At 45.8% G+C, this 284,611-nt stretch overlaps 7 protein-coding genes and 2 long non-coding RNA genes across 16 annotated transcripts; 5 read left to right on the top strand and 4 right to left on the bottom strand.

Moving 5' to 3' along the window:
• Nucleotides 1-15,484: 15,484 nt before the first annotated feature.
• LOC112660099 (uncharacterized) lies at nucleotides 15,485-35,244 on the bottom strand. The gene is made up of 9 exons (XM_025447472.3): nucleotides 34,417-35,244; nucleotides 34,257-34,316; nucleotides 22,347-22,514; nucleotides 22,014-22,127; nucleotides 19,964-20,089; nucleotides 18,765-18,882; nucleotides 18,288-18,378; nucleotides 17,403-17,501; nucleotides 15,485-16,596 (listed from the first exon to the last, which is right to left on the bottom strand). The coding sequence occupies exons 1-9, from the start codon at nucleotides 35,227-35,229 to the stop codon at nucleotides 16,431-16,433; spliced, it is 1,755 nt and encodes a 584-aa protein (XP_025303257.3). The 5' UTR covers nucleotides 35,230-35,244; the 3' UTR covers nucleotides 15,485-16,430.
• Nucleotides 34,460-41,484, top strand: LOC112660098 (pre-mRNA-splicing factor SYF2). Of its 2 annotated transcripts, none has more exons than XM_049105842.1 (7): nucleotides 34,460-34,503; nucleotides 34,968-35,030; nucleotides 38,083-38,278; nucleotides 38,781-38,898; nucleotides 38,990-39,080; nucleotides 39,757-39,855; nucleotides 40,347-41,484. In XM_049105842.1, exons 3-7 carry the CDS (start codon nucleotides 38,276-38,278, stop codon nucleotides 40,510-40,512), a joined length of 477 nt encoding a protein of 158 aa, XP_048961799.1. In that variant the 5' UTR covers nucleotides 34,460-34,503; nucleotides 34,968-35,030; nucleotides 38,083-38,275; the 3' UTR covers nucleotides 40,513-41,484. The 2 variants fall into 2 exon arrangements, with proteins under 2 accessions (XP_048961799.1, XP_035569402.1); XM_035713509.2 differs by lacking the exon at nucleotides 34,460-34,503 and adding an exon at nucleotides 34,755-34,827.
• Nucleotides 41,485-45,506: 4,022 nt separating this feature from the next.
• On the bottom strand, nucleotides 45,507-50,253 carry RSRP1 (arginine and serine rich protein 1). Of its 2 annotated transcripts, none has more exons than XM_025447549.3 (5): nucleotides 50,018-50,238; nucleotides 49,272-49,872; nucleotides 47,926-48,077; nucleotides 46,499-46,582; nucleotides 45,507-45,949 (listed from the first exon to the last, which is right to left on the bottom strand). In XM_025447549.3, exons 2-5 carry the CDS (start codon nucleotides 49,804-49,806, stop codon nucleotides 45,830-45,832), a joined length of 891 nt encoding a protein of 296 aa, XP_025303334.1. In that variant the 5' UTR covers nucleotides 49,807-49,872; nucleotides 50,018-50,238; the 3' UTR covers nucleotides 45,507-45,829. The 2 variants fall into 2 exon arrangements, 1 of the variants encoding a protein (XP_025303334.1); XR_004813835.2 differs by having other exon boundaries at nucleotides 45,895-45,949; nucleotides 47,503-48,077; nucleotides 50,018-50,253.
• Nucleotides 50,254-72,244: 21,991 nt separating this feature from the next.
• TMEM50A (transmembrane protein 50A) lies at nucleotides 72,245-90,262 on the top strand. Of its 2 annotated transcripts, none has more exons than XM_025447222.3 (7): nucleotides 72,245-72,385; nucleotides 74,235-74,340; nucleotides 77,094-77,206; nucleotides 79,679-79,746; nucleotides 81,531-81,623; nucleotides 84,739-84,799; nucleotides 89,870-90,262. In XM_025447222.3, the coding sequence occupies exons 2-7, from the start codon at nucleotides 74,248-74,250 to the stop codon at nucleotides 89,913-89,915; spliced, it is 474 nt and encodes a 157-aa protein (XP_025303007.1). In that variant the 5' UTR covers nucleotides 72,245-72,385; nucleotides 74,235-74,247; the 3' UTR covers nucleotides 89,916-90,262. The 2 variants fall into 2 exon arrangements, with proteins under 2 accessions (XP_025303007.1, XP_025303006.1); XM_025447221.3 differs by lacking the exon at nucleotides 72,245-72,385 and adding an exon at nucleotides 72,542-72,682.
• Nucleotides 90,263-91,532: 1,270 nt separating this feature from the next.
• LOC112659969 (RH-like protein) lies at nucleotides 91,533-127,848 on the bottom strand. 2 transcript variants are annotated; one of them, XM_025447220.3, is made up of 10 exons: nucleotides 127,625-127,846; nucleotides 118,679-118,865; nucleotides 114,541-114,691; nucleotides 110,396-110,546; nucleotides 109,485-109,651; nucleotides 107,826-107,963; nucleotides 105,467-105,600; nucleotides 100,428-100,507; nucleotides 96,824-96,897; nucleotides 91,533-91,769 (listed from the first exon to the last, which is right to left on the bottom strand). In XM_025447220.3, the coding sequence occupies exons 1-10, from the start codon at nucleotides 127,770-127,772 to the stop codon at nucleotides 91,743-91,745; spliced, it is 1,257 nt and encodes a 418-aa protein (XP_025303005.1). In that variant the 5' UTR covers nucleotides 127,773-127,846; the 3' UTR covers nucleotides 91,533-91,742. The 2 variants fall into 2 exon arrangements, 1 of the variants encoding a protein (XP_025303005.1); XR_007408297.1 differs by lacking the exons at nucleotides 91,533-91,769; nucleotides 105,467-105,600 and having other exon boundaries at nucleotides 96,823-96,897; nucleotides 127,625-127,848.
• An 8,806-nt stretch (nucleotides 127,849-136,654) lies between these two features.
• Nucleotides 136,655-197,154, top strand: MACO1 (macoilin 1). Its single transcript, XM_025446950.3, has 11 exons — nucleotides 136,655-136,846; nucleotides 152,398-152,539; nucleotides 153,937-154,063; nucleotides 158,585-158,708; nucleotides 160,064-160,242; nucleotides 161,458-161,959; nucleotides 182,296-182,454; nucleotides 183,823-184,005; nucleotides 186,135-186,255; nucleotides 189,615-189,789; nucleotides 195,192-197,154. Exons 1-11 carry the CDS (start codon nucleotides 136,767-136,769, stop codon nucleotides 195,392-195,394), a joined length of 1,995 nt encoding a protein of 664 aa, XP_025302735.1. The 5' UTR covers nucleotides 136,655-136,766; the 3' UTR covers nucleotides 195,395-197,154.
• LOC118353920 (uncharacterized) lies at nucleotides 182,417-231,021 on the bottom strand. Its single transcript, XR_004813586.2, has 3 exons — nucleotides 230,803-231,021; nucleotides 183,591-184,508; nucleotides 182,417-182,556 (listed from the first exon to the last, which is right to left on the bottom strand). It is a non-coding gene; the product is annotated as an uncharacterized LOC118353920 (long non-coding RNA).
• On the top strand, nucleotides 230,206-253,917 carry LDLRAP1 (low density lipoprotein receptor adaptor protein 1). Of its 3 annotated transcripts, none has more exons than XM_025447194.3 (9): nucleotides 230,209-230,398; nucleotides 239,051-239,193; nucleotides 240,011-240,123; nucleotides 242,317-242,431; nucleotides 247,669-247,741; nucleotides 248,101-248,187; nucleotides 248,745-248,875; nucleotides 250,320-250,351; nucleotides 251,874-253,917. In XM_025447194.3, exons 1-9 carry the CDS (start codon nucleotides 230,311-230,313, stop codon nucleotides 252,016-252,018), a joined length of 927 nt encoding a protein of 308 aa, XP_025302979.1. In that variant the 5' UTR covers nucleotides 230,209-230,310; the 3' UTR covers nucleotides 252,019-253,917. The 3 variants fall into 3 exon arrangements, with proteins under 3 accessions (XP_025302980.1, XP_025302979.1, XP_025302978.1); XM_025447193.3 differs by having other exon boundaries at nucleotides 230,210-230,398; nucleotides 250,317-250,351; XM_025447195.3 differs by lacking the exons at nucleotides 250,320-250,351; nucleotides 251,874-253,917 and adding an exon at nucleotides 249,872-250,299 and having other exon boundaries at nucleotides 230,206-230,398.
• A 517-nt stretch (nucleotides 253,918-254,434) lies between these two features.
• Nucleotides 254,435-274,284, top strand: LOC112659951 (uncharacterized). Of its 2 annotated transcripts, XR_007408290.1 has the most exons (3): nucleotides 254,435-256,865; nucleotides 269,639-269,735; nucleotides 271,703-274,284. It is a non-coding gene; the product is annotated as an uncharacterized LOC112659951 (long non-coding RNA). The 2 variants fall into 2 exon arrangements; XR_003136604.3 differs by lacking the exons at nucleotides 254,435-256,865; nucleotides 269,639-269,735 and adding an exon at nucleotides 270,271-271,593.
• Nucleotides 274,285-284,611: the final 10,327 nt, after the last annotated feature.

Raw genomic sequence — 284,611 nt, 5'->3', positions numbered from 1 at the left:
AAAGGCCTCAGGATGCTCTCCTGTGTGATGGCAGACCTGGGAGCACAATCACAGAGCTTGGGGCTCCGGGGGAGCTCCATGGAAACCACTCACAGGCCCCTCCAAAGATCCAAGGAGCCAAGTTGAAGGCATTTCTGGGAGGGAAGAAAGATCCTGACCAGCAGGGAGCCTGCTTCTCCCTCTGCCTGTGTCTCTGCCTTTCTCTGTGTGTCTCTCATGAATAAATAAATAAAATCCTTAAGGAAAGAAAGAAGGAAGGAAAGAAAAAAAAAAAAAGAAAGAAAGACCCTGACCAATGTGAAACCAAGGCCCAGTGCCTCACTGCATCATAGGCTTCTGGGAATCTGGTTTGAGCTCTTGAGCATTTCTAGAATCCAAGAGGAGAGCCAAGTGAGGAAGCTCTGGGGCACCAGAGTGTCTTTTGGGTCACTAAGTTGCCCAGGAGGGACTGAGGAGTACTTTGCACATCCCTCAGAGATCCCAAACCTCCATCACTTGTTTCCAGAACTTTCTTTCTAGATGGAGAAATAGGGAGGAATAGGGATTTCTAGAGGAATATGTATTATGGAGGAATATAGAGGACATGCTTAGGGGATAGACCAAATCTTCCCTGCTTTGGCCTCTGATTCCTAATATCTGCTCTCATAAATGGCCCTCGCTCACCAGACAGCTTCGTGATGTGTCAAGAGTAAATGAATCTAAACCAGCAGAGGAGATTGCCTTCAAAATACTCTTGACTTTTAAAATGAAGGCAGAGAAAGCATTTGGCAAAGGACATTTCAGGTTTGGCCAAATCCAGGGCTTTGGAAAAATATCTTGAGACGTTTCACCAAACTCAGAGCAAAGCCAGCAGGACCCGGCTCTGGCCATTACAGGTTATTTGCAGCTTGCTTCTTTCCAAAGCAATTTTCTTCTATCTGCGAGCTAAGCTCTTCTGACCCTGCCTGATTTCTGCAGCTGTTACGTGCAACTCCTTGCCTTGACGATCTGACAGGCGTTTGGAGACAGCTCTGGCAGGCGGCAGGAATGTGAGGGCCTCAGCTCCAGTCTGAGCCCCCAAGGACCCCACCCGGCTCTCTGCATGTTCCAGAAGCTTCCAGAACAGGGCCAAGGGGTGGCACGCACACAGGATGCAGCAAGTCCGAGCTCTCCCAGGCGGGGCCCAGTCAGGAAGCAAAGTCCTGCCGGTGAGAAGGCAAAGCCATGTGGCACCCAAGCTCGGACAGGCTCGGGACAGATGGCCAGAGCGCAGAAACAGGGTAAGATGGAGCCTGGGCCTCTCAGAGAAGCCTCAGCACACAGGCCAAGTTGAGACGACGTGTGGCTTGGTGGTTGAGCACTTACCCACACCCCATACTCGCAGGGCTCTTGTGCTCCTTACCCGTGTGGGAAGTTCTCTCCGTGTACGTGTGGTGGGTCTTTGGGCCCTTCTTACATCCTCTCTGTCTTTTTTAAGTTTTGTGATCTTCTTACGTCCTTTGAGTCACCCTCTGTTAACCCTGCTTTGGGTCTGCTGCCCTCCTGAGCCTATCCATCCAGTAGATAGCCCCGCAGTTCCCAGCCACTCAAGGCCATCAGCTTCCTGTTCATCCTTCATCACACAAGCTGGAGGTCACCTGTTGGGGACAAGTTCTCCAGAAGCTTCCAAGAGGTCAATTCAACAGGTAAACAAATCCCCAGAGAATGTGTCCCCTGAACCTCCCTTCCTTCTAGGTAATGTGACCTTAAACACCTTATTATCCACTTTTGATTGGGAAGGAGAGGGGAGGATTTTATTTTATTTTTTTAAGATTTTATTTATTTATTCATGAGAGACACAGAGAAAGAGGCAGATAGGCAGAAGGAGAAGCAGAGGGAGAAGCCGGCTCCCCGTGCGGTGCAGAATTTGATCCCAAGACCCTGAGATCCTGACCAGAGCCGAAGGCAGATGCTCAACCGCTAAACCACCCAGGCGTCCCAGAGAGGAGAGGATTTTAGGCCATGAAAGCATCCAATTATCAATACCTTAAGCCTCATAAGCAATGACCCTACTCTGCCATCAGCACCTCCTGCAGAAAATAGGGGGAAGGGCTTTTGAGACCTTCAGGGCCAGTGTTTCTTCAAGAGCATCCACTCACACTTTTCTTATTATTTCTAATTTGTACACCTGTCAACACTTCCCAAGACAACAAACAAAATACCAAGGAATAAAAGAGCAGTGTGCTCCCTGGCGAATTTATTTCCAGATGCCTTTGTGAGAGTCTCGGTTTACCAAAGGGATCTTCTCCAGCTCCAAAGTCAGTCTCAGGATGGGCATTTTGAGCCCACTCCTGGGCTGGGCTAACTTCTTCCTCCACAGGTCCACGTTCAAGGTTAAGACCCAGGAGAGGGTCCAACAAATTATCCTGACCCCAGCTAACAAATTAGCTTATTTCCGTCTCCCGAGGATGGCAAGCTGCAGGTACATCTGTTCCGAATATCGGCCTCTTGCCTTTGATCCTCTGCTCTGTGTCTCTCAGATGTGCCTTCAGAGCCACCGCCTGGGACTGCCACGCATTAGACAAGGCTTGTGGCTCCTCTTGGTAAGACCTCAATTTAACTTAATGGACTAAACAGGGGAACAATTTCTATATGATTAATTAATTAGGGTCCTACTAAGACAGGATAATAATATAATAACTTAAATAAGACTGCAAGGCCTCACTGCAAGTTTATAAAAAGAATACCAAGAATAGAACGATTAAAAATATATTCAAGAAAAGGGAGCGTGGAAGAGTGCACCCATCTCTGCCCAATGCCAGGCTTAGGTCAGGCGGGTTCAGACTCAGGGTCTGACTTTGAACCGAAGAGTTCCCTGCCATCTCTAAGCTGTTTCCTCCCTCAGATAAACGGAAGGATTGAGGCATATTTGCCAGGGCTGTTGTGAAAATCCAGTAGGTGAATATATGAAAATTGCCCCAGGTCAAACAGGCTTGAAATGCATGGGAAGTATTTCTCAAGGAATTAGTACAGCAGCTGGTACTAAGGATGGAAATAAATGGAAAGAGGTCTGTCAAACTCGGTCCATTCTATCAGCATCTTCTTTTTCATTGCACTTTTAATCTGCACCCTCACCTCAAGGCCTTAGAAAGTAAGTGGATGAAAAGTCCCAACAAGAAGCATCTTAGTTGATTACAGATGAATAAATAGTTGTCATTTACAGATGAGTAAAGGTGGCTCTAGTTAGTAGATCTGTTGGTGAGTATTGGATCTGTGTGCATTAGCCTATTAGTGAATGGTCCAGAAGCATTTCAGTGCCCCTCTGCCTTACTCATACTGCTGCCTCTGCCCTCCTCCCCATCCCCCACACTCTTGGCCATATCACTACTCAAAGTCTCCCACCTTGGGGCGCTCAACTGTCCTGGGGCCCTGACCCAATCCCCCGGGGCCCTGCTAGATAACTCCTCATCTAAGAAGCAGCTAGCAAATATTTTCAGCAGCCATCACAGACAATGTGACAGTATGACTGTGTTCTAATAAAACTTTATTGACAAAAACCAGGTCATGGGCCAGATTTGGCCCAAGAATCCAAATAGCTCTTAAGTGCTCATGGATCGTAATGGTTAATATATTGGATTCAGAGGGTTACTTGCTCACTTTCGGGCTGGGGCTTTTCATGCTTTAAGTCAACGATCAACGGGGAACATTTTAGACACCAGGAAAAATCCCATATAAGAGATACCTGAGACATAGGTGCCTTTTAGTGTCTCTTAGTCACAACATGCATGTCAAAAGCTCACCACTCCTTGCTGTCTGGAATGCTGGCATTTTCAGATTGCAGAAAGAGCTCAAGCTTGACTAGATCAGTGGCTCTCATGCTTGAGTGTACAACACAGTCGCCCAGAGGTTAAAACACAGATTACTAGGCCCCACTCCCAGAGTTTCTGTTGCAGAAGGTCCAGGGCAGAGCCAGAGGCTTGAGGTAGCTACTAAACTCCCAGGCAAGACTGATGCTGCTGGTCCCCAGACCAGGCTTTGAGAATCACTGCGCTACATGTCAAAAACGTAAAGATACATTGCCACCTAGTGGATAGTCGTTAGAAGTATCCAATGCCAACTATGTCTGATTTTAAAGTGCACTAAAAATTAAAACATCTTTTGTCGTGGAGAAGAGTCAAATCCATAAAGCCAATTTGTCATTTGTATATTAGGATTCCATAACCATATTCCAAGCTTCTTTAAAGAAATAAGGTTATCTACACTGAGATGGCAGCAATTTTAAATCAGTGTAAACCAGAAACAGATTATTTTCCACCAGGGAAAAACACTTTAAATATCTAAATAGAATAAAACTGCTGCTAGCTCTGTTCTCTGGCCACTCTGTCATTTCCAGATGCACATGCCTCTTCTGAAAGGAAAATTCACACACCAGCCCTCCAATCTGCTGTTGACCAACCACCTTGACCCAGTGCAGGTGATAAAATTCAGGAGGTGATTGGCCAGAATGAGCGTGTTTCGGACCGTGGACTTTGTCATCTTTGCACACACAGAACAGTAGCAATGGTAAAAAGGACCCTGGTAATGGGTAACTGTAAAACTTTGCATTCCAACATACTAAAAATGCAATTACCCCACTCCCACCTATTCATCCCGGCAAAAGACCAAGGTCTCTAACTCCACCTGGCACAAAACAAAGGGTGCTAATAGCAGATGACTTGGGATTCCACGCTTGACGAGCTGCTGGGCTTTTGTCAGCGTGGAGAAACATGTTAGAGCTGTGCTACAAAGGATGGCGTGGTACCAGGAGAACGGAAATGACAGGGACCGGAACGGTTTTTGATGCCAACAGTTTATATTTGATCTCCAGATGTGTTGCAGCTGACAGCTAATTAGTTTAACTTAGATCTACACAGATCTCCCCTTCTTTTTCCACACATGCTGTGGGCATGCTAGTGTGAAAATGTGTCTGCCTGGGGTTGTGCTTTGATTGAGAATTCTCTGGAATGTACACACTCAGAGCCCCTGAAAGCTCTGGAGTCCCGCCTCATGGAGCATCTGGTGGGACTTTGCCTCATCCTTGGCCCCAGAGCAGGTAGTGCAGTGGCATTCAGCATCCAAGAGGCCGATTCCAGCCTGACACGCTAGAGTAAGTTGTTTGGCTTCCTGTTTCTGTGTACGAGGCCACCGTCAGCTGCAAACCTCAGTGGTCAAGAGCTACTGGATGTGAATTCCGTGGCTACTAATGAAAAAGCAATTGTGGTACTTTAGCTGGTGAGCTGCTTGGGAAGAATGAGAAACACGTAGAGCATGATGGAAGCCCTCGTGGACACAGAGGCAACACATGGACGCAGTTCCTCCCTTCTTCCTTGTGGCCAAACTCAAATGTCACAGCTCCCTGGGATGGCAGGACATCAAGACCCTCCTCTCCTCTGGCCCCAGAGGCCCAGAGCTCACACTAATGGGGCCCTACTGTGTGCTGGGAAGTTCTAGAAGTGCCTGCAAGGTGCTATGATTACCCTTGTGTGGAGATGAGGAATTGGAGACAGGAAACTGATTGCCCTTGGGTCAACAGATGCCATCAGAGCTGACATCTGATCCTAGAAGTCTTCCTCCAAAGACTATGCTCTTCACCACTACAGCAGAAGACTTTGTGCATCAGGCTTGCTCTAAGTCATCCATGGCAATCCACCCCCTGTTGAGTGGTCTTCACTCCCTGTGGTAAAATTATACCTCAGCCATCACCACGACTTCACAGCGGACTCAGTGGATTTCCTCGCCTCTGACTTTGGGCCTGGCCATGTGACTAGCTTTGACCAACAGGATGTTTCACCACGTGATTCAAGCAGGGGCTTGAAATGTGCTTTTGCCATTGGCATACCCCCTTGTCCTAAAGGGCCCTAGAATGAGAATCATAGAGCCTGCCTAAACCAGACTGAAGCCCAAAGCCAGACACAACTGCACCTAGCCATCAGCAAGCTCCAGCCAACACAGTGGTTGGTGACTACACCATATTATGTGCCAATATAGATCATGATCATGTTCTAGTCAATGATACACCAGGAAAGATTTCCAGAATAAATGGAGACTCCAGAGAAGGAACATTCTTCAACTCCTCCCCCCTTCCTCCCTGGACACTAGAATGAGGACATGGTGCCTACTGCTGGGGACCATCTGGTGACCACAGGCAACAAGCACAAAGACAAAAGGCCAATATGCTGAGGATGCCCAAGCAGAAAAAAAGACTAATTCTTGATGATCTTATCAAGCCACTGAGCAATCACCCATCTCGACATTTTTGTGAGAAAAACAATCTCCTTATTGTTCAAGCCATTATTCGTTGGGATTTCTATTATTCACAGCCAAAGCCATTCCTAACTGCTACCGACTTTCTAAAGTATGGCAAAAACTCTTACAAAAGCTGTATCTTCACATCCTCCTCTTTTTTCTTTAAGTTGGCTGGTCTCTCCAGAAGAGCAAGAGGGAATTCACAATCCTCACTAATATCAGCCAACCAAGAGTGCCTGGGTAGCTCAGCAGTTGAGCGTCTGCCTTCAACTCAGGTCATGATTCTGGGGTCCAGGGGTCACCCACAGGGAACCTGCTTCTCCTTCTGCCTATGTCTCTGCCTCTCTCTCTCTCTGTGTCTGTCATGAATAAATAAATAAAATATTTTTAAAACAATAATAATATCAGTCAACCAGTAGCTGTTTCTACTCAGCCTGGAGCTATTAGTTTTGTTTTGTTTTGTTTTGTTTTTAAGATCTTATTTCTTTATTTGAGAGAGAGAGAGCATGAGCAGGAGGGCGGGGAAGAGGAGGAGGGGCAGAGACAGAAGGAGAAACAGAATCCCCGCTGAGCCTGATGCGGGGCTCCATCCCAGGACCCCAAGATCAGACGCTTAACTGACTGAGCCCCCCAGGTACCCCACTAAGTTTAGAGTTGCCCATCTGAGAAACCACTTAACTAATATCAATCCTTGATTTTTGTTCATTGATGTAATCACATTTCTAGAATACTTCCTAGCAGAAAATAGGTGCTCAGGGTAGCTTGTTGAATGAATAATGTAACTGAATTGTTGATATTTCTCTCCATGAGCAATCACAGGTATCTCTTGGGAATCTGTTTTGGCTGCTGTGTCTTCTCAGGGGAAATCCTGGAAGTCACACCCAAGTGAATTTTGTGAAGCCTGCATATCAAACAGACCCTCCAAACTCAATGGAAGTCTTCTCAAGTTATGGTCACAAACAGAAACCATAACAACTTTATTGAGATATAATTCTCATACCACAAAATTCGCTTTTTACAGTACATAGTTCAGTGGCTTTTAGCATATTCACAGGGTTATGCAACCATCACCACAATATAACTTTAGAACATTTTCATCACCCCAAAAGGAAACCTCATACCCATTAACAGTTGTTCCCCGTCCCTCCCTCCCCCACCCCACCCAGCCTTGGCAACCACTAATCCACTTTTGTCGCTATGGAGTTGCCTATTCTGGACATCTCATATAAATGGGATCCTACAGTGTGTGTGGTCTTTTGCATCTAACTGCTGATACTTAGCAAGATGCCTTCAAGGTTCATCCATGTTGTAGCCATCAGGACTCCATTCCTTTTTATTGCTGAGTAATATTCTATTATATGGATATACCACAATTTATCCATTCATCATGTTGATGAACATTTAAATTGCTTCCACCTTGTGGCTCTTACAAAGAATGCTGCTATGAACATTTGTTTAAAGCTTTCGTGTGGCAATCTATCTTCATTTCTCTTGGGTACATAGCCATGAGTGGAATTGCTGGGTCATACGGTAACTCTATATTTAACCTTTTGGGGAACTACCAGACTGCGTCCCAAAGCCACCACACCATTTTATATTCCCGCCAGCACCGTATGGAGGGTTACAATTTCTCCGCATCCTCACCAACACTTGGTATTAGCTGTGTCTTTGGTTATAGCTATCCTAGTGGGTGTGAAGTGGTATCTCATTGTGGTTCTGTTTTGCATTTCCCTGAGGGCTAATGGTTTTAAGCATCTTTTTCATGTGTTCATAGGCTGTTTGTATATCTTTTTAAAAAAAAAGGAAAGACAAAAATTTAATTGTAGCTGCATAATTTTGCCGAAAACTCTTGTGAGGCTACATTATGAAACCAAAATTTTTTTTCCCTAATAATGAATAAAGTATTCTTAACACCCAATTAATTCACATGCCATTGATTGCCTGTATCCACAATAAAGGAAAAGATGATTTTACTTTCTCAGACACTAAAGTCCCATCACTGAGTATGCCTGGTAGGAAAAAAAATCAGTCTACTTGAGCAAAAATACAGATAGAATTGGTGAAAACTTTAAATTCTAAATGGCTTTCAGAATTCCTTTCTATCTTTTTTGGGGGGGGGGGATTTATTTACCTATTTTAGAGAGAGGGATAGAGTATGGAGGGGATGGGCAGAGGGAGAGGGAGAGAGAGTCCAGAGCAAACTGTGCTGAGTGCTGAGACCGACATGGGTCTCAACCCCATGACCCGAGATCACGACCCAAGCCAAAACCAAGAGTTAGATGCTTAACTGACTATGCCACCCAGGTGCCTTCCTTTTCTTCTTTTCTTCTTTTAATTGCATGCAGTAACTGAACAGCTTACTGTGTATTTTAAAATTATAATGTTTCAGGGTGCTTGAAGGGCTCAGTCGGAAGTACATGTTACTCGATCTTGGGGTCATGAGTTCAAGCCCCATATTGGGTATAGACATAATTTTAAATAAATTAATTAATCTCATTAAATTACAACTTTTCCCACTTTTTTATTTATCTACTAAACTTTGCTCTCTTGAGTTGCTATGTGCCAAGCATTATATGAGGTTAACTTCAACAATTAGTTCACTTCACAAACACCCCATGAGGTAGGTGGCATATACCTATCTTCGACATGTAATAAATCATCCCCAAATTTAGCAACTTCAAACAACAACCATAATTCATTATCTCTCATGACCTCATTGTGGGTCAAAAATTTGGATAAGATACAGGAGGGAAGGCTTGACTCTGCTGCACAAATCTGGTGCTTCCATCATAAGACTCAAGGGCAAGGGCTGAAATATCAAATATCATTCAACTGTCTGGCAGTGGATGCCAGCTCTTGACGCAGATTTTAACGGGGCCTATCCATGTTCTCCACAACATAGTGGCAGGATTGATTCCAAACCAAGTATCTGAGAAAGAGCCAGGGGAAGCCATATATTGCCTCTAGGACCTAGCCTCGGTGTTCCACCGGCATCACTTCCACCATAGTTACAAAGGTCCACTCAAGTCCAGGGAAGGTAAACACAGGCCCTCCCTGATTTGGATTGCATTATGCACTGGGCTGTTTTTTCACATGGTGAATTTGACTGGGCCACAGGATACCCAGATTAAATATTATTTTGGGGTGTGTCTGTGAGGGTCTTTCTAGATGAGATTAGCATTTGAATCAGCAGGCTCAGTAAAGTACATTCCCCTCCCCACTGTGGGTGAGCATCACTGCAAGCCACTGAGGGCCTGAAGAGAACAAAAAAAAAAAAGTAGAGGAAGGGAGGATTCATCCTCTCCCTGCCTGCCTATTGAGCCCAGACATCAGTCTTCTCTGCCCTTGAACTGGGACTTTTTTTTTTTTTTAAGATTTTATTAGTTCATGAGAGACACAGAGAGAGAGAGGCAGAGCCATAGGCAGAGGGAGAAGCAGGCTCCGCACAGGGAGCCCAATGAGGGACTCCATCCCTGGACCCCAGGATCATGACTTGAGGCAAAGGCAGAGAGGCTCAATCGCTGAGCCTGGGATTGAACTGAGATTTATACCACGGCTCCCCTAGTTCTCAGATCTGCAGATCTGCAGACTCAGACTGAATTACACCACTGGCTTTCCTGAATCTCCAGCTTACAAGCAAAAGATTATGGGATTTCTCAGCCTCCAAAATCACGTGAGCCAGTTCCTCATATGACATCTATCTCTACACACATAGATCTATATGTACAGATTTACACAGATTATACGCACAGAGACACGCACATACATAAATAACGACATATATATGTATACTGGTTCTTTTTCTCTAAAACATGTATCTCCAAGGTTCATATGTTGAAGCCCTAACCCCTAGCCCTCAAACTGTGACCTTATTTGGAAACAGGGTATTTACAGAGCTAATCAAGTTAAAATGAGATCATTAGGGTGGACCTTAATTCAGTATGAGTGGTATCCTTATAAAACGGGCAAATTTGGAGACAGCTATTGCTAACCAGGAAAATATCATGTGAAGATGAAGGCAGAGATCAGTGTGATGCTTCTAGATGCCAAGAAATGCCAAAGATTACCCTAAAAGCACCCAAAGTTGGAAAAGAGACATGGAGCAGGTTTGAAGGAAGCAACCTTGCTAGCCCTTGGATATCTCAGACATCCAGCCTCCAACCCACCCCACCCACGTCCTCAGCATGTGGTGCTTTATTACAGCCGCTCTAGGAAACTAAGCCATCACCTCTTGATGGAAGATGATCAACATCACACTGTAGGAAGAGCAGGTGAAATGGGGTAGACATTGGCATGGCCATCTTTGGAAACTACAATCTGCCACACCCATCCTCTAGCCAACAAAGATTTACAGCCGTCCCACATGCAAAATATGCTCATCCTCTCACAAAACCACCAAGTCTCACCCTATGACAGCACCAGCTTAAAGTTCAGGATCTTACCGTATAAATCGGGTCCAGTTCCTGGAGCACAGTTAAAGAGCACAGCTCCTCTTGATCTAAAAAATCATCCATTAAGGAGACACCCCCCCACTGCCATGGTGGGACACATGATGTAAGTCTTCTCCATTCAGAGCAATCCTCACTCCCCTGAAGAGCCTGAAACCATCATCTCTAAAACTACATCAAGGATCTCTCAAATCCATTCTCCCTTCATTTCCTCCCTCACAGAATTAGATGATGTTGAAGTTGGAAAGCAATGGAAAGGTTAAGATAAGCCCGACACACAACCTGGACAGATCTCACCCTAGACACAATGCTGAATGAAGAAAGTCAGACCCAATAGATACTGTATGATGCCATTGATGGGAAGTTCCAAGGCTGGGAAACTAATCTGAAGTGATAGAAGTCAGAATAATCATTACCTTTTTTTTTTAAGATTTTATTTATTTATTCATGAGAGACAGAGAGAGAGAGGCAGAGACACAGGCAGACAGAGAAGCAGGCCCCATGCAGGGAGCCCAATGTGGGACTCGATCCCGAACCCTGGAACCATGCCCTGAGCCAAAGGCAGACGCTCAACTGCTGAGCCACCCAGGAGTCCCTAATTGTTACCCTTGATGATGGCTTGACTGCAAGAGGTCATGAGAGATCCTTCTATGGCTTGACCTGTTTGGTGGTTGCCCACATTTATAAACATATAAAGACTCATCTATATACACACTCAAGATCGTGCCCTTTATTGTAAGTTATATGGCAGATTTATTTAAAGACTTTATTTACTTATTCATTAGAGACACCCCCGAGAGAGACAGAGACACAGGCAGAGGGAGAAGCAGACTCCCTGCGGGGAGCCTCACTCAGGGACTCCATCCCAGGACCCTAGGATCATGCCCTGAGCCAAAGGCAGACACCCAACCGCTGAGCCACCCAGGTGTCCCTAAGGCAGATGTTTTTTAAATGAGGTTTAAGATAGTCCCAGGGTTCCTATACTTAAGGGTTTAATAAACCAATCAAATTCCACACACACATCCCAATTGGTGGAAGTAATTTTCTACAATGACAAAGGATTGCTGTAACTAGAAAGAAATAAAATGTTCGCTTCTTGCATTTCAAAACAAAACAGGGGGATCCCTGGGTGGCTCAGCGGTTTAGAGCCTGCCTTTGGCCCAGGGCGCGATCCTGGAGTGCAGGGATCGAGTCCCACGTCGGGCTCCCTGCATGGAGCCTGCTTCTCCCTCTGCCTGTGTCTCTGCCTCTCTGTGTGTGTGAATAAATAAATAAAAATCTTTAAAAATCAATCAATCAATCAATCAATCAATCAATCAAAACAGAACTGACGTGAAGCTATGCTCCTCAAACCCCACAAGGGGGCGCGAACCAGCTAGTCGTGATCTCAGAGGCCTGTTCAATGGTCCCTGCTTCCCATCCCCACCCACTTTTGACTTTCCCTTGGTCCCTGTGCACACCCGCCTCTAAGCAACAAGAGAGGGCTAGATCAGTCCTTATTCCAGGGCCTCTATTATATTAAAAAGGAGGAGGAGGAGGAGGAGGAGGAGGAGGAGGAGGAGGAGGAGGAGGAGGAGGAGGAGGAGGAGAAGGAGGAGAAGAGAAGGAGGAGAAGGAGAAGGAGGAGAAGGAGAAGGAGGAGAAGGAGAAGGAGGAGAAATGCCAACACAGGATTTGGTAAAAATTCTGGTATATTTTAGATGTTTTACATAGAACCATCACACATATGTAATAAATGATGTATGTATGGAAGATTTTATGCATTCTAGGCTGTATTTCTGAGATTGTTGGGCATTTTCTGCGTCTCTCCCCAGGGGACCATCTCCAGCTGAAGAAACATCCACCTGCCCCTCCCAATATCACACACACACACAGAGGTTCAGCAAGGTGAGATGTCAGTAACTCCCAGTTTCTCATGGGCTCCAGCCTGTAGGGCTCCCAACAAACAGCATTGTAGGTTTCCGAACAAAAATCCGACAACTTCACCTAAGGGGACAAACTGGACACAAAGCTAAACTATTCATCCAAAATGTGAACATTTTTAAAGATAAGAGTTGTTTTGGGGTTTTAAAAAAATGATTCAACCATATGCTGTGGTTCTGTCATAGCAAAAAGCGAGGTGGGACCTCTGGTCGTCAGATCCCTGGGTTCTGCGAGTGGTTGTCATTTGTCAGAAACTGGATTTTGACTCTAACTGCCTTGGACTGGAGAAGCAGCCCAGGGAGAGCACAAAGTTAATCTTGCATAAGTGATGAGCTTCTGAAGAGCATCCCAGAGGAGCAAGGCCAGTGCGTGCAGAGCATGCTCAGTGGCTGCTATCCAGCTGAGTGCTGCAGGGAGGAGAGTCTGGGGAAGGGGCCCGTGACAGCTCAGGGCTTCCTATACCTTCAAAACTTCAGAATGGCTAGAAGAGAAAGTCTCTGCTGCTCCTCATATTTTTTTTAAACCAATACTTTGAGGGGCAGGGTGGAAGTCACATGGAAATCCTACCTCCCTCCAAGATTTCTGAATGTTCAGTTTGGCATTATTTTGATTCAGAGGTGAGAAAAGAGAGAAGACCAAGTACAGGAGATGTCCATGAAGATGATATTTATTCATTTTGTTATTGCTATTATAACTCACACGGAACCCACTACGAACCAGTCTAAGCACATGGCACTCCCAACAACCCTCTGAGGTAGATATTATTCAAATTTTTAGAAGTTGGGGAAAATAAAGCACAACGTGGGTGGGTGACATGATGGACCTAATCATGCCACCCCACCCTCAATTAATATGCTGAAGTCCTAACCCTCAATGTTTATATTTGGAGGTAGGCCCTCTAAGGAAATCATTAAGGTTGGATGAGGTTATAAGATTGGGGCCCTGGTCTAATAGGACTGGTGTCCTCATAAGGAGAGGAAGAGACACCACATGGACATGGAGAAAAGGCCACGTGAGGACACAGCACGACAGTAACAGTCTATAAGCCACAGAGTCCTCACCAGAAACCAACCCCGGCGGCACCTTGCTCTTGGACTTCCAGCCTCAAAAATGTGAAAAAAAAATCAATGTTTCACCCCCTCTAGCTGCGGTGTTCCCTTATGGCAGACTGATATGGGTCACCTGCCAGGTACTATTCCTTCCACTCCATTCAGGTGGTTCTTTCTCCCAGTCGTCAGCTCACACACATGCTGATCTTACTTTGCCCTCCCTCTGCGCACTTGCAGAGTTCTCTGTGTGGGGCTCCCTTCTCTCCTGGAAAGGCACTGCAAGCTCTTGCCACTGTCGTCTCCCCAGACTTCCAGCTCCATCTCCTCAAACAAGGGAGAAGTACACTGGGCTTCACCTGGGTTCTCCCTCCACACGCCACAGCCTGGAAGTTCTTGAAAGACAGTAAGCTGGGGTGATCATAGGGCTCCCCCTCTTGGAGTCCATTGGCCTTCCTTGCTTAATTTCCACTATCTTGAAAATTTCTTTCATATATAGCCTTTTTTTTTTTTTTTTTGGCTGTTTCAAGTAGCAAAGTAAATCTCTTTATCACTCCATCTTAGTTGGAAGTAGAAATCCCCCACTCATTCCTTCAAATGGATTTTATAATTTTCTTCATGTAGGTCTTATGAAGACCTTCTCAATCTGTTTCTAAATACCTAATTTTTATTGTTGTAACTATTTCCTCTCATCTCCATTCCTATGTACTTATTTCTAGAGTGGATAAGCTGTTTATGTAATGTTTACACATGCATATTGACTCTTGTATATGTAATACTTGTCAACAGATGTCCTGAGATGGACATTGGTCATAAATTTATTAAGTGGCAAGAAACAGGAAGATGAGAGATAGGCACCTAGAGCTCATGTAGATACTCAGCAATGCCAACAGACTCAAGCTCTGCTCCACTCTTCTCAGCACACTGACTTTCATCCTCATGCTTACTTCATGGCACAACACGGCTGCTACACCAGGGCCCCTGTCAGTGATCCAAGCAGGGGAAGCAGGGAGTGGCAATTCCTTTACCAAGAAATCAAAGTTTCTCAGACTAAATTAGTTGGTGTCTTATTGGCCAGAACATTTGACCACCTGTAATATCAAGTCAATCTGGAGAAGCAAATGTTTGGCTGTAAATTTTACTGCAAATTCACCAAAAAAATCAGGGTTCTGGTGGGTAAAGAACTGAGAATTGATATTGGACATACAGCTAACAGGTCTGCAAGCTACTCTTGCATTCTTATTAAAAAAACCTTGCTGGCTTTTAGTGGACTATGCTTTTAAATACACTTGACAATGTTTTGACTCTTTCTTTAAAGCTATTGCAATATTCAGGATCAAAGACTTGAACTAAGTGTAAATGGAAACTGAAACATATATTCAATATGTTAAGAGGCAGCGTCAAGGCCCTGTGATCAGACCTAACTGCACATAGCAATACTAGAAGCAAGCAGAAACAAAATGAGTGTAGAAATAGAAAGTGCTACATAAATTTTAAAATAATAACCAGTGATATTAAATGTTAAAATTGTCTTTAAACACAAATGCGGGGCAGCCCAGGTGGCTCAGCAGTTTAGCGCTCTCTTCAGCCCGGGGTGTGATCCTGGAGACCGGGGATCGAGTCCTATGTCAGGCTCCTTGCATGGAGCCTGCTTCTCCCTCTGCCTATGTCTTTGCCTCTCTCTTTCTGAGTGTCTCTTATGAATAAATAAATAGAATCTTTAAAAAAAATAAAAAAACACAAATGCGGATGTATTTGTAAAATTTTCTCTTTCACATTTGGGCTGTCCTCATTTTAAATAACACATAGAAAAAACTATACCAGTCTTTCTCTCTGGAATTTATTAAAACTATCATTGTGATTATAGTGGTCTTTATCTTTGATACTGAAACATTTATAGACAAAATTATACATTTAATATTTGCTTCAAAATAACATGGGACTCCCAGAAGTGAAAGTAGGCAGAAATGAAGATGAAACAAGACTGGCCAGGAGTTTATGATTATTGAAAATTGGGTATATGGGATTCATTGTATTATTCTGTCTTCTTTTGACTGTTTTGAATTCCCCATAATTAAAAAAAATTTTTGTTCAATGAAAGCATGTAATTTTGCATATATATACAAGTATACACACACACACACACAAATATTTGGATTTTTTTTTTTTTACAAATATTTGTTTTAAATATTAGTGCTTAGTAGGGATTCTATTCCGCAGGATATTTGCTTTTTATAAAAGGAACTGTATGTGGTCAATATTCATGGGAAGATAGTTCTGCTTCCTGACTTGTTCATAAGAGGCCACGGGTAAAGAGAGCCCTCCAGTAGCCATGGCCACCTTCCTTCTCACTGTACTTAGCTTCACGGTCTACAACCTCAAAAGGTTGCTGAGTCTAGTTCTAGATTTTGTCAGATTCATAACAACACTCAAAGCAATGACTAATTTATGTATGCTGCCAATAATCCTAAACCCAAAATGCTTCAAAGATTAAATAGTCATACGCATTTAAAATACATAGAAAAATAATTAGTATTTGTACAAAGTAGATTTTTTACAAAACAAGTACGCTGCCTCTTAAAATACATCTTACATCAAAGCACAGAAATGTGGTAATATACATGGAAGCATATGTTTAAGAAGAAGCATTTATTTGTAAACGCTGAGTGGGCAAGCATAGTAGACTGAGTGCTGGTTTCCTGGGATAACTTTGAAGAGAACTTCAATTTCCCTAGCATTCTCAAGCTTCCAGAAACAGTTCCTGAAGGGATCAGACCGCTGTTCCTCTCTCCAAATTCTGTTTAATTTCAGCTGTATATTTCCCGTAGAATCTTTCTGCCTTCTTGTTGAATTTGGCATTCCTTTCGTTAATGTAGTCAATGTCTGCATCATCATTATAAGGACGTCTCCGGCTGTACTTGTCTCGTTTTTCAATTCTGAAGGAAGAAGAAAAAAATTTACAAATTTCAAAACTGTCTTCTTTTCTAATCTTAATAAAACATGTCCAAATAGTTAAGAGTAGAATCAGTGCACTTAGAATAGCACACTTGAGGGTTGGGGGTGGGGGCAGTTTTTATCAAGACCAAACTGAAATTGCTAATTGACAACACAAACCCAAGGAATGAACCCTGAAATTCAAAAATACAAACTCATCCTCAGAATCTTCTAAAAGAGCAATGATACACTGTCAGCCACTAAACACAAGAACTTCTGCTTAAAAGAAAATTACAATACTTCTATTCGTAATAACCACAGCTAATATGAACGGAGTACACAGTATATATACTAAATAGTATTTTAATAGTTGTATGTATTAACTCCTAAAATAAAAACTAATTCTGCTCTGCCTAATATTCATCCATGTCAGTATTAAGAAACACAAATATAGCAAAGGTGCATTTACTAGAATATTCATACTTCTTCAAATCAAATAGTGGAATGCTTATGAAGGTAAGAGCCCTTAAAGAATAATTTTCTTTGGGCCTTCCCTGCTCAATAATGACAACTCCATTTTGGCAATATTTTGTACCTCCATCCCAGATCATATGAATTTGACACACACATACTATCTGTCCCCAAAACTACTACAAACTCTGAGTCAGAAATGAGGAAGAATGGTATCTGGTTTTTTTTTTTTTGTTTTTTTTTTTTGGGTATCTGCTCTTTCAATTTAATCTATGCACACTGTGTCCATTTTGTCATTAAACATTTAAAAGTTCAGGCTGCTGTACTGAGTACTCACTGTTTTTCCAGATCTATGACCATCCTATCAACCTCCTCTGTGGAAGGCACATGTGTTCCATGAAGAAGACTGTTGGAAGTTGGGAAAAACTCTTCTCCACTAAAAAGACAGCAAAACAGACTTAAAGTAACACTACACAGTTCCACGTTGGCAAATTTATTTATTTATTTTTTCCACGTTGGCAAATTTAAAACTAAACTACCACTCCTGGTAAGAAATAAAAAATATACGTGTGTTAACTGTGGGATCCTACCTTAACTTTTAAAAATAAATAAGTAAATAAAGAATTGAAGGGGACCTAATATATTACCTCCTCCAGCAGCTTCATTCTACAGATTTAAGAGCCAAGGGCCAGAGGTTAAGGGACATGCTTCCAGGTTTAGGTTCCCTTCCCACTAATACAAAGGTTAGCAAACCACACTATGTGCTTTTGCAAACATTTTACTGGGCCCCAGCCACACCTATTTGTTCGTGTATCCTCCAAGGAGGCTTTCATATCACGGCAGTGGAGTAGTTTTGACGGAGACCAAAGAGCCCACAAAGCCTAAAATGTTTACAGAAGATGTTCACCCATCCCGGCACTAAGGCATTCTGTCTCCTAAAATATCTGAGTAACTATGATAATCTGGTTCTTAAACTCTCAACACCCAGTCTTAGAATGCCCAGCTAGAACAATAACCAGGTGGCTAGCCGAACTGCTGTGGAGTGAGCAACAAATAGTATTGTCAAGGCCAGAGAGCATTCTTAGACAGCTGCTGCTGACTCACACCCAAGCTTTAAAGTGTGTTTGTATCTATGTACGTGTGTATGTATGTCTACACCACACACACGCCCCTATGTCCCTTCAGAATGAAAACAGGATTTGCATTAATCCTGTCAACTCACTGTTTTTCTCTCAGTCTCTCATAGGTTTCCATGTCAGGCTTGATCTGCTTCGTCAGCCGATGATACTGGCGTAACTGGGCAGCAGCATAATCTAAAGATAAAAGGAGAATTGGAGAAGATATATTTCCCTGTTTTGTCATTATGATCCAGAGAATATCAAAATCATTATTAGTTAATATTTGCACAAGACACTGAGTATAGCTTCTACCCTAAAGATGCTGCAATATGGGCTTTTGCTAGTTTTACCATAAAGAATAAAAGAATCCAGCTGGCTGAAGTATAGCTTTTTTTACTTCTGCTCTATGAGACATATTTGTATTTTTCTTGGGTTTAAGCATCTTGGAAAATATCCCACAAAGGGGCATATCCTTTTTTCTTTTGGGGAAGCAGCGGGCAATATCCTTTTTTAAAACCAGAAACTCTGAAGGTAATACTAATCTAACAGGGAACATTCAGTAAAGGAATAATGAGCTTTACCTGAGAATCCCAGGTCAGGGTTTTTCCTCCTCTTCTTCCTTTCCCATCTTTCTGCATCTTCTGCACTGATCTCCAGCAGCTTCACTTTCTCATAGTCCTCCCCTCTCGCCGCACATTCCTAAGAAGAGGGAAAACCAGCTAATACCTGCAATGGTGACCCAAGCAAGTACTGGATCTATTTTAAATCAAGGGATGCCTGGGTGGGCTTAGCAGTTGAGAATCTGCCTTCAGCTATAGGCATGATCCCAGAGACCTGGGATCAAGTACCGCATTGGGCTCCCTGCATAGAGCCTGCTTCTCCCTCTCTCTATGTCTCTGTCTCTCTCTCTATCTCTCTCTCTATCTCTATCTCTCTGTGTGTGTGTGTCTCATGAATAAATAAATAAAATCTTTTAAAAAAAAGTTGAACAAAGATATCAGGCAATACTTTAAAACTAACGATTACTATTTGGAGGAAAACTGGGAACCTGCTACGGTGTTTAAGAATGCCCACCTCAATTTAAAACATGTACTCTGGGACATCTGGGTGGCTCAGCAGTTGAGTGTCTGCCTTTGGCTCAGGGTGTGATCCCAGAGTCCTGGGATCGAGTCCCACATCAGGCTCCCTGCATGAAGCCTGTTTCTCCTCCCTCTGCCTGTGTCTATGCCTCTCTGTGTCTCTCATGAATAAGTAAAATCAAATAAATAAATAATCAATCAATCAATCAATCACACATACTCAATGAGTAGCAGTTTCTAGACCCCTCAGAAATGCTCTTCATGCACTGACTTGTTTACTTCGTCAGCAACTACAATGTTACAGTCCCCATTTTACAGATGAGAAAACAGAGGTACAGAGAGGTTAAATAAGTCCCCCAAAGTATTGCTGCTAGTAAAAAGCAGGGCCATCATGTGGACTCCAGCAGTCTGGTTCCACAGCCGGTGTACAAAACCATTTTCTACGGTCTTGATATAATAGAATGACTGAGAGGCACCTGGGTGGCTCAGTGGTTGAGTGTTTGCCTTCGGCTCAGGTCATGATCCCAGGTTCCGGGACCGAGTCCCACATGGGGCTCCCTGCATGGAGCCTACTGCTCCCTCTACCTATGTCTCTGCCTCTCATTCTGTGTCTCTCATGAGTAAATAAAATCTTTACAAAAAAAAAAATAGAATGAAACAATAGAATGACCACTTATCAAGCCAACAGAGTAGATCCTAACCTTCTTCTTTTCTTCTTCCTGCAGCTCCCACTCCAGACGAGCTTTCCTGGCTTCCCAGTTAGCAGGTAACTTAAGTCTTTTATCTTCTTCAACAACTTCCTGGTGATTTAATTTACGAGCTTCATTCTAAAACCATAATACAAAAAGTTTGTCAGCTGAGACATGAAAATAAATCCAAACAAAATCTTGCCCATTTAGAAAGGGTCAAGACACATTAACAGAGGGACTCTGTTTTATCCCAAAAGCAACAGGTAGCCATCAAAGGATTTTAAGCAAAGGAATGGCCTAATTAGGGTTTAAGATTTATTTATTCATTTGTATAGTAAATACAAATAAACACCTGCTTCCCAAGTAGGGAGCCTCTGCCTCCTCTCCCTCTCCTTCTCTCTTCCTCTCCCCTCCCCCTTTTCCTCTCCCCCTCTTCCTCTCCTCTCCCTCTTCCTTTCTTTCATTCTTCCTCTCCCCTCTTCCTCTCTCTCCCTCTTCCTCTCTCTCCCTCTTCCTCTCTCTCCCTTTTCCTCTCTCTCTCTCTGCGGACACCCCCTCCCCACCCCTTGTGCTCTCTATCTCAAAATAAATAAAATCTTTAAACAATAAAAATTTTTTAAAAAATAAACCTAATGGCACAAAACAATATCAGCTTAAGGGACAACATAAATTAGATGTCTCTTAGGTCACAGGTTGGCAGCCATTAGTCTAGGAAGCCATATCTTGTAACTTCCAACCACATGTACTTTACACAGTCTCTCCACATAAATATTTAAGTGTGTTTGATTCTTTATTAACTTTTTCTGGGCAAACGGACATCTCCTCTCGACTACCATCCCTTGTACATTCTTGTACTCTCGGCTCTGGCAATGCCCTCCAGTTGAAAACACCAAGAACATACCTACAGTCAAACAAAGTTGTGTTTGCTGCACTGAAGGAGAGTAAACTACAGGAAACTGTAGGCATTTTGGTGATAGGGTGTTAGGAGAGGCTAGTTACAGAATTTGGGTTTTTATCCCGTGACTGGTATGGGAGGTAAGGCAGTGTGGCTCTGCTCTGGATGAGACACTCTCAGAAAGGCAAGGCATACGATGACTGGGTACCCTAAGTTTTTCAACAGGATTAATCGGGTGAGACTAATGCTGTAATTGGTCCTAAGAGACACCGGTGTTAGCAGAAAAGGGGAATGTGTGGTCATTTTTGTGGTCTGAACAGTATTGTTTTTGTCTCACTCCAATAGTCAGAGTGATGTTGGGGGTTTGTGAAACCACATCCAAGCTTTCGGTCAAACCACTTAGGTTGAAATAGACCAGAGCTGCTTTTTCCCTTCTCAGCTACAACTGCAGCCAGTTGTTTGCTGGACTCTTATCCCTAATGTGAATTCCCTCACTTTGCATTGGATTCCTCTGCTTGGATATTTCTTCCTCCAATTTCTTTGTCTGATAATACCTTACACGTCTTCCAAACAGTTTAGATCTCACGTCATATATGAGGCACTCCCTGGGAGCTCCTCAAACTGTATTCATCTCTCCTCCACCCTCCCAGGGCACTTTGTTCCCAAAGACAGCACACCATATAATTTCTGGCTAGCAAGTCGTCTCCTCTACTTAAGAGCCAAAGCCGTATCATAATCATCGAGTTTCGCATCAACTGGGTAAACCCCTGACACTACAGACTTTCGGAGATTTGCTGATTATTTTTGAATGAACAAACAATCAGCTCTCTTATTAACATGGACGACTTTCTTCCAGTCGCTAGCTCCACATACCCCCTAGGTTAAACGAAGGGTTTGTTATACTCACACAGCAGGCAGGCTGCTAGTAATAGAGACTCCCAAACCTTGCCCAGGTTAATGAAATCAGAAGTGGGTAGGAGGAGGGTTGGAGAGAGCATGTGTATTTTGAAAGGTGATTTCAACCTGCTGCCAGGATTGAGAACCACCGGGAAAGACCTTTCATCCAGTTCTGCGGGTCAGGCGGGGGCGCTGGAGCGGCTCGCGCGTCCCTCCACAAACGCGCCCGGGGGGGGGGAACAGGTCTCCGCTGCCTCCGGGGCTACTCACCCGCTTCAGGTGCAGCTCCCGGAATTTGCGCAGCCTCTGTTCGCGCTTCTGGGCGGCCAGCTCCGCGGGCGCCGCCGGGGGCTGCTCCCCCTCCTCCGAGCTGTCCACGGGCACCTGCGGCGAAGAGGACCCGCTGGAGTCGCGGCGGCAGGATCGATTCCCCGCCAGTCCTGCCAGGGCCCGGCCAGGCCCCCCCCCCCCCCCACTGCCCCGACGTCACAGCGTCTGCGCCTCCCTGGCCCGGCGCTCGGGCCTCTCCCCCACCTCTCGCCCTTGCCGTCCCCCGGAGTCTCCCCCCACAAAAATCCCTGGGGGGGAGCCGACGGGACGTACCTTCTCGGCTAAAATCGCAGCAGCCATCACAAACTTTCTCTCGCCACTTCCGGCAACAACACAGAGCACTTCCGTCTGCCCGTGGGCCACCCGCCGATACGGAAGAACATTCCATTGTAAGCCCCGCCCCTTCCTGATGGTCTCGAAGCTTCGGACCAATCCCTGCTCCTGTTAGCAGGGACACGTTTTCGATTGGGCAGAGCCTTGCGCAGCCGCAAAGTGTAAAGTGGGCGGGGCCGGGGAGAGCGGAAGGGCACCTGCTTAGGAGCGACCCGCCAAACCTGGAGCCGGGAGCCTGGAGCCTCCCCAGCTGCGCGCCGCTCCTTGGAGCGAAGTGTCTTTGCCATTGAGCGCTTCGCCTCAGCGTCACCTGCGAGGCAGGTCTCCCCTGCGTGCCTCGTCTCACCTAGACCCTCAGGACGGTCAGGTCGCACCATTTTAATTTCCTTCCGTAGTGTAGAAATATTTCTCTCGTCTGGTCCCTTTCCTCCCCCCACCCCCCCCCCCTTCCGCTGTAGAACTGTATAAAATGTCTAGATATGGAGAGAAGCTGCATTTTCCTTTTTAAAACAAATAGCTAATGAACTCGAACTGGGCAAAAAGACCTTCCAGAGTGCCTGGGTGGCTCAGCTGGTTAAGCATCTGCCTGGGGCTCTTGGGCTCAGGCCGTCATCCCGGGGTCCCCAGTGGAGCCACATCAGGCTCCCTGCCCAGTGGAAGGCCAGCTTCTCCCCTTCTCTCTGCCCCTCCCCTCCTCTCCCCCCCTCCCCTCTCCCCCCCCCCCCCCCGCCCCGGCATGCTCTCACTCTCTCTCTCTCTCTCAAAAATACGTAAGATCTTTTTAAAAAAATAAAAAGACCTTGAACTTTACCAGAAACAGCAATTGTTTTAGGAGCAGTTGTTCCTAGAGTCGACAGGGGCCGGCGTCTGACCGGGAACACTGTCAGCGTGGACTTCACGAAGACAGTAATCAGTGCATACCATGGGTGGTTTCCCTTCGTTAGCAAGGATAAATCAGTCCATCGAAGTGGAACCAAAAGCCATTGAGCCTGGTAGTGCCGATTGGCAATTTTGTTTTCTTTTATTCAAGTCGTATAATTGTGTCCCCCAACCCCCACTCACTTCCCCTTTCTCATTAAAAGCAAAAACAAAAAACACCTTTGCTTCCCTCCCCCCCCCCCCCCCCCCCCGCACAGGTGACACATTTTTCTGGTGGCTGCTGGAATCTCTGCTGCCCGGATTGCAATTCTGAGACCCCAAATAAAGACACCCCTTTGTTCTTGTTCAGTTTTGCTTTCTTCTCTCAGTTGACGTTTATGGTGTCAGAATGGTGTGGGATCAGAAGCATCAAACGGCTCTGACTCCTGTGACAGTGAGGGATTTGAACAGATGGTAACTTAGTGCATTGTGGTGTATCCTCTCCCCCAAAAAGCTCCAGGTTCTCAGCCTCCTTTTTTTTCGGTTGAGGTTCAGGCCTCATTTCTTTGGGTGTCTTTCTGGTGCTGGCTTCTGTCTCGCGTCGGGCTCCCTGCATGGAGCCTGCTTCTCCCTCTGCCTGTGTCTCTGCCTCTCTCTCTCTCTCCTCTTTGTGTATTCTCGTGAATAAATAAATAAAATCTTAAAAAAAAAATTGCTGCTGGAGAGCAGCCTCCCTCTGGAAGCCCAGCTGTATTTATGTTCAAATATTATGGGCGCATTCCTTATAAGTTTCTGTCTTGTTGGACCAATCTGACCAAAAATGACTTGTGCTTACTATGACCACTTTGGAGATGTTCTGAGATTCCAAAATTAGTTTATCTGCATGCACAATTGGAAAATTTAAAAAAAAGAGCAACTAAGGATGGGAAGTGTATTTAAATTGGTATTTGGAGCCTCCAAGAAATTAAATAATTCTAAACTTGCTTCCTTATAAGAAAATAACTCTAAACTCTCTAAAGCTAACTGTAACTGCTCTCAGAGAGTATCTGAACTAGGAAAGCCTATGGAGTCTTTTGAGCTAACTGCTGCAACTGAGCAGCAGTTAGGTGGAAGCCTCTTCCACCTTCTCTTGCTCTCCACCTATAGAAAATTATAGTCTAGCTGAACTTACATCCTATGACAACCTGGAAGTTTCCCTAGGTCCTCCAGTCATCCAGACTCCTTCTAAAGTTAAGCCTAGTGAAAGAGGCTCCGGGATATTATCAATTACTTGTATTACTTGGATTAAGGCAGAATTGCAAGTTTTTATCAAAGCCTTTTCCCAATGCCCTTGAAGACCCTCTAGGATTTGCTAAGGAATTCAATTTAGTTATTCAGATCCGTGAACCTGTTATTCTGACCTTCACTGATTTATCCATATGCTTGTGACTGAGGGTCCTGCAAGGGAATGGATGGAAAGTAGGATGGACATAGCATTTTGATGATTTTTCTAAACGAAAAGGCTACCAAAAAAAAATGCCTTTAAACTAGCCAAAGAATTACATAAAACTATTCTGGCAGTTTTTCCAAAGACCACAGATTAGAGAAAAATTCAATGATATACTCAACGGCCAGATGAACCTGGTTTATTATGATGATGATGATTGGAAAAAAACTTTTTAACAATACTCTGGTATTGACAAAATTAAACATGAAATGTCCTTCTGAACTCCACCTTTGCTAATGGGTTAGACGGTGAACTTGGTCCTGTAATTAAATGACAGCGACTCAGCTGGGCCCCTATGGAGCCTGATGATACGGTTAACTTGGCTGATCAGTTATCTCACACCAAAGAATGAGCAACAAAAAGAAAAGACTCATAAATCCAAGCTGCCCAGATCATGCATCTCCAATTACAATTAACAACCCCCAGAAATCCCCCCAAAATCTTCAGGGTCTTTCTCCTAAAGAAGGTGTTTGCAATTACTGCAAAAGAACCCAGCCATTGGAAGAAGGCTTGCTGCAAACTAACAAGACAAAATCAGCTGCAAGAGCCTCAGAGCACTTTCCCCTCTAAGGACACCAGCAGCTGGGGAAGAAGGCACATATGACAGAACAGGGCGGCTCTGAGGCCAGGATGGGAAGTCTTCCCATGACCTCAAACTGACACCTTAGGGGAGAGAAATATTATTGTGAATGAGGTGATGGCAGCTTTTACAGACTCAGAAGCAACACGTCAATTTCAACCTCACCAGCCTCTCTGTCCCCCTTGAGTACAGAAACACTGCAAGCGGTGGGAGTGGCTCATACCCCATGACAATTTTAAAATCCTTACCTATCCTTTTTTCAGCTGGAGACTTTACAAGGCACTCACCCATTCCTTCTGATCTCTATAATTCCTATTCACCTGTTAGGCCATGATTTTCTTGTGATTTTTCAGGCACACCTCAAAAGGGGTAAATGTGTTTTTTGTTTGTTTCTAAAGGCTCTAAAAATAGGGCAGCCCCAGTGGCGCAGCGGTTTAGCGCCGCCTGCAGCCCGGGGTGTGATCCTGGAGACCCTGGATCAAGTCCCATGTTGGGTTCCCTGCATGGGGCCTGCTCCTCCCTCTGCCCGTGTCTCTGCCTGTGTCTCTCATGAATGAATAAATAAATAAAATCTTAAAAAAAAAAAGAGGCTCAATAAATAAAGTAAGTAAGTAAGGGTCCCTGGGGTCCCTGGCTGGATCAGTCAGTGCAGCATCTGAGTCTAGATCTCAGGGTCACGAGTTCAAGCCCCACTTTGGGTGTAAAGATTACTTAAAAAGGAGGGATCCCTGGGTGGCGCAGCGGTTTGGCGCCTGCCTTTGGCCTGGGGCGCGATCCTGGAGACCCGGGATCGAGTCCCATGTTGGGCTCCTGGTGCATGGAGCCTGCTTCTCCCTCTGCCTGTGTCTCTGCCTCTCTCTCTCTCTGTGACTATCATAAACAAAAATTTTTTTAAAAAATGGAGAGGGAAGGGACACCTGGGTGTCTCAGCAATTGAGCATCTGACTTTGGCTCAGAGCGTGATCTTGGAATGCCTGGATCGAGTCCCACATCAGGCTCCCTACGAGGAGCCTGCTTCTCCCTCTGCCTATGTCTCTGCCTCTCTCTCTGTGTGTCTCTTATAAATAAATAAAATCTTTTCTTTTTAAATAGGAGGGGGAATGTTTTTGCAAATAGAACAGCACACAAAATTCTATAGAAAAGCACCTACATCAATAACCTTCTTTCCTGTAATTCAAAACCTACAGCACCACCTCCTGGACACTGTCCCTAACATTCTTTGGTCCAAAAGTCCTCCTGGACATTGTATACACTCTGTCCCTCCTATCTAAATGATCAGATTGATCGTTCCAAGCCACTCTCTAATATTAACATCCTCTAAATTATGAGGCCACTCATAATTCCTGTAATCAAGGAATATATATATAAAGGTTTGATTATTCCATGCACTAGTCCTTATAAAATGCCAATTTTTCCCATCCAAAAATCTCACGGCAGAGGATGGCGGTTTGTGCAGTATCTTAGAGCAATTGATAACATTGCCTTTCCACAACATACACATGTGTCTAAACCTCACACCTTACTTTCCACTATTCCCTCCAGACAGCAAATCTACACAGTAGTGGGTTTATGTAGTGCCCTCTTCAGCACACATGTGGACTCAACCAATTTTTGCCTTCACCTGGGAAGGAAAATAATATACCTAGACAGTTATATCTCAAGGTTACACGGAGAGCCCTACTTATTGATCCCACACCTTTCTTTTTAAAAAATTTTATGTATTTGTGAGATGCACACACACACACACACAGAGAGAGAGAGAGAGAGAGAGAGAGAGAAGCAGGGTTCAAGCAGGGAGCCCGACACGGGATTCGATCCCTGAACTCTGGGATCATGCCCTGAGCCGAAGCCAGACACTCAACCACTGAGCCACCCAGGCGTCCCTACCCCAAATCTTAAAAGCAGACATAGTTCATGTAAGCTTCCCTCACGATTCTATTTATTACAATATGTGGACTACTTTCTTCTCTGCTCCCCTTCATAAAGAGCTTGTTCAACTGGCAGTATCCAACTGTTAAAACAGTTAGCTGGAAAAGGACCATCAGTACCAAAAGAAAAATTACAATTTAAAATCTCCCAAGTTGGGGGGTAAGGGAGAAAAAATAATTTTAAAAAATAAAATGCCCCAAGTTAAATATTTGGGACATGTCATTAGTAAACAGGGATTTCTCTTCAATCCTGAAAATAAAAAGCATTGTCTCCCTTCCCCCCTCCTTAAACCAAATAACAGTTGTGGGGATTCCTGAAACAAGCTGGACAGTACCAAAATTGGATTCCTAATTTCTCTGCTATTGCTCAATCCTTAAATGCCTTACTTAAAGCAGCAACCAGAGCCCCTCCGTTGGACTAAATTAAACCAACAGGCTTTTGATGAGGTAAAACACCTTGCTCAACCCCTGCTCTGGGGCACCCAAATTAGCAATTGCCCTTCTTCCTCTTTGCTCACAAACACAAAGGTAATGCTTTCATAGTTTTGACAGAAAGACCTGGAGACTAACGCAGGTCTTTAGGGCCCTCCAGGCAGCAACCAGACCCAATGGCTGAAGGACTGCCACCCTGCATGAGAGCTCGAGCAGCCACCACTGTTTTGTCAGAAGGCACAGAAGAACCAATCATGAATTCCCCGTTGATCATTTAAGTTCCACGTTTGGTGGAAGCTCTTATCTGCTAGCAAATGATCTTCCTCTGACATTCTCCTGCTGTCAGCTTCAAACATCTCTATCACCAGATGTCACTCTTTAAACCCTGCTACTCTTTTTTTTTTTATTTTATATTTAAGTAATCTCTAAACCCAACTTGGGGCTTGGACTCAACCTAATATCAAGAGCCACACACTCCACTGACTGAGCCAGCCTGGAGCCCCTAAACCCTGCAACTTTTTTGCCTCTTACCTCTGATGAGATTCCTCATGACTATATTACTGCAACTGATCTACTATTGATTTGTGGACTAGATCTTCAAGAAAGCCCTATCAAGGGCAGCCCGAGTGGCTCAGCGGTTTAGCACTGCCTTCAGCCCAGGGTGTGATCCTGGAGACCCAGAATTGAGTCCCACATCAGGTTTCCTGCATGGAGCCTGTTTCTTCCTCTGCATGTGTCTCTGCCTCTCTCTCTCTCTCTCTCCCTCTCTCTCTCTCTCATGAATAAATAAATAAAATATTAAAAAAGAAAGCCCTATCAAAAATGCTGAATAATTTGGCTCACTAATAGTTCTCATTTAAGGGATAAAACGGGAAGATATCAGGCAGGTTATGCTGTAACCAGCTACAGAAGTTATTGAGGTTAATCCTCTGCGGCTCAATATGTTGACTTGTTTTCTTTTTCCTTTTTTAGTATAGTTGATACATAATGTTATATTAGTTGCAGGTGCACAACATATTGATTCAACAAGTTTACAGGTTTTGCTGTGCTCACCAGAAGTGTAGCCTCCGTCTGTCAGAACCCAAGCCTACTATGGTACCATTGACTATATTCCCTATGTTGTACCTTTCGTTACCGTGATTTATTTGTTCCACATGGAAACTTCAATAGGCTGAACTTTTTGCCTGAACTAGAGCTTGCATTCCAGCAAGAGACACATGTCTGATAGGATATACTGATAGTAGGTATCCCTTTGTGTTGCACATGGTTTTGGTATGCTTTTGAAATAATAGCGATTTTTAACCTTCTCTAGCCAAAAGATTAAAATAGCTTTTATGCGTTATCACTATTAGACTCTGTTCTATTGGCTATAATTAAAAGTCCTGGGCAGTCTGCAAAAAACACGGAGAAAAGCAAAGGCAACCCGTTATGCACTACAGCAAAAGCTGTGGCTTTACAAAGCTGTTCTACACTAAAATTAATGCTAACTTCAACCACTATTGGTGATTTAAAACCAATCATTAAGGATGCTCAACAGAACGCCCACCTTTAAGGAAAAGACAGTCAAATCAAATTGTAAATTTGGCTCGACTATCCCATCTTTGGTCTGGGGCAGATGGATTGCCTGCCCACCCCACCCCCCCGATTGTGCACAGAAAACTCCAAAATTCTTTCATTAAATGACCCACTGGAGCACAGGAAAAACATGATAAATTGGGGGGCTACTTTTTGGAACTCTTTGGAACCCTTCCCACAAAGCTGCATCTAAAATCTATCAACATTTCGCATTTCCCACTGCCTTCAGGATGCTTTGAGGTATGGCAATTGGATTTTGTCCAGCTGCCACCCTCTCAGGGATGTAAATATGGGTTCGTAATGATTTGTATGTACACCCATTGGGTAGAAGCCTTCCCCTGTCACAGAGCCAGTGCATCAGCAGGAGCCAAGTTATTATTAGGGAACATCACTCCAGATGGGAGAATCCTATGTGAATTGTACAGCAATCAAGGGACCCATTACTGGGCAAATAATTAAGCCAATTTTGATATTTGATCTATTTTACGTTTTCTTTTTTTTAAGATTTTATTTATTTATTCATGAGAGACACACTGAGGCAGAGACATAGAGGGAGAAGCAGGCTCCTCGCAGGGAGCCCAGTGTGGGACTCAATCCCCAGATCCGGGATTACACCCTGTGCCAAAGGCAGATGCTCAACTGATGAGCCACCTAGGCGTCCCATATTTTACATTTTCATTAATACTCGGAATTGGCAGAAAAGACAGATTCTATAATTAAAACTCAACTAGCTAAATTTAGAGAAGCCTTTAACTCACCCCGCCCTAAGGTACTGCCAATTGTATTGTTAAATTTAAGACCCACATCTTTCAAAAAACATAAATTAATGCTCTTTGAGAGCATAACTGGGAGACCTATGAGGTTAAGTTCGGGAATTCATGTACCTTGATTAATTTTTTTTAAAGATTTTATTTATTCATTCATGAGAGACACAGAGAGAGGGGCAGAGACACAAGCAGGCATCATACAGAGAGCCCGACGTGGGACTCGATCCGGGTCTCCAGGATCACGCCCTGGGCTGCAGGCGGCGCCAAACCGCTGCGCCACCAGGGCTGCGCGTACCTTGATTAATTAAAGGAGAAATACTTGAATATCACATAGAGGCTTCAAAGAAAATGCATGCTTGGTAGAAAAGTCCTTCCACAGCATGCTCCCAGGAGGCAGACATCCTATGTCACTACCTCCAACTTGGAGACTCCGTCTATTGGAAAAGAGGTCTCCACAAGTTGCTTTACAGCCTCAATGGAAAAGACCTACAAGGTTACTTTGGAAAAATCCTCGTGCAGTTAAACTCAAAGGCATTGATTCTTGGGTTCATGGTTCTCATTTAAGGAAAGCTCTAATACCTGGTGGGCGGTCCATCCCAATCAGAGAATTAAAACGTATGACATCCCAGAAGCAGAAGCAGAAGCAGATGACATCTTAATAGACAGCTATCCCAAGACTCTGAACCAGGCCTATATATGACAATTTAAATTTTTTTTTTCATCATCTTTTATACTCTTTTATTCCTCTTATCCTATGATTGTTATACCAGCTCTACTATCCAAAGTTTTATTCACACATGTAACCCTGATCCTTGCATTTCTGATTGTAGAAATACTTGTTTTAAAATGGAGAGTTTTATGAATACTTAGGTGCCTAAATATTTAATATTTAAGGAAACTTAAAGGCTATGTGACCATTTTATAGGATGATTAAGCTAGTTGAAATATTTGGGATATTACTCCTTCTGATTGGAATTCTCATGACTTTTGATCTTTGACACAAGGCCAGGCTTCTCTGCTGGTGGCAAAATCCCTTCTTTAATCAACCCTGGTTTATTAGAACTGGTTTAGGTTAACAACAGATACAACCTTAAGTCACTTTGCCTCACGTTTGCTCCCAAAGCTCTAGAGCTTTTATGTTAGTTTCCCCGATACAGATGGGCAATAAATCCACAGAAAATTCACACCCCAAGTACAATCATAAAATTTTTAGGAATCATTTAGTTGGCTTTCTGTTTATCCTATGACGTCCAGTCATGGGATGGACACCTGATGGAAATGCCCACTCATTTGCCCAAAATAAAAATCAACCCAACTGTTGAATATGTGAACAGCTTTCCCTCTTTAGCTTGTCAGAATTACCGTGGTGGATATTAGATATTATCACTTCCTAGGGAAGATTGGAAGGCCTCAGAGCAACACATTAAGGAAGAACATGCTGAGAATGGTATCCTTAGTATATCTGACATTAGTAACTCTGATCCAGAAGCCTGGCCTATAGCACATACTATTAATGACACAGGACATAAGTATTCTTTTTCTGTTAACCAAACCATGCAGACAGCCCACCAATTTGTTAGCCAAAAGAATAAAAAAATATGACTGTCAGAACCATGGGTGGCTATACTCAGATTTGGGATGGGTGTATGTTGCTTACCCCAGTATGGACATTTGAACACCCAGGCACCCCTATGTTGTTGGGAACAATAACAAAATCACTCTAAACATAACCAACCCAACTGCACCCAAGATGTGGGATGGATATCTAGAACTTTGGAAGCATTCTGTTATATTGAAGGAAACTGATTGGTTACATTGTCCATATGTTTACTAAGCAGCCCTGAGTGGAACTCAGTGGTTATGTGGCACAGATCATTGGTCATGACTTCTACCTGGATGTTAGATCATTGCACCCTAGGGCTTTCCCTGGGGGTAAGGGAGAATTCATCCCACTGTCTTTGTTCCCTCTGTTGGCCAAGATGTATACTGAAGCTTTACTAAATTTACCCAACAAGCTTTACATGACAGCCAGCAAAAATTATTGTATATTCTCACCCAATGAATCTGCAATCATGTCATCTTTACTAAATCATAGGAGGAAGCAATCCTTGTACATAAGTCATTTTATACCTGTCCAATTGCACCTGTAGGATAAATTCTGAGAAGTGTAACAGTTAAGTCAAAAAGAAAATGCCTCTGTAATTTTTATACATATTGCCAAACTACCCTCCCTAAGGGTTGTACCAATTTTCAGTCCTACATGACCTGTCCATCTGGCCTGGGCTTCCTCAAAGAATGGTGACTGGGTTCAAAAAACAAACATCCCAGGAGAACCACATGGAATCTGTTACCCCTTTTATGACTTAGCCTCAGAAGTCACATCATGTCACTTCCTCCGTAGTCACATATTCAAGGATTAGGGACATAGATCTTATCTCTCCTTAGGAGGTATGCCAATGTCACATTGTAAGAACAGCACATAGGATGGAAGATCTTCTATCATCTTGGAAAATTCAGTTGGCCACACAACTTGTTCTGTTCTTTGTTACTAAATCTATGTAAATATAACTTGAACAAAGAGCTCTTCTAAAATTTCAAAAAATTATGAAATTGTTACCATGTCCCATGAAAAGAATTGTGTTAGATATGTTGTTTGCTCCTTTAGAACCACCTTCCACCAGTGTCCACTCTGTTCTGCACCCACAAGTGCTGGCCCGTATGTATTGCATCAATAAGCTCTCTTGTTTATTACTCTCTCCTCATTAGATCCTTCCAATTAGCGGCACTTACAGAAGATAAGAAATCTGGGAGAAATGGGATCAGGATATTTATTCCCTGCCTGGATTATGGGTTGGTCGATTTCTTTAGTTACAGCCTCTGCCTGAAGACCCTCTCCTACCCTATCCTTCCCTTACCTCTTTAAGATTAGGGGTAACAGGGATCCCTGGGTGGCACAGCGGTTTAGCACCTGCCTTTGGCCCAGGGCACGATCCTGGAGACCTGGGATTGAATCCCACGTCGGGCTCCCGGTGCATGGAGCCTCTGCCTCTCTCTCTCTCTCTCTCTGTGTGTGTGACTATGGAGCCTGCTTCTCTCTCTCTCTCTGTTTGTGACTATCATAAATAAATAAAAATTAAAAAAAAAAGATTAGGGGTAGCAATGGCTTTTCCCTGCTGCTAGCCTTCTAGTGAAGAATGCTTCACTTTCTTTTGCTGGTTTCTCTTAACCCAGGCCACAACTTTGTAAACAATCACTTCATTAAACTCTCCTTAATTATTTGACTTCAGTTTGTAGGGCTCTGACAAAATGTTTTGTAGAACCTGTAATTCCAGTGTGATCTTTCTGAAAATAATTATGTCATGGACATTTCTGTATTCCTAAAGAATATAAATACATGTAAGACTCCTCTATCAATTCATCCATGATACAGAAAACAATAAAGGCCTAGATTTGCTGCATTTTTTTTATTTATTTATGATAGTCACAGAGAGAGAGAGAGAGGCAGAGACATAGGCAGAGGAAGAAGCAGGCTCCATGCACCGGGAGCCCGACGTGGGATTCGATCCCGGGTCTCCAGGATCGCTCCCTGGGCCAAAGGCAGGCGCTAAACCGCTGCACCACCCAGGGATCCTGATTTGCTGCATTAATAGTGGTTTAGAAACTTGCCTCATTTAAATCAGCGGCATTAAACAAAGCAATTCCACACTTGTTTAATTACACTTATGTAAATGTAACAAAGAAGAAAGTATGATGAGCTATAACAGGCAAGTGACCCTTCAGGCAGTGGAGGTTAAGGCTTCCCTGAGGAAAGACATTTAATAAAATCTCAGGCAGGAGAGGGGGGGACATCTAATGCCAACTGGTAAAAGTCAGCAATAACTCATCATTTGCTATGGGTCAGGTACTAGTCACAGATACTTCACCCATATTATCTAATTTATCCCCAAACTACTCTGTTACATAGGTATTGCTTTATTATTTCTTTTTCATAGATGATGAACCAAAGAGCAGACTAGTTAGCAAACAAATAAGAACGATCATACAGTTCATTATTGAATGAGTGAACAGATACATGAAGAATGCTGTTCTGTGCAGAATTTTCCAAAGAAAGTCAAAGCCTCAAATTAATCCAAATCCTCTGCATCACGAAGATACTCAAGATACCAAATAGCCCCCAACCAATTTGTTCCTTCTTTCACTCAACAGTATGAAATTAGTTCATACCCTACACCAGGTACCGTTCGGGCCACAGGAATCCGCTGTCCTCTTGGAGCTCACGTTGACCTGAGCAGGGCGACAATAAACTAAGCGGGGATTAAAACAGGATGAAGTAAACAAACAAACAAACAAAAACAGGATGACGTGATGGTAACTGTGAATCTACCCTGGATTTGAATTCAGAAATCTGAACTACAAGGTTGGTCAGATGATGAGCACATCTTGAGCTTTGGGTTGCATTTCCACACATTCGGTGGGTTTTTTCCTCCTCTTGGTCCCAAGAGCGCTGACTCCAGGTCTCTGGTTTTACCCGCGCCGCCCAGGTGTCTCTACTCAACGCGCCTGCGCACAGCCCTGGACCAATCGGATGCGGCCCAGGGCTGCGACGGGCGGGGATTGGTCCCTTGTCTCCGGGAGAAGCAGAAAGGGGCGGGGTTTTCTCCCGGATACCTGTGGCTACCGCCCAGTCGGGAAAGTTATTTGTCGCCGAAGTCAGAGGGATCGGGCGCTGCCGGGTGATGGCGGCTGGGTCTGAGTCTGGGAATGAGAAGGTGGCGGGCTTCGCCCAGGGGATGGGGTAGGGGCGCCTGCGGCTACGGGCTTGGCTAGACGTGGAGGCGGCGCCAGGGAGGGAGGCACACACGCGTGGGGTCGGGCCGGCGCTGAGGGCTCGACCCGGCGGGGCCGCCCCGACTCCAGCCGGTGCTCCTTGCCCAGGTGCCGGCGAACAGCGCGGAGGGCGGAGAGCAGAGGCGCGAACAGAGGCTGCACCTGAAGCGGGTGAGTAGCCCGCGGGGCCGCGGAGACCTGTGCCCCCGCGGCGGGCGCGACGCGGGAGGGACCACCGAGCCGCACCTGCGCGCCTGACCGACCCCGGAGCTGAAGAAAGGTCTTTCCCGGTGGTTTCCGCCCCAGTAGCACGCTGGAATCCCTCCAGAGTTGATTTTTTGTTTTTTGTTTTTTTAAGATTTTTATTCATGAGAGACACAAGGAGAGAGGCAGAGACACAGGCAGAGGGAGAAGCAGGCTCCATGCGGGGAGCCCGACGCGGGACTCGATCCCAGGACCCCGGGATCACGCCCTGGGCCGAAGGCAAGCGCTGAACCGCTGAGCCACCCGGGGATACCCCCACTCCAGAACTTTTTAAAAATGCTCGTGCTTAGGCCTCACTTTTAGAATGTCTGATTTAATAATTTCCTGGACCCAGATACTGTTTTTGTTTTGTTTTGTTTTGTTTTGTTTAATGCAAGCTCTCCCCACAAGCTCAGCTCTAGTGATTCTATCAAACTCTTCTTTTTATGGAGGGGGATACCGCGGGCCAGAAGTGGAAGGGAATGTGTCTGTTGTCACACAGCAAGTTGGCCACTCACTCACTCATCCCAACACCCTCCTCCCCACTTCCCGCCAAGCTCCTAGTGTACCCCAGCCAGTTAGTGTGGATGCAGCAGTCAATACAGTAAGGCCCCTGCCTCAGGTCCAGAACCGGTAATTACACCACAACACGGTAATTACACCACAACACGACTCGGTAATTGTATGTTAAAGGGAGGAGCAAAGTGCCTCAAGGACAGAGAAGAAAAAGACAACTAAGGACTAATGGGACAAGTAAGCTCCTTGAAAGATGAGTGAGATATTATCCGACAAGTAAAGGAGACGGGAAGAGGTACCGCAAGAGCATAAGAACAAGTGCAAAGGCAGGAGTCCTCATGAGGGTGGGAGGCCTGCAGGCAGGCAGGGTATGTGTGAGGAGTGCATTTATTTTTATTTGCCCAGAAAAACTCAATCTAAAAGCTGGTACTGTGTGAAGAGTAGGCTGGAATGAAGAAATAATAAAATTTAAACATCACACTTTTGCAGTTTTATTAACAGATCACTGGATGTAGGTAATCAGTAACTGCAAACATCACAAAAAGGGAGAAAATCAGAGATTATGTGTCTCCTGATAGAAGTACGTAACACTAGTTTCATATAATACTTGTTAAAAATAAGTATTACCCAAACTGAATGAAACCACTAGATCTAATGAACAGTTTACAAGAAATACAGGGATCAACGGAGCATGTTAAAGGACATCACAGGGAGACAGCTAGCACTTCGGGAAATAGGACACACAGCCTAAGCATTTTCACAGTCCTCAAAAGAGCAGGGGGTTAAAGAGATAGAGAATTAAACTATAGAATAAATAAACCTTAAGAGATATATTGACTAATCACAATATATGGAACTTGTCAGAATTCAAACTGTAAAAATAATAAACACTTGAGACCATCAGGAATATGTGAACATTAGAGGGTATTTGATATTGAGGAATTCATTACTTTGGGAGTGTGATGGTAAATGTATTGTTAGAGATACCAGAAGGGTCCCTGGCTGGCTCAGTCAGTGGAGCATGCAACTCTTGATCACAGGGTTGTGATCAAGCCCCACGATGGGTGTAGAGATTACTTAAAAATAAAATATTTTCTAAATAATTAAAATATTCATAGATAGGAAAAAACAGCCAGAAATCAGAAAAATGTGGTCTTGGCCTAACTCTGCCAGTAACTCCGTGGTCTAAAAACTTTCTCAATTTTATAAGCATAGGTTGGAGGGCAACCCCCGGTGGCTCAGCAGTTTAGCGCCACCTTCAGCCCAGGGTGTGATCCTGGAGACCCAGGATCAAGTTCCGCTTCGGGCTCCCTGCATGGAGCCTGCTTGTCCCTCTACCTGTGTCTCTGCCTCTCTCTCTCATGAATAAATAAATAAAATCTTTATAAAAAAAATAAGCATAGATTGGAGTCCCTCTCCTATCACCTTCACAGTTTATATATGGAACCACCAGTGTTTTTCTTTAAATTGCTATTTAAATTTAATATTACTATTTCAGAAGAGAATTTTAAATTTTATGTCTTTAATCTAGACATTCTCTTTTCATCTTTTCTGTTTCTGGGTTTTGTTTTTGAGTTTTTTGTGTTTTGTTTTGGGTTGGAGGTCATTTTGTTTGAGTTGGTTGGAAAAAAAAGATTGCTTTTTTCTATAGTCTTCCACAGTCTGGATTTTGTGGGTTGGTTGCATTCTGATGGTGTCTCCTACCCTGTTTGTTTTTTTTTAAAAAAGGTGTTAGGGTGTTCTCCGAAGTATTAAAAACCCATTTGTCACTGAGAATTAATCTTGGATCCAATTTGAATTAAAAGAGAGATGAAAACAGAATCACCTTCTCAGTATGTGAACCAGTATCATCCAGTAGCATCTAAAATCCTCTCCAGTCCCTGGGTACAGTGGATCTCACACTGTGGGAAACCCTGTTTCAATCTAATCCTAAAAACCTTGCTTACATCACACAGCCAGAGAGTAGTCAAGCCCATAAGTCCCTCAGGCCTTCTTACTTCCAAACCATAGCTCTTTCCATTCCTACTACCTGGTTCCTTGAAGATAGTAAAAGAGTATTTAAAGTTACCAGTAGGGCAGCCCCGGTGGCGCAGCGGTTTAGCGCCACCTGCAGCCCGGGGTGTGATCCTGGAGACCCAGGATCGAGTCCCATGTTGGGCTTCCTGCATGGAGCCTGCTTCTCCCTCTGCCTGTGTCTCTGCCTCTCTCTTTGCTCTCTCTGAATGAATAAATAAATAAATCTTAAAAAAAAAAAAGTTACCAGTATAGGTGTTGACCTCCTAATCTCCCCCTCCATAAAATTCTCCCAACATGAATACACAGTAAAATTCTCTACTGGCTCTCCTCTGTTCAGGATAACATCCAAAGGTCTGCTTTGGATGCCTGCCATACAAGAAGACAGGTAATGTCTATTTAGATTTGTTTTCATACCTGTGGTAACAAACTTTATGTGTCCTGGTGGCAGAATGAAGCTCGGAAGTTAAATCACCAGGAAGTTGTGGAGGAAGATAAAAGACTTAAATTACCTGCAAACTGGGAGGCTAAAATAGCTCGTCTGGAATGGGAGCTGCAGGAAGAGGAAAAGAAAAAATTAAGCACAATTCCAGCATCCAGTGATTTCCAGGACTCTGTTGTGTCTTCTCAAGGCAGTCTATGGCATGGTAGATGAGCACACCCGCTCTGGTCTCAGCTGCACCTGAGAGAGTTGTGAGACTGAAATGTGTAAAACACTAAATGCAGTGCTTGGCACATAATTAGAGTAGCATAAGCAATGACTATTAGACTGAGAACCTAAGCCACAGTAACAAAAGCTCCAACAATAAGAAACTGTAATTAGCTCCTGAGCCTCTTATGCATCAGTTTCCCTTTGAACAGCCCTAGTCACCTGGCCTGATCCAGCTTCAGGGGAGGTTAGGAAATGGGCAGCGCTGAGCCTGGAAAAGAGGGGAGAAAGGATTTTAACAAATAGCTAAGGTGCTCACCACAGCTGTTTTTGGTGTCAGTGTTACAGATTCTTACTTCTTACAGATCATAGCAAATTCCACAATTTTCAAGCTAATCAACTTAAACCGTCTGGATAGCAGTCTTTAGGGCTCTTTTGATTTTAAAGGGATCAAAAAATTATATAAGGGTATGAAGCTAATTTTTTTCCCCTCTTTTTAGGAATGTGCAGCAAGAGGGGAGGACTATGGGAAAGTGAAGCTGCTGGAGATCAGTGCAGAAGATGCAGAAAGATGGGAGAGGAAGAAGAGGAGGAAAAACCCTGACTTGGGCTTCTCAGGTAAAACTGGCTTTTACTTTATTGAATGGGCCTGTTAATAACAGGTCTAATAATGCTCCAATATCTAAAATAGTCTGGGTTCTCCTTTTAGATTATGCTGCTGCCCAGTTACGCCAGTATCATCGGCTGACCAAGCAGATCAAACCTGACATGGAAACCTATGAGAGACTGAGAGAAAAACAGTAAGTGTGACTTAATGGTATATTCTTAGTGTGTTTCCTGGAAGAACTTGAATTTAAGAGTGCTGAATCTGGAGCTTTGCTTCCTGGCCTTGGGTTCTGGCTCCACCACTTACTAGATGTGTCACACAGTTTTTCTCCATTTCCTCATCTGTATACAGGGAATAATAGTGCTTGCCTCAGAAGATTATGGTAAAGATTAAATGAATTCATTCATACAATGTACTTAATGTTTGGCACATAGTACTGTACGTAGTATCATCATGTTACTGATGTTCCTGTGTCCTTTACCTATGGAGGATATCTACTTTGATCAGGTGCAGTAGGCCGTGCTAAGCTGCACTCGCTCTTCCCCTAAGATAGATAGTGTGCTTAAGGTCACGACTGTTTTAATAGTGATAGTGTAGCAGAGTGGAGAGAGCTCTAAATTATTCCCATGTTCTCATTCAAGCTCTCTCACTGTAGGACTTGGTTGAGTGAGTCCATTAGCCTCTGGTCCTCAGCTGGTGCCTCACTTGGGCCCTGGAGTAGATGATTTCTTAAATACCTTTTGTCAGGTCTGATTTGTTTCTTTGAAATCAAGTATGATCCCAAACATTTCCATTTTGACCACTAAACATTGTCTAGTTCTTACGGTATTGAATCTCTATAATGTTACTTACACCTTGCTCTTTCTCAGTGGAGAAGAGTTCTACCCAACATCCAACAGTCTTCTTCATGGAACACATGTGCCCTCCACAGAGGAAATTGATAGGATGGTCATAGACTTGGAAAAGCAGTAAGTACTATAATGCAACCTTAAGTTTTGGTACTGATTTCATGCCTCATTAACAAAATTAACTTTGGGGACTTCAAGTGCAGCAAGGGGTAGAACACTGGAATTACTAGTTTGAAGAGTGGTCCCATCACCATCACTTATATTTGTTTTGAATAGGGTAACAGGCAGAACCAGCTGTATATATATAAATTCTCTCAAAGTAGGGTTATACATCACTGCCTATATTTCAACATGAACCTGTGTTCCCAATCTTAAGACTAGATCATCTGATAGTACTATTAACTTATAAATTCAGGAAAGTTCACTGAACATATTTCTTTGTAGAATTTTCTCCTAAAGATACTGCTTTCAGTCTTAAGACCAAAAAAGAAAGCAGCTTGGAATTCTGTAATGTTTCTATTACTGATTCTACTCTTAACTATTTGGGCATGTTTTATTATGATCAAAGAAGGTGGCAATTTTGAATTTTGTAAATTTTTTTCTTCCCTCAGAATTGAAAAACGAGACAAGTATAGCCGAAGACATCCTTATAATGATGATGCAGACATTGACTACATTAACGAAAGGAATGCCAAATTCAACAAGAAGGCAGAAAGATTCTATGGGAAATACACAGCTGAAATTAAACAGAATTTGGAAAGAGGAACAGCAGTCTGATCTTCAGGAACTGTTTTGACTGCCAAATTTTAACAGTAAACCAGGACTATTACCTTTCCTTTTATAATTGGTAAAAAAAAAAAAAGTGTTCTATAACTATGTATTTCCAATGCTTACATATTTATTATTCACTTGTTTCAGAAAAAAAGTCATGTATTTCTGTGTTCAAAGTGTGCTTCACGTATGTACCTGCTGGGCTTAAAATTCCTAGCTACAAACATGTGAGTCATCATCATCCTTAGATTTGTCATGTTTGACTTGACCTAGAGTTGAACTAGGGAGCTTCAGAAATAGAATGCTAAATTGGTACCAATTTTTCTTGTAAGCTATGGTAGGTGGTGAAAGGAAGGGGACAGTGGCTACTGGAAATTCACCCTGGCCAACCCTCTCCAGAAATAGTCACAATTAACAGGTGCTTGCCTATCCCATGCTCTACCCCAGGGCCCAGGTACATTTACAGGGCGAGCACAGAAGGTAAGAAAAAAAAAAAAAAAGAAAGCACAGAAGGTAAGAAAAAAAAAAAGAAAGAAACTGATCCTCTAATGACATTTTGTAAATACACCATTTTCAAAAAGCAAATTTCCCTTGGAAGAAACTGTATTCAAACATTTGGCCAAAGTATTATTAAAACTTACATAATACAATTTTTTTAAAAGCCTGAGATTTTAACCTTATTCAACTGTAACTGAAAAATGAGGGCATGTAGTTTGAGTAGTAATCATGGGAAACATGGGACAGAAAACCTGAAAGGAATATCCCATAAAAAGTAAAAGTTATTTGTGCCATATTCTATGAGGACTAGAACTGGGTTCAGTAAGTTGGGCACACCAAGAGGAAGCTCTGATATAGTGAATGCCAGGCTGATTAAGATGGTAACAGAAGTGCCAGTAATAATAATGGTATATTCAATGTACTGTGAATAGGGAAATTTTAATGTACATTCAAATACAGAATGAAGTAGATCTATACATACTAACATGAAACGATGCTCATTTCTAAAGAGTTTTTATAAGGCATAAAAAAAATCCAGCATGTACATCATTCTGTGCATGATTGCCTCGGTGGTAATGGAAACAAGCAGTAATTTTGACTTTTTAAAAATAATTCAAGACAGGGAGCCTGGGTAGTACAGTTGGTTATGTGTCCAACTTTTTATTTTTATTTATTTATGATAGTCACAGAGAGAGAGAGAGAGGCAGAGACATAGGCAGAGAGAGAAGCAGGCTCCATGCAGGGAGCCCGACGTGGGATTCGATCCCGGGTCTCCAGGATCGCGCCCTGGGCCAAAGGCAGGCGCCAAACCACTGCGCCACCCAGGGATCCCTCCCTTTAAGATTTTATTTATTAATGAGAGACACAGAGAGAGAGAGGCAGAGACACGGGCAGAGGGAGAAGCAGGCTCCATGCAGGGAGCCCAACCTGGGACTCGATCCCAGGTCTCCAGGATCAGGCCCTGGGATGAAGGCAGCGCTAAACCGCTGAGCCACCCAGGCTGCCTTGTGTCTGACTCTTCGATCTCAACTCACATCATGATCTCAGGGTCCTGGGATGGAGCCCCACAGGCTCTGTGCTCAGTGTGGAATCTGCTGGAGATTCTCCCTCTGCCTCTGCCCCTCCTGCTTGGGCTCTGTGCTCACTGTGGAATCTGCTGGAGATTCTCCCTCTGCCTCTGCCCCTCCTGCTTGGGCTCTAAATAACTTTAAAATAATTCAACACAAATACACACCTATGCTGCCCAGGCTTCTCACAATAATAACTTGGCAGGTTCATTTGTTCCTTCAGTATTTTACACAAAAACATTTAGTACCAGTGTACAAAGGGGAAAAAGGGAAAGATTAGTAAGAATAGGTTTCATAGAGATAATCTGGATATAAAGGAAAAATAGAGGCACCTGGGTGGCTCAGTGAGTGAAGCATCTGCCTTCAGCTCAGGTTATGATCCTGGGGTCCCAGGATCAAGCTCCCTCAGCAGGCAGTCTGCTTCTCCCTCAGCTCCCCGCACCCCCCCCTCACGCTCTCTCTCAAATCTTTTAAAAAATAAAGGAAAAATAGATTTCTCCAGAGGAGAAAAGCACTCAACAACCACTGCTGCTTCAACCAAAAGAGCAGACGTCAGTCTGATTTGAGGACTATTCTGAAGGTGACTGGATGGTCCAATAAGCAATCTGTAATAAGCTCGGTGTAGGAAAGGTTCATTTTGAAGAGCAGAGAGCAAGCACTAGAAAGGAATTCAGGAAATTGATCTTCAGTTAGCAGATGATAGTAATTAAAGGCAGAGTGGAGGAAATTGCCAAGAGCTTGTAGAGGGAGATGCAGGCCAAGGATACAATCCTAACAGTGGGCAAAGGACAAAGCCAGTGTAGAAAATGGAAGGATCAAAGGAAATAAATGCATGCAAATCCCTAAAAGAAAAATTTGAAGAAGAACTCGAATGAAAAGCAAGCACTCATAAGACCCAAGTTTTATTTTACTAGAATAATCTTAAAGGTTTTCGGCAAAGAAAAGGGACAGCATGCTGTGGTTGAGTTAGTTTCTCTAGCTTACACCTTAAGAAAAAAAAAACAGTTTTTAACACCTGAACCTATCTAGGGGATGTGCTTTCCAAAATGGTGGCCACCCACTATCGGTGACTACTGGTCACTTGGGAAGTGGCTAGGATCAACTGAGGTATGCTTTAAGTGTAAAATACACAGATATCAATACCTAGTACAAAAAGAATGTAAAATGCCACTAATTTTTTTAGTATTTTATTTGAGAGGGAGAGATTATGAGTGGTGGAGAGAGTCAGAGGGAGAGCGAGGAGACCCCCCGCTGAGCAGGGAGGCTGATGTGGGGGACTTGATCCCAGGACCCTGGGATCACGACCCTAGCCGAAGGCAGACACCCAACTGAGCCACTCAGCCCCAAAATGCCACTAATTCTTCTAATACTGAAATGACATTTTAAATATACTGGGATAAATTTTCACTAATGTTTTACCTTTTTTATGGTTCTCATTTCCACTAATCTCTCGGTACAATCTCTCACCATCAGCACCATCTTCCTATACTGTCCACCACTTCCACAGTAACAGGCTATCACACCTGGGGAACTGCATCCCACTTACGTGATGACAGTCTGGGCTTACACTTATATATCCTGTGTTGAAAAGCTAAACACCAAAGACCTGGACAGACCCAACAGATAAGATCAACTTAGACAAGAAGAGTTTGTACTCAATGAGGCAATTATGAAAAAAGAATATAAACCTCTTTCCAGGACACTAGAGAAAAGGAGCCAAAGGACTAAGAGATGAACGAGGAAATAGGGAAGCCTCAAGCGTGCTAATAGGCTGAAGGAGAAGCTAATGGTGAGGAATGTTGAAGATAAAAACCACTGGAGTATCAGAATTGGTAATTAGCCAGGCCTTTCTTACATAATGAAGGGGTTTGGTTGAAGACTTAACAAGACTTGTCCAATCACTTAGCTGTTAAAGGCTAGTATTCGAATACAGGTCAGAATCAGAGCAAATGCTATTACCAGCAAAATGATGAAAAAGATTGTTACAAATCCTGTTTTTTAAAGATTTATTCATGAGACACAGAGAGAGGGGCAGAGATCTAGGAAGAGGGAGAAGCAGGTTCCCTGTGGTGAGCTTGATGTGGAACTCGATCCCAGGACCACGACCTGAGCCAAAGGCAGATGCTTAACCACAGAGACCCTCAGGTGTCCCTCAAATCCTCACTTACTAGATTTTGCTATAACCAGGCCAGTCTACCAATGTCCTCAGGTCTCCTTAAAATAAAAATGAACCTACCGCATAAACTTTTAAGAGCATGTCCTTCACCTGGTAACTACTGTTAACCTAGATGTAAAAGGGACATGTTCACCCAGAGTAACCCTTTCTTACAGGAAATTTCCCTTATTGTCCATTTAAATTTTTTATAAGGTCAAATTTAATTAGAGCAGCTCGTTCCTATACAAGATTTTAGAATATAATCTATTATCTCTACTTTCCAGTAACACAGCCATTAGCCTTAACACTTCGGAAGCGGCTAGTATGAGAAACTGGATGTAACCACATGTGGCTAGGGACTAGGTTACTGCAAAGTACAGGTAAAATCCTAGACAGCACAGCTTTAACAGCCAAGTAGGTGCCGCCAGAGGACCTTCACTACTGTCTTTTTTACTTAGGAGTTCAGGACCTCTGCCTAGTCATCTATTGATAATCTTATTATCTGAGTGTTTCTTTTCCAATTGTTTGATCTCTAACAGTCTGCCTACCCTGTCCTCTACCTATCATCCCTGTCTACTGGAAATCTATTTCATTATTTTCTAACTTTAAGAGACTACTCAAAGTTGATGGCAAAAGAGAGAACAAGTAGCAAAGAACAACATACTTTAAAAAACTTTTAAAAAGCATAATAGGGACGCCTGGGTGGCTCAGCAGTCAGGCGTCTGCCTTCAGCCCAGGGCGTGATGCTGGGGTCCCAGGATCGAGTCCCCCATCAGGCTCCCTGCATGGAGTCGCCTTCTCCCTCTGCCTACATCTGCCTGTCTCATGAATTAAATAAGTAAAATCTTAAAAAAAAAAAAAAAAAAAAAGGCATAATAAAGAAATACGGACTAAACCTCACAGATTTTAAGTTCAAGAGGCATTTTCATTTCTCCCCCTCTGGCTGAGTTTCCTGCCCTCAAACTTATAGTTTAACTCTTCCAGGATAACACTACACCACAATCCCACAAATTTTAACGAGATCTTCTCAAATTTAAATGAAGATCCACATCAACTGGGAATATTAAGATTCAGGTTCAAATTCAGGTCTAGGGTAGAGACAGAAATTTAGCATTTCTCACAAACTCCAGGTAAGGTCAGTGAACCCTACGCCATCAAGTCCATGGATTTGGATGTGGGATTAGCAAGGCTTTTTTTTTATAACAAGAGACACTTTATGCTTCTTTAAATAAAGACTCGTTATGTTATATATACACAAATTTCACACAAAGTGGCACAAATTTTAAAAAACAAATTTATTAAATATAAACAATCACTGTTTTCTCTTATAAATTTTGCTTTTACATATACACTATTATACAAAACATTTACAAGTGTATGTACAAGACTCCCACCTGTATGAATCCTCTGGTCCATGTGTTATTTCTTATCTATAAGAGAAATCTAAAATGTTAATCTAATATATTAAGGATTTACATATTTATGTATCATCCTTTGGAACTGCAACAATTACCACTAAATGACTCCCACAGATGCAATAATGCTAGGAATACACATCTGCAATAAAGTGCATTTAAGCCAACCTTCTACATTAATTTTTTTTTCAGACAGGTATCCACAGTCCATACGGACTTTTTTTCTTATCTATTTTGGGAGTTCCTGAAGAGGTCTCTTCAGCAGTAGCTTTAGCTGGTTTCTGAAGCATTGGCTTTGCTACAGAATTCTGTAAGAGAAAAAATTCTTAAGTCAGCTATGCAAACACATACACTACTTGAAAATACTTGCTTTTTACAAAATACACTAAATTTCATTAAAATTAAAACGTAAAAGAAATCAACCAAATCCAAAGCACTGGCCCACATTTATAACATGATCCAATCAAACTGTAAAACAAAAAAAGTACTAGGGAAAAATCAGACATATGCAAAGTATATGGCAGAAGAGTATTATTTTTTTAAGCCCTTGGCTGATTTTAAAATATTCTGACTATAGGGTTTTCTGAGATGTGCTTTTTTAAATAGTTCAACAAGAGTAATATTTTAAAGAAAAGTGAAATGATCAAATAAAAACTGAATACCAGATACAGATGGAGTCATTATACTGGTCACTTTTAAGAATGGTACAAAAAATTTTGAAAGGTTTGTTCTATCTAAAAGTGGCTTAGTAGACCCAAAATTACCACAAAAACAAGGAGCCTTCCAACAAAAATAAAAGCCCATATAATAATGTTTTAACTCCAGTTTTTGAGTAAACAATACTTAGGTATACGTACATTAGAGCTAAAAGCTATGCTTTTTTGCTGGGAAGACTTTTCACTGGGATTTTTAGTTCCATCTTCTGATAGCTTTTCCGACAACTAAACAGATTAAGAGAAAAAACATTTTCAGAAAACCATTCACCCTTAGTTTACCATACTGTATAAATGCAGCCCAACTGTATATAAATTGTAGAGACACAAATCAAGTTGGATCTAACCACATAGTTAACAGCCTCAACATTAGTATTCCAGCTTTCCCATAACAAAATTGATTCAATAATCGCCTTAAGACACTCTTCCTCATTAAACAGTATTATATTGCCCTGATGTAAATTCAAGTAACTCTGAAAGTAAAGTCATACCAGAAAATAACTAGTTTCAAAGAACTAAGGCACTTGCCACATGGAAACCTAATCATTTGAACCAACTCGACTAAGATCACCAAGATCCTGTTTATTACTAAACACTTAAGCAAAACCCTGGGTATGAATGATAGAACCAATTAAGATGTTTACTACTTAAACAGTAGTAAACTACCGTTTACTACTAAACACTTAAGCAAAAACCCTGGGTCTGAATGATAGAATCAGTTAAGATGTTCTCTAGACAAACCTATCAAACCCATAACTATCATAAAATCTTGGAGACTACGAATTTTATACTTTCTATTTCATATAATTAAGACCACAGTGCAATTTGCCAATGCACATCCTGCACATTTCTGGAGAATTATAATAAACTTATCTGCAAGTGAAGTAGGCCTCTTCTTCTGTAATTTCTCAAAACATCTGGAATATATTGCATATATTATGATGAAAGGGACATCTGTATCACAGATGCCCCACCATTACAAAGTATTTAGTTTAAAAAAAAATTGTCTTCAGTATCTTATGAAAACAGTACCTATCCCAAATTCTAGCATGCACATGATTCTACCAACAAAAATCTAAACTTTCAGTGTGTGAATGTAAACTTCAAATTAGTTAAACCTCTGATGCTTTTGCCCATGTATCAATTACCAACAGATTTTCTTCATCAATGTCTGGAGACCACATTCATGATTTCTATAAGACAGAAATAAAGCAGATAAACTATACTGTATGCTGAAAAAGAGATTTTGTGGGAACATAATGCTGCAAATGAAAACTACTGATAAAATACTCTGTAAAGGCTGCTTAGAAAAATTTGATAGCTACATAGAAATTGCCAAAATATCACCTACAACTATGAAAATAACTACTACTAAGTCACATAAAAATAAACATCATTAATCTCCCATTTTCATGGGGGGAGAGACCCTTTCTAGAATTATTTTGATCTTAACATATTTTATTTAGGCTTTCCAAGAAGCACTCTAAAATAAATCAAATAAAAATGGCTTATTAGATCTTCCTAACAGTAGTTTTCTGAAGATTTTGTTTGGCTAAACCTACCATACTTACCTCAAACTTTGCACCACTGTTTGGTACAGCTGTTCCACGGTTGGTTTCTCTAGATCCAAGAACAGTTCTGAGACTAGCTGGCAAGTCAAAGTTGGCTGTTCCTAAAGCTTTTGCTGCATTAGCTTTTGCTATTTCTAACAGCTCCATTCGATCTATAAAACAAGACAAAACATTCATTAATCTTTCAGTACGTTTATCCAAAGAACAGTGAATCACAAAGTAAGTTTCTTTTATTTAGACTAACAATTCAAAGACATTGAAGTATTTTCTTTTAGTGGGTAAAATATAGCTGTGATGACAAAAAATTCTTCACCTCATCTTTTTTGCTAAGAAAAACAAGCAAGCATCCCTAAAGAATCTCAACAACTGGTTTTCAATTTGCCTTACCAAAGAGGCCTGAATTTCCTGTTTTCCCTTCCTCTTCAAATGTGTACTCTGAACATCAAGTCCTCTTGTAAAAGATTTTGTATTTGGCACAAACATCACAACTAATTAACCAATACAGACACATTACTAAATCTATTTTCAGACTCCTAAAATACTCCTTTGCATGTCTTTTTCTGTTCTATGATCCTATCCAGTGGTAAAACAAATCACTTGTAAAAAAAAAATACTGAAACTGGGGCGCCCGGGTGGCTCAGGTCATGTTCCCAGGTGCCTGGCATTAGAGCCCTGCATGAGGCCCTCTGCTTCTCCCTCTGGCCCCTCCCCTGCCCAGGTGCTCTTTCTGATAAATCTCTAAATAAAACACTGGAACAAAATACAGCAGTTCCAGTAACGTGGTATGGAGGAAAAAAAACTGTGATCCTCCTCTTTTCTTAAAAGCTTAAGACAGACTACTGAAATCACTAGCAACAGCTAGAAAGGCTCCACTGAGAAGGGCCAGCCACTAGGAAAAAAGGACGTATACCACAATCGGCTTCCAATCCCCAGGAGAAAAGACTGTCCACTTTAAAACTGGGTACCAGGGGATCCCTGGGTGGCTCAGCGATTTAGCGCCTGCCTTTGGCCCAGGGCGTGATCCTGGAGTTCCGGGATCGAGTCCCACGCCGGGCTCCCTGCATGGAGCCTGCTTCTCCCTCTGCCTGTGTCTCTGCCTCTCTCTCTCTCTCTGGATCTCTCATGAATAAATAAATCTTTAAAGTAAAACAAAACAAAACTGGGTACCAAATGGAGCGCTTTTAACCGCTCTTAATCTGTCCCTTCCCTCCTTCCTCCCAACGAAACTAGTAAAATTACAGGAACCAAAAGCAATGGAAAGCGCCACACTCCACGGCAACGTTGGTCCCCCCGCGCGCTCGCGTCGTCGCCAGCCACGTCAAAGGGCGAGGCGGCAGCCGACTCACCTTTCTCGCTCAAGCGAAAAGGGGTGGGGCTCCGCGACCGGCTCCGGGACCTGCCCCTCCAACTTCCGCGTTCCTCCGGGTACAGGGTGCGGCCGAAGCCGTAGTAGCGCCGGCCCTGCGGCAGCGCGTAGGCCCGTCGGTAATACGAGCGTCCCCGCGAGCCGGACCGGCTCCGGGAGCGCGGCCGGGACGGCGACCGGCGGTATCTCCCGGTCGCGCCGTAGCGCCGGTCCCGGTACCGGCGGCCGCGGGAGCGCGACCGGCTGCGCGAGTAGGAGCGCGAGTAGCGCCTGTACTTCCTCTGGTGGCGCCTAACGGACCCGGACCTCGACCTGCCCCTCCTCCGGGGCCGGCTCCGACTGCGACTCCGCGACGACGCCCGGCTCGAGCCGCTGGAGCGAGACCGAGAGCTTCCGCTAGACGAGCGGCTCCTGGACGCCGAGGACAGGCGGCCGGACTCGCCCGACCGGGACGTCGAGGGGGACTCCCCGTCCTGAGGCGAGCCGGGCCACAGGTCGTTCACGTAGTGGGACATCTCGGCCCGAGGCTGCAAGCTTCCCTCCGTCAGAGGATCCCTGCTCGGAAACCTGGCGCCTAAAACCTACCGGGGGGCGAGGGGGGCCGGAAGTGAGTCGCGCCGGCGGGCCCCACGCCGACTGCCCGCCCTGCCCGCCGCTCCTTTCCGCGCCGCCACCACCATCGCCCGCCCCCGCCTCAGAGGCCGACCCCGTCACCCGGAAACCTACCGCCACAGGCCGTCGACGCCTCACCGCGAAGGCGAAAGGAAAGGACCCACGGACACCCTCCTTCCGAAGCTGAGGACGAAGAGAGGGTTTCGGAGGCTGCTCTGGAAAAGCGGAGCGTCAACCACCCCCTTCCACCTCTAGCCCCGAAGTGAGGGCGGCGGTAGCCGGGTCGAAAGTACCAGAAGCCGACGCGCAGAGCATGCGCAGAGACGTCGGCGCGGCGGGCGTGGCTCCCCTCTCGCCCAACCGCCGCTCGCTCTTCCTCCTTTCGTCCCGCGCCCCGCCCCGCCCCGCCCCGCCCCGCCCCGCCCCGCCCCGCCCCGCCGTGTGCAAAGTCCCGGATGCGCAGGCGTCATTCGTCCCGGGGAGAGGGAGGGGTGCGGAGCTGCTGCATCCGGGTCCCCGGGGCTCTGTTTTCTTTGCTGAAAGTGATAGTGAGAGGGACCTTCGCCCGGCGGGACCCCGGGTTCACGGCCGCCCGCCGGGCCGGTGCAAACAGGGACGGGACGGTGCAACTTCCACCGTCTGGGAAGCTGCAGACTCGGGCTGAGCCTCCCTGCACCCTTCGAGGCCACTTCCTCCTGACTGGTGTCCGGCGGGAGAGGGCGATCGCAGGGGGAACCCCAGGCTGGGGGACGGCGCCCCTCCCCGCCCCGCGGACGTCTCAGGAGCTCCGTCACTGCAGGGTTAGCTTCGAAAAGGTTGCTTAACGCCCGTATTTTGTCCAGTAAAGGTCAAGAAAGTTGACCCATAACGAGGGGGTCAGAATGAGAAGTCAGTTCCGAGGACTCTGCTTGGTGTTGGGGATTAAACAATGGTGACTTTTATTTCCGGGGATTTGTAAAGAGGAGAACATTCCAAGTATTACTTAATGCTTAATAAAGCATGACATGCCTCGAAATAACTTTTCATTGAATTAACTAATCACATCTGTAAATAGAGTCATTATATGAGGTTCTTTGCAAGTCAAGAGTGGCACTTTTACTTTCTTTGGAGGGAGATACAAATTCACTTTTCTCGTGTTTATCTTCACCCCACATCCCCCAAAGAAACGGAGGGAATAAAAACCTTATCACAGAATCTGCATCCGCTCATGTAACCTGCCTTGGCACTGTCACAGTATCATCTGCATCTCTAGGCAAGCATCGTGATGGAAATCACTCTTAAGGAAAGAAATATTTCCTTAGAAACATTTTTCTAAGTGGTATCAAGTAAACTGAGAAGACAGTGCCCAACTGCCAGGAACTTTTGCTGAATTTCTCATAAAGCTGTGTGAGTGGACAGAAAAAAATGAGTTTCAGTTTTGACAAGTATAAACGGGATGTGTTGGAATATAGCATGATGCAGTCTTGAGCTTTGGTTAAAACGGAAGGGGTGGTGAGAGTCTAAAAGGGTGGCTTAGTCGGTTAAGCATCTGCTTTCCAACTGGGTCTTTTTTTTTTTTTTAAGATTTTATTTATTTATTCATGATAGACATAGAGAGAGACAGGCAGAGGGAAAAGCAGGCTCCAGGCAGGGAGCACGAAGCAGGACTCGATCCCAGGACTCCAGGATCACTCCCTGGGCCACAGGCAGGCGCTGAAACACTGAGCCACCCAGGGATCCCCTCCAACTGGGTCTTGATCCTGAGGTTTTTGGATGGAGCCTGCCACTGGGCTCCCTGCCCAGCAAGGAGCCTGCTTCTGTTTCTCCCTCTCCCACCTTCCCCTGCTTGTGCTCTCTGGGTCAAATAAATAAAATTAAATTTTAAAAAGAGTCTCTGTAAATGGTTCAAAATATCAGTCAAATGTGTGCCTAAAATAAGATGAGAAAAAAAATCCTGTACCTTAACAATAAGAATATTGGAAACACAATGGGAAACGTTACTTTGCCCTTGTGCATGATACTGGTATATTTGTATATAGAATATGTGTAAATCTACCTGAGTTAAAGTCTACAAGAAATGTGTTTATTTTTCTAAGCAATACGGTCTTCTCTGAGCATCTATCCCCTCACATGATTCAAAATACAATTTCAGTTATTAAAGCATCTTGCACAGAATTTACAAGGTAATTCAAGCAGAAATGACGTTTTACAGTAGCATATCTACCTATCCAAGAATGTGACATTTTTCTACATTTATTTAAAATTGTTTAGGTCCTTCACTGTGGTAGGCAAATTAATGGCCCCCAAAGATGTCCACACTCTAACTCCCAGAACCTAGGAATGTTACTTTACAAAAGGACTTTTGCAGATGTGATTAAGGACCTTGTGATGAGATTATCACAAGGTTGTTGTGGGGCTGGAGGAGGTAGGCCCATCCAATCACAGGAGTGTTTATTAAAAGCCTGAGAAGGATGCCACAACCTGTTGCTGCTTCTGAAATGTTGGGGGTTATCTACAAGGGTCTGAGAAGCCTCTAGGAGCCTTGTTGAGTCACCAAGGTAATGGGGATCTCAGTCCCATAACCTCATGGAATTGAATACTGCCAATACCTGAATAAGCCAAGATGTTGGAGATTCTCCCCTAGTCTCCAAAAGGAACACGGCCCTGCTGACGCCTTGACTTTAGCAAATATGAAAGATTTTTTCACTTGATAGGTAAATTCAACCCATTTACATTTATTGGAGTAACTGCAATGTTGATTTTATCACTTCCATTAGTATGTCTTACTTATTTTACTTTGCTTTTTTCACTTTTTCCCAATTTATTTTGCCAACTTGATCAAGTTTCTCTTTTTTCCTCCCTCTCCAATGCTTCTGCAATAGAGTTTCTGCAGTGCTTCATCATCCCATTAGTGATTTAATGTCTATCTTTTGGGGATGCCTGAGTGGCTCAGTGGTTGAGCGACTGCCTTTGCTCAGGGAGTCGCGCATCCGACTCCCCACAGGGAGCCTGCTTATGCCTCTTCCCATGTCTGCCTCTCTCTGTGTGTGTCTCATGAATAAATGAATAAATAAAAATCTTTTTTTAAAGGTGTATCTTTTTTTATCTCTACCAAACATGTAAGCCTGTTTCTCCACTTTTCCTGTCTCTGTAGAATGTTTATTATATTAGATGCTGTTGGATAAGTTAAGAAAAATTTAGTGTCCCTTTCCCCTACTAATATTAAAATTTTTAATTAATTTTAATGACAGCTAATTTTGTAACAAGTGAGGAAATCCAATGATATACAAAGTAAAAACTAATAATCCATTCCTTGAAGGTATGGAATACTCTAAAAGAGGTCCCCATTATTTCACTCATAAATTAGAAGTAACCAATGTTAACAGTTTAGCAAATGCCCTTTCATCTTTCTCCAAATTCTTTCAAATATACAAGCATGTTGATTTTTAGGAATATGGACTCATTCTGAAAAAAATGGACTTAAAACTGGTTTTTATAATCAGTATTCTTTAAGATAAGTCATAAAGATCTGATTTGTGTCTAATTATCAGCTGTATAATACTCTATAGTCTAGAAATACCAGAAATGGATCTTTTATCTACTATTGCTTATTCATGTGGTATCCAATTTTACCACCACTAAAAACCACGCTTTGTAAACAACATTGGATTCTGAAAACATCAGCAGTTACAAAGCTCCTAGTCCATGCTTCCAAGGTCAACAGAGCCATGTTCAGGATACAACCTGGAGCAGCTGATTGCAATTAGTACCCCCAGCACTATTCAGGGGGTTATCTTTGAGATACATGACATAGTAGCTAAGGGGTAAGCTCAGCTCTCTCAGACCAAGAGACAGGATCAGGGGAGCTTTCAACCAAAGAGCTTATCTAGAGTGAGCCTCAAGGAGGAAAAAGAGCTCTGAGTGATTCTGACATAAAAGACATATTTATTGATCTTATATCACAGGCGAGTTGACATCAGACATCCCTGTTGCTAGCTAGAGCTGCTGTATCATCGTTAGCTACGCAGTAGTGCAGTATTCAAGGCAAGTAACACAAAGATCAATAAGCTCCAGTTTGATGTGTCCCAAGGAACTCCTGTCATTGGTTCAATCGTCATCCCATACGGGCTCATGCCTCCACTGCCTACAATTACTGAGCCACACTATAACCAGGCTGTTATTCCTAGTGCTCCTCCTGATGGCCGTTTTTCAGGTTAGTAGCTCTGGCATGGAAGTATCAGGTTTACAGTAGAATTCGAGGCACCCCTCCATATATCAAGCTTGATGCATCTGTTTCCTGCCATGAAGACTTACCACATGAGGATGTTATCTGTAACATCACCGTGAAAGCTGCTCCTTTGTTCCCATTGCAGCCACTATGGAGAGGTGTTACGGATTCTGTACTGTCATTTGGCTTTGAGGGAGCCAGGAAAGCAAGTGAACAGTGCACAGATCCAGATGTGTATCTGTCGATATCATTCCCAACAACCCACAAAGGTGCAATTACTGGTGGTGGTTATTACAGTATAAAGACTGATGGGTGCCTCTGCCTGAGAGTGTGACGTTTGTGTCCATGCCTAATGGCCACCCATATTGCTCATTTGAGAATTACTCTACTTTGCACAGCAATATAACTCTTCAGTGCACACCCTGCTCACTAGGGTGCTGCTACTCAATTAGACAAGCTGTTTCAGCCACACTCACCTGAATGTCAAAAGAACCATAATTAACCATATGTGGATTGTGTTGCACAACCTTCACAAGGAATTTTACTTCAGTAATGGCACAGCCATGGAAGGCAAAAAACAAAACAAACAAAGAAACAAACAACTAGAAAATGTCAACTGGTCCAGAATGGAAACAGGAGTACAGCACAAAGGCTACCCTATTGATGCTGTAAAAGACTTCATTTTCAAAGGTTAGATGTCATGCAGTCTACTGCATGCTTGCTCCCTCAAGTCCTTTCACAGCCAGCCTTTACTTGACCATGCTTGATTTTTGCTGCTTTGGCTCAACAATCAAACAATCTCAGGTACTGTCTCAGGAGACTCGGTACTTGTCTGGCCCTGTGAACTATTCTGTCTTCAACCTAACAACAGATGACCTTTAGTTCAAGGTACCATGCAGTGAAACCATGATGTCGTAGCAGCTGGGCAGGATCTTACATATTAATATGCTTTTCAGAGGCAAAATATGACACGTATCAACTAATCTGGCCAATGAAACAATTATGCCCTGAGTAGTCATCTGGCCATTGCCCTCATTTTCAGCAATCATTTCGTCAAAGCACATTATTGGGTAAGTTTTTACTAGGAGACATCCTACGCTTGGAGAGTTGACCTCGTAGGCAGCTTGGGTGGGTGAGATTTTTAAACCTTATAAGATTTGCGACTTTGCTAGGAACAAAAGTCACAAGCCACCACTTTATTTATTTTAAGGTTTATTTATTTATTTTAGAGAAAGAGAGAGCGGGGGGGGGGAGAGGGGCGAAGGGAGAAGGGGAGAGAGAATCTCAAGCAGACTCCCTGCCATGACCCTGAGATCATGACTTGGGTCAAAATCAAGTGTTGGATGTTTAACCCACCAAGCCACCCAGACACCCCAGTCACATGCCACTTTAAGCACTGGTACTTTTACTGCTAAATGATAAAGTCTCAAAAGTGAAATTGCTGGCACTAAGAAATGCATGGAATTGTTGGATCATTATATTGTACACCTGAAACTAATATAACACTTGAGTATATGTTAAGTATATTTGAATAAATGAAAAGAATGAATTTCTAGGTTAAAGGGTCTGTGTGACTGAATATATTGCCATATTATTTCCAAAGAGGTTGTAGCAATAGTGTATGAGAGAAAGCCTTTCCGATGCCCCAGACCAGTTCATTTCCCCCATTATAGGTTATCTTATTTTCCTGTGCCTCATATTATTAGCATTTATCACAATTGTAATAATTAGTTTTAATTCATTTTGTATAATTTTCCTGCTAGAACATAAATTACATAAGGACAGCCTTACTTATTGACCCTCATCATTCCAGACAGTGCACTGCATATAGTAGGCATTCAGTGTTTACTGAATAAACAAATGAAACAAAATCTCAAATAAGTATAGAAGGAAAGGCAGAGGGAAAAGAAGGGAACATTCTAGAGAAAGACAAAGGTCTTAGCAAAATCTTAGAAATGGAAATGCCCATTTTATTATTTGTGGACAGAAAATAAGTGAGGTTGGTTAAAGCAATGAGTTTGTGGTGGGGAATTTGGGGAAGATAAAACTGGAAATGCAGAGTTAGAGCAGATTATGATGAGCCATAAATGTGAACATCTGCTTCTCAAGCAGCAGGGTCCTAGTTTGTCAGAAATACAGAACTGCCCTTCCAAAGCTAACTGGATACACTGAGATGGTGAATAGCTTTACCTAATTGGATTGGAAAGAAGAAAATACTCACAGGATTTGGGGAATAAAGTTCAAAAGAGTTTTAATTTTAACATATGCTCTTCTTAGACACCTAACACAGTCAGCTATACTACAAAAAATGCCTAATCTCACACCCTATTATGCACTATAGAGTACAATGGTAAAACACTGTCCTTAATGAACACACTCAGCTTCCTTTCTACAACTTCCAGAATCCTCTGCCATGAGGACTTACTAAAGCAGTTTTAAACCCTTTATTTTTCCTTGACATTCTGCTGAAAAGATTTTGATTAAAACTATAGAAAACAACAGAACATAGAGGACACTGACAATAGTAGTTTCTCTGGGGTGCTGGGAAGGAAAACCAGTAGCCTCAAGAAAAAAGTGGGAAAACAGGGGTCAAGATAGGTTTAAACTAATTAGAATAGTCTTAAAATTGAAATAAAATGTACCAGGGTGCCTGGGTGGCTCAGTCAGTTAAGCATCAGAATCTTGATTTCAGCTCAGCTCATGACCTTGGGATCTTGAGATTGAGCCACATGTCGGGCTCTGTGTTCATTGCAGAGTCTACTTGAGATTTTTTCTGCCCCTCCCCCTCAAATCAATAAACAAAATCTTTAAAAATTGAAATACAGGGACGCCTGGGTGGCTCAGCCATTGATCGCCTGCCTTTGGCTCAGGGGGTGATCCCAGAGTCCCGGGATGGAGTCCCGCATCAGGCTCTCTGCATGGAGCCTGCTTCTCCTCCTTCTTCCTGTTATCTCTGCCTCTCTCTGTGTGTATCTCATGAATAAATAAATACAATCTTTTTAAAAATTGAAATACAGTGTACTTACCAGAACATTCATCCTTTTAAAGTATATAATTCTATGGTTTTTAGCATATCTACAATGTTGTGGATTCCAGACATTCATTAATTCCAGAGCTTTTTTGTCACCCCAAAAAGAGATGCCCTACCCATTGGCAATCATGCCTCATTCCCCTCCCTCCCAGTCCTCTGAAACCACAAATATCCTTTCTGTTTGTATGGATTTGCCTATTATGGACATTTTATATAAAAGGAATCATACAACATCTGTTCTCTAGCATCTGGCTTCTGTCACTTAGCATGTTTTCTGAGTTCATCCATGTTGTAGCATGTATCCATATTTTATTCCTTTTTATGGCTAAATAATATTTCATTGTATGGATATACCACATTTTGTTTATCCACTCATCAGCTGATGGACATTGGGTTGTTTCTTCCTTTTGGCTATTATGAATAGCATCCATGTACAAGTTTTTGTATGAACATGTCTTCAGTTCTCTTGGGTATATACCTATGCGTGGAATTGCTGGGTCATTTGATAATCCTGTATTGAACTATTTGTGGGATTATCAGACTGTTTTCCACAGTGACTGCACCATTTTACATCTCCACCAGTAATGTATGAGGATTCCTATTTGTCTACATCCTTGCCAGCACATTATTTTCTCTCGCTCTTAATTTCTAATGATAGTGGATATGAATTTAGAGGAGTTTTGGTGTAAAGAAAAACAAAGAATTGGGCGGCACCTAGAGAAGGTGGTTGGATCAAGCTTTTTTTGTTTTTTGTTTTGTTTTGTTTTAAGATGGGTTATATTTAGCATATTTGTGTACTGATGGAAATAACTTAGTAGAAAGGGAAAAATGGATGATGTGGGAGAGACATTGGATGGTTATGAGGTCCAAGTTCTTGAATAGGAGTGAGGATAGGTCTAGAGAACAAGTGGAGGAGCAGGCTTTCTATGTGAGCACAGACAGTTTATCCAACACAACAGGTGGTGCAATGGTCTGAATGTTTGTGCCCCTCCATTCATATGCTGAAATCTGACCCCCAAAGTGATTGATTTAGGAGATGGGGCCTTTGGGAGGTGATTAGGTCATGAGAGTGGAGCCCTTATGATTGGAATTAGTGCCCTTCTAAAAGAGACCCTAGAGAGATCCCTCACCCCCTCCACCATGTGAAGACAGTGAAAAGTCAGCAGTCTGCCACCCATAAGGTCTTCATCAGAACCCAACCATATTTGCACCGATCTTGGACTTCCAGCCTTCAGAACCATGAGAAAGAAGTTTTTGTTGTTATAAGCCACTGAGTACCACGGGGTCTGTGGTACTTTGTTATGCCACCCAAACACACTAGGACAAGTGGGAAGACAGCATGTGAGTACAGGTGGAGGTAGGACAGCTTGGTGGTGAGCACTTGTAGAAGTACTCTTATGATTTTTTTCCCATTGAAATAAGTAACTGAGATTGAAGAAGGGCAAGAGATATTGGAGATCTGAAGAAAAAGAAGTTCCAATCCAGTCATCTAGGGTGACAGTGACTAGACAACAGTAGGACAGTGAGGCAGCACTCAGAGCCACTTGAGGTTGTGATCATCATGAGTTTCAAATGAGACCAGTCAGTATTATTTTTTTCCAGCATCTGATCTTCTCTTAGAAATTTCAGGTTTTTAAATTTTTTTATTTTTTAAGATTTTTATTTGTTATTTAATGAGAGACACAAAGGGGGCCTGAGGCACAGGCAGAGGGAGAAGCAGGCTCCATGCACGGAGCCCGATGTGGGACCCGATCCCCGGACTGGGATCATGCCCTGAGCCGAAGGCAGATGTCCAACCACTAAGACACCCAGGCATCCCAGAAATTTCAGTTTTAAATGGATGGAGTAAATACTGAGTTTACATTACATACACAAAAGGCATTTTTCAATTTGCTATTTCTATGTTAATTGCAAATGCTTCATGCTAGATTTTATTAAAGGTAGGGGCTTTTGGTAACAGCAAAGAGTAATACATCCTGGTTCAGTTTTTCTGTTCAAGTTATTTATTTTAGTGCTATTATTTCTCTTGAGGATAAAGTTGCTGAATAAAGAAAGGAGGATCTGGGGATCCCTGGGTGGCTCAGCGGTTTGGCGTCTGCCTTTGGCCCGGAGCGCGATCCTGGGGTCCCGGGATCGAGTCCCACGTTGGGCTCCCGGCATGGAGCCTGCTTCTCCCTCTTCCTGTGTCTCTGCCTCTCTCTCTCTCTCTCAATCTCTGTGTCTATCATGGATAAAAATAAATAAATAAATCTTTAAAAAAAGAAAGGAGGATGTGAAACTGACTAGGTTTGAATCTTTCCATCTACATATTATTTTCAGAAAAGGGGGGAGTCTAGGAGTAAATGGTAGCTTCTTTACGAATCTGTATTCTCTAGAAATGTCTGGAATTCTGAATTATGCTTGGTCATCCATTCATTCATTCAATCAACAAACATTTTCTCACTATTTCCTCCTTTACCAGTTACAGGAAAAATAAAACTGAAGGAAATATGATTCCTACCTTGAAATATATCACAGGGATCTGGAGATTACAGTGTTTTTAGGAAAGGCAGATATACTTTTATTTGAACCAATTCTTTTAGAGAATTTGGCTCTATGTAGTATTACATAAAATTAGCATTGATAAAGATAAAATATTATGAAATTTTTTAATAAAAAGTTAAAACACATTAATAAATTTACATTACATATAAAAATCTTTTTGGTAAGGCCTCTACTTTTTTAACAGTCAACAGTGTGCTCCTGAAAGACTTCCTGTCACAAGTACACCCATGTGCTTCACGGAATCTTAATGAGAATATTAGAGTCTTAAAGTTTTTATGCTTTCCTTTTTGAAGGGTCTTTCAAAGAATTAACCATTTTGTGAACCTAGTAGTGCTTGTGTTTCAGGCTTCCATTGAGTCCAAGGGCAGAAGCCCAGAGTCATTTGGCTGCAGGACACACAGATGGACGGCGTGTGGCAGTATTTAAATGCTGCAGCCACCGTTCTACATATTGATCGCAAATGCATCCCAGGATTTTATTTTCTTATTGCTCTGTCAATGTTTGCCAAACAGAATATGGAAAATGAGTAGACAGTTTTCTTGCACAATTCTTAATAAATGAAATAGTCAAAACGAACTTCATCACTTAAGAAAAGAATAAATAAAATTTAGTCCCTGAATATGGCTGGTGTAGATTGTTACTGTGGGGTAACTTAGTGTGGTCAAAGGATTATTTTCATTCAAAATTCTGAAAAATCAAGGTTCTTTTTGTTTCCATAATACTTAAAAAATAAAATATAAACAAGCTATCAAATCACCGAGGTTTCACTCATATAACTGTAATTACAGATTAAAAAGTTGGTTTTGGGGATCCCTAGGTGGCGCAGCGGTTTAGCGCCTGTCTTTGGCCCAGGGCGCGATCCTGGAGACCCGGGATCGAATCCCACATCGGGCTCCCGGTGCATGGAGCCTGCTCCTCCCTCTGCCTGTGTCTCTGCCTCTCTCTCTCTCTCTCTCTGTGACTATCATAAATAAATAAAAAGTTTAAAAAAAAAAAGTTGGTTTTGAATTTATTTTTCCAGGACTTCTAAATTATGAGCATTATTTCAATGAAAGAATGAACCTGTTGTTTAAAACTGAAATACAATTTTATTTCATGGACTTTTTTCTCATATAGTACATAAAACAATGAATTTGATGCCATCCCCAAAACATAGTGGGGAGGATGTGTATCTTCCTTATTATTCTTTACATTCTAAGATGATTAATATCTTTGCTCATAGTGATTGATATCAGACTAGGTAGCTTAAACACAGAAATTTTTTTTTCACTGTTCTGGAGGCTGGAAGTTCAAGAGCAAGGTGTTGGCAGGGTTAGTTTCTAGTGAGGCTTATACCTAGCTTGCAGATGGTTACCTTGTCACTGTGCACTCACGTGGCCTTTTCTGTGTGAATGTGTGCTTCTGGTGTCTCCTCCTCCTCCTCTTCTTTTTTCTTTTTTTTTAAGATTTTATTTATTTATTCATGAAAGACACAAAGAGAGAGGCAGAGGGAGAAGGAGGCTCCCTGAGGGGAGCCTGATGTGGGACTCGATCCCAGAACCCTGGGATCATGCCCTGAGTGGAAGGCAGATGCTCAACCACTGAGCCACCCTGGTGCCCGTCCTTCTCTTCTTATAAGGACAACAAGCCCTATTGGACTGGGGCCCTATACATATGACCTCATTTAATCCTAATGACTTCTTTGAAGACCCTGTCTTCAAATATAATCACATTCAGGGTTAGAGCTTCAACATATGAGCTGGGATGGGGGTGGGGGACACATTTCAGTCCATAACAGTACTATTAAAAGACTTTATGTAAAGCTAATTTTAATTTGTGGTTACTGTCCTTGTGTGTGTGTGTGTGTGTGTGTGTGTGTGTGTGTGTGTGTTTTAAGATTTTATTTATTTATTCATGAGAGGCAGAGACACAGGCAGAGGGAGAAGTAAGTTCCATGCAGGGGCCCGATGCAGGACTCGATCCCTGATCCCAGGATCAGGCCCTGAGCCAAAGGCAGACGCTCAACTGCTGAGCCACCCAGGCGTCCTTGGTTACTGTCCTTGTACATAAACTTTTCAGTATTTCTCTACCTTTCAAATATGATGCTATCACAAAGAGTTTGCTCTGAGAAAATGTGCTTCCTTATTTCTCACATTGCCATTTCATCCCAATATACTATAATATAGGTAGATCTACTGAGTGCTCAGCATATTCCAGGAATTGTTCCAGATTCTGGGAATGCATCCATGAAAGAATCATAGCCCCTGGTCTCAACTCATGTCTGACCAGACCTTAAAGAATTCAGAAAATTCTACCTTCAAAGAAATTTAGGAGTATGGGAATACCAGATTGTGAACAACCTTACAACCTTACTTAACAATTCAACTTGCTTGTTTTAAAAAAAAAAAAAGTGTTTTTGCATTAATTCGTTTATTCAACCAATATTTTTTGAGCATTAACTTTGAGCCTAAGATACAGAAATAAACAAATTAGATAAAGTACCTGGTCTCATGAAACTTGTATTTTCATGGAAGAGACAGAAAATAAGCAAATCAACAAAAAATATAATGTCAGATAGTGATAAATACGTTGAGTTAAAACAAGGCTAAAGAGAAAAGACAACTTGTGAGGTAGGCTGCTATGCAAGACGGGGTGAGGGAAGGCCTCTTTTAAAGAATAACATCTGAACAGTAACCTTGAAAGGAGTGAAGGGAGACACCTGGGTGGCTCAAGTGGTTGAGCGTCTGCCTTTGGCTCAGGTGGTGAACCTGGAGTTCTGGAATTGAGTCCCACATCCGGCTCCCCTCGAGGAGCCTGCTTCTCCCTCTGCCTGTGTCTCTGCCTCTCTCTCTGTGTCTCTCATGAATAAATAAATAAAATCTTAAAAAAAAAAAAAAAGAAAGAAAAGAAAAGAGTGAAGGAGTTCACCATATGATATGGGTATGTGGAGAATAAACATTCCCAGTCGAAAGGCCAAGTACAAAGGTTCTAGGGCAGGAGTCTGGCAAGTTTCAGGGTCTGCAAGGAAGCCAATGTGACAGAACGGAGTGAGCCAAGGAGAAGGTGATAGTGACAATAGTGATGAAGTGGCCAGGAGTTAGAGCATGAAGGCTTTTGTAGGATTTTGTTCTACAAGATGAGAAGCCATTGAAGCATCTGGAGAACAGAAGTAATAGAATCTGATTTACATTTTAAAGCCTCTCTGGCTGCTGTGTGGAGAAAAGGTGGGAGAGTGGAAGCCTAAGATGAAGCAAGGAGACAATTGCGGTGATTGAAGTGAGAAATGAGGCTGGCAGGCACTAAAATGATAGCATGGCCGCATTGTGTGCATGAATGTGTGTGTGTGCACGCGTCTGTGTATATGTGTTTTAAGGTAGGCCCAACAGATGTTATTATCACCAACTGATTAGTAATTTTTTATTAGTAATTTTTAATCATGAAATGTTACATAAAAAATAACTAACATCTACAATATTCCTAACCAATACTTCTCAAACCTGTCCATTAAAAACAAGGGAAGTCTGAGAAACTGTCACAGCTACTATACCTCAACCTCATTCTTAGAGCATTTTCAGATGCAATCAACTCTGTGAAGAGCACTTAAGGTTTCTCTTTTAATTCCAATAAGAGGCAGTGCTACTCAAAATCAATTTGTTGAAGACTTAGACACCTGGAGTTCAAAAAAACTGAGCTATCATAGTCATTCTCTGAGGGAATGGGCTCCAAGTTTTACATGATTTGTTTTTGGACATAGTGAAGTAAATTAGAAGTGGGACTAACCCATATCCAGCTTCCACTTCAATTCTTATTTCATTATCCATATGGATTGAACTTTAAAACATTACAAATTTAAACTTTGGTAAGATATTAAGAATTTCCTGGATAGCATTGTTGCAAAAGTTGGCTTTGGTATCCCATTGGCATGGACGGTAACCATAGCATAAGTTTAATCACAAAGTGGAAAACTTCAACTTTAGCAAGATTGACCAAGTGTTGATAGTTATTGAGGCTACACACAATGAACAGATGAAGGTTTATTATCCTGCAATATTTACTTCTCTATATGCCTAAAGTTTTCCATTATCAAAAGTTAAAAAATAAAATTATTATTTATATTATAAAAGACAAATCTGATGGGTAAGAGGAGCTAGCTAGCAATAAAGTAATGAAGTGAAGGGAAGGTAGTACACCTGGTAGATTTTCACTTTCTTTTACACTTTCTTTCTATAATTTTAGTGTATATGGACATAGCTGAATTCACTACACTATCATCAGAACCTTCAGCATCACAATCTTATTTATGACTCTAATGTCTTATACAAATCTCCATCCCCACCTATGCGGTTTACGCATAGGCAAGGCAAAGGTATTGCAAGGACTGGTACAGGGAATAAGCCTCTGACTTATAAATCTTCTATTATACAGGTGAGTTCTTTATGGCCTCGGGTTTTAAGTGGCACAGAGGAAGCCGTTTAGAAGGATCCTTCTAATTTAATGTGTTTGGCATTTTTGACTTTTTTCCACATCTGTGGAAGAGGCCCAGAGTATCAGGGATTTCAGAGAGAGCTAAAGCATCTACACTTCCATCGAATTTAATAGTCTCCTCAGGACAATCAATTTGGACTTGGAGAACACATAATGCTTCAGTGTCTAATGAGTCTGAAAACTATTTCTCCTGAGGAAATTTTTATGTAGCCTCCTAATAGAGAAAGCAGGTCTCGACCTAAGAAATTCACAAGGGCAGTATCACGTAATGCAAAGGCGTGACTTTCAGAAAAAGGGCCAAGGGTAACAGTTATGGATTCCAGTAAAGGAACTCTTTGAACCTGACTAGAAACTTTCACTGCTAAGATATTTTTATTACTCCAAGTTCTTCATGTATAATGGACGGGATTTAAAGTTGATAGAGTTGCTTTGGTATCTATTAACACAGTGGAAATTTCTTTGTTCAAGGGTAGTTTAATTTTCTTTGTTGATTTAAGGAATTATTGAGGGATCCCTGGGTGGCGCAGCGGTTTGGCGCCTGCCTTTGGCCCAGGGCGTGATCCTGGAGACCCGGGATCGAATCCCACGTCGGGCTCCCAGCATGGAGCCTGCTTCTCCCTCTGCCTGTGTCTCTGCCTCTCTCTCTCTCTCTGTGTGACTATCATAAATAAATAAAAATTAAAAAAAAAAAAAAGAATTATTGAAAGTAACATACCAGGCAACTTCTTGGAACTTTGTCACTGTTGACAGTTATCACCAGAATCTGGGAGCTTGGGGCTCTCTTACAGGGCAACAGGATTGTTTAACAGGCCTTCCATTTAAAAGTGAACAGTTCTTCTTTCTCTCTCTCTCCCCAAATTAAAAAAAAAAAAAATCTTAAAAACAAAACAAACAGATGAAAAAGGAGGGCACCTGGGTGGTTCAGTCACTTAAGTGTCTGCCTTTGGCTCAGGTCATGATCCCAGGGTCCTGAGATAGAGCTCAGCATGGGGCTCCCTGCTCAGGAGGGAGTCTACTTTCCTTCTCCTCTGCCCCTCCTCTCATGAGCACTAGGGCTCTCTCTCTCTCTCTCTCTCAAATAAATAAAATATTTTTAAAAATATTCAGGGATGCCTGGGTGGCTCAGCCCCCTTTGGCTTGGGGTGTAATCCTGGGGTCCCGGGGTTGAGTCCCACATCAGGCTCCCTGCACAGAGCCTGCTCTCCCTCTGCCTGTGTCTCTGCCTCTCTCTGTGTGTCTCTCATGAATGAATGAATGAATGAATGAATGATGAATGAATAAATAAATAAAATCTTTAAAAATAAATAAAAATTTAAAAATGTTCAGCAAGAGGTTGAAACTCTGGGAGAGGAGAGCCATTCCGTTCAAATTCACCTTTTTTAATAAATCATTGAGTTCTGTGTGAAGTCCCTTAACAAAATGGGCAAACAGGGCAAAACTAGTCCCAGGGTCTTTGTGACCAGTGCGTGGTTTAAATACTAACTCCAAATGAATTCAGAAATCTCTGCTGGCTCACTCTTTTGGTTTACAGGGTTATGTTACAGCCCAGTATATCCTTATAAGAAAAACTTTGGGAATTGCTTATTTATCTCTGAAAGCATGTTTTGTGGGGTCCTCAAAATCTTAGGTAGGGACTTTCCATATATTTCTTAAAGCCATTTTTAAAAGAGTTTTATTTATCTGATAGAGTACGTGTGTACTGCGCACACCAGTGGGGGAGGGGCAGTGGGAAAAGATGAGGGATAAGTAGACTCCCCTCTGAGCACAGAGCCCAAGGTGGGGCCAATCTCAGGACCCTGAGGTCATGACCTGAGCTGAAGTCAGACGCCCAACTGACTGAGTCACCCAAGCACCCCTTGAAGCCATTTTTGAGCGTCTTCTGGACTAACTATCATATTAACAAACTGGTAAAAGTCAGGTAGTCTAGGAGCATAGGCACCAAGAAAAAGTTCAAATTCTTCTATAATTTTAATTTGCTCCTTTTGAGGGTCTTAAAATCATTTATGATAGGTCAATGTTTGGCTTGAGACTGAGTTTAAATTCTGCTGAGACTAAGATCCCTGGTTCATTAGAATGTCTTATCTTAAAGGACAGCTGATATTTTTGGGGCTTTGGAGGGAAAGAGTAAAAGATCAGAGTGGTTAGTGGGTTCAGAATAATCAGGTAGAGGAGGATAAAGAGGAGCAGAGGGATTAGCTGGAGGTTGCTCAAATCACTCGTGTCAGAGACACCTGGGTGGCTCAGCGGTTGGGCGCCTGCCTTTGGCTCAGGTTGTGATCCCAGGATCCAGGATCGAGTCCCGCATCAGGCTCCCTGAGAGGAGCCTGCTTCTCCCTCTGCCTATGTCTTTGCCTCTCTCTGTCTCTCTTAGTTTGTGTCTCTCGTGAATAAATAAATAATTTTTTTAAAAAAAATCACTCATGTCAGAGCTTTGGACTTAAGTTTTTCATTGGCTTATTGTAATGATTCCTCTAGAGAGTCTATTTTATAGTCATTTTGTGTTTTGGAGACCTCTGTACCAATAAAGGAATATATTCCATTGTTTTTGCAAAGTTCAGGATCATCTCTTTCAGGGGTACCCCTCAGGTGAACCAACTTATTTAAGTTAAAATTCCCCAAGGTGGCCACTGAAATTCCAAGTTATCCTGGGTAGAGTGCACCAATTTTCCCAAAAAGGGACAAGAGCCTGGTTGGTAAGTGGATATACATATAGGAAGCAGGAGTTTGTTTTTAAAGATTTTATTTATTTATTCATGAGAGACACAGAGGGAGAGGCAGAGATACATGCAGAGGGAAAAGCAGGCGCTCTGCGGGGAGCCCAATGCAGGACTCCATCCTAGGACCCCAGGATCATGACCTGAGCCGAAGACACATACTCAACCACTAAGCCACCCAGGTGCCCTGGAAGCAGGAGTTTTTGAAAGAAGTGGGTAAAGAGTTTTTAGACCACTTGGAACGAATCTTTGCCTTAGATTCTCTAAAATGGCTGGATCCATAGGGACCCTGAGAATTTTACTGCTGTCTAGAAACCCAGGGAATCATGGGTTTTTCTTCTTACAAATAGAAAGGTACCCAAGAAGTTTGAACAAAACACAGATATACACAATAAAGTCAGAGAGCTCAAAACACAAAGAGAATGGAGCTACAGGCTTCTTTGGTAGACCAGCTGTTTGTCAGTCAGGTCCTTTGCATCTATAAATTCATTGGAGAGGTTGACTGTGTCTCAAATATCCAGCATTTTTTAAACATTCTGAAACATGGGCAGCCTGGGTTGCTCAGTGGTTTAGCGCTGCCTTCAGCCCAGGGCATGACCCTGGAGACCCGGGATCGAGTTCCATGTCGGGCTCCCTACGTGGAGCCTGCTTCTCCCTCTGCCTATGTCTCTGCCTCTCTCTCTCTCTCCCTGTTTCTCGTGAATAAATAAATAAAACCTTAAAAAAATATTCTGAAACACACTGGATGTTACCATAAGCTAAAGCTCTCTTTCTCAGGGAAAATCGTTTTCAAACACAGATGTAATTTGAATTTGTGAAATCAATACTGAATCCCAAATAAGTTATCATTCTAGAAAAGAAATGGAGAAAGTCTTATTAAATTTGGTTGCCCTTTTCCAGTGACATTTGATTCCATATATTCAATCCATTTGATTCAGTTCTGAAGCAATCTTCTTTGCAAAAAATGAATCACTTCTTTACTGTAAAAGTTTTTGTTGCAACTCATACATAACATCAAATAACTCAGGAGCAGATAGTTTGTCTTTTTCTAGGCTCCTGATAGCTTCTTCAAAGATCATCAAGCAGTTCTGGAAGAATGGCATATACATTTCTGTTGTACTGTAATCCTTTTCTCTACTCTCATCTTCAGTGTATTTCCAAATTAGAGAAGAACATTTGTCTTCTCCCACACTTTGAAAATAGGATTTTACGGTAGGCCAACATTTTGACATCTTTTCTATGTCTGGCAACGGTGACAACCATCTTGTAGGCATATGTTTAAGGCATCTATCTCCTTCTGTTTCTAAAAGTCAACTCTTATTAAGTGTTTCTGCATGTTTTGAAGAAACTGAAGTCACAGAAAACTTTCATTATAAAAGCCTCAATGTCCCAAGAAAGCAAATCACATCCCTTTTTAGCAGTCTGTGGTGTACAAAGTGTGCAGGACATTTGGCAGATTTGATGTTTTAATTTTCTTTGGTAAGAAGTTTATAGACTGAATGGAATTTGCTGAAATTTACATCTGTGCTATCTGCTGAATATGCAAAAAGGTGAGCCAAGTCCAGTTTGTATTTGGAAAGAACATCAATAAAAAAAAAAAAAAGGAAAGAATATCAATGTTCTTTTCATGTTTCCTGAGGTTTCACTAAAATCTTCATAGAGGGATGCCTGGGTGGCTCAGTGGTTGAGCGCCTGTCTTTGGCTCAAGGCATGATCCTGGAGTCCCGGGATCAAGTCCTGTGTCGGGCTCCCTGCATGGAGCCTGCCTCTTTCTCTGCGTGTCTCTCATGAATAAATAAATAAAATCTTTTAAAAAAATCTTCATAGAAATCAGGAAGATGATTTGAAACTTCATTTTTCAAATCAAAGTACCTAAGAGCGAGGGGGAATACTTTTTTATTGCCATGATACAACACATTACTGGATATACTGTAGAAGGCACGATTACTGGTAAGAGCTGACAGTATCAGTTCTACACTGTAAGGGGTCTGTGATCAAAATTTCCTTTTTTGTTTACACACAGGACATTTTAGTTGCAACCTCTGAATCAGGAAATGTAACTATTTTTTTAATTTTTATTTTATTTTATAAGATTTTCTTTGTTTATTCATGAGAGACAGACAGAGAGAGAGAGAGAGAGAGAGAGAGAGGCAGAGACACAGGCAGAGGGAGAAGCAGGCTCCATGTAGGGAGCCTGACGTGGGACTCGATCCCGAGACTCCAGGATCACACCCTGGGCCAAAGGCAGGCGCCAACCCACTGAGCCACCCAGGGATCCCCAGGAAATGTAACTTTACCCAGTTCCATAGAGCAATCAAGGGAATGAAAAGATAACACAATGTTCATTCATGTGCTATGCTCAAATTAATTCAGCAGCTGCTTTTTTTGAGACAGCACGTGTGTGTGTGTGTGTGTGTGTGTGTAGTGGTGGAGCGAGGACGCCACAGAGATATTCTTTTTTTTTTTTAATTTTTATTTATTTATGATAGTCACAGAGAGAGAGAGAGAGGAGAGACATAGGCAGAGGGAGAAGCAGGCTCCATGCACCAGGAGCCCGACGTGGGATTCGATCCCGGGTCTCCAGGATCGCGCCCTGGGCCAAAGACAGGCGCTAAACCGCTGCGCCACCCAGGGATCCCCCACAGAGATATTCTTAAGCAGGCTCCACGCCCAGCATGGAACCCAACTCGGGGATCGATCTCAGCACCCTGAGATCATGACCTGAGCCAAAATCAGGACTCAGAGCCTTAACTGACTGAGCCACCCAGGTGCCTGTGGCTGCTATTTTTAATTGACCACTGGTCTCTTTTGGGAGATGAAGACACTTCTAATTCATTCAAAAGTACTTACTCGTCTCATCCCACACTTATGGTACTCGGTCTCCATATGTTTTCATTCCCCCTTCTCCACCATGCTCAATCCCGTATTCTTTTCTGCACATTGTGCAGTATGCTCTGTTTGGATCATTTGTCTCCCTAATTCAGTTGTATGTGTCCTTCCATCTGTCATTAAAATAACAAAGCCATTTAGTCTTCTTTTTCATTATTGTCTGGGTCATGCTGGCATTGGTGTTGTTCTCACTCTCATTTTCATTATCTCAATTCTTAGAAAACATGGTCACAACATTTACAAAGTTAAAAATTAAACTAGCACTATCTCCAAAGCACAAGAGTTACTTGGACTGTTAACACTCATGATTAGAATTTAAGTTGCTCTGAGAGAATGCTACAATAGATACATTATTGTGAAACCACAAATCATGGTGGCCAGTGTCAGTGGTCAACTGAAGGCAGATAATCATCCTATTCATTTGTCACTGAAAACAATGTTGTCTTCCTTTTGGTGGTGGTGGTGGCGGCGGGGGAAGCATACTATGAGTTTTTTATATCTCCTGCCCTCCCCCAATCTATGGGACTCATTGCTAAAACCAGGATTTTTTACATCCAGGAAGGATTTCTTGGAATATAGGACTTTCAGGGACATTCCCGATCTCTTATTGTTGGTCACCAAAAACAAAGTTGATTACTCTCCCATTTCCATGAATGAGAACTTGTATTGTATTTTCAAATCTGCTATTTTGACATTAACAAACCATATTTAGCTAGACTTTCTGAGAAGTATAGTTTAAGGTAAATCAAACAAAAACGGTTAGCCAGATCTTTCTGGCAATAGTTTTTTTTTTTTTTTGAAGGTTTTGTTTGGATAAATTTGTCTTATCTAGAACTTTGCATCATTTAGTATAGTTGTTCCAAAATTCCATTCTTCAGCTTCAAGAACAGTTCTGAGACTAGGTGACAAGTCAAGGTTGGCTATTCCCAGAATCAGCTGTGCTGACTTTTGCTATTTCTATTCACTGTATGTAGAAAGAAAAACAAAACAAAACCAAGCACTCCTAAGTCTACAACATATTCCAAAAAAGCTAAGAATGACAAATTAAGCATGTATTTTATTATAAATGCTACATACAGGTGCTTACACATAAGTAAAATAAAATAAAATACCTGATAATCTTCGTTAACTCCAGTAAATGTTTTTTTTTTAAGGGCGGAGACAAAAAAAAAAAAAAGAAAAGTTAACAAAAAAGTAAAAGTTGGGGATCCCTGGGTGGCGCAGCGGTTTGGCGCCTGCCTTTGGCCCAGGGCGCGATCCTGGAGACCGGGGATCGAGTCCCATGTCGGGCTCCCGGTGCATAGAGCCTGCTTCTCCCTCTGCCTGTGTCTCTGCCTCTCTCTCTCTCTCACTGTGTGCCTATCATAAATAAATAAAAATTAAAAAAAAAAAAAAAGTAAAAGTTAACATGTTCCTCCCAGTCATTAGTTAACTTACTAAAAGCTGAAGGCAAGATTTGTTATAGGCTGCACAGAGCTAAATCGTTAACAAGCATTAAAATGGTTCTAAGAACTGCCTGCAGTAGATTCCCCCATCCTGAGCTATTTAACAGTCAAGATTACTCTTTAATCCTGAGGGGTTAAGGACAATGTCCATTTAAAAACAGGCTATGGATTGTATTGTCCGGTTTTGCCTACTAATCAGCTAATATCCGCCCCCCCCGCCCCCCAAACCACAAAGCTACAGCTTTCAAGCATTAGGGGAAATTAAAGAAATTAAACGACACAACCTTGGTTCCTAGCTTACTCATATACTGCAGCCTCACATATAAACACGGTGAGCCTCGCGCCCCTCTTCACGACAAATGACCTATGCAATCTTTAACGTGAGCAAAGCGGGGTCCTGGATCTCCTCCAGGTCCGGGGCCGGTTCCGACTCCCGGGACGACGCCCGACTCGAGCCGCTGGAGCGGGAGGGACCGAGAGCTTCGGAGCCCGCGAGCCGGGCCACCCGTCGATCCTGCAGGCAAGACTTCATGGCTTCCAGCTTTAGAATAGGGTCACTTCCCCAAAACCCAGATCAGCTCCTCAACAGCGGCTCTCTCCTGGATGATGTTCTGCGAGCGGGATATTTGGCCTCTTGGACATTTTTGGAGGCCACAAGAGCGGGAGTGACCCCGGCATCCAGTGGGCAGAGGCCGGGATGCAGATAAACACCCCACAGTGCACCACAGGACAAGCCCCCGGAGGCAGAATTATCCGGCCCGGATCGTCAGCGTCAGCAGCGCCTTTTCCCCCAGGGGCAGAAGAGGCCACGTCCCAGGAGAGGGTAGGCGCGCCTGGACCCGGACTGCGCGGTCCCCCTGCAAGCTCACCCGGGACCGCCCCGCCCCCGAGTGGCCCCGCCCCCTTCTGGAGGCGGAGCCACGGCGCGGGGGCGGGGCCAGGCGCTGAGAAAATAAACATTGCTTGAAAACTGAGAGCGGAGGGGCAGGGAGCCCAGAGCCGCTTTCTGCACCGCGCACTTTTCCTGCCACCCACGCCTGAGAGAACGGCGGGGCCGACCGCAGCCCTGGGAAGCTGAGCGCCTCACACGGACGGACGCAAAGGCCCGACAGACGGACGCCTTCCTTTCGGAAAGCTCAGGACGCAGGGTGACTTCTCGCAGACCCGCCCCCGCCGCGCCCTTGGAAGGTGCGCTCAGACTACCACTCCTGAGGCGCGAAGGCGACCTGGGCGCGCCGCGGGGAGCCCCAGCCGCGGTCCGGGGCGCGGTGGGCGTGGCTCCGCCTGGCCCCTCCCTCTCCCGCCCCGCGCCCTGGGCCCCGCCCCACGCATGCGCGGCCGGACGCCCGGGGGCGGCGCTGCTCCATCCGGGTACCCGGTGGTCGGTGGCTGTTTTGTTTTCTCCGCTAAAAACTAGGGGAAAGTCAGGCGTCCCCGCGCTGCGCGACACCGGGCTCGGGACCGACTGCACGAGCCGGGCTGGACGTAAGTGCGGCGCGGGAGCGGGGGCGGGGGGCTGCCCGCCGGGCCGGCGCTGACAGGGTCGCTGTCCCCACCTCCGGGGAGGCTGCGGGCTCGCCTGTGTCGCCCCGGACCCTTCCGGCCGCTTCCTCCGGGACGGCCGCGTGCGGACTGTCGCCGGGCTGCCGGACAGCACCCCTCCCCGGGGTGTCCCGGGACCCCCGAAAATGACCGCGGTCCCCTCCTTGAGGGTAGGGAGAAACAGCACCCTCCCCCCTCCCGAGAGGGAGTGTCACCCTCAGGTTCAGGCGGCGGGGGGATGGCGGCGCCAGAACGAGTTCCCACGTCCTCGCAGCCGGAGTCCACGCGGGACCTGGAATCCCGGGTCTGGGGGCGGGCTCTGCGCAGCGGGGGTGCCGGGCGCTAAAGCAGGAAGCCTGGGCTCGGCGGGGCTGGGGGCGGGGCCGGGGGCGGGGCCGGGGGCGGGGCCGTGAGCCCAGGGGATCGCGCCCTGGGCTGCGGTAGCTCCCGGGGAGAATGACAGGTGAATTTTCAAAACGGGGCTCGTCTTAAAACTGCTTATAATCACAGGTGTTCATGCTTAAAAGGGATGTTACGATTGGACTCAGTGCTCTTTTTTTAGGATATCGTGGTTTTGGGCAATCAGGATTGCTGACTACAAGACGGATTGAGTCTCTGTAGGAGTTGGGGTGTGTCTTGATAATTAGCAAGTTATACGAAATTCAGGCTTTTTTTCAGACGTTGAAATAGAGATAGTCCGGATGTGTCTTAGGACAGGTCTGCATAGCTCAAGCTCGGAGGAAATGTTTTATGTAATTTGTTAGGAAGGCTATGGTGATTTGGCTGGATTTTTTCTTTCCCTTGGTCTGAATTAATATTAGGTTCAATTTTGCACTTTCTTTTGGCTGAAAGACATCTGCTAGAATCAGAGGTAAGATATTAAAATGAAAAGGATGTTCTTACCATAGAAATGATACCAGAAATCAGGGTTGGTTCTGGAAAAAAAAAATAATGAAATGCAAGGAGGTGATGTGAGTAGAAGACCCGCAGTGCACTGTTTAATTTCTCAATCTGAGTGTGAAGAAACACATGTTCTGTAATAAAATGTGTAAATTCCTAAGACAAATATTTTTTCTGCTGAGCGCATGTTTCAACCAAGAGCCAAAGTTTGCCTTTTGTCTCTCTACCATGCTAGTGCCCCTGGATTGTAAATGTTAAAATCACATAATAAATCAGTTTGGAATTAAAATTAATAACCATTATAAAATTTTTCCATATTTGGAGGCCCACTTTCCTTCATATTTCTTAAATATACCAAAGCCATCTTTTAAATTAAAAAAAAAATAAGCTAAATGAATCCAAATTTTGTTTTCCAAAGTTTTAATGTGGAAATTTATTAAAAATTAAAGTATTCCAAAGAGGTATACATAACCAAAATAAAGTATTTCACTTTTGTTAAATTATTCCTGAACTGTTCATTATTTTCTAGGAACATAATTGAAGCAAGTGAATAGAAGTACTTTATTTAGTTGCTTTTTTGTTTGCTTTTTTTAAGTGACCTGAAAAAAATGTCTGGATTTCTAGAAGGCTTGCGATGCTCAGAATGCATTGATTGGGGGGAAAAGCGCAACACTATTGCCTCTGTTGCTGCTGGTGTTCTAGTAAGTGTCATTGATAATTTAGGTCTTCATTATTTTGGTGTTTGTTTTTATATATTTTGAATTCTGTATGATGTCTTAAAATATGTACATTTTATCTCTGACAACTAAATTTATTTTAATAAATGTTGATGTTTTATTTACACAGGGGTTGAGTTACTCCATTTTAAATGTTGATATTATGGCTTGAAATTTGATTAATAGAGTGATTGGTTTTCTTTAAATGCATGTTAAAAATAGTATATAAGACAATACGCTTTATACGTTTTTTCATTAAATGGATAATACCTCTTTTTTGTGAGTACATTACCAGGAAGTGTTTAAGGAAGAAACAGGTCAAAACCAGTGGAGAGATATGATTGCATTTTTTCATAATCCATACTTAACTTTCTTCTTGATCTCATTAAAAAACAAGACAAAAGAAAACACAGAAAACTCATTAAAGTGTGTTGCCTAGAAGTAATTTATAGTATAAATTCCTTATTTACATTGCAAATCCCTCAAGGCATCTGATACTTGTGTTTTATGCTCTTAGGTTATCGTGTGTTCTAAATAATGGATTTAAAATAAACAGACAGGGACGCCTGGGTGGCTCAGCGGTTGAGCACCTGCCTTTGGCCCAGGGCCTCAGGATCAAGTCCCACATGGGGCTCCCTGTGGGGAACCTCCTTCTCCATCTGCCTATGTCTCTGCCTCTCTCCCTCTGTCTCTCATGAATAAATAAATACAATCTTTTAAAAATAAATAAAATAAACAGACAAAAATCTAAGTTTAGGGGCACTTGGCTGGCTCAGTCAGTAGACCATGCAACTCTTGATCTCTGGGCTATAAATTCAAGTCCCATATGGGTATAGAGATTACTTAAAAAGAAAATCTTTAAGAAAAAAAATCTAAATTTAAATATCTTCTCTTTGCTTAGTCTCTGACATTTAAAATCTATGAAAAATATTTATCCTAAAGTAATGGTAAAATATAAAATTACCATAGAGGGGTGCCACTGGTTCTGTTGGTAGAGCATGGGGCTCTCGATCTGGGTAGTGAGTTTAAGCCCCATGTTGGGTGTAGAGATTACTTACAAGTAAAATCTTTTTGGGGGGATCCCTGGGTGGCGCAGCGGTTTGGCGCCTGCCTTTGGCCCAGGGCGCGATCCTGGAGACCCGGGATCGAATCCCACATCGGGCTCCCGGTGCATGGAGCCTGCTTCTCCCTCTGCCTGTGTCTCTGCCTCTCTGTCTCTCTCTGTGACTATCATAAATAAATAAATAAATAAATAAATAAATAAATAAATAAATAAATCTTTTTTTTTTTTTTTAAGATTTTATTTATTTATTCATGAGAGACACAGAGAGAGGCAGAGACACAGGCAGAGGGAGAAGCAGGCTCCATGCAGGGATCCTGGGACTCCAGGATCACGCCCTGAGCCAAAGGCAGAGGCTCAACCGCTGAGCCACCCGGACGTCCCAAAAGTAAAATCTTAAAAAGAGAAAACAAAACTGCCCTAGAAATTCTGCACTTAAAAACATCCAAAAAAAAAAAAAAAAGCTTTAAATTTTAGTCTGTGAAGAAAATATCTTTTTTCTTTTTCTTTTTTTCTTTTTTTTTTTTGTGTGAAGAAAATATTTTGAATACATTGAGGTGAGGGTAAAAAAGAAAAAGGAAGAATACTCATTCTAGCTAGTAAAAATGTTATTAATAGAGTATGGCACAGTCTATAATCTGATAAAAATAATTTGATTAGCTTAAAGTAGTTATTTTAAAGAATTGCCGGAAGATGGCAATTCCCAGAGTTGACTGGGTCATGGTTGGGAGTGGGAGTAGGGCAAAGGGGTTAGTTTTAAAGCATTCTAAGCTCCTTACCAGAATTTGGTTAATATCTTATTCTAAGTTTGTGGTCAGATAATATTTGTGCAGTTTTAGTGTTTTTTAATTATGTATTTGCCCTTGATAACATCCAGAGCCAAATTCAATTAAGATAAATTATAATTTGGTGTTTAAATTGAATTTAGCATCACACCTAAAACCATCTGTGGACTGCACTGTAATTCATCAAGAGGAAAAGCAGAACTGCAGAGCCATTACTTATTTCACAACACCAAGAGAATAGCTAAAATTCTGTCAGCAATAAGTATGCCCCATATTTTTTTGAATAATTTTTTTTTCATTTTCAGTGATAACCTCTTTCTGGAGGCTTACGTCAGCAACATGAACATGCCACTCCTGTCAGTCGGAATCTAAGTCACTTTTTTTACCATTTTGCTGCCATGAGAAAATAAAACATACTTCTAGTTCATAAAATAAGATGACAGATTTTATTACAACAGTATAAAATAATGATTGAAGAGGCTCAGAAAAGAAGTTCATGTGGGGCACATGGGTGGCTTGGTGGTTGAGCATCTGCCTTCCCCTTGGGTTAAGATCCTGGGGTCTAGGATTGAGTTCCACATCCAGCTCCCTGCAGGGAGCCTGCTTCTCCCTCTACCTATGTCTCTGCCTCTCTCTGTGTGTGTCTCATGAATAAATAAAATCTTAAAAAAAAAAAGTTCCCATTAAATAGTAATTACTGGCAGACTTAAGGGTATCTAATATTTACTCAGATATTAAGCCATGTGCAAATTATATGCAAGAAACTGCTAGAATATTTAAGAAAATGTTGGCATTCATTAGAAGGAATCTCTTCACTTAGATACTTTTTTAGTTAGCGAGATAAGAAATTACTGTAATTTCTCACTAATGTTGCTTCTTTATATCTGTTTTAGTTTTTTACAGGCTGGTGGATTATCATAGATGCAGCTGTCATTTATCCCACTATGGAAGAGTTCAACCATTCATACCACGCCTGTGGTGTCATAGCAACCATAGCCTTCTTGATGTAAGCATCAGACATTACTTACATAGATGGTCACAAAATAAAAATGTCCTCCATACACTTGAGTAGAGTTCATAATTTTCAGATCATCAATGTATTGGACATGGTTTAAAAGTCAGGTTGCAGAGAAGGATTTATTAAGAAAAGCAACCATTCTCTTTGCTAGTCTCCCTTCCAGCTCTCCTCTCCCACTTCCATCCCCCAGCTCCTCTCAGCTCTCCTTTTATTGCTGATGTTTACAACTTTACTTTTTAGGTCAGAAACCATGTATTTTGTCTAAGTGTTTGTTTATTCACTTATCCAGCAAATATTCATTAGGCTTTTATATCCCAGGCTCTGCTCTAGGCACAGGAAATACAGTAGTGAATAAAACTGGGGAAAATCTGTGCACTTACGGAATTTATACTCAAATGTATAAATTTGACAGATAGTAAGCAAGGAGAAATAAATTATGTATATGGCATTCTAGATATCACGAAGTGTTACCAAGAAGGGGGAGAGGAGATGTCGGTGGGAGATACAGAAATTTTAAATAGAGTCATTGAAGGCCTCATGAAGAAGGCACTTTTTCTATAGTAAAGATTTGGGGAGATGAAGGAGTTCACCATAGGGATATGGAAAAGAAGATCATTCCAGACTTATGGAACAGCAAGGACAGAGGCTCCATGGCAAGGAGACCAGGATAGCTGGGGTAAAGGATCAAGGTCATAAAAGCCAGAGAAGACTGAGGGGACTAAAGGGACATGAGAATAAAATGTACCTCATAATTTTGCTCTTTTGCATGAGCAGATAATGCTTTTGTTAAGAGCATTATTGGGCCAACTGGGGAACTTGACTGAGATCTGAAGAGTAGATTGTGATAATGAATCATTGTTAACTTCCCAATTTCGATGGTTGTATTTAGTTCTGTGGAACAGTCTTGTTTGTAGGAAATGCATACACATTTCTGGGGTTATGGGGCATCAGTTTGACAACTTTCAAATGCTTCAGAAAAAAAAATTATTTGAACTATACTTGACAATTTTTCTATAAGTTTGAGATTATATATAGAACTGGTAATGCCAGAGAACAAATAGAGATTGTTCGTTTCAGAATGTGCCTGATCGTGGAGACTGGCTGACAGGACAGGGTCATAGCTGTTTGACAGAGGGCTATAAAGTCTATTCAAATGGCTCAGCAAGGAAAAACAGGAGCAAAGAACCACTAACCTAAGACCATCTGCATTTTTAAAAAAATATGAAGCTTATTTTAAAACGTATTTATTAAAAAATAAAATAATAAAAAAATAAAACATATTTATTTTGTGTACCAAATAATGTGGTTGATACAGAGATCACTGAACATAATTATGGTATTTTGATCATTCTAAAACTTAGATTTGAATGAATAAATTAAGACTTCATATATTACTTAAAAAGTCAGGGTGCATATAGTCAACATGTTTATTAGGCTATGTGTCAAGCCCTGTGCTAGGCACTGAAAATAAAAATGAGAAACAAGGTAGACAGAAGCCTTGCCCTCATGAAGCTTCCATTCTAGTGGCAGACACACACATACACACACAATTGGATATATATATGTATATATATATGCACACATATATATACACATACATACATATATATAGTATATATAAAGTTTTATAACTTTTTAACTTAGTATATTGGGAACATTTCCCCAAGATATTTAAATTTTTGAAGGGATACTTCTAAAGAAAGCAAAGCTGTGTCAATTTAGAGTGGTACTCTATGCAAGTCAGCAAAAGACTTTCTGTTTTTAGAACATATATCAAGGATTGAAAAACAAGATTTTACCCCTTGAATCTCTTCAATTATGTCTTCAGAGCAAAGTTATTGTTTTGCTTGATATATAATTATTTCTCCAAAAATTGGACATTAGCACAGAATTATCACAATTCATTCCAAAGCCAATTTTAAGCAGTTTTTGGATTATCTAGGGACTTTCTGTTTTGTCATGCCATGCATATTACATGTTGAGTATGTCCAATATGTACAAATGGAAACCTAGGTAGGACCAAGCTAAAGATGATTCCATCTCAGCAAGATTTTCACAAGTGTCAATTTTAACAAATTTTAACAAGTGTCACATAATTTTGAAAAATTATCTGGTACCAAGCATCAGAATCACCTGAAGGACTTGTTAAAACTCAAATCTCTGGGCCCCACACACACCCAGAGTTTCTGCCTCAATGAGTCTAGAGCGGGGTGGGGGAATTTCCTTTCTGATCAGTTCCCAGGTGATGATTCTGCTGGTCTGGGAACGATCACCACTGCTTAGAGGCTATCAGGTCAGAGGGGCATGGTTAAATTTCCATGAATCCATTTCTCAAGACTCATGAGGCCTAACCTTCAATTTGAGGCGCTCTAGTTTCTTGTATCTGGTAATTTGATGTCATGGCTAGTTTTCTCTTGGAATCAAAGACCGTGATATCTTGGCTTTATTTTATTCATACAGGATTAATGCAGTATCAAATGGACAAGTCCGAGGTGATAGTTACAGTGAAGGTTGCCTGGGTCAAACAGGTAAATAGGTGTAAACAACATCTTACTCTACATCCTTAAAAGTAAGAATTACACGTAGAAGAGCCACCTATCTAACTCTTTCAGATCAGAGATAGGATGGAGGTATATCTAGAGCAGAGGTTATAGGTTTCAAGGCATATAAGATACAAGTCACATTTAATCAGAGTTGGCTGTAGAGTATAGTGTACACAGTTGTGAGTTTATAGCCCTGTGCAGTAATGTGTAGATATAAGTGTATGTGGTATACAGCAAAGGATGGTATGTAATAAAGAATACATGTGCAAAATCAACTTTATAGTACTTAAAGCTATACCATATAAATTATTTTCTTTTTGGCCAACTGTATTTGATTGGATTGGCATTTTGAAATAGTTTATAGAATCATAGTATTTTGTATGTGTTTTGAAATACAAAATATAAAATTTACCATCTTAATCATTTTTAAGTGTACTACAGTTCAGCAGTGTTAAAAACATTCACGTTACTGTGTAACCAACCTCCAGAACTCTTTTCATCTTACAAAATTGAATAAAATAATAGAATTTTGGAGCTTAGGGTCACCGAGTCCCTTTCTTCTCAGCTAGGGAAGCCCTGTCCCGTGGACTCCGTTGCCTTAAACCTGAGGTAGGCCAGATACGGATGTGTGTGGCGCGGCTTCCTGAGAGTCCACCATACACAAAAATTGAAGGAGACATTGATTAAGCAATTTAAATGATAAACTTAAATCTGTAGCAAAAATAAATAGGAAAAATCGAGTGACTTTTAAACAGGAGAAACTTCAGCAGTCAGCTCTCATTCTATACTTTTAGACTCTTTGGTTCACTCTCTTTGTAGATGAACTTATGTAGAAGAGATACAGAAACACTAATTTGCCATAATCATAAACTATAAACAAATATACAAATGTTAGCAGTTAGTGCTGATAATAATAAGCCAGTAATAGCTAGGGCTAAGACTAGAATATGGCCATCACGTCTCTGACTAAAATTTGTTAGCTAGCCAGAGCCAGTTGTATTTAATACCACTGCTATGACTATCAGCTTATTATTTCATAACTATTCTTTTGTTTTGCTTTTGAGATGAAATCAGAAATTAAAAATAGCATTCTATTTGTTTTGCTTTATTGAACAAGGCAGTCTTTTTATTAAAATGTATTTGTGCTAATTAAAGAAATTCATTTCCATTCTAGGCAGTCTAAGGACTACTTATTTTGTAGCAAATCTTCATAAATATTTTATAAATGTGATTTAAGATTTGTCCTCCTCTCTTAATATAATTTTAATGTAGCTTTCCTAAGTGCCAATCACAATAAGTGTGAATTTATTTCTCTACCTGACTTACCTAAAAGTGAAGTATGTAGTGTGTTTAGATTCACATACCACTGAATATGAATTTTTTGTTAAGTATACCTGTGTTATGGCTTGGAAGTTCTCTTGGAGGAGTTTCCATTTTGAAGTAAAATTTCTAAGAATATAAGGAGAATGAGCCTGTAAATATGTTGAAACATATTTTGTGAGATTTTTATAGAATGAAGAGTTTTTCTTAGTATACATATTTAAGGAAATTAATTATAGGCACTTAGAATATACAGACCAGCCAACAAGAAAAAGGCCAATGTCTGCACTGATGAAAGATACTCAACACATCTTCCATTCTTGTTTTAGACTTTAAATGGCAACTACACATTTTTTCTGTTTTGATTTTTGCTTTCTTTTTTGAAAACTTAATGGAACTGACTGCTGCTGTATGAGAAACAATTCTGGTAAAATGTTACTTCTTTTAAGGTGCTCGCATTTGGCTCTTCATTGGTTTCATGCTGGCCTTTGGATCTCTGATTGCATCCATGTGGATTCTCTTTGGAGGTTATGTTGCTAAAGGTGAGAGAAAAGAGTTTATATTTTACTTCAGTGGAGTACTGAAGTTGTGCATTAAAGTTATTCTTGAATAAAGCTTTTTTTCAGATAGATGAGTTTGCTTACTAGCTACTAGCATTTATCCCTGGGAACTCCCTTCACCGTAGCAGTATTTTGTTTTGTTTGTTTGGTATGTTTTTACTATTCTTTTCTTCTGTATTTTCTCTTCTAATCTAGAGCCTGGAAATCATGGGACACAGCTCCAAACCTTGCTTCTCTTTGGCTTCCAAAAATCTAAAAAGCAGATATATTATGTTCTCTAGCTATTTGGCAAGTTTTGACTTGGTGAATGATATCCATGCAAAGCTCTAACGTCCTCGAATTAAAGTTTATTGAGCTAAGCCTCCCTGGTACTATGACATCCTCGCCTTTTAGATAGAAAGTAAATTAATTCTTCATGTGCATCTGCTATATAAGGCCACTGTAAAGTCAAGCCTGCAGGAAAAGGCCTGTTCTTAGATCCCTGGTTGAAATTTCACCTTGAGGGACCCCAAGAAATACAAAAACCCCTTACTGTTCCAGGTAAAATTGATTATGCTTTGCTACAGTAAAAATATGGTATCTGTGTTTTGCACCTGGACCAGCAGGGATCTAATCTAGCCCATATTTTAGCCCTTTATTTCCTTGAAGACCGTGGATTAAAATCATGGGTTTCCTGAATGTTTATTAAGATCATGTAAGTCTTATAGACAGGAATGGTAGGCATTTTAAGTATGTATTGTTGTTGTTTATATAATTTATTCCTAAGACCATATAATTTTCTACTAAATATTATAAATAATACTATTAAAACCTATAATTTTCTACTAAAAATGTAGAAAAGAAAGAAACTATAATAATATACTGCTTTTAAATGTTTTGGTATATTTCCTTTGGTCTCTTATATTTTTGTGTTGTTGGAAACATAGTATAAATACAATTTTGAACCCAGGTTTTTGCATTTTACATGATATCCTAAGTAGTTCTCTTGCTGCTACAAAATCTTTATCACCACCATATTTTAAAAACAAAAATATTACATTTTTATCATATGAATTCCATAGTAGTCATTCATTGTAGGATATTGAAAATATAAAGGAGCTCAAAAAAGAAAATAAAATTATTGATAATTCTCCTTTCCCAGAAGCAGCTATTAACACAGAGCCCCTTTTTGTAGAAATGTGTTTATCTCACAGAAGTTTTAGTTGTTTTCCTAAAGACTTCGGGACCAGGTTATGCTTTAAGAATTATTACAGGAGATCTGTAACTTGTGAATTGCCTTTCTATACTATCTTTATGAGCCATTGTAGCAGTAACAGTTATCACTAATGTGGAATATTTAATCTGGCCTTGCAGTAATGAAGCCTGTGCAAACCAGTTGTCATGGTAATCTGATTAATTTAAAACTATTCTGAGAAAAAGTTGATAATTCATTTGGTTATCATGCTTGAGTTTGTCAATTAATGAGTATTCATTGACAGCTCCAATGGTAGAAATTTGTGAGGATTTCAACTTCAGTCTGGGATAAATTGGAACAAAACGTTTCTCTGGCAGTCTTGCCCATCCTAGCTAATGGCTACTCTGTCCCTCCAAATGTTCAAGCCAAAAACTCTGGATGATTAATTAAGTCCTGTAAAGATGATACTTTCTTTCTCTCATACCCTACATTCAGTCCATGAGCAAATCCTGTCGATTTTGCTGTGAAAATATATCCTGAATCCCACCACTTTTTTTTTTCTTTGAGAGAGAGAGAGAAAGAAAGCATGCTTACCAGTGGAGGGTGAGGTTTGGGGAGGAAGAGCAGAGGGGCAAAGAGAATCTTAAGCAGGCTCCACACTCAGCACAGAGCCTGATACAGGATTTGATCTTATGCCCCTGAGATCATGACCTGAACTGAAATCAAGAGTCGGATGCTTAAATGACTAAGTCACTCACCACTTTTTTTTTTTTTAAGATTTTATTTATTTATTCATGAGAGACACAGAGAGAGAACTAGAGACCTAGGCAGCGGGAGAAGCAGGCTCCCTGTGGGTAGCCTGATGTGGGACTCAGTCATAGGACCCCTGGATCATGACCTGAGCCAAAGGCAGACACTCAATCACTGAGCCACCTAGCTGCCCCCACTCACTGCTTTTTTAAAATGTAGATTTTAAAGTAAGTGCTACATCTACTGTGGGGCTTGAGCTTACAACCCCGAGATCAAGATTCACACTCTACTTACTGAGCCAGCCTGGTGCCCCCTGAATCCTACCACTTTCTACCATCTCCATTGCTTCCACCTTGGTTCAGTCTGTTAAGAGTCTCTTGTCTATTTCCTGAAACAGCTTCCTCACTGGTTTCTGTTTCTCCCCTTACCCACTCTAGTCTACTCTGTTGGGCAGCCAGGGGAATCCTATTAAAATATGTCAGTCAACTCATGTTACTTTTCTGCTCAGAACCCTCCAATGGCTTCTCATCTCCCTCAGAGTGAAGATCAAAGCCCTGACCATGACTAGAAGGTTCCATAAGATCTTCCCCACCCTCTTACCCCCTGCCCCTCATTCTTCTCTGATCTGTGTCCTGCTTTTCTGTTTCTCCCACATGGCCATTCCTCTAATGTGCCAGCATGCTCCCACCTCCAGGCTTGTTGCAAGCTTGCTGTTCTGCTACTTCTGCATGGTCCCTGCCCTTACTTCCTTCCTGTCCTTTTGCCACTGTCCGCTTCTCACGAGGTCTTCCCAGCCACTTGTAAAAAATGTCATCATTCACTGCACTTCCCTTAACTTTCCTTGATTTATTTTTTTCTCCTCATTTATTCTCTACATTATTTAGTTTCACGAAAATGAAGAAATTTTGCCTGTTTTATTTACTGCCATATTCTTGGCACATTTCAGTGCTGAACATTAATATGCACTCGCTAAATATTTGTTAAATGAAGGAAGGGAGCCATCACTTCCTAAACCAGTGCTGGACTCTGTCACATGCATTATGTCATTTAATACTCAAAACCACCATGGTTACCGGAAAATTCAATTATGTAAGACAGGAAAACTGTTGTTCATAGTGTATCAGAAACTGTTTTGAGACCATAAACCTCTAAATATTACAACTATTTTTACAGAAAAAGCCATCGTATACCCTGGAATTGCTGTATTTTTCCAAAATGCCTTCATCTTTTTTGGGTAAGTTTCTTTTGCATTCTTTACTCTATTTTTTCAAATTCTTTTTTTATAATTGTTTCTCTTACATTATTTACTATATTTGATTGATTAATGTACCCTGTCCAGTGCCCCTCCTCCATGTTGTGTCATATAATATACAAAGATAACCAACCTTGGGAACATATTCAGAGCTTCTTTTTTTTTAATTTTTTTTAAATTTTTATTTATTTATGATAGTCACAGAGAGAGAGAGAGAGAGGCAGAGGGAGAAGCAGGCTCCATGCAGCGGGAGCCCGATGTGAGATTCGATCCCGGGTCTCCAGGATCGCGCCCTGGGCCAAAGGCAGGTGCCAAACCGCTGCGCCACCCAGGGATCCCATATTCTGAGTTTCTTAAATTGTCACCACCTTCCCTTTCATGAAGAACTGTGATCTCTGTAGATTAGTTACTGATACTGACTATTCATCTTAAATCTTTATCTCTAACAGTTGCTTCCAGTGAAAGCCTGCTTAAAACCTTTTCTCTTGAAAGTTTTGTGTTTTTTTTTTTTTTTTAGGATTTTATTTATTTATTCATGAGAAACACACAAAGAGAGAGGCAGCGACACAGGCAGAGGGAGAAACAGGCTCCATGCAGGGAGCCTGACGCGAGACTCGATCCCGGGTCTCCAGGATCACGCCCTGGGCAGAAGGCGGCACCAAACCGCTGAGCCACCCGGGCTGCCTGAAAGTTTTGTTTCTGAGTGCATTTTATAGTTCTTTCTATCCTTGGTGTCATTAGAACTTATGCATGAGATCTGAGGTGTGGAGGAGAAGCCCTAACATTTTTTTATCCTTTTGATTCAATGACAAATTAAAGGATTGCAAAATCCCCTAAATACCTTAGTACTTTTATCAGTAATCTTCTCTAATATTCATTCTTTCCTGTACCTAACAGCCTACCCTTGTCCCCTACTCTTAGCCTTCCACCCTTGCCACCATCCCCCTCCCCCACAAATCTTCTCTTTATCCTCTGCATCAAGGATTTTTTTTTCTTTCAGAATTTATTATTTATTTATTTATTTAAAGAAAGCAGGTAACGGGCAGAGAGAGAGAGAGAATCTCAAGCAGATTCCACTCTGAGGTCAGAGTCCGATTCGGGCCTTGATCCCAGGACTTTGAGATCCTGATCCGAGCTGAAACCAAGAGTGGACGCTTAACTGACTGAGCTACTTCGGTGCCCTGGCATCAGGGATTTTTAACCGTTATTCCACGGGTAGGGTTCTGAAGATGGGGAAGCACCAGACATTTCTGTATGCAACACACTAATGTACCTGCTTGTTTCTGGGAAGAGAATCTGTGGTTTTCATGATTTTCAAAGTCCTTAATCCAGAAAAGGTTTAAGAAAACTGCTCTATATTCTAGGACAGTCTATTATAGGACTTCTCCTCTTTCCCTTCCTACTGACCACTAAACGTGAAATCTAAGGCCTATATCTACTTGAGACACTCATAAAATGCTAATAGTTACCCTTTAATAACATTCAGCAGTGGTACTCAACTTATTCCTTCACCAGGAATTCTCACAGTTTTATAAAATCAGTTTGGAAATAAGACAGATGTGGGGATCCCTGGGTGGCTCAGTGGTTTAGCACCTGTCTTTCGCCCAGGGTGTGATCCTGGAGTTCCAGGATCAAGTCCCATGTCCAGGCGTCCTGCATGGAGCCTGCTTCTCCCTCTGCCTGTATGTCTGCCTCTATCTCTCTCTCATGAATAAATAAATAAAATCTTAAAAAAAAAAAAAAAAGATGTGAACTTAGATGTGCACAGTGTCTGGGTCATTCTGCGTGTCCTGAAACTAGTGGAGAAAATCCAGAATTTAAACAACAAAGAGTGAAGCCACTCATGTTATGCAGAAAATAATAATGACCTAAGTTTACTGAGAGTTATTACGTGCAAGACACCATTCTTAGTGTTTTACCTGTATGTTCTCAGCTAACCCCTGACACGACCCTGAAGGCAGCCCCGTCATCAGCCCCGTATTAGATGTGGGAAACCAAGCATGGAAAAACTAGGCTCAGACTGTGGCCACGTTTCAGGATCCAGAGTTGAGGGTGATGCCATTCAAGGTTTGGGGGGAATTCAGTTGATGTTTTCTCCTTTTGCTGTCCTCAGCCAGTTGTTCAGTATGAGTTCTGACTCCCCCTCCCTCTCCTTTATCGAGAGCATGACACTGAACTTCAAAATACAGCAGGAGTAAACCTCATTCCTCAGCTTATGAAGTACAATTCGAGTCCATCTGTGATTTTGTAGGGTAGTGTAGCATGTTCATGAGGAGGACAGCGTGGATATGTAGGGTTTCCTTTCCTTCCGAGCTGCAGTACTGAGGCTTGGGCATGTGCACAGAAGGCCCCCAAGCATCCGAAGCTCACTGTTCTTGTGTCTCCACAGAGTTGGAGGTACATGGCGAATGCAGGGCCGCACAGCTTCAGTCAAGGGAAGGCAGCATGAGGGTGTGCGGATGGAGTTGTGGGGAGAGGCACATAGCAGCCTTCTTTATCATTGTTTACTCTGGCAGAGAGGAGAGGAAGGGTAAAGCAGATTCTACCTTGAGATGCTTCTATCACAGCAGGGGGGACAGAGGATTGAGGGGGAAGGTTGGCGGGGAAATTGTCTCTGTCCCAGTGAAGGGAGAGACAGGTGAGCTCTCATAGCAGTTTTCATAGGTCATAAAACCTTGGAAACCCGACCATTGACTTCTCTAAAATTAGATATGATAAATTCCTTTTATATGGAACAAGTTTGGTTAGTTTCTCATTTGGTACTCGTGTCCCTATTAAGACTAAAACCTAGGTTTTTTGAAAATACTCTAAGCAAATTGAAACTAATAAACACTGTTACTAGAACAGTTGTACCAGATTGCCAACCATTCTGATTTGTAACAGAACAATACTCAGCAACAGCTGAAAAATTACTGTTTCAGAAATCAGACTCAGATGTCAGTAACACAGGTGACCATCTGACAGTGTAGGAGGGACTGGCTTTTGCCCAAGAAACCCTTCAGATTACGATTTACATCTGTTGATGAGTATTCTGAAGTAGGTCTCATCCAAGCTATCTGGAGGTAGAGCCCTGATAGTAACTGGATGATTAGAGATCAAATCACCTTTTGGAGCTTTATGAAATCCTTTTTAAAAAAAAAAGAAATTAACCGACTTGCAAGAGAGGGTACAATTTCCTGGTTGCATTTTTGTCTTCATCAAAAGACACTCAAGTGTTTAGAAAGGCTTAGGAGAGCCGTGTTAAATTCATCATTACAATTGCAGTCTTAAACCTGAGTAGACACTGGTGCTCCTTGAACAGACAAGAAGACAAATGAAAACCAGCCTGTGCCCTGATGTCTACCGCCATCCTCAGTTTCTCCCTCACACTTGCCCCCTACATCTGAGCCTGTTGAACCGCCTCTGAAGAGTCTCAAACTTGTCCTCTTTTTGTCCATTTCTATTGTTCAGTCACCAGCATCCCGTCCTAAGCAGTTCACATCCTGGATTGGTTCCTCCCTTGGATACAGTTTTCCTGTGTCACCTTGTTTTCTAAAACATGGCTCTAATTCTGTCATTTCCCCATCTTAAATTTTTTCAAAACTTGGAGCTGTCTACAGAAGAGCTCAACACTAGTGGCCATCCAGTCAAGTTCTGTCCATGGTTTTGTTTTATTTTATCTTATACAGTATTTTCTGTCTTATGGAGCCAAATTTTAAAACTCAATGTGACAATCCTGAACCTTGCATAGCAACAATCAGCTGGGTGAATAGTTAAGCCTTTTAAATAGGGGTACATCTCTGCATAACCCCGTATCACAAAGCCTAGAACTGAGTATCATTTGCCCCCTGCAGTAGAATATACAGGCTGGCACCCACCCTCTTGACTCATTTAAGGCATGGAAGGCCCCTGTGGGCAATTAGCTGCCCTGTGCAGTCAGCTTACCAAATCCTGGCCATCTCCATTCCCTATCTTCCTTGTCTCTTAGGCTATAATCTAGCCATATTGGACTCCTCCCTGTAATACTGCATGTTAGATATCTTTACGTGTACCTGTAGCTCTAGACCTAGACATAGACTGGTATCTCCTTGTGCATATAATTGCCCTCTTGCCCCTCTATTTTTTTTTAAGATTTTATTTATTTATTTGAGAGAGAGACAGAGCTAGTGAGAGAGCATGAGCAGGGAGGAGAGGGAGAAGCAGGTTCCCCACTGCACAGGGAGCCCGAATTGGGGCTCGATCCCAGGGCCCCAGGATCACGACCTGAGCTGAAGGCAGACAGACACTCAACTGACTGAGCCACCCAGGCGCCCTGCCTTCTTGCCTCTTTTAAGTCGAAACCTAGAGGACAGCTGTAAACAGTTCCCCACCTAAACCCTGGATTGTAAGTTCTGTGTGGGCATATTCCTGATACAGTCTCTTGGGCTTTTCCTGAGGCCCCACGGTCTTTATTCCTCTTTGTTTTTTGATAAACCATTTCCTTTCCCTAAAACCTCTTCTTTCATCACACTAGCTCCTGTTCCTACCAATCTCCCATTGAAACTCCTACTTATTCTTCAAAGCCCATTTCATATATTTCCACCTCTGGAACTTCTTCACTAACACATCCAGGCAGAATAAATTCTATATGTTTCTGTGCTCTCAACATTTGGTATATATACCTCTTCCCCACCTTTCACAGCCACCTCTCCTCCCTGCCATTACCACATTGTGTCACCAAGAATGTGAAATGTGAGCAACTTGAGGCCAGAGACACTCTATCTTCTGTATTTTTATAACCCAAGCATCTAGCACATTATATTCAAAAAAGGTTTGTTGAATGAATATGATAAAATCAGACATACATTGGTTACATACTAAACATCAGTTAACTTTTCAAGAATGGCATATGTCTCCAGTATGCAGAAGTTAAGGACATGGGAAGCACCTAACCAGTTTCTACGTTCCATGGTTTCTTTTCATACAACTCATCAATTCTTTGTTGCTAACTTCCCACCATTCTCCCAATCTCACATACTCCTTTTCCCCCCACAAACGCAACTAGATATGATGTTTTTCTTATTTTGTTTGCAGAGGACTGGTTTTTAAGTTTGGCCGCACTGAAGACTTATGGCAGTGAAAACACCTGATTTACTTCTGCACAGCAGCCCTGCGTGGGTTTTTACTGCTCGCTCCCAATTTTTTGTAATGCCATTTTCTAAACTCATTTTTGAGTGTAGTCTCAGCTTCAGTTTGTGTAATACTAAAATCATGAGAATTTCCTATGTAAACAACAACAAAAATCTGTTGTGTGCATCGGATTAACTTATAAAATGTTGAAAATATGCCACATGAGTAATTTGTATTAAGTTTTATCATGGTGTAATTTGTAAAAATAAATTACAAAAAATATTATGGATGCATCTTATGCAAACATTTGTCATATCCAAGGTCCAAAACTATAATTAAAGTGCTCTGAAGATTTAATGTGTCTGTTTAAATGTGGCCTTTTCTGTGTCAAATGTTAAATGAAATATAAACACCTTCTTGTTTATAAATCTGTGCAGTGGCCAGAATTCTTTCTCGCTGTACTTTGAGTTTCATTTATACAGTTTTGCCAAAAATTCTGCAAACATTTCATTGTAAGTAGCCATCGAGGGTCTCCCCAGGGGTAAGTGACCGTGTCAGAAGAGAGAAACTCCTGATTCAGCCACCAGGCTGCTCAATGGTGTCCCTCTGGTGCCACTGATGGGGAGCTGGGGAGTGACAATCACTCAGCCATGACCCATGGTCCTGGTGGGATGCTGACATTCACTCTACATCCACCATCGAAGGAAAGAAGAAAAGGATAGAGACTTGATACTAGGCTTTATTTACTAAGGCGACAGATATTTTGTTGGTGTGACAATAAATTGGATCCCAAGTTTCACTGTATCTCTGTATTGAACCACTAACCTCAAAAGAGACCAGCAGGGTCAACCAAAATTTCAAACATTAACTACTGAGAATTCCCATAGTCTGTTCCTTTTGGAACCCTGTTATCTGTTAGCCCCCTCTCCAACTTTGGCAAAATGGGAATCTTTTTTAAATGAGCTAGCTAACTATGAGATGCATATCCTTCAGAAACACAGCTTGAATTGTTTTCTTTCATGAAACTTGATACAGTTAGCCTTTCCTGAAACACAAAATACCTCCTAGGGGATTTAAATTTGTGGTACCCTTGTCCACATCAGCCATGTGGTCTTCCACCATGTACATTTGGAATATTGCCTGGGCATCCGGACACACTCAAAAGAAACGGCCGTGTTATTGCCATCCCACAGCCAATCACTCACAGTGGGTTTTCAGAGAATTAGAGGGCATCTGAGAGGTGGAAGGTCCCTATAAGGGGACCCAGACGGTGGAAACGTAAATGATTCTCTCAAAGTCGTAGAACTAGTTTTTTAATCTTGAGGTGTAGCTCCACAACTGACCACAACGTCTTTCCCTACAGTTAAGTACAGAATGTGCTCAGGGATTAAGAACTACCTTGTGAAAACTGCTGGAATAGAAACACAATGTTTGTATTACAGGACTAAATATAAGTGAATTCTTCATTTTTCCCTATTTTATATTCTCCGTTCTGCTGACGTAGATAAGAATTCACTGGGTAGCATAGCACACTTTGTTAAGCATGAGAACAAATGTAAGAGTTGTCAGTAAAATTGAACCAATATCTTAATTACATGTCCGCACCCAAAAAAATGATAGCACAATCTTTAGCAAAACCAAACATTTATTTTGAATTCTTATGAAATTACCACTTAAATAAGTTTTTAATTTAATATCAAATTTATCTCTGACCTCATTCCATTGTACATAAGGAGACTTTGCTGTAATGAGTGTTTGTCATACACAAAAAAAAGGGAGGCAACAGTGACAGGAAGTTGTCTCATTCTCAGGCCTTGTTTTTCTTGGATGCTTTGGCTTAAAATCCAACAGCCAAATGTGGAAACTGTGAAAGCAAAGCAAACATTTTTATCACAGATGAACCATTCATTAGTCTTAAAATTTGGACACATTGATTCTGGCTTAATCTCTGGAAACTTACATGTTGACCAAAATATCCCATCACAAAGGTCTTAGAGTATCTTTCACAAAGTCTGAATTGGAAGAACTATTAGATCTCATTTCTTACAGCTCTTTACATGAGTCATTGATAAAGAGTGATCTGGCTTTTGTTTGAATGCCCCCAGTGACAGCAGACGCACTACCCATGAAGTGATTCATTCCATTTTGCAGGCAAGTTCAAATCGTTAGCAATGTATTCAGCATTGCCCATTGGGCCTGGTTAAATTCTTTGGAGAAACATAAGCATAGAAAAAAAAATATTTGTCCTTTTCTACATGACAATCTTACAAGTATTTGAAGATTGTTCTCAGGTCTCCTTTGGGTCTTCTCTTCTGCAAGCTGAACATATCCTAAGTTCTTCAGTGGTGCCACGTCACACCCTGACATAAATCACTGAGCGTCGAGTAACATGAATCATGGATTATAGATTATAGACTCTACAATCAGAATTGTAGAACTGGAAATCGGAGTAGCTAACATTTATGGGGTGTTTTTTAAGGATAAGGGTGCTAATCATTTCACACACATGATCTTTAAATCCTTACAACAACCTGGTGAGATATTACTATGTCCGTGGAGCTGAGAACGAGCTGTGAGAGATCACAGAATAAGGAGGTAGAACCCAGAACTGTCTGATCCCAGAATGTGGAATTTGATCTCATTTTACAAATGAAGAAACTGAGCCCCAGAGAAGGCAAGTGACTTGCCCGAAGGCCCTAGCCTGCAGTGAGTTAACAAGGACTCGAATTCAGACCCGCCTTCCAGAACAAGGCGCTTTTTGGGCCTCTCCGAGAAAGGAGGAGTCAGTTGGCAGGCTCCTAATCTGTTTTCCTACTTTGCTTTAGAAACCTGCTCTCCTCAGTTTTGTTGGACAAGCATTTGTTGGATCCGTACTGTGTGTCTAGAATGTGTATTTTAAATCAGAAGCAGGGGTGATACCAGTGTGACAGGGCTAGGTTTTGAGACTTTTGCATAACACAGCAGGAGGAACTCAACACATTCTGAGGCATTTATATGCTAAAACAGTGGTGCTGTTTATGTTTCTTGGCAATAAAATCATTTTAAAAATAAACTGCAAATACTTGTTCAGAAGCCAATGGATGATCTTCAGCATATTGCACTCATTTCAGAATCCATCCTGCGAGCTTAATCTTACTCTACTCAACTCTAAACCGTTATCGTATCATTTCCCCACTTAAACTTTTGGGAGCTTGGAGAATGATTCGAGTGGCTCTAGCCTACCCTTCATCCTTCCCTTTACCGACGACCCACTGAGCAAAGTTGCCTCATGCTTCTCTGGTTCTTGCTCACAACCTTCCCCTGCTTGGAATGTCTTTCGATTCCTTCCACTTAGCCAAATCCAACACAGCTTCAAAGTTCCCATTTTCCCTGACCTCCCCAAACTCATGACCTTTCCTTCCTCTCATTTGTCCAGCAGCTACTGCCAGGATTACTTACTCACTGCTTAAGAGAGAGAGCTGTGCACATAAAAAGATCTAGTCCTTCTACATGGTGAAAGCCTTAGTTTCTCTGAACCCTCACACAGTACCCAGGACAGGGGCTTGCCTGCAGTAGACACAAAAAAGCTATTTTCTTCAGAAAGGTTAACTGTGGAATTAATTTTAATAAGTGGATGTCACTGAGTCCTCGTGCTTTGGAAAGCTTGAAATAAAATCTGATTATTATATTGAAATAAAAAATTGGAAGGAATTTATGAAAAACTGTCAGGAACTGAATTTTGGTAAATCAGTGTCTGAGGTAAGATCATTGTAATGTGCAGGAAGACAGGATTAGTACGTGCAGTTCCTTGAGATCTAGAGCTGCAATTCACTTAGATTTGTCTCTCCAGCTCTTGACACAAGAGCTCTGCCATATATTAGGTAATAGATTAAATGGGATTAATTAGTGAATGAATGATTAATTAGTAATAGAACCATCCAAGGATGAGATGGGTACTTTTGGGGAATGGTGAGTGCCCCAGCCCGAGAACTGCCTGGCATGATCTGGGCAACTAGTGAAGGAATGTCCTTTCCAACACTCAGGAGTCTGGTTCTCTGAAGTGTGTTAGGACATTTGATAATGATTAAAACGTCTTTCCGGATGGTTTACAAAAAAAAAAAAAGTCACCCCGAGATTTATCAGCTTTACAAGCTTAAATTCCTGCCTGTTTAATGGATATTTGGCTTTTCAAATGAAAGCTGTGTTCTCCTGCTAAACAAATGTTCTGCTCAGCTGTGAGAGGATAAATCAGAATAGCCTATGGGGTGGGGAGCATCACTGTCCTCCAGGAGCAGCCCATAGCACACACAGGCTGGGTCTTTGGAGCCAGACACCAGTTCAAATTCCTCTTCCATTTACTAGCTTTATCATTTTGGATAAGTTACTCTTCATCTTTTTTTTTTTTTTAGATTCATGTATTCATTTTAGAGAAAGAAAGGGTGCAGTTGGGAAGGGCAGAGGGAGAGAGAGTCTCACACAGATCTCAGGACCCCAAGATCATGACCTGAGCCCAAACCAAGAGTTGGATGTTTAAATGACTGCACCACCCAGGCGCCCCATTCTTCATCCTTAAGACAGGGATGCTCACTCTTGTGCAGGGTTGTCATGAGGATAAAATCAGATAATGCTGTGGGACGCCTGGGTGGCTCAGTGGTTGAGCGTCTGCCTTCGGCTCAGGGCGTGATCCCAGAGTGCTGGGATCGAGTCCTACATCAGGCTCCCTGCATGCAGCCTGCTTCTCCCTTTGCCTCTCTCTCTGTCTCTCATGAATAAATAAATAAAATCTTTTTAAAAAATCAGATAATGCTGAAAAGCATCTAGCACAAAATCGGAAACTGTCAGCTTACGATAAATGATAACTATTATGCTTATGCATTCCTTCATGGTTGGCTAAACCCTCAGTAATAAGCTTTCCCGTTCATGTGGTGCTTTGCATTTTACAGTTTATAGAATGTAGTTACAGACATTATTACCTCATTTGGTCTTTGAAACAACCCAGTGAAGTAGAACAAAGATTGCCATTCTTATTTTACCAGTAAGAGAGGTCAAGGAACTTGCTTCCTTGAAAACTTGCAGCACGGCAGCTGGAATTCAGGTCTTCCCATTCCAGATCCATACCCATTGTTCCCCTTCACCTGCTGCTGCAGTGCCCAGTGTCAGGTGGGGTTCCTCAAATTTCCTCATTTATTCAGTAAATGCTTATTGCAACTCAAATAATTGAGCTGGATATTTGTCCTGTTTGTGGCATCCCTGGTTAATTAGCAAAGTGCTTGGCATATAGTAGTTGCTCAATAAATACTTGTGGAATGACTGGATGGATTAAACCAGTTTTTTGAGTCCTTTCACTAGATGGCTCTGCCACTGCCAAAGGGGTAAGAACACTTGTGGGAACTGAGGAGACTGACTATAGGGAGAAGCTGGTACAAGAGGAGACCGTCTACAGGCAACGTGGATGACTCTCCAAATAATTCTGCTGAGTAAAAGGAGCCAGACAGAACAGAAAATGTAAACCAATCTATTGGACAGAAGGCAGTTTGGTGGTTGCCTGGGGATGGAACAGGGTGGAGCAGGGAGGGAATAGTCTCAAAGAGGCAGAAGAATACGTGGTTGGCAATGGATATGGTCATTATCTTGACTGTGGTGATGGTTTCGTGGGCATATAATTATGTTTAAATGTATCCAATTGTATATTTGAAATAATGTGTGTCATAGCCAGCTATGCCTCTGTAAAGCTCTTTGACGTGGAAAAGGAAGAAGTAGAGGAAAGAGAAGAAATGAGGAAAAGGAGAAGAGGCAGGCTCTCTCTGTTTTGCCTCTGCAAACACTAATGCCAAGGCCCAGGATGAGGCTGCTTCTCTACCCCTTTAGTGATCAGTACCTAGGCGTGCCAGGTGGAGACAGGATTGGCTTGGGACTCAGGAGGCCTAGCTCCTGTGTCATCTCTGCCACTCACAAAGGTATGGTGATGCCGGGCATCAGCCTGACCCCTGTCAGCCTCCACTTGCCATTTATAATCTGGCAGTATTTGTCTAGCCAACCTCAGCATCAAATGGGACCTACCCAAGGTGACGCACATCAGAGTCCTTGGTGAACTATGAGTGATGGCCAAAGGGAAGAGGGCAGTGGGGTGACAGGAACAAGGCCTGACCCTCTTTCTAGCCTAGTCATGACAGCAAACACTACATGGAGCAGAGATCCTCAGCAGCAGCTGCGTTGTTTGAGCTCCTTGTCCTTTGGCTAAGTGATCCCAGACTCCTAGAGTACTAGTGTTATGTCCACGAGCCATCATTTGTCAAGAGCTGTGTTCTAGATCCAGCTCTGCCGCAAGAACTCAGACAGTCATGGCTCTGCCCGGTGCGTCTATCAGATGAGACTGGTCCTGCTGGCCCCGTGCAGTCCTTCTGGCTCTTGCACTACAGGATCCTGTCACTTTTTTTTTTTAACTTTTTTTTTCAAGATTTTATTTATTTATTCATGATAAACAGAGAGAGAGAGAGAGAGAGAGAGAGAGGCAGAGACACAGGCAGAGAGAGAAGCAGGCTCCATGCAGGGAGCCCGACGTGGGACTCGATCCCGGGTCTCCAGGATCGCGCCCTGGGCCAAAGGCAGGCACTAAACCGCTGCGCCACCCAGGGATCCCCATGATCCTGTCACTTTTACATCAAACTGTTTGCCCATTTTGATGACTCCGGATGGGAGACGTGTGGCCAGTGGCCATTATCACATTTCTGACCCTCAATGACTTTGAGGCCTCAGGAAAATGTAACCTTTACCACTTCTTCCCCAGCCCTCACTAACACACACATGCACACACACACACACGCACACACACACATTTTATTTTGTTCTCATAAACCCCAAGTCAACAAATACGGATATAACAGATATCTTCTTAAGTTCATTCACTCAACATCTATGACATTAGATTAAAAATCTTACCTCCCAGGAGGCTTGGTCATCAAAATATTTAGTCACATGAGCCGCCTTCCATATTTTGAGGCTTAAGACCAAACCTGTTAAATTTCATAATTACATGTTAAACATTTAAAACACAGCATTTGTTATCTCCAAGTTAATCAATATATCCTATGCCAATTCTGGTTATCTCAACCAAATTCCTTTTTCCTTCTATAGCCTGGAGACAGACACATTGAAGCCCTGGCCTTCCCTGGACCAGCTTTATTAATTCTATAGACATCTTTTAAAAGAAATTGGTGAGAGCAATTAGCTCCAAAGGATTTAGATTGTATTGAGAGGTATACGATAGCCACAGATCCGACACGCTTCCCAAGGTGGAACAGAAGAGCCCTGTCAGATGGTGCTTCTACTTGAAAGCTGATCCATTTAGAACACAGAGAGCTACCACAGAAAGCAACTCCAGGGCAGCCCAGGTGGCTCAGTGGTTTAGCGCCTGCCTTCGACCCAGGGCCTGATCCTGGAGACCAGGGTTCGAGTCCCACATTGGGCTCCCTGCATGGAGCCTGCTTCTCCCTCTGCCTCTCTCTCTCTCTGTGTGTGTTTGTGTGTGTGTGTGTGTGTGTGTGTGTGTCTCATGAATAAATAAATAAAATCTTTAATAAAAAAAAAAAAAAGAAAGAAAGCAACTCCAGTTGGGTGCTCCTGTAGGCCCAGCGTCACTGGCTCCAATAAACTCTGACCTCAGCTCATGACTATTCACTTGAATAGTTAGGAAAATCATTTATAACAACTTGCTTTTGTGCCTATTCTTCTTTTCACCCACCCAGCCTCTGCCCAGAGAGCTTGGCCCTGTGCATTCCTTCTGCTGCTCAAAGTCAGCTGAATTTCCCAGGATACGTGAAGAGATTGCTCACCTTTCGTATGAATCAGGGAAATGCCATTGATGGATTTTTATAGGTGTGTTTTTCATGGTGATCGGTCCGCTTGTATTAAATAGTATGATTAACAAGAGTAGGCGTGTACTTATTCACATTTTCCTTTTGTAATGCACACCTTCAACCGACACTGACATGTACAGTGCAACCAGCACACCTCATTTAGCTAGAATTATTCAGAAATGATCTCTAACACCTACACGAACTTTCCAGATAGCTGAGGCTTACTCACCACTGATGAAAATCCATCTAAAATAGACTATATTTTCTTGTCTTACGACAACACTAAACACAGACTTTTTTTTTTTTAATCGGAGCCATTGCTAGGAACATCCATTTATGAAATGCGCTATATATAATGCAGAGAAAGTATGTAGCTGTTGAGGGCCGTTGGCTTCTATTAGCAGCCCAATCTTCCACGTTCTAGTGTTTGGCTTTCAGAATTTCTTTTTCTTCCGTTAGTCTGTCTGCTTTCACCTCCTACTTCTACCAGTGTGCCTTATCTCTAGAAACTTATGTCCCTTCTAACTTGCCATTTCTAATCTGCTCAAACTGGGAAACCCAATAACCATGCTTATAGGATTACTTCCTTTTTTTGTTTTGTTTTGTTCATAGGAATGTTTCTTATGTAAAAGTGTAGACAGGCCCAAAATCGGGGGGGCCTCCTGGAAAATAAAATGCTCAGCTTTAGGGAGTCAGTTTGGTGCTACCTTGGCTGCTTAGTGACCTCTTTCCCCCTTCCTTTGTTCATGTTCTTTTTATTCATCAGTGTTCTTCTGTTCAAAGCCACATATAAAGCGCAACTCTCATTGGTCTTAACTCTTAAAAGAACAATAGTCTATTCTCTTTCTTAACTCTAGGCAAGCACCAAAAAACAAAAACAAAAAACCCAAAAAACAAACAAAAAACCCCTCCCAGGTAGACAGTGCAAATCAGTGTCCTGTCACTCTGTGAATACTGGTGACAATGGTGACTGATGTCATAGGCCGGGGGAAGGTTGCCAGATAAAATACAGGATGCTCAGTTACTTTTGAATTTAAAAAACGGGTGCCTTGTATTTTTCACTTGCTAAATCCAGTAACCCTACTCAGGATCAGACTAGCCATCACCAAGAGAATGTAAACTTGTGGAGGGAGGCATCTGTCTCATCTGTATTTAACTAATCACCTCAAGGCCAGTCAGTATATTAGAGCAATTCTAGTCCATCTTGCTCTCTAAAATCACCCAGGCAATTACAAAAAGTACCTTCAGACATGTTTTGGAGTGGAAAAGAAGTCAAATGATTACCTACCATGGTCTTTCATTTTACAGAGAAGCCACACAAGGCCTAGAGAGAGTAAGTTGATGTGCCCAGGGCCATACACTCCTTTATGTCTGCTTATGCTGTTTTGTCTCTTATTTGGCATTCATTCCCTGCTTAGGGACACAATATATGAATGTCTCACCAATAACTGTTTGCTCATAGAATAAAAGTGAGCAGTTCTGGACAGAAATCATATTTTCACCTAGCATATATATAAGACTGGCAAATTAGTAACTCCCTAAGGATCTTTGCTTTTGCAGGAGCAAAAGCATACTTCAATCCTCTATTTAAAGATTTTCACTGGTGTCCCATGTCTCAGAATGATCTGGCTCCTTATTAGCACTCTGTTCTCAACCCCTGCCACTCTCCCTTTCACTCTACCCATATCAGCCACACTGAGCATGCTTTGCTTGTGCCTCAGGGCCTTTGCACTTGCTATCTCTTTTCATGGAATGCTTTTCTGCCAAATAAATATATGGTGTGTCTCCTTCTCTCTCTCCATTCAGGTTTCTGCTTAAAGGTCAACTTATTAAATAAGTCTTCCCTTCCCCCCTTCAAAAAGAGCACCCCACCCTCACATTGATTCTGTGTTCCTCTACCCTGAGTTGTTTCTCTTCATAGCACTTACCATCACTGACATAGTAACTACTCTACTTATCTGTTTATATATTGTCCCCTCCCCCTCCACAAGGACATCAGCTCCATGAGATCACGGAACCTGTTATGTTCACTCTTGTTTCCCTACTGCTGAGGAGTAGTGCCTGGCTCATAGTAGATATTGAATAAATACTTGCTGAACAAAATAATAGTCTGAGTATTCTCAGGGAATGAAGGTAAACTTTTTGGCATAAAGGTTTCCTTGGCTTTCTGTACAAAATTGGGTGAAATCAGCAGCCCTGAGCTCAAGAGGCTGTCAAGTTGCCACTCACTCCTACTTATAACCTCCAGAAAGTCTCTTAATTTCCCTGGTTACAACATGTGACCTCTAAGACTTTCCTCTTTTTTTCTTTTTTCTTTTTTTAGATTTTATTTATTTGTCAGAGAGAGGGCACAAGCAGGGGGAGTGGCAGGCAGAGGGAGAAACAGGCTCCCTGCCTAATACAAGACTTGATGCCAGGACCCTGGGATCATGACCTGAGCCAAAGGCAGATGCTTAACTGACTGAGCCACCCAGGTGTCCTTCTGAGGGCATTTCTAATTCTGAAATGATGTGATTCTGTTTCTCTGGTTATTCAAGGTCTGAGCCCCTTTGCATCATTTGGCTAGAGCTGTGGGGACTCACAGGGAAGGAGATGGGCACATACTCATGTGGCCATGGGGCAGATGCTCTCTGGCCTCAGGTCCTGTGCCCTGGGCCATGGGCAAAAGAAGGTGGTCTCACACTTACCTGTCAAAGTACCAGCTATCAGACCTGAAGCCATGGCCAAGCTGAGTACCCCAGTGTCAATGAGCAACTGAAAGAAGACCCTAGAAATGACAAAGTGGGATATAGTCATATTCAGGCATCAGATTGTAGAGGTCATTGGGGTCAAACAGGACTGTTTGCATCAGCAGTGATGCTGTCAGGAAGGGCCATCAGAAGAACAAATGTCCTCTCCTGAGATAACACAGTCCCCTGTCATGTTCCTGCAAAACCGTACAGACATGGAGGAGAGAGTGGGGGTTACTCCAGGGTCCCCTTTGGCTGACTTCATTTCTCAGAACCTATGGGTGATGAACTTGACCAGGCGGCAGAAAACCCAGGTTCAAGTCCAAGGACTGTCACTAGCTGCATGATCCTGGTCAAGTCACTTAAGTTCTCCGAGCCCTAAGTTCCTTCATTAGGCAATTGGAGATGCAAATTCTATTTCCATTAGGGCAAGGTTGCGTAGAGCATGGTTGTGAAGCTCATCTCTCCTTCCCCCTCCTGCTGGGCATACTTCCCTGTCCTCTCTCTTCAGGGCACCCCCAGGACTTCACTTTAAACTATGGAGTGGCCTGGGAGGAGCACATCTCTGTCACTTTGCAGTAAGCAAGGATTTCTTAAATAGGACACACAGACATGAAAGGAACAATGACAAACTGAACTGTATTAAAATTAAGAACTGCCATTCATCAAAAGATACCATTAAGAAGGTGAAATATAAGCCACAAAATGGGAGAAGGTAATCACAATACATTTATGTGACTCTATAAAAGTTCTATATCCGGAATTCCAACAAATCGATAAAAAGACAGAACCATGCAACAGAAAAATGGGCAAAAAAAAGAAGAAAGAAAGAAAGAAAGAAAGAAAGAAAGAAAGGAGGAAAGAGAAAGAAAGAAAGAAAGAAAGAAAGAAAGAAAGAAAGAAAGAAAGAAAGAAGAAAGAAAGAAAAGAAAGAAAAAGGACATTTCACAAGAGAAGATATTCAGATGTCCAAAAAGCATATCGCTTTTAAGTGCTCCGCTTAAATTGGTCATCGGGAAAATTAAAAGTAAAATGATATTTGATCCCTAAGTGGATAAACAAAAAGAAGGAAAATATGGGGTGTTGGAAAATATATAGGGTAAAGGGAAGTCTTAGGTGCCATGGATGATTGGACTGACACAAACTACAGTGGAAGATTGTAATATCCTCTAAAATGGACCATATGAATGCTGTGATCCAACAATTGGGCTTCTAGGCATTTACTGAACAGAAGAGCATTTGTATGTTTTTTTTCCACTTAAGATTTTATTTGTTTGTTTGTTTGTTTATTTATTTGAGAGAGAGACAGAGAGCCTGAGCCTGAGAGGAGGAGAAGCAGGCTGCCCGGTGAGAACAGAGCCCAATGCAGGGCTCCATCCAAGGACCGTATCATGGCCTGAGCCAAAGGCAGACACTTAACTGAACGTGCCATCCAGGCACTCTGCATTTGTATGTTCTAAAAAAAAAAAAGTGCTAGAATATTCATAGCAATACTAGAATGTTCATAATCGTTCCAAACTGGAAAGAACCCAAATGCTCATCAGTAATGGATAGATAAATTGTTCTGTATTCACACACTGAAACACTTATTTTAAATGTGTTTCTTAGATCCTGTATTTGTCTACATGGCACTCATTTACCACAGGGCCCAACTAACGGCCAAAACTGTTTACTGCTCTCCCTCTCTAGCAAGTCAGCTTTCATGGAAGTGTAAAATACATATTATAAACCCCTTTAACCACAAATTCTAACATACACTTTCACTTCCTGCCCAACTGGGGACTCCTGCCTCCCACCCCCACTACCCCACCCCTATCAACCTGAAGGCATGCATAGTCTTAGTTCCCCCTCTCTGCTGGTCCCTGGGTATGATAAGGTCTTGTGGGGTATGATAAGGTCTTGTGGGGCCCTACGTGGTGTGCTGTGCCTCTCATCTCCAGGAGAACTATAACATTAAACTTTCCCTTCAATGACATGGACCTCTCCATGTCATCACTCAGTCACCTTTATGAAGTAAACCCAAGCACAATTCAACACTCTCGCCCAGTGAAAATGAACAGTCTAGGGGCACCTGGGTGGCTCATTTGGCTAAACATCTGTCTTTAGCTCAGATCATGATCTCAAGGTCCTGGGATCAAGGACCTAGTGAGGAGTCTGCTTCTCCCTCTCTCTCTACCCTCTCCCCCGCTTGTGTTCTCTTGTGTTCTCTCTCTTGCTTGCTCTCTCTCACGTAAATAAAATCTTTAAAAAAAAAAAAAAGATGAACAATCTACAGAGATACTCAATGTGGGAGAGTCTCACAACTACAATGTAGAATAAAAGCCCAGCACACGAGAGCATAGACTCCCTGTGTGATTCCATGTACACGAAGGACAAAAGTAGGCAAAACTGATGGATAGTGTTAGAAGTCAGGTGCTGGTTGGGACATGAAGGAGTTCTGGGTGCTGGTTACAAGGGGATGTCAGAAAAATTCATCAACTGGTACCCTTATGATATCTGCACTTCTCTGGATATAGATTATACTACAAAAACTTTTTTTTTTTTAGTAATATTAAATGGTAGCATAGAAGCTAGGGTTGCCTGGGTGGCTCAATGGTTGAGTGTTTGCCTTTGGCTCAGGTTGTGATCCCGGGGTCCTGGGATCGAGTCCAGCATCAGGCTCCCTACAGGGGAGTGCTAAGCAGCCCTCTGAGCCAGCTGTTAGTGTCCTGTTTCACAAATGAGGAGATCCAGGTTAGGAAAGTGAACCAGTGTCTCTAACATCACTTGGCTTAGCATGGGTGGCTCTTGGGTTTCAAATACTGTCTACCCACGAAGGCCAGACAGATCTTTCCCAGATTTCAGCATTTGTGGGTTACCTTCATAAATTTGGCCATATTGGCAATCAAAGGATACTCATTTTTAAAACATTTTTCTTTAAATGGACTTTTTTTTACACTTAAATAAATGTATTTATTTATTTATTTTTAAAGATTTTATTGAGGGGCACCTGGGTGGCTCAGTGGTTGAGCATCTGCTTTTGGCTCAGGGCGTGATCCTGGGGTCCTGGGATCCCCTACAGGGAACCTGCTTCTCCCTCTGCCTCTCTGGGTCTCTCATGAATAAATCAATAAAATCTTTTTAAGAAAAGATTTTGTTTATTCATTTGAGAGAGGGAGTGAATGAGAGAGAGAGAGCATGAGCGGAAGGAGAAACAGAGGGAGAGGGAGAAGCAGATTCTCCACTGAGCAGGGAGCCTGATGTGGGACTTGATCTTATGGGGCTGGATCCCAGAACTCTTGGGATCATGACCTAAGCTGAAGGCAGACCCTTAACTGATCCACCCAGGCACACCTAAAATAAATGTATTTAAAAGGAAACTTTGAGTCACCAGTGTAAATGAGAGAGAAATGGGAGGTAATAGTAAAAAGATACGGTGAAAACAGAGTGTTGCTAAAATCTCCCCCAGAGGCAGCCTGAGCATGAGTCTCAGATCTCAGCCCCAGGCTGCCTCTGCCGGCCTCTACGTCTGACCTTAGGGGTCAGAAACTCAGAGACACTCAGCACCAGCACCCACGTGCAGACTTTCTCCCTGATGCAATCAAAGGACAGAATAATTGAAAACCAGCATCGGCCCTGCATGACTCAATGTTATTTAAGTGTGTCTTTACACCACTCAAATCCCACAATTTGTGAAACACTGCCTCATCTCAGCTGGGGAGCACCGCGTGCAAACCTTCACGTTTGCTCACCTGAAGAGGAAATCAGCAAACACTGAGGAACGAATGGAAAGCCAACTGTGTTGTCCAGGGACACCAAGCTATTAAGTAGTTTCTCCGCATGTCACATTGAGTGCTCTGACTCCCAGCTCAGTCCTTTGTCCCTCCTTCCGTACACAGAGATGTTTCTCATATAGAAGCAGCAGTGGCAATAACCACCGTGCAGACAAGAGGCCATGTGCCGGGTGTTTCCTCCACACTGTGTCTTCACAGCAGCCCTGGGACATCGGTTATTATCCCAGCGTGCAGATCAAAACTGAGGTTTGAAGAGAGTTTGAGTATACCGTGCCTAAGGTCACCCAGCTGGTCCGTGTGACCCTGGTCGTCTGTCCCTGAAGCCTGTGCCCTTTACTTCCAGCCAACCACAGGCCTCCCTGCGGGAAGTCATTGCTGTGGCTCTGCCCTTCCCTTTGGCGGGTTCCTGCCCAGGTGAGAGGACAGCTACTTGGTCCTCAACTGTCCCATCCTGGAGAGAGCAGACTCAGGTGTTCTAGAGCCTGATCCCAGGTACACGTTCCCTGGCCCCTGGTCTCACCCCATCTCCTCTTGGGCCTCAGAGATGGACTGTTCTCAGCATTTTCCTACATTAAAGTATTAAATCCTTTTTAACCACAAAGTACCTGCCCTCAAGCAGCCTCCAACCACCCAATGAGGGGAGGCGCCGTGGTTACCTGCCTTGACAGTAGGTAGTGAGGTTAGGTAGCAGGCCCAGCTAGTGAGAGGTCAGGATGAGTCTGATTCCATGACACTCTCTTCACTGAGACCTAAACCACCAGCGGTTAAACAAGGGATCCGTCTGGCTTGGGCCTGATTCACTTGCTCTGATTTGGGGGCCAGGGCTCAGAGCTGTCTGCCTTTGCCCTGTACCTGGGCTGTCCCTTTTGGAAAGGAGACAGGGCCTGGAGAGATAGGGGCTAGGGAGAATTAATTTTTTTTAAAGACCTTATCCATTTTATTCATTAGAGACAGAGAGAGAGAGAGAGAGAGAGGCAGAGACACAGGCAGAGGGAGAAGCAGGCTCCATGCAGGGAGCCCAATGCGGGACCCGATCCCGGGACTCCAGGATCACACCCTGAGCCAAAGGCAGAGGCTCAACCGCTGAGCCACCCAGGGATCCCAGTAGAATTTACCATTTGCCAACAAATATTTGCCGAGTGCCTGGGTCTGAATGCTGAGGGCTCTGGGCACATTTCTTCCTAAGTTGGATGGGGTATGAGGGGGATAAGCCAAGTGACCTACATGCTATTCTTGGTCCAGGTGACCTCATAGAACATCAGCAGAATGTAGACGATCCCTCCGAGCAGACCTGGCAAGCCAAAGGTGTAGTGCACGCCGCAGGTGTCGTGGATTCCCAGCATGTGGTTAAAATAAGCCTGGAACAAACGTCACACAAACAGATGTGCATGGAAGACTGATACTCCCTGTCCAGGCTTTCCACTGATCCTGGCATCCAGGGCCACCAGAAGGGGGTAGGCCTTGGGGCTCACCTCCACAAGGGCTCCTCAGACCTGACTGTACTTGCATCACACGGGGGAGCTTGTGAAACTGCAGAGTCCGATTTAGTGGGCCTGGGGCCTGAGATTCTGCATTTCTAACAAAGTTCTAGGTGATGCCGACGCTACTGGCCCACTGACCACCCTTCAAGAAGCAAGGGTCTAGCCCAGGCCCTACTCACATGGGGCTGATAATTCTGTGTTGTGAAAAGGCTGTCCCGGGCATTGTAGAATGTGTAGCGGCACCCCTGGGCTCCACCGTCCAGACCCTAGCACCCCCGCAACAGTGTGTTAACCCAAAACTGTCTGCAGATATTGTCAAACGTGCCTGGAGGGTGATTGAGACGTGCTGGTCTAGCCCAAACTTAACTGCCATCCAAAGACAACATGACTAATAGGAAGAAAAGACTCGCCTTCAGTACTCCTTCCCCACCACCACTTAGCCTCCCAGAAAACCGTGAGCCAACAAATGTGGAGACAAATGCATATTGGACAGGTTAGTCCCCCCCACCCTGGGATCCCCCACTGGCTTCAAAATAAAAACCCAGATTCCTCTACCTGCTCAGGAGATACACCTGTGTATCTCCCGTCTCTCATCTCTCAAGACTGTGATCCCACCACACTCCCAGGTGAACCCAGCCCTTAGCATCTGTTTCCTGGCTGGGCTGTTTGCTCTTCTCACCAATCAACCTTTGAACACACTGTTCCTTCTGTCTGGAATACATTTCCCTTTACTTTGCCTGGCTAATATGAGTCATCTGTCAACACTCGGCTGAGACATCCTCTGCTCCAGGAAGCATTTCCTGATCCAACTCAGGCTCGCTTAGACGTGCTGTGTTGTTAATTTGTCCATTGCCCTCACGACACTATAGCTCGGGAAGCTGGACACATATTAAAACATACTGCTGAATGATTGAAGGGACGGATGAATGAATGAATGAATGAATGAATGAATGAATGAATGAATCATCTCTGAATCGTTCCCCCAGTGATGGAGTCAAGTAAACAGGCACAGAGAAAGCAATGGATGCCTAGCCTGTTGAGAATCTACGCAGGTTTCCCTGTGCACTGCCGCCTTTCATCATAGGGCCTCAAAGCAGAGGAGATGAGACGTTTATTCCAGTTCCAAAGATGAAAAGCAGACTGCCCCGTCGCTGGTCAGATGAAACTGTTGGTACATTTTCCCCCTGTTTTGGATAAAAACCGCCTCCCTGCATATCCATCGTTCATCCAGATTCAGCTCCTTGAGCCATCCAAGGGTCTACTCCTATATCCTCTACTAAGGCTTCAAACCCACAGAGAGTTGCTGCCCTATAATTATTTCCCTTAGAAGTGTATTATGACAAATTGGCTATAATGGGGCATTCTGGTATTATCAGTACCTGCTGGTTGTTGACGGGGGAAAAATCCACCCACTTAAAAGAAGAACTGCACAATCAGAAGTGGACATGGCCTGGCTGAGCCCAGCACCCCCTTCTGGGCTGCTGCCCCTCCTACCCCCATTCGCATGGCTCGTGGGTCGAAGCCATGTATGTATGTTATGCTCCAGGACCCCACACCCCCAGCCAAAGATAAGCACGCCAAACCAGTGAGGCCCTCCTCCAGAACACTTGGGAATGGGGCCAAGAAATTCCACCCAGCTGCTTTCCCGAAACGAAAGACTACATTCCACCACAAGGAGCAGGAGAAGGAGAAGGAGAAGGGGAAGGAAGTCTACAGAGTGAAAAGAAAGCAGATATTCAGAAAAAAACAAAAAAAGAAGAGTGGGGATTTCCTGGGCTCCCCACAACACTCCTGTCCCTGGTGTCAGCTATTCATGGGTTCCCAACAGGATCCTTGTCCTTGGTTTCTGTGACATGCCAATAGCCTTACAATACCCACCCCCCATGCCTGTGCAAACTTGAATGGATTCTATTACTTGCTCCCCAGATCCTACCAAATACACAATACACACCTGGGTGGGTCCCTCACTCAAGCTTTGAAGCCTCCCTAAGAAGGTGTCAGTGCCTGCCCGATGTAGCCCATGGCACTACACGATGGCCCACCGTGCTCCAGGGCCCTGCTGGTCAAAACCAAAATCAGGTGTTAGCTGCCCAGGTCCTTACCCGTAGGCACAGGGCTCCCCCGATGGAGATCAGTCCAGCCATAAAGCCCAGCACCATGGCAAGCCAAGGAGTACCGATCACATGACACGAAGCACCCACGGCCACACCTCCAGCCAGCACCGCGTTGTGGATATGAGTCTGCAAAGAAATAGCTTGAGGGCAAATGAAGTGAGGAACAGAGAGGACAGCACTTGCCCAGAGTTACTTGGTAAGCTGGTAGCAAGCAACACTGTATGGCTTCCCTGCTTCGCTGACCGTGAAACCATCCCCTCCTCTCCTCCATCCCCACTGAGACATGACCTTTCTCAATGGTCTTCTCTTACTCCACTTCTCAGACTCCAGGAACAGTCCCCCTGACTGGGAGGTATTGAGCTTGAGAGTATATCCTAGCCACCCTCACACCTGTCAGTGACGCGTCCTTGGGCACTGAGCCATTCATGCTTCAACTTTTCCACCAGAAGAACGGGGTTTAGGTTGTACCTACTTAATATGGTTATTGTAAGATTAAACAAGTTATTTATGTATGACTCTGAGCCAAGGGCCTAACATGGACCCTGAGGAAATGCTCAAGAAATAGAAGCCAGTATTATTGTTTTTACTATTTTTATCATTATTATTGGCCATTCAGTGCTATGCCAGCCTGTACTGCTGGATCCAGCTTTTCATATGTGAGCTCTTGTTCCCGGGTCCCATCTCCACTCTGTCCTTTGTTCCTCTAGAACCGGGGCCTTGCTTTGCTCCCATGCTACTTCCCTCTGTCCTCTCAAGTCTAACCAGGTCTTGGAGCTCTGAGGCCTGGGACCAGCTTCTGGGCTTCTCTGAGCTTCTGTCCACACCCGCCTCCCTCAATGTCCCCACCTTGTCTGATCCTAGATTCCACGTCACCATGGAGCCCCCCTCCCCGAAAGACACCCACTCCTCTTGATGATTAACTTGTCATGGATGGCCACATGCTGTGGCCATCTAGGACTGCCATCCCTCTAGACTTTTTCCCACCCCCTGTGGCTGGCCTGCCCCATACCCAATCATCATGGGAACTGGTTTTGTCTTTAGCACTACCGTTTCCCCGTCTCTCTTCCCCCAGAACTCACACACACAGTCTCCTGGCTACACCGGTAACATGGTTCCTGTTGGCCCAGCACTAATTCCCCACAGAGCACTTACTGTGCCTTGTCTCTTAATTTCCACTTTATATATGAGCCAGGTGTGGCTCCAAAGGTTGAAGTGGCTTGACCAGGGTCATGTGGCTAGGGTGATGACGTACTCCTTTACCTCCGATTCTATTCATTCCATTTTTGAAATTTCTTAGGGGAAGGGGAGAGGCTGACTAATTCTATTCTAGATCTTCTCTGCTGACTCTTGCTCATGGTGGCTGGCTTTAGTAACTCACAGGAACAGGGTTCACACTTGGGTCCTTTTAGTGTCAACACTGATAGACTTAATCACTCCCCTCAGAGAGCTTTTGATCATTTCAGTCTCCAAATTCCAGTTCCCATATTGATAAGCCAGTCCCTGCCCGATGATCCATGACGCTGCAGACAAGGCTCTGTCACCTGGCATACTCTATCCCACCCTGGGGGCTGGTTCTGGAACAGGGGCGTGAATATGTGCTCATCTTAGAAGACCTGAGTGCTGCCCAAGGGGTGGCCCCCTCCTCACCATGTTGATCTTCCCTCGGGGGTGACTCAAGGCTGACACTGAGATGGCTGTCACCGCGCTGACTGCAAGAGCATAGTAGGTGTTGAACACAGCAGTCTTCCTTTCCTTTGGTATGTCCAGCAGAGCAGAGTTGAAACTTGGCCAGAATATCCACAAGAAGAGGGTTCCTGGGGGTCAGAGAGGGTCATTGGCCAGAACCAGCACTCCTGCTGCAAAGCCTGAGCCTGTGGGCGCTTCGTGGAGTGGGCAAGTCACAGCTTTGTCCCTTTATAGCTATGTGACTTTGAGCCAGTCGTGTGTCCCCTGAAGTCTCAGGTTGACAGGGCCCAGCTAACATACTTTATAGGCAAAAAAACAAAGGCCCAGAGAGTTTAAATTACCAACCTCCAGGCCTCCTGAGCCCAGCTTGTGATGGCCAAATGCTTTCTGAAAATGTAATGTGCGACTCTGATTTGGGCTCATGGCTGGCTGTGGGTCACCTACTGCTCAGCTCACTGCCCGATTTCCTCTCAGCCTCTCCTGCAGCCCGGCTTCAGCGTTTGCACTGCAGCTTTGCAAAATACACCAGTGTTACTGTTCTCTTCCCTGCCCTGTCCCTCTCTCCACTGCTGGCCTCTGCTTTCTCCACTCGTCCAGTTCCCACTCTTCACTTGAAGACAAAAAGATTGGGCAAATTGAGTAAGGGTAACAAGTCTCCCCTCTCCTTTGGATATTAATGAAGAACGTTGCCCTAGAAGGGATTGTGAATCCATCCAACACTACTTGGGGTAATGAATCATCATGGAGGGGCTCTGAGCACCTGGGACAGGCTGGAAAAGGAGAGAGACTTTTCAGCAGAGCCATTTGGGAACCTCTCACTTACTCCAGGGGAAGAAACCTCCACACACCCCCACACCCCATCTTGTCCTCACCCAGCATGGTAAACAAACTGGAGTTCTTTGTAGTCTGATGCTTCTCTACCAGCACTGCAACAGGCGGAGACCTTGAGAGGCACCAGGTCACCATCAGCCCAAAATAGGTTGCAAACACGTGGATGTACATCATGCTGGTGTGGTTGTCCGTCTGCAACAAAGGGCAATGAGTCCCTACAGCCTCTGCCCACGGGCTAACCCCATGCTCCTAGGAGACAGTTCTGAACTTCACCTAAGAGGTGTGACTTGGAGTCATGAGACTGGTGTTTGGAGCTTACCCAGCCCAGAAGTTCCCCTTTCAGAGGAGACCGAGGACCAGCCATGTATTTATTCCAGGGAAGTTGCTGGTTGGCCTTATCAGTAGCTCCTACATGCTTTTTGGCTGAGATCTACTTAGGTGAGGCAAAAAGTCACAAGGACATGCATCCTCACCGCTTCCTACTTTTCAGCAGAATTTATGGAGTGATGAGTGACATAAACTTTGCAGCATGAAGCAGCCAGACTTTTTATAATACTAAAGTCTTTGGTAAATTCTAGACACATGCTAATTTTTGCTTTATGAATATTAAAGTTAGTAATCCTTAATAACTTAGTGGACTACTTACTGGTAAGTCCTGCCAACTCTGCCTTCAAAAAATATCCAGAATTGGCTGAATTTTTACCACCAAGCTTCACTGACCCCACCTTGATTTAAGCCCCACCATCGCCACTACCCCAAATTATTGCAGTAACCTTCTAAATGGTCTCCCCATTTACACTCTTGTCCCTCTATTGACTCCCCTCCACACAGCAGCCAGAATGACCCTATGAACATCTAAGGCAGTTCATGGCCATCTCTGCTCAGAATCTTCCAATGGTTCCTTTCTCATTCAACTCAAAGTCTACATTCTTGCTATGACCTGGAGAACCCTGTGTGACCCACTCCCCCTTAACCTCTCTGACTTCACTTCCTGCTCCACTCCTGGAACATGCTTCTCACTCTTCCTCAAACTCACGGGCATGCTCCCCCATCAGCCCACTTCACTCTGGCTTTCCCATGGCCTGGAACACGAGGCAGAGGGAGTGGTCTACCCTGGGCGCAGGCAGTAAGGGGGTGCATTGTCTGGAGGGAATTTAAAACAATAATAAAAGTGATTCAAAGTCTGTCTGCTTTTTATTATCACCATGTGCCAACAATTCTAAACTGTGGGTGATAAAATACTCCTGGAAGAGGGAGACCACTCCCACCGCCCTGCCTTTGACCTACCACGACGCTTAGACACCTACGTGCCTTGTGCTCTTGCTGCCTTCATGTCTCTACTCAAAATTATTTATTCAGGGGAAGCCTTCCATGGCCCCCTTATCTAACATTTTATCCCCCTCTCAACTCTTCATATTTTTTCTCTATAGTAATCGACACTTACTAGCAGGCTGTATCATTTGCCTACATGATTGCTTATTGGTCATCTTTCCCTCTGAAATGGAAGGTCCACGACCACTGCATATTAACCACTGCCTAAAAGATGCCTGTTTCATAATAGGCAAGGAATAAATATTTGTGAATGGAATGAGAGAATGGGAAGGATACATGCATGGACCTTCCTGTTCACATGACTGCAATGTGTGAATGTATCCTTATTTAAAGTATTTTAAAAAGAAGAAGGAGAAGAAGAAGGAGAAGAGAAGAAGGAAAAGAAGGAGGAGGAGGAGGAGGAGGAGGAGAAGGAGGGGGAGGAGGAGGAAAGAAGAGAAAACATTTGCCACCCTTGCTGCCCAACGAAGCATTCCATCCCTGGGAATCTACCTGCAGTCTGGACTAGTCACATGCTCCCAGTAGGACCCGCCCCCCGCACACTGCCTGCACATGGCAGACACATGGTCCCAGGAGCCAATCAGGTTCTTTCTCACTGGACCAGAGACCTGGGACCAGCTGATGAGAGAGGAGCCTTGTTTCCTACAGGATCTGGGACTTAGAAGCTTGGAAGCAGAAGGGGTAAGACCATGTTCTCCACTGAAGAGAATGCTGATGTACAATGAAGAGGAACAGAACCAAAAGATGGAGAGCATGAACTACCTGGGATCTTAAAGTTCTCATATCCAATTCCAGTCCTGACTCTGGCTGCTACCCCTGCCCTTGGTGATGCTTCTATTAAATTCTCTTCTTTCTGCCTAAAAAAGCTTCAGGGCAGCTTTCTTTCTTGAAACCCAGGAGTTGCAATTAATCCTTATGGTAAACAGAGAGAAAAAGCAGAAAATGAAAGTCTTGGGACACCTGGGTGGCTCAGCAGTTGAGTGTCTGCCTTTAGCCCAGGGCGCGATCCTGGAGTCCCTGGATCAAGTCCCACATCCAGCTCCCTGCAGGAAGCCTGCTTCTCCCTCTGCCTGTGTCTCTGCCTCTCTCTGTCTTTCCTGAATAAATAAATAAAATCTTTAAAAAAAAAAAGAAAATGAAAGTATGCCTAGGTGACTTGGTGAGCCCTTAGCGATATATATATATATAAATAAACGATTTAATGAATGGATGGATGGATGGTTGGATGGAAGAGAAGAGAAAGTTCTTATTCTTACAGCAGAATACTAACTAATGGTTGTGGAAGGGAAGATGGAATTAGAAAGCCAATATTGAGGGCACATGATTGGCTCAGTCCATAGAGGATGTGAGAGTTGATCTCGGCTTAGAGGTTTGAGCCCCATGTTAGGCATAGAGACTAATTAAAAATAAAGTCTTTTTTTAAAAAAAGTTTAATTTATTTATTTGAGAGAGAGAGACACATACAGAGAGCACGAGCAGGGGGAGGGGGCAGACGAGGAGGGAGAAGCAGACTCCCTGCTGAGCAGGGAGTGCAATGCAGGGCTCAATCCCAGTGCCCTGAGATCATGATTGAACCAAAGTCAGATGCTTAACTGACTGAGCCACCCAGGCGCCCCTAAAATAAAATCTCCAAGGGGAAAAAAAAAGAAAGAAACCAATATTGGCAATCATCATAATACTAACTGATTCAGGCCAAAAAAAAAAAAAATCCATAGACACTAAAACCAATGGATGAAAGCTTTATAGAAACAAGATTTTACAGAATATTATCTCCCCCATAAGATGCTTATTAATTATAAAGGGGAAAATAGCAACTTTAAAGTAGACAAGCCTGGAAGACAACAACTTAACAGGTGACCAAAGTTAACATCCTCAGTAATGGGACAAATTGACCCAGAGCATGTGGCTCTTGATATGATGCACTGAGAAGGATACAACATCACTTCTTCTGTGTAATTCCTGCCAGAAGTGCATACCCTTCAACTAATCATGAGGAAACAGTAGACAAACCCACATTCTATGAAATAACTCGCTTGTAACCTCAAAACATGTCTAGGTCATAAAATATAAAGAAAAACTAAGGAACTGTTCCAGATTGAAAAAGTTTAAGGAGACATGAGAACGGAATGCAAAACATGATCCTGGACCAAAAAGAAATACATATATTTAATAACATATAATAATTTACCAATATATATTTATTATGTTAATATTACTTTCCAAAGTTTGTTAACTGAACAAATGGTTATGTAAAAGAATGCCCTTGTTTATAGGAAGTGCACGCTGAAGTAGGGGTTAAAATAAAGTCATATAGACAGATGAAGAGAACCAAATATTAATAAATAATAACTTCCAAGCAAAGCTTCTAGACCATTGTTCCTTTTCCCACCCCAAATATCTCCATCTTCCTTGAAAGACAGGCCTGCAGACTCTACACTCCTTGCTGATTGTCCATCCACCTGCCTTGTGGTCTCTGAGGATTTCCGCACCTGCCCTACCATCTTTCTCTCCATCACTCCTCCAGGACATCATCTTTGTCTATCCAACTCCCTCCCTCTGTTCCTTGACCCTTTTTCTTCTAATAACTTTCTTAGGTTATTTCCTATGTTTCTGCCACCCACATCGCCTGTCAAACCTTAGACCTTGCCCTCACCAGCGACCGCACCACCTCCAATTAAAGCCATTAGGTTGCTGTGTTTAAACATGTAGCATAGATCACAATTTTGGAACCCCATTTGGGCCCATCTTCATTCTTCTAAATCCCAGAAACCCTACCAAATGGAGGCAGTATCCGCCACCTCCACCTCCACACCTCTCCTCTCCAAAGTCCCCTCCTCACAGCACTGTGACTCACCCCGAGGTACTTCCTGTCAACCATCCTCACGGTGACAAAGGCTGTCACCTCCACCAGTGCCATCACAGTCAACTGCAACAGGTTGGCCTTCCCCAAAACGGCACCCACTGAGATGAGCACAGACATCGCACTCATGGTAGCCAGCTTAATACTGGGGAGAAAGAGAGAGAGAGAGAGAAAGAGACAGGAATAACTGAAAAGGATCTTCTCATTCATTATTCACCCATTCACTCATTCAACAAGCCTGGCATTGTCTGAGAAACCAGGGACACGGTGGAAGATCAAGGAGACAAGATTGCATCCTTGTGGAAACCGATGCTGCCCATCTGGGCTCTCCACGGGCTCCTTCCCCCATCAGGGTGGCTTCAGGGTGAGAAATTGATCTGCACATGCTCATCTGTACTGAGGCCACTCTGAATTTCTCATAGGACTGCCATAGTTACAGAGGCTGACTTTTCACTTAGGGTCCCCTTCTAGGGTCTGATCACGGATCTGCCCTTGGCTTCCCTTCCGCCTACATTTTGCGAAGATGCTCAATAGAGGGCGCTCTTCACCTGCTGGCCTGCCTGCCATTCAGCCGCCCGTCACCAGCAGCTTGGCTGTGCAAAGAGATGGCTTAGAAATAGGACAAGCCTGCTTCCAGTCCCAGTGTTTCCACTTGAGCAGCTATTTAATCTCACTGAAACTGTTTCTTCATCTGTAAAATAAGAATGATGATAATATTTATCTCGTGGTAGTGCTGTGGGGATTAGTAGGAATATTCGTGCATGTGTGTCTAGCACCATGATTGGCACAAAGAACTAACTCAGGAGTAGAAGCCCAAATGATTAGCACTACTACTGAATCCTTCCTTCCCTTGACAAATGAGCTAGCTCGGTGTGGGGATTCAGGAGGAGAAAACAATTTGTTTTCAAGGCACTTATGATCCAGTTGGGGAGGCAGGGCTGACATCGTAAGTCTGTCTGCTAAGACTATCCATGATATTACATGGCTAGAGGGGTGCACCAGAGGGAGGGAGAGAGCAATGAGGGCTGGATTCATCAGGGAGGGCTTCCTGGGGGAGGTGGCAATGAACAGAATAATCCATGGTAGTTAAACCAATCCACCCTCTCTGGGCACCTTGCTCTGAGACCACCTCCCCTCCCTGATGCTATGACCACCACCACCACCACTACAAAATAGTGATAATTTATTAAGCATTATGTATAGGAGGCTCACAACTTCATCACCTCCTTTAAATTTTAATCTTCCAAGTGGCCTTCTATGAATGGTGCTAGGGTACCGTTCAGTACCCCTACATTACAGAAAAGGACACTGAAACTAGAAGAGGTGACTCTTTTGGCCAATAAGTTAGTGAATGACAAATGTGAGGTTCAAACCCAGGTGGCCTGGATCTAAAGCCTGTGCTCTGAAGTCTGGACACAGCCTCCACAGCATTTGCGGCCAATGTAGTATCTTACTTAGGGCTCAAGGGTTTCAGACGGGAGATCTGAAGAGGGCCAAGGGCCTACCCAAGGAGTCTCACAGGGATCAGGAATTATTTAGAACAGAAATTACAGGGATCCCTGGGTGGCTCAGCGGTTTGGTGCCTGCCTTTGGCCCAGGGCGTGATCCTGGAGTCCCAGGATCAAGTCCCACGTCAGGCTCCCGGCATGAAGCCTGCTTCTGCCTCCTTCTGCCTCTCTCTCTATGTCTATCATAAATAAATAAATCTTAAAAAAAAAAAAAAACAGAAATTACTGAATGTTTCACCATGCCTGGCCGTGTTCTGTCTTTTTGGTGAGTATTCACTTAATTGGCAAGGCCCTAATTCAAAAGGATACATGCCCAGTGGTAGGATTTCAGACCCAGGGACCAGTTGGTGCCAGGGAGGTATTGAGACAGTGAAGTGCAGTGTTCAGGGGTGTAGACTCCAGTCCAGCCAGCCTGGGGTGGAATCCTGGCTCAGCCCCTACCTGGCTGTGTGACCTTGAGCAAGTTACTGAACCCTCTGTGCCTCAGTATCCTCATCTGCAAGGTAGAGTCAAGGACTATGAAGCTGTCATAAGGGTAAAGTGAGTTATTATGTTTCAAGCACAGTTAGAGAGTTGGTAATTGCTACTATCCTCCAGGAGAGCCCTCCTGGACCTCTCAAAATATGGCATTAAAAATATCACAACTTTTAGAGTTCCTTTTATTTTCATTTTGGTTCCAATAACCATTTACTAAGTCTTTATTACACAAGGAAAACAGAGCAAAGCTGAGTAGGACAGGCCCCCGAAGGGACTGGTCATCAGTGACTCAAGGCAATTCGATGCCAAGTTAGGCTGCACACTGTGGGTGAGGCCAAGGGAGAAGGGGAGGGCCCATCCCTCTGGGAGGCAGGCCTGGGCACTGCCCCCTGAACCAGCCAGGCCCTTGGAAAGGTCAGGAAGGAGCTCATTGTTCAAATCCGTGAAGCCAGTCCCAGCGGGGGTCACAGCTGGGAGGATCCAGGCTGTCAGAGGTGGGGCAGGGGAGTTCACTCAGCCTGCAATTGGCCTCATCGTGTCTTCCTGGATTGAGTCAAGAACAAGTTGACCCCCGTGGGTGTGGGACCTTAGAAGGAGCAGCCCAGAGGTGCCCGGCACTAAGGATGCAGGAGCCTGAGGTTTGTGTGACCTTGAGCCAAGGCAGCAGGAATGTCTGGTCAGGGCCACCAATGTCAGAACTCCTCCAGAGAGTGCACTTTGCCTCTTCCCAGGTGTTTCTTGGGGGTGGGTGGGGGTGGCGGGATGGGTATTGAATCCCCATGGGGATTAGCTCTGAAACTTGTTAGAAGAGAGGCTCAGTGGTTGAGTGTCTGCCTTCAGCTCAGGGCATGATCCTGGGGTCCTGGGATCGAGTTCCACATCGGGCTCCCTGCATGGAGCCTGCTTCTCCCTCTGCCTATGTCTCTGCCTCTCTCTGTCTCTCATGAATAAATAAATAAATAAATAAATAAATAAATAAATAAATAAATAAATAAATAAAACTTGTTAGAAGAAAAAATGTGAAGGTTTTTTTTCAGGGACAATAGGGAACTGACTGAGCTATGGTTCTTGTCATAACCACCCTGGAGGGTGTGGGAAGGGTTGCAGATAGTAAACAGCTAAAGCCATTTCCACCACTTAGCTGTGTGACCCTCGGCAAATACCTTATACTCTCTGAGCCTCGATGTCCTTGGTGTACACCAGTTAGACCCCTACTGGAAGGGTTAAGCAAAATAATGTTTGTGCACTGCCCGGTGCCATGTGGGGAGATGGTCAATAGCAGTGCCCAGAGATTTAGCAGGGGTTCAGAGGGGAGGATGGAGTGGCCTGGAGAGGTGACCGGTTTCCCAAGAGTCCTAAAATGGGATTTACCATCATCTGGACGGGACAGAGATTTAGAGTTGGGCAAAAGCAAAAAATAACATACAGGGTAAATTTTATCGAGTTTTCTCCTGTCAAGTGCTAATGCCTTTATCTTCTTCTTCTTTTTTTTTTTAACTAGGCTCCATGCCCAACAGATCTCTTGCTCTACCAACTGAGCCAGCCAGGTACTCCATGATATATACATCTCCCCTTGTGTAACCATCACCCAGGATAACACTGAGAACATTTACTGTGCCTCATAAGGTTCTTTTGTGCTCCCTCCTCATCAATAGCCATCACTTTCCTCTTGTAAACATTATTCTGACTTCTAGCAATATGGGTAATTTTGCTAGTTTTTAGAATTTCATATGAATGCATTTATATGGATCAAAGTTAATTTAAAGGCATGGCTATTTTTTGTTCGCTGACATTTGAGGACTAAGAGAACTTCTTTGTTTTCAAGAGACTGTGACATTTCTATTTCTTTTCTGTAATCTCTATTAGTTTTCTTTAAACCCATATTGCTTGTGTAACTTGATAAAATCATGCTCAATAATGAAGAAAGAACTTGGGGAGGGCTGTAGATCCAGGTTCAGGGTTGTCAGATAAAATATAGGATTCCCAATGCAATTTGAATTTTAGAGAAACAGTGAATAATTTGTAAGCGCTTATCCTCAATATCACATGGCTTCAAGGAGACAATCCCAGCTCTTCTAGAACCAGCCTTCTTGGGCCACATACCCTCAAGGACCCCCCAAAAATAAATCCACCCGCCGTCTGGTTACCTGGACAGTTTGATGATCACCTTCTTATAGAAGGACCATTCCAGGAAGCCATCCACCAAGACTGCCCACTGCACCCCCAGGGCCAGCAAAAAGAGGTTGAAGGCCACGCTGCTCCAGCCATATCTCCGCAAAGATGAGTTGAGGAAGCCAAAGCCAAGGGCAGCCATGATGGTCACATCCTGGAGGACTGCCCAGGGGCAGATATGGAGAAGGAGAAAGAGAAGCAGACAAGATGGAAAGTTGTGTGAAATTAGAATTTACAGAACCTACAGAATTAGAATTTACATATATTCTGTATGAATTTATGGATGGCAGCTGGAAGGGATCACTATGAGCACTCTGGCAAGTTACTTGGCCTCTTTGAGCCTCAGTCTTGTCATCTGAATAATGGGACAAAACATACCAGGAAGGGTTGTGGCAAGGATAGGATGAGCTAATACTGGTGAAGCACAAAGGCAGGGCCTGAGCCATAGGGAGAGCTCAGTAAATGTGGCAATTACTGTTATTATTAAACTTAATAATATGAATATGTGTAAAGCATCTGGACCAGTGCTTGGCACACAGCTGACATTCAGCAAAGGTTAATTCCTGCTGCCACTGAGGAGCAAATTCGACCTCCCCGATCATGTGCATGAGAAAGTAAGAGCACAGAAGCCAATGATTTGGCCCAAAAAAAGAGGGTCAGAAGGAGGCCCAGGGGTTCTGTTGGTTAAGAACCAGATTAACTTTGCAGAAAGCAGCTCTCTCCCTCTGTCACTTGCTGGGAGGGACCCAGTAGACCAGCAGGAAGCACCCAGGCCATCTAAGTGAGCCTTGCCTTTTCCAGCCTCGGACCCTGCTCAGGGGCTGCTGGGGCAGGCAAGTGCGAGAGACTTGCCTAACGGCAGGGAGAGGTCCAACCAAAGGAGGAGGGTGAGCATTTCTATCTAATTCCAAGTTTAAAAAATGAGTAGCAGCTTGACAAACTTGGGTTCAAATCAGGAATCTGGCACTTTCCAGCTGTTTGGCTTCATCTGGTTATTTCATGTCTCTGAGCTTTAGTAACAGGCTACACGTCTTAAGTGTTTCCCATGTGGCAACACTGTTTTATTTATTTATTTTTTAAAGTAATCTCTACGCCCAACGTGTGGCTTGACCTCACCCCCCTGAGATCAAGGGTGCTCTCCTGACTGACCCTGCCAGGTGTCCCTGAGACAAGGTTTTAATCACATCACACAGACCAGCCCACTTCCTTTTCACAACCCCCCTTCAAGGTGCTAGTATCACCATTTCACAGATGTGCAAACTAAGTCACGGGGGTGGGGTGGGGGGGGTGGGGGGTGGTAAATAACTTGCCACAGGTCTAGATGGTCTGTTCTGAAGCCTGCACCTTCAACTACCATGCTATCTGCTCTTAGTCTTCTCATCTGTTAAATGGAAAAAATAATCATGCTCTTCGGGGGGGCCGGGGGAGCCAGAGTCCAATGATAGAATAAAACAATTGCTCAGAATAGACACTGTTTTTATCAACAAACACCAACTATTTCACACGGATAAATGTCTGGGGAGATAACTTGAAAGACTTTGTCCCCCCATGGCTATTATCTCTGGGTTTGGGAGGATTTTACTTTTTTCTCGGTGTTCAAATTTTCTACAACCAGCATGCAGACAGTAAACAAAAACAAACAACACACACACACACACACACACACACAAAACAGCCCAGACTTCAAGCTTAGACAGTTCCGTTTGCTCCCAGCTCTGTTCTTCCCCATTAAGTTAAACCATATTAAAATTGCCAACATTTGACAATTTTTGACCTACAAAAATGTTACTTTTTTAAAGATTTTATTTATTTATTCATGAGAGACACATAGAGAGAGGCAGAAACAAGGGCAGAGGGAGAACAGGCTCCCTGCGGGGAGTCCAATGCAAGACTCGATCCCAGGACCCTGGAATCATGACCTGAGCCGAAGACAGACACTCAACCACTGAGCCACCCAGGTGCCCCCAAAATGGCACTTTATACACCTCAATCCCATAGCTGTGTGGTCTTGTTCGTTGCTTACCTTCCTCATCAGCTAAATAAGGACAACTGTGCCCGCCTCAGAAGGGGCCGGGGTAACTGAAGGAAGTGATGATTTGTTGAGTCGTGGCACAGCGTCTGGCGCAGGGAGGATGCTCCTAAATAGTGGCTATTCCCCTCCTATCATCACCATTTTCGCCATCACAGTAATAAGAATCCCCCTGGTCTCCGCTGGCCTCCGGCCCTGGCTCTGATGACAAGGGAGCACTGGCTTCCAGAACTCTCCAAAGTCTTAGAAAGCCCCTTCAAGTCCCATTTAAATTCACCTTCATGGAGAAATGCATGGGGTCTTACATGTGAGACTTGGGGGGAATATTAACGTTCCCCAAATAATCTAATCCCACCAGGATGTTGAAGACCCCCGAGGACTTCCAAGGGGTCTGGGAACTAGGGGAGTGGGTGACAAATGGCATGGATTCAACTTCTTGTCCCTTCTTCACTGCCACGGGGGAGAAGGAGGCTGAGGCAATGTTTCTGTCTCCTACTTACATCCTCCTAGGTGTGGGGGAGACAGGGCACATTTTTGTATAGATTCCTTCAGGAGCCAAGCACGGAACTATGTGTTTGAAAGGAACAATGCATATTTGGGAGTGGTAAGGCCTGTGGCCAACCGGAGACTGTACACCCAACTATCGATATTCTGGTTCAATCTTCTAGTAAATCCTACTTAAACCAAACACATCTGTCATCTAGCAGCAACGCCGTACGCGTAGGGTCCAGACTTACTGAAGATCCCGTGAATAGGGAGACTCTTTCACTTTCCTCTCATTTTACAGAAGACCAGAGAGAGCCTGTGACTTCCTCAAGGCCACACAGCATGTGCTAACAGCAGAGCCAAGCTCTGAACTCCAGATACAGTGCTCTCTCACCAGGCTTGGCTGTTTCTTGCTCTAAGGGACCCCAAGCTGGTCCCCTGCTCTTTGGGCCTCAATTTTTCTCTCTGTAAATACGTAGGAGTTGTACTTGCTATTCTCTAAGGCTCTTACAGCTCTGACATATTCTGCGGAGAGGAGAGAGAGTGGGGAGAGGAGGGTAACCAGGATAGGGCAGACGTGGGACCCTAAAGATTAGAGAGTCAGAGGATCTTGGGTGGGAGCTTTATCAGGCACAGATGCCATCCCCACCACTGCTGCCAGGTGTAGGAGCTCAGGCCCTTCCTCCTCAAGGCCCCACATGGGCCCCAAAGAGAAGTTGTACTCCACCCAGTGGGGTGAAATCAGGGTGGCAGTTTCTTTTTTTTTTTTTCTTTTTTTTTTTTTAGGGCGGCAGTTTCTGGGAGCTGTTGACAGAACCCATTTGCCCCAAATGGGTGAGTCAATAACATTAGATTTCAGGCCTCTCTTCACTCTCTGCATCATCCTACTTCCTCTCCCGCCCACCCCCCCACCCCCCAGAGCTCTAGGCTCCCCTCCAACTCTTCCTAGGTCTCTCTCCCAGGACCCCCATATCAGGGTCAGGTCCCAGCTCAGGGCACCCCTCATGGCGCTAGCCTCCACCTCTCAGATTCTGCACTGCACCCCACATCAGTTGCTCGGCAGATAGGCTAATGGACTCAAAGGTGTTCAGGGGTGATAAGGAGTGGATGTGCTCCAGGGGCCCCAGGGACTGGGCCCCAGAGAGGAATTCTACAGTCTAAGATAGGCCTTCAGGAGAATTTCATGAAAGCCCCATGACTTGCAGGAAGAGTCTAACCTGAGAGTCCAGTGGTGTGAGAGGAGATGATAATGACCAGCACCGTAACAGCAGGCACATGTGTGTTCCCCCCACACACCAGGCACCATTCTAAGTGCCCTATGGCTTTAACCTACAACAACCTCAGTAGTAGGTACTATTTATTATCCACCTTCTACAGATAGGAAAGGGAGGCACAGAGAGGCGCTGTAACTAGCTCAGGTCACACAGCTAGCAAATGGTGAGTGATCTGAATCCCAATCATGCATTGTTTAACCACAATGCACTGTGCCTCTCCACATAGCACACATGGTATAATGGGAAAGACTATGGACTTTGAGTCAGGTTGTCAGGCTTCAAAGCAGGGCTCTACCTCTGTGTCCCAGCTTCCTAATCTGTAAAATGAGTATGAAACAATGGCACCTGCTCAGGAGACCACCATGAACATTTTCACTGACTCATGCAAATCACTTAGCCTAGCATTGGATACACAGTGTTAGACACCATTGTCTTTTTCCTACCACTTATTGGTTGTATGACTTTGGGCAAGACCTCCTCTGGCCTAGCTGCCCCTGTGATTCTAGTTCTGTGTTCCCATCCACCTTTGTTCTTTCCTCTGGCCCATAAACCCTTCAGCAGCAACAGCTCTGAAGCCAGAACCAGCTTCTGTCCCTTAGGCTTTGGGCTCGACTTCCACACTGTTCTCCCCACTGCTGACCAGGAAGATCTCTGTAGTCCCACACTGGGACCACCCATAGAGCCCCATGCTGACTTCTGCTCCCCAATAGCCTCTACCCCCACTCTACCTTCACCCCTACAGCATCTTAGAAATAGAAAAAGAGATTTTCCAATCAAAGGAGGCAGCCAAGACTAAGATGTGGAGCATTGTAGGGTTTGAGGGTTTGTATGTACAGGTCAGTGGAAAAGCCCCTCTTGTCTACTCCCACCCTACCTTTACCCCTACAGCATCCTAGGAATAGAAAAAGAGATTTTCCAATCAAAGGAAGCAGCCAAGACTAAGATGTGGAGCATTGTAGGGTTTGAGGGTTTGTATGTACAGGTCAGTGGAAAAACCCCTCTTGTCTTTGGTAGCTCCCCTCCCTTTGGGGAGTAGGGGGAGGGGAGCTGGGTAGTACCCACAGGATAGTTTCCCAATTTGGAAATCCTAGAGCAGGTTCTGTGTACAGATTGGGGAGTAATGGCTCCCCATGAATCATGCCTTCTAGTATAGACCCCTCCCGCCTGGGCTGGGCCTTGTGATTTGCTTGGGCCAATGTGACATTAGCTAACATGTTACAAGCAGAGGTTTGAAAACACCCACTTGCTGGGGCTAACTTACCCCCCTTTACTGCAACAAATCTTTTGCCGAACCACTTAATCATGATCACGAACAAATTAAATGGTTCCTATTTTTGGTCATGAAGTTTGGGGGTGGCTTGTTATGCAGTAATAGATAGTTGATACACTCTGCTTCTCCTAAATATCTCATAGGCACCTCAGCCCAAGCCCAGAATGAATATATCATTGTTCATTTACCAACACTGCCCCCCAACCTGTTCCTTCCCTTGTGCTTCTCGTCTCAGGAATTGGTACTTCCATATACCAAAGCACGTCTCCAAAGCCATCCTTAACCCCTCCTCCACTTTCACCAGGTACAGCTCATTTGATCCAGCTCCTTCCTGAATATTTTGACTCTTTGCTTCTCCTTCACTGTCCCTGCCCATTTGGCTTCTGGCCATGTGGACCAGTGGTCATCAGCATAGAAAACACACACCTCAGAAGATGCTCCAGACAATCTAGAGGGGCTGCTGGAAGAAGATATTAGCCCTTCTAGTTTTGTTTTTATGAAAATATAAGAAATTAAAGTTTATTAATAATGAAAGTGAATACTCTTAATCAGTCTTGTGTTCATTCTTTCAAACCTTTCAACAGCAAATTGAATAAGTACTAGTGTCATGTGACCCAGGTTGAATGGAGGCAGAGAGAGATTGAATAACTTGCCCAAGGTCTTGAAGCTAAGAAGGGGCAGAGGCAGGGTTTGAATCACTCTGGCTCCAACACTTCTCAAACTCTCATATATGTAAGAGCCACTTAGAGGGTTTGGTAAAACACAGTTTGCTCGGCCCCACCCTGAACATTTCTAACATAGGTGTAGACTGGTGCCTGGGAATCTGCATTTCTAACACGTTCCTGAGCTGTTAGTGGCTGAGATGAATAGTCTGGGGACCAGACTTTGAGAACCAAGAATCTAGGCGATCCACCTCCAAAGGCCCTTGGTAAAGTTTGCAGCTCTGCAAGTATTTAATATCCATGTTGACCCAGGAGCCTCCTCTGCTTGCTCAGGATGTCAGATGGCTTCTAGTCTCCCAGCTTTGGAAGGTGTCCTGAGGGAATACTGGGCCAGTGGGAAGAGGGTGACGTGTTTCTCCGTACTCATCACATTGCAATGAATGGGAGGGTTTTGTTTTGCTTTTTGTTTTAAATTTAATTCTTTATTATGGAAAAACGTTAAGCATATACAGAAGCAGAGAGAGTTGCATGGTGAATGTCATACCCCCATTCCCAGCTTTGATGACTGGCACACGGGGCTGATCTGTTTTTTATTATCCTTTTCATTTCTTTCCTTTTTTTTTTCTGCATAATGCAAGCCCCAGACATTGCTTCATTTCAATCCTCTCTAGCAGCTAGAGGCTTAAAAAAAAAGACTTAACAAAACTATTCTCAGACTTAACAAAACTAACAACAATCCCTGTATATCATACAGGATTGACGCTGATTGCCTCAAAAATGTCTTTTTGGAATTGGCTGGTTTGAATAACGTTGAGTTCCCATGGACTGGATTAGATTAAGTGAATTGACAGATTAGATTACCTAGTTTTAGCTCAACTAATCTTCACAAAATGAACTAATAGCTGGAACAACTCCTGCCTAAAACCACAGAATGAAGGCAAAACCATAATGGCAGCCAAGCATATGAAAAAAAAAAGGAAGAGTGATATTTCTTGTGCAAATTCTTCATCTGTCACATTCAAGATTAAAAAAAGTCAGTTGAATTATATCTGACAAGAAGTCAACCAGGAGTATTTGAAGTTATCAAGAAGACTCTAGGAATGGATTGACATGCACTCTTAGTAATGGGAACAATGGACCTTGCCTTGAGATTGATTGGCACCATCATGATCACTAATTTGAAAATATTGACCTCTTTCAAATTTTCTAATTTGTGTGTATGTATTATTATAATGTATAAAATATATTAATGCAGCAGTACCTGATTATAACATGTAAATATGGTGCATGCTTGAAAAATGGTGTGCATGATCAGAAGCGCTTGAAGCCCTCTGGTCTACACTACACACAAGCCTGCACACCAGTCTTCCACCTCAAGTCATGGCCCCTTCCCTACCCCTACACTAGCCATGGAATGGCTTTCTCCATAACCTGAACCCAAATTCGGCACATCCTTGCTTCCTATTAGGTCATCAGCATGAAGGTCAGACTCCTTACTCAACCCAGTGGGTCCACCATGCCCTACTGCCTTCTTTGCACTCTCATGTTGCAATGTTAAGCGCTAACCTGGTCCACTGCAATGAGTGCACACACCAGCTCTTGCTGTCCTCCCACTCTGGATGATGACCCGTTTCCACATGGTTAAGTCCTACCGAGCCTCGGAGACCTGGTTGGTCAGTCACTCCCTTCCAGAAGCCTGCCCTGACACCATCAACTCCCCTGCCTGGGTTGTAGGCCCTCCTCTGTACTTCCAAGTTAAGTGAGTGTCTGAGGACACTTTATTTCTGTGCTAGCAGCACAGCATAGGGATGAAGAATGTGGACCCTGGCGCCAACCTACAGAGTTGAAATACTGGCTCCTACACCCACTGGTTATAAGTGACTCAACCTCACTGTAAAATGGGGCAGTGAAGCATAGTGGTTAAGTGCATGGAGAAGAAAACCAGGCCGAGTGCATTTAAATTAGCTGAATGACCTTGTGCAAATTATTCAACGTCCATGTGCCTAATTTCCTTACATGAAAAACAGAGATCATAATCGTTCCTACCTCGTGGAATTATTGTGAGGGTTCAATGTAAAGTATTTAAATAGTGCCTGCACATAGTAAGAGCTCAATAAATATTAGCTCGAATTAGCATGTGTCTCGATCCCACACTGGAAGTAATACAGGGTTGAATGAATTCATGCATGGGTGAATGCATACATTGAATTACGTTGTATTAGACTGAAAAGAATTAAAGTAAACTGAAATGAACTTAAATTGTGTTTGGCCTTGCTCACCAAGCGCTAAGGGCCCCTCTCTGGGTCAGACCCTGAAGTGCTGAAGTCCCCAACTCATCTCTGTCCTGCTTACTGCCACGGAGGGCCCAGAGATGTCTTTTTTTTTTTTTTTTTTGCTCTCAGCCAGCTAGTCAATTAACATCACTCGGGAAGAAGCCGGCACTCAACCAGACTGGAGCTTCAGCTTTGAATCAGGGAGGATGTTCAAGGAGGCCTATCCATTATCACAGATAAGATATTGGCTCACTGAGATGCTTGAAACTCATCCCAGTTAAAAAAAAAAAAAAAAAAAAAAGCAAAAGCCGCACCACTGTGGACGTCCGTCTTGTTTACAATTGTGCTCATCACAGTCTGTGAATATTTTTAGCTGCATGTAAAATAACAACCATCTTCTATTCCTCTCCAGCCATATACCTTATGGCTCTGGATTTGCAGACAGAATGTAGACTTCCCAGCCAATAAGTGAGAAGGCGGCTGGGGGCGGGGGAGGGGCAACAGACTAAAGCTACTCAAAGAAGGGTGGTACAGAAAATGAGCAAGAGAGACCAAAAAAAGGAAACAAAAAAAGCCAAACAATGTGAAATTCCTTGCTGTTAAGGAGAATGGGGAGGAGGAGACAGAGAAGCAGAGACTTATGAAGACCATTTGGCAAAGGAAATTCTAGAAATACCGAATAGGAGGCCCCTCACTGCCCTGACAAATCAAGGAAGGCTTCATGAAAGAGGAGATATCCATGCCAGTCCTAAAGGGGAGCCTATGTTGTTGGCTGGGTCTCCTCACAACCTATGGAAGGAGATGTGGGAACCCATTTATTCAGACACTTTATGGAAAGGAACATGTTGGCCCCTGGAGGACCATAGATCTCCTCTTCCCTGGTTCCTCCTATTTGCCTCTGTGACCACTTCCCCTCTGGACACTCACCTCGATAGATCCCCATGAGCTCCTTCGGATCCTGTGAAGAAGTGTCATAGGAGGTGAAAAAGAAGAAGATGACCAAGAAGGCCAACTCTAGTGCTATTGTCCACAGGGGGAGGCAGCCCCGCACAGACGGCGGGTACTTAGAGCCCATCCTGTGTCGGTCTCCGTGTGGCACTTCCACCAGCCTCAGGCATCACCCCTCTGCCTCCACCCCTCCTCAAGGGAGTGATAGGGAAGACACCCGCCAAAAGCCTTATCTCAGGCTTCAAGGCTGGCTCTGCTGGCCTGTCTATGGAGTTAACACAGGAGCAAAGGGACTGTGTCAGGGAGGGGGAAGAAATGCATTTTTCCCACACTAATTCATTCAATCACTCACATATTTGTTCATTCAACAAGTAGTTGCTGCATTGCTACTATAACAGGCACTGTGTGCAGCTTAAAAGAGGGCATCCATTCACTGGGCACCCGAATATAATACCCCGCCTTTGCTCATTACTTCAGTTTACCCTCACCATTCCCTGTAAGGTAGACAATGGATCGATACTCCCATTTTACAAACGAGGCTCAGCAAGGGCTTTGGAGTGGCAAAATTTCTCTATAAAACCTTATCCAGTGAGCTCGTAATAAGGATGCATTGAATGAGAATGAAGGAATGAAGGAATGAAGGAATGAAAGCAAAGAACAACACTAAGCCCCAAGGAAGATACAGACAGAGCCCATGGGGACCTAACTCCTCAGAGTCACACGGTTGAAATTATTTATATTTGAATCTGTATTTAAATCTACTTGTTTCTAAATCTTTTAAGGGTAGGTGGGGGAAAAGAAAGGAGGCCTGGGTTCAGCTCTAGTAAAAACCTAGTGGGGTCATGCTCCAGCCCGAGGCCGTAGTTGTCTCCAGCTCTGGTCACCTCCTCTGCCTTGGGCCTGAGTACTAGTAGCGCATTTGAGACAGGCCACCAGCTTCAGCACCCTGTCTCCCAGCAGCGGATAGTCCCTTGAAATGGGATTTAGGACACCTAGGGACCCTGCAGCTAACTTCCTTAGCCCACATCCATGTGCCTAGCAGAAGATCTGATCTGTAATAAGCAGGAAGGAAGGAAGGAAGGAAGGAAGGAAGGAAGGAAAGAAGGAAGGAAGGAAGGAAGGAAGGAAGGAAGGAAGGAAGGAAGGAAGGAAGGAAGGAAGGAAGGAAAGGATTGAAATTTTCTTACCTTCTACACTGGCCCCAGCCATTGGCCACTGAGTATAGACTGGATTTATGGGGCCTCAGATAATAAAACTAGACTAGGAGTTGCAAGTAGGTAGATTTTGGTCCATCATGGGTGGATACTTTATTGGCCATTACAGTTGTCCAGCTCATGAGGTAGTGAGCACCCCTGTCACTAGCAGAATGCAAACAGAAGCTGATGGTTACTTGTCAACGATGTCTTGGAAGTGATTCATAGGCGGTTTGCAGGAGATTTTAATCATCCAGAAGAATCTTGTCATGTTGTTTTTAGATGAAGAAACTCACACCCACAAGGACATACCCAAAGTCATACAGTTGACATCTTGCTCAGCGCAGTTTTATTTGCAGAAGGAAAAAAACTGAAAGTAACTTAAGTGTCCAGTCGTAGGGGACTGGCAAATAAACTACCGGACATACATCTTGCCACCAGTATCGTGGTCCTGAATGGATTTGGAAAATCCAGAGGAAAATGCTTTTAAGATTTATCAAAAGTGACACTGAGGATATACTATTGGGTGGAAAAGAGTATGCTCCCACTTTTGTAAAAAAATAAAAATAAAAACAATCTCTTTTAATGCATGCATGGGGAAAAGGATGGCTGCACACCACTGACACCAGTTCTTTTTTGCTTTAGACGTTTTCCTGAGCTAACACGTACCAAGCACGTAACATTGCTAGGCCCTGTTCTAGGCACTCTTCATTAATGACCCTGTGAGGTGGTTAGGATTAGCCTTATACTACAAAGGAGGCACCCGAGGTGCAGAAGGGTTACAAGACTTGCCCAAGGGGACAGGACGGGGAAGTAGTAGAACTGGGATTCAACCCAGACATAAAGCCCAGATTGTGCAATTGGGTGTTTAACTACTTCCAAATCTAGGAATGTAGGATCCCCAACCCTCTGCCACCTCAACAGTAACAATGGAGAGAAGGTGCCCTGACCCCTAGAGATACAGAGATCGAAGTTTCCATTCCCTCGTGGTCACCCCCCAGTTCTGATTTCTGGCCATCAGCACTTCTTAATAAGTGGGTTTCTATAAGGAGGGTCTCCCCTGCGCCAAGAATAGATAAGCGTGACCCTCGCTGACCTGGGTCCTGTACCAGCACCTTGTAAACCAGGCAGCTGGACTCACCTGCCCAGGGGGACCAAATGTCAGGCAGATGAACACCAAAGATTTCTGGTCGCTGCCAGCCCCCATGCCCAGAGCCCCCTGACGGTTGTGTTCACCTGCTGGCAAACTCAATGTGGATGGCAGCTGGTTCCACAACACCAGAAACCCCTGTGCAGTTTGCTCCTGCCCCACCGAGGGACTCACTGCTTGACAGGAGGGCCAAGCTCCTCGCCAAACAGGCTTTCTTTAATAAAGGGAGGTGTCCCCCACACTTGGCCTCTCCCAACAGATTTGTTAAAAGGGGAATGTTCTTCCTTCCCCTCTGACTCTTGCAAAAGGTCCCTGTTTTCTGACCATTGTTCCAAATATTCTGTCTCTAAATCATCAAGGCAGCTCACCTGGTACAAGAAAGCACAGGGGATCTAGGGCATATACATCACAAAACAAATATGGTTAAATGTTCATTGTTGAATCTAGGTGGGAGATAAATGGCTTTTCGTTATATAATTCTTTCAACTTCTTCGGCATATGTTAGAAACTTTTCATAATAAAATGTTGGGGAAAGCACTGTGTGTACCTGCTGCTCCCTCTGCCTGAAACCCTCCTCCTGCCAGATAACTGCCCCCGCCCTCTCCTTCTCAGAGCCAAGCAACAGAAGACTAGGGACTTCTGACTCTTGAATCTCAGCACCTAGTGCTCCATCCATAGTAGGTTATCAATAAATATTTTTTAAAAGATTTTATTTATTTGTTTGAGAGACAGAGAGCGCACAGAGGGAAAAGAAGCAGACTCCCCTCGGAGAAGAGAGCCCAACTCAGGATTGCAATCCCAGAACCTATGGGTTCTGACCTGAGCCAAAGGTAGGCGCTTAATCAACTGAGCCACCCTGGTGCCCCTAAATATTTGTTGAATAAATAATAGCTGCCATTTCTGGAATGCCAAGCACCAGACCAAGCATTTTGTATACTTTATTCCATCTGCTTTTCCCCTCTAGCCTGTGAGTACAGGCACAGTCATTCTGTCTTACAGATGAGGAAGCTTCTGCTCAGAGAGGTGATGTGAGTGCTCAATATCACACAGCTAATAAATGCTAGGGGTGGGACCCAACCCACATTCATCTGACGCCACAGCTTATACTGTCAACTACTTTGCCTTTCCACCTTCCATTTAGTAAACTACTCACAGTCTCAATTTCCTTATGAGTCAAATAAGATGAGCTGCTCTACTTTCCTCACAGAGTTATTGCAAATACAAGAATACATAAGCATGAGTGGCAGCTGGGTTCTAGAATTGAAGGTGGGTGAGTGGTGCCATGTCTGTGGCATTCTAAGTGACCAGGCTTCCTCCGGGTGTGATGAATCAAGTCAGGGAGTCAGAATTCACACATAATCATGCATTTTCTGTAAAAATGAGACTCCATGAGAATGCTCACTATGCCCTCCTCATCTGAGTCAAGCATTGTAAAGCTCGGTCATGGGCAGCAAGCAGGAGGGAGGTGGGTCCTCCAACCTCTCGCTGGAATTTTGTCCACACCAAGAGTATGATCCTGCTCTGGGCATGCCTGGTTAAGGTGTGGCTAAGTCAGTCAGTCATTCATTCAACAAACATGAGGTTTGAAGTCAGGCAGTCTGGGTTCAAATGCTGACTCCAAAAATTATTAGCTACGTGAACTTGGGTATGACGACCAATATCTCTGTTTCCTCACCTATAAAGTAGGGAAACTTGTTGTCAATCTCATAGTGTGGTTATGAAGATTTTTTTTTAAGATTTGTTTATTTGAGAGAAAGAATGCGTGCCAGTGGGAGGAGGGGCAGGGGGAGAGAATCTTCAAGTAGGCTCCCCACCAGTGCGGAGCCTGATGTGGGGCTCAATCCCATGACCCCCAAAATCATGGCCTGAGCCAAAATCAAGAGTCAGGCACCTAACCAACTGAGCCACCCAGGTGCCTGACTGTGAAGAGTAAATGAGAAAGTGCACATAAGTGTCAGATGTGTGGAAAATTCTCCATAAATGTTAGTAATTATTATTATTGCAAAGGTTGGCATGCTTAGTGTAGAAAACTCTGAAAATGCAGATGTGCATAAAGTTCACATAAGGCACTCATGATTTCAACATCTCCAAAAACCAGTTCTACTTCTTTTTGTATATTTTTCAGATTTTTTTTCCTATTCATGTGAATTTATGCCTTGTTTCTTCTCCAATAGAAATAGGATTATACAGCACATACCGTTTGGTAACTTTCTTCTTTCATGAACAGTATATCCTAAGTAATTTCCAAGTCCTGAAAATCTTTCTACAACACTATATCACGGGGGCTAAGAACCCATGCACTGATGCCAGAATTTCTGAGTTTGAACCTGAGTTCGAATCTCTTACTTTGTGACTTTAGGCAAAGAACTGAATTGCTCTGTGCCAGTTTTCTAATTTGTAATATGACATCAGTAATAATCTCTACTTCATAGGGTTGTTGTGAGGATCAGATCAAGGTGCGTATGGTACTTAGATCAGTGACTGTACATGGTAAGTGCTATGCGTCACCATTCTCCATGGCACACCAACCTCCATGGTAAGGATGTATGATCATTTGTTTGACCAGCCCCCTTTGCAGGATTATCTGGTTATGTCTAAACTGTTTTGGTTCTAAACACTGCAATGAATACCCTCATTAACAGGGTTCTCTGGGGGATAGAGACACATGTATAAGAAGTGGCCATCCCAATATCTAAACTTTTCTGTGACTCCTGCGGCAGAGGACCACAGTTCAAGACAGCAGGGCCAGCCCTGCCTGGTGGGCTTGGGGGATCAATGCTATTGAAAGAGGTGGGAATCCAATTTTCTTATTTGTGAAACAGGGTGTGGTGATCACTCTCCAAGCTATTCTGAACTATTCTGAGCTCAGGTGAAGCTCAAGTGAAAATCTCAACCCCTTGCCCATCAAATGTTCGAGGAGAAGAGGAGAGACAGCCCTGAATTCTTTACTGGGCCTTGGTCTTTTGAATGAGAACCAATGATTTCCCTTCCCTGTCTTGCTCATCTGTAAAATGGTCACTGATCTCCCCTGGTTCCTGACTGGTCGTAGAGATATGGGAGCTGGAGGACTCTGTAGCAGGCAGGAGGCCTGCCTCATCTCTGCCCAGGGATGTGCCCTTAGGACACTAGAGAGCCATTTGAGGGTTCAGAGGGGGAAAGGCTGGCACTTGAGTAGAGCCCAAAGGGGCTTGGGCTAGGGTGGGCCTGGAAAAGCGATGGTCTGGCTGGAGCAGGAGGACTGAGAGAGAAGGTGATGGAGAAGGTCAGTCTTACTATGACCTGTGCGTGGGGTCTTGGCAAGGGGACCACTCTCATCACCCCACTCCAGCTAATCATCAGATCAATAAATCTAATCATCAATAACCATCTATAGGCACAGAACATGGTCTATAACATCAAAACTTGATCTCACTCAGCTGTTCCTTGAGCTAAACTCCTCTACCAAGCCAATTGCATAATTTTATTTTCTCTAAGCCTCAATGGAACTAGCACAACCTGCTTCTAAACATAGGGCTTGAAGAGTCTCCAGAGGCAACCTTGGCACAGGGTATACAGGTAATTCAATACTGGGTAGTTGGGACTAGAATCCAGATTGCTTCTTCTCAGACCATCACCCTGAGATTTTCTCTGTTCTCTTTCTCTCATATAGCCCTATGCCTGAAAGTAACTCCCAGTCACTCCATACTTCTGCTACAGCATGGAATGTCCTTGTCAGGATGGTAGGCTAGAGGTGAGCTCCAGCGCCTCTGTCATCTTTTCCCTGGATTACTCACCTATTCATTCCACAGTGTGCCATTGCTCTGTCCTAGATAACAGGGACATAAGGACGAATGGAAAAGATCATGGATATGGCTCCATTATAACCTTACTGAGTTGACTGTCTCTCTCCCAGGTAATCTGGGACCTTGTAGTCATGGAGATGAGAGCTATTCAGATCTGGACCCCATGGAGTCTGGAGCCAAGATCTTACCATGTAATCTTCCTAATGCATTCAAGCCTCCAACATATTGATTTAGGTCTTGTCTGTATCTTCCTCCATGAACCAATTCACCTTGGCATTGAAGCCTTTTTCTGCTGCTCCAAGCAGAGCATTCCATTCAGACCCTTTCACAAGGACGGGCAGCCTTGGTGAAAGTTTGAGCTCACAGAGTTTGTTATCCTTGGCCACCCAGTGTCACTTTATCAACATGCTGGAGAAAAGTGAGGGATGAAAAACAAGGATACTACTAATAGTAATTGCTTGCTCTTACCTACTGCGTGCCTGGCCCTGAAAGTTCATTATCCTGTAAGCCTTAAAACATACCTGAGTGGAAAAAAGAGGTTCTAAGATTCTATAACTTGCCCAAGCTAGTAAGTGACCAAGCTGGAATTTCAATCCTGGTCTGAAAAAAGCAGGTACTCTTGAAATTTTTCTAAACTGCATCTCTCCAGAGTATGGATCCAATCCCCCAAGAAGCTTTGTCTTTGGTGGATGAACAAGCCTCACCCAAGAAACCATGACTTAGGAGCAGCACTGGGCTGGAGATGCTCTGTGTGGGAGCAAAGGTAGGAAGGAGGGAAGTTAACGTTGCAGTGGGTTTGAGGACAGTGAGTAGATAAGGCTTGCTGGCCTGGGTAGGCCTGGAAAAGGAGACAGGGTTCCCAATGTGATAGATCCGGATGCCATAATAAAAAGAATGGTTTTCAGGCACTGGAGGACCTTTAAAGATTTGTGAGCAGGATAAAATAATGGAGAACAGCAGATGAGAATGATGAATTTGATACAAATCACAAGTTCCTCCTTGGGGGGGGGGTGTTGATGTAGGGGGTGATTACAGGGCAGGAAGAGGTCCACCCAATTCAGGGCAAAGTCAGATACCATCTGCTTCCTGGAAGTTTTAAAAATGTGCTGGAAGACCACCTCACAGTCCTACTGTTGGCACATGGTTAAGTTGGTAGAGCTACTTGATAGGAGATTCAGCAACCATCAGAAATATTTAGGAAGGACCTATAGTAACAAGGGACAATGTTTATATGAAAGAACAGAACACGGGATGCCTGGGTGGCTCAGCAGTTGAGCTTCTGTCTTCGGCTCAGGTGGTAATCCCCGAGCCCTGGGATCCAGTCCTGCATCAGGCTCCTGACCCGAAGGGGAGCCTGCTTCTCCCTCTGCCTGTGTCTCTGCCTCTCTCTCTCTCTCTCTCATGAATAAATAAATAAAATGTTTTTTTAAAAAATTAAAAAAAAAGAACACAATACAGAGTTGAAGATCTAGTATGATGACTACTCTGTTCAGTAATAATAGCAGTAACAGTAATAATAATATCACCCATGGGGGGGGAAATAGAAAAGAAAAAAAAATTAGGATGCTGATGGTGGTCGTGTTGAGGGGATGAAATCCCTGGGTGCTTTCTTTTCCCTTCAGCTGCTTTTCGACAGCTTCCCAGTTTTCTTTAATGACCTTCCTTTTTAAAAAGAATCTTTGCTGTCTCTTATAATGTGATTTTGTCACTCCTGCGTTGCAAGGGAGTCATGAGAAGTCAACGAGCAAGTAGATGCAAGGCACTCAGCACGGTGCCTGGCACCAGCTCGTGCCCCACGAGGGTTGGCTGAGAGGGGTCGCTGCCCGGCGACCCGACGTCCGACGAGCCCGGCCCTGGGTCCCCGCCGCACCGGCCCCTCGCCCGGCACCGACGCGTCCCCGGACGCCGACGCTCGCCGAGTGCAGCAGGCGCGGTGCCCGCGGAGCCAGCCGCACAGGCCGCCCCGCGGACGTGGAACGAGGGTCGCGCCGCCCCACCACCCCCGGCTGCCCAGGGCGACGTCGCGCGCACCCACGGCCCCGCCCCCTCTGACGCGGCCTCCAGGGGCGGGACTGCAGAAGCCCCGCCCCTCGCCTCCTCCGATTGGCCGCCGCGCTGTCACCACGTCGCCCGGAGCTGGCAGGGTGTGTGTGTGTGTGTGCGCGCGTGTGTGTGTGGTTTGCTTTGTCATTCGTACCCCCGTCGCGCGCTGACGCGGCCGCCCTGGCCGCACGCTCCAGGATCCGCAGAAGGGGCCCCCGGCGCTGACCCCGGAGGCTGCCGGGGGCGGGGGGGATGGATGCTGCGAGCCCCTTACATAATGACGCGACGGACTGGAGCACATGTCAGCGCAGAAACAGCACATGCCGCAAACCCAGGCCTCCCGGTTTCATGCGGTCCTAGTGATAGCGGGCAACGAATATACCGCGGTGTGCTCCAGCATGGACTATAATACAACGAAACGCAACCCAACAGTCATGAAGCGCACCTTCGCAATAAGGCATAATATAGGATGTTATATTTATAGGGCCTATTTATAAGCCTCTATTTAAATCTTTTCTGATAGGCCCAGGCGCGCGCACAGGCACCACACTGATTGGCGCATTCTTCTGCCCTTCAAAGAGGCGGGTTCTAGAATCCGTTTTGCCTCAGCGGGCCCTTGGATTGGCCAGCGGCGGCGTAGCGGCGCCTTCGATTGGTCCCGAGGGCCATCCGTCGGAGCCGAGGAGGCGGGGCAGGCGGCTGGCTGGTGCTGGGGCGGGCGGGCCCCGGAATTGTCATTTCTTTGTTTCCGAAGGCGGAGGAGGCTCTGAGCCCCCCCTCCCCGTCCCACCCCCTCCCCCCGGGTGCTGGCTCCATGTCTGTGTGACCGGCCCCAGGGGTAGAGTCCAGGCCCGACGCGGGGCGGGCCGGCGGCGGCGGCGGCGGCGGCGGCGGCGGCTGAGGTGAGAGACGGCGGCGGAGGCGGCGCGGGCACCCGGCCCCCCAGCGGGAGGATGAAGCGGCGGAACGCCGACTGCAGCAAGCTCCGCCGCCCCCTAAAGCGGAATCGGATCACCGAGGGCATCTACGGCAGGTGAGCGGCGGCGCCCCCGCCTCCGCCCGCGCGGGCCCCGCGGCCCCCGGCCGGCTCCGGAGGGGCCCGGCCCCGTTATGTAACCCCGACTAGGCCGCACGCCGCGCCCGGGGCTCTCCCGCGGAGCGCGGCCCGGGGGGCTCCGGCCGGCCCGCAGGGGTGCGCCCGGGGGCGCGGGGCGTGGCGAGGGCCGCCGGCCGGGCGGGGAGGGCGCGGCGGGCGCTGGCCGAGGAAGCCGCCGCGCCGCCGTTGGGAGCTCCCGGCCCCGCCGGGGGGAGGGGCGGAGGGCCCCCTCCCCGCCCCTCCCGCGCCCCCCGCCCGCGCAGCCCGGCCCCGAGGGCCGCTCCCGGGGCCGCCGGGCCTCCGCTGCCCCCCACCCCCCGCGCCCCGTGCGGCCCCGGCCTGGGAGTCGCCGGCCTGAGTCGGGAGACGCGTGGACCGTATGCGCTAGGGGGAAAGGCGGACAAAAGTTGGGAGCAGGCGGTGGCCCCACGGCCCCCGGCAGCTGGGCAGGTGGCCACGTTGCCCCTTCTTTCGCCCTCTACTTCTCTTGCGGGATCTCACACTTGGCACCGAGGGCTGAAGCCGATACCCCCTAATCATGCCCTGTGGCCTCGCTCCAGACGCAGAAGGAGCTGATGATCATTTTCTCGGCGAACATTATTTTGACCATTCTAAGCAGATAGTTTTCTTGTTTTAAAAGGGCTTTTCTTTCCCCCCCAAGCTCGCAATTTTCTTTTTCTTCCGAAAAAAAAAAAAAAAAAAAGCAGCGTCCCTTTAAATAGAAACTGGATTCACTGGCTGTGAGAGGGAGAAGGACAACAGGTTCATGGGGCAACTTAGTGACAATCGCAGCTTCCAAAGCAGAACGTGTGTGCGACCTGTTATTTTCTGGTTCGTCTCAGAATGTTCATTCTACATGGTACTTGCGTTGGTAAATGATTTCGGTGGAGAGACAGTTGACAGAGGAGAATTCTCAGCATGTGCATTTTGGCTTAATTGAGTCTTCGTGGTATTTTACAATTTAGCCCTTGTAGCTGTGGGACTTAGAGAAATATGTGAAGTAGCTGATGACACCCAAGCTGTCACGAAGCCAGTGACCAAGTCTCAGCATAGCTGTACACCTTGCACATGCTGTTGTTTACATATATGAAGATTGCTTTTCACAAGCAGCTGAGTGATGTAGACCTCAGGGGTTTTCTTTATTTCAAGTTTAAAAGCATGAAGCAGTCAGTCAAAGTATAAAGGTCTTGTGTATTTATCCTTATATATAGGTATATCCTTATGTAATGAGACATAGATCATAGGAACAATTCATTCATTCAACAAATGTATATACTATGTGCCAGCCCGTCTTCTAGCTGTAAGGGCCAGGCCAAAATCTATGCTGAATCAGTCAAATCTGACCCTTTAAACTAAAACTGAAAAAGCAAAAACCATTTTCTTACAGATTTAATGGGTCCAGGGAAAAGTCTCTGTAAGTTAAAGACACTATGATCCTTTAGGAAGGATTTTTGAAAATTGCCCATTGAAAAAGATTTGAACAACTTAATAGTGACACAAGAATAGAAAAAGCGTATTAAACAGAATTATAGATCAAGGGCTTTGAATGGCTGCTGTTCACAATAACATATGATGTTATACTTTTATAGAAAGAAGATTGGGGATCCCATATTGTTTACATGTGTTGTATTTTGACATCTCTTTGTATTTGAACAAATGATGCTGAATTTAGTACCTGCCAAGTAGTAACCACTCAGTCAATGTGAGCAATGTGGAGTGAATTCATTGTCTAATGATGATTTATTATTTTAGTGATGATTTTCTGGAATTTGAATTTTCTTTTTTTTTTAATTTTTATTTATTTATGATAGTCACACAGAGAGAGAGAGAGAGGCAGAGACATAGGCAGACGGAGAAGCAGGCTCCCTGCACCGGGAGCCTGATGTGGGACTCGATCCCGGGTCTCCAGGATCGCGCCCTGGGCCAAAGGCAGGCGCTAAACCGCTGTGCCACCCAGGGATCCCGAATTTGAATTTTCTTACCCTAAAGTAAATACGCTATGCAAGTTATTCAGAGTTTCGCTGTAAAATTTTAAAACCCAGCAGCTCTCAAATCTGTTTACCCTTCTCTGTTTGGCATTCTTTAAGTTAGATGTTAATCAAAGACCTAGATATATTTCTACCTGTCTTTCCTTTTGGAGTATCATATATCAAATCAATGTTTTAATTTATTAACCTGTTTCTTAGTTTATAATATGGAGTGTTGGACTAAAGAACAGGATCCGAGTTTTGGTTTTTTCCAGTTCTGTTTTAAAAAAAGAATTAGAAAATTGTCCTTTATTTCTAAAGCAAACAGAATGAGTGGGCCAGTTATAAGTATGGTGTTTGACGATTTCTGAGTATCAAATTTCTGTGATCATCAAACTTAACTCTGTATTAAATTGTTTTTCATACCATTTATTACCCATTCTGTTTCTCAACATCTGGCCAATTTTGGTCTCATTAAACAGAGAGCTTTGTTTTTTTCCTGAGGCTCTCTTGACAGGTTTGATGACCACTATCTACTGTTTCACAGCATAACCTTTCATGGACATTATTTTCATGTTCTCAGTCTGCACAACTTTTTGAGCCTGGGCATAGCAAGGAGGCAGCTGTGATGAAGAGAGCACTGGACTGGGGGGTTCAGAATCCCAGCTCTGCCACTTTGAGCCCCATTCTCTCATCTGTCAGATGAGTCCTGAGGACTAAAGGAGCTCATATTCAGTTTGTGAATCTCTATAAATTCTAGCAGGCTCTACAAATATTATTTACCATGTTGTTGTTATCACATAACATGTTTAGTTTATTCTTTAAGGAGGCAAGAGAGACTATAAGATTTGTTACGTCTGTAAACAGAAGTTGTGTAGTCAAAACAAAGGGTCAGTTGCTGCTTGGTCTTTCTGAAAAAAAATCCTGTTGCTGAGATGCTTTTAATTATGGGCTCTAATCCAGCTACTGTGACTGAGGTGATTGTCAAATGATATGATTATTGTCAGAGGCAAGGTAGAAGGAAGTTGGACATATCAGTATTATCTACATTTATGTATATGCTCACTGTTTGAAAATTGAAGTGTACAGAAATGTTATGTTAATCAATAACACTGATTACTATTGTCAAATTAATAATCAAGAATAAGAGAAAAGAAACAGGAATGGTGAGTTTCTTTTATGTTATTAAGGACTAAAATTCAACGTCATTAAAGAACAGTCTGGGCCAGCACAGAGCCACAGTAGGAATTCAGTGCCCAATAAATGTTGAGTGTGTGAGTTAATAAATAAATGAATATAAACAATTCATCCTACTCAGTGAAGAACCTGCATTGTTCAGGGAATTGTGGAAGACACAGGATAAGACATGGTTTCTTGTCTTCAAGGAGATTACAGTCTAGTAGATCATTATGATGCCTTCTTAAATTTGTACAGTGCTTTTGAGGTCCCAAAGAACTTTGTGTTCTGTTCAAGGAAAAATATTTTTTGTTGAATTACATTTTAGCTTGCTATTCTAGTTGTTCACCTGAAGCATTTTATTTTGCCCTGTGCTATTTTATGATGAAGTAGATGGTCGCCACTAAGTGGGGGAATATTATTCTAACTCAAATGAGATAAATGTGAAAGAACTTCAGAAGTTATAAGGAAAGGTTATTAGTAAGAGAAAGCAAAATAAATGACTTGAACAACTTAACTGTGACATTTCCAAGGTCCTTGGGTTTTATGGCAGTGATTCTCTGTCCATGTCTGCCTTCACACATGCACCAGACACTCCCAACAGTAATGTCTAATTACATGCAGTGCTGCTCCAGGTGAGGTGGGGTTTGAGTGCTCTATAGTTTTTGAAAGCCTTAAGGGGATCCTCTGTGGTTTACCCACCTATCACTTTGCCCTGCTCCCCTCTTCCTCCCCCCTGAGAATTACTGACTTTATAATGGGAAGATGGGAAAATGAGAAGATGAAGTGTGTTAAGTAGAAGACAGGTGCAGAGATGTTTATGTTTAAAGCCTCTGCAGTTAAAATTGTTACTTACCCAAGTTGGCATAATAGGCATTTTAAGAAAGGCACATGCATTAAGCTTCAGGAAACTATTTTATATCTTTGTTACCGGTGGCGCCTCTTCACTTGTGAATTTATGAATACTTCCTGTTGTCGGATGCCGGGTTCTGCGTGTAGCATGCTGTTTGAAGCTTAGGTGGTGCAGTACTGTACTTGACTCTTAGATTTTTACAGCTTCATGCCTTCAGACTAGAGCTGAGGACTCAGGACTTCCCTGGTAGATATAATACCTTGTCCCATCTTTGTTTCAGAAAACCATTTCCTGGCCTTTGACTTTTGAAATGATCAAAGTTTGCATCCTTCTCAGCTTCCTAATTTCCTTTTTCAGACCCTAGTCTAAATAATCGGATCTCCAGAGATTTCACTTTCCTGCTTCTCCTGCCTCTTTAATTAAAGATGTTTCCTAAGCCTAGTTTTAGCCTCCTTTGGGCTATGCTTATTAAAGCCACTAGAGGCTGGCATGACCCTTGGCTGCCTTGGTTGTGTTCTGCAACCGAAACCCCAGACACCAATGTTGCAACCTCAGAGCTGAAAAGCATTTTGGTAATCTGGGGAAGCTTAACTTCAGCAACACTGGACCTGACACGAAAGTGATAGATTCCGTATTGTTTTAGAGAGGTGCTGGGGAAGGGGTTAAGTTTTGAATAACCTTTCCAGTGAGGTGTTCACCTAATCCTTATATTTGCAGTTACCATGAAATGCCATTTAAACAAATCTGCCACACTGGAGTTCTGTACTTGGTTTTTGCCAGTTGTGTATTACCTTAAAAGAAAGGTACTTTCCTCAACTTTCATTTATGATGATTCTTGTCTGAATACTCTTGGCAGTTTAGTTTCATTTGGTGTTTTGAAAATCCCTTTAAATTTCTGCTACGAGTTGAGGCAGGAGAATGAAGGAATGTGATCTAGTTCAGATTATTTGCTTTAGAGCTTCCTGTTTTATTAGTGATATTCTCCTTTTTTTTTTTTTTTATTCTCGATGGCCTTTCTTGAACCTCACTAGATTTGGAGATTGATTTTAATGGAAGAATTAATAACTTATTATTTTCATTTTCTTGTTATTTGCCAAATATTCTGAAGCCAATTCCTATTTTGTAAGGACTTGTATTTCCAGAGTCTTTTTCTTTGGCCACTTCTTTCTTTCTTTTTTAAAGACTTCCTTTATATATTTTTAAAAGATTTGATTCATGAGACACATGGAGAGAGAGATGCAGAGACGCAGGTAGAGGGAGAAGCAGGCTCCCTGTGGGGAGCCAGATGCAAGACTTGATCCCAGGACCCCAGCATCACAACCTGAGACAAAGGCAGATGCTCAACCACTGAACCACCCAGGCATCCCAAGATTTTATTTATTTATTCATGAATGATGGAGAGAGAGAGGCAGAGACCTAGGCAGAGGGAGAAGCAGGCTCCCTGCAGGGAGCCTGATGTGGGACTCCATCCTAGGACCCCAGCATCACGCCCTGAGCTGAAGGCAGAAGCTCAACCACTGAGCCACCCAGGTGCCCATCTTTGGCCATTTCCCCCAGATCTTCCCTTTGGGGTTTTATGTGTGTGTGTGTGTGTGTGTGTGTGTGTGTTTTGTTTTGTTATTTTCTAGGCTACCATCCAGGTGATACTTAAGCGAGTATAACAAAAATATGTATCTTGTGGAATCTTGGGAGTCAGATAGAAATTTTAAACATGGTTAAGGCCTCAAAGTAAAATAACTGTAATTAGGTTACTTTTTTCCTTTCTTCCTACCTGTCATGGGGCTCAAACTCAAAACCCTGAGATCAAGAGTTGCATGCTCTGCCCACTGAGCCAGCCAGGTGCCCCTAGGTTACTTTTCTTGATGAAATTTAGTGTGCTCTTCTTTATATCCTTTCCTACATACTTTAAAGGATGTAGTTTATTTTTTTTATTTTATTTATTATTTATGATAGTCACACAGAGAGAGAGAGAGAGGCAGAGAGAACCAGGCTCCATGCACCGGGAGCCCGACGTGGGATTTGATCCTGGGTCTCCAGGATCGTGCCCTGGGCCAAAGGCAGGCGCCAAACCGCTGCGCCACCCAGGGATCCCAAGGATGTAGTTTAAAGATACTGATTACTTTTATTCTCTAGGTTTACTAGATTTGGATGTAATTATTTTACTTGGATTGTTTTCAAGAAATAGGTCCAGAAGAAAAAAGTTGCTTGCTCAACAAGCTACCTAACTATAATGGTACAGACCAACAATAGAAACACATATCCTTTGCTAGATGTTTTTTTTTTTTTTCCTCATCATAAATTTCTTCAAGTACCCAAGGAGTGATTATTTCCTCAGTGTCTCTCACCTTTAGGCACACGGATCCTGGTAATGGAAACCTAAAAAAAAGAATAATCAACTGTTAGAATATATTTGACATCTAACTTAACTCATGTCAAATTGGCCTCTGCTCATTAACCTTCCAAAATGCCTATCATTCCCAAGTTTTGAAACCCCCTCATAGCACTAACCTTCATTCCTTTGTTTTCCTCTGCTGCTTTTAAGGACAATGTACTCATGTTGAGTCATGGGATTGTGACATCAGAAATAATTTATCCCTCATCCATCTCTTCTGTTGCCTTTTTTTTTTTTTTTGCAGAGATTTTGCGTTTAGTAGATTGAAATAGTGCATTTAGTCCACTTTGGGTGTATCTGTAGACATCATTGATGGATTTACACTGTTTGAAATCCATTTCCTTAACTAGCACAGGAAAGGTGGCTAAAAACAGTCTAGCTCTGTTTTTAAATTATATCATTACTTTGTTCATCTTCAAAGCGCTTCAGAAAACCAAGTAAGTTGCTTAGTGCTAACGTCAGTATTTTGCCTATCTTGTAATGAGGGCACTTGAATTATAGAGAGAATGCCATGTTCATGGTCAAACAAAATCTCCTATCTCAAATGAAAGAAATATTAAGGCTGGAGTCTTCTTACTCAGGTATAATAAGCATTATTTTCTTGCCTTGCTCTAGACCTGACAAGCTATACCTCATTGTTTGTGGTATTTATGACTTTTTCAAAAAATGAATTATCTTTTTATTTTTGAAATACGTTTCTCTATTACAATGATCATTCTAGGAGTGTGACTTTTCCTGGAAAGCAGTCTTGAGTTGTCCCATCTTTTCTGCCATAGTTATTTTTGTAAAGGATATTTGACTTTAATTTTTTTCTATAGAGCTTCATAGTGTGTTTACACATTAAGTTTATAAATTTATGAATGAGATACTGAGGGTTTATTCTTTCATAAAATACATCAGATCCTCATTTTTTAAAAAGTTGGTTCTCTTGGAGAATTAAAGAATTATATAACTTGAATGTGTATGTAGGAAAGGATATAAAGAAGGAAAATAGGGATCCCTGGGGTGGCACAGTGGTTTAGCGCCTGCCTTTGGCCCAGGGCGTGATCCTGGAGACCCGGGATCGAATCCCACCGCGGGCTCCCGGTGCATGGAGCCTGCTTCTCCCTCTGCCTATGTCTCTGCCTCTCTCTCTCTCTCTCTCTGTGTGACTATCATAAATAAATAAAAATTTAAAAAAAGAAGGAAAATAATATTTATTGACTAATGTGAGATGAGAAAGTCCAGTGTGATGGATAAGCATATGGACTTTAAAGTCATACGAACCTGACTTCAAAGAATGTCCCTGACACTAGTTGTGTGACCTTGAACAAGTCACTTATTTACTTTAGCCCTCATTTTTCTCATCTGTAGAATGAAGATGGTAAATAATACCACCTACTTTATAGGACTGCTATAAGGGTAATTGAGATAAGTCACATAAAAAAAACTTACCATAATGCCTAACACAGATAATTGCTCGTAAAATTATTTGCTGTTACTACTACTTTTTTTTTTTCTTTGTCTTATTTTGTTCCAGTTAGGGTATTAGCTTCAGTTTCATATGTGAAGAAACCAAAGTTGCCCCAGGTTTAGTTACTTGGTAGAGGCCCATATCTTTCTAACCCCAAAGTCTGTCCTCTTTCTGTTGTATTGTGCTACTTCATCATTTCTGAGTGATGTTTATGTGTAACAACTCATATGATACTTTCAGGCTATCTGCTACATATAGGGCAAGTATCTTTATCTTGGTTTTACAGGTGAAACAACAGGTACCAGGAAAATTTTTTCCTTCTCAAAATGACAATCTCAATTAAAAAAAAAAAAAAACAGTATAGATATGACAACGGTACAAAATGTGATTGGACCAGGATCTCTTGATTTATCAATCTCTTATTTATCTGTTGCTTTAAAGGATATTAGTGAGGGGTGCCTGGGTGGCTCAGTTGGTTGAACGTATGACGCTTGGTTTTTCGGCTCAGGTCATGATCTCAGTGTCATGAGATCCAGTCTCACGTTAGTCTCACTGCTGAGTGTGGAGTCTGCTTGCAATTCTCTCACTCCCTATTCCTCTGCCCCCCCCTTTCTCTAAAATAAATAAATCTTAAAAAAAAATAAAGGACATGAGATAATTACTGAAATTTGAATAAGGTGTCTAGATGAGATAATAGTATGTTACTATCAATGTTAATTTCCGGACTTTGATTTAAAAAAAAAAATACAACATATATAGGGAGAGAATGATAAGAACATGATAAAATGTTTTCTCATTTGTGTATTCTGAATGAAAGATACAAGGGAATTCTTTGTGCTATTCATGCATCTTTTCTGTAAGTCCAAAGTTACTTCAATATGAAGAATTTAAAAAGTTAAAGTAACACATACTTGTTATGAAAAAAATGAATACAACAGTGTAGTAGCATAATGCAACAGACCTTAATTTAGTAGTCCTGCTTTGGGGTGATCACTGTTATATAATTTTTAAGTATTGTTTTTTTTTCTTTCTTTCTATGTAAGCAAACTGAATTTCTTCCTTAACAAAAATAAGATTCTGTTTTACATACAAGTTTCTTGGCTTTTCTCCTCACTTAATGTCTTCTCCATTTCTTTCCATAGAAAAGTATTCATTAATATTTCTAGCAGCAGCACAGCTTTCCACGTAGAAATCACTGTGTTCTCTGCGGTCTCCAGACTCCTGTTTCTGTGCTCTTTCACCAGCACCCTGCAGCCTTTCTGCTCCCGGTTCCTCAGGTTTCTTTCCTGTGAGAGGGTAATAACTACCCTGCCTCTTTCACAGTTGTAAGGCTAAAATGAGATAATTAATGTGAAAGTATTTGGAAAAATTACACATATGATGTAAGTGTAAAGTGTGATTAGGTAGATGATTACTCCTGCTGAAGATAGGAAGTGTAATCCTGCGGGTTGTTCTCTTTCTCTTCCTGTGCTTCGGCAACATCCACATCCCAAACCTCACAGAGGCCACACTGTCCAAAGTAGTATGTTTTCTTTTTTTCAGACGAAAGTATTTTTGAAGCAGAATTTCTTAAAACTCTAAATTCTCCAGTTGTGTTAAGTTACAGTACCTGTCCTTGATATCTCTGTAGTCTATATAGTCCTTTGTCAAAACACCATACTACCCAATTTTTTTAAAGATTTGTTTATTTTAGAGAGCGAGCATATGCGTGGTGGGGGGGGGGGGTTGGAAAGGGACAGAGGGAGAGAGAATCCCAAGCAGACTTCACGCTGAGAGTCCTGCTTGGGAATGGGGCTCGATCTCACAACCCCAGGTCATGACCCCAGCCAAAACCAAGAAGAGTTAGTCGCTTAACTGACTGTGCCACCCAGGCGCCCTACCACAAAATTCTTAAAAGCTCTTTAAAAAGATTTCTATTCTAGGTTTTCTTTATTCTTTCTAAATGGGGCATATTTTGCGCTAGATTTGTTATTGCAGTGGCTGTGTGTGTGTGTGCCTGCATATGTGTGTGTATGTAATTGACTCTCAATGGTTCTCTTGGCAGTCTACAGGAAGCCCAGAATAGAAAAGACAAAATAAGGAGTACCTTAGGTCTTCTCAGGAGTCCCTCCTCTCTGGATTGCACACCAGGATGCAGGTGCAGAACATAGCAGTGGGGGCTAGGCCATTTTACCTTGATGCTTGCATACAACTTTCTGTAGTGCACAATTTCTCAATCATTTTTGTCTCAAGACCTCTTTCTGTTCTTGGTTTATATGGGTAATATTTATCAATATTTACTGTATTAGAAATTAAGACACTTTAAATAATTACAAGCTGATATAAAAATAATAATAAATCCAGTAGAAGAGTGGTGTGGTTTTACATTTTTGCAGATTTCTTTCATGTTAGGTTCAATAATAGAAAACTCTTTGAGAACCCCCACTGTAGGCTGAGCCAGTCAGTGGCAGGTAGGCCAAGTGGAGTGATAGTCTGGTACGCAGAGCAAGGCTGATTAAATTCATTTTTTTCCTGTTGGAGACCAGAACAGATGGGGAGCCAGGTGCAATGGTAATCTTCAGAGCAGAAGCTGTATTTGTCCCCTTTGTTGATGTTGCTTTTTCCTGATACCCTTCCTTGTCATCTGTGCATGATCTCTCCGTCTACCTTCACTTTAAGTGTGTACTTCGGTAACAGCTTTACTATAGATCCAAAACACTTGTGTACTGCAGGTCATTCATTCAACAAACGTGTTGAGTTTCTGCAGTGTGCAGGGTACTGAGGATAAAGCAGGCAACAAAATAGGCAGCTCTTTCGTTCTTGTGGACTTTACATTTAAAGAGTTAATTAACTAAAGTACTATTTATTTATAACTGTGATTAAATGTTCCTGTGGTACAGGATGCTGTGTGAGCATGTGCTGGGTAACAGTCTTTACTGTGGGATCAGGGAGGCCTTTTTAAATGAAGTGATGTTTGTGCTGGGTGTTGAAGGCTGAGTAGTAATAGAAGTACTTCATTTGGTTAAATTGTACTTAGGTGGGGATCTGGTGTGTGATCCCCAGAAAGAAAAATAAGAAAATGGAAGAATTAACCCTGAACAGTGTTCCCAGTTGAGGGAAGGAGAGTTGAGGTTTGGAGATAAATACTGATTATCTAAGTAGATGATGTTTTCTGAGATGTGGTAGTGGAAGTTCCATGAGAGTGAGAGATTTATACCACGGGCCAGTACGTCCCAAGTTTTAATGTATGCACAGATGGTCTAGGGATCTGGTGAAAAAGCAGGCTTAGATAAAATAGGTCGGGGTGGGCCCTGAAATACTGCTCTTCTAAAAAGCTGATACGTGATGCTGATGCTGCTGGTCCATGGACCACACTTTGAGTAGCAGGACTATAATTACACATAATCAGATTTCAGTAGAAATATCAGCTGGACAAGAGAGGCTGGATGAATATTCTAGAGGTGATGTGGAGTAGGGAGAGGTATTTGATAACACAGAAGATAGCAGTTTCGTGTAAGAAATATCATGCTATATACTGAAAGCTAAAAGCAATTCACAGTTGCTATTACAGAGGTGACAGGAAGGCTAGGGATTGAGATAGATGGCCACTAGCACAGCCAGTAAAATATTCTACAGAGTCATTTCTGTGGTGAGGACCAAGTGAACTAAATGGCCATTAGTCTGCCTAGGAAAAAGGTCAGGTACTGAGGATTGATGGCCACACCATGATAATTACATGGGCTCCAGAAAATGATCTAAATGACAGCAGCTAGTGGTACTGGAGAGAAGGTGCACTTTAAAAAAGAAAAATGTTCGGTACCACTTCTCATTAATCATAGACGATTAATCCATAGGTGAAGAGTATTGCCAAATAGATTTAGGTTAAAAATGGTTGTAAATGGCAAGGGTAGGAATAGAATGGGGGAGGGGAAAGAAACTTATAGTTAATAAGCACTTTGAAAGAATCATCACCATTAAGCTTAATAATTGCACATGTCTCTTCTTAGTTTCACTGGCATCCGAAACAGAAGCTTATAAGACCATCAAAATTCACTATGTAATTGTGGAAACTATCTTTTCATTGTAGTTATGCTTAAATTTTTTTTCCTGTTCTATAATAGAAGTTTTATTTATGGGATCCCTGGGTGGCGCGGCGGTTTAGCACCTGTCTTTGGCCCAGGGCGCGAACCTGGAGACCCAGGATCGAATCCCACGTCGGGCTCCTGGTGCATGGAGCCTGCTTCTCCCTCTGCCTGTGTCTCTGCCTCTCTCTCTCTCTCTCTGTGTGTGTGACTATCATAAATAAATAAAAAAATTTTTTTAATTAAAAAAAGAAGTTTTATTTATTTTTATTTTGTATTGATACTTTTATTATTTAAATTCAGTAAGCCAACATATAGCAATCTTTGAATATTTGTTCAAGATATTTTATAGTTATTCAAAATGTGTTTGGATCAGAGAAATAACATCAAGTTATGAGCCATGTTGTGAACTGCATCTGTAAATGTGTTTTATATTTAATCACATTCTCTTCATGGTTTAAAAGAAATATTATAGAATGCCATAATAGCTTAAAACCTAACTTTCCCCCATTAGAATGTCATCTCTTTGGATTTGGCAAAATCTTGTGACCTTCAGAACATGGACGGAAAGGAATTAGGATTTCTACACTGATAAGCACTCACTTTTAGATTACTTTAAAATTTTTTACAGAAAAAAAAATTTTTTTTACAGGTACCTATAGAAGGATAATAAGAATTTGCTGATACAGAGGCCTAAGTGAATACTAAATCAGGCAACTGTTTTAAACTTTCTAGAACCCTGACGGCAGAAATGAATCAATAGAATTCAGCACTAATTCTAAAATAAAATCAAATTTTTTTAGGAGTTGAGTAAAAATTATTTATATATACTTAAAAGTGTGGTCAAACACATAATGTAAAATTCAGCATCTTAACCATTTTCAAGCACATGATTGTGCAACTAAGCTCTAGAACTCTTCATATAAAATTTGTAAAATCTGCTTTGTTAATTAGATCACCTCTTGATTTTTAGAGGCAGGCCCACCTAAAAAGAGAGCCTGAGGAAAGTTGAGTGGCATATATTTGTGAGAGGTCAAGTTTCCTCAGATATCTGCACTTCTAAACTGTGACTTAGTAAAGCTGGGTGTCAAGGAACATAAAATGTACGAAAGCATTCTTTTTTGCAAAAGAAATCTATAAAGAGCTCTCTCTCTTTTTTTATTTTTTAAGATTTTATTTATTTACTCATGAGAGACACAGAGAGAGAGAAGCAGAGACACAGGCAGAGGGAGAAGCAGGCTCCATGCAGGGAGCCTGATGTGGAACTTGATCCTGGGATCACGCCCTGACCCAAAGGCAGAAGCTCAACCGCTGAGCCACCCAGGCATCCCAAGAGGAACTCTCTTAAAGTCACCAACTTGGGCAGCCCGGGTGGCTCAGCAGTTTAGCACTGCCTTTGGCCCAGAGCCTATTCCTGGAGACTTGGGATCGGACCCGGGATCCAGCCCCACATTGGGCTCCCTGCATGGAGCCTGCTTCTCCCTCTGCCTGTGTCTCTGCCTCTCTCTCTCTCTCTCTGTCTCTCATGAATAAATAAATAAAATCTTAAATAAAATAAAATAAAGTCATCAACTTGAAAATGAGTAGTTCACTGTTACAAAGATGATCATTTATGTATTGCCTTCGGTTTCAATGATTGGGTTAGTACAAAGTATTCAACAGGCTGTCATTCTTTGGATCATCCTATCTAAATACTGCATAGTGCAACAGAAGGTTGCCTCCCAGACTGGGATCCTGCTGTGCCTTGGGAGCATTTGGGGCAGAAACAGTTGATTGTAGTCTACCTTGTCCACCTGGGGAGTGGTGACGTCTACACACAATGATGTACTTGCCACAACTCATTCACCTCACCCAGGCACAGCCCCTTGGGAAAAAGTATTCATCCGAGAAGTAAAAACATTTCCAGGCATGCCATTTCTTAAATGCCTTAGAAACAGGGATGAGAGGCTGTTATCACTTCTTTAAAACCTAGAAACTGTTCTAGAGACAGGGGGAAAAAACCTTTCAGTTTTAAAGCCAAGCAGCTTGGAAATCTAGTTTGAAATTAGATTTGTGTTCCTGAGTGCCTATGTGATTCAGCTGTTCCTTTTAGTAAAATATGCCTTGCTCTCCACTGGATCAGGGACAGATTTAATGGGTGAGAATGAGGGCCTCAGCCTCATCTTCATCTGGCTAATATGATTCTGGTGAAATGGAACTAAAATGTGAGACATAGAATGCAAGCCTGTTTTCCTCTGGTTTGCCTTGGGTTCTTTGTATAGCAAACCTCTTAATCAAAAATTATTATCAAGCCCTAAGACCATCTACTAAGAGGATTAGAAATTGCCCCTAGTTGCAAATTATGTGTCATTATGCTTCTGTATCATTGAGGGTCAGACCTATCTGTTTTTTTCATCTTAAACCTTGTGGCTTTAGAGGACTCAGAATCATCCCCAGTGCTAGATCTTGGTTTTGTTGTCTACCGCTACCACCCCCCCCAAGTTTATGGGTTTTTTTGTAACTTATTTTAATATACTTAAAATGGTTTATGAAAGTCTTTATTTTGTTGGTGGTGTGTATTCAAACAGCTAATGTAATCACATCAATTTTGAAATGTCTGTGTTATACAAGGCTCTAGCCCAAATCAAAGTGAATTTTAGGTATTTCCAATCTATATCTAAGAAAACCTTTTTTTTTTTTTAATTAAATGCCTAAACTTAACCTGCTCCAGAATTGACTGAGTTAAGGACATAGAATTAGGGGCTTATTAGTAAGGGTTTTATTAATCTGAAGGCTTCTATTATGTATTGTACAACTCATGAACTAGAAGAATGGACTTTGAGATTTTAATCTATGTCCTTACTTTGTTTGAGCTACTGCAGTGGTTAAGTATGTGTCCTGCCTGGCTTATCAAAGTCTGCTTCTACTTAACATAAATCCAGAGGGAACTGGAAGTACACATTTACATCTTAGCTAGAGCAAGGTTGAGGTGCTTTAGGATTTTTTTCTTGAATGTACATTTTGTGCTCTCACAATGCATAGTAGTAATTGGCAACTCCTCCCTAAGTTAATTTCTGTTTGGGGAAGTCATTTGGTTTTTGTTTGGCTAATGCAGGTGTATGCTACATAGAAAGGGAAGAAGAGAAAAGAGGGAAAAAGAACGCGTCAAGCATATAAGGATGTGCATCAAGAATTTCAAAGACTCTTCAAACAGATGTAGAGGGTTAGGGAAACAGCACATTTGAAGCCTTTCAATCGTGACATTTTCTTCTAATGAAGAATAGCTGGAAAGCTGTAATTTTTGAGAGTATTGCAGTATTTTAAAGTCAGACAGCACATTTTAAAATAGTGGTGAAACAGATTTTTTTTCCATCTTAAGTGGAAATAAGGATTTTTGGTCATCATCTTACATCAATAGTTGTGGGTCTCAGAGCAAATGCCAGAGCTTTTAAAATTTAGGTGGGTTATAGCAACATCTCTCTATCCTTTATCACCATTGTTTTCATGGTATATGAAGACATTTTTTTGTCTCTCAAAACAGTGCAGTTTCTTTTTCCAGTGTTTCACAAATGACCTTGAATTAATTCTTTATTTTTATACTTTGCAGTACATTTTTATACCTGAAATTTCTGGTAGTGTGGGCACTCGTCCTCCTGGCAGATTTTGTCCTGGAGTTCAGATTTGAATACCTGTGGCCATTTTGGCTTTTCATCAGGAGCGTCTATGATTCCTTCAGATACCAGGGACTGGTATGTTTATTAATATATGTTTTTCAAGTCTAAGGGATTTAATTTTCTCAGAAAATCTTCAGTAACTGATGATTTAAAAAGCCCACTGATCAAATCATTATACTCCGCCCCCCCCTTCTACCATTGCAGGGGGAAAAGAAGGGAAAGACCTGGGGAGGGAAGCAGGGTAGTGAAGGAAGCAATAGTTACCCAGTCCTACTTTGAAATATTTCTGGAGCCCTGTTACCATGTTAGTGATTGGGTTAGAGATAGAGTGAGTGGTGGTTCTCAAACTTCGTGGTCTCGGGGCCCCGTTAAACTCTTCAAAACTACGGAGGGTTCCAAAGAGCTTTTATTTATATGGGTTAGATCCATATTTACTACATTAGAAATTAAAATGGAAAACAAATTTGAATGTTTATTAATTCACTTAAAAATAACAAGCCCATTACATGTTAATGTAAATTACATTTTTTAAGTGGAAAATAACTATATTTTCCAAAACAAAAAAATTAGAAGATTGACTACATTTTTGCAAATCTCTTTAACATCTGGCTCAATGGAAGACAGCTGCATTTTCATATCTGCTTCTGAACTCCGTCGATTGCAATATTACATATCATGTAGCTTCTAGAAAAAGCCACCTTAGTCCTGAGTGAATGAGCATGAAAAAGGCAGATTACATCTTACTATCGTTATTAAAATGGTATTGACCTGGAAGACCCCCTGAAAGGATCTCAGAGACACCTGCACCCTTCCCCACACCGGGAATCCCCAGACCATGTTTTGAAAACTACTGAATTAGAGCAAGGGCACAGGCCCAGGCTTGTTCCCTTGGTTGACCTGCAGATTTCTTGTGTTCCATGGCCATACCATAAGCCTGGAACTCTTGTCCTCAGAAATCCAGAGCCTTGAAAAGCTGGCTTCAGGTTCATGTCCTCTTGGGAATACCTAGTGGTAGGTATGTCCTGAGAAGGGCTGCATTATTAAAATCTTCAACATCAACATAATTCTTACTATCATGGTTCATTTGTGCTCCAACAGCCTGTTCTTTAAGAATGAGGCTCTTTAGGAATATTTTAGAAGGAGAGAGGAGCCTTTTCTGTGTTAAAATTCTAGTTGTTTTAGGTCACCCACCTATGGAGTTCAAATGAACTTACTGTGATCCAGCCTCAGTTTGTTCTGGTCCAGTTCTTCTTCATGATTTGAGGACATAAATAGGATTACTTTTTAATGTTGGGTTAACCTCTACTTTTTATATGGTGGGTTTTAAATGTTTAAAATTTCCTGTTGTCACTGGCTCTACAGTTCTTGCATGACAGCTTCAGAGATTTTGTCCAACATGCTTTTGATAATCTGTGTTTGAAAATAACAAGTTCTAAGATATGTTTTTAATTTTGTTTTGTTTTTTCCTTTAGGCCTTCTCAGTATTTTTTGTTTGTGTAGCGTTTACGTCAAATATAATTTGTCTGCTGTTCATCCCCATACAATGGCTTTTTTTTGCTGCTAGCACATATGTATGGGTTCAGTATGTGTGGCACACAGGTAAGTCTTAATGGCTTCTTAGATAGAAATCTTAGATTCAAACTCTTAATGTAATGATTTCTTTGAATGCATTATTTGGAGTTGAGTTTAATATGGACATTTTTAAGTGGCCTTTTCCTAATAGATTATAGCTTTAAAATACATTTTATATTTTTTTCATGATTGAATGAAAAGTGTAAATCTTTATGATTTGACATCTCAAGTGTAGGCATTTTAATGATCAATTCTCATGATGAAGATTTTCTTTTTTCTTTTCTTTTCTTTTTTTCTTTTCTTTTCTTTTTTTTTAAGTTGAAGTGTTTTCTATTTAGGTAGACTCTAAGATAGCCATGTTCCACATAGGAAAGCTGTTCCTGGAGTTTCAGCTTTGCAAGGAATGTCTGAGGTCATTTAGTTGAACCCTTATTTGGCATAAGAATCCCCACAGCATCCCTGACACATAGTGGTTTAGTCTCTAATTGAAAGGCTACAGTGACAAGGAACTCAGCTTTTGGGGCAGCTGTAATAGAAAGTTCTTCCTGATACTAAGCCAGAATTCTCCTCCTTACACTTTTGACCTAGCACATCTTGACTGTTTGGGGGCTCATTTATCTCTTAGAGGATATAAGGAGGTTTCCCCCCACAAATATAGAGAAGTATACAAAACTTTTCCTTCAGATTCAAGGGGTCTGCAGACCATCCCCTCATGCCCCAACACTGCATCCCTGCGTTAGAGCCACACCAAAGGAATGTGGTCTCCCACCCACGGTTAACATTTCTTTAGAGATTTAAAGACACTGTTGTATCCTCTCAAGCCTTCTTGTCTGTAGGCACAACATCTCTGATTTCCTTAGCTTTTCCTTGTATGGTATTTGAAGCACTTTTGCCATCCTCATCTCCCTGATTCTTAGTGGTTCTCTTCATCAAAATGTGCTGTTTCTGGTATGTCCTGACTGGCAGGGAGCCACGCAGTCCCCTCCTTTCTTCCTAGAGCTGTACTTCTGCTGTCTCAAACTAAGATGAGATGAGATGTTTCCATAGCTCCAGTCCTGGAGTGGAATGTGAAAGCCTGAGTGGGATGCATGGGGATGTGAGGATTAGCTCTCAGTGTTAAACTTGTCTACCAAGCTGCATGAAACCTGATTCTTAGACTCTCCCACAAACTGTAGGTTTTTGACCACCTAGGGAGTGCCAGCTCCTAAAAGCTCTCTGGAGCAGCATTCATCCTCTTCTCAGAGGTGCTAAGAGGATAATGTTGGCCCATGTAGAACATACAGGTCAGCTCTGTTATTTGAAGTATCTACCGTGAGCATAGTTTTCTCCATCTTTAGCACTCTCTCATATCTGACTTGATTTATAAGCTAACAGGACAGTTCCTTAGTCTGCTTTCCTCTAAATAAACTGATTTTTTTCAAACTTTAGTTTTTCTTATATTTTCTTGTTCTGGGTCTTAGTTTCAAGTGAGTTGTCATTTACACTTGTCATTTTGTCTAGGTCTCAGTTTCTTCTTCTTCTTGTTCTTCTTCTTCTTCTTCTTGTTCTTCTCTTCTTTCTTCTTCTTCTTCTTCTTCTTCTTCTTCTTCTTCTTCTTCTTCTTCTTCTTCTCCTCCTCCTCCTCCTCCTCCTCCTCCTCCTTTCTTCTTTCTTTCTTCTTTCTTTCTTTCTTTCTTTCTTTCTTTCTTTCTTTCTTTCTTTCTTTCTTTCTTTCTTTCTCTTCTTCTTCTTCTCCCTTTTTTTTTTTTTTTCAAAGATTTATTTATCCCAGAGGTTGGGAGAGGCGGGTGATAGGGGCAGAGAGAGAATCTCTAGCACACTCCCCGTTGAGTGAAAAGCCCGGTGTGGGGATCCCATGACCCTGAGATTGTGACCTGAGCCCAAATCAAGAGTCAGCCACCTAACCCACTGAGCCAGCCAGGCTCCCCCATCAGTTTCTTCTTTGTCAGGGGAAAGTGGAATAGTCAAGATAATGTCTGAGGAAGCCTTCTAGCTCAACAATCCATGACTCTCATGAACTATAATGATTTCCTAAATTACTTTAATATTGTCTTAGTAGTTTGGAAAAACTACTCCTGTAACTATTAACAGAACCTATTGGGAATGAGTTCAGTGGGTGACCTACAGAGCAGCAGTGAAGCTAATATCCTAAGTGATACTGGCCTCGCTTTAGCCCAAGGCTCATAAATGTATGCTGGAGTAGTTAAGTTGTGAAGTATGTTTTAATTTGGGTTGATTAATGCTCAAATAAACAAAACAAAACAAACTTCGTGTTCTTATTGGGCCGGACAAATATGAGTACAATTTATATGACTTGGGATTAATTTCTCTTAGGACTTGTTAAAATTTAAAATTCTTAAGTTTATTAGGAAGGATTGGCAAAATTATATATTGCCATAAAATAATGATAATATTACATCGTAAATTTCTTTGCTGTTAAGAGGGGGGAAAAAACAGGATACAAAACTCTGTGTACAACATGAATCTTTCACTTGCTCAAAAATATTTTCAACATGATTTTATTTTATTATCTGATAAGTGTAGAAATATAGATATTTTGTCCAAAAATTTCTGGGTTTTTTTGCTGTAATGTGTTTATTATGTATATGATAATTTTAGAAATTAATAGTATAGGGAGTTAGAGAATATAAATTTTTGAAATGAATTTGAAAATGCATTATCCTATGGGTTGCTGTCTTTGTACATTGTGAAAATGCCCCTTATTTTGTAAAGTTAAATCTGTAAGAGTGGTTGAGGCCATTCACTGCCTTCACAAAGCTTCCAGCATTTTCTTACTGCGTGGACTAGGTCTCAGGGGATTTAGGTTCTTCTTGGGAGCAGACCCAGTATTATCTCTGTGAACTTGGACCCAATTTGTATAAACTCTGGGCCTTCCTCTACTCTTTAGTATAATAAGGAGGTTGGACTAAATGATCTTTGTAGTTCCAAGGTGCTATGATTTTTCTTTTGTTTCATCCCAGAGGTCCTTAGTAAAAAGCCATTTAGTCCTGATTTCCCGCCCCTGACTTGCTGTTCTTTCTTCTGTAACTCGCTTGCCTTACACAGTCTCAAATGAGTTCTTTCCAGAGTTATTGGGCCTCATGTCTATGAGTCCATCTCCGTTTAAAAAAAAAAAAAAAAATTTAAACATGTCCTGACATAGACCTAGCCTGCAGATTTTGATTCTAAAAATCAGTGAAAATTACCTCATTGTTTGTATTTTATTTACTGTATTGCAAGATATTTCTATAGGGTAGATTCTTGGAAATGGAATTTCTGGGTCAGAAGTATATCTTAAATTTAATTATACTGAGAAACTTCCTTCTAAAAATGTTGCTCCAATTTATATTTTTGCCAAGTATGAGAATGAACCCTTTGCCTTACCCACCCTCTATTGACTTAAATTTTTGCTTATCTGATAGGTTAAAAAAACGGAATCTCCTTTTTAAAACATTTGTATCTCCCTAATCAGTAGTGAAGGTGAACATCTTTTCATGTTTTTTAGCCATCTATATTTTTCTTTTATAACTTGCAAATTCTTTTTTTCAGTTGCCTTTTTATTAATTTGTAGGAGCTCTTTGAATGGTAGGGCTGTGACTCCTTTCTTTTACATATTGTAAATAGAATGTTTGTCTTTTGTCTATGATTCAATCATATCTCTTGTCATAGAAAAGACTTCAGTTTGGATCATATTCTTTTTTTTTAGATATATTAATTTACTTTTAAAGAGAGAACATGCAAGAGTGCGGGGGAAGGGGCAGAGGGAGAGAGAGAATCTCAGTCAGACTCCCTGCTGAGCATAGAACCTGATGTAGGATTCAATCCCATGACCCTGACCCTGAGATCATGACCTGAGCCAAAACCAAGAGTTGGACACACATCACCCACTGAGCCACCTGGGTGCCCCTGGATCATATTGCTTTTTAATTAGTTTGAAAGTTATTGTAGGGGCACCTGAGTGGCTCAGTTGGTTGAGCGTCTGCCTTTGGCTCAGGTCGTGATCATGGGGTCCTGGAATCGGGACCCCGCATTGGGTTCCCTGCTCAGTGAGAAGCCTGCTTCTCCCTCTCCCTTTGCCCCTTCCCATACTCATGCACTCTCACTCTACCTCTTTTCCTGTAACAAATAAATTTAAAAAAAAATTTTTTTTAAGTTACTGTAGTTGAGAGAAAAGTGACAGTTCCCAGAGGGAAGGAGCGTAGGGGAGGGGCAAAATGGGTGAAGAGGAGCCAGAGGTCCAGGCTTCTAGTTACGGAATGAATGTCACATTAGTAAAAGGCACAGCATAGGGAGGAGTATAGCCAATGATACTGTACTAACCTAGTGTGACTACACTCGTGGTGAGCACAACATAACCTATAGGGAAGTTGAAGGTGTTGAATCACTATGTTGTACCCATGAAACTAATGTAACATTGTGTGTCAACTATACTCAAAAAATAAAAAATAAAAGGAAAGTTACTGTGGTCAAACTAGTTTCCCAAACAACCCATCTGTTCTGGTAGTTTAATTTATCACTGATGCTTGTCTTTCTGCTGCTTTCCCACAGAAAGGGGAGTGTGTTTGCCCACAGTGTCCCTCTGGATACTCTTTGTTTATATTGAAGCAGCAATTAGATTTAAAGATCTCAAAAATTTTCATGTAGACCTTTGTCGTCCATTTGCTGCTCACTGGTGAGTATTATGCATATTCTTAATCTATAATTCTGTTCAGTGTGTTCAATGTAAAAGGGTAAGTTCAATTCTAAATTTTTCCTTAGAGATTTTACGCGAACCCAGAAGACAACATAGCATAGTGGTAAAGGGCATGAGGCCTCTATTCAGGCAGACAAGTGTCTGAACCCCAGCTCTTTTCCTGAACAGCATTGTTGCCTTGGACATGTCACCTCTGTAAGCCTTAGAGCTCTCACCTGTTATTGGGGACCTGTCTTGCAGAGTCATGAGAAAGATGAAATGAGGGGATATATGTTAAGTATTTAACTTAATTTCAAGCACAAAGGTGTCTGATAAATGTTATCTATTTTTATTATAATCAAATAATTTCTAAAATGTCCTGATGAAATATGTGGCTGTTTCATGAAGCTTAAATGAACTGACTTAATTTTTGCTAATATGGCAGAAACCAAAATAAACAGGAATCAACTAAAAAGGTATAGTTTCCAGTATTTGAAAGTCTTTTCACATGCAAGTGAATTAAATGAACTCGGTCAATAAAACTTGTCACTTTGAATTTGCAGTGAGATCACATTTAGACTAATTATAATTTATAAGTTTGAATGTTAATGAAGCTTAATAATGAGTTTTGACAGTGTTTGTAGAGGCTTTGAAATGATACTAGACTGATGAGTTGGATGAAAATATTTCAACTTTTTATCCCAGGGGTTAGAGTTATAAGTACAGCTGGTTTAATTTGGTGGGACAAAACAAATGTTGGCACTGATATTAATACTTATTTAAACGATTCTTGAAATTATTTATGACAGAGTATTTTTGAACTGACTTTTCAAGAATAGCTGGTTGACAATACCCCTCAAGTGGCAAGAATAAAGTAGTCACCTGAATTGACACTGGCTGTGATATTAAAAATGAATTTGTGTGCCTTTTGGTTTTTTAACACAGTGTTTACTTATGCCCACTCATAAAATCTCTACCCTATTAGTTCTTAAAAGCATACTGATGCCCAAGTTCTAATAGTGCACAGAGTTGTTCAATGTTAATCAGAGACATTAGCCACTATACCCAACAGTCACTGGGTTAAGTTCTTGAGTTGGCTTGAAGATTGCCAGAGTCTAGTGGGCAACCTCTTATGGTCTAGTAGTCGTGCTATTCCCTGGGGGTTTGTTCTGTGTGCCAGCTGCCTCTCATTTCCATAGCAGACGTTACATATATTTATGTGTGTACTAAATGCTCTACTACCGATCATCAGCTAGAATTTATTTCTTAATTTCCATCATAGGTGCCTTAATGTGCTTTATGCATGTGTTGTTTGTGTTTAACTGGCAATTACTGCTAGATTTTCTTCTTTCCAGCATTGGGTACCCTGTGGTGACTTTGGGCTTTGGCTTCAAAAGTTACGTAAGCTACAAAATGCGGTTGAGGAAGCAAAAGGAAGTGCAAAAAGAGAACGAATTTTACATGCAGCTTCTTCAACAAGCTCTCCCCCCAGAGCAGCAGATGCTACAGAAGCAAGAAAAAGAGGCTGAGGAAGGTAGGTCTTTACCCTAAAGCTGTGTTGGCTCAGAGATTAGTCATTATTTTGTCTATCAATAGAATCCCCCCTGCCACCACCCTCCCCCCGGAAAAGTTGGTAGGACTTTGGAAGATTCCCAAGGATTTTCCTGTTTTCTGGTGTTCCCCTTCAGGGCTGTTGCTTTGTTTGGTCATGAAATACAGGGTGTGGGTTTTTTGCCACCTAGTGTCTAAAGATCATGTGCTTTTAGAATGTTTATTTTATTTTATTATTTTTATATATTTTATTTTTATAGCTTATTTTGTATTTCAATATTTTATTAAAAATATTAAAACTATTTATTCTCAGTAGCAATGTATATATAACTATGTGAGTTTGTAATTGAGGTAAACTAAGAACCAAAGTATAAGCAAGATCGAGAGAAACAACTGTTTTATAAGTTAAAATTATTCTGAAGAGAGCAAAGGTCCCATTCTAAATGATTCATACAATGAATGCAATGTGGATCTTAAGGTGAACTTTTCCTAATAGGACCTCTCTAATGAGCATATATCCAATACAATAGATGAATTGACAGTTCGCTTTGGTTTGGAGTCCTGTTTTTAGTTGGTATATACCAAAATCTTATTCTCTAGTATGGTGCAAAAATATTTCTTCAAGTAGACCTGGATAAACTGGAATGTGTAGACCTCACATAGAAAATTCTTTTTGAGTGGTCTAGTAAATGACATAACTTCTTATCTCAGTGCTAGAGTCAAGGAAAGGATAGATGCCCTGTATCCTAACATCACGCTTCTCCTCTTGTTTCATTTCATTGCTCTCTTTTCAGTAAAGCTATTAACAGTCTGGTTAGCATTTTTTAAAATATGGCCTCTTAAGTGTCTGACCTACCTGGGTCCTCTCATCCCAGTGATAGATAAGTTTGATTTGACTGATATGTATGATTTAATTATAAAATCCTCATCTTATTTTCAAAGCCAAACGTATAATGGTTTGGTGTTTATAAATGATGGTTATTTTCTAACCGTACAGCTTCTCAAATTTGTCTGGATTTGCTTCCCAAAGTTAGCATGATCTGGTGTAGTTATTGCTTCTAAATGAGTTTGCAAATTGATATAGTGAGTCTCTAAGTGTAGACAATGCAGTTTGTTGAATCAATCTGTGCTGTGTTTTTATACAACTAAATATTCCGGTATGGGTTTTTTGTTTGTTGGTTTGTTTTTGGTATTGTAGCAGCCAAAGGATTGCCTGATATGGATTCCTCGATCCTTATACACCACAACGGAGGTATCCCAGCCAACAAAAAACTCTCTACAACTTTGCCAGAGATAGAATACCGAGAAAAAGGAAAAGAAAAGGACAAGGATGCCAAAAAACATAATCTTGGAATTAATAACAACAATATTCTACAACCTGTAGACTCAAAAATACAAGAAATTGAGTATATGGAAAACCATATCAATAGTAAAAGATTAAATAATGATCTTGTGGGAAGTACAGAAAATCTTTTGAAAGAGGACTCATGCACTGCTTCCTCAAAAAATTACAAAAATGCCAGTGGAGTTGTGAACTCCTCACCTCGCAGTCATAGCGCCACAAATGGGAGCATTCCTTCCTCATCTAGTAAAAATGAGAAGAAGCAAAAATGCACAAGCAAGAGCCCAAGTACACACAAGGACTTAATGGAAAACTGTATTCCGAATAACCAGCTAAGCAAACCAGATGCACTGGTAAGGTAAGTGCGTGCTGTGTCCTTACTACCACTTTCCAGTAAACCTGACTTAGGTCTTGAAAACCATACATTTCCATATGGGCCTGTAGGAATTGTTTGTAATAAGTCAACTGCGACTGTTGACTTTGTGGGATTTGACATTTTCGTGTTTATTTCACATGGCTTTGTGGGACACCTAGTGCCATTGTCCTGAAGCATTGACTCCAGCTCTTTCCAGTGTTCTGAGTAAGAGGTGACAATGATTTCTTTGCACATTTGACCAATTTACATGTAACTTGATGCTTCCTGTGGTATTGAGAGACATATCTGTAGTCCTGGTCCTTTTCTGTTTGCATAAGCAAAGTTCCTATGGCATAGACCCCAAACAAAGAGTTTATGTCCTGTTCATGCACATCTCTTTGTCAGACAGGTACAGAAGTTGGGGTGTGGTTGATGTGAGAAAGTTGTCCTTACCACCTTGTGCTTGTTTTTTTATTCCACCTAGGTAAATACAATGTTAGACTTAAATTTTAATCAGAAATGTTCCTTTTCCCATCTTTAAGTAAAAGAATAACATTTTTGTATTACCTTGAGTGGCTCAGCCTTAATTTTGCTGTGTTTTTTATATTTTCTAAAATACACATATGTTGGGGTGCCTGGGTGGCTCAGTTGGTTAAGTGTCTGCCTTTGGCTCAGGTCATGAGGTCCTGGAATCGAGCCCCACATTGGACTCTCTGCTCAGCGGGGAGCCTCCTTCTCCTTCTGCTGCCCAGCTTGTGCTCCCTCTCTCTCATTCTCTGTCAAATCAAGAAAATCTTAAAAAATAATAAAATACACATATGTTCCTTTTACCTTATATCTTTCAATTTGGAAACTGGGATCTGAACTAGACCTTTTTTTATGTGTAATTCAAGAGGATAATTATAATTCCCTCCCTCCACTAAGTTATCTTATATCTCTCTTCCTTTGGCTTAATTAAGAGCAGACAATTTATTCTAGGAGGGAAGGTTTCCAGTGTTATAAATTATATGAACTAGATTATTAATTTGTCTTAATTTTCTCGCTGGCAGTTAGATTAAGGGAAATATATTTGGGTTCTACTGCTAAAGGCTCTAGAGATTTCAGAGCCCATGGCCACTTTTAGAAGCGTACCATGCTGTTGATGGTGCCAGGCTGGCATCCACATCTGTTCATTATGACATTCTGCCCATGATGCCCTGCAGAGAAAACACTCAGCAGAGAACCCTCCTCCAGGCACCCATGGGAGAAAGGCCAATTAGTTGACCTATTTCAATGGAAATGTCCCACAAATTTACTTTATGCTATAAACAAAACGTGTGCCACAGGCTTTTTAACATCCTTTCTCCTACACAATTTTAATAATAGCAGTCAAGGCAAAACAGTGTTCCTCTGTTGGGTATTGCAGAGAGAGCAGACAAGGCTCAGTCTTGTGACAGCATCTCACCTGGGCCACAGTTGCAATGTTGATCGACTGTACCACCTAATCTGCCTTTAGTAAAGAAGTTCAAGGACTCAGATGGCCAATTTTCCTGCACGTGGGTCCAGTGGCCCTATGTCTCATCCTGGGTTGTATGCTCTTCCTGTGGACACTAACGTGTGCTCTGATGTGCCTTGATCTGGAGGGCCCCAGATATTACTCTGTTTTAGGAGACACCTGGTGTCAAAAACATAAATAGAAAATATTATATGTAAATAGTTTTATAAGCTTCTAGAGGATTATTTTCAATTTCTAATATATTCTAAAAAAATAAGGAGATATAAATATCTGACAACAGTGGAGAAATTTAAATAAAATATGATCCATCCATTTGATGGGCTTTTAATATAGACATTACCAAATCATATTTTTGAGCCATATTAAACAATATAGAGAAGGGCTTATGACATAATAATGAAGAAAGAAAAGCAATTTTATCAAAAACATCTTTTGTTCCTAATTGATACAGTAAAATAATTTGAAGGGAAAGGAACTAAAATGATCACAATAGTTACTGCCCCATGATATTGTGGCTTTAATTTTCTTTATACTTTCATGCATTTTCCAATTTTTCTAAGATGAACGACAATGGAAGTTTATAAAAAGAAGAGTATGTGAGCAAATTATTCAGCTTGGTTGTAGGAGGCCTTATCACATTTCCCTCTCTCCCTTCTTGCCTATCTCTTATTTCCTCTTGTTTGACTTCATGTATGCTTTGATGGATATTAGTAAGACTGTAACTGATCCAAACCTGACATGTTTGAGTTGTTAGCGAGAGAGTGGGGTTGTTATCTTAAGATGGAGAGGGGCTGGATTCAGTGGCCCATAAGGCTCCTTCAGGTGAAACGTACATGGACTGACCATGTGTAAGCAAGCCCTTTGCTGCTGCAGACATACCCAGGATTGTGTACGGACCAGGCTGGCTGTGGGAAGAAGATTGATCTCCCACTTCCTGTTTTACAAATTTTTTTTAAAAAATCATTTGAAAAACCAGTACTGTATTATTAATAGTACATTAATTGCAAAACATTCTATAGTATGTGTATATCTCAATATCATGGTTGAGAACCGCTACATATGAGGAACCAATTCTGTGACTTTGGGGGGAAAATTCATTAGTTACACTACTTTCAGAAAGAATTCTTGTAAATCAGTGTGGCTGTGAAAAGGTTTGATAGCTATTCCTTAGAAGGAGAAAGCAGTCTTTCAGGTCTTTTCTCGACCCTTCCGAGCTCCATGGATCCTCTTCAGTGTGCTATAGACCACAGGTTGGCAAATGACTACACACAGGCCAAAGCTGGCCCGTTGCCTGTTTTTGTAAAAAAATAATTTTATTGGAATACAGCCACGCTCATTCATTTATGTAGCATCTGTGGCTGCTTTTTTCTTTTTAAAAATTTATTTACTTACTTGAGAGATAGAGTATGCAGGGGTGCAGGGGAAGGCAGAGGGGGAGAGAGAGAGAGAGAATCTCAAGCGGATTCTTTGCTGAGCTTGGAGCCTAAAGTGGGGCTGGATCTTATGACCCTGAGATCATGACCTGAGCCAAGACCAGTAGACGGAGGTTTAACCAACTGAGCCACCCAGGTGCCCCGCATCTGTGGCTGCTTTTGCTTTTGTGTTACTACAATGGCAGTTGACAGAGACCATATGGCCGATAAAGACGAAGATATTAACTGTTTAGCCCTGTATAGAAAAAGTATGCTGGGGAATCCCTGGGTGGCTCAGTAGTTTAGCACCTGTCTTTGGCCCAGGGCGTGATCCTGGAGGCCCAGGATTGAGTCCCATGTTGGGCTCCCTGCATGGAGCCTGTGTCTCTCTCTGCCTCTCTCTCTGTGTGTGTCTCTCATGAATAAATAATTAAAATCTTTAAAAAAGAAAAAAGAAAAAAAAAAGTATGCTGATAGATTGCTAAGGCTAAGGAAAGTAGGGGAGGGTGGGAACTTGGGAAAAATATTGCCTGTAGGATCCTTCCAGGAAGAGTTCAGGAACTTGCGAAAGCCAGTCCAAAGTCCTCTCTTCGTTTGAAAAATACATCTTACAAAATGACCTGATTTCTGCCAGCTTGATTTTTGAACTCTTTACCCAAAATATTTAGAAACAGATGTGCAATGTGGGTAGCCAAAATATTTTTAATTTTGACCTGAGAAAAATTCTAGATAAAAACAGAAAAAAGAATGAGAAAGATCAGTTATTTTACTGAGTGCTGTGGCCATAGTGTTTGTGTGGGCTTTGTGTCCAGCTTTTTTCACTTAAATTCTATTGAGGGGTGCCTGGGTGGTGCAGTTGGTTGGTTAAGCGTCCAACTCTTGGTTCTGGCTCAAGTTGTGATCTCACAGCACTCATTGCAGAGTCTGCTTCAGATTCTTTCTCCCTCCTTCTCCACCCCTCCTTGCTCATGCTCCCTCTCTCAAAGAAATAAAATCTTTTTAAAAATTATATTGAAATCATTTTGTCAACCTAGCCTAACCCTCTTTTCCCTGAATGTGGAATATTCCATTGCAGGTGTGTGAGATCACTGAGTAGTCACTCTAAGATGGGGCAGGTCAGGGTGACACCTGAGCTGCTTTCCTGCAATTTCAGGGCCTGCAAGCAGAAGAGGCTACCATTCTGTTTGCACTTGGCTCAAAGCTCTCTCTCAAATACAGCCAAAGACTAGAGGTGTTCCTTCTTGGTGATTGTTATTTATTTCAGTATCCTGGTCAAGAAAGAATTTAGAACTGACTACAAAATGTAAAGTGATCCTTATTCTCTTTCTTTTTAAGATTTTATTTATTTATTCATGAGAGACAGAGAGGTAGAGACATAGGCAGAAGGAGAAGCAGGCTTCTTGCAGGGAGCCTGATGCAGGACTCGATCCCCGAACCCTGGAATCATGCCCTGAGCCAAAGGCAGACGCTCAACTGCTGAGCCACCCAGGTGTCCCAGATCTATATTCTGTAGAAATGTTGAAGCAGAAGTCTCTTCCTGGTTCATTTCTAGTCTACTCTTTTTTTGGTACCCAAGACAGAAGATTCATCTTTTTTTTTATATAATTTTTAATGCTTGTTCTTAATAAGATATCACCTTTGACTTTAAGTTAGGTGAATAGTATCTGGTATGAAGATTCACAAAGGGAAAGTATGCCTAACAAATATGCATTTTAACAAAACTGAGTAGAATTTAGAATGGTGATTATTTTTTTGGAACTGGATGAGTTCTCAGAGGCACCTAGACCAGCCTCCCCAACTCTGTCTTTTTATCAATGAAGTAAATGAGCCCTGGAAGATTATATAGTCTAGGTGATCAAGCTACAGCGGCAGTGCCAGGACCAGACCAAAGTTTCTTGACTTCTTTTTTTTTTTGTTCTAACCATGCTGCTTTAAAAAGATCTATCAATCTGCTTTATTTTTCTCTTTATATTTTTGTTTTTGTGTTTTTGTTTGTTTTAAAGGTGCATACAACTAAAGCTGGCTCAAGAATTGGCACCAGACCTAGATTTTTAAGCTCTCGTGGCTAAAATCTATAGAAGAAATGCTTAGAACTTCAGAATTCATTTATTATTAATTTATGAATTATTCAGAATTCATTCATTTTCTTTTTTATAGAGATGCTGTTCTAAGTGTTTTTAAAATTCTTGCTCTTGCCCAAGTACACTTGGGTGTACTTAATCTCTGAACATAAAGGGGCCATCATCCACTCAACCCTTGAAAGCTTATAAGGTCTCTGAGACTTCATCTCTGATGGAACTAGCTTGGGAGTTACTCTGGTTCAGACAGCCCAGAACCACCCACCATGGAATTTGCCCTTTTGGGAGGAATAATTCTGGAATAGGCTTCACTTGTCACCTGCAGATCTAAGAGCCCTGAACTAGAAGACTTGAGACCAGGGATGTAAAACCATCAATTTACCCTGAGGCAAGGCCACTGGTGACAGCTTGGAAGGCCTGGAATCCCCAGGATTGGGGATTGTTATGATAGTAAGTTCTGGAGAAAGTTTGAAGCAAGGGAGCCAGGGAGAGCCTTTTCTTCAGGGAAACACTGAAATCTGGGGAAAGCTATACTTTTGAATACTCTTTCATTCCTTTAAATGTATTTTTAAGCACACCAAAACGTAATTACTTATACCTTATTTCGTTCATATAATTTTGCTTATTTGGAGACTTGAAATCGGGAATGGTACGGGGAAGGTAGAGGAGAAAATGTTTATCAGAATTTTTCAGATAATCTCTAAGCACGTCATAGTCCTGACTCAGAGAGAGAGGAGGGGAGGAGAGGGATAGAAAAGGACTTTAAGAAATTCTGACTCATTCATTTATACTGAGGAGATTGAACATTCATGCCCGGGGACTGACTAATATTACCAGACCTAGATCTTAGAGAAATATTTTTGGAGCATATGGATTGATAACAACATATTTTATTTAAAAGGCTATACAATGTTCTAGTCCATCAATGAGTATATAGAGTATTGGGGTGGGGGGGTTTACGGGCTGTGATGTGTTTGCGACTCTTTACTTTCGGGTTTAAGCTGGTGGATATGCAGAATGTCATTCCTCTTCATTCCACTTTCTAACCCATATAAACTATATTTGTATTTATGATTCTAGGTTGTTGGGTTTTTTTTTTTTTTTTAGATTTTTATTTATTTATTCATGAGAACATAGAGAGATAGGCAGAGGGAGAAGTAGGCTCCATGCAGGGAGCCCGACGTGGGACTCCATCCTGGGTCTCCAGGATCTCGCCCTGGGCCGAAGGCGGCGCTAAACCACTGAGCCACCGGGGCTGCCCTGGATTCTAGGTTTTTCTTAAAAAGAGGGACAAAAGTAACCAGAGTTAAAAACAACCAGTTTTCCCATTTGACTGGGCTTGCTGGTGGCACAGATTGCCCAAATGTGGTTTGACTAGCAGTTCACAGTCTTCTGTATTTCTGAATTTAATCTTATCTTCCAAATACCATCATTTGAGATTGTTGTGTAACCCCTGCCTTATATAAGCCTCCCTAGTATGATCTTTCTCATTGGGGAAAAACAATAGAAGATAGTTTTTTGTTTATTTTTAAAGATTTTATTTATTTGAGAGATAGAGAGCAGGAGTGGGGGAGAGGGGCAGATTGAGAAGCAGGACCCTGGGATCACAACCTGAGCTGAAGGCAGATGCTTAACTGACTGGGCCACCCAAGCACCCCAACGATAGGAGTGGAAGTAGTACTTCCTAGTTTTCATTTCCCCACATTTCAAGTTGTCTATGCACAACTAAACATTATATATCCTTTGAAAAGAAAGGGCCACATTTTTGGTTACTGATCTTTAATAATCCGTGAATTCAGTATGACTTGGTGTGAATAACTAAAAAAGACCTATATGAAGACAGAATCCAAGAAACTCCTATTTTGTCTTCTCAGAGAAGCTTTTCAAAGCAACAAGAAAAATTAAGGGCAAATGCTATATACCAGAAGAACAAAGAGACACCAGTTCTTAGAACTGTCCCATCTTTCCTGTCCCTTGCAGGAGGCTATCTAGGTACTTGCCCATCTCAGGTTAGAAATAAGTGGGGCTGGCTCCTAGCTCCAGGGGCAGGGAAGGGCAAGGAACTTGCTGGTGCCAAGTTGCAATAGAAAGTTGGAAAGAAGATTCGGTGCATGGAACTCAAGATTGTAGGCACAAAGTGAAAGTACAGTCCAAAGTTGACCTGACTATGATGAAGAAACAAGATAGAGCAGTCACTTCAGGAGGTAGAGCTGATGAGCATTCCTGCCTGGGACAGGTGCCCCAGGGAAGATGGCATTTTTATGGACTATTCCAGCCCTCCCCCAAGGCCTGAAGAGTGGGGAATCACAGTGGTGTGAGTGGGAAAGGTTACAAAGGATTCTCTTGGAAGATGGAAACTTATCTTAAAAGAAAGATTTTCAGCTAAGTTCTCAGGTACACAGAAAATTATTTGAAACAGTTCATTGTAGTTGATTATAGGGGATATTTACTTTCTATATTGCCTGTTTCTATATAGTTTGAATTTTTACACAGGCTTGTTATACCATAATAGAATGTAAGCTCAGTATGGTCCGAGACCTCTTTTTCTCTTATCTGCCATGGTACACAGAGTAGATACTCAACAAATGCTTGTTGAGTGAGTGTTACCTTTGTGTAGGGAAAAAATTAAAAAGAGAGGGGGAAGAAAAAGATGAGCCTCATAAGTGCAGTACAGTGTAGTTCAAAGTTGAGTTGCAGTGCTGAGGCTTTTGAAGTTAGGAAAGCTAAATGTTACATCAGACCAGGCCAAGCACCAGTGTCCAGTGTCCCACTATTTGTTGCTCTTGAGTAGGTTGTTAACAATCTTATTTCTAAAACATAGTGTACTTTCCACTCTAAGCCCTTTCCCTTGGTATTTCCTAGGAAGTTTTGAAATTTAGTACTCTTTGAATACCATTTTCTTTTTTATAAAAAGTTTTATTATTATTATTATTATTATTATTATTATTATTATTAAAGTGAGGGGAGTGGGAGGGCAGACAGAGAGAGAGAGAGAATCTCCAGCAGACCTCCCACTGAGTATAGAGCCCCACACGCTCTCAGGACTCTTGAGACCATGACCTGAGCCAAAATTGAGAGACAGGTGCTTAAGCAACTGAGCCACACAGGTGCCCCATACTATTTTCTAAGGTTCTGCAGGAGGTTCAAGAATTTCTGGAAGTTATAAGGTGCAAGGGGGAAAACTCTGAGGGACTGCTCTCAGAAAGGCCATTTGCTTTAGCAGTGGATTAGTTGGGCTTCAGGGACAGGGAATCTAGGCACAATCCACACCTCAGCCAAGAACTTGGAAGAAATCTGTTTGCTTGTCTTACTCATCTATCCTGGTGAGTCTGGCCCTCTCTCTCCCCACCCCCCAGCCCTGGCCATTCATTCTCCTTGTCTTTGTGGTAGCTGGAGAGGGAGCTCAGATCCCACGGTTCTGCTCAAAGTAAATCCCCCAGGTTAGAGTGTGTGGACTGTTTGTGTATCATCTCTGGTGCTAGAGGGAGAATGGTGCCTTTGGTTGTTCTCGTTTGCGTTTGAATAGAGTTTGCTCTGTGTCTGGAATAGTTTGTGGAAGAAAATCTGACCTTGGGAGACCGGGATTGGGCTTTGGGGCTTTACCTTGGCTGCTTCGCTTGCGTGTGCCACCTGCACGCGCAGTGTTGACAAACTGGGGCTACAGCATGACTTGCCTGATACCCTCCCCAGTGAGGGCAGGCTGCCAGAGCCGACCTTCCTGCTTCTGCAGGTACACACGGTAACTTAAATGTAACAGTATCATTCTTAGTTAGAATGAAGATTATGAAAACTGGCCAGTAGTTAGAGGTTCCAACTAGAATAAATTTGTTGGGGGATCCCTGGGTGGCTCAGTGGTTTAGCGCCTGCCTTCGGCTCAGGGTGTGATCCTGGAGACCTAGGATCAAGTCCCACATCCGGCTCCCTGCATGGAGCTTGCTTCTCCCTCTGCCTATATCTCTGCCTCTCTTTCTCTCTCTGTCTCTCATGAATAGATGGGCAAAATCTTTGAAAAAAAAAAAAAGAATAAATTTGTTGGATATAGCTCTATCAAATTATCTGGAAATTTTTAAGTGGAAAAAATAAATAGTAGAGCCATAGTTCTATTTAGTATGTTTAGCATATTTGTTTTCTGTCTCTGTGGAAAAATGTTTTGATTCATGTTTGTGGAGCATTGCTTCTTAGCAGACATGATTTATTGCCATTTCTGCCATATTCACAATATTTATGGTACCTATAGGTTTTATTTGGTTGGTTCTGTTTATATTAATTCACAATATAGTTTGAGTTTATTTTAACCATTGTAGTGATTTAAAACTATAATATTCTGAGATATAAGAAGCATAATTTTATACTTAAACAGTATAATATTTATTTATTATTATAAATAATAAATTATGAAATAAAACAAATTATTCGGGGCAGGGAGTCCACGTTAGAAACATTTTTTATGTTGAGTGCTAAAGAGTTTATTCTAACAAAACAGGGATTTCTAGTTAGACAATTGGAAAGTTTCCTCCCCAGAACTTAGAAGGAACTACTATAAAACTTTGTGTTAAATTCTGAGTCAGTACCCCTGCTGGCACATAATGAATGGAGATTTCCAGCTCAGGGGATTAGCGGTGGATTCCCTGAAGGGGAGGCACTCCAAGGAAAAGGAACTATATTCTTTAAATGTTACTCACGCTATCATTTAGAAACTAGCTATTTGAATCCTTGACAGCCAGTGTGGGCATACTTCGGTCTTTGCAAATCTCTGAGACCTTTTTTTCTAGCCAGCTGGGACTCTTAGGACTAGAGCAAGTTTTGGTTTCTCTTTTATGGGAAGAATGACAGCTCCTGTCTCATGAGGTGCATTTCATCTCTCTTGGTAGAGTGTTGTAACAGACGGGAAAAAGACACACGGAACTAATGAACTGGAAAAGACTGTTGCCCTTATAACCTAAAGCTGATGTTACAGAGGCGGCCTACAGGAGTGGGACAGGACACAGGCAGGAGGGGACAGGCTGGCATGGGGGCAGGGGGTACCATCATTTGCATTCACTACCACACCTGGCCCCTGAGAGTCTGGGAGCACATACCCTTCCAGTGGGACAGCCGATCGTTACCTTGGGGAATGGCAGGCCTAGTGTTGCTAAATTTTCTGAGATTTTGAAGAGATGCCAAAGATAGATATCTAAGTCTCCCAGTTATAAAGTCAAGGAGGGTCAAACAAAACATGTTTCTGGGCCAGATTGGCTTACCAGTTTGGAACCTCTGCACTTGACCCTTCCTGTTATTCTTGCATTTTGTTCCCTCCCACCCCCAGCCCCACCAATCAAAACTTGACTCCTATAGGAAGGACTTTTCTATCAGGGAATATGGGGTAAATCCCATGAACTAATCTGCCACATGTTAAAGGGACCTTTTTGCCTTCTCCTTTCCTCCCGTTCATGGCACTCCGGAAAACACACACCTGTTGACAATGTCTCCCCCGACCCCCACTGCAAAGACCACCCCTTTTATAGTTGAATGATCACACCTGACTGTGAGGCTTTCAGAACATTTAGACAAAGGGACAGCCAGCCTTTTTGTGATAAGAAGAGTGGTTTGGGTCTCTGGTGTTCCTCAAACCATACAGTCCAGAGAGCTGCTTAGCCCTCCTATGCCTAGGCCTGGTGACTTCCACTCCCAAGATGTTCCTCTACCATGCTCTTGGAGCATAAAATACATCAGAATTCAGGACCTGATGCTGGTTATTCAGACTTCACAGCCAACTGTTTTAGAATCTGACCTCCCAGCACCATCCCTTATGATATGTGTCTACTGTGAAGCCTGATGTCAGAACAATGTCTGTTTTCTCCTTTCCAGAGGGAGCTAGATCAGGGCAATAAATTATAGCTCTGGAGTCTAGATTTAGAAAAACCATTGTTTTAAAAAGAAAAAGAAAAACTATTGTTTTGATAGGAACTGATGAATGGGAAGTAGTTGATGTAGATTTAGGAAGTGAGGCATTCTCTACTCCGGAAAGTTAAATTCCCCCTTTTTTGGAGCAACCTAAAACGTTATAAAGTAAAAGAGTTGGACTTTCCCTAAGGCTTTCAGATTATTCTGAAACTGACCTATGACATGGGCAAATCTAAGAGTAACAGTGAACATTGAAAAGCCATAGAAAGATTAACAGCCTCCGCTTTTTTTTTTTTAAAGTTATTTAAATTCTAGTTAACATACAGTGTAATACTCATTTCAGGTGTACAATATAGTGAATCAACACATCATACAAGACCCTGTGCTTATCATAACTTGTACACTCCTTGATCCCCATCACCTACTTAGCCCATCCCCACACCCCCTTCCCTCTGGTAACCATCAGTTTGTTCTCTTATAGTTAGGAGTCTGATTCTTGACTTGCCCCTCTCTTTTTTCCCCCTTTTTGCTTATTTGTTTTATTTCTTAAATCCCACATATGAGTGAAATCATATGGTACTGGTCTTTCTCTGACTTATTTTGCTTAGCAGAATACTCTCTTGCTCCATCCATGTGGTTGCAAATGGCAAGATTTCATTCTTTTTGTGGCTGAGTAATATTCCATTGTGCACATATATACCACATCTTTATCCATTCATCAATTGATGGACACGTGGGCTGTTTCCATAATTTGGCTATTGTAGATAATGCTGCTGTAAACATCAGGATGCATGTATCCCTTTGAATTAGTTTTTTTATTCTTTGGGTAAATACCTTAGTGGTGCAATTGCTGGATTGTAGAGTACTGTTTTTAACTTTTGAGGTCCATACTGTTTTCCAGAGTGGCTGCACCAGTTTGCATTCCCACCAACAGTGCAAGAGGGTTCCCTTTCTCAACATCCTTGCCAACACCTATTGTTTCTTGTGTTGTCAATTTTAGCCATTCCTCCTTTTACAAATGGAGCTCATACTACGTCTAATGTTTTGTAACTTGTGTTTTTCATTGACTATATCATGAGCATTCTCCCGTGTCATCAAAACTCTTCAATAATGGTTTCTTTCTTTTTCAAAAAAAATTGTATTTATTTATTCTAAATAAGAGAGAGGCAGAGACATATAGGCAGAGGGAGAAGCAGGCTCCCTGTGGGAAGCCTGATGCGGGACTCGATCTCAGGATCCCGGGATCATGCCCTGAGCCAAAGGCAGATGCTCATCCCCTCCTGCTGCTCAAATGCCCCTCCACAGTGGTTTCTTAATGGTTGCATGTCAGTCAGACACATGAATATACAATTTATTTAGCCAGTCTTCTGTTGAATATTTAAGTGTTTCTGATTTCTTTCTTATTAGCAATAATGCTGCAACACTTTTATATAAATCTTTGTGTGTGTCTCCAATTCTCTGAATTAATGTCAGGGAACGGGATGCTGCATCAACACAAAAAAATATGTTTAAAGCTTTTGATATAAACTATCAAATCTGACCACATCCTTTAAGGACCTTATTAAAAAATACTAGTTGTAGCACTCATAGCTTTATTCTTGAAGGGTTTCAAGAAGTCAGTTTTCCTATTTCCCTATATGACCAGTTATGTGAATGCTTATAGGACTCCTTTTCTCTTGTTGCATTCTTGATGAAAATGAATGTGTTTACCTTTTGTGTTTGACAAAGTAGAGAGTAGAGACATAGGGTACTTTATAATATGGTTTTACTTAGTAATCATCTAGTTGTTGCTTATTTTTGGATATTTGTGCCTGGTAAGCAATTGTAGTACCACAGTGAGACCCGAGGCAACTTCATTTTACTGTTTCCAAAGATGTGGTCTGTAAAACATGCTGGAACAGCTTCAAGTTAGTGTAGGCCTGGGGTGCCTGAGTGGCTCAGTCGTTAAGCATATGCCTTTGGCACAGGTCATGATACCAGGGTCCTGGAATTGAGCCCCACATCAGGTTCCCTGCTCAGCAGGGAGTCTGCTTCTCCCTCTGCCCTTCTCCCACCCCACCCTTCACTTGTGCTCCCTCTCTCTCAAATAAATAAATAAAATCTTTATTAAAAAAAAAAAAAGTAATGTAGGCCTTACTGAAGATGGGATGGATTAAAGTTTTTATGTACATGTCCCATGCTGCCTGTCCTGTCAATGAGAATGACCTGGAAAGGGGGAGGGGAAGGAGTCGGTGGAGAGGATAAATACTATTTCTTTTGGAGACAGAGCTTTAATGTAGGAGTTCCGTGTTCTGCATAGACAGCTCTGTGGTCCTAAACAAGTCTTGTCTTGTATGATTAATGTGTACCAGGGGATCTCCTAATGGAATTAGGTCCTTACCAAGACCAAGCAGTTGCTCTTTATTCATTCTTTTCAAGTACACCTGCCTTCTTGATAAGCAGATACCCATTTACCCCTGTCTCCTTCAGCCACTATTAAACTAAAAATCTGATGGTCTGCTGTAGGTAGACCTGACCCTGTTCTAAGCACTGAGGAGATGGACACAGAGTGAAGGTCAGAAACAGTGGTCTATAAGGATTGGAAGAAACTTTAGAAATACTAGTTCCAGCTTCTAATTTTATAGCACAGATAGTCCCTGGCCTCAAAGAATGTATGGTCTTTGTAGAAATGAGATACACAGGAAAAGATTAAAAACCAAAACAAATTTAAAAACAGCCCAGGGCAATGGTTTAATGCCAAACAAGAAGCACCAACAGTAAGGGCTTTCAGATTTCAGAGGGAGAGAGAACTTTGGGTCCTGGAGATCAGTACCTCATGCTGGAAAGTTTGTTTAGTTTTTGTTTTTATTTTTTTAACTGGGCCCTAAAGAGTGAGATTTCAAAATTGGAGGCCATTTCTCCCCATGGGGTGGTATAATTAAAGGCAGAAGATGTCTGGAAACAAGGAGTAGGTAATTTTGGCTGGTGCAGCAGGTTTGTTAGAAGCACCCATCTTTCAGTCACTTAGCTGTATAATTTGGAGATGATCTCCTGAAGCCCCTTTTCTTTTTCTTTTTTTTTTAAGATTTTATTTATTTATTCATCTCACACACACACACACACACACACACACAGAGGCAGAGACATAGGCAGAGGGAGAAGCAGGCTCCATGCAGGGAGCCTGACGTGGGACTCGATCCAGGGACTCCAGGATCACGCCCTGGGCTGAAGGCGGCGCTAAACCACTTAGCCCCCTGGGCTGCCCTGAAGCCCCTTTTCTTACACAGCAAGCAACATTGTAAGTTGTATTTTTTTTGTTTGGTTGGTTTTTTCTGTATTTTTTTTTATTAAAGTATAGTTGACATCATATTGAATTAGTCCCAGGTGTATTACATAGTGATTCAACAATTTTATATATTTTATGAAACAACACAGTGATATGTGTATCGTGATATTATTGACTACATCCCCTATGCTGTACTTTTTATCCCCATGACTTAGTTATTTTACAACTGTAAGCACGTACCTCTTAATCCCCTCCATGTATTTCACCCTCCCTCTCCACTTTGGCAACCACCAGTTTGTTCTCTGTATTATAAGTCTGTTTCTTTCTTTTTTGTTTTATTTGTTTGTTTGTTCATTTGTTTTTTTAGATTCCACATATAAGTGAAATCATATGGTATTTGTCTTTCTCTGTCTGGCTTATTTCACTTAGCTTAATACCTTCTAGGTCTATCCATGTTGTTGCAAATGGCAAGATCTCATTCTTTTTTTTATGACTTCAATATTCCATTGTGTTTATATACCACCACATCTTTATCCATTCATCTATCGTTAGACACATAAGGCTGCTTCCATATCTTGGCTATCGTAAATAATGCTGTAGTAAACATAGGGTGCATAGATATTTTCAAAATACTCTTTTTGTTTTCTTCAGGTGAATACACAGAAGTGGAATTACTGGATTGTATGACACTTCCATTGTTAGTTTTTTGAGGAGCCTCCGTACTGTTTTCCAGAGTAGCTGCACCAGTTGACATTCCCACCAGCTGTGCATGAGGTTTCCTCTTTCTCTACATCTTCGCTGGCACTTGTTATTTCCAGTTCTGTGCTGTCTTATGGAGTCTGTAGCCTCTTTGTCACTAACTAGCTCTTTAGAGTTCAGAGATAACCAGCAGAGCAAGACTCCTCGTCTTCCTGATGGTGTCAAATCAGCAGCCCTAGAAATATACACTTAGGTAGTTTTCTGGAGTGGGCATAAAGTGTGACTCATAGAGTATTTGGGGAACCTAGTCATCCCTAGGTGAAGTCCTATATCAAAAAAGATCTGCTTTTTTGCAGGCAGGACTTACTTCCTAGGGCAATTTACTTTAAGCCTCAAAGACTTAAAGTTCTCTGAGCTGTCAGTCAAGCCTCATAAAGCCTCAGGGTTTATAGAACCCTGAAGTTATTGGCAGTACCCACTGGAGACTTTCACACCTTCAATGAAGTCATAGTGCTGTGGGCTGTAATTCAAGTAATTTACAGAAGATAAGGATTACAAACATTTAGACACAAGTATCTCCCTACCTTTTCAGATACTTAAAAACAATACCCCTTTCAACTAAAAGCTGACACTTGAATACTGTACTTTGTTATACAACCAGGTATACTTCAAGATACTCAGAGATATTTTTCCTACTTAGCTTGCCTGGAAAACTAATGTTTGAGCTTTGTTCTTTTGGTCAGCTAGGAAGTTACCCCTTATTAAAATGTAAATCTTTCCTCTTAATATTAAATAATTATCAAGCATTCATATTATAACTTACTCTAGTGGAATGGGATAAGGGAGAAGATGAGCTAGAGTTAAGGTTTGGAGCAGGAAGAGAAATCCTCACCTTGGTACTTAGTTGGGCTTTGAAGGCTGCCTGCCCCTCTGAGTGATGACCCCACCTACAGTCTGCTGGGGAGTCAGAGGTCATTTCACAGGTTACAAGTTGGCTGCTGTCTTTTAAAATTATTAATAAAAGTGGCTAGGAAAGGTGTCTATACCTAATAGGTAACATTTGGGGTTAGTTAGAACCTTGGCTTATCTAACTGGACACAGATGGACATATTTATTAGACACACAGACTCTAGCTTTGCCATGGAGCCCTATCTGTATCCAAAGTGTTAACACCATTGGGCAGACTTTATAAGGGTGAAAACTGGTGCTAGAGGAGCTGGGCAAGTAGGAAGTACGTTTACTTCCTGCCTGAGCCTTATCAAAGTTTGTTAAGATCTGTCTGGCCCGATTTCTTTTCTTTTCTTTTTTTGGGGATGAGATTGCAGTTCTTCTGGAGTCAAGTTCCCGTTTATACCTTAATCTTTTGTATAAGGAAGAGAGTAGGATTTAGCTCTGATAAAAGGGGCCTGAGCTTGTGGATGCATTTTCAATCGTCCTTTCTTTTGATCCCTATTTACAGAAATCAGTTTTAAAGGTTATAAACTGTTACTTCTGCCTCATTTTCTTCCTGACCACTCACTTCTAATTCAGATTACAGCTATTGACATTTTCATAAAACCCCATGAATACATGTGAAGATTTTGCATTAACCTCTAACACCACTTAATCAGGACCTCTTCGTGCTTAACACCAATAAATTATACATCTGCATTTTATCTAGGAAGTATTGACCTTCGGCACCAAAGGGTTAAGTATTCCATTAAGATAAGTAGTAGTTATTTGTCTAATAAATGTCCCTGGCACTTTGACTGGCTTGATTCAATACAATTTACTAATTCACATAATTCTTTTAAAACTCATGTTCAGTTTTCTTTTGACCATATGCAAAAATTGAGATATATTATAGAAAATAGGATTGTATAGTGCATCCATACAATGGAATATTATGCAGCAATTAAATTGTTTATGAAAATTTTCTAGGGGCTCCTGGCTGGCTCAGTCTCAGTAAGTAGAGCACACAGCTCTTGATCTCAGGGTTGTGAGTTCAAGCCCCCCCCACACACACACACACTGGGCAAGAGCCTACTTAAAACAAAACAAAAGTACCTGATGGTGTGGAAAGGTGTGTACAATATGCAGACTGCATATATGGTACTCTCTCACCAGTAATAAAAAATAATGACATGTATGAAGAAAGAGAAAGAAGACATATGCAGAATAGAAGTAAACCAAATGTGAACAGTGAGTGCTTCTGTCTAGATGAGAAGATTAAGAATTACCAACATTTTATTCTGTATTTTTACTTTTCTGTTGTTGTATGCAGTTTTTAATCTTGACTGGGTGTCACTTTTGCAATAAAAAATTCATAAGGGATCGTAATTCATTTTACCTTAGTAAAGATTTAAAATATAGTGAACATGCAGGGTTAAATTAATGCTTTCTCTGAGAGACCATGCAAAATTTCCCCTTAGACGTTTTTAAAATTCCTGAGTTTTCCATTTAGCACTTTAAGTTATCTTGTATGTCACCATACATACAGTGTTCCTACACATCGGGGTTTCTTAAACTGGGAATGCTTGGTGTTAGCTCACAGGTTTGCACAGCTATTTGGAGAACAGCGATTCAAAAATTAATAGCAGTTATAAAAATCCTGAAGCATTTTAATTTTACTTCTGGTCTTGTGAAATTAGGTTATTTTATTTTAAAAATAATCTTTTTATTGAAGTATAACACACATTCAAAAAAGGGCACAATCTTACAAATTTTCATAACCCTGGTAACCATGCTGTTTTATTTTTGTTGTATCGTCTTTGACAAAATTTCCTAATTCTACCTAAGAAAATATATTTTTGTCAGGGTTCTGTGGTCTCTAGAAGTTACACTCAAGATATTTTCTACTTTTTGTTCTTGTAATGGCATTAACTCTGGGTTTTTACATTTTTCAAAGAGCTCTACATTTTCATTCAGAATATTGCTGTTTTTCTTAGTTCAGGGTAGGAAAATTGGCCTTCACAGATTAAAGATGCAAAATAATAACTGCAAGAGTGTTAACATCTAGCCTCTGCAGATTTAATTTTTCTTTCATTCCCAACTGTGGCAGTGCTTTGCCCCAGTCTGCTAGTTCTGTGGAACTTGATTCCTGTGCCTCTGCATATGATACAGCTTAGGTTGCTAATCTGAAGAAGCAGATCAGCAGCCGGTGGTAAGTGTGTCAGGCCTAGAAATCCTAGACTGAGCTGTGAGGAACTTTAGAAGTCCTTAGCCTACAATGGGGAAACTGAGTCCTGGAAGGTTACATGCCTTGCCCAGGGTTGCAGACTTGGCCCCAGAGCTGGATCTAGAATCCTGATCCTCGGCCCCATTAGTAAACTCCTCAGCCCCATTAGTAAACCAGGCTAAGCCCCCTATTCTCATCTTAAAACTCACCGTTTCTACTAAAAATGCAATCCTCAGACTGTGAAATCGACTTCTCCAGAAAGACAAATAACCTGACACGTTTTTCAGCCAAACTTCTTAATGGGGATAACCTGACAGCATCGACCTGTTTTGGAAAACATCCCTTGGGTTACTTCGGGTGAATGAGGGATGGTGTGGGGATGGCATAAATGCCAGTCTGTAATTGTTTAGAGCAGTTCTGGGAGTACATTCAACTGGAATAACCCTGGCAATAGGGAAAGTGTGGCGTGATGTTGACTTGTGACCCTTCCCTGGGGAGTGAGCTATGTCAGGAGACCCAGCACTACTTCTAGAATACCGGGTCTCTAGTGTTCCTGAGTACTGGACAGGCTACTGTGCCTAAGAAATGACCATCGATGTTTCATGACCTTTTATTTTTGAGATTTTATTTGAGTTGACCAAAGGTAGATAGTAAACAAAGCTGCTCTTTGATTTTCTAAGGGAGGCCAGACAACATATATTTAGTAAGTGTTGATCACTGTGGTGGGCTCTGGGGACTTAGTGCTTCAGAAAACATGTCTGTAAGGACTTAGTCTATGGGGCTGCCGTTCCAAGGAGAGGTCACCACTGCCCTCTAGAAGTCTCGGTTCTGTTGGCGTGGTGGATTCGCGACTTGCACCAGGGTCTCATCGGAGCACACAGACTTCTGCCTGCCTGCTGGTTTGTCGGGAAGCATACTTTCTCTGTCCGGCCCGTAGCCATCCTTGGCCTGACCTTCAGGGCCGGTCTCCACAGTCCCATCCACCAGACCATTCTGCCCTCTTCTGGCTCTCTTCCCAGAGCACAAGGCTGAGGAACAGAGGCCAGGCTGATTGTTCCGTCCCCAAATATCTGTGGCTGCCTGCCCTTTGGAGCTTCGGAGCATGCTTTCCCCTTGTTGAGAATGTCCCGTCCTCCCCTTCTACTTCTCCAAATCCTGCCTGGCCTTCGAGGCCCAACCTGATTCCCCTTTCCTGTTGTCAGGGCTCCTGTGGCGCTTCTCCCACTCCCCCCTGCCATGGGTGCCATAGCCACGGCTAGGCCTGCCAGAGGAAGGAGCAGGCTCTGGAGCCTGTGTCACCAGGGGCTGGAGCCTTTCCTGGGTCTATATGTCTTCACCTGTAAGAATGGGAGTGATAAATCACCCCCAGCCCACAGTCATGCAAACTCCGTGAGTTCATACCATTGAGGCCTATGGAGCGGTGCGTGGCACAGAAGTTCTCCTTGAGTCCAGTTGTTATTCCTCCTCACGCATATTTAATCCAGCCTGCCTCGTGCTGCCGTCTGACCACTGCAAGTTGCCATTTGTTGGACAGAGCCCTGTCCTGAAGAGAGTCTGGATTTTATACTTTCTGTTGACCCTTTTTTAGTCCTACACGTGCATATGATCGTTCCTCAAAACCTACCGCTGAAAACAAAGCTGTTACTGTACTAAGAGAAGGTAGAGGTTAAGGAACTGAAGAGAAAAGATAGGCTTCGGTCCACAGATGGAGTTTTCTGACAATTCTCAGAGTGTGTCATCCGTTCCTGTTTGCAGTGTGGTTGAATTGGATGAGCTGCTTCTGTCACAGTCACCAGAAGTGTGAACATCATTTAGCAAGGATGCTAGCAGGTTCAGAGGTTGTCTTAGACACTTCTTCCCTGAGCCTGTGGTGGAAGGGAATCAAAGATGGTTAAGTCTGGCCTATCAGAACATCTCAGAGCAGGTGAGGCATGAGCTGACTATTACTAATAAATCTCCCTTGCCGAAGAGCATAGGAAATTCACCGTGTGTGTGTGTGTGTGTGTGTGTGTGTGTGTGTGTGTGTGTGTCAGGGAGGACCCAGGCCTTCCGCCACCCTCTCTCTGCCTTCCCCTGCTCCTTTATTAGCAGCCGGGGAATTCACAAGCACCTCAACGTTTGGAGGAAATCAGGTTACTCTCTGATGGTGGGAAGAGGTGGGGACCCAGGCAGAAAGGAGCACTCAGCAAAAAACCACTTGCACACAGGAGTCCCTGGTGTTGGCAGGAGCTGCCAGAGGGGTCTCCTGCCCTCCCCGCCCCCCCACGCCTGGGACTTCAGCTGGGATCTCCTGCAGAGCCCTGTTGGGGGTACCCTTTCCCTGATGAAAACGCCTCACTTCTTCTCCTAGGCTGGAACAAGACATTAAAAAGTTAAAGGCTGACCTGCAGGCCAGCAGACAAGTGGAACAGGAGCTCCGCAGCCAGATCAGCTCCCTCTCCAGCACCGAGCGAGGGATCCGCTCCGAAATGGGCCAGCTCCGACAGGAGAATGAGCTGCTGCAGAACAAGTATGTGCGCCTTTTGGGCAGGCCTTTGGTCGTGAGCCAGGCGCCCCACTGTTTCTGTGGTTTCCAGCGATTGGAGCAAACGATTTGTGATGACAAAGGAACCTGGCAGAGGCGGTTTTAAATGAAATGTTTAAAATATTTAATTTAGTACCACATAGTCAACATGCCATACAATCTAGAGAAACTTAACTGCATCTCAACAGAACAGTTGATTAATATTATCATCCTTCTTTAATTTAATAACTTCTTCTTTTTGTTTAAAATAGCCATTGAGCTTTGTGATAATATAAGTAAAAATCACAAGAAGTCATTCTGCCACAATTTGAAAATCTTGCTCCTTTGAATGAAAGTTTCCAGAGAAACAGACTCTATTTACTTTTATTTCTGGAACTAAAAAATGACATTGAACTTTGATTTTATTTGAAGAGGCAAACAAAAAGCCAGCGCTTCTGTGTGAATTTGTTTATGCTTCCTATTGATTCATCCTGGAATTACTTCTTGACTCAATATCGATCTGTCCTTTTTTTTTTATTTTTTTTTAATCTCTCAGCAATGTGAGCCTGGGGTAGCAATTACTATTACAGGCTCTGGGCTTTCCCCATTGAAAGGCGAGTTCTTCAAAATCCTTGAGGAACATAACTCAAAAGCTAGAGCATCATAAGCACATAACTGCTCCATTGCTTCTGACCCATATATGCAATGACTCTTGTGCTGCTCATAGAGAACATCTTACCTTACACTGATATACTCAGATGAACTCCCTTTGTATTGCTATGTAAAGCTAGGGGTAGGAGGAGGCAGGGCAGGGAGTATGGGTGAAATTTCTATCTGAAATTAAGCACCCTATGACTCTAACTCCAGGATCTATTTTAGGATACTTTGAGAAAACATCTCACAGCTGGGAAGGAAAAGCTGCAGTAGGCCTGCAGCATAATTATATTCAGGCAAAGAAAATCCTTCCCTCTCCTACCCTTTACCTCAGCTTCAGTGGGGCTGGTTCCGCCAATAGTTCTTTGATCGACTAAAGTTCTTTCAAGGTTCTTTGGGGCAGGAGAAGTAGTTCTACGGCTATCTTTCCCTCTGATAGAAACTTGTTCTATTCTTTTTTTCTGAATTGCCTTCTTTAGATCACTTACCATAATAGGGAAAAGGCTAGGTCTTGTTCTGTATCTTATTAGGCAGCTTGTTTGTTGGTATTTAGGAATTGTTAAAGAATAATGAGAAAAAAAAAAGAATAGTGTGTTTTTCTCAGGCACTCTGCGAGCTGACATTCATGATTTGCTGTTCAAAAGAGGAACCATGTTTCTCCAGGGTTTCTAGTGGGCATTTCTAATGACGAAACTCTGTATGATAATCATTTCCATATAGATTACATAATGCTGTGCAAATGAAGCAAAAAGACAAGCAAAATATCAGCCAGTTGGAGAAAAAGCTAAAAGCTGAGCAAGAAGCCCGCAGTTTTGTAGAAAAGCAATTAATGGAGGAGAAAAAAAGGAAGAAGTTGGAAGAAGCTACTGCTGCCCGGGCCGTTGCATTTGCTGCTGCATCTAGGTATGTCTGCTCCCCCACCCCAGCACTGCATCAGAGGGGGGCCTGCCTTGTGCCAAGACAGGCACGGGAGTGTGAGGCCTCGGGCTGGGTTGGACTAGGACCGTCTCACACGGATAGGTTGCTACCAAGTACTGTTTCATGAGCTGGCTAAGCCCCATCTGTGCAACCTGTACTGCCTTGTAACAGCTTCGTCCCTCAGTGACCTCATCTAAAAAGAGGGATGAGGGCATCACTGTGCCTCCCACACCCAAGAGGCAAAGTGCTGCTCTTAAAAGAGTTTCCAGTCACTTTCTGTATGGCCAGTAACTACTAAATACTTGGAGAGATTCCAGTCTGGAATTTTATTCCCTTTATGGAACTGTCATTACTCTCTACTCTCAGGTGTATGTGTTTCTGAAGTTTTTATCTTAAAATAGAAGAAAGGAAAAATCTTGGTTGTCCAAGTACTTTGTATTGACTGGCTGCTCCCATCTTTGTTGGGTATCAGCAAACCGTGACATGAGCTGGAAAAGATGAAAAAAATAAGTAAGTCGCTATTAGATATCATTGAATTTGTGGAGTGATGAGAATCGGGGACTATTTCTATACCATTTAAAAGTATGCGAGTATTCCAGAAACTGAATTCCAGGAAGAAGAGAAGATCCTTAAGAGCCTTTGGCGGCAGGGGTCATTTTTACTTCACTTTATCACTTTCTCTTTCCTTTCTTTTTTTGACAAGTGAAGTCCATCTGTGTGGTGGGAGTCAGTTATAGGTTTATAGTTGCAGAGTACGGATAAATTATTATTTATTTCATTTAAAATTTTTATCATAATTTGTATCTATATGATATAATTCTGTAATTCTTCCTTAAATTTTTCTTTTTTGTATGTGGCATGTTAAAAGCCTTGCTTTGGGTTCTGGCATTTGTGGAACTGATGGATCATCATTTCACATTTAAGGAAATAATAGCCATAGAGACCTCTTTCCTCCTAAATGGTCCTACCTCCCCCAGAAGACTCTGTAGTGCAGATGGCTGAGCTCACTGGGCCCATCAGCATCTATACAGACTCACAAGACACTTTGCCAGCCTGCCTAGGATGTGGGGGTTTTGTTCATTTGTTTAAAGATTTGTAAGCATAGGCTTCTGAAAAAAGCACACGTTTCTGAAGCATTTATGCTTGCAGGAGTTTTTCTGAACTGTCATCTGTTGTGGTTTATACCGGCTGAATTTATCCAGCACCTCCTACCCTGAGAAAAAGTCCACCAAGGAGGATATGACAGTTCCTGAACCATATTGTTCAGTATCTTATGCCTGAGAATCAGTAAATTGGTTTCAGTCTCTTTCCTGATTGTCTTTGGCTTCCAGTCAAGTTTGTTTGGGTCTTATCCTTAGATGGTCCTCCTCTGCTATCACTTAGGCAGAGACTGTTTTTATTCTCAAGTAAATCTCAAGGTGCAAGTCTCTCATTGGACCTTCCTTTTTGGTAGACAGAGGACACCTACTTTCTCCATCCGGCTGTTTCTGAAACCTAGACGGTTAGGTTTGGACTGGCCACTGCCATCATATTTTTTTTAGTTTGTCCTTATTACAGCCGTGAGAAGCAACAATGATGTGGCAACTTCACAACTCAAGAAAGGTCAACTTTCCAAGGCATAGACCCTCAAAAGTGAAAAATTTTTTTTAGCTCACTGCCCCCTGCTGGAGATAGCATAGTCTGGTTTTCTCTTGCTTGGCTCACAGGCCAAGGTCATATGGCCTTAGGTCATATGGCCTGGTGGGGAGCTTGCTGCATTGGGAGGTTGGAAAACTTCAGTTCTTATCCCTGGAGTTCTGTGACCTACCAGCTAGGTGAGGTTGGACTGGTATTATATCTCTGTAGTCTCAGTTTTCTTATCTGGAAAATAGAACAGTATATCCTACCCTTACAAAGAAGGCAGATGAATAAAATACCTCACTTGGTGTCTGGTTCATATTAGATAATTAATTATTTTAGATCATGTCAAAATTATCAAAGAACAGAAAATGAGCAGACTTAGCCAAAATCTAGAACTTGAGAGACTCTGGAGTATAAAAGAAATATCAATCTTGCAGCTAAGTAAACCCCTAGTCTTTTAAATCCCTTTCTTTCCTTCTCTTCTTTTTCAAAAGGGGGGAGTGCACCGAAACCTTACGGAATCGGATCAGAGAATTAGAAGCAGAGGGCAAGAAGCTCACGATGGACATGAAGGTGAAAGAGGACCAGATCAGAGAACTAGAACTGAAAGTTCAGGTATGGGGAGCACAAAAGACTTTCTCATACTTGGGTTCTTCTTCTGTGTTAGCTGTGTGCTCTGTGTTGCAGTGTAGAGATGGTGCCTCTTGATAGTAGGCCAAATCCCATTGTATCTGAAAATCTCTGTATGACAAAAGGAAGCTCTATCCTTGTGCAGTTCATTCAAGTCACATCAATTAGCTGGATTCTAATACAACCAAAAATGTTGACAGTCTTTTGACACAGTTTATACCAGAATTTGATCTACTGTAGATTCATTTCACTTTTTTCAGGTTATGGGTTAGATCTGTGTGTTTTGGAGCTTATGCACCTCTTCTTAGCCCTAACCCTCTGTCCACCGCCAGGGAACTGACCATTCTGAATGCTCTCAGCCTTGTAGATTGCAATTCTGAGCAGTGCATGATGGGGAAAGCTGCCAGTACTGTGGACACAAGTTTTCTGGGCAATGTGTACCTTAGCCAAGTATTTGGCACTGGTTCTCCAAAGGGACATTTAAAAGTAATGTCACATACTGTAAAGTTACAGTAATTTAAATCACGTGGAACTGGTAGGAAATTATGGACGAGTCAGTGGAGTAGAATAGATGACCTAGAGACAGAGCCTAAAGCATGCAATAAAGGTGGCAGCACAAATGGATGGGAACAGTGAGGACTGGTCAGAGAAAGGCTTCCAAACAGATAACTAGAAAAAAAATTAGAAACTCATCTCATACCATACAAAAAGAAATTTCAGATGGAGCTGACTACAGGAAAAAAAAAAGCATTTTGTTTTAAACTAGAATTTGATCTTAAAACCAGGAAAGATTTTTCCAAACAAAAATAATGGAAGAAATCACAAAGCAAAACAAAAAAAGAAAAAAAAAAAAGAAAAGAAAAAATCAGAGAGCACAGATATTGGAACAAATATCAGGAATTAATACTCTTGATATATAAGTAATTCATAAAATTTGTTAAGTAAAGCTCAAATATTTGGAAAAATAGGCAAAGCATATGAACAAATAGTTCATAGAAAAACAAGTGGCTGATAAGAATATAAAAATATATCCTCATCAATCACCAAAGACCTATAAATTTAGTTATCACTTATCTACTGTGAAATTTCTATTTCTCTTTTTTAATTGGAGTATATTTGGCACACGATGTTACATTAGTTGCAACCTGTATGACATAATAATCCCACAACTCTGTATGTCATGCTGTGCTCAGTGCAGGTTGTAGCTACTAGCTACCTACCATCTGTCACCATACAACACTATGATGTTGTTATAGTACCATTGACTCCATTCCCTATTCTGTACCTTTTATCCCCATGACTTATTTATTCTGTAAGTGGAAGCCTGTACCTCCCATTCCCCCTCACCATTTTGCCCACCCCACCAGTTCTTTGTATCTGTGGGTCTGTTTCTGCTTTTGTTTGTTTATTTGTTTTAGTTTTTTAGATTCCTTATATCAGTGGAATCATATATTTGTTTTTCTGTCATATTTCACTTAGCATAGTTTCTTCTAAGTCCATCCATGTTGTCACAAATGGCAAGATTTTATTATTTTTTACAGTTGAGTAATATTCTGTGTGTGTGCACATATGTCTGTGTGTACACACACACACACACGTCTTTATCCATTCATCTTTCAGTGTACACTTAGGCTACTTTCATATCTTGGTTATTGTAAATAAGGCTACAGTGTTTATTGGAGGGGTGAATATCACTTTTGGAATTAGTGTTTTTGTTTTCCTTGGGTAGATACCCAGTAGTGGGATTACTGGATCATACTGTGTTTTTACTTTTAATTTTTTGAGGAACCTCCATACTGTTTTCCACAGCAGCTGCCCTGCAGTAGTTTATGTTCCCACCAGGACTCCATTTTTCCACATCCTTGCCAATGCTTGTTATTTCTTATCTTTTTAATAATAGCCATTCTAACAGGTGTGAGATGATTTTGTGGTTTTAATTGCATTTTTCTGATGATTAGTGTTGTTTTCACGTATTGGCCATCTGGATGTCTTCTTTGGGAAAATATGTATTCAGATCCTCTACCCATTTTTAATCTGATTATTTGGGGTTTTGGTGTTGAGTTGTATAAGCTCTTTATATATTTTGGATATTAATCCCTTACAGAATATATCTTTTGCAGCTATCTTTTTCCATTCAGTAGGTTGCCTTCTCATTTTGCAAAAGTTTCTTATTTTGGTATAGTTCCAGTAACTTATTTTTGCTTTTGTTCCCCTTATCTCTTGTGAAATTAGCAAAGAATGTTTAAATGATAATATCAGCCTGGGTGAGGATGAATGAAATAGGCCTCATAATTGCTGGTGGAGATAAAACTTTCTGGAAAAGTTCATATACTTTTTAAGTATTTCCTTCCTGTTTTAAGACTCTTACTAAATATAAATATTTAAAAATCTCATCAATGATTGATATATGAAGATGTTCATCATATGGTGTGTAAATGAAAAAGAAAACAATCTTAACAAAGGGAGATTGTTTGATTAATTATGATACATATAAGTAGGAATATTATACAACCATTAAAAATCACATTTCCAGACAACAGTTGAGATTATATAAGTTTTTAAAAAACTGTATTCAAAAGTACACATAGTATGACTTCATTCATGCTAAAAGATACACATATACTTATAAAATACTAAAGAAAAATACATAAAGTTTTTCACAGTGTCAGGATTTTGAAGGATTTTCATTTTCTTCTTTGAACTTTAGTAAATTTCTAAATTTTCTGTAATATGTTTGGATTTCTCTCAAAATGAAAAAACTAAAATATTTGTATGTGTATATATACATATATGCACATACATATATCTGTGTATATATGTATCATATATATACATATATATATAGGTTTTTTAGATGTTTTAAGATGGGTTTATTCTGCAGTATTTACTGTCAAAATAATGAACACTTTAATAATCCTTAGTGCAGGTGGAGAGTAGAGTTTTGGCAAAATTTTTAAATTTATTTTTTATTTTTGTGTTTTGGCAAATTTTATTGCAGCATTACAACATTTGCAACTGGGAGCAAGGAAAAAGTTCTTTGTGATTCTGAATTGGGCTTGTAAGAAAGTGTTTCATTTGGAGACAGAATCCACTATTCCTAGATATAGCCTAACACAGTCAAATTTATCTATATCTATTAAAATATTTTTATAAGTCATATCATCATATAAATACATTTTGTACTCCCTCTAAGTGGTGAGGACTTAACCCATTAAACACCAGGATTCCGTATTCTAGGGGCCAGGTCAGTAATAGTGGGATTTTATTTGTGATTTCAGGCTAATTTGTAGACATCGATGCCAAAACTATCTTGTAACATCTTGCTGCTTTGATGATGTTGATAGGAGCTTCGGAAGTATAAGGAAAACGAGAAGGACACTGAGGTGTTAATGTCAGCCCTCTCGGCCATGCAAGATAAAACACAGCACCTGGAGAACAGTCTGAGTGCAGAGACAAGAATCAAGCTGGACCTGTTCTCTGCACTGGGGGACGCAAAGCGACAGCTCGAGATTGCCCAAGGTAGGAGAGCAGTGGGCCCCTTATGCGGTAGTGTGGCTGAGAATGCACAGGGATGCAAAGAGCAGAGCTCCCTTAGAGCTCAGAACCAAAAGCATTCAGTTTTCTTTTTAAGTGATTTGTTAAGTGCCCAACATGGACATCTAGGAGTCCTCACATGAATTCATCCTGCAAACATATTTTGAGGTGAGAATACGTCAAGTGCAAGGCACCCAGAGAAGAGTATGAAGTTTCTGTGCTTGAGGAGCTCACGGTACTGTTGAAGAAATAGAGAGCTGCAGAGCCACCAAAGGGTGCTGGTGGGACAGTATATACAAGGTTGTGGGAACAGAGGGGAGAGGCAGAGACTAAGCCAGTCTGAGAGGTAAGGAGGGCTGTTTCCCAGGGGAGCTGATGTCTGAGCTGGGTTTTGAATAATGAGCAGGGGTTAGCCTAGTGAAGAAGCAGTGTAGGGGGCAAGGGACAGAGAGGCATCTAAACAGAAGATATCTCTTGGGTGAGGCCAGGGAAGCTAGGAGGGCCTGATGTGTTCCAAGCTGCAGCTGGCTCTGCATGGTTCCAAATGAGGGAGTGGTGGGAGCAGCCTCTGGATAGCCCGTTGTTCACTCGGTAGGTATTTCCTGAGGCCTGTGTGCCAGGCACTGCGAGACTCCCTGAGGGGATAGACAGTCACGAACAAGCATAGAGCAGAGCAGGTACTGATGGGTGCAGGGATGAAAATGAAGCAGTGTCAGGCAGGATGTGAGTGGGGCCTGTGGGGCCACTGGTTCTAAATGATGGTCGTGAGAGGAAGATCCTTTGAATAGGTAGCATTTGAGCAGAGGCTCAAAGTAAGAGAGTAAGTGAGCCCTGTCAGTCTTCAGGGCGAAGAAGCATGTGTGGCAGCCAGTAGGGCTGCAGCCTGAGGGATAGGGAGAGTTGTTGGAGTCGACAAGTCAAGACTGGCAGGAGCCACTTTCTGCCAGACTTTGTAGCCCATGGAAAGAACTTTGGACTTTACTCAGAGTGACACAGAAAGCTTTGGCAGGTTCTGAACAGAGGCATGACATAGCCTGATGAAAAGCAATTTGAATTTTGTCCAAGAAATTGTTTAGCCAGCAATAGATTACTGAAAAAAAAAATTCAAACACTTGGACATAGTAGTTGAAAAATATTTCAACAGGTACTTAAAGAGTATTCAAAGCATTGTATTAGAACCTAAAGGGGAAACAAAGATGAACAAGATGCAGTTTAGTGGGGGAAGTAACTAAGGCAGTGGTGCTCAAACTTTTTGGTCTTAGGGACCCCTTTACACTCTTAAAATTATCAAGTACCCCAAGGAGATTTTTTTCAAGTGGGTTATATCTATCAATATTTATCTATTAGAAATTAAAACTTTTTTTCAAAGGATTTTATTTATTTATTTATTTGAGAGAGAGAGAATACAAGCAGGGGAGGGGCAGAGAGAGAAGCAGGCTCCCCGCCAAACAGAAGCCTGACTTGGGGCTCAATTCCAGGATCCAGAAATTAAAACTTTAAAACATGTATTAATTTATTTTTAAAATAACATAATAAACATAATTTGTTAACATTTTTATGAAAAATAACTATATTTTCCAACCCCCAAAAAAATTGAATGAGAAAAATGGCATTGTTTTACAATTAGCAGATATCTTTAATTTTTGGCTTAATAGAAGATACTTCAGTTCTCATCTCTGTTTCTACAGAGATGTCTGTCTTGTCTGTTTGTCTTGTAATTTTTACTTGCAAATTGTTTTTGGAAGGTACACCTGGGAGGGAATGTGTGTGAAGAAGGCAAATGATATATGTTAGTATTATCACAAAGATAGTGTGGACCCTGTGGACCCTGTGAGAATTATTGCACTTGGGCAAGCCAACCAGAAAAGCCTGCTGCCATTACGTAGAAAGGCCAGAGCAGACATCAAGGATGGCTTCATGAGGAAGGGGATGTTGAGTGGGCTTTGAAGGATGAATTCTGAGAACAGAGAATGGCAGGGGAAAACATTGTTACCTGAGGGAAGTGTGTAAGCAAAGGAAAGAAGTACTGGGAATGTCCAGGTGAGCAGGGCAGGGGCCTCCAGCTGGAGGGTATGGGAGGACAGTTGAGTGAGAATATGTTCCTAGATTCTTTAGGAGGAAGGGATGACGTGTTCTGGCCATCATTTTGGAATAGCAATGTGAAGGATGGATTTGAAAGGTGAGATTGCATGGAGGTAGAGGGGCCTGTTAGGAAGCTGTCATGGTTTTTTGTCTGAGAGATGATGAGAGTGGGGGAAGGAGAATAGTCCAGGCAGGGAGTGAAGGAAAGTGGAAGCACTCGAGGGATGTGGGAGGATAAAGTTGCCGGAAGCAAGGAAGAAGAGCAGACCAGATTCAAAGGAGAAGAAAGAATGAGTTTGGTTGGAGATGTTCTTTTTTTTTTTTTTAAGACTTTTAAATTTACTTATTCATGAGAGATGCAGAGAGGGAGAAGCAGGCTCCCTGTGAGTTGCCCAGTGCAGGACTTGATCCCGGGACCCCGGAATCACTGTGCCAAAGGCAGACGCTCAGCTGCTGAGCCACCCTTGGTTGGAGGCACCCTTGGTTGGAGATGTTCTAATTTGGAGTTGCTTCCTGACACCCAGGTGGAAGACGGTTGTCAGTGGGAATTTGGGGTCTAAACCCCAGAGAAAGGACCAAAACCCCAGGAAGGGGAGGAGTATAGAAGTTGTGAGAGGTTAATGGAGCTGTAGGAGTGGCTTGGGATGGTCCAGGTGGTAGCCAAGAAGAGAAGTGGGTTGAGAGTCAGGCTTATTAATCTGTGAACTCAGGGGAAAGCATTTAAAAAGAAGGTTCCTGGGGAGACACCTGGGTGGCTCATCGGTTGGGTGTCTGCCTTCAGCTCAGGCAGGGCATGATCTCAGAGTCCCAGGATCGAGTCCCTCATCGGGTTCCTTGCATGGAGCCTCTCCCTCTGCCTATGTCTCTGTCTCCCTCTCTCTCTCTCTCTCTCTCTCTCTCTCTCTCTCTCTCTTTCTGTGTGACTCTCATGAATAAATGAATAAAAAAATCTTAAAAAAAAAAAAAGTTCCTGGGAATTCTGCTTTAAAGCTGAACTTCTGACCATACACTGGGTTTTTTTGTTTTTTGTTTTCCCCTCCTGGCTCAGCTTGCTGAGAAGTGGTCACCCCTTCCTGATTCATTTCATTGACTTGGATTTGTACACTTGGTGGAGATACCCCTGGAGCAAAGGAGCACCTGGTCTTAGAATAGCCAAGGGGAGTTTGGCTCCCCAGCACAGACTACTTCCTTGTCAACCCAGGAATTTCTGTAAAGTGACAAAAAAGCAAAGAACAGTGCCTTTTCCAAAGCTCTGGGAATGTTTGCATATTGCTGATTTAAAGAAAAAAACAAACTTAAATCTGCATGAAAAAAAAAGATACAGTGGCTCATATATCAGATGCTGTTAGGTATTTTATTCATCTGAGGCTTATTTTGTTCAAAGGGAAGGAGAATATGTGATGCTTACTTGAAGCCAAGGGGACACGAAGGAAGTCGGAGGGAGCAGTTCCTTTCTACACCGCCTTCCCCACTACTTCTTCCACTGTCAAGTTCGGAATATTCTAATAAGGATCAGCTTTGTAATTCAAATCAAACCCCTTGTTGCTTTTCTGCTTCCTACTTTCTATATCATTTGATTCGTCCCACTTCCAAAATGGCTTTCATCTCTACTACATCCTTCTTAAAAATATGCCACTGTGCTCTCTTACATTTCAAATACATTACCATCTTCTGTAGGACTCAAAATGAGTGCAGCTTAAATGCAACCTCTTTTTTTTTTAAGCATTTAAATTTCTGAGGGGCTCCTCCTAAGTGTTCTTCCCCTAGTAGACCAGGGAGCTTCAAAGCATAATGGAAATTACGTGGGCATTGGAACACTGGTGCTGGGTTTAAATCTTGCTCTGCCTCTTGATAAGTGAATGACTTTGGGCAAGATACATATAACTTGCAGAGCCTCAGCTTTCTGAAGGGCTGGGCACTGGGGATATAGCAATGAATAAAGATGTAAATAGTTTCTGCCCTCATGGAGCTCATAGGCCACTGGAGAGATGATGGACACAAACCATCGCCCAGATTAACAGTTACAAGAGCTGGATAAATGCCATACATAGGAGTGCAGACTCGAGCCAGACTGCATAGAGCTGGATTTTAGCTCTGCCATTCGATGTCTCTTTGCCTCAGTTTCCTCATCTATAAAATGCAGGAGGAGGAGGAGGAGAATTCCCACATCATAGGGTCATTGTGATAAGTAAGTCGATGTAAGCACTTGGAATAGTACCTGGCATGAGTGTATTAACTACTGTAATTAGTAACCTTCTTAGAAGAAAGTGACAAAAAGGCAAGTATGGGGTGTGTTGAGAATCTAGGAATTGGGGGGCAGGGTTGGGTCTGATGTAGAGGGGGCGAGCCAGGGAAAGCTTTGTGAGGAAGTGGGGACCTCAATACTGAACAGAGAAGGGCACCTGGGTGGCTCAATAATTGAGTGTCTGTCTGCCTTTGGCTCAGGTCATGATCCCGGGGTTCCAGGATCAAGTCCCACATTGGGCTCCCCGCAGCGAGCCTGCTTCTCCCTCTGCCTGCGTCTCTGCCTCTGTGTGTCTCTCATGAATAAATAAAATCTTAAAAAAAAAAAAGTGAACAGGGAGCAGAAGAAGCACAGCAAGGGAAGTGGCCCGAGGCAGGCAGGAGTTGGTTGGATCTAGAAACTGAGTTTAGCAACGGAGGCTGTGCTGTAACGTGGAAGTGTCCAGCCATAGGCAAGGCGGGCCCTCGGGCTGAGGGGCATGATGCCAAGACCCCCATTGTGGCCGCTGCAGAGCTTCGTGCATCTCCTGTCAGAGAACCTGGAGGCAGAGGGTGCTGTGCCTGCCTCAGAGTTGTCCTCTGTTCCTGGGGCTAACACTCAGGTGTCCAGCCTCCCAGAAAAATATTCCAACTCAAGAGGTACAGCCTTAGTGCAAAATCAGCAGCCTCTCGGGCTGCTGTGGGCCACTGCTGTACACACAGCGTGACTCCTGCAGGTGACCCCTTTGCCTGTCACACCCTCATAAACAGAATCCCCTTCCAAAACCTGTAAAAGCATGGCCACATGCAGCCCGCCACCCGTTCTTTTACCACCCATGGCCTAAGAATGGTTTATTATAGTTTTCCATATTAAAAACAAAAAACAACGGAGACAGCCTGTGGCTCACAGTGCCTTACATATTTACTGTCTGGCCCTTGACAGGAAAAGCTCCTACCCTGACAGTCCCAATAAAGTCAGAGCCCCACACACTGGGGATCGGCTCTCCACGAGGGCGTTGAGGTGTTGTTGTGTTAGGGGAGCCCTCCCCGCTCACTAACGGCAGGTCTTTTTGATCTTCCAGGACAAATTCTTCAGAAAGACCAGGAGATCAAGGACCTTAAACAGAAGATAGCCGAAGTCATGGCCGTCATGCCCAGCATAACGTACAGTGCTGCCACCAGCCCCCTGAGCCCCGTTTCCCCCCACTACTCTTCCAAATTCGTGGAGACCAGCCCCTCTGGACTCGACCCCAATGCCTCTGTTTACCAGCCCCTGAAGAAGTGAAGGCCAGCTGCGGGTTTTGTCCAACCATTGGGGTTAACCAGAAGGCATCACCAAGGAGCATCTCTGGCAGTCACGATAAAAAAAAAAAAAGTTTCTATTGTATTTTGTGGGACTGTACATGTTGTCGTTTTTAAAACGGGGGTGGGTGGGTGGGAGATAACATCCAAGTCTGATTAGAACTGCCCATCAGTTTTTCTTGTAAATTTTTAGAAGACCTCACAGAACTTTGCAGTTTATTTTTCTCGGCCAATACATTAAAACCACTCTTGGATTTCAAGTAGCCAATTTTGCCTTTTATGTATTCTTACAGTTTCCTCTTGAAGGAAAAAAAAAAAAAGGCAGGGTTTTTGCTTCTCGATTCTTCTGTTTTGTCCTTAAATAAGCAAGCAAAACCTGCACATCAGATTCACATGGGATGATAATGAAAACGTCTCATTTCTAGAGTGGAAGGGTTAATAACCTCACACAGCTTTGATTTTAGAGCTGCTTCACAGAACATGATTCTTGATATTACAGAAAACAAAAGTTGATTACTCCTCCAAGGACCAAACAAATTCCGGGAGTGTCATTTAAGCCAAGGGGAGCCAGGTGATGAGACTAGCTATGAGAGTGTCTCCAGGGTGGTGTTTGAAACGTTCCTATTCCCCTCGGGTGTTCAGTCCCAGAAAATTGCTTAGCAGTGCCTTGGGAAAAGACATTTCAAGAGGAAACTTGATGATTTGAAACTATTTTCCCCCTTTCCCGTCATCTGTTTCCTGTGTCGAGCTCACTGCGTCCAGCCGGTGGGGTAGCTGGGCTCTGCGTGACCACCACGGCTCCAGCCCCTGGGTCCTTTCAGAGAAAGCACCACGGTGTTCTGGACTCTTCTCGAGGCAAGCACCGTGGGGCAGGGGGAGCTGGGCGGCTTGTGTGCCAGAGACTGCCATGACAGCTAATGGAAGCTGCCGTTCTAGGTTTGGGTTTTATTTTATTTTTTAAAAAATTCCATTTCATTTAACTGTGCTTTCCTCTCTTCATCATCTTATGTTTGATGATTTCAAAGAAACTTGAGTATTCCTCAGCTCTTGTGCCAAGGAGGGTTGTTTTGGGTTGTTCTTTTTGTTTTTTTGTTTTTAGAGTTTTAAACTCAAAACTCTGCACAAAGATTTCAGTTTCAAGTGTGTATATTAGACACTTGTAGAAAAGTGTTTGCACTGGCAATTTTTGGAAGTGTTTAAGGATCAGGGTGGGGGCGGGGGGGTCTGGGAGAGGGTGGGGCAAAGCAAAATTGTATTGGGAAACTAGGAAAATTAAGAAACCAAATAGATTGGTTTTGCTTCCTTGCCATGGATTCTAGAAGGACATAGTTCCTCTCAAATTTCTTGTTAATTGGCATGTGTGTCATATTTAAAGCAGATTAAGTAGGACAAGCAAGTCAGCAAAATAGAAGTATTAAAAAGAATCATCCTTTTAATCACAGATCTTATTTTGGGGAAAAAAGACAAAACTTCTAGCTTTAGCCAGGTGTGCATGTTGCTGCCATTTTGCATTTTTGAATCATCTTGTGTAATTGTCACCATGGAAGTGTTACTCAGAATTGTCATAGGTTTTTTTTCATCTTTGTGCAAAAACATGGAAAATTGTCCCTGACTTTGTGTTGAGGTTTGCCCCATTTTGCTGCCCTTTGGGACACTATTTTCGTTAAACACGTGGTCTTGGCTGCATTCTTTTTTTTTTTTCCTGTGGGGTTCAAAAGAATAAACATTTTCTTACAGATAAAACTAGTTTTCTGCCTTTTTAAACTTTGCAGGAGGGACAACAAGGTAGATTGTTCTGGAAGGGCACTCCATGGTTGCTCTTGCTGTCTCCTTACCTCGGCGCCTTGTCAGGGGGCAGTGCCCCATGCTGGGGGCAGAAGCAGGATGTGGTATGAATCCACACAGGGTCTCAAGCTGGTTTTAGTTCTAGTCCAACTTACGACGTATGCATTCTCTTTCTCTCTCCCTCATTCCTCCCTCCCCCCCTTCCCTCCCTCCATCTTTCTCTCCCCACCCCACCCCCCACTTTCTTTCTCCCTCACCTCTAGTTAGAACCAAGGCAGAGTTGTTTTCTGAAACCCTCCTCTCCTGAAAAAGCAAGTTAGGGGTGGGGTTGGAAGGTAGTTGGCAAGAAAATCTTTTGAGAGCAAATTTCCTTCCCATTTTCTGGAATCTTTTGGGGCCACTTTGTGACCAGTAGCCTGTTGGATTCTCTATCTGCTCTAGATCCTGAACTGATCTCCAAGATAGCCACTTCTAAGTCCTCCTATGTTTCTAGAAGCTTCATCCGTTTTCATCTTGAGATGCCAGATGCTTTTCTTGGTCCCTGCTTCCCTCTCTTGGCCATTGTTACAATTGATCTTGGCTCTGGTTTTGGAAAATTCTCCTCTTGGCACCTCACCGTCTGTCCCTGTTGCCGGATAGCCTTCCTGAGCCTCAGCCACTCAGGCTCTCGCAGACACACCACGCTTGATGCCATGAGCAGAGCACATACACCACCACCCCCTCGGCTTTTGCCTTCGCCTTCCCTGGAGGAACGTGTCCGCCTGAAGCATTCTCACTGGCACGTTCTCATCCCCCAGGAAAATCTCCAGTTGTCGTGTTCATTGCTTTAGGCCCATGACGAAGGGGTTCCACTTCTCAGTACACCATAATTTATTACATCCCAGAAAGCCATGTTTGCCATTCTGGATGTTAAATATTTACAGAAGGAGTGGGCTGGGTATATTTTCACTGGCTGAATAATCTCTCTTTATTGACATCCCCCAACTTGACAAGGAAATAGCTGTTGTGTGTCGTTCTCTATGATAATCTTTCCAGGAGATCCTATAAAGTGAGAATGAACAATTCCTCATGGCTCCAGGGCTGAGGGAAGGGAATGGTCCTGTCTCCTACCATCGCAGCTCACTGAGCTCTGTTCTTGGGGCAATGCAAGCCACCAGGAGAGCTGAACCTTCTCCCGGTTGCTATCAGATTGCTTCTTCCAAAAGTCACATCCCACTAGAGGGAGCTGAAGAGGTAAGCCGGGGCCCACCCAGGAGCCAGTTCAGTGAAGCCCATCTAGTAAAGCGTTGCCAGGCGGGCCGGGCTGTGGCATCTAGCCCTGGTTGGGTTTAAGGACCCCCCAAGCCCACTAAGTGCCTGGTCTTCTGTTTCCTCAATGCCTTTATGGCTGAGCTGGCTTCCTCGTGGCCTGTGGCACTTGCCCAAGGGTCCTGCTCTCTACTGGCTCTGGTCTGCTCCTGGCCATGCAAAGCCTGGTGGCTTAGGCAAACCCTCTAGACGGGATGGGAATCTGCTCCCAGCTTTGGAGCCACCAGCACTGTGACTTCTGGGGAGGGTGTGGCTTCCTTACCTTTAAGAAGTATTGTTCCTTGCTGCCCTGCCTCCTGGAAGGAGTTGCTATGGGAACTAGGTGAGCTGACGTGAAAGAGTGTTCTGCAAACTATCCAGGGCCTCCCAAAAGCAAGTCCAGAACTGTAGCAAGGAGTCATGGTGGGGCAAGGACCATCCCCCCCAGCCTGACCCCTGAGAGTTCTCCCTAGGCCCCCCCACTCCAATCTGAATCTGCATTTTAACAAGATCTCTAGATAGTTCTATTGCTTTGCAGTGTTAATTGTGTAGAAGCCCCATCCTGAGCTGCCTTTCCTAACCTGAAGACTAAAACACTGTCACTCTCTCTCTTCTAGATCAGAAAGAGCCAACGCTCAGACTTTGAAAATCCAGAGTTAGGAGCTTGGTGGATGAGGGGCAAGCCAGAGACGAAGAGCCCAAAGCTTTATACATTTTGCTTATTTTGTTTATTTTCCCCTCCCCCATTGGAATGCAAGCGCTGTGAGGGCAGGGATGTTCATTTGTTTATTTATTGCTGGAACCCTGGAACCCAGAACAATGACTGCTACCCAGCAGGGTCTCGGTAAACATTTATGAATAAGGTTAGTAGGTTAGACATGTAATCTGAAATACTGTCTCTTAGCAGAGCACGTCTGGAACAGAACTGTTAGAATGACAGTATGCACAGAACTGTTTCTAGAAGACGGGAAAACTTGAAGTGGCATGTTTACCATGACATCTTCCATCTGCCTGTCTGGTTTCTGCGGAAACCTGGTTTTCTTGTCAGATTTTTCTCTACAAACGCCTGCCTGACTTCGCCAGGTGCAAAGATCTCCTAAACAGCTGGATACACAGAGAAAACTCACTTCTCTGTAAGGGAAGCCTCACTGCAGGGAACCTGCTGGGCCCATCCATCCATGCATCGGTCACCCAGTTGGAGCCGTAGTCCCGATTTCCCCAAATGCTGGCACTACTGCATCTTGAGTCACTATGGGGATTTTTCATTTTGACAGTAATCGAATTATAAAGCATTTCCTCCAGGAAGGTTAAATGAATGTCTCAAAGATCTCCTTCCATCTGACTACAGAGGCCACCCTTCTCGTCTTGTCTCCCTCCTTCCTTGGGCTTCCTCTGTTCCTGCTTTATTCCTGTCTGAATGCTTGCTTTTCACTCCTCTGCCTTTGTCTGAGGTTCAAATCTTAACATCCCTTCAGGGATGGGCTTCATAGGGTTCTGGAATCCCCCTGCCAGCTACCTTAAGAATCCCAGGCTCAGCTTCACACAGTGCACGTGGCCTTTTAAGCACCACGCAAGAGGCCTGGATGGTTTGTTTACTCTGGAGACAGCCAAGCTGGCCCCCGTTTCCTAACTATGCAGCACCAGACGCCTTAGGATCGAGAGGGAGTCCAGACTGTGCTCCAGTGACCTTAATGAGATGCGTCTGGCCTCCCTCTTGTCCTTGGAAGCCTTTGCTGTCATTACACGCTATTGAGTACCAGGCCCCTACTTATCTAGAACAATGGTTCTCAAACTTCAGGGTTCATCAGAACCACCAGAATGGCTTGTTAAAACCTAGATTGCCAGATCCCATCCTCAGCGATTCTGACTCAGGAAGTCTAGGCTGGGGTCTGGGAAAATGTGTTTCTAACAAGTTCCCAATTGAGGTGGGGTCCTGGGGCCCCACCCTGGGAACCACTGAGTTAAGAGCAAAGACTGGCCCTGGGGCCCAGCCCTGCCTGAAGCCATCCCCTCCAGCTGCCACCAGGGGGCACCTGTGGCCTTAGCAAGGGGTCTTTCCTCGCCTCCAGCAGCCACTCTTCTCCGCAGCTGAGGTTCTTCCCTGAAGATTTCTTTCTAATTGTGATTTTTGTTATGTATTAGGAATAAGAGATGTTGATCCAAAAAATGAGGTAGGTTCTCAAAATCTGTCCCTTGACAAATATCAAAGGTCAGATGGACAAGCCTTTTGGTTTTTTTGCTTTTTGGTTTTTTTTTTTTGTTTTTTGGGGTTTTTTTGGTTTTCTGTTTTTGTTTGGTTTTGTTTTGTTTTGTTTTGTTTTGTTTTGTTTTGTTTTGTTTTGTTTTGTTTTGTTTTGACAAGCCTTTTGAAAGTGTTGAATATCCCAGTGTCAAGAAATGGAACTTTGCCCCTGAGAGGGGACTCCCTCCTCAGCACGCTGATGTAGGGACTTGCTTTCAGAATATCCTGAAATCATTCCATATACAGACCCCAAGGGACAGTTAAGACTATAGGTGATTTTCATTTTCTTCTTTATACTTTATATTCCAATTTTTTTTTAAATATATTTTATTTATTTATTCATGAGAGACACAGAGAGAGAGGGGCAGAGACACAGAGGGAGAAGCAGGCTCCGTGCAGGGAGCCCGATGTGGGACTCAATCCCAGGTCTCCAGGATCATGCCCTGGGCTGAAGGCAGGTGCTCAACCGCTGAGCCACCCGGGCAGCCCTGTATTCCAAATTTTCTACGATAAACTTAATATTACTTTTATAAGAAACTATACTTGTTTTTAAAACACGTTTTAAATATAATTAAAAGCCAAAAAGCAACTAAAAAAAAAAAAAAGACACAACCACCAAGGGAGATCTTGAGGTGAGCAGCTTAGGATAAAGAGAACCAGGCAGCCCCGGTGGCGCAGCGGTTTGGCGCCGCCTGCAGCCTGGGGTGTGATCCTGGAGACCAGGGATCGAGTCCCACATCAGGCTTCCTGCATGGAGCCTGCTTCTCCCTCTGCCTGTGTCTCTGTCTCTCTCTCGCTCTCTCTGAATGAATAAATAAATAAATCTTAAAAAAAAAAAAAAAGAGAGAACCCCCAACTGGAACTTGCCCCCCACATGTTGGTTCTGCCCAGGTGTCTACCTGAGTGTGAGGGGAGGGGGGGCCCAGCTAGGACCAAGGGACGGATGATGACGTTCAAGGGCTCCGTCACCTCTAGTGCACCTGTTGCCAGGGCCTGTGGCCCGACGCCCAATCCAAGCCTGGCACCACATCCCATTCAGAGCCACTGTTCTGCACCAGGGCCTCCCCAGGGCCAAGCAGAGGGGAGCAGGCCAGAGATGGTAAAACTTAGAGACTTTATGGCCCCGGGGTTCCTATTTGGTGGCCTGCAGACATCTTGCTTGGCTTGCCTAGAATTGAATAAGTTTGAACGAAACATTGAAAAATTGGGAGGTTTCCTACTATCCAGATTTTTTTTGTTGTTTTCTGCTAAAATATCTATAGATCTGAAATCCTAGGGCTGGCTTCCCTCCTATGGACTGTGGAGCTTGGGAGAAGTCGGCCTCAGGTCTCAACCCTGGTTACTCATTACAAGCACTTAGGGAGCTCTTAAAAATGCCTCCCTCTGGGGCTGACCCCCAAAGAGACCGATTCAATACGGAACAGCAATGCTGTTGTTGTTGTTGTCATTGAACTGCCCAGAGATTTCTCATGTGCAGTCAAGGTAGAGATACTGGGAAGTGGAGTGCAGTAGGAGGAAGCCTCAGTCCTGGCTGGGGCCTGGGCCCCAGAGGGCATCTGTGGGCCAGGAGCTGGGCCAGGACGCAAGGTGTTTGGCTGGCCAAACAGATGTGAGGGAAGGGGGTCTGTCTTCCCACCTTCCCTGTGGAGACCCTTGTCAGCTCTCTTCATCCTTGTGACCCCTTGGGTCCTTGTCCTGATTCTCCTTGCCAACCACATCTATCCCACTGACTTTTAAATCCTTGGCCCTCTGGTTCCCAAAAAGAAATTCCGCTAGCATCATTTCAAATTCGTTATTATGCATCCTCTTCTTATCTGATGTACTTTATTTTGCAAGCCACAGGAATGGGCCGTGGCCAGTATAAATCCAAAAGGGAACTGAGAGGATACGGGGTGGTCTGGAAGCTGAGAAGCCTGCTGGGAAAGACAGGAGCCGGCCAGCTGGGGCTCTCGGAGGCAGAAGCTGCTCAGTGGGCTGGGCCTGCCCTGGGGTGAAGGAATCCTTGACCCAGAGCTGCGGGGGACTTGTATCATTGTTCCCAATTATCCACCCCGTCCCCACTGAGAGGACGACACATCCACCCTCCCGGGGGGTCAGAACTGGCTTACGGAGCAGGAGTGGACATCATAGGTGCCCGATCTGAGCAGAAGTTTTAAATGCACCTGGGTGTTCAGGTTAGCTCCTTGTTGTCTCCGCGAGGTGAACAGTATTCCACAGACAGGGGCCATCCCCTGGCTGAGAGCTGAGCAGGGTCAAAGCCAACCCTCATGCCCACAAGCCAAAAACAAAACAAAATACAAGAGTGCCCAGGTGGCCTGGTCAGTTATGCAGCTGACTCTTGATTTGGCTCAGGTCATGACCTCAGGGTCCTGGGATAGAGTCCTGCATAGGGCTTCACTCTTAGCAGAGTGTCTGCTTGGGATTCTCTCTCTCTCCCTTTGCCCCTCCTCTCACTCATGTGTGTTCTCTCTCTCTCTCTCTCTCTCTCTCTCAAATAAATAAGTAAATCTTAAAAAAAAAAAAAACTAAAACCAAACAAAACCCTGAGACTTGGGGGCTATTTGTTACCACCGCAAAAGCTGACCAATACAAAGAGAATCCACGCTTGTGTCCTATGCCCTCCCCTTGGCTGCACCCCGGCATGGAGAGCAAGAGCCTGGAGAAGGAGGTGCCGGGCGCTCAGCTCCACGTGAAGCACCTGTGCCCCCAGGCTGCCCGCATGAGCAGAGAGGTTACAGAAGAGAAACCAAGGGTGTTGCGGGGCTGGAGATCAAGCCCCCCGACGGCCACCGCGCCAGCCGTTCTAGGAGCCAAACCCCAGGGCAGCGAGTCCTGCCTTCCCAGCGCCCTGGCCCCTGCAGTATCTTCCTCTGCCACGCGCTCCACGTTTTAAGGATTTGGCCCACAAACAAAAGTAACTACACGTATTAACTGGATAGTACGCGGGTCCTGTTAGTTGGGAATGCAGCTGCTCAGAGACGCTCTGATCGACCGCCGCGGCCAGTGGGGCTGAAGAGCAAGAGAATTCAACCTTTCGGGTCACCCGTGCAGCCTCTTTGAAATCTCACAGCTAGCGTGGGAGCGCGTGCTGCCGCGTGGAGGCCTCTGGACCTGCGGCCCGGGGAGCCGGGCCCGAACCCGCGCCCTCTCCTGACTGCGTCCTTCCAGCCGGTCCCTGGGAGCCAACAATGCCTCAAGCCCCAGAACTGGCCCCGCAGGTGCCCGCCGCCCCCTGGGGAAGGGCCTGGGGGGCAAGGCTGCTCCGCCCACGGGCCAGCCCTGACTGTGAATCATCTGAATCCCTCCCGAGAATGGAGGGGTTTGCTGTGACCCCACCACCCGGAGGCGTCCTGCTGGAGACAGCGGGAGGCCGCATCACCTAAACTCCCCGTGCCTCACTCTCCCCATCTGTCAAATGGGGAGATGAAGAAGGTTCCGGCCACAGGGTTGCTGGGGAGCTCAGAGGGCCCCCCCCCCCCCCCCCGCCAGGCTCTGCGCCGGTTAGTACTTGACCTCTCGTCCCTAGTCCTCACCACCGATGCAAGAGGAACATTCGAGAAGTGGGCTGGGGACGCTGCCACAGAGATGACGGCAGCCGTGTGTTAAGTGACCGTCTGCACGCCTGGGCGTGCCAGCATTCACCCAGCCTCCCCCGGGGGATCTCCCCTCCCTGGCTTCTAGAGTCTTCCCTTCTGTTTCTTTGCTGACAACTCCCACATTCATAATCTGCAGCTTAGACCTCCCTCCTCAGCTCCAGACTTGTATTTCCACCTCTTGACATCTCTGGGATGCCTCGTGGCACCTCTGACTCAATGTGTTTAAACTGAATTCCTAACTTGACCCAAACCTGTCATTCCTCCATCCTCCCAGTTGCTCAGCCTGTCCCGGATCCCTCTTTCTCTCCCACCCCACATCTGACATCCAGTCAGCTCTGCCTCCTACAAAATATTTCCGGGACCTCACCTGTTCTCCTCTCCTCCACTGCTACCACCCTGACCTGACTCACCATCCTCTCTCCCCTGGACTTCTACAGGAACCTCCTCACTTGTCTTTCTGCTCAGCTTCTGCCCCATGGGGTCCGTTTTCAACAAAGCAGCCAGAAGGATGCTGCGAGAACACAAGTCCAAAGATGTCAAAGCCCTCGGCGGTTCCACACCCATCTCAGAGCAAAGGATGGCGTCCTTAGGATGTCCCACCGGCCTGCACACAATCCACCCCCACCTACTCTCTGTCCTCCTCACCTCCCACTCTCCCTTAAGCAATGCCACCTTGCTAATCCCAGCAGGCGCACTGCTGCCTCGGAGCTTTTGCACTTGCGGCCCCCCTTTCAGATCCACATCTTATTTGGGAATAGTTTTAGTATTACAGAAAAACTGATAGTACAGAAGTTCTTGTGTCCCACACCCCACAGGCAGTTTTTCCTATTATTAACATCTTAACGGGGCACCTGTGGGGCTCAGTCGGTTGGGTATCTGCCTTCAGCTCAGGTCATGATCCCGGGGTCCTGAGGCTCCCTGCTCAACGGGGAGTCTGCTTCTCCCGCTCCCTCTCCGCTCCCCCTGCTTGTGCCTGCTCTCTCACTCTCTCTCTGTCAAATAAATAAATAAAATCTTTTTTAAAAATCTTGCATTAGGGACACCTGGGTGGCTCAGTGGTTAGGCATCTGCCTTCAGCTCAGGGCGTGATCCTGAAGTACCAGGATCGAGTCCCACATCGGGCTCCTCGCATGGAGCCTGCTTCTCCCTCTGCCTGTGTCTCTGCCTCTCTCTCTCTCTATCATGAATAAATAAATAAAACCTTCAAAAAAATCTTGCATTAATATGGTACATTTGTTATAAATAATGAGTCAATATTGATACATTATTTTTTAAGATTTTATTTATTTATTTATTCATGAGGGACACAGAGAGAGAGAGAGGCAGAGACACAGGCAGAGGGAGAAGTAGGCTCCTTGCAGGGAGCCCCATGTGGGACTCGATCCCAGGACCCCAGGATCACGCCCTGGGTGGAAGGCAGGTGCTCAACCACTGAGGCCCCAGGCGTCCCTGATATGTTATTATTAACTAGAGTCCATAGTTAGGTCAAATTACCTCGGTTTTTACCTGGTGTCCTTTTTCTATTCCAGGATCCCATCCAGGATATTTACATTACATTTAGTCGTTACATCTCTTTAGACTCCTCTTGCCTGTGACGGTTCTATTTTTTTCTTTCTAGGATGTCTGACTCGTTTACCTCCTTCTGATCGTTTCTCAGATGTGACCTTCTAAGAGCTCTTCCCTGGCCAGCTAACCAATTGTCTCTACCTGTCTTCTCTGCTTTTTTCTGCTCAGTATGTATTACTATCTACCCTATTTAAATTTTTTAAACTTATTTTGTGATTTGTCTGTCTCTCCTGACAGAAATGCCAGTTCCATGAAGGCAGATTTTGTCTGTCCCGTTTACAGCTGAATCCCTCATGCTCCTTATCATGCTTGGTGCATGGTGGGTGCTCGATAAGTGTTTGCTGGCCATCCAAAGAATGAGCACTAGAATCTGATTAAAAGCCTCCTGCTGCCCTTCCCATCCTTGTTCTGCACGTCCTCCCAACAAGTCGAGAAAATCTCTGAGTGAGCGACTCCCTCGAGCCAGGCCCCATGACTGTATCTGGCTCATTTACTCCCACGACAATCGGGGGATGCTGGTAGTTATCTTGTCCTCGTGGGTGAGGAAACTGAGGCTCAGGGAGGCAGGGACACACAGGCAGGAAGTGGAGAAGCACTTGGCCCCCAACCTCCCAGCCTCCCTGAGAGCCCCATCTGGGTCCCACCTGGGACTCCTCCCGCAGTCAGAGCGAGGGGCCTTGCACACAGGTTTGCAGAGGGAGTGTGATTCCACGTCATCAGAGCATCGTGCACGCGCAAGGAAGGGTCTAGTGGGCAAGGTGCCTTCCTGGGCCTCGCCTCCACTGGACCTTCACCGCAGCTCTGTGCAGGTAGCAGACTGAGGCCTTGTCTGAGCTGGGGCACCCACAGCCAGCAAAAGGAGGAGCTAGGCGGGGAGGCCACCTTCTCTGACTCAGAGGGCCCAGCAGCTCCCTTGAGGGGGTGGGGACCTGTCTGCAGGTTCTCAGCTTTGGGCAACAGGAGTGAGTGGGCAGGTGTGGCCACCTCCTGGCATCTACCTGCCTTCTTCCCCCTGAACCATGGCTTTTGTTGACGGGGGTTCGGCTGTCTCACCTGCCCACTTCCCCGGGGTGGAGTCAGTCCACCAATGGCATCCTTCAGACCACCCTTATTGGTTCAGGGATGGGACCTCAACCCAACAAGAGCCAGAGATTACCCAAGGAAACACTACCCATCTTCTGAGAAAGAGCACTTCCTTTCTCTCCCACCCAAACTGCCACTGGGTGTGAGCCTATGAAGTTCAAGGTGGAAGGAGCCATTTCTGGTTGGCTGTCACAGGTTGTACGCCTGGCATTAGGTGAAGAGCCTCATGCAAGGGCTGGCCAGGTGACGAGGGGACGCAGGGCAGTGCTTCCCTGGTGCTTACTGACCACAGGGCCTTGCATGGGCCAGGGATCCCACAGACATCCGGCATCTAGCTGCCGCAAACTTTTCCTAAATAAATGAACAGATGGATGGATGATACCAGCTCTCAGCTCCCCATCCCAAATGTCTCTAAATCCCAGTCCCCTAACATCTAAGTGTAATCCTAGTAGCTAGCTGCCTTCTAGAATTATTGTGAGAACTAAACGAGTTACTACGTATCTGACTCATAGTAGGTACATAACAAATGTCAGTGATAATTATCATCACCATCATTTCCCTCTGGCACCTCAGTTTCCTCATCTGTGAAATGGGAATTCACTTATTCATTCAACAAACTGCTGGTCATTATCCATGTGCCAGGTATTATGCTTAAGATCTGGGGCAAGTACAGTGATGAATGGGCCATGGTCTCTGCCTTCAGGAATTCGCCTAATCGTGTGGCAGGAAGTCAAGAGTTAAAAGCCAATGGGAGGAGAGCCATGGTGTATGGAAAATCTGCTGTACAGATGTGGGGTGACTTGAGGTGGTACGCAGCCTCCTCCAGAGTTACGCTAATTGAGGTGAGGGACGGAAGTTGACTCCATGTCCTCTGATCTTTCCAGTATATTGAGTTGGCATGAAAATATTAGAGATGGGCTGTTGACCCAAGTCAGGTGATTTAAAGTAAGTAAATAGATAAAAGTTGAAGGTCAAGGAAGAAAGAACCAACTTTTATTCAGGTGTTCTTCTCCTAAAATATCATCTTCATTTTTAAAAATTATATGATATAATGTATAAGTCTAATTCTCTAGACTTTTACCTTTTTTGAAATATGAGTGAAATTTTTATTTTAATGGAAGTTACTGTTATGAGCCGCCAAGTTGCACCGCCACCTGGTGGCAGCACACTAAAGTGCCAGGTTTGTTCTATTTTGTTTGAGATCAACGCAACACTGCAAGCTCAATTTGGAGGTGAAGTCAACCTGTTCCTCCTCCATGTCCTGCTCTTCATTCACCAGCCTTGGGCAGCCTCAGGCCCACCTGTATTCCCTCCAGCTCTACCTCCGCACTAACCACACAGCCCCCCCACCCCACCCCTGCCCTGCCCAAGCCCCTCAGCCCTGCCCCCAAGCGGAATGTGGGAATAGGGAGAGAACCTAGCCCAATGGTAACAGTTAAGAGCAAAGGTGCTACAGACTGATGTGGGTTCAAATCCCTGCTGACCACTTACTGGTGTGGGTCTCTGGCTTCTCCAAGGCCTCTATGAACCCCACTTTCCCCATCAGAGAAATGGGACCAAGTCTGGATTCAAGAGACTTCTCATGCTTTCTACTCCACGCCTCTCTACTCCTCCTGACCCAGAGCTGGAGTGAGCAGAGACCAGGAAATGAAGGGCAGGAGCGGGTGGAGAGGAGCCTAGAGGCAGAATGCACCCCACCCCACCCCCACCCCACCCCACCCCACCCCAGGCCACTGCCTGGAGCTCCTCCCAGGCTCCCGGCCCCCATCGTAGTCCTGCACTTGCTCCTCCAGCCTTCCTGGAGCCTGGTTCCTACACCTGCACCACCCGCTCAGGGTCTGAAGGGGAGATGGCTGAGCACAGGGCCATCGGCCCCTCCTTGGCGTCCAGAGGGGACAATGCTTCACCCTCTGAAACGGCTCAAGTGCACTTGGGAAGCGGTTCAGAGCTGGGCTTGCCGGGCCTTGGCAGCCCCCGAGCCCCGTCCTGCAGCTTAGGAAGCCGCCTTCCACCCCGAAGCTGGTGCTGCCTTGACCCGTAGCCTTGACCAAGTCACTTACCCTCTCGAGCTTCGAGTCCCCCATTGGTAAAAGGGAGCTCTCCAATCAACTCCAGCTGCTAGGGCTGCTGAAGAGGGGGGGCAGGGTTGGGGTGTCCTCTCCCCTCCCTACTTCCTTGGGGGAACCCCAGGAGCCTGCTTGGAGGCGGAGGCTCTGCTTCCCCTGGGGAAGTAAGTCCCAGCAGAACTCTGTGGTGCTCCCCACACTCGCTGTGGGGAGGAGTGCTAAGTGCTGTATTAATTATTACCAACTCCCCCTGGGAAGCAAATTCAAAGTGAGGTCACCATGGTAACCTAGACGGTGGCAATGTGACCAAATATTTTAAGTGCTCAACGTGTTCCAGGCAAATTACCTCTCAGTGGAAGAGAAAAGAACGGGGCCTCAATCCCACACTTCAGTGGCCCAGGAAGAAAGGCCCAGGAGCTGTGGGGGGGGGGGAAGGGGGGAGGGGATGGGGGCATCCTTTCTGCAGGAGAGGGCGAGGTGGGGGCAGGGCTGGGAGCTAAGACCAGTGCAGGCTGCAGCAGATGACATCCGGGCTTCTGAATGACACCTGGCCAGGGAGCCAGAGGCCCTGGGTTTCAGTCCCAGCTCTCCTACCCTCTTGTCTGCAGCCCCCAGCTGGTGCCTTGACTTCTCTGGGCCTCCAGGAATGCTTCACCCAGCAGTATCTCTTAAAGGACCAAAGAGATGAGCCAGTGGGTTGTTAACCTCACTTACTGGCGGTGAGGCGACAAAGTGGGGCACGGGGGGGGGGGTTGCTAGTCACACCTTCAAGGCAGACAGACTTGGATTCAAATCCCACCACTGCCACCCAGCAGCTGTGTGACCTTGGGCTAGTGGCTTCACCCCTCTGAGCTCTGGCTTCCTTACTATAAGAGTCCCTCCCTAAATAAAATCCTTTAAAAAAATTTTTTTAAAAAAAGGATCCCTGGGTGGCTCAGTGGTTTGGTGCCTGCCTTTGGCCCAGGGCATGATCTTGGAGACCTGGGATCAAATCCTGCATCGGGCTCCCTGCATGGAGCCTGCTTCTCCCTCTGCCTGTGTCTCTGCCTCTCTCTCTCTCTCTCTCTCTCTCTCTCATGAATAAATAAATAAAATCCTTAAAAAAAAAAAAGAGTCCCTCCCCTCGGTGCGACTGTGAAGCTTAAGTTCACACGATCCATGGAAAGTGCTCAGCACAGCACCCTGCATACAGTAGGCACTAACGTCATCGCTGTTGCTGCCACTTACTAAGTGTCCCGTGTGCCAGGCTCGGAGTTACCCAGGATCTACCATCAAATCGCCACCACGTTCCTCCCACAAGGTGGGTGTTACTACCATCCGCATTTCACCCACGTGGAAACTAAGGTTAGCCAGGGGAGGAGGTGCACAGACGCCCACGGGGTGGGGTCTGCATTCTGACCCAGGTCCCATGGCCCCCAGGCCTCAAGCCCCTAGCCCTTCCCTACACGGCTTGAGGATGAAACGGGTCAGGTGCTGGGTGCCCAACACGAGTGTATTGTACACAGTTGGTGCTCACTAGATAGTGAAATAGTGGGCCCCCGTGGGCACATCTGAGTTTCATGTGACGGCCACCGTATTGCCCTTGATCCCTACACTTTCTGGGGTCTGGGATCCTGGGTCTGGAGGGTTCAGGTTCAGGCAGCAATAGGGAATTAATTAGAGGCAGGGTCCCCCCAGGAAGGCCCCCTCTCAGGCCCTTGCCCTAGGGGGGGCCCTGGCCATCTGCATTACAATGGCTCTGCTTGTCCCTGGGCCCCTGGCCAACCTCACACTGTGGGGACACAGGCGGCCAGGAGCTGTCCCTGACCTCATCCTACCCTAGCTACTCCGGCCTTGCAGGGCCCCCACCTACCCTTTCCTGCTGGGTCAGCGTCCCACCCCACCCTGCCCTCACAGCCACCCCCAGGCAGAACCGCTTTCCCAGGACAGAATGAGGTCAGGCCTGCAGAGTGATAGATGGATTTAATAACCGGCCATTCCTACCGCCAGCCCATTTGCCCTTCACAGTCCCAGGCCCATGTAGGGGCCAGAGGTGGCCTCATCTGCCAGGGGAGAGGAGTCAGAGGGGTAGAGGCCATCTCCCTCACTCCCCTCACTCCCCACCCCAGACAGCTCAGGGCCCTCCAGGAGCCCAGAGCAGCTCAGAGCTAAAAAGTTGGGACATGGACACCCTCTCTGTAGCCCCTTCTCTCGATGGTCGTATGTCCTTGAGCAGATCCCTGCTCTTTCCTAAACCTCAGTGTCTCCATCTGCAAAATGGACTGGAAACCCCCCCTTGTTTGCCTCTTGGGGTTCCTGTGGGGGACTGAGCCAGCAGCAAACGTGATCTCACTGTGTATATCTCCATGCACATGCAGAGGTGATTCTGGTTATTGACCATCTTGCCTGCTCTTTGGGTCGGGTCCCCAGAAGCACACCCTGAGATAAGGAGGGGAGACATTCCTTTGGGTAGTGATCCCCAGAAGTACTGACAGGGAAGAGGGGAACTGAGGCAGGGGAGGAAGAATTCAATATGCTAGTAAACAGGCTACAGTGGGAACAGGTGAGGCTCAGCCCCTCTGGAGCCTTCCAGGAGACAGTAGAATGGGCCTCAGATGTGTCCTAATGAAGAGGTGACAGAACGCCTGGGTGGCTCAGGGCGTGATCCCGGAGTCCCTGGATCGAGTCCCACATCGGGCTCCCTGCATGGAGCCTGCTTCTCTCTCTGCCTGTGTCTCTGCCTCCCTCTCTCTCTGCATGTCTCTCATGAATAAATAAATTAATTAAGTAAATAATTAATACATAAATAAAATCTTAAAAAAAAATAGAGGTGAGAAGGCTGGGCTATTTACCCACCAGTTCCCATCCACCCTTCACTGAGAACTGGTCCCAAAGACATCAAGGTCCCAGCTCGCCCAGCCTGCCCTGTGTCCCTGTGTTGGTGAGGATGCCCTCTGGCCAGAGAAAGCCCTCAGAGGGTTGCAGGTACTCATGGGAGGCTGCCCTGTGCTCAGGATGGTGATCCACATACGTGATCTCATTTACTATTGTCCACAATCAGCCTTCTAAAGGGTGTATGATTAGTGGCCCCATTCTGCGAATGAGGAATCTGAGCGTCAAAGAGGTGACACTCACTTGCCCCAGGCCACTCAGCTCAGAAAGGCAAGGATTAGAAGCGGCTGCGGCCTTTGGTCCTTCCTCTCTCTCAGATGGGCAGGACCCATTTGCATGTGAGCTGCACCCAGTAGCCTGCTGACGGTGTAACAATAGGAGAAGAAAGCCCTGGCTTATAGTGGTCGCTGGTTGCCGGGTGTAAATACTCCCACCATGGCCAATTTCATGCTACCAAAGTGACGGCTGTCACTGAGCACAGAGCTGGGAAAAGATGCTAACAGCTGCTGGCTCCAGCACACCACCGGTTAGGCCTCTGGACCAATCACACCAAATTTCTCTCCAGGGTGCAAACCCAAAGGCCTGTTCCGCCTCCCACCCCCCTGGCTTCTATCATTCCTTCCTTCTGGAATGTCCTTTCCCTCCTCTCCATGTGTTCAAACCTTACTCACTTTTAAGATCGTGCTCTGGCCCTAGGCGTGCAGGCTGTATCAGGCTAAGTACCACTAGCTGCTACGACAAACAACCCATGATCTCGGTCATTGGACACAATCGAAGCGTATCGCGGCCTCATCCTGCAACCCACGGCACGTGGTGGTGGGGTGGGGGTGCTGCTCCCCCTGGAGCCCGGCCTCCTTCCACCGCGGACACTTCATGTCCAAGTTCATCACAGAATGAGAGGGAGCCTGCAGGGTCCCACGAGCTTGAGTGCCAGGCCTGGGACTGCCGCTCTTCCCTTCTACCTACTTCCTCGGCCAGGGCCGCTCCCCGCCCCCCACAACCGCAAGGGGCCAGGAAGGGTGATTTCACTGGAAACGAGATTTTTCTTCCCAGGAGAAAATGAAACCATGAAAACTTCTGTTCTACTTCCCTCCCACCCCAACTTCCACAGTCCAACCGACTTCCTTCTAGACTCTTCCACAACATACTGTCCAGAGAGTGTTTTCTTTGGTCTTTGACCCAGACTGCCCAGCATAGTTACTGGGTCGGTCTTTTCTGCCTCCACAAACTCGCAGAGGCTGAGCTATGGAAGGTCCCTAGAAGCGGGGCTCCCAGTGCTTGCTTCGCATGTGAATCATCTGTGGATTCAGGGTTCCCAGACCGGATAATGCAGGGTCTGGGGAAGGGCCCATCAATCTGTATTTTTAACCAGCTTAGGTAGTTCAGATGTAGAGGTGACATTGGAACCGCTGATCTACTCAAAATGTCCCATTTCATGGATGTGAACATTGAGGCCCCGAGACAGGGAGCAATTTGCCCTATACCATGGAGTAAGCTAAAGCTGGATCTGAAACTTGAACCCTGGGCTCTGTCTACATACTATGGTGCTGTTTCCCCAGAAGACCCAAAGGTAAATTCCAGCACAAGGCACTGGTCGATGCTCAATCGGTCACAGGTCATCAAAAGGAACTGAGTGGACAAAAGACAGTGAGTTGGGACATCTGGGTGGCCCAGTGATTGAACTTCTGCCTTCGGCTCAGGGCATGTTCCTGGGGTCCTGGGATCGAGTCCCACATTGGGCTCCCTGTGGGGAGCCTGACTCTCCCTCTGCCTGTGTCTTTGCCTCTCTGTGTGTGTCTCTCTCTCATGAGTAAATAAATAAAATCTTAAAAAAAAAAAAAAGTGAGTTGAATGTGAGCTCTAGAAGTAGGCAAACCTAGGTTCAAACTTTACCTTTCCCACCTATTTGTTTGGGGACCTTGGGCAAGTCTCTTTACTTCTCTGAGTCTGTTTCCCCATCTGGAAAATGGAGGTGATAATGGTACCTATCCCAGAGGGTGACTAGGAGGTTAACACATACGGAAAGTGCTCAATGCCATATCTGGTAAATTCTCAATCTGTATTTATTTTGGCTCTGATTATCTGCCACGGCGAGTGGTTGTTCTCAAGGACCACTAGGGCCTTCTGGAAACCACCTCAAGGGTGAGCCTTATCCAGGATTGAGAGACTCATCTGGGTAAAGTTTCAGCCACTGTGCAGACAGAAGTTTCATGAAAACCAACCCCCAAAATGGACATGCCCAGCCTTTGGAAATTGAAGCCACACCGCCTGGCCTTGGTTTTTATCCAATTTGGCGCATAACTCACGGCTTCGAAAATATACCCAAGCTGTGCGTGTGCGTATGCAAGCCTGGGCATTGCTTCTGTGCACAGAGGGGGGGGGGGGCAGCCCCCGGCAGCGCCTGTGCGTCAGGGAAGGCCGGGCTCTGCTGCAGTATCAAACGCCCCCCAGCCTCAGTGGCTCCTGACGACAAAGGCGACTCTCCCAGTCCCTGTCCCCGTCCTCCGTGGCACGGCAGGCACTCAGGAGCAGAGGCTGAAGGGGCAGTTGCTGTCCCCGGAGCCGAGGGAAGGGCTCTGCAGGGTCTCACTGTGGCCTGGCAGGGCTTCACATCTGCACCGAGTCTGAACGCAGAGCCAAATCCCAGCGCCCATCCCCTGCCCTCCCTGCACCAAGGGGGTGAGAACAGTGCCCACCTCAAAGGGCCAGCGTGAGAGGCTTCATGGGACGATGCTGAGGAACTCCTGAAACCACACCTGGAACCAGGGAGAAAGAACTGGAGAAATAATGGATTATAAGAGCCAAAAAAGTGGAAAGTACCCAAACATCCATCAGTGGATGAATGGATACATAACATGTGGTGTATCCATAGGAGGGGACACTAGTCAGCCGTGAGAAAGAATGAAGTACTGATACCTGATAAAGGACGAATGTTAAAAACACGTGTGCTAAGTGAAAAAGCCAGTCATAAAAGGTCTCAGACGCTAGGGCTCCTTTTACATGAACTGTCCAGAAGAGGCAAATCCGGAGACAGAAAATAGATTGGTGGTTGCCAGGGGCAGGGGGCAGGAAAGAACTAGGAGGGACTGTTAAGAGGTACAATGTTTCATTTTGGAGTGCTGGAAATGTTCTGGAATTAGTGCAGACGGTTGTATGACATCATGACTGCACTAAAGCCCACTGACTTGCACACTTTAAAATGGTGAAGTTAGGGGCACCTGGGTGGCTCAGTGGTTGAGCGTCTTGCCATCCTCCCTGGATCCTGGGATCAAGTCCCACATCAGGCTTCTTGCCAAGAGCCTGCTTCTCCCTCTGCCTATGTCTCTGCCTCTCTCTCTCTGTGTCTCATGAATAAATAAATTAAATCTTTTAAAAAAGAAAAGAAAAGAAAGTTCATGTTATATGAATTATATCCCAGTATTATTAAAAAATGAAAATCTCAACATTATAATAATTATATATAATTATTATATATAATAATATATATAATAATAATAATAATAATTCTCGCACTCTCACTGACAGAGCTGTGTCCATGCTGTGTGTGTGTGTGTGTGTGTGTGTATCTTGGGTCTGGAGCCTGCAGTGAACCGGCCTCATGTCTGTTTCTGCCACAGGGATGACCTTCCCTCTCCAGCCCCATCCCTTCTCCCGTGGCCCCCAGGATCCTGTGGGATGCCTGGAAAGGGAGAGCCCTTGGCCATCAGACATGCAGCCCCTTCCATTCAGTAACAAGGAGATCCAGGTCCACGAGGGGGGATTTGCCCGACGTCACACACTGAGATGATGGCAGAGCTGGACCAGAAACCCAGGCACCCCATAGCAGATCCTGTCCCCCCCACCATGGTGATGGTACATCAGAGGGCAGGCAGCGGGGCTGGGCCAGTGCTGAGAGATTCTTGGGACTTCTCCGAACCCCTCACACCAGATAGGTGACCAGCCTGGTGTGTGAGAATGTAGAAGGGACAGAGGGAGGGCTGATCAAAGAAGGTGAAGTCAGATTAAGGTCTGAGTAGCTTGCTACTTCCTGTTTTTATCAACATTTTAGTCATGGGAAACAGTTGTCACCGCAAAACTGTAGCATCAAACCCACTTGCTTCCCTTATGCCCACACCCATCCCTCCCTGCGGCCTCTCTCTGGGACCACGTCTGCCCCTCCCCTCCTACTCCAGGCCCACAGAAGTGCGGTCCCCCTTGTCAGGGATGAGGCTGGACCCTGAGATGAATTGGCCCCTGTGGGAGCCACCACTGTAGCCAGGCCCCCAGGCCCCCCGAGGTGTGGCCCAGCCCTCTTCCAAGAGCTCTGCATTCATGCACTTACTGAGCACCTACCACTGTCTGTCAACTCCTATGCACTGGGGTTAAGAAGTGTCAAAAACAGCCTGTCCAAGACCCCCCTGAGACAGAAGTGACCAAGCAGAGGCTAGGGGGTGGCTCAGGGCTCAGCCCATTCCCGGAGCCAGAGGCCCCAGCAGCAACCACCCCAACTATGAAAGATGGCTCTAGTCTATGTTCAGGATTCCCCGGGAGCACGTTTTTGCAAGGAGGGGACACACTCATGAAATGGGGTAGGATAGGCAGACAGATGTCACGTTCGAGGACTCACACTTACAGTGGGTGAGCATGTTTTCCATTTCCGATGTGAAAGGGGAGTCCTGGGTGGGTACTAGCCGTCTCTCTGACCTTTCTGACCTTTGCTAACTTCCTCTTGAACACATAACACTGGCTCCCAGATTCAGAACACTTGGGGCACCAGACCCCAGCTAGAGTTTAGCACACTACTTGATTAACGTTGTACTCATGCAACTGCTTCGCTTCTATTTATGGCAATCGTGCAAGTTTCCCGTGTACACAATTTCCTTTGAAAATAAATTATTTAAGTGAAGATGAGTGGATTTTTCTAAAAAACACTGAGCAGCTATCAGCACAGGAAGAAGGGAAAGTGGACTTGAACGTTTGGGAAGTTTGAGAGGCAGGCCGAGGTGCTCAGGGTCTAGCATGTCCTGACCGGTGCGAGGTGGCCCGAGTCTGTGACTTGCAGAGCATCTGGGTGTCAGGCTCCCTGCCTCCAGAGCAACCCTGGGGTGGGCCCTGGGTGCACTGCTGAGTGGAGGCCACCCTCCCTCGGAAGCTGCCTCCTCATGGGTGTGGGAGCTTCTGTGTTGCCTGTGACTCAGGACCCGGGAGCATCGTCCTCCCCTCTTCCCTACTCCTTCCCCTTAGATTTGCCTACAGACCTCACAAATCACAAGCAAAGGGTCTGATTGCTTGGCCTTCCCCCTCGCTCCCTACTGTGCTAGGTAATGTTGAGGCTCCCTGGCACAGAGGCTGTCCTGGCGCCCCACTCGCTGGACCATGGTCCACCTTCCCTGTGTCTCCCCTTCCAGGCACAGTCCCCTACATGGTTCCCTGCTGCTGAGAGAAGCTGCCCTTAGCGGGTCTGAGGTGGTTTTCCAGCACCTTCCTTTGAAACCCTACCACTACTGCTACCCAGATCTGTGGGAATCCCGTAGGACAGGACTGGGATGAGGGGGAGGCAGGTGAAGTGCCCCGGGCGCAAAATTTATGGAGCACCATTGTGGGTGGCCACCCCAACGGTGGGTGAGGGTCTCCCTAACCATGGGCCCTAGCACCTGGTTTGCCCCACAAGAGCCCCGCGCCTGTTGCAAAGCACCAGAGAAAGAAAACCTGCTGCTGAGAAGGGTGTTCCAGGGATTATTGGGGTTCTGAGGAACTTTCACAGCAGTTACCCCCTTGGGATCACACAGCATCTCAGGAGCTGATCTGCAAGGCTGCTGCCTACACACAGCTGTGTGGGGTGTGCACTGAACAAGGGTGGGAAGCCAAAGGGAGAAGTGTGGCTGAAATCCACCTGTCTCCACCACGTGTGTCTGAGCGTGGGGTCTGCCTCCACCTGGAAGAGGGGTCACCTTCCTGTATTTTGGCCGTCGTTGGCTGCGCCTTTCGGTACTTCCCACGAGAACATGGAAGTGCCAGCGGTGGCCCAGCAGACAGCGCGAAGCAAAGGTGGTTAGACAGCAATGGGGACTCGCCCTGCGACACCCATAGCAGGGCTGGGACCTGAGTTTCTGGAATCCTTACTTAGTCTTCTTCCCTTTACTTTCCATCGCTCGGGTACAATGTGTTAGGCAGCTGGCTGTGTCCCGCAGGCAGAGGTCAATCTAGCACGTAATGTCCCTTTTCTGTCCTTTCTAGCCCGCCGCCCACCCCCCCTGCCCTGCCAAGTCCCAGTTAATTCCGTCCCGGGCTTTTCAACGGCTTGGCCTTGCCTCTAATCCCGCATGTGTCTTCCCACTGAACTGCGGATTCCGGATTCCGGATTCCGGGAGGGCAGGGACCGTGTCGGTGGCCTGGGTCTCAGCACAGGGGCTGGGAGACCGTCCGAGCGCTGTGCCTGAGGAACCCACGTTTCCAGGCTCCCCTGGAGGCCCGGCCTCAGCCCCGCGAGGCCAGAGCACTTAATAAGACACAGACCATTAAGCAAAAGTAATTTAAAAATAATTCCAACTGTGACTTGGGTCTCTCTAATACCCTTAAAATCCTCTTCCCTCCGTGTCCCTGTCGCTTTTCCTCTCTTTTCCACTCCGTGACACAAAACCCGGGGACCAGCCTGTCCAAAAGCCACAGTCGCCTTTCAGGGAAGGGGGAGGCCTTGCAGCTCAGCCGGCTGTGTCCTCCCTACCCTGTGGCCCTCATACAGCCAGACAGGGCGACAGCCCCGAGCGGTGACAACCAGGCTCCAGGGATGGGGGAGCTGGAGGCTGGAGGGGGGCGGGGCCGTGAGTGGCCTAGTGGAAGCCTCCAGGCCTGCTCTCGGGCCTGGGCCTGCTGCGGGGGGCGGGAGTCACTTCTGTCTTCCTAACGCTGCCCTGTTGGGGGCTTCTGGGCCTCAGCAAAGAGCAGTTTAGTCTGACCCGTAAGTCAGCGAGCGGGGAGGGCAGGAGGCTGGCTGGGGGGTCACGACCAGAATTATCTTCAGGAGAAAGGGGCAGCGGAGTCCGGGGCTCCCACACGACGGGCTCTGTCCCCGCACACATTAGAGGAATGACTGAGGGGCCAGGGGGAGCCCCAGGGGGTGCCTGCGGTGGCAACGAAGCCAACGGTTTCTTGTGTAACTAAAGGGGAAGGGGAAAGAATGGGATCACCCAGCGTCAGGGTTCAGGGCCCACAGACGCGCTCAACTGTGACAGAAGCAACCTCTATTTTACCCACCACTGTTCTCGAAAGGCCCCTGGCCCTGCCGCCCTACTGGAGGTGGGGGGAGGGCAAGAGCAGCCCCCTTCATTCCACAAGGGCCTCCTCAGGGGCCAGTGGGAGGCCTGCCCAAGGTCACCCTGGCCGTTAGAGGCGGAAGGGCCAAGGAAACCCCCAAGAAAGGATTTGGAGCCAAAAAGGATTTGGACCTGGAAGCAGATGGGGAAACCAGCAAGAGAACCTTCCCGAGGTGGAAAGATTAACTCAAGAAGCTGTTAGCCCAAGACAATGGATGGAAATGACCTAAGGAGTTCCAGGAAGGAGAGAAGCCTGCGCTGGGGCACCTGGCGGGCTCCCTGCAGCTGCCCAGCAGCCACCATTCACACCCCCGGTGCTTGGGGTGGGGGGGGCAGGAGACGTGAACGCTGAAACCCTGAGCTCTGAAAAGGAAATGCCAGAACCACAAAGTTCTGATGTGAATTGTCTGAGCCAAAATAGACAAAATTGGTCTCGGGCAGGGCCCGGAGCCCAGACGTGGCGGAGAGGAAGGGCCTGATGGGCCTCAGGCTTCCCAGGTAACATCCTTTCATTCAACATTCCCTGAACATCTCTGCAGCAACTACGCTGTCCCCGGCTTCCCTGTATTCCAGGGAATACAACCAGGAACCAAGCAAAAAAAACCCCACATCTTCCGGGGTCCCCACATGCTGGTGAGGGAAGCAGACCATTAAAGACAACCACAAGAAATAAGTCAGTTCTGTAGTGCCAAAATGCACTAAGTGCCTAAAACAAAACAAAACAAGACCAAGAGCAATGGAGAGGACGCTGAGGACAGAATCTTCCGAGCCCAGGGCAAAATGAGAACGTGGGGCCCCTCTTCTAAGAGCAGAGCAAAGGTGCTGTTAAAGGTACCCAGGACATTTTTCCTTCTTTCTGCAGTCTCTCTTCCCTCTCTCTGTCTCTCGACTTGTCACCACTTTTTTGTATTTGCTTTTTAATGTCATTTGAAGTAAAGAAAAAAAATTTAAATTATCAGCATGAGTTTTACCGTTCATCTTTCGTATTGTGCAACGCCGGCTTTGAAATGAAAATGTTGGAGCGTTTAACTCACATGTGGAATCACAGAAGTTACACAATTTCTATTTCATGGCTTGTCCCCAAGAGGGGCCCCAAACCTGCCAGGACAGGCCAAGCAGAAAGACTGGAAAGAGAAAAAAGCTGATGGGCCCAGCCACCCAGCCAGAGGGTAAGGGAGCTGTCATGGGCACAGAGATACCCTCAGGGTAAAAACTCTTTGGGGTCCCCAAGGGCCCTGTCGCACTGACAGTGACCAAGGTCCCCCTACCGAATTGTCCCTCCCACCAGATGCAGGAGTGATGCATAGCCCCCCAGATGAAGGTGGGGCCTGCAGAACTCAAGCCAGGCCTCTCCTTCCCGTGGGTCCGTGGCTCCAACCCTTGGCAGATGGGCAACCTCTAAGGGTCTTTAAACTTCCATTCTAGGATGTGCTCAGTACTGGATCAGGGTCCTGCCCCGCACTGAGATATGCCCCCTGGCCAGTCACCAGGAATGAGCCACTCAGATTTCACAGGGAAGGGTGTTATTGGCAGAGGGAACAGCACATACAAAGGCCCTGGCTTGGGCACGTGTCTAATGTATCCATGGGACAGCAAGGAGGCCCATGTGGCTGGAGTGGAGGGATAAAGGGTCAGTTCTGCAAGGCCCTGGGAGACAGTTCAAGGATTGGAGCTTTTAGTCTGAGAGAAAGGGGAAGCCAAGGAAGGATTTTCAGTAGAGGAGTGATGTGATCAGACTTAGGTTTCCAGGGATCCCTGGGTGGCGCAGTGGTTTAGCGCCTGCCTTTGACCCAGGGCGCGATCCTGGAGACCCGGGATCGAATCCCACGTCAGGCTCCCGGTGCATGGAGCCTGCTTCTCTCTCTGCCTGTGTCTCTGCCTCTCTCTCTCTGTGTCTATCATGAATAAATAAATAAAATCTTTAAAAAAAAAAAAAAAAAAAAAAAAAAAAAAAAAGACTTAGGTTTCCAAGGGATTCCTGCTGGGTTGAGAGTAGACTGCAGGAGGCAGGAAGACAAGCAGAAGGCCCTTGCAATAGTCCAAGAGAGGGACGGTGGTGGCTGGGACCAGCCTTGAAGGATGGGTGGTCAGATTCTGGATATTTAAGAACAACCTAACATGTATTTATTCAGGCCCCAGTATGCTGCCTACGGTTCAAGGCTCAGGGAGTTAAGCAGGAGACCCAAGGTTCCAGCTGTTGTAGAGCTGACATTCTGGTGAGGTGGGAGCAGATGACAACCCAAAAAAGAAGGGCCTCTCTGACATGTCATTTCAGCTGAATTCTGAGAGACATAAGGAGCCACCGTGAGATCAGGGGAAAAATCATTCCAAGCACAGGGCACAGCATGTGCTTCAGTGTGCTCAGGCTGCCAGAACAGAATATTGCAGCCTGGCTGGCTTACACGGAAATGTATTTTTTTTTTTTCCCACAGATTTGAAGCCTGGGAAGTCCAAGCTCAAGGTGTCTGTCAATTGAGTTCCTGGGGAGAACTCTCTTCCTGACTTGCAGACGGTCACCTTTTTTGCTGTGGTCTTCACCTAGCCTTGCCACAGTGCCCACAAGTGATCTCTCTCTTTCTTTGCTCTCCTTATAAAGGCCACCAGTGCTATGAGATTAGGCCACCACACTCTTGACTTCACTTAATTTTTGTTACATCACATTGGGGAGCTTCAACATGTGAACTGTTGCGGGGAGGGGGGGGACACATCCAAACCACCCTGAAATGGCAAACAGGCTTGGCCAATCCGAAGTAAGGCAAAGAGAAGGCCAGTGGGCCGGTGGTAGGGGCGGGCTGAGAGTGTTCCAGAGGTGGGCCCCCTGCAGGCCCCAGGCAGCTCATGTGGCCTTAAAATTATGCCCAGAGATCTGGTTTCTACTCTAACTGCTGACTCTTGTCTTTCTTTCTTTCTTTCTTTTTCTTTCTTTCTTTCTTCTTTCTTTCTTTCTTTCTTTCTTTCGACTTTATTTGAGAGAGACATTGTGCACAAGCAGGGGGAGGAGCAGAGGGAGAGGGAGAAGCAGGCTCCCCACTGAGCAGGGAGTCCCACAAGGGGCTTGATCCCAGGACCCTAAGATCAGGGCCTGAGCCAAAGGCTGATGCCCAGTCAGTTGACTGAGCCACCCAGATGTCCCAGTGCCCACTGTTTCTGATCACATCCTACATGCGGGGTGTGTGCTAATGGCCCTATGGGCATTGTCTCATTTAATTGTCACAGTAAGCCTATGAGGTGGATATTATCACTGCCAGTTTCACAGGTAAGGAGCTCAAAGCCTGAGCAGCAGTGTTTGGAGGAGGGAGCACAGCTCGCTCACCTGTCGCTGTGCTCAGCCCTCCGGGGGAGGAGTACAGAGCAACCCTTAGTTGAGCCCGGAGGATAGGCCCTCCAGACTGGGTGGCCTTGGCAGCACTGGGCACTGGATTCCATCCAAAAGAGGCATATTGAGCACCCGGTCCGGGTGAGGGGTTAGGGGCCTTGACGTGAATCAGCCACAGTCTGGTAAGTTAGGACAGGGTTTCTCAGTGCCAGGTTCTCAGTCCTCTATATCCAAAGGTCCTGGGGCACAGATTCCTGCCCTGCTGGTAGCCAGGGAGGCTCAGAGGGTGTCGCCAGGAATTTGCATTTTAAAAAAGCATCCCCAAGGGGAACAGCTCCTGGCTCCTGCCGCGGGAGGAGCTGGGCAGCTGGGCAAGCAGCTGGAAAAAGAGATGCCAACTGCACCTGCAGGGGGCCTGGAGACTTCTCCTGCTGAAAGACTTTATTTTTTAAGATTTTATTTGAGAGAGAGAGAGAGAGAGAGCAGGGGGGAGGGGTAGAGGCAGAAGGAGAAGCAGACTCCCCATGGAGCAGGGAGCCCAATGTGGAACTCAATCCCAGGACCCCAGGATCATGACCTGATCCAAAGGCAGAGCCACCCAGGTGCCTCAAGTGACTTTGTGAAGTACTGTTGCAGCTGGGCATTGAAGGGGGTGGGAAGTGTGTGTGGGGGAGGGCACTCCAAGCAGAGGGAGCTGCGTAGGCAGACTTGGAAGCTGACCAGAGGACAGGAGGACAGCAGGACAGGAGAAGCAGCCAAGAGGTGAGAGGAGGCTATGCCCAAATTTTCTTTGCCCCCCACTGTGACCAAGGGACAAGGCCAACAGGGCTAACTTCAGTAGCCGGCAGCCGGCAACAGCTATGGGGACAGGAAAATTGCAAGGAGGCCTCTGTCGGCTGCACAGGTAACCCCCCTTTGCCCAGGCCCCCAAGAGTCATAGACGGATCATCTGGGTCCCTGGGCCCAGTTGCTGTTCTTCCTGCTGATGGAGGAGATAGCCGGGCCATTTCATAGACAACAAAGGGGCCCAAGGCCTGGGGGAGAGGATGAGTGAGGACCTCTGCCTGGAGCATGGTGACCTTATGGCCCTTCCCTGGTGGCTGTCAATGGGTTGGTGGGGGGAGGGGAGGGGGTGTCACAGGAGTCAGCCTGTCTTCGGACTATGGCCCCAGCCTGCTCTGGCTGATGCTCTGCTCTGAGCAGTCACACCCACTGGGGTGTTGGAGCGGGGCGCTGGAGCTGGGTGGCTCACAGGAGCAGGCTGTTAAAATATTCGGGAACCTTGTAAGCTGGTTGTTAAACTTTTGGTAACTTGAAATTGGCCTTGGTGGGTGTTTTTACAGCATGAAAAAAAAAAAGCAAGGTTAGTTTTTTTTTTTTTTTTTTTTTTTAATTCTTCCACATAGTTGGTTAATCAGCACTCCACTGACAAGGGAGCCACAGCCACTGGTGATGTGAAAACAAAGGCAAAAGAAAAATTAAATTTCCTTGCTACCTATAGCCCACTGACAAGTCCTTGAAACAGGCAGAGTGACATTCCTCTAGGGACTTAACTGCCTCGTGTTAATACTTTGCTAAGGGCAACAGGTAATCTCAGCCCACCCCCTGGATCCTGTGAGTCTACTTTAACATAAGAGTTCCTTTGGAAACTTCCTTTATCTCTATCCCCCAAGATACATGTTGGCAATCATCCCCCAAGCATATGACCACCAGTATACATCTGAAGGGTCTCATGACTAAGGTCGGTTTTATTAGACAGTAATACATGACCAACAATAGCTAGGCCCCTCAAGGTCCTGGAAACCTTGCTTCCAAATTCCTTAGAGGCTTACGCTATCCCTAACCTCCTCCAACTTGAAAGTATCTAATGGGCCACTCCTCATGACCCAGTGCAGTTCTTTATGCCCACGGGCCCTTTCCCACGCTTTGATATAACTACCTTTTTGCACCAAAGCTGTCTCAAGACGTTTTTCTTGGCCATCAGCTCTGAACCCTAACGTCTTTCCTCCATCACTAGCACCACGGGGCAGGCAGCAGCCAGAGGCCCTTTCCCAAAACACATCCTCTGTGCAAAAGTCCCACACAGAGCACAGAAAACATCCAGATATATTAGACACTCTCAAGTGTCCCTGCTCTCAAGGAGCAACCGATCTGTAGACAGAAAAAAACAACCTGGGACATCATCAACCAGAGAAAGAACACTAACAACAGCTGCTGTCCATACCTGAGTCTCTCCCATGTGTCATGGTGCTGGGAACTTCCCACACATCATCTCTACTCCTCACAGTAGATGCCACCATATAGGTGCGGAAAATGAAGCTCAACAGTACGAAGTCACCTGACCAGGATCACACAGCCGGCAATACCAGGTCCAAAACCCACACTGTTCTGACTCTTGAGCTTATATGGAGCCTTCATGGCTACAACGTCCTACCTCCACATAGCATGCTGCACTATGGAGCAGCAGGTGGGGAACAACTAACCCTGCCTGGGGCAGGTGCAGGGGTGGCACTGAGAAAGGCTTCCTAAGAGTGGGGACATTTGGTCTGGGCCTTGAAGGATGAATAGAAGTTTGGCAGTTTTAGGGCAAAGTGAGGAAGGGCATTCCAAATGGAAGGAGAAGCATAGGACAAGGCATGGAGGAGTAAGAGGGCATGGGAGACAGGGGAAGAGAGCACAGGGTCATGTTACAAGGTAGTGTCATGGGGAAGGAGGCAACATGAGAAGGCAGGTTGGGAGTTTAGTAAGAAGGACCTTGAAACCCAGGCTAAGAGATTTGGTCTTGATCTTGAAGGCCTAAGGGCCACAGAAACAAAGGTCCCTGGCAGTCACACCCTTGAACTATGTAAGTTCTGTGGCAAGATTGCTACCATGTCGGTTTTACAAGGTGCTCTAAAGCAATGCTTCCCAAAACATCTGTGGAGAAGGACCATTTTTTAAAAATCTCTAATTGTCACAGACCAACACTTTTATAAAATACAAGGAAAATTAATTACTTGAAAAATCAAATGAAAAAAAGATACAAGCCCTTTTTTTCAATTATGAGATTCCAGACATACGATTGGTCTATCAAATTGCACAAGTTTCCAACCCTTAATTTCGGTGCTCACTTTGACGGAGATGAGCTTGCCAGGGAGTCTCTGTGACAGGCACACATCTAGGACAAATGAGGGTTCTCCTAGTAGAAGCTAAGCGCTGCCAAACAAATCCCATTTTGACGATGAGGAATCTGTTGTTCAGAGAAGGTGAGCATCCTGCCCAAGATCACACAGCAGGTGAGAGGCAGGGCTAGGACTTCAACCCACGGCTGTCTGCCTCAACCCACCTGGCAGGTGCAGCCCCTCTCTGCAGAGCCCTTTGGCCTGGCCGGTTAGCCTCGTCCCTGCTCTTGTCACAAGGTCAAGAGCCCTGCAGCTGGGGAAATGGAGCCAATGTAAGAAAGGAACTTCCTTGCCCAGGGCGCCATGCAAGAGGTTGGCAGAAGCAGCCAACCCCAGGTCTCCCGATACTAGTCTGCGCTCAGTTTTGCCACTCTGCCTGCCTCTGTGTCTGTGCGGTGACCTCTGGGCCAGACGGTGCCAAGGAGGGCATGGGGAAGAGGGCTGCGAAGAGGCAGGGGACTCATCAGCGGCTGGCAGTTACATGCGCTCTGTCATTCCTAATTAGCTCAGCAGCTCCATAAGCAAAGACCTCCCCGTGGAAGCAGGAGACAGCTGCTGCTCCTACCCAGGTGGGCAGTCTGGGTGGGGAGGGGCCCCTTAGAAGCACTTTCCCCCGCCCCTTCTCCAACTGCAGAGGGTCACCCGCTTGCTGGGCACGTGCTGAGAACCAGAGGACAGAACTGAAGGCCAGTCCTTGGATGTGTCCTGAGCACCTCTTCTGTGCCAGGCGTTGATCAGCTGCTCCAGAGAACCCTGGGGTGAAGGGTGATTTCCAGCCCCCATGCTTGGGGTATGCTCAGCTGCTGGAGGAGGTAAACAGGTTCCCCGAGAACCATAAAACATGAATGGTAAGTAACCCGACTTACCGTTTATTGAGCACTTGCCACATGGCAGGCACTAGGCCAAGCATTTCCCCCGTATTAGCCAACAGAAGCCTTACAAAGCCCTCTAAAGCAGGAATTATTCCCACTGTACAGATGGGGAAACTAAAGCCCAGTTAGCTAAGATTGCATATATATAGACGGAGGGTATGGTTTTAGGGCCCAAATATGTAGAACTCCAAGGTCAACAGTTGTCATCTGGGGCCAGTGGAGAGAAGGGGGAGGAGAGAGTTTATGAGGAAAGACAAGTGTGTGGGTAGCTATAACTGGGTATTAGGCCAGAGGCCAACTAGACCTTCATGATAAAGATAGGTAGGTTGGGAGGGTTGAAGAGGCAATCTGGCTGGATGCTTCTGGAAGAGGTAGCAGTATGGGAAACATCTGAGGAGGGAAGCAACTGGTTGGAGCTGCTGGATCAGTGGGACACAGTAGGCAGGAAAGGCCCTGTGGGTCAGGTGAAAGGTCAGAGCCTAGTCTAAGCAGTAATCCCTGGGCTTCTGACTCACCAGTAACTCAACTCTGGGAGAAGACTGTCTCAGATCTGGGCCAGAGGTGGAGGGGGACATCCTATCTCCCTCGTCAGGAATGTGGGTGGGGACTCTGGGGTGAGGCTGGACTACCAGCAGCTCAGACTGAGCCAGGCTGGTTCCAATCCCAAGAGAGCTCCCTTCCCTGGGGGCCAGTCAAGAATTATGATAATAATAACCATCCCACATTACTGTTCATCCAGTCAGGAAAGTGATTCCAGTTTTATTTAAAAAAAAAAAAAATACACACACACACACACACACACACACACACACACATAGCACTTATTACAGGCCACGCATAAGTCTAAACACATTCCAAACGTTAGCTTTTTTAATTCTTGCAACCATTCATGACATACCATCCCCATTTTACAGATGAGGAAACTGAGGTCCATGGAATATAAGTGACTCACCTAAGGTCATCAAGTAAAGAAGTAGGGGAGATAGGACCTCAGGCCCCAGTATACCACGTGTTTAAGCACTGTGGTCTGCTGGTGGAGTTTTTACACTCTGCTGCAAAAACTCCCATTTTATAGATGGAAAAACTAAGGCCAAGCCAGGTAAAGGGACTGGCTCAGGCAAGTAGGGAGGACAGATCGCTTGAGGAAATCAGGGCTCCTGGTCCTAGGCTAGGCTTCTCTCTTGGTCCCACTGCAAGCCCAAGTTATAGCTGGAGAGAAGCTAAGAGCCCTCCCAACCCACTGCCACTCACTATTCTCAGGCTCAGTGGGGGAGAAAACAGTAAAATAACAACTCTGCCACCATTTTCCTAAAGATAAAGGCCAATCATAACCAGAGGTAGCTTCTCTTTCTATTTATTTATTTATCTTTCTGATCACTAAAGGCTATATGATCATTGCAAAAAATTTTTACTAAGATCAGATGAGAAGAGAGAGAGAAAAAAAAAATCACCTTAAAACTCTTCCTTGAATACTGGTGTATTTTCAAGATTTCTCGGCTCCCTCTCTGTTTTTATAAGCATCCAAGCTGGGAAACAAGAGACTTGGCTTCCAGTCCTGGCTCGCGGTGTGACCTTGGGCAAGTCCCTGTCCTTCCCTAGGCCTCAGGCTCCTCACCTGTGAAATGAGGGTTTGGACATAGTGACCTCAGAGGAGACCCCTTGCAGCTCTGACCTTCTGTTTCTGCTTCTGTTCCTGGATTGGCAGAAGGGGCACAGGCAGGCTGCCCCTCTGCGGGGGACGCATGGCTGACAGCTCCCAGCAAGTCACCTCCGGGACGATGTGATGGGCCTGGAAACAGCCTTCACTGCGGGCTCAGCATTCCCAGGCCTGCCTGCTCACTAGGCCCATATGGTGCCCCCTGCTAGCCGGACACCACCAGCTGCCCTTCACCTGCCAGCGCTGGGTGATTACTTTTCCTTTGGGCTCCAGAATGCTCTCTCTACTGCCTCAGGACCCAGCTGGCTTAGGGTAAGAGAGCTGGAGGGCTCAGCCCTGAGGACCTACCTACCCATCGCCACAGCCCTTTGTGGAAGAAGACAGCCTCTTATGGTAAAAAGCTAGAGAGAAGGAGGGAGGGAAGAAGAGAGGAAGGAAAGGAGCATTGACTGTATTCCAAATCCATTTAGACCCCTTGCTAGGCGTTCAGAAATGAATCAGAAAAACTTACTGCCCTTGAAGGACCCAAAGTCTAGTGGAATAAACCAGAGTAGAAACAGGCAGCAGCAACACTCCACAATGCTGAGAGCTTAAGCCTATGGACCCCAAACGCAGAAGCCTAACAGATGAGTGACAGTCAGGGAATGCTTTCTGGAGGAGGCAATTTCACAGGTGAGCCCTCAAGGACAGGTCTCTGCCTTTCTAACTCATGAACTCATGTTTTTAATTCTTACAGACAGCCCTGAGGAATAGGTGTTATTGCCCCTTTTACAGGTGAGGCTCAGAAAAGTGAGTTCACAACCACCAAAAGAAGGGGTCAGGTTCAAATCCCCAGCATTCCTCTCTGACCTACAAGCCTGGGTTTGAGTTTGATCCCAACCTCTGACTTGCAGAGACCCTTCTTGAGTGCTTCTCTCCTGGGCTTTGGAATCTTATCTGGAAAGTGGGTGGATTGCTGGCTGCAGTGTTTTGGAGGGAAAAAGGACTGATGGCCAAAAAGCATTTAGTTTACAAACAGAGAGGAATGTCCTCACTACCCAGCTGGGGACATCACAGCCCCATGTTTCCCCCAATACAGGAAAATTGCTCCTGTGTTCTGAGCTAGGAGCAATCCTAGAGGCTGAAATTCACCTTGCTGAAGCTCTCCATCTAGAAGAAGCCAGGCAGTGGCATGGACACATGTTCTCTTTTGACTCCCTTTTGCAAAGCCTAACGGAAAGGTAGAGGATCCTAGAGAGAATTCTAAAGCCTGGACTTAGAACATCTGTGCTTGAGGAATTCTAGAATCCAGGCTCCCCCCCAAAATGCCTCCTACTAAGCATGGCAGGGTCTGGGTCAAGGTCACGCTGTACTTGGCCCTGGTAGATTGGAAGGATCACTAGAAATAGAATCCTATCGCCTTTGACAGATAAGGATTAAGACCCAGAGGAAGGAAAGAGTTGCCTAAGGTAACAGAGCAAGTCAGTGTCATAGTAGTGGGTACCCAGGTGGTATCACTACAAGGGGAGTGGGGTAGGGTGGGGCAGTCCAGGTGTCCAGGGTGGTGCCAGAGAGCAGCCTAGGTGCTCTTGGGTGAGTAAAATGCCCAGCTGGTCTTACTAAGGAAAACTTTTATAGTCCTGCCAGGTTCCCAGCAAAGTTCTACTACTCCCACGTCTCCTAAGCCTCCCATTGCCCTGAGCATCACCCTCCTGTTGGACAGGACCCTCTGACCCTAAGTCTGATCACCTGTAAAATGGGCCCCAAGTACCTTTCAACTGGGCTGCCTAGAAATCCTAGGAATGAGGGGATGGGGAGAGGGAGGAAAGGAGCGGGCAAGTCGGGCTTTGGACCTTACCCTAGGGGCACCGTTTGTGGGACCCCCTCGGGGAGCGAGGGCAGAAGCCCGCACTGGGCGGGGCGGGGCGCGGCCGCCGGGGGCGGGGCCTGGGCGGGCGGGGGCGGGGCCTGGGCGGGGGGCGGGGCCTGTCCGGCCATCGCCCCGCCCCGTCGGACGTCGGCGCGGAGCTCGCGCCGCGGGGGGAGGAGCGCGGAGCCCGCGAGCCGCGCGGCCCCGGCGGAAAGTTTTCCCTGACGGAGTTTTGGCGGCGGCGGCCGGAGCGGCCATGGACGCGCTCAAGTCCGCCGGGCGGGCGCTGATCCGGAGCCCCAGCCTCGCCAAGCAGAGCTGGGGGGGCGGCGGCCGGCATCGCAGTGAGTGTGAGCGGGCGCGCCGGGCCGGGCGGGGGTCGGGCGGCGCCGACCGGCCTCCCGCGGGCGCCGGGGGCGGAGGCCGGGTCCGGCCCTGCGGGGCGGGAGGTCGCCCGGGGTCACGTCGGGCTCCGGCTCCGGGGCGCGCTCGGGGCGGCGGGGCGGCGGGGCGGCTGGGGGGGGGGGCGGAGCCCGGGCGCCCCAGGTGCGGGCGGCGAGTCGGCGGGGCCGCAGGTGAGGGCGAGGGCACCTGGCGCCGCGCCGCGCCGCTCGGGGGACGGGGAGGTGCCCGCGGAGCCCCGGGGCTCCCCCGCGCCCGCCTCCCGCCGCCACCGCCCCGTGAGGTCGCCTTTGACTCGCCGTCGCCCGGGAACCGACCCAGGGGTGCGAGCGGGGTTGGCAGGTACCTGCTTGAGGTTGGGGCGAGGCTCGGCCCGGGGTCTCAGGGTGTCCGGAGCGCAGCGCCCCCTCCTCCTCCCGCGTCCAGGTGGCAGGGTGGCTAGTTTTGAAGCCTGTTTTCTCCCGCACTTTCCCCCTCGGGCTTCCAAAGCCCCCGGGCGCCCAAGCGAGTGGCAGACTCGCCGCCACCTCTGCCTCTCCCGAGGGTGTCTGGGAGGCGCCCCCTCCCTGCTCTCTCCGTCTCAAATTACTCCCAGGGAACCCGTCACCTGGCACCTTCTTCCCCTGAGGCCTGAGAAACCCAGCCCAGGTCTGTTTTGTTTTTGTTTTGTTTTTTTTTTCTCCGGGAGAAAGGGAGTGGATTGCCTGGAGTCCCAGAGGCCTTCCTGGGCGGTGGGGAGCCCGACCAAGACTTGTGGACACTCCCACCTCCCACTCCTGTCGAGCACCTGGGGCTCCAGGTTCTCCTCGCACCTAGAAACCATTGACACTACAGTCACACCCCACCCCCCTTCCTCCTCTCCTGGGCTCCGCGGGGAGCCCAAGTTCTCAGTGCCAGCGTGTCTGGGCCTAGGAAGCCCGCCCTGCCCCTCCCCTCCCTCTTGCCCCAGTGTGCTGTTGCAGCCGTAGCCACCTCCTAAACCAAGGCTGGCACTGGGAACAGGGACTGGTGCCTGCTGGTGGGGATGGGGTCGGAGACCCATCAGGGCTGGTTTGGGCCAGCCGGGGGATGCACCACCTCCCCCATTTATTGGCCCTCTAAATAGCCCTTTTAAGTATTTTTGGGATTTGACTGGGACTTTTGAGAATAATGGTTTGTTCCAGTGGAGGAACCCTGCAGTTTTCTCCTGGGATGAGGGAGGAAGAGGGTGCTGGGCAAGGGAAGAAAGCTTAGAAGCCTCTGATTCTGAGGAAAGGGGAGAGGTAGGCACCATGGATGGTGGAAAAGAGTTTCTCCTGCTGCCCTGATCCCGAACAAGTCATTCTTCTTTTTGATCCTCAGTTTCCTCACCTGCAAAATGGGGATAAAGAATTCTAACCTGACAGGGGTGTTGAGAAAGTTAGTGATAATGCTTCCTCCTTACAACCAATTGATAGTTTCCCTCTGTCCGGCTCCCACTTCCTGTCATGTGGACCTTCAACATGATGACTCCTGTGGTGAAACAAGTTTTGGGGGCCCAGAGAAAAGGAGAGGAGAACGCCCTCCCCTGCAGATCCCCAGAAAGCCCAGAGTGCTGTCTTGAGCTTTCTAGAATCTTCATCTGTCCCTTGTCGTTGTCACTTCCCTTATCTTTAAGTTGTAAATAGCGATAGTACCCAGCTCAGATTTTTTTTTTCTTTTTTTTTTTTGTGAGGATTAAATGAAATAGTGTTTTGCCTGGAATAGCAAAGGGATTCAATAAACAGTAACTCCTGCTTTTGTCACTTTATATTTTACACAGTTTTTGCTTCTCTCATTTCATTTGCTCCTTTGAAGTAACGGCAGGGATTCTTATCAGACCCGTGTCAGAGATAAAAGACCTGAGGTGTCAGGCTCTAACACAGCTTCCTAGACGCAGCACCCCACATCCCCAGCCCAGGGGTCTAATCCCCGTACCCCCTGCACTCCGGCCACAGGAAGAGCTGGGCAGGCCCCATTTTAGGTTCGGCTGACAACCCCTGAGAACAGTGGTGGCCACAGGGTAGAGAGGGAAGCTGTGGGGTGTGTCTGGGCTGAAGATGCTGAGAAGGTTTGGCTTGAGATGGTGTTCTGGCCACCTGGAACTGAGACCTGTGGTTGACTTTTAGGGCTAAAATGAAGCCAGTGGAGTTAAGGTTACACTTGACACCTGCTATCAGCTTTGAGCCTCAGCTGGGATTAGCACGATCGTTGTTTTATTTGTGGAGAAACTGAAGCCCAAAGAAGGGAGGCAGCTTGGTTGAGGTCACACAGCAAGCTAGAACCCCAGGCTTTTTTTGGATGGAACCTCATGACCACCTGTCTCCCGGCGGGTCGGGAGTTGGAAGGAGAACTGTCTCCCTTTCCCACACATGTCTTCCCCATCTCTTCAGGAGCCATAAATATTTAATCTCAGTCCCTAGTCAGAGATTTTCCTTTCTTCCAACTGCCTGAAAATTGACTCACCCAGACCACTCAGATCCCTTCTTGGAAAGAAGGGTCTCTCTGATCCTCAGGTTGCTTCCAGGTTGTCCAAGGACTCAGCAGGTAAAAAAATATGCAAGGTACAAGTTCCAGGAACGCTAGAGTCGGAGACTCTGTCTGTACTTAATTATAATATTCACAATAAAACATAGTGCAAATAAGCCCCCAGGTCATAATACTTATTGATCACAAACTGTGTGTCACACACTGATAGGTACTGGAGAGTGTGGTGAACAAGTCAGTCTGTCTGGAGGAGGCAGACAGAAGGACCAGGGTTCAAATGAAAGGTGTGGTGATAAATAGTGGTGACGCCATGAAGAAGGATAAAGTGGGCTGAGGAAATGGCGGGACCTTTCTTAGAGTAGTATCTTGCTTTGGGTTCTAGAAGGCAGGTGCTGAGAGAAGGATCTGAGTGCAGATAAAATCTATTTGGAAAGAGATCCCAGGAAATCTTTCTAGGAGAAGTGAGAGGGGAAGAGAGTCCAAAAAGTGGACAGTATGAAGTCAGTCACCAGCATGGGTGACCAGAGTGCCATCCCTTGGGATGCACTTTGGGAGCTTTGGGAGGCAGTAGAGAATGTGCTCTTCGGGTATTCTGTTTGAGGGGCAGTTCTTGGCAGTGGCGGGTTCAGGGATGGGAGTCCTTAATGCCCCAATGAGCATGGGCATTGACACCTCCGGCAGCCAGAGCTGCAGGCAGAGGTGGCATGTGTGGAAATGGTGTGTACTGAGGGGATGGCAGTGGGGCACTGAGCGTCCGTGCAGGCAGTCAGGAAGAGCCTCTCCAAGAAGGTGACTTGGAGCACATGTGAGGGAGGGAGGGAGGAACCTGGGAAGAGCCTTCCAGCCAGAGGGAACAGCAGGTGCAGGGGACGTTGAACTGGAGGCCGGGGCACTGCTTCTCACAGGTCTGGCGGCCGAGGGAGGCATATGTGCCTTGAAGGAGTCAGGTCATCCCCTGCTCACCCTGTTCAGGCAAGCATGCAGGACACGATGCCCATCCCTTTGTGTGATCCTGACCCCTGCTTCACACGGGAAGGAGCTCGGTGGGTTGCGGGAGTGGGCGAATGGCATGGGGCTGTGGGAGGCAAAGACCAGCATTGTCAATTATGAGTCATGGCCAGACTCCTCCGAGCCTCTTCATCTGTAAAGTGGGAATCCTAATATATCCTTGCCTCTCCTCAAAAATATTGTAAATGGCTGCGTGCACATTCAAGCTCTTAGCCCTCGACCCTGGGTAATGACAGTAGCTCACACTTCAGTGGCCCTCAGTATGTGCCAGGCATGGTTCTAAGCCCACCTCGGGTGTGAACTCATTTCATCCTCACAACAACCTTGTGCGGTGGACAAGCTTCTTGTCGCAATTTTTAAGTGAGGAAACGGAGGACCAGGGAGGTGGATGGAGTGCCTGAACCCCATAGCCCATCTCCAGACCCCATAGTTTTAACCTTTACAAGCATGTTTTTCTCTTACAGAGTAAGTAGCCATCCAGGAAATGAGAGCTTACGCTATCATCATTTTTTAATTATTTTCTTTTGATAATCTTAACAACTTCTGAATTTGCCTGGCACTTCTTACATGATGAACCTGTTTCTGATGATGTTCTTGAGGAACTGAACCCATTTGTCAGAGACTGTGGCCTTAGAGAAGCAGCTACATTCCAGGTCATGCCAGGGCTCGGGTTGCCTTCTCAGATGTTACTCTGTGGCTTCTGAGGCCACCTCCCCACCAGACTAGAAAAGGCTGGAGGCCAGGACCCTTGGATGGTCCCCCTGGCCCATGGGTTTGGCTATAACTTTGATGTTCCAGACACCAGCCAGGCTGGGTCTCCTGGGCAGCCAAAGGGGCACAGGGCACCCTGCCCAGCTCCAAACCCTGGGCAGGGGGCCTTAATGAGGAAAGAATACACGTTTGCTGCCGCGGGTTAAACTGGGCATATGGTCCGTCCCCAGCTAACTGTGACAGCAGGTCATCTGTAAAATTGCTAAGTTAAAATAGCGCAGTCATTACCCACCACAGGACCAAAAATAACCAGGACCGGAACAGGGCTGTGGACTCAGGCCTGTGTTTGCCTGAGGGCCTCTGGGAGCTCTTCCCAAAGCCCCGGGCTCCTCCTAGGAAGGAGCATGTGGCCGCCAGCCTGAGATGGATGGTGAGCAGACACAAACTCTGCATTTGTCATACTGAGTGCTCTTTGGTGCAGGTTTCTTCAGGGAGGGTGTGGGCACCAGAGACCTTATGAGTCATGCCCAGAAGGACAGTATAGGAGGGGGAGACAGATTTCCCTCCCTAGAGGGGAAGGAGGATCTTGCTGGGCCGGGAGGATAGGGTAATGGGAAGGAGGAAAAGGACGAGGCCGAGCCGTAACACTGGACAGGAGTGCACCTTCTTCTATTCCTGGGGGAGACGCACATGAACAAGAGTCCTTCAAGAGGAAGACACATGGTAGGCAGCTGCTGGCTGTGAGTGATGTGGCTGGAGAAGGAAGAGAAGGAAATCCATGCTCTAGAGAGGCACAGCGACCCTCTGACAGAGGGCCTCATCAGGAGGCGTGACCAAGGGCGGGGTCCTGTGCTAAGTACATTACGTTTTATTACCTCATTATCTCATCAAAGGGTCAAAACAGCAGCCCTGTGAGCCTGAGACTGTTGTTTCCCGCATATTATTGGAAGAGAAAACTGAGGGTCAGGGAAGGTAATGAATTTGCTCAAGATCATTCAAACAATGTCAGAATTGGGATTCTAGGATTAAGAGCTTTGCTCTTAACAGCCAGGCTATCCTGCCTTCAAGAAGGCTGCCTGGATGAGGCTAAATGCAAGGGGTTTCAATCAAATAAAGGAAAGGGCATTTCTGATAGAAGGAACTCCTTAAGCAAAGCTACAGAAGTGGGAAAGAAGAAGAGACTCTACATGGTTGCAGCTTCTGCTGTGTGTGCTCAGGTGCGTGTGAATGAGTATGTGCATGCAGGGATATTGTGGGAGAGAAGACTGGGACACCTGTGACTCCCCAGTAGTCATTGCCTGTAGTCAGAATTGCCTCTAGTGGGTTGGGGTATGTGTGTGGGAGTGAAGCTCTGCTTTGTGGGATCTTACCCAAGTCCCATCCCTCCCTGGGCCTCAGTTTCGTCATCTGTCATGTGAGGAGTTGGGGCAGAGGGTCTCCAAGGCTGATGAGTGGTAACCAGTCTACCAGGGCCCTCATGAAAGAGGCCGCAGAATAGGGGAGGGGTCAGGCCAGAAAAGGAAGAATGCAGAATATGCTAAGCATTTCAGAGGTCAGGGAGGACTGGGGATTGTTTTGACAGCAAAGAGGTCATCTGTGACCTTGGCAAGCTTTGGCCCTTTGGAATAGAAGGAACGGAAGTGGCTTTGGAGAGGGGCCAACTGAACCAGAGGAAATGGGGTAGTGGGGACACGAAAATGGCAGAGAGGAAGGATGCTTGCTGTAGGGCAGGGATGGATAATTAGATGAAGGAGGCCACCCCTGATTGATTGGTATTGCCTGCCTGGAGCCTTATATGGAGAAACAGTCCAAAGCCGTAAATCAGAGGGAATAGAGCTGCAATCGATTAGCAATGTCTGTCAAGGACATTAGCGATAGGCATTGCAGCATGTAGTTTAGATGCATCTGGGGTTGAGAGTGGTAGTTTGAGTACCCACTGAGGGGAAGCCTCAGGAATTAGGAATTGTGGGAAGAAGTATCTCTGGCTTTAGGAACTTCTTTCTGACCTTTTGCTAAAATCAAGGTAGTTTGCCTCATGAGAAGATTATATGGGCTACTGGTCAGGAGCTTGGGCTTTATTTACAGTCAGACAACAACTAATGTGACAAGTTACTTGTCCTTTGACTCTCCCTTCCCTCCTATGAAACAGAAATGAAAGAATGTGTGCCTGCAAAGTACTGTAATGTTAGAAGTAATGGTAAGAGCTGCTTTGTTATTGTTGTTTTTGTTGCTCGCTAGCTCTGTTCTGCACTGGTAATATGGTGGTGTTTGGTTTCTTTGAGAGCAAGGCTCAGATGTGATTTTCACCGGGACCCATCCCAGAACTGGGACACCTCAGGGACTTTCTGATTCTTTTTTGGAGGATCAAGTGAAGTAGGCTCGTGATTGATATAGCAGTGGATAGGGTCACTTTGAGGGTCTTCTCAGTGGGGGCTGGGCCTCATGTTGGGTCGGTGGCCCAAGTTCAAGGGCTAGAGAGCAATGGGCTGGAGATTGGAGCTAAGGATGGGGTTTGAGACATTGCAAGGCTGAAAGAACCCTTGGAGTTGTCCAGGTCATTTCTTCACTCAGCAAATACTGAGTGCCAACTACATGCCAGACTCTGGATGACCAGTCAACAAGTCCCTGCTCACCTGGATCTCAAACGGGGACTGGGTACACCCGTAAGTTCTTTAAAACAGCCCTCACCCAACATACGTGCATTATTTTTCAGAGGAGGAAGTAGTTTCAGAAAGGGACAGTGGCTTGTTCAAGTCAAAGCCAGAGAGGTGTGGGTATACAAGGCTCCTTCTGACTGGTGCAGAGGGAGGTAGAGCTCCGGGAGGAGTAGAACTCCCAAGACAGTTGCTAGGAGGGGCAGCATGGGCCAGACAAGGGAGAGGGGCCCAGTGCTGCCACCTGGACCCAATAGTGCAGGACCCTCGGAATCAGGCTGTGCCAGCCCAGAACCTCAGCTGCCCTGGCACCATTGATGCCCACTCCTAAGCTTTCTTCCTGTGGCTCTTCCATTACAGCCACTGAGGGCCTCTGGAGGAGCACAAGATTCTCTCCACTCCTCTCTCAGAAAATGGTCCAGGGAAGCTGGCCCTGGCCGTGGTGGCCCCTGGAAACTGGTTCCTCTATGGATCCTGCCCTATCCAAGATTGTGTGCAGCTAAAGAGCAGTTTCCTCCTCTTCAAAGTACAATCCTAGTACCTCCTACACTGCAGCATCGGAGAAAGGATAATAAAGGACAGGCAAAGGGCCTTGACAGGCAGGAGCATGGGGTGTTCATTGTCTTGGTGATCGGTCTTGGAAGGGTCCTTAGAGACCTTTCTTCCGCTTCTGGCTTCATTGCTTCCAGCTGAATGATCTGGGGAGGGATCCTGGGGTTGTTCAAACCACTGATGAAAACCACACATGCCCTCCTGCCTGCTCAGGGCCCTCTCTCATGTGGATGAATGAGGCAGGGGCTTTCCAACTCTCTCTCTCTCCATCTGTTTCCCTACCCAGTGAGCTGGGCTCTTTCTCCCATTTCCCAACCTTCCTGATCTCTGTCATGGCCAGAGTTTTCAGAGGACCTTTCCATGTGCCTTGCTCTGTGTCATTGCTTCAGCATTACTGTCTTAGAGAGGGGAAGGGACTTCCCCAACACGTGCAGGTGGTGGGAAGCAGAGCTGGATTCAGGAAGCCTTCATAGGATGTCATTTGAGCAATCACCTCTCCCATTGCCCGACCCTATCACCACCTCTTTCCTGGTCCCCCTCCTCCCTGCCTCTTCCTCTCTAGGGCTGTGCAGATGGAGGGCAGCAGAGCAGGCTGGGGCCCTGGGAGCCACCCAGGTTTGAGTGGGAACCTGGGAGGCTCACCCAGGTTGAGCCTAACTCCCAACCTTTTACTCACTGTATGTGGTCTTTGTCTGATGACTTTGCATCTCTGAGCCTCAGTTTCCTATTTCCTAATCTATAAAGTGAGGATAACATCCATGTCACAGGACTGTGCAGAAGATTCAGTAAAAAAAAAAAAAAAAAAAAAAACATGGTTTGCTCTCAGCAAGCATTAGTGTTGAAGTTGAATTTGGGCTTTGAACTTGAAAATATGGGTTCGGATCTTGGCTCTTATACTTGGCTGGCTCTTGGACTTGGTTGTGTGATTTTATCTCCCCAGGCCTCAGTGTCTTTGTAAGTGGGTATGATAAAAGTGTCTATCTCATAGATTGTCGTAAGACTTAATGAGGCTATTTTATATAAGGTTTCTTAGCGTGGTTCTTGGTGAGTACTGGAAAATGTTTGTTCTTTATTATAGGTAAAAATAATGGTAGATAGACGAACCCGAATGCCCCTTGCTACGTCTTCCCTAGGAAGTGGGGGCTGGGAGGACAGGGTCTGAGGACCTGTCTTCTTCCTGCCCAGAGCTGCCAGAGAACTGGACAGACACTCGGGAGACACTGCTCGAGGGAATGCTCTTCAGCCTCAAGTACCTGGGCATGACGCTGGTGGAGCAGCCCAAGGGTGAGGAGCTGTCAGCTGCTGCTGTCAAGAGGATTGTGGCCACGGTGAGCCCCAGGCAGGGTGGGGGAGCCATGAGCCAAGGGCCAGCTTCTTGAGGTACCACTCATCCCCTGCTTATTACCCTGATTGGATTCATCTGAGCTGTTCCTGCCCCTGAGTTCTCTTGCATCCAGCTTAGGGACTCTGGTAGAGGGGAGCCACTGGGCTTGTGGGGTCAGGGTCAGTGTCCTCCTCTCCAGCTCTTGTGGCCATGGCCTCTTCCAGCCTCCCCTCCTCCAACTCAGGTCCCCTGCCTAAGGGTTGGTGACTTAGTGCCAAGCTGTTACCCAATCACTTGCCCTCTGGCTTGAGGAACAGGGTAACCCACCAGAGACCAGCTGTCCCCCGTCCCTAGTCCCTAGTTCCCCATCCTGAGTAAGCATGGCCCTAGAAGTACACCTTCCTTGGTCGCCTTGGAGCCCTCCACACAGACCTTCACACGTGTAGTGGGTGGAGTGGGGAGTCCCCAGGAGTGATCCTGCTGGGTTGTGATAGCCCTGTCAGTGCTCAGAGTCTGCGGTCTCTCCTGTGTGTCCTGGGGCAGGTCCTTTAACCTCTGAGTCCATTTCCCCCAGGAGAAGCTCTGTTGCCTATAAGGATGACTCAAGGTCCAGTGCCTGGCAGACAGCAGGTGCTCTGTGAGCAGCTGCCCTGAGTTTATTACAGGAGAGTGCGGACTTCCATCCTCCCCAGAGTGTCTGCTGTCTCTACATTGAGGCCTCACTGGGGCCCCGAGTCTGGGGCTTGGACAAGCTAGGTGCAGTCCATGAGATAGGTCCCAAGTGGGGCACGCAGGCTTCTCTGACCCACATCTACCCCAAGGCCAAGGCTAGCGGGAAGAAGCTGCAGAAAGTGACTCTCAAGGTGTCGCCACGGGGGATTATCCTGACCGACAACATCACCAACCAGCTCATTGAGAACGTGTCCATTTACAGGTATGCTCAGCATTGCCCACATTCACTCTGCCACTTGGGTTAGTGGTGCAGGGGCTGGAGTTGGGGGGGGGGTCACCCTTTCTGAATCCAGGCTCCAGCACTTTCCTTCTGGTTGACCTTGGGGCCTCAGTTTCCTTGTGTGTCTGTGCAGTTGGAAACAGATGCTGCCTCCTTGTGCTGTTAGGAAGTGCTGAGTGCACAGTGCCTGGCTGTCAGTGGGCACTTGGTAGAAGGCAGTTGCTGCTGTCATTATTTCTAGTTGAAGTAGGCAGCTGAGCTCTAGTCAGGGCTAGGGCCCCCTCCCTACTGCCCCTCCCGAGGCGGGCTGCTGAGTCAGGCTTGGAGCAGAGCGCTGCCCAGTCTCTGCCTTTTTCTTCCACTGTGAATGCAGCAGCTCAGCTCTGAACATGTGGCCAGGCATTCAGGGAGGCCTCAAGGCAGAGTCTGAGGCCAGAGTGGGGATGGTATGGGGGTGGGCACTGTTTTCAAGGAAGCAGAGCCCAGCCCTTGAAACCTCAAGCTCTCTCCGTTCCCTCCCTTGGCTGGTCAGTTGTAGGATTTCAGTGCTGGAAGGGACAGTCCATTTTACAGACAGAGAAGCTGAGGCTCGGGGAGTTGCCCAAGGCCCCACAGTGAGGTAGTAGCTGAGGTGGGACCAGGGCACCAAGGCTGGAGTTCTGTCCAGTGGGCACCCAGCTGCTGGGCATCCCTCCACCCTCTTGCTTTGTTTCCAAGCACTGGCTCAATCCACTGGAGCACAAGCCAGTACTGGAGAGGTGAGGGGTGGGGGTGGGCGGGGTTTGGTCTTAGAGTTTCTGGCTGGTGTCTTCCTCTCACCTTCCTGATTGTGCCTGCCTCCTTTAACTAGGGGAGGGCTCACACCCAGCCCTTGCTGGCAGGGAGGACATGGAGGGCAAGAAATAGGAGGGAGGGTATAATATTTCCCAAGAAGGCAGAGAAGGAGGGGCCTGCCTGAGGGGACCCAGCAAGGCCTGCCCCAGGGAGGTGGCAGGAGGCTGGATTCCCTGGGATGGCGAAGAGGTAGCTGCTGGCCTGGGGGTCTTAAGTGGTGCTGATCCCTTTGTTCATGGCTGTGATAGGAGCTGGGGCCACACTGGGGGAAGGAGTTAGCTGAGCTCCTGTCCCACCTCTGGGCTGCCAGTCCCCCCCCCCCCCTCTCTTTTTAAAGATTTTATTTATTCATGAAAGACAAACACACACACACACACACACACACACACACAGAGGCAGAGACATAGGCAGAGGGAGAAGCAGGCTCCATGCAGGGAGCCTGATGTGGGACTTGATCCTGGGACTCTGGGATCACTCCCTGTGCCAAAGGCAGATGCTCAAGAGTTGAGCCACCCAGGCATCCCATCTCCTAATTGAGATTCCCAGGCTGAGCAGCCAGCAGGGAAGGAGCAAATGAGGGGGCATGGGGGCACGTGTTCCACCAAGAGGGGATTGCTGTGTATCCCTCCTGGTTTGGCTGGGGCTCCCAGTCCAGTCATCTTCACACACTCACCCTGCTCCCAGCTCCTCCACCTCTGACCACAGCTCTGGGACAATTTGCCAGCAGTGTCAGTCACACTGGGAGAGAGGGCCTAGAGCTCCTCCAACCTCTGGGCAGGGGCATGGATGGAGGGCAGGGAGGGAAGGCCTGGTGAAGGGCATCGGTGGGCAGGGTGGTGTCCTGCTTCCCCTTCCGTCTGGTCAGCCCAGACCCTTAAGGGTAGCCTGACAGTGGTTATAGCCTCTGGAATCCACAGGTGAGTACAGTTCTCAGCTCTGCCACTAGCTTGGTGGTCTGAGACCATTAGCTTCAGTTTTCTCGTCTGCAAAGTGGGGACAATTATAGAACCTGTTGGAGGGCAGCTCTGAGAATTAAGTGAAGTCATATCTAAAATGTTGCCTGGGATGCAGGAAGGGCATAGCCATTACCATTTTGGGGTATGGCTCAGTAAAGAGGGGAAGTACCCTGTCTTTCCCTGCATTCCTTCTTGCCTAGCCTGGGTGCCCCCCATCGATGGCCCAGAATGCCAGTCCCAGAGGCCAAAGCCATCTCCAGAGTCTCCCCCTGGTGGAGTAGGATGGCTGGCTCTCAGGGACTCAGGGGAGATGCCCTATGGGGCACCCCAGATGTGGGCAGGCCCCTGTGCCAGGTTTGGTGACACTTCCCCTGTTGTCTTTCAGGATCTCCTATTGCACAGCAGACAAGATGCACGACAAAGTGTTTGCCTACATTGCACAGAGCCAGCACAACGAGAATCTCGAGTGCCATGCCTTCCTCTGCACCAAACGGAAAATGGTCAGTGGGGAGGGCCTGGGTCCCTGGCAGGCTCTGGCCTTGCCTCAGCAGCCCTGCCCTTGGGGGGAGGCAGGACCCAGAGGTGATGTCACTTAATAGGAAGTATGAAATTCCTGGGAACCCCACGTGGATGGTGAGAGCACCAAGTAAGGCTGCAGTCACTGGGCAGTCTGTCATTGTGGGCTGCCCTGGCTGGCTAGCCTGGCCTGTGGGCGGTGGCAAGCCAACGTGGGGTCGGGGGAGTCTCTCCTGTCAGTAGTATGGTCTGAGGGTTTGGACCCTTGTAGGAATTAGTCCTTGGAGCCTGGTGATCAGAGAACCCAGGGGAAGGGCAAGGGGACTGGCTCTCTGTGACCAGAGTGGGGAGGGAAATGGCCATTTTGGGGTACCTACCATGTGCCTCTTTCAGTGATGGATTTTAAGGGATCTTCTGTTTAGTCCTCACAGCTCTGTGAGGTGGCAGCTGCTACTGTCTTCACTGTTTTTATTTTTAATGAGGAAACAGACTCACAGAGGTCAGCTGTCTTGCTGAAGATGACACAGCTGCCCAGGCAGAGCGAGGGTTTAAACCCATGTTTCTCCCCCTCCCTGCATGACCTCGGGAGCCCCGAGCTCCTTACCCCATTTCCAGGCTGCCTCCTCGCCACATCCAGCTGAGACAAGTGGGACCTCCGTGGTCTCTGCATTTTGTCTTGAACTTGGGGACCAGCAGCCAGAGTGAGTCCACTTTTATGTTGAGGCTTTCACTTTGGAGGCCCCAAGGTCTGAGCATCTGCTCTGTGAGGAAATTCCTGACATTTATTGGTTTAGTGTTGGCTCCTGTTAACCGCTGTGTGGAGCCCAAAGCCCTACTCACCATGCCCTATGGTCCTCCGAACCAAGGAGACAGGATCCTCTCTCCTCTCATCAAGGACACGCACTCTTACATGGCCCCCAGGCTTGCTGTCCCCATCGGGGCCTGCTTGAAATATGGTATTGGTTTCCTAGAGCTGCTGTAAGAAATTACCACAAATTTAGTGGTTTAAAACAATCCAAATTTATTCTCCTATGGTTCTGGAGGTCAGAAGTCTAAAGTGGGTCAGCAGAGTTGTGATCTTTTTGTAGGCTCCAGAGGAGAATACATTTTCTTGCCTTTTTACAAGTTTCTAGAGACCACCATTCCCTGGTTCCTAGCTCTTTCTTCAACCTGACGGCCAGCAGTGCAGTACTAGACTAGAAGAGTCTTCCTCCCGCTTCCATTGTCACTGGCTCTGACCTTCCTGCCTCCTCTCTCTTAAAAGGCTCCCGTGGCTGGGCCTCCTAGGTAATCCAGGATAACCCTCATCTCAAAATCCTTAACTTAGTCACATTTGGGAAGTTTCCTTTGCCATTCTAGCTAACACTCATGGGTTCTGGGGATTAGGATGTGGACATCTTTGGGGGCTATGATTCAGCCTCCCACACAGGTCTTTTGGAGAGAGCATTACAGGACGAGACAGATTAGGGGTCTGATCCTGGCTGATATGCTGTGTGATTATGGATAAGACCCTGCCCTTCTCTGGGCTGCTTGCCCATCAGCAGAATGAAGAGGGCACCTCATTGACCTCCAGGATTGCTCTGAAAGGCCCCTTTCTTATGTGTACCTTGTTTCTTTCCTGTAGACTCGGTGTCGCCAGCCACTCACCCAAGGCCTCGTGATGCCCCAGGTCCCTGAGCTGCAGTGGCTTCTCCCGTGACAGCTTTGTTCTCACAGACAGTGACTCTTTGCTTTGTCTCTTATGAGGCCACACAGACTTAAAAATACAGGCTCATTATGTCCCCATTGTTTGTCTCTTCCTCCCCACTGACCAGAGCAGGCACTGGGCAGGGGCAGCTGGCCCACAGCCACTGCGGCAGAGTGTGGACCCTGGGTAGGAAGGGCTCCAGGCTCCAGTGGCTTCCTCTGGGAAGGGGAGGCAGGGGGTAAAAGAAAGCGGATGCTGGCCCAACGGCTAAAGGGAGGCCTGGTCTGGGGCCAGAGGACTTTAGACAGGCTTGAACAGAATCAGCCTGCCCCCAGGCCAAGAGGTCAGTTATTGAGGAAAACAACCTGCCCACTGCTTGGCCCTGACAGCAGGACCCTGATCCAGCAGGGGAACGGCTACCCAGGCCCTTCACTTTCCCTGGCACATTTTGCTCTGTGTCAGGAGCTGACTGGCTTGATTCTGGCCTAGCCACCCTTTCTCAGCTGGCCTTTGCCCTTCAGGGAGCCTTGGGGAAACCCTGCAGACAGCCCAGCACAGGGCAGTGTAAACAGGCCACCTATTTACTGGGCCCAAGCTGGCAGTAGCCTGGCCATGTTGGAAATCATGAGATTCTCAGGGCTTGGTGGACATTTTTGAGAAGGAGGCAGAAGGTGAAACGGGGATCTCAGGTTCTGCAACCCCCTCTGCTGCCCAGTGCCTCCACGATGTTCGCCACTGCCTGTCCGGGGCTAAGCCCCGTGCTGGGCACTGGGTACCCAGGGAATCGGCCGTAGAGATACCAACAAGAGGGTGGGAGAGAGAAGCCAGGATTCGGTAACTGGAATATAGGGGGTGGAGGTCATTAAGTCTCACTGGAGGTCAGTAAGACTTCAAGAAGAGTCAAGCTTTGAGGGCGAAGGAATAAGAGGAAGGGGGTGGTGGTAGAAGAGTGCACGTACCCCAGTGTAGGAATCAGCACGTGCAAAGACACAGGTGCAGAATTAAATGGTATGATTGGTGGTTGAGGACTCAGCTGTGACTGGAGCCGGGGTGGGTGGCCGAGGAGAGTCAGCCTGCTGGGGAAGCTCGGATTTGCATGCTGACACAGCCCTCGTTGCCTTTGGCTGGGGGCCCACTGTCTTCACGTCCCCACCCCACCCTTTCTCGCGGGGCTGCCTGCATAATGGAGGAGTCTGGGACCACCCAGGGAGGGGAGGAAGGGGTTCCTCTCTGGGTCGCCCACCAGTTCAACTCAGCTCAGGCAGCAAAGGCACCAGGCCTCCTTTCCCTGGTGACTCTTGTTGGGCACGACCAGGATGAGTTCCTCTACAAAGAAATACTTCCCTGGGCCCAACTGGGAGGCCTCCGCCAGCACGCAGCCTCTGGATTCTGAAGTGAAAGTGGGGTTGCCGGCTTGACGGGGGCCCAGGGTTGCAGTGCAGGTAGACCGAGAGTAAACAAGGTGGTGCCCCCTAGTTCTACCCCAGGCAGCAGAGCCATTCTCCCTTACATGGCTGTTGGCATTCCTCAAGTAATCCTTCTGTGCAGGATTTATGCTTCTGGGGCAGCAGAGCCATAAGGGACACATGGCCCGACTTGGTCTGAGGGCTAGGCTGGAATCTGGGATCCTGGGGGGTCCTGAGCTAGACTCGGCCCCTTGCAGGAGCTAACAGCCTAGTTACTGGGAACAAGCCAGAGGCATGAAACACTGGGTGAGGTGGAACCCGATTCTGATGATAAGAGACCCACAGGCTAGAGGCACTCCTAGGAGGGATAAGCATTTAGCCTGCGGAATAAGGGACGGAAGACCTCCCCGTGGGCAGCCCTGAGCAGTCCTTTCTTGTAATGCTGCCCAGATTCCTGCAGCCGCCCCAGAGAGCAGGGCCCACCCCGCTCCAAGTCCCTGCCCATCCTGGGCTTGCAGCCACGTGCACACATGTGCATCTTGGGTTATATTTGGTTTACTTGCAGCTTGGGATTTCAGGGCAAAAGGGCAGGAGTGTATGCAAATGAACAAGTAGATTTATGCAAAAACAGTATCAGGTTCATGCCCCCAGATATCCTGGAGGCAAAAATAATGGTGTTTCCATCTCCCTGCCACATTAGGTGACCAGTCCTGTCTTGGGTGTATAGTGAGCTGACTCCGGCTGGTAATCAGCCCATATTTTTAGTTCATGGGCAATTCTCAATGGTAACTGGGTCTATTAAACTTGATTCAGACGTGACAGCTTAAATTGTAAACAGCTGTGAAGAGTTTCATACTTAATTACCATATTTAAGTTTTGCCATAAAGCACCCGTACTTCCATCAAAAATGTAAATGACGAGACATTCAAATGAGATTTTATACTTCGTGAAGTTTAATTGGCATGGATCAGTCAGCTTGTTTAAGGATTTTAAATTTTAAAAAAAGTTTTCAAGGCAGTAGCCACAGATTCATTTCTCAATTAAATCAAGTCGTCTGGTGGAGGGGAATGGAGTGGGTCCAAGGCTGGTTAGGCCTGAACTTGCGCACTTGAAAGAATCCGGTACTTTCTTCCCCACACCCAGGCTGTCAGAAGGAAGCTGGATGTCGCTTCCAGCTACAGCTGAGCTCTGGGGCTCCCACTCCTAGAAGCTGAGCTGTGATTAACCCTGAACTGGAAGCAGAGAGAGGAAGAGGCTGAGATGAACGTGGAGGCTGAGTGAGGCCTCTGGAGGCCTGCCCCTGGAGCCAGTGCGGTTTGGTCTGCTCTGGGGATCAGCGGTGTTTAGAACGGGTTCTTGCCTTTAGGGAGCACCCAGATGGGGTGGCACAGGAATGTGAGCTGGTGATTCTGTCATGGGCATGATGCCAGGGAGAGGTCGGTACCTGAGGGGCCTCCGTGCTGGTGACCTGACAGAGCTGGTAATATCTGAGTGGGGTTTGAAGGGGTAGATGGGAGTTCCTCAGGGGTGAAGGGCCAAGATGTGGCCCCCTCTGACAGGTGAGTTATGACACTGAATGGTTTTGGTCCCCTGCACGGGCACACATTGGCATCTTGGGTCCAGTTATAAGTCCCTCTAACAGGCATAGAGCTAACCAGAGTCTAACCTGTGCTTCTGGCTGTGGCTCATGCAGGCAGTGACCAGGCCCTTCCCAGTTCTGGCTTCTCTGTTCTCTGATTCCAAGGGCTAAGTTACTGTGTGAAGTGCTTAGGTATTGGAGTGGGGGCTTCTTGGAGGAAGTAAGCCTCCTAGTTATTTGAATATAGAGAAACCCAAAGGGAAGGGGAAAAAGTGGAAGGGAACAGCCATTGCAAATGTCAGGGCTGGAATAGAGGTGGGAACCCTGGCTGGGCTGCCGGTGGTGAGGATGTGGCCCCATCTGCCTGCAGAGGGTGTGGCCTCGTTACACCCCTAGGCTGCTTTGGTGACATGGGAGGGGCCAGAACTCTGCCTTCACCCATCTGGCAGTTCAGAGCCTTGAAGGAGCAGAGCCTCGGGGCTTGCATTTCAGACTTGCCATTACCTGCCTGACCTGCACCCCACCCCCAACCTGCTTCCTGTTTTTCAGGCCCAGGCTGTCACCCTCACAGTAGCCCAGGCCTTCAAAGTTGCCTTTGAGTTTTGGCAGGTGTCCAAGGAAGGTGAGTCTTGTTCGGGGACACCGTGGTGGATGGGGGTGGAATAGGGGAAGGCTGGTGGAGTAGAGAGGAGTGGGGAGTGGGTGGTCAAGCCCCCGGAGTTCAGGCCCCACTCCACTTCATCACCTACCTGGTTCGTGTCTGTGGACAGGCCCATTCACCTCCCTGAGTCCCAGTGTCCCCCTGTGAAGAAATGGGAACAGCCATCTCCCTTCCCCAGGGTTCTTGTGAGGGTCAGATCTGCAGTTTCTTTCCTCCCTGGTGGAGACCTACTGCCCGCACCTTGAGATTGGTTGCAGCCTGCCTCTGTCCAGCGATTGCTGGGGGCAGGAGTTCCAACACTCTGTGCTTTGGTCCCACAGAGAAGGAGAAGAGGGAGAAAGCCAGCCAGGAGGGAGGGGACCTCCTGGGCGGGGGCCTCCGAGACAGCACCCCGTCGTTGAAGAGCCGTGAGTTTTGGGCAGGGGGTGGGGCCAGAATCAGGCTGCATGATCGGGTCTGCCTTTCACCCAGAGGGCCCCAGTCCCTCCTGGGCTGGGGCAGACCCTTGGCTTCTTGTTTTTGTTTTGTTGTTAAATAAGTAATACATGTTCGTTATAGGTGAATTAGAAAATATAGATAGCGATTGCTCGTTTTGGTGCATGTTCTTACAAATATGTCTCTATGCAACTATATAAATATATGTGTACATCTCTGTGTAGGCATTTAACATCCTCTCATGTGGTCTCTTAAAAAACTTAACACCCTGTTGTGAATGTAAAAATTTTGGCCTAACACATTAACACATTAGCTGGGAAGAGGTTCTTGCCTTGTGGACAGCTGTCCAGCTGCTTCGGGAGGTGCACAGGTGGGGCTCTGGGTGGTCTGGTTTATAGGCCTGGGAAGGCCATTCCTGAGGATAGAGTCAGGACCAGGATAGCCTGGGAGGCTCCAGGATGGGGCTGGGAGATGAGGCCTGGAAATAAGAAGCTCCTCCCACTGACACACCTGACCGGACCCCTCATAGTGGTTGCCACTGGGAACCTGCTGGACTTGGAAGAGACGGCCAAGGCCCCGCTGTCCACAGTCAGCGCTAACACCACTAAAGTGGACGAGGCACCCAGGCCTCAAGCCTTGAACAATAGCAGTGTTGTCTGGGTGAGTGGTCATGTGGCCTGGGGACCCCACAGGGATCCAGCGAGCCTCAGCTTGATCTCTGGTTGAGGCCTAAGGCTGTTGTAGTGCCCAGGTCCTGGCACCCATGACTTTAGTCCTTTGGGAGGGCCAGACACAGCCCAGCAGCCCCCAGGCCCAGGGTGGGGGGCACACAATGTTCCCTTTGAACTCGGGGCTGCCTCCCCAGCAGGCTTGGCTCCCAGCACAGCTGTCTCCTCACAATGCCCAGCCTCTTGGTCTGAGCGTCCATGGCTCAGCCCACCACAGGACCAGCCAAAGGCTCCCTTGTTCTTGGCGTGGGCACGGTTTGCTCCCGACACCCCTCCCCGCTCCGCCATCTGAAGGAGGAGCCTGAAGCCTGGCGGTCAGCAGTTGGCCCCTGACTCACTCTGTGACTCAAGGCAAGCCCCCTGACCTCTCTGTGTCTCAGCTTTTTCATGCCCTCAATAAAGATGATGACCCCTGCCTGTAGCATCTCCCAGAGGAAACTAGTTTATTAAAAATTTTTAAAAATTTTTCACTTGGAAATAATTTCGGTCTTAACAAAAAAAAGCTATAAAAACAGTAAAAGCGTTCCTGTTCACCTTTCATCCAAATTCTCCCAAGTGCCAGCGTCTCACGTAACCACGTTACAGTGATCGACATCATTAACGTCAATCTGATGCTGCTAAGTAATCCAGAGGCCACAGTCACATTTCTCCACATGTATGTCCCTTTTCTGGTCTAGGATCACTTGCAGAATCACACGTTATTTTGTCGTGTCTCTTTAATTTTAAAATATCTGGAATGTTGACCTACTTGAAAAACTCAAATCCTCTTCCCTGTTGGGAGCCACCCAGCGGCCCCCTCGAGTAGGCATCAGTTGCCTGTTCTCTGCTGCCTGGGAACCACCCTTAGCACCTACCCCTCTACTCAGGGAAGCTGCAGGGAGCCCTGCCCATTGTTTTCTCACCTGAGCTCTCGGGTTCCTGCCACCAGGTATCCCTCATGAGCTTGGAATCCTGGCTCAGTTTTTGGAAGTGGATGAAAGCAAGAAAACCTTCTTCCCTGCCCCCTTTGCTCTTCAGCTTGAAAGCCATCGACTTCCTCCAGTCCAACCCCCTCACTTTACGGAAGGAAAAGCTGAGTCCCAAAGAGGAGCAGTGACTTGGCCAAGGTGTCACCTGGGTAGTGGCAGAGCTGCGAATTGCACCCACCCAGCTGCTCTTTCTCCTGTTCCACTTCCCAGGCTTGGGCCCATGGGTTGAGATGCGTGTGGCAGGGGCCAGGTGGGAGGCCTGTCTGGGCCTGTTCCCCGGCACTCACAAGACTCCTGTGCTTGTGTCTGAAGTCCTCGTAGCTTACCCGGGGCTGGGACAGGCCCTGGCTGTGAGCATAGGCTCCCCCACTGAGGGTTCATGTGTCCTGCTTTGTTTTCTCCAAGGAGCTGGATGATGGCCTGGATGAAGCATTTTCAAGGTAATGTTAGTTGGACTCCTTGTGCTGGCGTTCATGGGCTGGTCTCTGGGGTCCTTTGCCATATCTGAGAACATGAACTCTGACCTTTTCCAGAGCAAAAAAACTCCCAACTTGAATACCTCCAGGGATGGGGAACTCACTATGTGGGGTTGGCCAGGTCTGCTAAAAGGCTCTTGCTGTTGAATCAAAAACTGTTCCTAGTGGCTTCTCTACCACAGTCTGAGATGAACTCAGTACTCGCAGCTTGGGTTGATTCCCTCTTCCTACACTCGGTGTAGCCTTGTAGACCTGGCTTTTTGCAGACTTTGTTCCCTCCAGAGGCTTTGCAGTTATGGAAAGGGGCAGGGAGGAGGTGATGCTTAATTAAGCCCATGGAGCAATATATAGAGGAGGAATGTCAGGCATAGCCAGCAGATATTTTGGTCTTGCCTGAGGGTGGTGGCATTTCTCCATCTTCCCGGGGGCCCTTCCTGTAGCCATGGCTACCTTCATCTTGGGGACATGGCTTGGGGAAGGCTGGGCTGAAGAGAGCCCTGGGCAGCTCAGGGTTCTGAGCACTGGGCCTGGCCAGTCAGGTCTCCCAGTCTCCCTGGGGACCCCAGGCAGCCCCCTTCTTCCTCCCCAACCCCTCCCTGCTGGAGCCTGCTAGAAACCCCAGGGCCCAGCCAGGGCACCTGGGGTGGGGAGGTCAGCATGGGTGGCCCTTTCATGGAGGCAAAGACATTCTTTTTACCCTGTTTCACTAGCTGACTACAGCCCCCTCATTTTAGGAAAATCTTCCATTTGCTTTTTCCAGATTACTTAGGTATCTTGTGCCCTTTATTAACAACTCAAAATCAGCAAAGCATTAAACAGGAAATAACACCATCCTATAATCCCACAGCCCAGACTTTTGGGCTTAATTCATGCTAATCCTATACGTATACACTTTTTTTTCTTTTTGCCTTTATCAGCTCATGGTATTTGTATTTGGGGGTCCTCATTTTCACTTAACACTGACATATCAGGAGGTTTTCCCCAGGCTGTTAAAAACTCCTCGTAAACACCTCACTTACTGCCTCACATTCTTTTAAGGACCAGGGCTGTAATTTACTTACCTCTCCCCTATTCTTTGGATGCTTAGGTTACCTTCCTTTTTAAATTTGTGTTTTGAACAGAGTTCTAGGCAGTAGTCTGTCTGCTTCTGGCTATACCCCCTCCACCCCCCCGTATGCCCCTCCTGCCCTCACCAGCGCTCCTCTTCCTCCTCTTTCCTGGTGGAGTTGGGGCTGCTGTGGCTGCCCTGGCCTCTCTCCATGGCGGGAATGCCCCTGCCTGCCCCAGCATTTTCTGAGCCCTGTGGTCCTCCAGGGTAGACTCCGGTCCGAGGCTCTAGCTCTCCTGACATCCAGGGCTTTCTCCTCTGGCCCCTGTGTCCTAGCCTTCTCCCATCCATGCCCTCTCACTTCTGACTGGGAATGGGCGGCTCAGACCCCTGCCAGCCCCTTCCGGGGCCCTGGGCTCACACAGCTCTGCCTTCCAGGCTTGCGCAGTCTCGGACGAACCCTCAGGTCCTGGACATTGGATTGACAGCACAGGACATCCATTACGCCCAGTGCCTCTCACCTGTCGACTGGGACAAGCCTGACAGCAGCAGCACCGAGCAGGATGACCTCTTCAGCTTCTGAGGGCCCGGGCTGGCAGGACACATGACAGACCAAAGCCTCTCGTTGAGGGGTGGGCCGGCTCCAGGACCCCAGCCTCCCTCTGCTGGTTGGCAGCGCCCTCAGCCTTCGAGTCAAAGCTGCAACCAGTCAAGCAAGGGGGAAGGAGAATTTTTTTTTTTTTAGCCCCACTCTTTCTGTAAGAACTGAAGGATGCCTTGAATATTTATTCAGTGACTCCTGGTTCAACTCGGAAGCTGGTTTTGCGTCAGGCATGAGCGCAGTGTTTTAACCAGCTTTCTGCCCTCTCTCAAGCAAGCTCTGCTCTGCTGTTGGTGTCAGGACGGTGACCAAAGCATTTTTTGTCTCTCCTCTCTCTCTAAGAACCCAGATTTCCGTGGCGGCGCCCCCACCTCTGAGCACAGGAGGGCCCCGCAGCCTCAGGAGAGCGCTGTGTCCTCAAGTGTGCCTTCCACTGGGGCCCAGCAGGCCTGGGCTTGTGCTCCTGGCCCCGGGGCTCTCAGAGACAGAGGGGAGCCCCTGACCAAAGACAACATGCAGCTGGCACTTTAAAGCACGGCAGGTGAGGCCCCCAGGGGCTCCTCAATGGTGCTGCATTGCATAGAGCTTTCTGCCCTTACAGAAGGGCCCGAAGTCGCTGTGGATGGTCCCCATCAGTGCTCGGAACCAGTGGAACCGGCTGCCCACAGGTCCCCGGGGTCTGACTGCAACAGTGGGGATCATCTGTGTGTGACTGACCTCTGTCGGGGTCCCCCACCTGCCCCTTCTCCCCGAGCTGGACGGGAACGTACCCACTCGTCCTGTCTGTGTGGGTATCTCTGAGCCCCAATTCCCCATGCTTCCTGGGACTGTGTGGAGCCCAACACTGAGACCTGGTCAGGACATTTACGGAGGAGGAGACAGGCCCCAAGCCTGGAAGGGGTGGAGTGCAGAGTAGAACCGGATCTGATGCCAAAGTTGCCTCTCACCCTCGCCTCTCCTGGCTCACACCTCCTTTCTTTCTGGCTTTGTTGTCCTCCCAGGAACCAAAAACCCCAGCTATTTTCTGACCAAAATGTGTTTCATAACAAACCATCTGGTGCCTTTCCACACACAACTGGCTTGAGCCTCTGTGCCCTGCTAGTTGTCTGGCTGCCGATTTCCGTGGAAATGGAAGTGTTGATGCTAATTTGGAGGGTGAAACTAAATGAGATGCACCCCAAAGCATCGTGCTCTTCTTCCCTGACTCTCATCCCTGGATCGGGACGTGCCAGCAATAGTCTGTATCCTCTTAGTCTCCCTTCCTCCTCCCACCTCTCCTCCCCGTCCCCCTCCCTCCACCCCGGGGCTCCCAGCAAAGCTGCCAGTGATCTCTCCACCTGGAGGTGCCTCCCAGGCCTGGCTTTACTAAACTTGAGTCACCAATGATAGTTGGAGCGGGTTTCACCAGCCCGGGAAAAGCACACACCATTTCTAAGAATCTACTTCTCTAAGCACTTGAATCAGCACAAAGATAGGTGCCTGGCCGAGGAGTGGGGTGGCATTTGTAGCATCTTTATCAGAATGTGGGGATCAGTTCCTTTCCTGCCCAGCTCCTGCACCTTGCTGCCCACCCCAGACCTTGGTATTGGCCCCTGGATTTGTTACGAGGCAGCAAAGGTAGGGCCTGACACCAGCTGTTCCTGGCACAAGGGTCCAGGAGCCCTGAGAGGCCGTACAGAGAGTGTGTGTGTGTGTGTGTGTGTGTGTGTGTGTGTGTGTGTCTGAGTCCAACCTGGCCCTTGTGTGGGTCTCTTGGTGACACGCTGTTGGTGTACTCCTGTGTATCTGCAGATGAGTCTTGTGCTTTGCTTTGTGTTGCTGTAAAAGATGTTCTAATGAGGAAAAGAATAAGTAATAAAGGTTCTCTTTTTGAAATATAAAGAGCATTTGGAGGGAGTGGCCTGTGGCTGGGTGGGAACACAGTGTCGGGCAGCTCCTGCCTTTAGTGGTTGCAGTGGTAGTGACCACAGGCCAAGTCGTGGTGGGAGTAATGGTCTGTGGTCTCCTGGTAGAAGCCCAGAGGAGCCCCTTTTTACCCAGCCAATGTGGGTGTATGGCGAGATTATCCTGGGATGGCTCGGCTTACCAGCAAGCCAGTGCAGCAGGAACCCAGGTCAGGGCTGCCTGGCCAGGGGTCTGTGAATCCATGGATTGTGCATATGATGAGGTGTGGGTCTGCATGTGCATTTTTCTCGGGGAGGATGTCCATCACTTCCATCACATTCTTACCTGGGCCCCCGATGTGCATTCCTTTGGCACACTATGAGCTAAACACAGACTGGGCCTGGGACTCTAATGCTGGAGTTGGCAGTCCACAGTGGATCCAAGTGGACTCCAGACGTGTGGCTTTGGTGTGACTGGGGACCAGCGGGGGCTGGGGGAGGGAGCAGGGGATGGTGGGAAGTGTTTTGGTGACTGGGGAAACCCAAGGCCTCACTCAGGCTGTGACCCTGGATTGGTCACTTCTTTCCTATTTGGGAAAAGTTTGCAGCAAGCTCCACCCTCCCACCTCCCTGGGTTCTGTGAGACTCGGGGGGGTAACCATTATGTCATTGGTGGCTACTGAGATGGTTCAAAGTATATCTCAGAGCAAAAGGCATTTGGACCCAATACATTTAAGGAAAGTCAAAGTAAAATTGACAATAAAGGGAGCTCCCGTTAACTGAGCTCTTACTATGTACCTGGGGCTGTGCTGGACTTGATCTCATCTGAGCCCAGTGCTTTTAGCATTTTTACTGCAGCAGCACCAAGGCTAGGGAGGAAGGCAGTCACAGGCCCGCACTCTGCAGAGCCCTTGGCCAGACTCAGATCTGTGTGACCCTTGACCCCACCACGTCCTGACCTCCCTGGAGCCGCACCTGTGCTCATGCTGCCCAAGGCCTCGTCAGCCCCACGGTTCCTGCCACAGAAAGACCTCTCTCTCCAGGCTCCAGTGGGGGGTCTCTTCCAACATTTATCTCCTTGTCCTTTTTTTTTTTTTTTTTTTCCTTGTCCCTTTTAACAGTGATACTTAAAATATCCGGAACCCAGAGGCGGAGCCCTCTGATGTCAGGCAGACTCACTGTGAATTCTGAGTGGATCATAGATGACTAAGTAATTCTCTCCTTTCTTCTTCTCCCATAATCTGAAAAGACACCCAACAAGTTCATCTTTCGGTTTAAATCTGGCCAATGTCTTTAGTCTCCGGATGTCTCAAATTATGAATCCTGAGCACCCGCCGTCTGTTCTTTCATGCATAACAGATGAAGCCAAGAAGAACAAAGTCGCCTTTCAGATTTGACGTGACCTTCAGCTTCACTGGGTGGATGTTGAGGTCTTCTCTCCCAGGAGGAGACACCATCCCATTGAAATCTCTCTGAGGACTTCTCAGCAAGCCCAGAGAGGGCATCGGGGTGGATTCTGTGCCCTGGGTTCTGGCTTGGGGTCTGGCCTTCCTCCTCCTCCCACCCCACGGATATGGATCACAACAGGTGGCCTGTTCATTGGTTAGGACGTGGACCTTTCTCTAGTGCTTAATACATGCCAGGCCCTGTTAGGTCCTTCACACCTAATACCGGTGATAATAGTTTAACAACTGTGTTAGGAGGTGGGTGGTCCTAGGCCCATTTTCAAGATGAGACAACGGAGGGTCAGGGAGGGTGAGTGAATTGACTAAATCTTACAGCTGATAAGGAGCAAACCTGGGATTCAAACCCCAGTCTGTGTGACTCCAGTGCTTCTTTATTTCCACAGCACTAACCACTCGAGTGAAGGACAAATCCGAGCTGTGCTGCCCATGGGAGAGATGAGAGCTGCTGGCTTTTGGATGTCTCCCTGGGCAGAGTAGCAGAGCCTGGGCCACACGAGGCACCTAAAGCAGAGGCCATCTTCCAGACTGCTCCAAACACATCCTTACCAGCCCCTAACTAGGAAGCTGCTCTTTGGGGCTGCTGCTCTGGACATGCCCAATTGAGGTCTTGGAAGGGCAGGTACCCCATCAGTGCCCTGGGTTGCCCCCAGTAGACATGGCCCAGCCTGTGGCAAGCAAGGAAGGGGTGGCCAGAGTAGAGCTTTAGGGTCTCTCAGAGAGGCAAGGTTTCCTGTGGGGGTGGACTCTGTGTTGCTGGTGGTGAATGGCAGCCTCAGAGGTGCCGGAAGGGGAACACATCTCCGGGACACTGGCAGCACCTGCACGTTAGCTAGTTGAAGCTGCTGCACAGTGACTGCGCTAGTAGGCATTATAGGCCCATTTTAGAGACCATGAAATTGAGACTCACAGAGCTTATGTGACCTGCCAGCCTCCCACAGATGGTAAGAGGCAGGCCTGGCATTCAAAGCCTGTGTGTTCTCCACTGTCCAGGCATGGCTCTGCCTCTGTGTGTCACTTGGGACATTTGGACATACCCCGCTTGCTTAGGAGCTGAGCTGAGCACCCAGCACATAGGTGCTGGATCAGGTTGGCGCCTTTGCTTCCAGCCAGGACAGATGTGAGCTGTGTCACAAGTCCCGGTTGCCAAGCAACAATTCTGATTGCACCTGCTGAGCTCCCGCATGGGGTGGGACCTTGAGGGCCTGTCCTGATCTCTTTGCAGCCCAGGGGTTGTGGGTCACGGTGCCCTGGAGAGCCGGGCACGAGGTAGGTTTGCATCACACCAGGGGCACGTTGGAAGTCCGAGCTGAGGAAGCCAGCAAGGGAGAGTACAGAGGTTGGAGACTGCTCTCGTTTCCCTGAGCTCTGGGCCGCCAGGGCCTGTGTTTGAGACGCCTGTGACCCCAGGGCCCAGCGTGCACCTGGCACAGGGCGGCCGTCAGTGGCTGAAGTCAGCTGAGAACCCGCCGAGAGCACCCGGGTCAGTAGGCAAGACCAGCCTCTGTGGCACGATGTTCCCCTTTGCAGGGCATGTGTCCTGGGGCAAACCCATCCTATGGCAAACTCCCCCGGTTCCCCTGGGCTTGGTGCTCTAGGTCTCCGCCACACGGCCCAGCCAGGTTCGGTAAAACGTGTGGTCTTACTTCTCTGCCCTGACCAAAGATCTTAGTTTTCAAAATGCCTTTATTTTTCTATTTTTTTTTAAATATTTTATTTATTTACTCATGAGAGACACACAGAGGCAGAGACACAGGCAGAGGGAGAAGCAGGCTCCATGCAGGGAGCCCGATGGGGAACTCGATCCCGGGACCCCAAGATCATGCCCTGGGCCGTAGGCAGGCGCCAAACCACTGAGCCCCCCGCCCAGGGACCCCCCTCAAAATGTCTTTAAAGCAGGATTCTAGAATGTTAGTGTCAGAAGAGCCCCTAGTGGTCCTGCGCCCACCCACTGTCTACAGCTGGGACGCCGAGGCCCCGGGGGACAGGACGCCCCCAGGTTGTGTGGGCAGGTAAGCGGGGCTGCGATTCCAGCCATCGTTTTCTCCACGGGCCCCGTGCTCCGTCCTCCACCCCAGACGGAGGGAAAGCGAAGTCCCTTCCCCGCACTTGCTGCAAAGGGCCAGGAGCTTGGGGTCCGAGGGCTCGTGGGAAGCGGAAAGGATTGCAAGAAGGGCTGGAGAAGGGGTCTGGTGAACCCCAAGGCGCGGAACGACCGAGAGCAGCTGTGCCACTGAGCTGCGCACCTGACTTCCTAGTCTGGGCCTGGGTTTCCTCCCGGGGTAAGTAGGCCGATGCCGGTGTAGTCCAAGCTGGGGCGTCGTGAGGAGGGGATGAGCCAACAGATACTTCATATCCGTAGGGTGCCGAGAACCCCAGCCGCCGGGGCCGTCCTCGCGTCCTGGTCACCCTGCTCTGTGGGGGGGCGGGGCGGGGCGGGGCAGGCGTGGGGCCGGCTTCACCCCCAGGGAGAGGCCTACCCCCCTTTCCCGGTGGCAAAGTTTGGGAGGAGATGAGTCCTGTCCCACCAGCTTCTACCCTGATGCCGCTCCAGCGCGCACTCCGGCTTGTCCCCACCGCGAAGTGTGCCCTCTGGGAAAACTCTGGAGACTCTTGTCCATTTGGGATTCGGTCAAGGAAGCATTCCACCGTAGCAGTTTTGAGTAGGAAATAAATCCCTTGATAAAGAGATTCAGTTCCCAGAACTACTGGCAGAGCTAGGGGAGGGAAGGGGGGCCCTGCAAAGCTTCGGGGACTCAGCGGAGGTTGGGGTTGAGGGAATTCAGGGCCGGGGATCGCGGGGCGCACGCTCCTACAGCTCCCATGTGACCAGGCCTCATAGGCAGAGGCTGCTGGGGAGTCTGCCCACGAGGGAGGTGGGAATGTGGTTAATAGGCCTCTAGCCCTGAGACACAAGAGGACACGGAAGAGAAGGGCCACCAGACCCTCTGGATGCCCCACCCCGCACTCTGGTGAGGGGGCGGGGGACAGTCCAGAGCAAACCTCCCTGCCACACCCACCACCTGCCAGGTCGCATCCTAATCCTCAGGAGAGTCCTGTGAGAGCCAGACTGGGAGAGGCAAAGTGACCTGATAAATGACAGAACCGGGACTGTGCCCCAGGGCTGTCGGGGAGGAGCCCGCCCTCGGAGCTTTCAGGGATCAAGGCTTCCTCCTTCAACACACACTGATTGATCACCCACCATATGCCAGGCAGGGCTCTAGGTGGTTGGAACATGGCAGGAAACGATGACAAACGTCCCATCCTCGTGGAGCTGACATTCCTCTGTGGGAGAGGGGATACTGAGACATCCTCCCCCGCCCGTGCTGAGTGCCATGAAGGAAAAAAAGCCGGGGAAGGGGACAGAGCTACAGGGTGGGCGGTGCTGTTGTACGCAGGCGGGCAGGGACCCCACAGGAAGGAGGGAGGCGGACACAGGGCTCTTCGAGGAAAGAGTGTCAGCGTCGAAGCAAGTGCGAAACCCCGAGGTCGGCAGCTGCCTGGGATGTGGGGACCAGGAGGGGCAGGATCAGAGGCGGGAGAGCAGAGCTGGGAAGCAGGTCTGAGAGCAGGTCTGAGAGCTCGGCCACGGCAGAGGCCTTGGACCGGCTTCTGAGCAAGACGTCAGAAGGTTCTGTGCGGAGAGAGCCAGCCTGCAGAGAGATGGGGGAAGGGTGGACGCCCAGACCGGGGGGCAGGGAGGGAACCGCAGTCCTCGAGGTCGGCCCGAGAGAAGCAGGCTCGGGCTAGGAAAGTGCAAGCGGAAGCCTGAAAAGGGAACAGCATTTCCTCCCTCTCTGGTTTCCAGCAGGAGGACACCACCATGCGCCTGGTCAGGGACCCAGATCTGGGCGTCAGTGACACTGCGGGTTGCCGCGGGTCTGGGGCCGGAGTTGGTGCGTCCTGACCTGATGGGCGGGGCTTGCATCTCTAAGTCCCTGCCAGCCACCGGGCTGTGGTGCAGCGAGCGTCTCAAGGCACACGGTGTCCTGACCTGGAGAGTGCGGAGCGAGTGCATGTTGGCTCAGCGGGTCTGCGCGTGTGTGTGTGTGTGTGTGTGTGTGTGTGTGCGCGCGCGTCCCAGGGGCACATCCCTGAACCTGAGCCTGGGAAGGTGGGAGTTCAGGGGTGAGGGCGCAAGTGTATTCCTTTGCGCATATGTGTGGATCCCTGCTTGTCTGTAGGGGGCAGCAGTGGGGAAGGTCTCGGATTTGGGCTCAGTCACTGGGACCCCGGCTTGCTTGGCATTCCACAGAGCTCAGCTCTAGTTTTTATAGTGAAGCAAAACAGGTGGCCCCTGGGACCCCGCAGAGTGTATGTGTGCTTCTTGGGGACAGAGGGTCTGTCCCCTGGGGGTCTCTGACAGCTGAAGCAGGGAGGACTCCCAGCCACAGTGATTTAAACCCAGAGACCCCCTCGCTCCACGGTGACCCCGTTGGATCAGGGCTCTCTCCACCTAGTTAGGAAGATGGTGTGCTGTTGGGGCCCTGCCAGCCTTCAGTAACAGCCAGATTCCTGAGCCTGAGCCTTCAGGAGAAGCCTGGTCTTTAGTACCGTGGAAAGGGCCCAGAGTCAGAGGGACCTGGGTTCAAACCCCATTTCTTTTCTATTTATTTACTTATTTTAACATTTATTTATTTGAGAGAGAGAGTACACAGAGGGGGGAGGACCAGAGGGAGAGGGAAAAGCAGACTCCGCTGAGCAGGGACCCTGACATGGGGCTCCATCCCAGGATCCTGGGATCATGACCTGAGCTGAAGGCAGATGCTCCACTGACTGAGCCATCCAGGTGCCCCTCAAACCCCATTTCTGCCACTTCCTACTTCATACCCTCGGTCAGTGACCCCATCTGCAGATTAAGGGGGGGACCCACCTCCTGGTGTTATTCTGGAGCTTAAGTGAGCATCACTGTGTGCCAGGCACTGTGCTAGGGGGTTTCCATGGAGCACCTCATTTGGTCCTTACACTAATCCTCTGCAATGGCTACTGTCCCCATTTTACAGAAGAGGAAACTGAGGCCCGGGGAGGTGAAGTTACTTGCCCTGTCACTCAGCTGGGAATGGGCAGAGCCAGGGTTTGGGCCGGGAAGTCTGGCTGTAAAGGCAACAGTGTGAGACGATGAGTAGAAAGCAGGGTGCCTGGGATCCCTGGGTGGCGCAGCGGTTTGGCGCCTGCCTTTGGCCCAGGGCGCGATCCTGGAGACCCGGGATCGAATCCCACATCGGGCTCCTGGTGCATGGAGCCTGCTTCTCCCTCTGCCTGTGTCTCTGCCTCTCTCTCTTTCTCTCTGTGTGACTATCATAAATAAATAAAAATTAAAAAAAAAAAAAAAAAGAAAGCAGGGTGCCTGACTCCTGGTCGGTGTTTGGTCAATGGTGTTATTATTGTTGCCAAATGGCTACTCAGGATCCAATTGCTGACCCCGAAGGAAAGCTCCGGACTCTCTTTTCTCATTTTAAATTTAAAGAGGGGAGTGGAAAAGCACCAGACTCAGGGGACCGCAGTTCCGATCCCAGCTCCATGACTCCTGGGCTGTGTGACCTTGTACTGGTCACTTCCCCTCCCCGAGCCTCCATGTGTCCTCAGCTGACACGAGGACACAGCTTGGCCCGCCTGTCAGGATCAGATGTGCACAAAAGAGCCTCGCATCCCGTTATGAGTTGACGTGCGTCCTCCCAGAAAGATACGTGGAAGCTCCAACCCCCACTCCAGATTGTGGCCTGATCGGGAGCTAGAGTCTTCACAGAAGTAATCGAATTTAAACAAGGTCACGTGGGTGGGCTCTGATCGACTGTGACTGACATGAAAGGGGCATCTGGACAGGACAGGACAGGCACAAAGGACTGAGGGAGGAGCCCCGGGGACAGTGCCGCATGACGACCGGAGACGTGATGCCATGTCCTGGGGACCTCCAGGGCAGTCACCATCCTTCCCCTGCAGGCGACAGAGGGAGCACGGTCTTCTGGCCTCCGGAACCATGAGACATTACATTTCTGTTCTAAATAACCGAGTTTGCGGTGCTTTGCTAGAGCAGCCCCGGGAGCATCCACAGTGACCGCGTACCCACATGCCTTCTGTTTTCGTGTCAGGATCACACACCTTACCCCCCTCCCTCTATCCCCCGTCTCGAGGTGCCATCCGTGGTGACACATCAACTGAGTGCAGTGTCGGACTCGAACCCAGGTCAGTGTTGCTCTGCCTGCAGCCGAGCCGGGGCCGGGTGTGCCCGGAACAGCCCAGGAGCCAGGGCCCCGCTCCTCAGCTTTGCTCTGCGGACTCTTCCAGCCTCCTCCGCACCCCCACCTGCCTCCAGGGCTGTTGGGTCTCAAGGCCTGGGCCATGTGGCGCTTGGAGGGGGACATGGCAGTTAGTGGTTCATTGGGGTCCTGGGTTCCAGGCCTTGAGCAAAACACTGTCCTCCTTCCTGAGCCTGATTCTTTGTCTGTGGAACAGGACCAGGTGGATCTCTGCCTTCTCTGCAGGGACGTTGTGAGATCAGGTGCGGAGGGAGCTCGCAGGTGCGGGGGCTGCACCTGGGCAGGGCCTGGAGGTGGAGGATGTACAGTCCCGCCTGAGGCCACCAGGACACTGTGTCCCCACACTGGCCAATTGCTCTGGTCTAACCCACAGTGGGAAGGCAAGGGGGCGTCAGGTTTGGAAGATTCTGGAAGCTCTAACGCCCCCACCTCAGCTCTCAGTCCCCAGGGTTGCTATGGGGAAGGGAACATGGATTGGGATAATCCGTGGTCATGATTTATCAAGTACTTAGTCTGTGCCTTTTTTTTTTTTAAGATTTTATTTATTTATTCATGAGAGACACACAGAGACAGAGAGAGAGGCAGAGACACAGGCAGAGGGAGAAGCATGCAGAAGCTCCATGCAGGGAGCCCGACGTGGGACTCGATCCCAGGACTCCAGGATCATGCCCTGGGCCGCAGGTGGCGCCAAACCGCTGCACCACCAGGGCTGCCCTTTTTTAAACATTTTTTAAAAATATTTTATTTATTTATTTATGAGCGACAGAGAGAGAGGGGCAGAGACCCAGGCAGAGGGAGAAGCAGGCTCCATGCAGGGAGCCCGACGTGGGACTCGATCCCAGGACTCCAGGATCATGCCCTGGGCTGAAGGCAGGGGCTCAACCGCTGAGCCACCCAGGGATCCTCTTATTTTTGTTTTAATGTAATTTCCACGACAGCTCTGCAGAGTAGGTGACGTTGGTCCCCTCCTACAGAGGAAGAGACAGGCTCAGAGAGATGAACTGACTTGCCTCGGGTCACGGAGGCAGGAAGGGCCAGGGTTTGAGGCCAGGCCCAACTCAGCACACGGGCGCTGTCTCCCTGTCACCGGCGCCCTCACGCCAGCATCAGCCTGAAGTTTGGCAGGAACTGGGCTGCGGCCCAGAGGAGGGATGAAACTCGTCTGAGGCCACGCCGGAGACAGGGGCCACACACAGGCCCGGGCCTTTCTTCCTCTTCAGAGAGCGGGGCTGAAGGGGCCACAGATGTCCATGCGCTTAGCACACCCCGATGAATGGGTCTGGAGCCTCAGTTGCCCCCCTGGTGTGGAGAAGACCATGTGGGAACATGAGGCGGAGGCTTGGGGGGCTGGCTTGGGGCGCAGGCTGGAAGAGGGCCGGCTGGCGGGGTCCGGGCCAGGGCTCGGGGTCTTAGGACAGACAGGGTGGCGCCCGCTGGTGGCTCAGTCGGGGAGGCCTCGGCTGGGCAGGGGGACCCGTCGGTGATGTCCTGCGCGCCTGGGTCGGTGCCAGACCGCCCACCCCACCCTCCCCGCAGTAGGCCCCGGGGCCACCCAGCCTCCGCCGCCCAGGAAAGAGCAGGAGAGAGAATGTCTCGAATGCTGTTTTATCGCAGTAAGTTTGTCGATTCAGCTCATTACATTTCATTAGAATTATTTAATTAGAATCTTAATAAAAGAGTAAAGCAGGAAGGAGGCTGAGGAGCGGAGGTGGGGAAATCCGTGCTGAGCGTGTGAAGTGGCCCGGCGGGGAGGGGGAGGCCGCAGGGCGTTGGGGACACCTGCCTGCGAAGTAGGGAAGGGACCGGGCCGCGGGGGAGGCGCGCACTGGGCGCCAGGTCTGCGCTGAGGCCCGGGCATGTGGGGACCTGGGGCCGCGCAGCACCCATTTCCTGCCTTCCAGGGAAACAGACAAGAAGCCACAGTTACAGGCCCAGTGCCCGGGGCTGGGACCGGGAGGCAGAGGTCACTGTGCCAGCCGCAGAGAGGGTGTTAGCCCGGCGTGGGGTTAGAAAAGCTTTCCAGAACAGGGATGGCTTTGGCGACACCTGGACCTTGACTTGGAGTTGACAAGGAGGGGAAGGGCTCTAAGCAGGTTTGGAGAGAAGGCCATGAGCTCGAGGCTGCTGCGGGGCGGGCGGGCGGGCGGGGTGGAGTTCTGGAACCAGGACCTGGAGCCGGGTAGCTGGTTCCCCATCCCAGTGCCACCACTGTGGCCCCTGGCAAGTTATGCCATCCCCCTGAGCCTCGTTTTCCTCCTCTGTGGGTGGGGCGACAATGGCACCTACCCCATAAAGGCTCCTCTGCGGTTAGATGAGCTGATGATACGTGTAAAGCACTCAGAACAGCGGCCGGTAGGCGCATGGCCAACGCTGTGTGCTTCGGCTGGTGGCATCGTTGCTGTCACTGTCCAAGCGGAGATGCTCAGTGGTGATGAGATACACGAGTCTGGGCCGGACTAGCCCTCGTAGTGGCCAGTGAAGCCACAGGGTGAGGGGTGGGGGGGCACCCTAAGAGGATGTGGTGGATACTCGTGCTCCCCATTCTCTCTTTTCCTCATTCCCCGAAGGACTCATTTTGTTCAGAGATCTGCCCTCCCCACAGCACATGCTCTTCAGGGCAGCTGACCCCACACTCCAGCTCCACAGAGGGTCTGCTGAGACTCAGCCGGCGGGGTCATAGCTGCCGCCTGCTGCTGGCGCCCAGTGAGGCTGCAAAGCCAACCTGGTTCCACGGTCAGGGGAGAGAGATCCTCCCCCTCTCCCTCCTTGTGTCACTCCCCTTGTCCCTCTTTGGCACATACACAAAGAAGCAGGTGGCCCCACTGCCACCCCTTAGGGGACCAGACCTAGCAGGAAGCCAGTTGTGTGCCCGCATACCACCTCTAACTTAGAGAAAGAAGGTGCTGACTTGTAGCATTTGCTGATTTCAATCGTGTAAATATCCCCTCTGTGGTCAATTTCTTTACTTTTTTTTTTAAAGATTTTATTTATTTATTTATTTATTCATGAGAGACACAGAGAGAGACTCAGAGACACAGGCAGAGGGAGAAGCAGGCTCCATGCAGGGAGCCCGACATGGGACTAGATCCCGGGACTCCAGGATCACGCCCTGGGCCAAAGGCAGACGCTAAACCGCTGCGCCACCCGGGGATCCCTGTGGTCAGTTTCAGGGTGCCAACAGGGCCCCACCGAAGGCCGGTAGAGCGCACACAGCTCTTGCAAGCCAGCATAAGCCATCCGGCCCTGAGGAAGGTGGAGCTGCGAGAAAAGCAGTGGCACCTCTGCGGGCACTGGGCGCTGCGGGGAGCTGTGCCCCGCCCGGGGACCCACCTACCCTGGGTATTCAGTTACTTGCAGCCAAATGCACCCCCACGGGCTGCAGGCTGCGGAGTGAGAAGCGAAGAGGACCCAGGAGCAGCCTTGACCTATGAGCATTAATGCAGCGGAGGAAGAGGAGGCTGGGAGCTCAGCCGCCAGCGTAAATTTGGCAACGCAAAGGATCACGTTTGCATTTAGTTTTCCTCCAACTTAATCCTGCTGCAGTAAAAGATAAGAGAATTTCTAGCTCAGCTGTAAAAAAGTTCCTAGGCTCCAGTCCATGCCTTGAGCCAAGAATTTAGGGATTAAAGCTGTTATTCTTTTAATTGTCCAGCGTCATGGAAGCAGCCACCCGATCTTTAAAATCTTCGTGCCATTCATGTGTTCAGTGGCAGCAGCAATTCAGGCCCTCCAAGCTTTGCCTTCAATGGCACTTTTTTCCAGATGGCCACAGGCCATAATGTAATTCATTAATTTAATTTAATTAGCTGTTTCACCACTACATACCACAGCCTGCTAGACTCCCATCCCTGGATACTAACTGGATTTTCGCTACCTTCACCCCTGGCTAGACCAGATAATTATTTCCCCCATTTCCCTGAGGGTGTGTTGTCTGAAACCCACCCCCTCAGACCAATCTCCAAACCAGTCAGGTTCCCTGGTTGAAAACAATGGAAACTGACGCTCACTAATGGAAGCAGGACAGGAGCCTGTTGGAGGAGCCAAGGCGGCCCCCGGAAGGGCCGATGTGGCAGGCGGCTGGCAGCCCAGGACGCGTCGGGGGTTCCCTAGAGGACGTGTGCGCCTCTGGTGCCGCTGTCGGGCCGCCACCGCTGGGCGTCACGGCCTGGGCCCAGCTGCCGTCCCACGTGCATGACCTCCACTGCCCTCTGCACCCCCGCGGGCGTCCCTGAAGGCGGGGCAGCCTCCCTCCGGGCCCATCGAGCTGAGCCCCAGGCGCGCTCCTGGCCCACCCCGCGAGGCTCAGCCTCCGCACTGGGAGGCCAGCTGCCTCCCCGGGAGGCTCACCCCAGGACCCAGTCCCACAAACAAGAAAAGGGTTTGCATGCTGAGCAGGGGGGATAAACCAGAAAGCCCCGCAGACAGCAGAGGCTGCCCTTGGCTAGGCACCGGGCTAACATTTTTTTTTTTTTAAGATTTTATTTGTTTATTAGAGACACAGAGAGAGAGAGAGAGAGAGAGGCAGAGACACAGGCAGAGGGAGAAGCAGGCTCCATGCAGGGAGCCCGACGTGGGAGTCGATCACGGCTGAAGGCGACGCTAAACCGCTGAGCCACCCGGGCTGCCCCCCCCGGGCTCACATTTGCCTGCCTCTCCTCGATGTAATCACTCGCAATTCTCTTTGCAAGGGCGTTACTTTTATCAACCACGTTGTACAGCTGGGGAACCGAGCTCGGAGTTTCTTCATCAGTAAGAAACCCAGACATTTTTTTTTGGGGGGGGGGGGTCCCGTGAGGACCAGGCTGTGCACCACGGGTGCCAGCCGGCTCGGAGCCAGGCTTCCCGAGGGGTTGTCCGGAATTGAGGCTAGCCGCGGTCTTTGGGTCTCGCGCAGGCAGCAGGAGCCTGTCCCGTCTGAGCCCTTCCTGATTCTAGACACTGCTGCTGTTGGCCTGCCTGGGCCAGGTCCTGGACCAGGGTGGCGCCATCCCGGGGACTGTGACAGACGCAGCTGAGCCATTGAGCTTGTCTCACAAAGCAAATGGCATATCCGGAGCACGTGTTTTCTGACAGGTGTCAGCACAGGGGCAGTCTGTCGTGAAGCTGGCACCCGCTGCTGTGTAAGCTGAGAGAGAGAGAGACCCTGCATTCTGAGTCCCTAAGCCTTGGAGTGGGAAGAGGACAGGGTACCTGAAAAATAGAAGGGGCGTCTGGGTGGCCCCGCTGGTGAAGCGTCCGACTCTTGATTTCAGCTCAGGTCATGATGTCAGGGCCGTGGGATGGAGCCCCGCATTGGCCTTGGTGCTCAGCTCGCAGTCTGCTGGAGATTCTCTCTCTCTCTCTCTGCCCCTCCCCCTGCTTGCACTCTTTCTAAATAAAGAAATAAACCAACAAATAACTACATCTTTAAAAAAAAAAAATAGAAGCCAGCCAGAGCCCAAGTATTGACACAGGGACCTCCTGCTGGTGGCCCAGGTCTCTCCCACCAGACTAGGAGTTTCTGAATCTGAGGTCCCTCCTCAAACGGGGGGATCCTTCGAGGGGCATGCCACATCTTTCAGCATATCAGGAGGTTGTGTGTGCAGGGCTGGACTGGGGCATCTAAGGGCAGGATGTCTCTTCCCTCAGACTAGGCAGGGCTGAGTGTTCTGAGAGGTCAGTCTGCTGCAAAGCCATCCAGATTGGAACCAACAGAACCAGATGGAACCTGATTACCTCCTCAAAGGGGAGACTGAGGCCCAGAGAGGGGCAGGGACCTCCTGAGTTCATCCCTCAGAGAGCAACTGACCAGGACAGTATCCCAGGACTCCCGCCTCCCAGACAGGAGGAATTAGGGTGACAGCATGAGGTGGGGCCTCGGGAATGCAGAGCCAGGCAGGAGGAGGTGGCCCTGTGGGGCCCCAGGCTCTGCACTGGGCCAACCCCACCCATTGGAAGTGCTTCTGTTGTTCTGTCCTGTATGTTTGAGTCCTTGGCCAGGCTCCTGGGTGATTGCCTCATCCCACTGAGGCCAACAGATGTGCACAGCTGGAGGAGCGGCTGTCCATGGAATCCAGCTCATCATGGGCCTGGGCCACAGGACATGAAATCTGAGTTCTGGTCCTGGCCACCACATTTCCCTGGCTGTGTGGTCCCAGGCAGGGCCAAGGCCTCCCCAGGCCTCAGTGTCTTCTCTAATGGGGGAGGCTCTTCATTCTTTCCCCAGACGTTGACTGAAGACCCGTGATGTGTCCTGCTCTGTGCTGGGCCCCGGGCACGAGCCAGACCCAGTGGTCCCCACCTTCAAGGAGTATATGCTCTGTGGGGAGCTGACATTGAGCATCTGTAGCCAGTTTAATGAGCTCCCTGAGTATAAGGGTATTAACAGGAAACGTTTTCATTTTTCTCCAGTCACTGGCCCCAACTGTTCAGTGGCAGATCCCAGGGTGTCACGGTCACACTGTTATTACACAGCCATCTGTTTGAGATCCTAATCCCAGGGGCAATTCAAAGCTTTCCCTTCCTTTGTCTCCCAATGACAGACTTGTGGGGCTTGGCATGTGTGTGTGTGAGTGTGTGTGAGTGTGTGTGTGTGTGTGTGTGTGCAGCGTGGGTTCTCTGGTCTCTAGGATCTTGGAGTATCTGGGAGTACATAGTCTTGTTCTGGGATACCTCCCCCCCTTCCTTTATTTTCAAATTTAAATTTAAATTTTTATATTTTTTTAAGTTGTGGTCCAATATACATGACATAAAATGTATCATCTTAGCCACGTGTGAGTGTACAGCCCCGTAGCATTAAGCACACTCAGTGTTGTGGAGCCATCACCACTGTCCATCTCCAGAACGTTTTTGTCACCTCCAAATAAATGCACCTCCATTTTTAAATAACAGCAGTATTGAGATATAATTCACATAACGTACAATTCCCCCATTTAAAGTGCACACGTGGATGGGTTTTAGTATAGCCACAGGGTTGTGCCATCAGCATTACGATCTGCTTTCGAATGTTTTCATCACCCCAGAAAGAAATCCCCTCTCCAGTAGAAACCCTCCACAGAAAGAAAGAAAGAAAGAAAGAAAGAAAGAAAGAAAGAAAGAAAGAAAGAAAGAAAGCAAGCAGGCAGCCCTCCACCCCATCCTCCACTACCGGCCACCCAGCTTAGCCAACTGCCAATCTACATTCCATCTGTGGATTTGCCTGTTCTGGACGTTTCATATATATGGAATTGTAAAATATGTGGCCTTTTGCATCTGACTTGTTTTGCTCAGCATAATGGTTTTGACGTGTGTTCGTGTTGTAGCAGGGGCTTCATTCCCCCTCTCTGGTTTGGGTTGTTTTTCCTTTTTTTTTAATTTGAGAAAGAAAGAGAGAGAGAGAGAGAGAGAGCATGAGCTGGGGGGTGCAGTGCCAGAACCCTGAGATCAAGACCTGAGCTGATGCAGATGCTTAACCAACTGAGCCACCCAGGTGCCCCCCTCCCCATTTCTTTTTTTTTTTTTTAAGATTTATTTATTTATTTGTTTGTTTGTTTATTTATTTATTTATTTATTTATTTATTTATTTATTTATGAGAAACACAGAGAGAGAGAGAGAGAGGCAGAGACACAGGCAGAGGGAGAAGCAGGCTCCATGCAAGGAGCCCGATGTGGGACTCGATCCCGGGTCTCCGGGATCACACCCTGGGCTGCAGGTGGCACTAAACCGCTGAGCCACCTGGGCTGCCCCCCATTTCTGTTTTAAAGGCATAGATGTAGTGGCTGAGGGACAGGGCTCAAGAAGCACCATCTCCTTGTCCACCATGGCCAGGATCCTCCCTGTGAGCTGATCCCTCTGGCCACTGATGCCCTCAGCATGGCAGGTGTCTGGGTGCTGGCTCTCTGCTGGGCACCCGCGTATGTACTTTGGGGGTCCTATGGGAGCCCTGGCCTCCACAGTCCCCTGATGTGGCTATCTAGCTCCTCCATCACCTCCATTCCCAGCTCTTGCCTGCAACAGTCTGCTCCATGGTTTCTGTTTCAGAGCCCTTGAGTGGTAGAATGCCCTCCCGGACAGGGAACAGAAGTGACACAAGCCCAGCTCCTTTCCGTGACATCTCCTGACCCCCAGCAAACGGCAGGTATGCAGGCTGTCCCATTGCCAGTTCTTTCCAACCTGCCGTTTCTCTCTGCTTCTTTCCTGTCCTGCTCAGGTGGGCCCAGAACAAGTCTACCAGTGGCTATTCCCAAGAGGGAGATGCCAACCTCGCCTCCTAGCAGGGACCTTCTTATGCCCATAATCACACATGATGTTCCTGGGGCCTCTCCCACAGGCTTGGTTGGGAGGGGTCCCTGCTTGAAAAGGGAGATGCGAGTGGGGTGTCTGTCCTGCACCCTGCCCGTTCCTTCCCTTACACCACCTTCCCTGCACAGGGTGGGATATGAGCAGGGTGTTGGTGAGTCTCAGAGACAGAAGAGGCCAGGTTGGCAAGAGAAGTAAGGGCTTTGGTGCTAAAAGGCCCGGGTTCTGGCCCCCGCACTGTCCCCCAACTCGGCTGAGTGAGCCAGGATCAGACCCTCCCCTCTTTGACTGTTAGTTTCCTTGCTTTTCACATACTCACTCTTCTTTATTTTATCTCCAGTTTACAGATGGCTCAGAGAGGGGAAGCAAGGCAGTGGCGCCCAGGCCCCCCAAATCCAGCTCAGGGCTCTTTCCTCTACACCTGGTCGTCATCCTCCCAGGGGTCTGGGTAGGGCCAGTCCCAGAGGACTCCCGGGTTGATGCAGAGGCCCAGATTTGTGTAGGCTGGTGACACTGAGGCTCTCATAATAGGCTGGGGGGAGTGCAGCCTGAGCCACCTCCTCCTCCACGCACCCACCTCTGCGCCTTCCTGGGAGCTAACTGATTTCCCTGAGGCCCCGTCTGATCTGTGCAGACCGTTCCCTGCAAACACCAGACTTTAGCAGTGCCACGGCATCCCCAAGGGCCTCATACCTGGATCCCTCTTTCCCACACACTGCGCACACACACACACACACACACACACACACACGTATGCTTGCAAATGCTGGGCCGAGGGAGCTGAGAGGGAGGTGGATGAGTTAGGGGATCTGGAGCACTGCACTGCAGCAGGGGTGGAGCTGCAGCTGGGCTGAGGGCAGGGTGTGTCTACCCTCACTCCCTACAGCGCTTCTCCTGCCTGCTCCCACCCTGGGCAGGCCTCGGGCTCCAGGCCTGTGAGGCTGGGCAGTCAGGCCTGACAGTCCTCAGCCATCTCAGACACAAGTTCACACCCCTGAGCCTCAGCCCAAGGCTTCACTCTGACTGTTTCCAGGCCAAGACCCAAACCTGCCCCTAGGCTGAGCCTTGCCCCGACCTCCGTGTTGAACCCCGATCTTAGTCCCTAGACTGAGCGCTGGTCCTGGTTCCAGACTGGGCCCTGACCTTATTCTAAAACTGAACCCTGATCTTTTTTCCAAACTGTTCTTTGACTCCAGCTCCAAGCTGAGCTCTGGCCCAATTCCAGACCATTCCCTGACCCTGGTTCCAGGTTGAGTCCTTACTATAGATTAGCTCTAAACCTAATCCCCAACTAACTCTTGGCTGTGGTCAGAAATTCAATCATTATCCAGCCCTAACTTCAGTCCTGACCTCTGTCCTTGGCTGAACTGTGACCGTGACCACAGACCGATCTCGAATTTCCAAACAAAGTCAACCCTTGACCTGAAACCTAACCCAGGCGGGACCTAGGATCCCTTCAGACGGCAGGATCTGTGCTGGAACTAGAGGGTATATTAGTTTCACTGAGCAGAGCTGTGGGGCCTGCGTGCGCAGGTACGGAGGTGAGAACAAAGAATGACAGTGGCCATCTCAGAGACGAGAAAAGAGTGGCGAGGATTGGCCTCCAGATGGGAGTGGGGTATGGAAGGCCTCTGGGATCAGGATCCACGGCTCCGATTCTAATCTGGGCTCTATCATTTGTCGTCACCTTATTTCAGGTGAGTCCCCTGGCCTCAGCGAAGTTGTTTCTTGATCTTACAATGGACTCACTGTTTTTCTCAAGGGTTATGTAGCTTGTTTTAACCCTGTTTTCCATCTTGCCTTTAGGTCCCCCTTGCCTGAACAGCTATTCTTTCCTTGCTCACCCCTGCATCCCCAGGTGCCCCCTCTTCTAGGAAGTCTTCCTGAAGCTCCTTGTGGTGGACGTGAGATGCACCATGAGGATCGCCCTCCAGTGAAAGGCTTGGCATCCTTGGGTCTCATGTGCTACCTGCAGACAGCCTGTGTCCTTGGGCCACCACCGCATTCAGGGCTGCCTGTGTCTGACAACTGCTCAATGACCTCTGTCAGGGAAGAGGATCAAAGAACTCCTCCCAGCCATCCCAACCAACTCAGGACAAATCTGAAGGAATGTCCTCCCTCCAGTGCTCCCCTAGGGGCAGCTGAGGTCCATGGACCAGTACTGAGGTCTCCCCTTCCCCCCTCCAGTTTCCTTTCCCTCCCAGAACACTCCCTAATAAGCACCTACGTGCTTATTTAGCCTCCGTCTAAACTGCCTCCAGAGAATCCAGCCTGTGACACCCCTAGTCTGAGTCCTAAATTACTCCCAGGGAGCCTGGTCATCTCCTTTGTAAAGCTCAGAATAACTTAGGGCACTCGCCTGTTTCCTGTCTCCTTCCGCTAGAGTTGTCCTGCAAGGGGGCACGGACACAGCACCAGCATCACTCGTGCAGGCTGAGATCACCAGGGAAGAACCGAGAGGCAGAGAAGTGATTTCACATCAGCAGCCCCTCAAACTCTCAACATCCTCAGCGTGGTCCTCACCGTGGCCGGTGTTCCAGCAGAGAGGGGCCCGCCACAGCCAGTGGGCTGGACGTTGCAACAATCTCCAGGAGAAAGGACATACCCCACACCCCACACAGTTGGGTCAAGAGGGGGGAGTGGGCAGGCAATTTCTTTAAGTCACAAGAAATATGTCAAGGGATGTGTGGACGGGAGCTGCACCCCAAGGACTCAGGGAGAGCCCCAAAGGTCTCGGCACGTGGGAGCACTGATATTGCCAAAGCTGATGTTGGCTGCTCCTGACGGACTGGCCTGGTCCAGCCACGCCAGCTCTCTGCTAAGCTACCAAAAGGGAGAGGGAAGGTGGACCCTGCCAGAGCCCCCCAGACTTGTTTCTCATCAACGATCCATGCCTTGTGGGGGTAGAAGCGGAGTCTGTCTTGTTCCCTGCTCACTAAATTGTGTGCCATATGGATAAATAAGCACATGGATCAATAAATAGGGACAGAAAAGCAATTTACAAACCTGAAGCATCATGCAAAGTAGAGGATAATTGAGGGGAAAATGCTTCTTCCAGGAGTTATTTCTTAGGAAGGGCAAAAAAAAAAAAAAAAAAAGTCTATTAATAGACCCGATTAATAAACATTCAGTCAAGGTAAATGTTAACAGGAAGTACCTGCACAAATGTTGGCGGCCTCTCCGGCAGGGCTCAGGGCAGGCTGACATGCAGGCAAAGAAGGCATCCTTCTGTTTGCTCAAGGCAGCCTCATTCCTCGGGCAGCGGCTCCCCAAGTCGCAGAGTGGGGGCCACAGTCCGGGCTTCCTGGAAGCTCACGCTGCTCCAGCTGCTCCTGCCCCTTAGGTGTTCCCGAAACACACCACAGTGTGTTGGTACCTCAAGGTCCTCCCACTTGCCATTGTCCGTCTTCCCCTCATTTCCTGCAAATTTCTGTGCAAATGATGCCTCCTCAGAGAAGCTTTTCCTGATCTCCAACCTAAAATAGCACCTCCTGTGCCCATCACTGCTTCTCTCTCTCCCTCTTAATTCCCTAACTCTGTTTCCCTTTATTGAAGGGGCTTATTACAACCTGAAATCATATATATAATAGACACACTTTTAAAAAATAATTATTTCTATGTGTCCAACTCCCCCCTCCTGAATGAGGACCGGGACTTTTTCTGTCCCCTTTACTGGTGTATCTGCTAGAACAGCACCTGGCACTTGAGTGGGCACTCGGTAAAACCAACGATAAGTGAGGGGTGACCCGGACAGTCCCTGTCCTCAACCAGCTCCCCTCCCAGTAGGCACCCCTGGCAGCTAACCAGGCAGTTTCTCCACCACAGGCTGGGGGGGTCTGACAGGGGCACGCAGGCGGCATTGGGGACAGTGCATAAACCTGTGGGAGGGTGAGCAAAGGATTCCTGCAGGAAGCCGCATCCGCATCCGAGCAAGACCTCGGGCTGAGTGGGGATCCTCCAAGTGAGGGGAAGGAGGAGGAGTGAGTTCTGGGCAGAGAGATGTACGGTTCAAAAGCCGGAAAGCAAGAGGGAACCTGGCAAGTTGGAAGATGATAAAGAAATTTGGGGGGACTGGACCAGAGCGAGGAGGGGAGAAGAGATGCAGTAGAGGCTGGGTGGTGGGCTAGGCAGGCTCCCCTCATGAAGGATCTGGAACAGACACTAAGCCTAGAATGACGTAACCAGATCGTACTTCTACAAACCAGTGTTTTCTCACCGTACCCAGCATCTCTCGCCCCAGTGATCAACACTGTTCACACAATATTTTACACGCAACCAACTCACTTTATGTATATGCATTCATTTACAAGGGAAACCCTTTGTAACACAACCCTAATTTGTGTCAAATATACAAAGTGACAGTAAAACCAAACCTAATGAAAATGGAATATTGTTACATTCCATCACCTGCCTACGGCTCTGATCCCAAAGTCTCCCTTCTCTTATTAAAAAGGGAGATTAAAGAATCAGCAAGGTGCTAAAGACACAATAGCACCAGGTGGGATTTTCTTCTTGACGTTATGGAAAGAGGAGTGAAAGGGAATATCTTCCTTGCTATGTGATTCACTGCTACTTTAAGCTGTGTCTGGATTTCTTCTAAGATTATTTTATAACAGCATAAAATAATTTCATGCACGACCCACTGGTACATTTTCCACACATTGAGAAACTCCCTGTAAATGTTTCAGGTGTCTTTGACCAACTGGGTGTATGGAAGAGAAAATGGAGTAAATGGCCAAGAAAGCTGAACAAATCGATCAATCAAATTTTATCCCCTGGGCCTTCCTACATTGGAAAACCCACCTGTCCATCCAACTGCCTGGGCATTTACCTACCTGCCTCCATGCCCACCTACCTTTTTGTGTGTCTTCTCCCCCACTCACAGATCCCATTTACTTACGCCACTTGCTCACCTGTCTTCCATCTCCCTAAATATATGCACCTGTCTCGTCTACCAAATATATGCACCCACCCCCTCTATCCAAATACTCTAATGAACATTCCCCATCCATTCCTTTGTCTACCTATCCAGCTACTATCCATCCATCCATCCATCCATCCATCCATCCATCCATCCATCCGCTCAACCTTCCAACCATTCACCCATCCACCTAACCTTCCATCTATTTATATATCCTACACATTAAATCCCACACTGTGTTAACTCCTGGCTCTGTTCTTCCTAAAATAGAAACCATGGTCATGACTCAGGGTTCATTGCCTCTCACAAGCTTCAATTTTCCCTGAGCTGCCTCTTGGGTTGTCCCTAAACAGAATCTCTGAAAATCACCTTATTTTTGTTGTCCCCAACATCTTCCCCTCATACACTCTTCCCCACCAGGGGTCTTATGTATGATAACCAGACTGGGGCAGTGTCCTGGATTGTCAAAACTGAAAGGGACTGCAGAGACCACTGAACTCAAAGCTTCCAGCTTCTAGATGGGAAAGCCAGGGTCCAGAGTGGGCAGAGTCATGGGGTGAGCCAGTCAGAGTACTAGGAAACTTTTCTCTCCCAAGCTAAATCCTTTAGTTCCCACTAATATCCATGGTTTTCAAAAATGGCAGGGCTTGAGTTATCCTAAGACATCATTTCCTTGAGTGGCTTTCCACTCAAGGACATGGGCTTCACAGAAGTGGGGTTTGTAAGTGATCTGGTGTCTTAGTCTCTACATCCCTATTCCCCAAAGGACAGAACTATGTAAGTTTTTTTTTTTTTTTTTTTTTAAGCGAGGCTTGAATGCACAACCCCGAGAGCAAGGCCTGAGCTGAGATCAAGAGTCGGACACTTCCTCGACTGAGCTGCCCAGGTGCCCCGTAAGATTTTTTTTTTTCAAACACAGGTTTCTAGTGCTAAGAAACAAAGTTTAAATCCTTCATTCTCATCCAATATCCTCATTTCATGGGCAAGGAACAGGTTCAGAGAGGGGAAATGTTCTTGCCCAAAGTCGTATAGCAGGTAAGTGGCAGAGCTGGCTTGCTAACCAGGGTTTCCTGGTCTTGTCTTTTTCCTTTGCCGAGCATCTGCTGACTTTACAGGGACTTGAGTTGTGGTGCCTAGGGAAGAAGAAACGTCATTCTTTTGCCCCAAGAATTCTCAGACCTAGCTTAGGGAGGGCACGTGATCCCATTTGCTGCTTATGGACTGAGGACGTATTACATTTTAAAAAACCAAATGTGATCCTCTGGACTCCTCTACTCCCTTCACTGGGCCTGGCTGCCCACGGGCTCCCTTCACTGGGCTTGGTGCCCAGGCAAGCAGGGGCACCAATTATACCCTAAGCCCTTCCTTTATGATGCCTCTCTCTCCTTAACAGCTGTCTCTTTGCTCTACAAAATTCTGCCTATTAAAGTTATGAGAACTGAGCACACTTTGTTCATTGTGATTGTGGGTTTTGCTGCTGAAATTGATAATCCCTCTTGGGAGAGACATGAGATTCTTTTCTCCCTTGATACACAGTACGGATTGCTCTCTGCTCCCTAGTGAAGGGTAGCAGTGTCAGGGTTTTGTGGACTCCTCTAGCTCAGCTGTATTTGAAATTCAGCCTATTGATGTTCTCTGGGAGCTAGGGGCCAAGCTCCACAGCATGCGACCTTGCCCTGAGACCTTCTACCTGTACCGCCCATCACTCTCAGAGTTCTCTGGGCTTGTCAACATTTGCTAAAGCATCATCCCTGTTTATTTACAGGGTGGCTGGTATGCCCTGCCCCTGGCCTTTTAACACAGGTGAATTTGTCTTTGCATGACATAATGCAGCTGTTAAGAGCAGTCTCTGGAGCCAGGCTGCCTGAGTTCAAATTCCACTGCCCTGTTTGCTGGTGTGCTTGGGCAAGTCATTTAACCTCATTGGGCCTCACTTTCCTCATCCATAAGATGGAGATATAAAATAATAGGAAGATCAGAGAAGAGAGGAGGTAGAAGGTAGGAGATAGACAGGAAGAGAAGAAGAGGAGAAGAAAGAGGATTGTGGGCAGAAGAGAACAGCATGTACAAAGACTCTGTGGGAGAAAAGAAAAAAAAGGACAGCCCGGGTGGCTCGGTGGTTTAGCGCCGCCTTCAGCCCAGGGCCTGATCCTGGAGACCCAGGATCAAGTCCCACTTCGGGCTCCCTGCATGGAGCCTGCTTCTCCCTCTGCCTGTGTCTCTGCCTCTCTCTCTCTCTCTCTCATGAATAAATAAATAAAATCTTAAAAAAAAAAAAAAGACCCTGTGGCAAGGGGAAGCAGAGTGATTCTTAGGGTTTGAAAGAAGGCTCAGGATGGTATAGATACTGTAGCCCAGCTTGCTTAGCCTCTTTTGTAGTGTGCCTTCCCATACTAGAAAGACCAAGAAGCAAGACTTCTGAAGCCAATCCTCCAGATGTGATTTAGGTCCTACCACTCAGATGCACTAGGGATGTTAACACCGTAGGGCAGCCATGCCTCTCTGATTTTCAGACGAGGAGACTTAGAGGTGATGAGACGTCCTGTAGGAGCCATTGCAGAGTGCCCAGTGTTTAGACCCTCGTTTGCGATCATTGAAGATCTTGGGGCACCCATTCTCTCAGAGAGGGGATCAGGGCAAAGTTTACTCCTGGAGCCAATGGCGGTGGTGCCAGCATCCTGATCCCCAGATCTTTGGTGATGGCAGAGGCTGCAGTGTCATTCTGGGGATCATTTCTGAAAGCTCAGCCGAGAACCAGCCTCTCCAGCTCTCCCTGCAGTGCTGTATGCACCTTTCCCCTGTATTAAGATCTTTTCTGCTTAAATGAACTGGAGCGGCTTCTGTGATCAGAAGCTGAGCCTGGCTGTGGTGGATCAAAGAGGGCCACCAGTTATTCCCCATCGAGAAATGGAGCTTCTTTTCCTCTCCTTCAAGAAAGCCTCATTAAATTTGAATTCCAGACAAATTAGTGCATAATCTGTTAGTATACGTATGTCCTAGATATTGCATGGAGCATACTTAGAGTAGAAATGACCTGTTAGGGGCATCTGGCTGGCTCGATCGGAGGAGTGTATGGCTCTTGATCTCAGGGTCATGAGTTTGAGACCCATGCTGGGCAGAGAGAGGATTTAAATGAGTAAACTTGAAGAAAAAAAAACAAAAAACAGAAATTGTTTGCTGCTCATCAGAAATTCAAATGTAACTGGACTTCCTGCATTTTTATACGCTAAACCCTCATAAGCCCTCATCTGCTTTGTCTCTATCCTGAGGACATATGAGCCTTCCCTGCCTCGGCCAAAGGCTTTTGACTCTAGGTGAGCGGACAGGTCAAGGAATTCCCTTTCCTCTATTTTCCCTTAGCCCACTTGACATGACTACCTACAAGTATGGTTTGAGCAGGGCTCCTTTGTCCGCCTGATTGGCCGCACTGCCTACAGGTTTCCACCATTATAGATACAATCCTTTTCATCTTTGGAAACTTGTTTCTTTTCAGATGGTTACGAAAGCACATCTCCCTCTGGGAGGGTTGAAGCCATATCAGCTAGTACTTTGTGTGACATTGGATTAGGAGTAGGAGTTTCTGAGAAGAGCACTCAGGGGTGATTTCCTGGAAGGGGTGGGGGTGGTTGCTGCCAGTGGGGCGGGGATGGCCTGATGGAGTGAGAGAGACCCAAGCTGGGGATCCTGGGCGCAGCTACTGGCTGAGCAGGATAGTCCCTACACTTACCTGAGCGACAGGCTGAAGAGCGAGCACCTGGAGAGAGCCTGGAGGAGCCACTGTCTGCCAGAGTGAAGAAAGGGAAGCACAGAGAGAGCTGGGGCCGGGGACGTGGGTAGGGATAGGCTATAGTGTGTGGGTTTGGGGCAAGACCCCTCCTTTTGGGCTTCAGAGCCCTTATTTTTTTAAAAAAGATTTTATTTATTCATGAGAGACATGCAGAGAGAGACACAGAGAGAGGCAGAGACATAGGCGGAGGGAGAAGCAGGTGCCCTGCAGGAAGCCTGATGTGGGACTCGATCCCAGAACCCCGGGATCACAACCTGAGCTAAAGGCAGATGCTCAACCACTGAGCCACCCAGGTGCCCCCAGAGGCCTCGTCTTAACGTGAGCAGTTGGGGCAGCCCACCAGACTCCCGTTTCAGTCCCCTTTGACCTTTATCTCTGACTCACCAGCGCAAGCTGGCCTTTCTGCTGGGTCCTGCTGAGGCCCCCTCCCAGGAGGGTCCCTGCTGTGCGCTTCTGGGGCTGCCTATCCTCTGTCGCCAGGGGCACCTGGGGCCTAGCACAGAGTGGGCTGTACGTGCCCACAGGAGGGACAGCCTTTTTCCCACCTGTTCTCAGGCCCTGGCTCCTGGTTTTCTGTCCAGAAGCAGTGACTGGGTACAGGGGAAGGCAAGGAAGGGCCTGTTTTTAGCTCCTCCCCACCTTGGCCTCTGTGGGTCATCACTGAGCCTTTGGGGGGCATTCTCCAGCATAAATGGAGTTACTTTCAGCTTTCCCTATTGGCAGCTTAGGGGCTTGGGGTCCTTGATTCCTCTAAGTCACAACCCATTGAACTGCTTTTCTGCCCCCCAAATTCTGGTAATGTTATCTCTTCTGTGCTAATTATCCTTGTGGTTTTATGCCTTGGAAAAAAAATCCCTTTTGCCTTCATGTTAGTGGAGAGTCAGGAGGGAGCCGAGCTGGGCGTCCGTGTGCTCCATCTGTCTTATTTAACCAGAACTCATAGTTGGCCTAATTTAATCTTCACAACAATACCAAGGGGCCAGTTATTACCCTCATTTTCCCAGGGAGGGAAGAGAGGCTCGGTGATGGTGCCTACAGAGCTAACAAGTGGCAGGACCCGGTAGCTCCCACGACCCTCTGTCGCCAACATTCTTTTCATCCTACACAGCTCCCCTGGCAATGCCCGGAGAAGGCTGTGCCCTCCCCACCCAGCCCCCTCAGGTATTGGCCTCTTCTGTGATAGAACCCCAGTTTGCCGGAAGGAGGCTTTGGGGGTGATCGTGCCTTCCTCCATCTGCGCTGTCCTCTACCCGCACCTTCTGCAGGAGCCGAGGCAGTCTGAGAGCCATAAGCTGTTGTCAAACGCAATTAACAATTGGAAATGACCTTAATGTCCAACGATTGCAGGTTGGGTAAATAAATTACGGTATACCCATTTAAGAAACGCTCTCTGGCTGCCAGAAATGACGAGATAGAAGAATATTTAATTTCATGGGAAAATGCTCCTGACACACTGGTAAATTGAAAAAGCACATTTCCCAAGCAGTGGGTGCAGTATGGCAACAATAGCACACACATATAATAACAAATTAATAAGAAAAGCAATTAACACTTACCTGCAACCCTTGATCCTTGAGCGTCAGTTCCAAGCCAATATGCAAAGTCAGAAGGAATTCTCTCCACCCCAGGATATGAGGTCAAGTTCCAATGCTTTAGTTCCCCCCCACCTTTCTCCTATGTCCACCTCCCCTCCCTCATGATCCCGAAGCCTAAGATCCACATCCCGTGGAGAAGAAAGTGCCCTGACTGCTCCCCCATCCTTACCCGGGGCTTAGCGACTCTCTACTTCTGGAATACCGCGGGTACTGAGAACATTTTAAGTAGTCAAGTTTTCTCTTTACCGTCAAGCTGGACCACTTGAAAATACCCCTGGTTTTTTTTCCCCCCCTTTTCAGGAGAGTAAGGGTGAGGGAATTAGCAAAAGGGAGGGAAGTGGCAGGGAGTTGTAATACCCCCACTGCACGCTAAATGAGGAAAAACGTACCTGAAATCTAGCCACAGCCTACTTGATGGAACACTGGATTTCCTTTCCTAAAGATCCTCTGGACTAGGATGAAGATTCATGTATTCAGGATGCCTTAGGATAGTGTGCTTCAAAATGAGGATCATTAGCCATTACAGCTGTGCTGTCCAGTCCCATAGCCACTGGGCACATGGGGCTTATGGCGCACTTGAAATGTGCTATAAATGTAAAATACACGCTAGACCATGAAGACTTGATATGTAAAAAAGAATGTAACGTATTTTATTACTGATTTTAAAATAATAATTGAAATGATAACATTTTAGGTATTTTGGATTAAGGATAATATATTATTAAAGTTAGTTTTACCTTAAAAGATTTTTTAAGTTAAAAACCCTTTTTAAAGCCCTGTGGTCTCAGTGGCTTGACACAGCACGTATTAATTTTTCATCTAAGCTTCATGCCAATGCAGATGTGCAGAGGGTTCTGCTCATCATAATCATGCAGGGACTCTGGCTGGTGGTGCAGCGGCCATCTCGAGCGCTGTAAGTCACCTTGCTAAAGGGAAAGCCATAGCTCTGGAGGATATGGCTCTGGTAGTTAAATGCCCTGGCCTAGAAGTGACACCTGTCATTTCTGCTTACAACTCATTGGCCAGGACTAGTCACATGGCTCCATTCGACTGCAAAGGGGTGGGGCATTTCTACCATGTGCCCCAAAGGCAGACATCCAGAAATATTTGGCAAACAGGGCAAATGACCAACTCAGTTGCTGTCAGGTTTTTAATTTTTTTTTAATATAAAGAATAGAATAGTAGAAGAAGTCAACTGGAACAAAATAGGAAATAGAGGGAATCGCAAAGCTTTTAAATTATGGTGAGGCTCAAGAAGTATTTGTGGAATGACGAAAATTCTTTCTGAATACAGATTGTAGCCACAACATGTCTCTTTTGCTTTCTTACTAACAAAGTGCTTGCCCTTTGGTTATCTCATATAGGGTATTATGGGTCCCGTTTATGGATGAAGAAATTGGTTCAGTGATCTGTTCAGCTCATCCAATCAACTGGCAGAGCTGGGACATGGGACAAGTAAGATAACTGGTGGGATTCTCTCTTCAAACTCCAGTCTTTCTTTTTTTTTATCAACCTTGAATCCTAAACTTGCTATTTTATATTCCTTTGAATAATATAAAAGTTTAATGTATACTGAAGTTAGTACTAACATCATTGCTATTTTGTAGCCAGGGAAATTGAGGCAGAAATAGATGAGATGACCTGCTCAAGGTTACATCGTCAATAAGAGGCAGGACTTGAATTCATACGTGGGTCTAAAAGAAGCAAGGCTATAACCATAGTTATTTTGTCAATCTGCCTTATTGACTTGGTTTTAGAAAACACTTGCATGGCATAATAGATAAGGTTTAAGGATACTTCCCAAAATTGTTTGATCCATGTGGTCTTCACCCAGCAACATACCTGCCTGATGCCTTGGGCCCTTCTTACCATCCTAACACCATAGGAGCAGACGCTTTGAGATCCTTCCTGGAATCTGGAGCTTCAATAACCAACCCATGGACACTAGAAAACAGACAGACAGGAGCACCTGGGTGGCTCAGTGGTTGACCGTCTGCTTTTGGCTCAGGTTGTGATCCCAGGATCTTGGGATCAAGTCCTGCATTGGGCTTTCTGCGGGGAGCCTGCTTCTCCCTCTGCCTATCTTTTTGCCTCTCTCTGTGTGTCTCTTATGAATAAATAAATAAAATCTTTTTTAAAAAGAAAACAAACAAAAACTCTCTAATATTAGCAAGTGGAACCAGATGACTAAATTATTCCAGGGTTACATTTTACTTTATTTATTATTATTTTTTTTCCAGGGTTACACTTCAACAATACTATTTCATTTCTAGCTTTACGGGGCTTGATGTAAGCTTTTGGAGACTCAGATATTTATTTTACATGCTCTTTAAAAAGTGCCAGTATCATAAATAATAACTAACATTCAGCTCCTGCTATATGCTTGATGCTCTGCTAAAGAATTAACGTGGATTATTTAATTTAATTTTCACAGTGTTCAAAAAGGTAAATGTAATCCTAGATTGCAGGAGAAGCCCTGACCACTGTGTACTATGCTTGTGAAAGTGGCCTCAGCTGATATTCTCAAGTACTAAGATCCAGCACTTGCTCTGCCTCTAACTACAAGTACTTACTTACATGCTTTGATCCTTAGACTCCACATCTGCCACATTCTACCATTGAACTGGATGATCTAGAAACCCCTAGAGAGGAGGGGCTTGCTGTGTAGTGCTTAGCACAATAGAACTTTCATCTGAAATGAAACCTGTCTAATTTAATCATCACTTCACACATGAGAGTTCTCATAGAGACCATGGACAGAGTGAAAATGGAGCTTCCCTCCTGGAAACTTAGCTTCTGTAGTCCTCATAACCACCATATGTGGTGGGTACTGTGATCACGTCCATTTCACAGATGACGAAACGGGGGAATCAAGAGGTGGGCAATTTGCCCAAGGTCTTCAATGCTGGTAGGAGACTGAGTTTAGACTCAAAACTGGTACTCTGACTCCAGGGGTTTGTTCTTACCACTCTGTCTTCCTTCCTCTAGCATAGTGAGGACTTGGGTTTGGGAGGGAGATCAAGAATAAATCCAGCTCAGCTTCTGCTCACTTGGAGGATGAGCCTGACATTTGCTTCAGGCTCTTTATGGTCAGCTATCCCATTTAATTCCCATATCAACTTCCTAAGGTATGTATTACTATTGCCACCGCCACCGCCCCCCCGCCTTGACAGATGGAAAATTCGAGGCTCTGAGAGGTCGGACAAGTAGCCTGAGATCAACTGGTCAATGCGTGGCAAAGCCAAGCCACTCTAACTTCAAAGCCTTGGCATTAAGCCAGGATTTCTCTCCCTTGACACTGTTGACATTTGTGGCTGGACAGTTCCTTATTGTGTGGGGGGTGCCCTGTACATTGTAAGATATTTAATAGCATCCTTGACCTTATCCACTAGATGCCAGTAGCACTCCTCTCCCAGTTTTTTTTTTTTTAAGATTTTATTTATTACTCATAAGAGTAATACAGAGAGAGGCAGAGACACAGGCAGAGGGAGAAGCAGGATCCAAGCAGGGAGCCCGAGGTGGGACTCGATCCCAGGACTCCAAGATCATGCCCTGGGCTGAAGGCGAGCACTAAACCGCTGAGCCACCCAGGCGTCCCACTCCTCTCCCAATTGTGACAACCAAAATTATCTCTAGACTTTGCCAAATGTTCCCTGGGGCACCATTGCTCCCAGTTGAGGATTCTTGCTCCCAACTGACTGGGTGACCTCTGATGCAGATTTGGGGACTCAGGTAAGATGAGGTGAAAGGAAATTTCATGACTTTCTTTTAAGATCCAGGAGGGCAGGTGTTCGGGACTCTTTGACTCTGAAATCAGCCTCCACTGCACAGCGAGGTATTGACTAGGTCTTGTAGCCTCCTGGAGTGAGCCCAGCCGTGGGGCCTTTTATCTCGAGACTGATGGGGTGTGCTCTCACTGGGCAGGGCCCCAGTCATCAGTGTCTCTCCTGCCCAGGGTTCAATTTATCTGGAGGCCATTAAGGAACCTGCCTGATGATTATCTATTGGCTCAAGCTTGGCTTTATCTCTAGTCTTCGATTCTGAATGGGACTAATGACCGCTTGAGATTCAGATTCCACACAACTGCCCAGCACCTTCTTGAGAACAGAAGGGCAGCCTCTCACAGCCTGGGTCACTGCTCCCATCCCAACAAACTTGCCTCCGGGGCAAGTTAGAGACCTGGGAATCTGTGCAGATGTCTCCCTCTCCATCAATGTCCTATTTCAAGTATTCACCAAGTCCTATTGATTTTGGGTTCTAAATATGATTTGGATCCTGCAGTCCTGGTGACTCTTCCCTAGACCAAGGCATCATAGACTATTGCAATATCCTCTGAAAGGCACCTACTTTGTTCACTCCTGCCTTCCATTCTATTGCCCACATTGCAGCTAGAGTAGCCTTTTAAAAATGTT

The sequence above is a fragment of the Canis lupus genome, chromosome 2 (genome assembly GCF_003254725.2).
Source record: "Canis lupus dingo isolate Sandy chromosome 2, ASM325472v2, whole genome shotgun sequence".
In the NCBI taxonomy this organism is placed as follows: domain Eukaryota; kingdom Metazoa; phylum Chordata; class Mammalia; order Carnivora; family Canidae; genus Canis; species Canis lupus.
The sequence above is the reverse complement of the archived record's forward strand: the minus strand, read 5'-3'. Positions and strand labels throughout refer to the sequence as shown.

What these genes read in the sequence shown, in the direction of transcription:
- LDLRAP1 (XM_025447193.3), top strand. Translation starts at nt 230,311, where the DNA reads ATGGACGCGCTCAAGTCCGCCGGGCGGGCGCTGATCCGGAGCCCCAGC. An exon ending in GAGAACGTGTCCATTTACAG is followed by an intron (nt 240,124 to 242,316) that starts GTATGCTCAGCA and finishes GTTGTCTTTCAG; the next exon opens with GATCTCCTATTGCACAGCAG. An exon ending in CACCCCGTCGTTGAAGAGCC is followed by an intron (nt 248,188 to 248,744) that starts GTGAGTTTTGGG and finishes GACCCCTCATAG; the next exon opens with TGGTTGCCACTGGGAACCTG.
- LOC112660099 (XM_025447472.3), bottom strand. Translation starts at nt 35,229, where the DNA reads ATGAATAAAAATCTTAAAAAAACAAAAAACAAAAAATCAACTCTGGAG. An exon ending in CCCTGACCTGGGATTCTCAG is followed by an intron (nt 18,379 to 18,764) that starts GTAAAGCTCATT and finishes TTTTATCTTTAG; the next exon opens with ATTATGCTGCTGCCCAGTTA. An exon ending in GTCATAGATCTGGAAAAACA is followed by an intron (nt 16,597 to 17,402) that starts GTGAGTACTCAG and finishes TTCTTCCTTCAG; the next exon opens with AATTGAAAAACGAGACAAGT.
- TMEM50A (XM_025447222.3), top strand. Translation starts at nt 74,248, where the DNA reads ATGTCTGGATTTCTAGAAGGCTTGCGATGCTCAGAATGCATTGATTGG. An exon ending in TGGAGGTTATGTTGCTAAAG is followed by an intron (nt 81,624 to 84,738) that starts GTGAGAGAAAAG and finishes CTATTTTTACAG; the next exon opens with AAAAAGCCATCGTATACCCT. An exon ending in AATGCCTTCATCTTTTTTGG is followed by an intron (nt 84,800 to 89,869) that starts GTAAGTTTCTTT and finishes TTTTGTTTGCAG; the next exon opens with AGGACTGGTTTTTAAGTTTG.
- MACO1 (XM_025446950.3), top strand. Translation starts at nt 136,767, where the DNA reads ATGAAGCGGCGGAACGCCGACTGCAGCAAGCTCCGCCGCCCCCTAAAG. An exon ending in AGAAAAAGAGGCTGAGGAAG is followed by an intron (nt 160,243 to 161,457) that starts GTAGGTCTTTAC and finishes TTGGTATTGTAG; the next exon opens with CAGCCAAAGGATTGCCTGAT. An exon ending in AAACCAGATGCACTGGTAAG is followed by an intron (nt 161,960 to 182,295) that starts GTAAGTGCGTGC and finishes TTCTTCTCCTAG; the next exon opens with GCTGGAACAAGACATTAAAA.
- LOC112660098 (XM_049105842.1), top strand. An exon ending in CCCTGACTTGGGCTTCTCAG is followed by an intron (nt 38,899 to 38,989) that starts GTAAAACTGGCT and finishes TTCTCCTTTTAG; the next exon opens with ATTATGCTGCTGCCCAGTTA. An exon ending in GAGAGACTGAGAGAAAAACA is followed by an intron (nt 39,081 to 39,756) that starts GTAAGTGTGACT and finishes GCTCTTTCTCAG; the next exon opens with TGGAGAAGAGTTCTACCCAA.
- LOC112659969 (XM_025447220.3), bottom strand. Translation starts at nt 127,772, where the DNA reads ATGGGCTCTAAGTACCCGCCGTCTGTGCGGGGCTGCCTCCCCCTGTGG. An exon ending in GCTCATGGGGATCTATCGAG is followed by an intron (nt 118,866 to 127,624) that starts GTGAGTGTCCAG and finishes GCCCCTGGGCAG; the next exon opens with TCCTCCAGGATGTGACCATC. An exon ending in CAGTTTGTTTACCATGCTGG is followed by an intron (nt 109,652 to 110,395) that starts GTGAGGACAAGA and finishes TCTGACCCCCAG; the next exon opens with GAACCCTCTTCTTGTGGATA.
- RSRP1 (XM_025447549.3), bottom strand. Translation starts at nt 49,806, where the DNA reads ATGTCCCACTACGTGAACGACCTGTGGCCCGGCTCGCCTCAGGACGGG. An exon ending in ACAGTGGTGCAAAGTTTGAG is followed by an intron (nt 46,583 to 47,925) that starts GTAAGTATGGTA and finishes TAATCTGTTTAG; the next exon opens with TTGTCGGAAAAGCTATCAGA. An exon ending in GCATAGCTTTTAGCTCTAAT is followed by an intron (nt 45,950 to 46,498) that starts GTACGTATACCT and finishes TTTCTCTTACAG; the next exon opens with AATTCTGTAGCAAAGCCAAT.